Source organism: Brassica napus, chromosome C7 (genome assembly GCF_020379485.1).
Source record: "Brassica napus cultivar Da-Ae chromosome C7, Da-Ae, whole genome shotgun sequence".
Lineage (NCBI taxonomy): Eukaryota > Viridiplantae > Streptophyta > Magnoliopsida > Brassicales > Brassicaceae > Brassica > Brassica napus.
The window spans coordinates 7,693,778-7,982,135 of NC_063450.1; the positions used below are offsets into that span (position 1 = coordinate 7,693,778).

General features: G+C 37.8%; 20 protein-coding genes, 1 non-coding gene and 4 pseudogenes across 31 annotated transcripts; 14 read left to right on the forward strand and 11 right to left on the reverse strand.

Annotated features, from left to right (window-relative positions):
- Positions 1-22,397: 22,397 nt before the first annotated feature.
- Positions 22,398-23,100, reverse strand: LOC106393356. Its single transcript, XM_013834058.1, has 3 exons — positions 23,050-23,100; positions 22,734-22,961; positions 22,398-22,643 (listed from the first exon to the last, which is right to left on the reverse strand). Exons 1-3 carry the CDS (start codon positions 23,098-23,100, stop codon positions 22,398-22,400), a joined length of 525 nt encoding a protein of 174 aa, XP_013689512.1.
- A 4,860-nt stretch (positions 23,101-27,960) lies between these two features.
- BNAC07G06350D lies at positions 27,961-28,794 on the forward strand. Its single transcript, XM_013834982.3, has 2 exons — positions 27,961-28,363; positions 28,453-28,794. The coding sequence occupies exons 1-2, from the start codon at positions 28,184-28,186 to the stop codon at positions 28,624-28,626; spliced, it is 354 nt and encodes a 117-aa protein (XP_013690436.1). The 5' UTR covers positions 27,961-28,183; the 3' UTR covers positions 28,627-28,794.
- An 8,095-nt stretch (positions 28,795-36,889) lies between these two features.
- BNACNNG22830D lies at positions 36,890-37,602 on the forward strand. The gene has a single exon (XM_013834978.3). It carries the CDS (start codon positions 36,890-36,892, stop codon positions 37,319-37,321), a length of 432 nt encoding a protein of 143 aa, XP_013690432.1. The 3' UTR covers positions 37,322-37,602.
- Positions 37,603-43,723: 6,121 nt separating this feature from the next.
- LOC106393357 (uncharacterized protein At4g02000-like) lies at positions 43,724-45,268 on the reverse strand. The gene is made up of 2 exons (XM_013834059.2): positions 44,344-45,268; positions 43,724-44,274 (listed from the first exon to the last, which is right to left on the reverse strand). The coding sequence occupies exons 1-2, from the start codon at positions 45,266-45,268 to the stop codon at positions 43,724-43,726; spliced, it is 1,476 nt and encodes a 491-aa protein (XP_013689513.2).
- A 1,232-nt stretch (positions 45,269-46,500) lies between these two features.
- LOC106390379 lies at positions 46,501-49,674 on the reverse strand (annotated as a pseudogene).
- Positions 49,675-68,365: 18,691 nt separating this feature from the next.
- LOC106393358 lies at positions 68,366-70,886 on the forward strand. Its single transcript, XM_013834060.2, has 2 exons — positions 68,366-68,370; positions 68,483-70,886. The coding sequence occupies exons 1-2, from the start codon at positions 68,366-68,368 to the stop codon at positions 70,884-70,886; spliced, it is 2,409 nt and encodes an 802-aa protein (XP_013689514.2).
- Positions 70,887-71,193: 307 nt separating this feature from the next.
- Positions 71,194-71,795, reverse strand: LOC106396031 (uncharacterized protein At4g04775-like). Its single transcript, XM_013836326.2, has 2 exons — positions 71,673-71,795; positions 71,194-71,502 (listed from the first exon to the last, which is right to left on the reverse strand). The coding sequence occupies exons 1-2, from the start codon at positions 71,793-71,795 to the stop codon at positions 71,194-71,196; spliced, it is 432 nt and encodes a 143-aa protein (XP_013691780.2).
- A 1,701-nt stretch (positions 71,796-73,496) lies between these two features.
- LOC106390830 (probable LRR receptor-like serine/threonine-protein kinase At3g47570) lies at positions 73,497-77,187 on the forward strand. Its single transcript, XM_013831364.3, has 2 exons — positions 73,497-76,537; positions 76,632-77,187. Exons 1-2 carry the CDS (start codon positions 73,876-73,878, stop codon positions 76,991-76,993), a joined length of 3,024 nt encoding a protein of 1,007 aa, XP_013686818.1. The 5' UTR covers positions 73,497-73,875; the 3' UTR covers positions 76,994-77,187.
- A 417-nt stretch (positions 77,188-77,604) lies between these two features.
- On the reverse strand, positions 77,605-79,933 carry LOC106393359 (annotated as a pseudogene).
- A 118-nt stretch (positions 79,934-80,051) lies between these two features.
- Positions 80,052-81,618, reverse strand: LOC106396888 (homoserine kinase-like). 2 transcript variants are annotated; one of them, XM_013837393.3, is made up of 2 exons: positions 80,399-81,618; positions 80,052-80,288 (listed from the first exon to the last, which is right to left on the reverse strand). In XM_013837393.3, exons 1-2 carry the CDS (start codon positions 81,505-81,507, stop codon positions 80,285-80,287), a joined length of 1,113 nt encoding a protein of 370 aa, XP_013692847.1. In that variant the 5' UTR covers positions 81,508-81,618; the 3' UTR covers positions 80,052-80,284. The 2 variants fall into 2 exon arrangements, with proteins under 2 accessions (XP_013692847.1, XP_048620438.1); XM_048764481.1 differs by having other exon boundaries at positions 80,052-81,618.
- A 12,590-nt stretch (positions 81,619-94,208) lies between these two features.
- Positions 94,209-98,545, reverse strand: LOC106396945 (glutamate receptor 3.1). The gene is made up of 5 exons (XM_013837455.3): positions 97,756-98,545; positions 95,821-97,438; positions 95,311-95,342; positions 94,839-95,233; positions 94,209-94,759 (listed from the first exon to the last, which is right to left on the reverse strand). The coding sequence occupies exons 1-5, from the start codon at positions 98,012-98,014 to the stop codon at positions 94,325-94,327; spliced, it is 2,739 nt and encodes a 912-aa protein (XP_013692909.1). The 5' UTR covers positions 98,015-98,545; the 3' UTR covers positions 94,209-94,324.
- A 361-nt stretch (positions 98,546-98,906) lies between these two features.
- LOC106394686 lies at positions 98,907-102,486 on the reverse strand (annotated as a pseudogene).
- Positions 102,487-103,582: 1,096 nt separating this feature from the next.
- LOC106449363 (glutathione S-transferase T3-like) lies at positions 103,583-112,775 on the forward strand. 3 transcript variants are annotated; one of them, XM_048764483.1, is made up of 2 exons: positions 103,583-104,690; positions 106,039-112,775. In XM_048764483.1, exon 2 carries the CDS (start codon positions 106,561-106,563, stop codon positions 107,668-107,670), a length of 1,110 nt encoding a protein of 369 aa, XP_048620440.1. In that variant the 5' UTR covers positions 103,583-104,690; positions 106,039-106,560; the 3' UTR covers positions 107,671-112,775. The 3 variants fall into 3 exon arrangements, with proteins under 3 accessions (XP_048620440.1, XP_048620441.1, XP_048620442.1); XM_048764484.1 differs by lacking the exon at positions 103,583-104,690 and adding an exon at positions 105,022-105,903; XM_048764485.1 differs by lacking the exon at positions 103,583-104,690 and adding an exon at positions 105,022-105,903 and having other exon boundaries at positions 106,039-106,351.
- Positions 112,776-113,478: 703 nt separating this feature from the next.
- LOC125590795 lies at positions 113,479-113,585 on the reverse strand. Its single transcript, XR_007326797.1, has one exon. It is a non-coding gene; the product is annotated as a small nucleolar RNA R71 (small nucleolar RNA).
- Positions 113,586-121,828: 8,243 nt separating this feature from the next.
- Positions 121,829-123,220, reverse strand: LOC106396889 (histone chaperone ASF1). Its single transcript, XM_013837394.2, has 2 exons — positions 122,818-123,220; positions 121,829-122,229 (listed from the first exon to the last, which is right to left on the reverse strand). The coding sequence occupies exons 1-2, from the start codon at positions 123,073-123,075 to the stop codon at positions 122,038-122,040; spliced, it is 450 nt and encodes a 149-aa protein (XP_013692848.1). The 5' UTR covers positions 123,076-123,220; the 3' UTR covers positions 121,829-122,037.
- Positions 123,221-124,024: 804 nt separating this feature from the next.
- On the forward strand, positions 124,025-126,897 carry LOC106393360. 6 transcript variants are annotated; one of them, XM_048762233.1, is made up of 7 exons: positions 124,025-124,175; positions 124,413-124,538; positions 124,605-124,660; positions 125,166-125,249; positions 125,339-125,474; positions 125,662-125,955; positions 126,301-126,897. In XM_048762233.1, exons 5-7 carry the CDS (start codon positions 125,463-125,465, stop codon positions 126,883-126,885), a joined length of 891 nt encoding a protein of 296 aa, XP_048618190.1. In that variant the 5' UTR covers positions 124,025-124,175; positions 124,413-124,538; positions 124,605-124,660; positions 125,166-125,249; positions 125,339-125,462; the 3' UTR covers positions 126,886-126,897. The 6 variants fall into 6 exon arrangements, with proteins under 6 accessions (XP_048618190.1, XP_013689515.2, XP_048618193.1 ...); XM_013834061.3 differs by having other exon boundaries at positions 125,166-125,241; XM_048762236.1 differs by having other exon boundaries at positions 125,166-125,236.
- LOC106393362 (protein ANTAGONIST OF LIKE HETEROCHROMATIN PROTEIN 1-like) lies at positions 126,893-128,909 on the forward strand. The gene is made up of 4 exons (XM_048763938.1): positions 126,893-126,928; positions 127,014-128,091; positions 128,340-128,346; positions 128,588-128,909. The coding sequence occupies exons 1-4, from the start codon at positions 126,893-126,895 to the stop codon at positions 128,907-128,909; spliced, it is 1,443 nt and encodes a 480-aa protein (XP_048619895.1).
- On the forward strand, positions 128,505-135,437 carry LOC106394988. 2 transcript variants are annotated; one of them, XM_048763815.1, is made up of 6 exons: positions 128,505-128,992; positions 129,281-130,190; positions 130,423-130,800; positions 131,005-131,112; positions 131,260-131,400; positions 131,728-135,437. In XM_048763815.1, exons 2-6 carry the CDS (start codon positions 129,521-129,523, stop codon positions 132,156-132,158), a joined length of 1,728 nt encoding a protein of 575 aa, XP_048619772.1. In that variant the 5' UTR covers positions 128,505-128,992; positions 129,281-129,520; the 3' UTR covers positions 132,159-135,437. The 2 variants fall into 2 exon arrangements, with proteins under 2 accessions (XP_048619772.1, XP_022561096.1); XM_022705375.2 differs by having other exon boundaries at positions 129,281-130,800.
- Positions 135,438-162,012: 26,575 nt separating this feature from the next.
- On the forward strand, positions 162,013-163,571 carry LOC106396891 (protein EXORDIUM-like 5). The gene has a single exon (XM_013837397.3). It carries the CDS (start codon positions 162,311-162,313, stop codon positions 163,391-163,393), a length of 1,083 nt encoding a protein of 360 aa, XP_013692851.2. The 5' UTR covers positions 162,013-162,310; the 3' UTR covers positions 163,394-163,571.
- A 13,152-nt stretch (positions 163,572-176,723) lies between these two features.
- On the forward strand, positions 176,724-177,995 carry LOC106363748. Its single transcript, XM_013803442.1, has one exon. The coding sequence runs from the start codon at positions 176,724-176,726 to the stop codon at positions 177,993-177,995; it is 1,272 nt and encodes a 423-aa protein (XP_013658896.1).
- A 9,922-nt stretch (positions 177,996-187,917) lies between these two features.
- Positions 187,918-209,621, forward strand: LOC106363749. Its single transcript, XM_013803443.1, has 11 exons — positions 187,918-188,111; positions 206,090-206,185; positions 206,233-206,376; positions 206,534-206,990; positions 207,189-207,206; positions 207,333-207,644; positions 207,777-207,941; positions 207,998-208,765; positions 208,947-209,288; positions 209,399-209,453; positions 209,545-209,621. The coding sequence occupies exons 1-11, from the start codon at positions 187,918-187,920 to the stop codon at positions 209,619-209,621; spliced, it is 2,628 nt and encodes an 875-aa protein (XP_013658897.1).
- Positions 209,622-216,806: 7,185 nt separating this feature from the next.
- LOC106365275 lies at positions 216,807-223,855 on the reverse strand. Of its 2 annotated transcripts, XM_048761853.1 has the most exons (7): positions 221,523-223,855; positions 221,158-221,323; positions 221,014-221,083; positions 220,858-220,934; positions 220,595-220,762; positions 220,280-220,501; positions 216,807-220,173 (listed from the first exon to the last, which is right to left on the reverse strand). In XM_048761853.1, exon 7 carries the CDS (start codon positions 217,909-217,911, stop codon positions 216,982-216,984), a length of 930 nt encoding a protein of 309 aa, XP_048617810.1. In that variant the 5' UTR covers positions 217,912-220,173; positions 220,280-220,501; positions 220,595-220,762; positions 220,858-220,934; positions 221,014-221,083; positions 221,158-221,323; positions 221,523-223,855; the 3' UTR covers positions 216,807-216,981. The 2 variants fall into 2 exon arrangements, with proteins under 2 accessions (XP_048617810.1, XP_048617809.1); XM_048761852.1 differs by having other exon boundaries at positions 221,158-223,855.
- Positions 223,856-274,060: 50,205 nt separating this feature from the next.
- On the forward strand, positions 274,061-276,547 carry LOC106368865 (probable serine/threonine-protein kinase PIX13). The gene is made up of 6 exons (XM_013808929.3): positions 274,061-274,584; positions 274,844-275,160; positions 275,258-275,393; positions 275,483-275,625; positions 275,705-275,828; positions 275,905-276,547. The coding sequence occupies exons 1-6, from the start codon at positions 274,503-274,505 to the stop codon at positions 276,333-276,335; spliced, it is 1,233 nt and encodes a 410-aa protein (XP_013664383.1). The 5' UTR covers positions 274,061-274,502; the 3' UTR covers positions 276,336-276,547.
- Positions 276,548-276,777: 230 nt separating this feature from the next.
- LOC106368866 (pentatricopeptide repeat-containing protein At2g17210) lies at positions 276,778-280,042 on the forward strand. Its single transcript, XM_048762553.1, has one exon. The coding sequence runs from the start codon at positions 277,483-277,485 to the stop codon at positions 279,694-279,696; it is 2,214 nt and encodes a 737-aa protein (XP_048618510.1). The 5' UTR covers positions 276,778-277,482; the 3' UTR covers positions 279,697-280,042.
- On the forward strand, positions 277,010-277,192 carry LOC125590981 (annotated as a pseudogene).
- Positions 280,043-288,358: the final 8,316 nt, after the last annotated feature.

Consider the following 288,358-nt stretch of genomic DNA (forward strand, 5'->3'; position numbering starts at 1 on the left):
CAGCAAAACAAATGTCAGGTCTAGTTATGGTTAGATAAATCAATTTGCCAACTAGTTTTCTATAGAGTTTAGGATCCTGATAAGATTTGTTGTCTTCAATCTCCCCCTCTCGTGGGACTTTGTAGCCATCCTCCATAGGCATTCTTGCTGTCTTGCCTCCATAAGCACCTGCATCTTTCAAAAGATCAAGTGTATACTTCCTTTGGGACATAAACAAACCTTCCTTGGATCTACATATCTCAATTCCAAGAAAGTATTTCATTTCTCCCAAGTCTTTAATCTCAAACATGGATTTAAGGAACTCCTTGGTTGCTGTGATACCTTCCTTATCACTTCCTGTGATAATGATATCATCAACATACACAAGTAGTGCGATCATACCTGAGGGGGTAGTGAGGGTGAAGAGAGTGTGATCTAGCTCAGACTTCTTGAAGCCTCGGCCATTAAGGGTAGTGCTCAGCTTGTTATACCAGGCTCTTGGTGATTGTTTCAGCCCATAGATAGCTTTCTTCAGTCTCAACACATTCCCTTTCTTTACTAAGTGTTCCAAGCCTGGAGGTGGATGCATATACACTTCATCCTCAAGCTCTCCTTGTAGAAATGCATTCTTCACATCCATTTGCCATAAGCCCCATCCAAGATTCACAGCCAAGCTTAATACAATCCGGATTGTGTGTAGTTTAGCCACTGGTGCAAAGGTCTCAATGTAATCTTCTCCATATGTTTGAGTAAAGCCTCTTGCAACCAGTCTTGACTTCTTTCTCTCAACCTGACCATCAGCCTTATACTTGATTGTGAAGATCCATCTACTAGTCACAGCTTTCTTCCCTTTAGGTAACTCACTCTCATACCAAGTATCATTCTTGATCATGGCTCCTGCCTCAGCTCCAACTGATTCCTTCCACTCCTTGTCTTGTATTGCCTCTTCATAGCTTCTTGGGATATAACCCTCATCCAGATTTACCATAAATGCGCAATGTGCTTTAGGATATTGAGCAAAGGAGCACACAGCTTGAGAAGGATGCTCCACTGCTTGGGCATTGTAGTACACTCTCGTGTTTACCCAAGAGGAAGGATCCTTCCTCACTCTTGTGCTTCTCCTCAGTTCTGGCTGTTGAACTCTCACAACTTGCTCTTGAACATCCGGTTCTTCTTCTACATCCTCAACTGATGCTTCTACTTCTCTTTGTTCCTGCTCACCTTGATTGTGAGAGCCTGAACTCATCTCCCTTTGTTCCTGATTCAAGCCGGCTCTATCTCGGCCTAAACTTGTCTCCATTCCTTCCTCATTCAAGCCGGCTCCTTCTTGGCCACTTTCTTGAACTTCAGGCTCATTTCCCCCCTCACGATCATGGTGAGAGTCTCCATGTTGTCCCCTTTGACCAGAGTTCTGATCCTGGGACATCTTGATCCCTAGCCCCTCTAGGATAATCCTTAACACCCCAGCCTTATCTGAGGTGAGATCCTTCAAGTCTTCCTGATTCTTCTCATCATAATACCCACGGGATTCAATGAACTTTACATCTCTAGATGTAAGTACTCTTCTTGTGACAGGATCATAACATCTATAACCCTTTTGAGTGGTTGAGTATCCAATAAACATGGCTTTGGTGCTTCTAGCTTCAAGCTTGTTGCGCAGCTCTCCCGGGATCAACACATAACACAAGCATCCAAAGACTCTCAAGTAATCTAGAACCGGCTTGTGTTTGTTCAATACCTCAAATGGAGCGTGTTCATCCAAGACTTTGGTAGGGGTCCTGTTGATCAGATAACATGCTGTGGAGACAGCATCACTCCAAAACTTCTTGGGAACATTTGCTTGAAGCATGAGAGACCTTGCCACTTCCATTAGATGCCTGTTCTTTCTCTCAGCCACACCATTTTGCTGAGGAGTATATGGGCAACTAGTTTGATGAAGTACTCCATGCTGAGCTAGGTGCTGCTTGAATGCCAAGCTTGTATACTCTCCTCCATTATCTGATCTAAAAATTTTAATCTTTGCATGATAATGGTTAGTCACATAAGCTTGAAAGTTTTTAAATGCATCAAGTACCCTATCTTTGGTTTGAATTAAGGTTAACCAGGTGTATTTAGATTTTTCATCAATGAATGTGACAAAGTATTTATAATTATCCCTTGACAAACAAGGTGCAGTCCACACATCAGAATGAATCAAATCAAAGCAATTTTCATAAACTGTTGAAGATTTTGGAAACACATTCTTACAATGCTTGCCTAAGATACAAGCTTCACAATCTTTATTCTCATAAATAACACCTGGTACCATTAAGTTCAAAGGTTTAGCATGAGGGTGACCTAGTCTAGCATGCCACAATGCATTCTTATTCAAACTAGAGACAGAATCAGAAGCAAATGTAAATGAACAACAATGACTAGGAACAGGAGTAAGATCTTCAAGTAAATAAAGGTCTCCTTTAGTAACTCCTTTCCCAATCATCTTGCTGCTCTCAATATCCTGAAACTTCACATCATTAGGACTGAATATAACATTACATTGCAAGTCAGTAGTGCATCTCTTAACCGACAATAGATTAGATGTAAATTCAGGCATATAGAAGGCTTTAGATTCTTTTTCAAACAACTTAAGTTTTCCTATTCCTTTTATGGGAATCTTATCACCATTAGCAATCATAACATGTCCATTTGCAGGTTGAATGTCCTTAATCAATCTAGTGTCACTTATCATGTGATGAGATGCACCAGAATCAACTATTAATGCTTTAGACATGTTTCTAGCAATATGAGCTTGACAGAGAATACTAGCTGGTTTATATCCATTTCCTATACTCTTGAGTATACTTTCAGTCCTATCAAGTCTAGGTTCGTTCTCAACACAATCAGACACACTCTTAATCATAGATGCACCAAATGAATAACCAAGGTTGATACTACTTTTGTTACCGTTTTCCTTGAGCATCTTGATGAGAGCATCCATGTCTGAGCGCCGGATGTAGTCATTGCTGTTTGAACCTCCAGTGTACGCCACCAGCGACTTTCCATCACCCACCTCACGCACTTCTCCTTCACTTGTCCTGCTTGAGGAGCCAGCACCCATAGAGCTCTCAGTCATGTGTGCTCTTGCTTCCTTCTCCTTTAAGAACTTAGCCGGCTTTAAGTGAGGGTGGAGTATCCAGCATTGACTCTTCTTGTGTCCATGCTTCTTGCAGTGATCACAATTCCCATTGAACCTCTTGTCTTCATACTTGCCATGAGCCGCCTTGTTAGCTTGAGGAGCTTCAGTCTGATCCACTTGGGACGCATGATTCGCCAATGTGAGCTCTCCTTTGCCTCCAAACAGCCCAATGGAGCCTTGTTCTTTTTGAATCTGTGAACACACGTCCTCTAGGTCAGGTAGCTTATCAGCTCTTAACATGTGCTTGATGAGACTGTTGTAGGCCGGGTTTAGTGTGAGCAGCAAGCCAAACACCTTGTCTTGCTCCCGCCTCTCATTCAACTGATCTGGATCAGTTGTACTTGGCCTCAACATCTCTAGCTCTGACCACAACGCCCTGAATCTTCCCAAATGCTTGGTGAACTCCATGTCTTCTTGTGCAAGGTTGTTGATAGCTTGCTTTACCTCAAAGACACGGCTCAGGTTCGAAATGTTCCCATACACCTTCTTCAAGGTGTCCCACAGCTCCTTGGCTGACTCACAGTAGCTGTATGCCTCCAATATCGCTGGCTCCAACGACCCATGAAGAACCGACATCACTACCATGTCTTCCTGCTGCCACTTATCTACAGCATCAACTGAGACCCCCTCTTGGTCTTCTTCCTGAGTAATGAGCTTTGGAGCTTCACCGGTTGTGATATGACTCCACAAGCCCTTACTCCCAATGGTTGTCTTCACCAGCCGGGACCAAACCAAGTAGTTGCTTCCCTTGAAGGTAATCGCCACTTTCATCTTCATGTTCTCCATCTTATCACAGCTTAACTTCAAAAACTTGAGAGGGATGGAGCTTTGAACGGATGACTCTTGTATGGATGGACCTTAACTTGTTTGGAACTCGCGCACACTCCAAATGAACACCCTTGAGCTTTGATCTTCCTCGGATGGCTTCAAAGCTTCAACTTTGTTCTTCAGTGTCTCAAAATAAGAACTCAGATTCTTTGGAACCTGGCTCTGATACCATATAAGTTTTAGATAATCTGAGTTTGTATGTGAAAGAGTAGAATGATTTAGGATGAATAAGGAGATGATTATGTGATTAGATGACTAATGAGGAATCATTATGGAACAAGTAGAGTAATCAATTGGATAGAACTGTCTGGTCTCTTATTAATGAGAAGATTACATATTTATACTTAGAGGACATAGGGTTTTCGAAATGGGTTAAGGCAGCTCAAGCATGTGAAGTCAAATGGTAAGGGCTGGCTGGTTTTGAATCCGTCCAATAGGGGCCATCACACGTTTGATCCCTTTGGCATCTTGGATCAGATGCCAAACACCTTTACAGCCTGTCCCAGCTGTAAAGCCGCGCCTCCTCTTATCCATAAACGGTCATCTCCTTTCTTTGGCTGTGACCTTCCCTTTGCATAAGTGTCTTTGGCCTTTCCCTCCTTCTTGTTGTTCAACCTCCTATTTACCGTGGTAACTTCAGATGGTACGGACATGGTAACTCCGTACACTTCACCCTAAGTTTGCACCACTTCAGAATGTGAAGAAAGGTCGAGACCCAAGTGATCTTGGTTGAACTGATCCGTACGGTTTGTACCGTCCGTACCATTCTCCCAATGCGTCTCTCACTTCAACCTGAGCTTCATCTCCTCATCCCTTTCATTACCCAAGTCTCTCTAAGCCTTCATATCAACTCCTCATCTCAACAACCACCGCCAACTCAAGAGAGCAAGATTGAGGAGATGCTTGATAGAGTTCTAGAGGGACAGCAGCGCATGACAGTGGACATCAATGGGAAGATTGATTCTGTCTACACCAACCTGAACACAAAGTTTGAGACTTTGAGCACTCATGTGAAGAAGCTGGAGATGTAGGTTGTTCAGACATGAGAAGCTGTTAAGAGGCAGGGAGCCTTGACGAGAAGGGTAGAAGACGATGTGATGAAGCACCACGTGAATGCCTTCATTGGGGATGATTTCTGGCAAGTGGTGAAAGAAGAGAAGCTGCAAGAAGGAGATTTCGAAGTAGAGAGTCTGATGAACATCGATCGACAACACCTATGGAGTCATCCGCATCTTGCAATGCCGTGAGGATCATGACTCACGAGGAGTTCGTAGCAAAATACCCACATCCGCCCAGCCCTGTCTACGTGAAGATCGATCGACATCAGGCGCCCGTCATCGATCGACATCCTGAGCCCGTCATCGATCGACATCCTGAGCCCGTCATCGATCAACAACAGGAAACCGTCATCGATCGACAACCACCAGCGCCTATCGATCGACGAGCACCTATTACGTACCGAGTGCAGATGCCAAAGATAGATGTTGCATATCTTAATGCACTCAGGCCCAAACCCAAACCTTCAGAAAACCCACCAGAGGCCGCCAGGACACCTTCAGATGATGGGGTAGATCCTATGGAGGTTCATAGGGTTCTTATGGGAAGAACCATAAGGAAAAGAAAGGAGAAAGTGGAAAAACATCTGTAGAAGGGGGGCTAATACAAAGGAAAAGGAAAGTTTCCAAAAAATAGTCTTCACAATTCCTCTAGAAAAGCCATTCGATGAGGCTTATTATACCCACAGATTGTGGATGCTCTTCAGAGAAACCAGAGAGACAGAAGAAGACATTAGGAGAATGTTCTGTGCAGCTAGAGAGCAAATGAGAAAGAGGGTTACATTGAAGAAGAAGAGTGATCCTGGGCAATTTGCAATACCATGCACGGTGAAGGGTAATGAATTCCCACATGCCTTGTGCGACACAGGAGCATCAGTCAGCATCCTACCTAGGGTTATGGCAGACCATCTGGATCTGCAGGTGGAGTCTTCCAAGGAATTGTTCACTTTTGTGGACTGTTCTCAGAGAAACTCAGGAGGGATTGTGAGAGACCTAGAGGTGCAGATTGGTAATGCCCTAGTTCCAGTTGATTTCCATGTCTTGGACATCAAGCTAAACTGGAACTCTTCTTTATTACTTGGGAGAGCGTTCTTGTCAACAGTGGGAGCAATGTGCAACCTGCAAACCAACCAGTTGTTCCTAACGCTCATAGATCCTCATGCCCACTACAACCCTATTCCAGTCAAGAAGCCACAGACGACCCCCAGAAGAATCAATGATCCAGGAATCATTGCAGCATGCCACTGTGGAGCTGAGTACGAGACAGAATATTCGGCGTTGATCGAAACTCAAACTGCAACATCGATCGACAGTGCCCATCAAAAATCGACCGACACACCAACGGAAGAATCGATCAACCGTAGTCTAGAAGAATGGGAGAACGAGTACTACAACCCCACTATGGCAGCATACACCAGACAAAACATGCATACGGAGGAGTATGATGAAGACTATGAGGAGGAACGAGCTACCGAGTACAAAGCCATTCTTGATGAGGACGATAAACTTCTAGATCATTCCTCTTGGAAAAAGAATGCACCATCGATCGACAGCACAAGCTCGCCATCGATCGACACTCAACCTCATCAGAGAAATCGAAAACGAGCATCGACCGACATCGCCTACTACCCATCGATCGACACTAACGTCGACGCTACCTGAGACAAAGATTACTCAATTGGAAGTTAGGCAGATGATCGCCATCACGAGAGCTACGTAGTAGAGATAACATACCATTATCAAGGGGCCAATGATCTTCATGAGGGTTTTAATTATGAAGAACTTCTCAACATAAAAAGATGCGATGAAACAAATCAGAAACAAGCAGAAGCTGCTTGGGGAAGAACACATTTCAGCCATCCGATCGACAGAGCTATTCCTCCATCGATCGACATCAATCCTTCAACATCGATCGACATCAACCATACAACATCGATCGACATCTGTCTAAAACCAAAACCCACTGTAAGCGAAAAAGATAAATCTGATAACCAGTATCTAATTCCAGACGAATTTGGTATTTTCAGGGACCCAGATGGCTATGCAAAAGCAATGGATGGACGTACACTGCACGTATCTCGAGAGGATATTGCTGACATCCTTCAGACAGCCAACGGGGCATACAACCTCTTCATGCAACAACGAACTATTACAGAACACCAGCAGAGGGTTACAAAGGAATTCTATGACACAGCTGGTGGGATAGATAAAAGCTTCAAACAGGGTCTCGATATCCTACTCAACCATCGATCGACGTTGACGTCTCAACATCGGTAGACAGACGTCCTGAATTTGGCAGAAGAGCTTTTGATCTTTTTGGAACCAGAAAATTCTACTGGGAAGAGAAGGATGAGTATGGAATCTACAGAGATGATCAGGGATACGCCAGAGACGTAGATGGACACACCATATATCGGAAGACTTCTGGAAAGAGCTTCGAGAGATGAGCCCAACTACATATGCCTTCCAGAACATGCTAGCTCATTCACACAAACCAAGCTAGTACCAAAGATCTACACCAAGGACGAGATCAATGAGATGTTCTATGGAATCTGCGGAGAACAAGAGAAGAACAAAGAAGACTTCCAGATGAAGCTTGATGGAGTCTACTATCCATTGAATGATAGTATCATTTGGCTAACTAATTGCATGGAATAGATGAGGCAAGACATAGCCAGAATTCAGCGTGCGAACGACGTGTCTTGCTCTATATCGATCGACAGACATCGACAAGCATCGGTCGATAGTCGCTTACATGCATCGATCGATAACCGCTTACCAGCATCGGTCGACGACAACCCACCACACTCACATACGATGAAGTCTCAACCAGATTTTCACACCAGGGGAGAGATAGATCAGTTCGTAGAAGGGATCTACAGAGCTCTGGAAACTACAGAAGAGAGGCTTGACATGAGATGTGATGACATCTATTTCCCAATGGATCTTAGCATTAGTGCTTTGACTTCCAAGATAGAAGCTATTCAACGGGAATAAGTGGATATTTAGAGTTACATTGCCCGTCGACCAAAAGCAACCGCATCGCTCGACAGAAGCAACAACATATCAACCGACATTCGTCACCAGAAATCGGTCGACGATGCTAGAAACCGAGGCCGGCTAGTACAAAAGGTGACATCAGACATGTTTGGCACACATAACCATGGAGAGGAAATCTCAGTTGACACATACGCCACAGTTATGAGACATCAGTTCAATCTTGAGAGTCTTGGAGATAGATTGCAGAAGATAGAAGATGCAACTACAATAATGAAGGATAAATGGCGTAGAGGAAATGAAGCAATGCGAGACTTCACTGGTACATGGTTCAACAAGCGCAGAGAAGAGATGGAGACTTGTTTCCCAACAAGTGCCAGCTTTCAACATTACTAGCCCAATCACCTCCAAAAGTCTAGCTAAATGACTATAACAAAGCGATGAGTGGGAGGCAACCCACTATTAGGTAATATTTATTTATTTTTTATTAATATTCTATTTATGATGGTTTTTAATTATTGAAGGTCATAAAAAAAAGATTTGAGTAGACGATTGCCGTCCGTATCGACCGACGAGACACTATCGACATCGATCGACATAGCATAATCTGCCGCGACAGATATCAACATCCTAACATCGGTCGACATACATTCCGGTCTGGTATATCGTTCTAACTTGTTACATTAAGTACTTATGATTTATTTATCACCATAACTCCGACTGAGGTTACACTGGGGACAGTGTAGTTTAAGTCTGGGGGGAGGTTTACTGATAGTAGTTTATTTATGAGTCTTATTAAAATATATTTTCAAACAAAAAGTTTTTATTGAGTCAAGAAGGGATAATGAACTTATTAGATTTTTGTTTGTTATCTAACCACTCTTTAGCACCATTCTAGACTTACTGATTGCAGATAGTACTAAAGATACTAAAGTGGATCAACCTGTCAACTATGCTACACTTGTTGAGATTGTTTGAAGGAACCAAAGCTGACCTCCAACACTAAACCTGACACAACTACTTGTCTTGGGGCTTGGTATACATGGGATCGGATTCTTCAAAAAAGTCTGGAAGGTAAAGCCTTGTGTATATAGATTTATCAGCAATCTATAGTTGAGGCTAATCCCTCCTAACCTATTTAAACTCTAAAATCTAACAATAGAACTACTTAGACATGGCTAAGCAATTCATAACAACAATTAGGTAAGAAAACTTCATTAGAATAGTAAATAGATATTAATGGAGTTCCAATAACAAATTATAACTTTGTATCTTCTCTCCAATCTATCAAAATCCTAGAAAAGCTTGCTGTGAAAATAATAAAACAAGAAAGCACACTTTGCCTCTAAAATGGTGGCAAAACTTATATAATTAGGTTAAAACTCGTCAGGGGTAATCTTGTAAATTGGTGAAGACTTGGGCTTCAAGTCGGCTGTGACCAAACGAGCTTTCTGTGCGCTTCGCTGTCGATCGATGTCAAGATATGAACATCGATCGATTATTCATCTTCAATATCGACCGATGGTCGAGCTCGATGGTCATCTCGGGTGCTTGCTCCAAATATCTCCAAAATGCTCCAAAATCATCACTTATCTCCAAATCACTTCTGATCCTATAAATATTCTAAACAGACTCTATAATATAATAATTAGTAGTTAAAATACTTGTAAATCATGGATAAAAGTGGGTCAAATCCATGGTCTATCAACTCCCCCAGGCTTACCCTTTTGCTTGTCCTCAAGCAAAACAAACAGACAGTCTCTCTGAAAGAGGTTTGAAAACAGCAGAGACTCACATGATTTAAAACTTAGAATCATCACCTCTACAATATTGCAATCCACATCTAAAAATTCCTAATCACAAAAGCACATTATACCATATCCTATCTTAGCAACCAAATTCATGTAGCCAACAACTTAGCAAATCTTGTGTGACATTCCCCTCTACCAACCTCATTTCTTAGCATAAATAAAAGTGTATGCTTTACCTTGGGGGTATCGATCACAGGATGCAAGGACTTTCAAACAAGTATATGGACCTGCAGGTAAACATTAGTTCTTATCCTCTCTCTCTACTAATTTTCTCTCTTAGTCAAAGTCTGCTTATATTTGCAAAATCATTGACCAAGATTGGACAGGCTTCCATGAATCAAGCCTTAATGGTGGTTGCCACCAAGTCATGTTCTAATCCTTTACCTATAGAATTCTTATGAAGCAAGCCTTAATGGTTGTATCCACCAAGTCCTGTTCGAATTCCTTCCTAATAAATCTCTAATAGATTTTTTTGGTCAAAAAATCTCTAATAGATATATATTATAAATATATATATATATATATATATATATATATATATATATTTTTTTATCTATCTATCTATCTATAATTCGAAAATAGAGAGAGAGAAAGGGTGATAAATCTATCTACACAAGGCTTTACCTTCTAGACTTGTTTGAAGAGTCCGATCCCATGTATACCAAGCCCCAAGACAAACAGTTGTGTCAAGTTTAATGTTGGAGGTCAGCTTTGGTTCCATCAAACAATCTCAGCAAGTGTGAATAGTTGACAGGTTGATCCACTTTAGTATCTTTAGTACTATCTTCAATCAGTAAGTCTAGAATGGTGCTAAAGAGTGGTTAGATAACAAGCAAAAATCTAAAAGTTCATTATCCCCTTCGTGACTCAATAAAAACTTTTTGAAAAACGTTTTAATAAGACTCATAAATAAATTACTATCAGTAAACCTCCCTCCAGACTTAAACTACACTGTCCCCAGTGTAAATTCAGTCGGAGTTATGGTGATAACTAAATCATAAGGACTCAATGTAACAAGTTAGAACGATATACCAGACCGGAATGGAAAAGATGTCGACCGATGTAAGGATGTTGATATCGGTCGTGGCAGATAAGGCAATGTCGATCGATGTCGACAGCTTCTCGTCGGTCGATACTCACGGCAATCGTCTACTCTGATTTTTTTTTATGACCTGCAATAATTAAAAACCAACATAAATAGTATATTAATAAAAACTAAATAAATATTACCTAATAGTGGGTTGCCTCCCACTCAGCGGTTTGTTATAGTCATTTCGCTTGACTTTTGGAGGTGATTGGGCTAGTAATGTTGCAAATTGGAACTTGTTGGAAAACAAGTATCCATCTCTTCTCTGCGCTTGTTGAACCATGTACCAGTGAAGTCTCTCATTGCTTCATCCCTTCTGTGCCATTTTTCCTTCATTGTTGCAGTTGTGTTTTCCATTCCCTGCAATCTATCTCCAAGACTCTCAAGGTTGAACTGATGTCTTCTAAGTGTGGCGTAAGTGTCAGCTGAGATCTCCTCTCCATGGTAATGTGCGTCAGACATGTCTGATTTCACCTTTGGTACTATCCAGCCTCGGTTTGTAGCTTCGTCGATCGATGTCTGTCTACGAATGTCGGTCGATATGTTGTTGCGTCTGTCGATCGATTCAGATGATTCTGTTCGACGGGCAACGTAACTCTGAATCTCCACCAATTCCCCTTGTATAGCTTCAATCTTGGAAGTCAAAGCACTAATGCTAAGATCCATTGGGAAGTAGATGTCATCACATCTCCCATCTAGCCTCTCTTCTGTAGTGTCCAGAGCTCTATAGATCTCTGCTACCAACTGATCTATCTCTTCTCTGGTGCGAAAATCTTGTTGAGACTTCATCGGAGGTGAGTGTGGTGGACTGTTGTTGATCGATGCTGGTAAGCGATGGTCGATCAATGTTGGTAAGGGAATATCGATCGATGCATGTTGTCTTCTGTCAATCGATGTATGGCGAGAAGCGTCGGTCGCTTGCTGAATTTTGGCTATGTCTTGCCTCATCTCTTCCATGCATGTAGTTAACCAACCGATGATATCATTAAGTGGATGGTGACACAATCAAGCTTCATCTGGAAATCACCTTCATACATCTCTTGGGCTCCACAGACTCCATAAAACATCTCATTGATCTCGTCCTTGGTGTAGATCTCTGGTACCAGCTTTGTCTGTGTGAATAAGCTAGCATGTTCAGGAAGACATATGTAGCTTGGCTCATCTCTCGAAGCTCTTTCCATAAGTCTTCTGATATCTATGTTGTGAACACAAATGGTGCATCCCCTAGATCTCTGGCGTATCCCTGATCATCTCTGTAGACTCCATACTCATTTTTCTCTTCCCAGTAGAAGTTCCTGGTACCGTAGAAATCAAAGGCCCTTCTCCCGAATTCTGGACGTCTGTCGACCGATGTTGGGACGTCAACGTCGATTGATGGTCGAGTGGGATGGCGAGACCTTTGTTTGAAGCTTTTGTTTATGCCACCAGCTATGTCATAGAACTCTTTTGTATCCTTCTGTTGGTATTCCGGAATGTTGCGTTGATGTACGAACAAATTTTATGCTCCATTGGCTGTCTGAAGGATGTCTGCAATATCTTTTCGAGATACGTTTAGTATACGTCTGTCTATTGCTCTTGCATAGCCATCTAGGTCCCTGAAAACACCAAATTCGTCTGGAGTTAGATACTCGTTATCAAATTTATCTTTTTCGCTTACAGTGGTGTTTGGTTTAGAGCGGATGTCGATCGATGGTGTATGAGCAACGTCGATCGATATTGGAGGATTGATGTCGATCGATGGACGGCTTGCTCTGTCGATCGGATGGCTGGATCGTGTTCTTCCACAAGCAGCCTCTGATCGAAGTTGATATGTTTCATCGCATCTTTGCATGTTGAGAAGTTCCTCATATGTGAAACCTTCATGTAGTTCGTCTTCTCATGGCTCATACATTGCTGTTTCTACAGCATAACTTTCGTGATGGTGATCATCTGGCCAACTTCCAATCGAGTAGTCTCCTTTTTACACACGGTCGACTTCTGCGTCGATCGATGAGTAGTTGGCTATGTCGGTCGATGCTCGTTTCCAGTTTATTTGATGAGGTTGAGTATCGATCGATGGTGAGCTTGTCATGTCGATCGATGCTGCATTCCTTTTCCAAGAGGAATGATGTAGAAGTGTATCTTCCTCATCAAGGATGGCTTTGTACTCAGTAGCTCGTTCCTCCTCATAGTCTGCATCATCTCTTCTTTATGCATGTTTTGTCTGGTGTACGCGGAAATAGTGGGGTTGTAGTAGTCATTTTCCCAATCGTTTGGACTACTATCGACTGATTCTTCATGTGGTGTGTCGGTCGATTTCTGATGGCAACTGTCGATAGATGTTGCAGTGTGAGTTTCGATCGACGCCGAGTATTCTGTCTTGTATTCCACTCCACAGTGGCAAGCTGCAATGATTCCTGGATCATTGATTCTCTTGGAGGACGTATGTGGCTTCTTGACTGGAATGGGGTCGTAGTGGGTATGAGGATCTATGAGCGTCAAGCACAACTGATTGGATTGCAGGTTGCATACTGCTCCTACTGTTGACATGAAGGCTCTCCCAAGAAATAGAGAAGAGTTCCAGTTTAGCTTGATGTCCAGGACATGGAAATCAACTGGAACTAGGGCATTACCAATCTGCATCTCTAGGTCTCTCACAATTCCTCCAGAATTCCTTTGAGAACAGTCCACAAAAGTGAACAATTCGTTGGAAGGCTCTACCTGGTGACCCAGATGGTCTGCCATAACCCTAGGTAGGATGCTGACTTATGTTCCTGTGTCGCACAAGGCATGTAGGAACTCAATACCCTTCACCGTGCATTGTATTGCGAATTTCCCAGGATCACTCTTCTTCTTCAATGTAACCCTCTTCCTCATCTTTTCTCTAGCTTCACAGAACATTCTCTTGATGTCTTCTTCTTTCTCCCTTGTCTCACTGAAGAACATCCACAATCCGTGAGTATAATAAGCCTCCTCGAACGGCTTATCTATAGGAATCCTGAAGACTCTTTTTCGGAAATTTTCCTTTTCCTTATCATTGGCCCCCCTCTTCAGATACTTCTCCACTTTTTCCTTTCTTTTCCTTAGGGTTCTTTCCACAGGAACCCTATCGACGTCCATCGAATCTTCTCCATCATCTGAAGGTATCCTGACGGTCTCTGGTGGGTTGTCTGAAGGTTTAGGTTTAGGCCTGAGTGCATTAAGACGTGCAACATCTATCTTTGGCATCTGCACTCGATACGTAATAGGTGCTCGTCGATCGATGGACGATGTCGATTGTCGATCGATGTCGACATCTGTTTGTCGATCGATGGGGGTAGCAGCATGTCGAACGATTCTTACGTTATCAGGGTTGGGCGGATGTGGGTGTTTTGCTGCGAACTCCTGGTGAGTTAGAATCCTCAAGGCATTGCAAGATGCGGTTGACTCTGTAGGTATCATCGATCGATGCTCTAGAGATCCTATCGATCGATTTGGACTGGGGACCGTCGATCGATGTTCATGGTCTGGCGTCGATCGACACCAGTGCGATCCGCCGAAGCTCATCAGACTTTCTACTTCGAAATCTCCTTCTTGCAGCTTCTCTTCCTTCACCACTTGCCACAAATCATCCCCAATGATGGCATTCACGTGGTGTTTCGTCACATCATCTCCTACCCCTCTTGTCAAGGCTTTCTGCCTCTTAACAGCTTCTCATGTCTGAAAAACCTGCATCTCCAGCTTCTTCACATGAGTGCTCAAAGTTTCGAATTTTGTGTTCAGGTTGGTGTAGACAGAATCAATCTTCCCATTGAAGTCCACTGTCATGCGCTGTTGTGCCTCAAGAACTCTATCAAGCATCTCTTCAATCTTGCTCTCTTGAGTACGCAGTGGTGGCTTCTGGTAGTAGGAATTTTAATAACTCATGTTGTTGATGTATTTGTTGCTGTAGGGTTTCTGGTACTGCGAACTCTGGTTGAAATTACCCTCTATTTCCATAAAAAATTTTGTTTCCACCCTGGTTTCCAGAACCTTGGGATCCAGTTTCACCAATGAAGTTCACCTCTTCTTCTTCCTCTGCTATACCCTCTGTGTCTACAGCTTCTGCATCTTCAACAAAGCAGACCTGCTTCCTAAGAAGCTTGTGAACACTGTCCATCTTTGCCTTCACCTCATCCATCTGATCATTCCCAAGGATGGTGGCAGACTTTTTCCTCTCAAAATCAGTGTTCTTGGTGCTGTTACTAGATGCTAGGTTTTCAATCACCTTCACTGCCTCCTCTAGATTCCTGGTGTTGAAGTTCCAATTGTTGGAAGCATCAAGAGCCATCTGGTACTGCATCGCGATGCCTCTGTAAAAAGTATTGAGCAGCTGTACTTCATTGAATCCATGGTGTGGACAGTCTCTCTGATAAGACTTGAATCTGATCAAGAGCCTCTGAATGATTCTGCAGGCTCCTGAGTGAATGTAGCAATCTTGCTCCTCAAGTCTTCAGCACGTGCTTCATCAAAGAAATTGCATAAGAATGCATTCTTGATGTCGCTCCAGGATGTGAGAGATCCTGGTGGTAACTGCTTAAGCCAATGCGAAGCTTTTCCAGCAAGTGAGAACTTGAAGAGCTTGCATAGTAGATAATTCTCAGGGACTCCCTTGACTTTAATAGCAGATATCAGATCCTCGAACCTCTCCAGATGGTCCATAGGATGCTCGTGACATAATCCATGGTAGGGTATTTATCCCACGAGTGTGTAGTACTGCGCCTTCAACTCGAAATCCTTCTGAATAGTGGGAGGACGAAGGGCCGATCTTTTGGTGTAGAACTGATCTGGACGCTTGTAGTCAGCCAATGTTTTGGGTCGCGCAGCCTCATCTACATGTAGAGTAGTTCCTGTAGCATTAGCATCAGACTCAGGGATTTCATCCCCCTGAGCATCTATCCTCTGACTTGCTGCATTACATAGATGACCTTCCTGGTCATGCAGGTCCCCTCTCTCATCTCGTACAAGTATCAAAGTCGCAACCATGTCTCGCGGCTCAGTATCGGTTGATGTCCGGGTTGGAGTATCGATCGATGTCAGATGGACGATGTCGGTCGATGGAAGATGAGTGTCTTCGGTCGACGGTGGTGAGCGAGTATCGGTCGACAGGACTAGTGTCTGGGTTGACGGTGATTGAACGAAATCGAGCGAAGAACATATGTTGTTGTCGGTCGATGAGGAGCGCACTTCTTTGCGGATTGAACGCTCCAAACTTACAGGATCTGGTGAGAATAGCAGTTGAGTTTCCTTGTTGCTTCTAATACTGCTGGGCATGTACCTGAAAATCCAAGAAAAAAATTTTGTGTCAGAAACTTAACAAAAATTATATTGAATAGGCGATCAAAGCTCCCCGGCAACGACACCAAATTTGATACCACTCAAATTACCCTAATGAGTGATTTATACTCTCTCAAATAAGAGGTCGAGTTGTAGTACTTAGAGATCGAATTCACAGGGAGCTAGGGAACCTAAGAAATCTAATATGATTTGTTAGGCAGGATGTTTTAATGATTTAAATGTAAATTGCAGATTTTATCAAGCAAGTGTTTGCTCAATTGATTGGTTGAGGTTTTGGTGCTTAAATGGAAATAGCTAGACTTAGGGTTTTTATTCAGGAAACTTGGGATTATAATCCTACAGATGCCTAATGAGTTGCATGCATGATAATGTAAAGCTCAACTACTTAGTCAACAAGTCTATCAATTTTTGCATGTTTGGACTTGTCTATTAACTAGATCTAATGATCTAAACTATCGTTTGTCAATCAATTAGAAAGTCTCGATTGATGATCCTATAGGGATATCGATCGATTCACCTTTCGCTCCGTCGATCGATTATTTAATAATGATATCGATCGACGCGCTTCTAGTTAAGATTTATGCGCAGGTTGAATGGTAGCTTACTAAGCTCACTAGATCAGCTCTCGCCTTACTCATAGCAAGAAACTTAGCTCAGTTAGAATGTTTTCAGGATGAGAATGAAGCTCTCGCTTTTATCTATCAATCTTAGGGAAAATTCTAGGTAGCTAATCTAGAAACAAGCATTAATGAACAATCCTAATGACAATTACCACAACTCATTAATCTATAGTTGGGGCTAATCTCTCCTAACCTATTTAAACCCTAAAATCTAACAATGAAACTACTCAGACATGGCTAAGCAATTCATAACAGCAATTAGGTAAGAAAACTTCATTAGAATAGTAAATAGATATGAATGGAGTTCCAATCACAAATTATAATTTTGGTTCTTCTCTCCAATCTATCAAAATCCTAGAAAGCCATGCTGTGAAAATAATAAAATAAGAAAGCATATTTTGCCTCTAACATGGTGGCAAAGCTTATATAATTAGGTTAAAACTCGTCAGGGGTAATCTTGTAAATTGGTGAAGACTTGGGCTTCAAGTCGGCTGTGACCAAACGGGCTTTCTGGGCGCTTCGCTGTCGATCGATGTCAAGACATGAACATCAATCGATTATTCCTCTTCAATATCGACCGATGGTCGAGCTCGATTGTCATCTCGGGTGCTTGCTCCAAATATCTCCAAAATACTCCAAAATTATTACTTATCTCCAAATCACTTTTGATCCTATAAATATTCTAAATAGGCTCTATAATATAATAATTTGTAATTAAAACACTTATAAACCATGGATAAAAGTGGGTCAAATCCATGGTTTATCAACATACAGAAGGGACCTTATGTTTGATGTAGAAGAACTTGATGGTGGAAAGATACTGATGGGTAATGACACATTCTGTGAAGTCACTGCTGTTGGGAAAGTTAAACTTCTAAATCACAACAAGGTCGTGGTGGTTCTAACAAATGTGAGGTTTTCTGCTTCTGCTAGAAGAAATCTTATTTCTCTGGGTCAGTTAGAGTCGCATGGATGTTGGTTCCAGTCTAAGAATTACAGGCTTAACATTTTCAAAGAAGATAAAGAAGTTCTGGCTGCTAACTACATTGACACTCTGTATTTTCTCGATGGAACTCCAGTCAAAGAAGAAATGAATTCAGCTGAAGATGTTCTGGATATGACTACTTTGTGGCACAGTCGTCTGGGTCACAGGAGTGTCAAAGGGATGCAATGTTTAGTAAAAGTTGGTTTTCTGAAGAATTTTGAAGTTGCAGATAAACAAGAGTGTGAGCATTATGTTCTTGGAAAGTTAATTTCACAGGATATCTTTCAAGAAAGGAAAACACAATTCAGAGGAACAATTAGCCTACGTGCATTCTGATTTGTGGGGCTCTCCTTATGTCACACCTAGCTTATCTAAATGCCAATACTACATATCATTTGTAGATGATTTCTCAAGAAAAGTTTGGATTTATTTTCTGAGGACGAAGGATGAAGCTTTTTCTAAGTTTGTTGAGTGGTTGGTGCTAGTGGAGAATCAGAGTGGAAAGAATCTCAAAGCATTGAGGATTGAAAACGGACTAGAGTATTGTAATAAGACGTTCGATGATTTCTGCAAGAAGAAAGGAACTCTAAGACACAAAACATGTCCTTATACGCCCCAACAAAACGGGATTGCTGAGAGACTTAACCGATCTATACTGGAGAAAGTTAGGAGTCTGTTAAGTGAGACAGGTCTTGGTGAAGCATTTTGGGCTGAGGCGTCTTCCATAGTGGTTTACATGATTAACAGAACACCCTCTATTCCTCTAGAGTTGAAGGTTCCTGAAGAAGTCTGGACTGGAAGGGCTCATGTCTATGATCACATGAGGAGATTCCGATGTTTGGTCTATTATCATGTGGATCAAGGGAAATTAAAACCTAGAGTGAAGAAGGGAGTGTTCTTGGGTTATCCCCAAGGGGTTAAAGGATACAGAATTTGGAGCTGCGAAGACAAGAAGATTCTAATAAGCAGAAATGTCTCTATTTATAAAAATGTGCTTTACAAAGACATTGGTACTGCTTCTGAATTGTCTACCGGTTCTAAGAATCTTTCTAAGTCAGGGAATCAAGTCACTTTCTTGCTCCCTTCAGATGACCAGAGTGAGTTTCAATCCGGGTCTTCATCTTCAGGTGGAGCAATCGTAGAAAATGTTGACAAAAGTGAAAGTGAATTTGAGAAGGAAGGATCAGCGAATAATTTGCTGGATTATGTTTTAGCAAGGGATAGGCAAAGAAGAACTATCAAGCTGCCTAGTCGCTTTGATGATGCAGATGTGGCTGCCTACGCTCTTGTTATGGCTGATACGATTGAGGAGGATGAACCTTTAACCTATGGAGAAGCTATTCGAAGTAAAAACGAGAAGAAGTGGAAAGCAGCCTTTGATGAAGAGATGGACTCTTTGGAGAAAAATGAAACTTGGGATTTGATTGATAGACCAGAAGGAGAAAGGACCATTGGCTGCAAATGGATTTATAAAATAAAACCTGGTGTTTCTGGAGGAGAAGACAGAAGATTTAAAGGAAGAGTTGTGGCTAAAGGATATTCTCATATAGAGGGAGTTGATTATAATGAAGTTTTTTCTCCAGTGGTTAAGCACGTGACGATAAGACTTCTCTTATCTCTGGTGGTGAATCAAGACATGGAACTTGAGCAAGAGGATGTCAAGACCGCATTTCTTCACGGAAATCTGGAAGAGAGAATTCTAATGGAGCAGCCTGAGTTTTATAAGAAAGGAAACAAAGTGTGCTTATTGAAACGTTCTATCTACGGCCTGAAGCAATCCCCTAGGCAGTGGAATTTGTGTTTTGATACATTTATGAAGTCTCAAGGTTTCCAAAGAAGCTTATATGATTCATGTGCGTATCTTAAAAGCTATGGAGATGGTGATATGATTTATCTATTGCTCTACGTGGACGACATGTTGGTGGCAGCTAAGGACATTAAAGAAGTTCAGAAGCTTAAGAAACTTTTGAGCAGTGAGTTTGAGATGAAAGATTTAGGCACGGCTAAGAGGGTTCTTGGGATGGATATTTCTCGTGATCGAAAACGTGGAATTCTTACTCTATCACAAGGCGTTTATTTAAACAAAGTTCTCAGAAACTTTATGATGGAAGAATCTAAATCAGTGTCTACTCCTATGGGAAGTCATTTCAAACTATCTAGTACTAAGGTGGAGCTTCGTTCAGAAGCTCAAAGTATAATGGAGAGTGTACCTTATTCAAATGCAGTCGGGAGCCTTATGTACACAATGATTGGGAGTTTTCCTGATATTGCATACACTGTGGGACTTGTCAGTTGGTTCATGAGTTCTCCTGATACAGAGCATTGGAATGCTGTTAAATGGTTAATGAAGCATATCAAGGGAACTACTGATATGAAGTTGACATTCAAGAAGGAAGAAAAGTTTGAAGTCAAGGGTTATTGTGACAGTGATTATGCATCTGACCTTGATCGAAGAAGGTCGATTACTGGATACGTGTTCCAAGTAGGTGGAAATACGGTGAGCTGGAGTTCGGGACTTCAACACATTGTAGCCTTGTCTACAACTGAAGCCGAATACATGGCATTAGTAGAAGCAACAAAAGAATCTTTGTGGTTAAAGGGGATTACCTCTGAGTTTGGAATTGAACAGAAGCAATCAGAGATTTTCTGTGATTCCCAAAGTGCACAATGCCTAGCTCGTAACAGCGTCTTCCATGAAAGGACGAAACACATAGATGTGCGTCTTCACTTCATAAGATATTAGCAGCAGACGGTTCGGTTGTGGTGTCTAAGATCGGTACACTAGAGAATCCAGCTGATATTCTCACGAAGAGTGTACCGGTGCAAAGTTTGAAACAGGAAGGAGTCGTCTGCGTGTTCTCGATGATTCAAGCTAGATTGATCTGAATATAGTTTATTTCTCTCAGACAAGGTGAATTGTCAGTAAGAGAGAAGGGAATCCGAAGAAGTTAGTTTCGGGTTTAGTCGGAAATGAAAACCAAGGTGGAGATTTGTTACATTTGGTTTAATATTTCCGGTTCAGGGCTGTTGATGAAGGATTGGGCCAAGACAGGTTAATGTGGAGGTCCAGTGGAATAGTTCATCATTTGAGAAGAGCCCAAGAGATATACTCTAGGTTTTGGCGAGTCACACGGAGAGTGTGAGAAGACACACCATGTGCAAAGACCGTTGAAGATTCCCTTAGCTGGATGCTGCGAGCAGTCAAGTGGATCAGGCTGATGCAGAGCATATAAAAGAAAAGGATACAGAAGAAGAGAAGTCTGTTATACCTTATATTCTAGAAGTTTTTGAGCGGGTGAGAGAAACACGTGAGATTGGGTGTTAGATCATCTTCTTCCTCGTGTTGGTACTCTGTGTTCATAGAGATAACTTTCTGGTGAGAGACGTGAGCTTACGAGAGGTGTGAGGGTCTCATTTTGGTATTGATCACGTACTACTTGTATCATGTTTCCACAAAACGTACCAAGGCTTCGTCAACAGCCTTGGGAACTCTAAATCTCATGTTTCTTTTACTTTCTGCAAAACAAACAAACACGAAATCGATTAGCATAAACGAAGATAAGATGAGCTAGTTAACTTGAACGATAAACGACGTCCGACAACCCAGCCGGCTCATCACCGATTACGAAAAATCTGGAAGGTAAATTGAAAGCTTCCATTATTACTTCATCTTCCATCAAGAGCACACTATAGAAATCAAAACATGCACAAGAAAACCGAGACCCCTACCAGAGTTCGCCAGAAACTTCATAGTATCAGATTAAGAAAAAGATAATTGTTAAAGCACACTACAAGAAAACAAGTAGTTCCCAACTGCAGAATCAGAAGCGAAACAGTCGCAAATGATGTGTTAGCGACTGAGAAGCATGGTCGCTAATCATCACGTCGGTAATTACATCAGTCGGAAATCAGTCGCTAAATTATGACGGATTTACGACTAATTTAAAACTAACTAAATCAGTCGGCAAATAGTCGTTTAATAGTCATAATATGTTACGACTACACTCATGTCTAGTATACGACTACTTTCTTAGTAGATTATTTATTTTATAAGCAGTTGTTAATCAGTTGTTTATTAGCAGCCGTTATTCATTCGGGACATATAGTCGTAGTGTAGTCGCTAATTTTGCGACCGTTTAGCAGCAAGTTGTTTAGTCCGAGTGTAGTCACAGATATAGTCGCACTGTAGTTGCTAATTTTGCGACCATTTAGCGACTACTTGTTCTATTTAGTCGTAAAATGTTGTAATTTAAAAATAGATTTCCGACTAAATTACGACTCCCCTTTTTGTTTCTTTGAATTCACCATTTTGATTTGGGGGATTTCTGGTTTGTAATTCTAATAAAAATATGCTATTAAGCATTGTAGAATTAGAAAACACTAATTAATTTTAAAACTCAAAATGTTATACAGCCCCAAAAGTTTGAAAGAAACAACTAAACAAAAGAACTTAACAAAAGTCATAATTTTCATAGGGAAATAAACAAGAAAGCATGATCAGGTGGTGGAATTAGCAGCTACAAACTCATTATATAATGGATTAGTTGCAGCCAGAAACTTCTCCACTAAAGAGAATTCCCTGATCTGTTTTGATTGCTCTGCAATACAAGCACCCTGGTCTGCAATAATAGCAGCATGTGCTCATTAGAAGCTGCCTGCTCTTCTATTTTGCGGTGAGCTTCTTCAAGAAGCTTCTTCATGTCGAGGAATGCAGAAGAAGAGAATTCACTGAATTTTTGTTTTCCATTGACGAGAGTTTGCTGGAGGCTTCCAATGCCATAGTGTTGTCCTCTTTCATTTGTGAAAGTTGACTACAACAACAAATCAAATTGTTACTACAAAGCAGAATAAAAGAGTATCAAGTATAAAGAACAAACCAAAAATTAAAAGAAACAGCTTACCAAAAGGAATATCTCGTTATCCTCCTCTATGGAGAGCTGTGGATCATTGGAAGCACCGAATAAAGTCTGTGAGTTTTCAGCCTCAAGGGCAGTCAACTTGGCTTCTTTGTTCTTCTTATATATCTCTGCAACCTGCTCCGCTTTCAAATCGACAAAGGTTCCATCCTTTTGTGTATGTGTCTTGATGAAAACTTCACTAAGAGTAACTGGTCTGCCCAATTCCTCAACCTAAAATGGTAAAAAACAAAAGAAAGTAAAGGTTAAATGACACATTAAAGTTTGTTTAACTTGTATGAATGAAGCAAAAATAACTTACCATTTCATGTTTGATTTGTTGGAAAGACTTATGGCCGGACTTCACCTTCATCAAATCTTGTTAACCTGCACAAATTATTAAACCACATTACATAGAAAAAAAATACGAGTACAAAACAAAAACAAGTGAATCTGCTGAATATTGAAAGTGTTTACCTTGATTTTGTTTGTATATGATCAGCAAAGTAGTGCTCAGAAAAGTAAGCTATCTCTTCATTGATATATGATTCAACAATTGATCCAACAACAAATCTTTTGTTCTTTGCTTTTGCTTTCAACTTTTTGAAATTCCTTTCAAAGATATACATCCACCTATAATTGACAGGTCCTTCTAATTCAGCTTCACAGGGGAGGTGTATAGGGAGATGCTGCATTACGTCAAAAAATGATGGTGGAAATATCTTCTCTAAATTGCAGATGATCAAAACAATGTTTTGTTTTAGAATTTGGAAATGATCTTTCTGAAAAGTTCGCGAGCAAAGGTCACGGAAAAAAAAATCCAACACCTACAATATTAAAAATATTATTGATAATCATAGATTAAGTTGTATCATATAATATAAAAAATTATAACGAAAAAATTAGCACCTGACAACGCAAGATGGAAGTTTTTGTCTAGGAGTTCTGAAAGATAAATGGAAGTAGCTGCTCCATAAAAACATGGCAGTCATGACTCTTCATGCCAGAAAACTTGTTGTTCTCTATATCAACACAATTAGCCAAGTCTGAAGCATAATCGTCAGGGAATTTAACTGCGCTTTTCACACATTCCAATAAAACAAATTTCCCGGCTTCGTCCAATGTGTAGGGAGGAAATGGAGCTTGACAATCACCATCAACATGTAAGTGTGGCCGATCACAAAACTTTGATATATCCAATCTTGACTGGATTGTGTCTTTCGATTTATCCTTCACATTCGTAAGAGTATTCATGATGTTGTCAAAAAATTTCTTCTCTATATGCATCACATCAAGATTATGTCGGAGAATTAGATCCCTCCAGTATGACAACTCCCAAAATATGATTTCCTTGTGCCAATTATGGTCCTTTCCATATCCAGGCTTCTTCTTTTCATGACTGTTTCCACCGCAAACAGACGTTTTCGGAGGATTGACACCTTTAACCGCTCTAAATAAACTTGCTCACCAGTAAAAAAATTAGGTGGAATTTTATTTACTACATTTTTCCCCTTTAAGAAATCCTTTCTATTCTTCCTTAGTGGATGATTACGAGGAAAAAATCTTCGGTGACAATCAAACCAACACATCTTCTTTCCATTAGGCAGATAAAAAAATTTGTATCTTCCATGCAAATTGGACATGCCAATTTACCATGGGTCATCCATCCGGAAAACATGACGTACGCCGGAAAATCGCTTATCGTCCACAAAAGCACATCTTTTAGGTTAAAATTTTGATTCAAGGACACATCGTATGCTTCAACTCCAGTTGACCACAATTTTTTTAACTCCGCAATCAGAGGTTTGAGGAAGATATCAAGACTAGCTCGCGGATGATTTGGCCCAGAATTTAGAATTGTAAGAAACAGGTACTCTGTTTTCATGCACATACCCGGGGGCAGAATATACGGAGTCAAGATCACATGCCACAATGAATGATTATGAGACATCCCAAATAGATTAAATCCATCTGTACATAATCCAAGATAAACGTTACGCGGTTTTTCGGCAAACCGAGGATGTATTTCTTGAAAGTTTTTCCACTCCGCCGCATCAGATGGATGACACATTTCTCCCTCTTTTGCTTGGTGCTCAACATGCCACTTCATTGCCGCTGCAGTCTTCTTGCTCTGATACATTCTCTTCAACCTATCAGCTATAGGGAGATACCACATACGGCTATATGGTACTTTGTTTCTACGGCGTTTGTCCCTAAGCTTCCATCTTTCTGCACCACAAAACTGACATGTTTCCACCTTTCATCTTCTTTCCAGAATATCATACACTTGTTGATACAAACATCAATTGTAAAATATGGGAGGCCTAAATTGCGCATCAACTTTTCTGTCTCGTAGTGTGAGTCGGTTGCCATGTTTCCATCTGGTAAATAGTCATTCAACATTTGGCACACCGAATCCGCACACTTTTCACTCATATTATAATCTGCCTTAGTTTGCAAGACTCGAGCAGCTAAGGATAACTGCGAGTGACCTTCACGACAACCATCATACAAGGGACTTTTTTTCTCCTTCTAACAAGTCGTAAAACTTTTTTGAATGGTTGCATACATCATCTACTACATTTTGGTAACTACCATCCTGGTGATAATTATCAGGACTCACATTATCACGAAATGACTCATTTACCATATCAACATATCTATCTTCATTACCAACTTCTTCACTATCACTTAAAGGTGTCAGATCAACATGACTCGTTCCTAATTACTTATCAATTTCTTCTCCATGATTATACTAAACATAATAGTCTTGCATGAATCCTCTACTATATATATGTTTCCAAATTTTTGACCCCGGAAGAAATTTATTGTTCTTGCAAACACTACATGGACATAAAATTTACCCCCATTGCTCTGCGTGATAGGCTGGCTATTTGCAAATGTCATGAATTGATCAACCCCTGCTATGAACTCTTATGAGAAATTTCCCGTCATTTCATCGATCCTCTTGTATATCCATTCTCGAAGATTGGAATAGTTGTAATTTCCCGACATTGTAACACTTCAAACAATCTTTTTTTCTTTTGTTTTTCGACGATTTTTTTTGTTGTAAAACTTTCTTTCTACGATTTCTGAGCAGAAATGTGGAAAATATTTTTTAGATTATATAGCAAAATTTCTGACTTATTAGCGACTAAATACCAACTGCTAGCTAAAATTAGTTACACCAACCATAAAACGTAAACTACGTGTTTTGTACCGGTTTTCACCGACCGATTAGCGACTAAGTTATGACCACAAAAATCGGTCGCTAAATAGTCTCCACTTACCGACTATATTGCGTCTGTATTATTCCGACGACTGATTGTCGTAGTCGTTATTTTGCGACTTATATACGACGGAATTTTATGAGTCGCAAATCAGTCGCCTAACAGTCATAAATATTAACGACTACCTGTACAGTCGCAAACTGTAGTCGGAAATCACATGTTTTCTTGTGGTGGCAGTTAACTTACAAAGATAGTAAGAGCAACCACAACGCTGTATTTATCGAATCCTTAAGCCCAAGTCCTTATGGGTTTTCGATTTTAATAATAATAAATGGGCTCGGGTTGAGAAGGATTAATCCTTATGGAAGAGTTTTTCGATACCCAATCCTTATCGACGTGGCAAACGAAGCCGGTATAATCTCGAGTTATTTTGTCGTCAAAAAATCATTCGGTCACGAAAAAAAAAAAGCTCTGATTCCTCGTAAGGCGATTCCGATCCTCGGCGTAGATCTGCTAAATCAGTGGTTTCCTCTCTTAATTCGTGGGTTTATTCGATTAGGGTTTCTTCTTGGGGAGCTTGCATGTCGATTTCGATGTGATTTTGACTTGGGTTTCGGGGTTTTCGAAACGGTGGGAACACCATTGAAGATGCTTTAGAATCCTTAATTCTTAAAAAAAAAAATAGTAAAATATACTTAAGGACTCCAAGGAGATGCTCTAACACCCATTTAATTCTTCTTCTGTATATGCAGAACTTTAGTTTTAATAAGAACACACGTACGGATAAATTAGAAAAGGTGAGATTTCAATAAGTCGAAGCACAAAACACAGATAATGCATGTTCTTCTTCTGCATATGCTGTAGTTTTCAGACGAAAAGCTACAATTTCAAAAAGAAGAGAATGAATAGATTTGTACACAGATGCACACATAGCTGATATATACCAAATAATTACTCTCTAACATGTCAAATCACCCGTGCATAACATTCATATCATTCTCAAAACTTGACATAGCTTAATACGACATACCGAAATGGGCTTATAGATCTCTTTTAGGGCCCTTGTTAACTCACTTCTCTCTCTAGAAATATCCTCTGCCTTCTCTCTTTGTTCACTCCGATCACCGGCCGACGTCGTTTGACTCTCATAGCCAAGGCGTCGGTCGGGTTTCTTGTTCTTCTATTTCCTTTCTTTGTTTGTGTAGTTTTCTCTTCCTAATTAAAGCTGGTTTTTAAATCAAGTTCAAAGATCCAGAATTTTAGATTTGAATTGGATGATCTTGCATGTGGCGTTTGCGGTTTCTATATCGGTGCTTGTGCTTGGATGGCTCAGAATTTTCGGAGTTTAGGCTTCGTTGTGACACAATCACCGATTACCGCTTCGTCTTGGTTTGCTTTCATCTGATTCTTGTCTATTTGTGCCATGCATGTTCTTGCTTCAAGTGGTGAACACGCTGTGTGTAAGAGGAGTGATTTCTCTTGGTGTTGGTGCTACGGGTTCAGTCACGGTGTTGATCATTGATATTTTCTGGCCAGATCCATTGTTAGGCTCTTATCCTTAAGCTGTGGGAAGGCGCTAGACTCACCGGTTCTCTCCTCGTCTTCCTGGATTTGATCTCCTTGCTTTCAATCTCACAGTCTCCTATATCCTTTTGGAGCTTGTGTCTCATCTCCTAATAATGTACAGCTTTGTTCGTCTCTCCTCTTCTTCAACTCGGTTCTTAGTTTACTTGGGTGTCTAGTTATTTGATCTTTTAAATCATATAGTACTTGCTGGTGTGTATGGAATAGCAATACTCTTAAATAATTATATACTAATATTTTTTTTTAAATTTTTAAAATTTTGAGTAAGATATGTACATTTTTGTGAAATGGTAGAGTGTGTTAATTAACATGAATGATCCAAAAATCCTCGCCACACGTCTGAGAAGTTAACAGGCCCACTAGAAACCCAAATCATACATTTAGAGCCCATTAAATTTCACGAATCCTATTTTCCCTCTCTCAGAAGATTGATTAGAAGGGGAAAAAGAAACAAAAGGTCGTGAATGTCTCCGTCCCTCTTCAGGTCTCACGCAAGCTAAGGATCGGAATCAGGAATATTCCGGCTGCCTGTGAATCTCCGCCGTTATTAGAAAACGGAAAATCGTTAGTCGGTTTAAGAAAGGGAAGAGATTGTCTACTGATGTGCAGAAGCGGTTAGTGTGAGGAAGTTAGCGAAGGATTATGTCTCTGAGGATAAAATTAGTGGTGGATAAGTTTGTGGAGGAGCTGAAGCAAGCTCTTGACGCCGATATACAAGATCGGATCATGAAGGAGAGGGAGATGCAGAGCTATATCGAAGAGCGAGAGCGCGAAGTCGCTGAGCGAGAAGCCGCCTGGAAAGCCGAGCTCTCTCGCCGCGAGGTACAAGTTCTTGAATTGAATCGTTAGGGTTCAGAGAAATTCACCTGTGTGGATATGCTGATTTTAATGATTACTATTCGCTTATGCAGACGGAGATTGCTAGACAGGAAGCGAGGTTGAAGATGGAGAGAGAGAATCTGGAGAAGGAGAAGAGCGTTCTCATGGGGACCGCGTCGAGTCAGGATAATCAAGACGGAGCTCTGGAGATTACTGTGAGTGGTGAGAAATATCGGTGTCTTAGATTCTCCAAGGCCAAGAAATGAGGGGACAAAAGGGTGTGTGTACTATGTTACTCTCCTTTTCATTAGCAATTAGATAAGGATAAGTTTTGTTCTTTGTTTATGATGATGAAATGGAAAAGAAATTGTTGAAACGATACTAAGTTTGTGTAATAATTGATTTCAGTGAAGAAAAGTTTGTGTTTCCTGCTTTGTTTTGTTTGATTGCTGTGGTTTGCTGTCTTGCTGGTTTTTGAATCTCCTTACTTAGAGATTTTCTAGTTAGCCAAAATGAAGAACATCATGCCTCAAGGTTGCTTGTAGATCTTATGTTCCAGAAAGATGATTTTTTTTCCTCTGGTCTGGTTAGATTTGCTGGACCTGTGGCAGAAATGTGTCGAACGTGTTGTATCTCTGAAGAAAGGTCCATATGTCTTCCTTTAGTTTGCACATTGTCTCTTTGGTATTTGTTCTAAACAGACTCAGATGCTGCGGTTGAGTTGCATTTGGATCAGTGATGTTGACATCACTGCTTTAGCTTCACCGTTGAACCCCGACTGGGATAACTTCCTTTGCTCGTCAAGGTGCCATAATCTAAGTTTCCAGCTGATTTCAGTTGTGAACTCTTGCATACTACAACTTCTTATGCCACATGAATGTTAAGTATGTCCCTGAGCTTCCTTCAGAAGAATTGCTTACCGGAATAGGTTTCTCATGAATCCATAAGGCATTGGTATTTTGCTCAGTAGTTAACTGCAGCCTGCATTGAAACAGGAGCTTCAATAGTTTCAACATTAATTGAAGCTTTCAGGATAGCCACAAGCATCATTTTTGTCTGCAACACTTGACATAGAGGTAGTAACAGGAGAGGTCTTTTTTGATTTAAGACAACAGATGGCTGGTTCCTAATCAGTGATTACTACAAAACAAAAACTGTAACTACTTCCTCAGTGATTACTTCCTCATCTTTGGTCTTTATAACTCAGCTCTCGTTGTGGAAACGAGCACCGTAAAGTTTGGAACTTGGCTACTATCTGATTTGTCCTTAATATTGTCTAACTCTGAATCTGGAAGATACGCCCTGGCAAATAGTGTGAAAGTGAACTGCTGTGCCTTCATTGATATTCATTTTCTAGATGATGCTAAGTTTCAAGGATTATTGTGGTATATTTGTAGTATGGTAACTTTTCACTTGACTAAAGTTATATATTCCCTTGAAGTTGTGGATCTTGTTGGTGTGAGATTTATAGACCTCAAGCTTGGCCGTCCTATATTTTTCAAGCAAATGAAATCACTCTTCAGTTTAGGCTTATCCCTGATTGGAAGATGTTTCTTGAATATGCTTCCTCTAATTTCCAAAACCTAATTTTCTAGTTCATCGACTAGTCTTTTAATTTATGTCACTCTTTATGTATCCATGTTTTCTCTTCTTAGATTTCGACCAAGTCTCTGCTTTCAGATCCAGATTTGACTTTTCGAACAGCAAGATTTGGAGTGTCAAAGGACGAATTACTGTAAGTTTTGAACCATTTCATTGTTGTTCAATTATATGCAGTGTGGGTAATGAACCCATTCAAACCAAATCTATACTACTAAAATAGAAAACATCAATACTATTAAAATAGAAATCATGACTTTTTTCTTGTGTGATTTTCTTATTTGGACCATCCCTAAAATTTTTTTATTAAATTTTACATAACTTAATTTTAATATCTTTTATTATCTTTATTTTATTTAAAATGTTAATAAATATCTTTAAGAAATGCCTAACAAAATCTTTCAAATATCTTTTAGAATCTATTTAAAACATATTTTTGAAATTAGTTAATTTAAATTTTAATTATCACAAAGTATAATTAGAAACTAAATTTTAGTTTAGTTTTGATTGTAAATTTTTTTTCATAATTATATAAAATACTTTTAATAATATTTTAATGATAATAACAGTTTTAAATGGATTTTATTTAAAAAATAAATTTTAGAAATATTTTAAAAGATGTTTTAAGAAGAAATATCAATTTATATTTCTAATTTAAAGATAAAAATATCGTATTTATTTAGCACATAAACTAAATCTCGATCCGCGCAACCGCGCATGCATTTATTTTCAGTTTTTTATAGGTAGATATTAAATTTAGATCATTAGTAGTATATATTTTAAAAAAAGTTAATCATATATTTAAATGTTTATATAACTATCTCAGATACAATAATAATTTTATATTTTATATGTTGTAGTTAATCAATTATTTAAAACCGTCATATGTATTTGTTGCTTCCTATTATATATTTATCTTATTGAATTTGCATTTAGTTATTAAACAAATTAATATAGGCATGAAACAACATATTTGAAAATTATTTTATATTTAACTTATGCTAAATTCTGATCCGCATTTCAAAGCTGGATTTCCTTTTAACAATATTTTTTTACTTTTATTCATTTTAGATAATATATTATTGTATATAGAAAAATTTTACTTTTATACATGTATTATAAAGCTTGCTAATGTTAAGTTGTTATGTCATCATATTATATTTTTAACATAAATATTTTATATTTATGAAAGTAAAATTTATTAATTTATCAATTTAATATAAATTTTTCATTTTAGTTCATTATAATAATTTTATTTTAACATGATTGATGATGATTATAAAATAGATAAAAATAGGATATAATGTTTTTCATTTTATAAAAGACAGTAAGAAGATTGTTCAAAGAAGCTAGATAGTCATAAACTTTTTGAAAATTAAAATATCGTTAAAATATTTATCAACAGATTTGTTAGAATAATTTTTAAATATATATATATATATATATATATATATAATATTTTAAAAAATAAAAAGATATCATGATTAAAGTAGTTACAAATATTTTATATTATTAGCTTTAATAAAATTCATGTTAATTTTTATATATGTATTATATAGTTTGTTAATGTTAACCCATCTTACCAACATATTATATATTTGAACATAAATATTTATAATTATGAAAATAAATAATATATAAATTTACTAATTTAATATAATATACCATACTTAGATCACTATAATAATTTTTTAATAAGATTGTTTATGATAATATAATAGATAAAAAATATAATTTTTATTTTTCATTTTATAAATGATAACTGAATATATTAATGCATAATAATTTTTCAAAACTAATTACGAAATTAGTGTAAATATTTATATTTAATTTTTTAAAATTAAGATCTTGTTAAAATCTTTTCAAACAGATTTGTTAGATTTTTTAAAACATATATTTTTATATTTAAAATGAAAAGATATCAAAAAATATTATGATTAATGTAGTTCAAAGATTTTATGTGTTATTAGTTTTAATAAAATTTCAAAAGGATGGTTCAAATTAAAAAATTACACATGAAAGAAGTCATGACTTCTATTTTAATAGAATAGATTAGATTCTGACTCGCGCTTCGAAGCGCGGGGTTTTATAATTATAAATTTGATATAAATTAAAAAATTTGGATTTATACATTATTATGTTATAAGTCATGTTATATTGAAGAAAAAAACTTTTTTAAAAAAATTATATGACTTACGAATTAGTGAATTAGTTTATTGCGATTTTATATGTCGACGCTTGTGTAACTCTATCTCATAGTCTTAGACATTTTATCCGGACTTGAAAAAACAAACTAAAACCAATATAAAAATACAGGTTCAGTTCGGATCTGGAGCAAGAGAAAGATTTTGATCCACACTTTCAAAACGCGGTGATACAAACCAAATTTATTTGATGTAAAGTTATATTTTTGATTGTGTATCTGCATTTAAATGTTACAAATGAATCGTTACATTCAATGTTTTGATTCGGACCCGCAGTTAAACTGGCAAACCCGGTGGCCTCATATGTAATTCGGTTTAGTTTTAAAAAAAAAACTCTATTTAAAAATATTGTGCTAATATATTTGTTCAGTTAGGTATATTTGATAAATATACTGTTCGAATAACCCGCAAAAACTATGCTCATATAATATCATAATAACATGTTCCATCATATATTTAATGTTAGTAGTAGCTAACTATTAATATTTGTTTTATCGCATATATATATATATGTAAATGTATATCTATATTTAATAATCTAACTATTAAGAATTATATTTTTATATATTTGGTGAGATTCTAAAGAATTTGTTTCTTGCATTTGGATTAAAGTACAGTTGTATATATACAAATTAGTAGACATAAATCATTATTTATTACTCCTTCCGTTACCGAAAGTAAGATGTTTTAGATTTTTTATTTGTTCCACAAAGATAGATTTTCTATATGTTTAAGGTATTTTTTAATACTTTTAAAAACATTAAATGAAAATATTTGAATTGATTAAATTTCATTGGTGAAAAATTATTGGAAAGTGTATAATAAAGTAAAAGAAAATTTGAATTATAAACATTTATTGAATTTTTAATAAGCGTGAACACTTTAGAAAATCTTAATTTGGGAACAGAGGAAATATATTAATAAGTAAAATATAATTGATTAGTTACTTATATTAGTATTAATATAAATTGAATTCATCAGTTTCAAAAAAATAATAGATTAGTTATTTAGTTTCTTAATTTTAGGTATAATATATATATTTAACAATAATTAAGTTAGATATAAATAAAAATAATAAGAAAGGTAGTTAAACTTTATGGTCCAATCTAAACTATTTGTAAGTAAATAAATATTGCAAAACGCTTAATATATTTTAGTGGGTCGTATATGTGTTTTTTTTGGTAATACAGTGGGTCGTATATGTATCACATAGACTTTGTTTCTATATTATAATTCTTAGATATGGTTGGGTGAGAAATAAAATGTACGTACAACTGAATCTGGTCTGTATTTAGCCGTCGGATAATTATTTCTATAATGTGGAATAGTAGGCTTGTTTAATAAACCGGTTTGGTATCTTATTTTATATATTAAAACAGAAGTCATGACTTTGTTCATGTGTGATTTTTTTTTATTTGGACCATCCTCTAGAAAATTTATCAAATTTTACATAACTTAATCATCATATCTTTTAATGTATTTATCTTTTATTTAAAATACAAATAAATATTGTTTAAGAAAATTCTAAGAAAATCTTTTCAGGATTAAATTTATTTTTGAAAATTAATTAACTTAAATTTTAATTATCATAAAATATAATTAGAATTTCAAATTAAATTTATTTTTGATTGATGAACGAAAATTAAAATCATATAAATATTTTAATTATATTTTAGTGATAATAACCATTTAAATTGATTAATTTTCAAAATACATTTTATAAAGATCTTTCAAAGATTTTGGTAGAAAGAAAAATCCTTTCTGTTTCAAATAAAAATATTTACTACAAAAGTAGTTTGCAAGTACAATATATTATAGTTTCTCTTTTAAAAATATTTTTTGTTGTTCTTAAAATATTGTTTCTCTATTAAGTAGGTACAATTTAATTTGACTTCCATATATAAATTTCAAATTTAGAAATAAAACCAGAAATTATGTTGGTAAGTTCCATATATTCACTAAAGGTAATAATATAAAATCTTTGTAACTACTTTAATAATGATATAGTTTAATTTTAAATATAATTATTATTATGCATTGATATATATATATATTCAGTTATCGTGTATAAAATAATTTTATTTTATTTTTAAATATTTTATAATAATAATAAATCATGTTAAAATAAATTATAATATTGAAATAAATATGATAAGTTATATTAAATTGATAAATTGATTTTCATAAATATAAATATTTATGTTAAAAATATAATATGATGACAGAACAACTTAATATTCGCAAACTATATAATACATGTATAAGAAATTTACATATCTTAAAATTTTATATATACAATAATATATTATTTAAATGAATAAACGTAAAAAATATTGCTAAAAGAAAATCCAGCTTTGAAGGACAGTGAGTCAGAATTTAATATAAATTAAACATAAAATAATTTTCAGATATGTTGTTTCATGCATATATTAATTTTTTCAGTAACTAAATGCCAATACAATAAGATAAATATATAATAAGAAGTAACAAATGCATTCTGACGATTTTAAACAATTGATTAAACAATTGAAATAGTTATATAAATATTTAAATATATGATTAAGGTTAAAAATGTAAACCACCAATGATCTAAAATAAACATCTATGTATATAAATTGGAAAAAATATCCGCGTGGTTGCGCGGATCAAGATCTAGTTTAGATTACAATCGTATGATATTATGTATACAGTGCAATCTAGATAATTTATGAGGTGTTATAAGGTAGTATTTTTTATAAAGGTTATAAGGCAGTGTTCGTAAAACAAATATATATCTTAATAAAACCAACTGAAAATTATATAATATTTTTGTATAGTTTACCCATATAAAGAAAGAATGAAGTATATGCGGTATATATATTTTCGTGTACTAAATGATAGTGGTCTAATAAATAAAGTATATATGTGGTATAATCAAATCGTGTACAAAAATATATGGGCCTAATAAACAAAAGTATTTGGAAATACAAGGTAAGTCAAAATTTAAGGTAATACCAAAATATTATCGGTCAAATAAAAGGGTGCAACAATTTTATAGGTATATATTTTAAGATTTTTTCTCTTTTAATAGTATATATTATGATTTATTTCATATGTGTTTTTTTTATTTAGACCACTTAGAGCCATACATTCAAATTATTTTACCATGTAATACAATTAATTTGCGCATCTTCTTGTAGATAAAACATTTGATTTTATTCATATTATATATATACGACTTAAGTTTATTGTTATTAAAGTCTAAGTATTCTCCTGCGTTAAAAACCAATTTGATTTTTTATTTAAAAAACTATACAAAATTGGTTTAATTAATCATTATATACCAATTCTCTATTATGTAGGTTCAACTTAATTTAATTTTCACATATATTTTAAATTTAGAAATAAAACAAAATTATGTAAATTAGTATTGTTACATAATAATGTTTTTCAAAATACATTTTTTTAAAAAAAATATAGTAATAATATTATACGTCACACAAATATTATTATAAAATTAGATAAAATATAACACCAATTATATTAATTATTGATATATTTTATTGCATAACTTAAAATATTTTAGTATTAAAATAACCTGCACGGTCGTGCGGATCAAGATATAGTCTTTGTTACAATTGCAAAATAATCTTTATGGTCTGGTCTGTTTGTTGAAGTCTATCTACTCTTTATGGTTTCTGATTATGCTTGGTGTTGTTGTTAATGATTGTTGTGGCCCTTGTGGGTTAATGAAAGTGTATTGAGCGTTTTAGTATATATTTGTGGTTTAATCAAAAATTGATTCTTAGTGAAGGGTTTGTTAACGTTCATAATTTTTTTCCCACTTGTTTGTGAAGATGCTTCCATTTTGTCCACAATGAAATATACAAATGATTGTTAATATGAAATATACAAACTAATCGGTCTAAATTATGTTGGTATGAAATATATAAATTAGTGAATATGAAATATACAAATTAACAAAAAAATCGGTGAAATTTGAAATTAACTAGCAATATAAAATGTTATTATTTATAATATTAACTGTCTATGGGTAAACCCAATTGAATATGATCTCACCGGACAAATGTTTTTGGATTGCTGTCTTATATACCATGTGGACAGCTCCATTTGGAAGCTAAACGGACCGCCGTTAATTTAATTGTATGGCATACCTCATAGCTCAAAGTGTAACAGTGGAAATAAATTTCAATTGTATGTGGCAAAGAGAGTTTTTTTTTTGGTATGAAATGTGGCAAAGAGAGTTCTGCCAGCTGTATGTGGCAAAGAGAGTTGTTGGCTGAAGCAGAACAGTACTCACGTTTCTTATTAGTTTCAATGGTTAGTCTGGGTCTCCTGCCCTGGTTTCTAGTGGTATCATTTTCTGTACATTGAGATAATATGTTGTAAGAACGTTCTTGTTGTTAATATTGTCAGATTATTTTACCATAAAAAAAAATATTATCAGATGACAAAAAATATATACTTACCAAAATACCGACTTTATGCCAATTCACGGACAAAAATAAACCATGTCAGGAAAAAACAACTGGCATATACTTATTGGCAAAGAATAAAAATTAAAAACGGGTTCCACAACATACACATAAAAGCCAGTCTGTGTTCACAATTCATCTATCTCTCACCTTTCTTACTTTTTCTATCTAAAGCAACCACATTTCTCTTCCTTCTTCATCTTCCTCACCCTTTCAACGTTAAAGCTTCAGAGAAAAGAAAAGAAGAAACCATGAGCTCCTCAATCATGAAAACCCTTCAGATTCGTAAACCCGCTTCTCTCCCCGTGTCTTCCACCACCACCGCCGACGCTAACGAACCGGGTCTTCTCCGCCGTCGTCTCTCTTCCCTCTCCTTGAATCTCTCTCGTAACCAGCCTTCCACTGATGATTTACACAGATCCAAATCTGTCTCTGCCATGGGAGAGCAAAGAGGTAGTAGCTCTGTGAAAGAATGGTGGGAATGGAGTTGGTCATTGATTCTCCTGAAGAAACTACCAGTCTTCTTCACGGATCTTGAGTTTAACGAGAACCAAACCAAGTCATCGTTGGGGAATCAACAGAGAGGCGGCTTTGCTCAAGTGTTCTTCAGGCTCCGATCTGAGATCCGCCGTCTCCTCCGTACTTCATCCTCCGACTCTCTCCCTCTCTCCTGCAATCGATGAAGTGGCAATCTTGGTTGTGTGGTCCATCTACTCATATTCTTTATCAGTCATGCTCATGGAATGTTTACACTTTGGTGTGTGTTAGCCCATTTACTCATATATTCTTTATAAAGCAAAGATGTCCTTCATATGTTCTTACTTCCAATGTGATTGATGAAGTTATTTGCTGTAATTCCTAGATTTCATTATTTTTTATAACATTTTTTTTTGTTGTGAAGTTTATTATTTCATTTGTTTTGTACTAAAAGCTATGCAATTAAACGTTAACCGTTGTTTATTAATTATTACGCCACAATTACTTTACGCTGGTGACGATAAAAAACAATACAGTATTTTGCTAGGAAGAACAAAAGATGAAATGATAATAATGATGATAGTCTTGTTACCTTTTTTTTTGGTCGAAGATAGTCTTGTTACCTTTTAAAGTTAAACGTTTTGAAAACATAAAAACAAGATGATGTAATAAGATTGAACACGTTTCTAACTTTCTATTACTACAATCCAACTCAAATTAGAGCATTTGAAGATCTGAATTAAAGGTCAAAACATTCGAGCTGGTTTTACTTTTATTTCCTTTTTTTGTATTTTGCGTGAAAATAGGCAGAAATGGCGTTTTGACGTGTTACAAAAAAAGAAAGAAGTATCTACGAAACGCCGGCTACAAGTAAGGCTGTCATTACCTTTTCTGGTCGGTGGGAACTAAGAATTGGAAACCGCGTCGGTGGCGCAATGTTATATTAATCTGATTATCATCTGTCATTTAACTAGCTGAATCTTGAGTTTTTTTTTTTTTTTTGAATCTTGAGTTTTTCACTACCATATCTTATGGACCGTCTCTCCCAATTTAAGAATAAGAAAGATAAGTTAAAAATATAATCGAACGTTTCTCATTTTGTAAATAATTATATCTATTTTGTGTGTGTAAGGATAATTATTTTTTAATCTATAAGACATTTCTTAAAATAACGTAAAATAAATAAGTTGACTTCGATTTAAAATAATTTAAACCAGATTTAGCATCCTTGTTTCAAGATCCCATGACTTATTTTCGGATATTTTTCAAGAAGAAGATTAGTTATGTTTAATTTAATCTAAGAGCTAATGAGTGGTTTTGTTTTGGTAAATTATAATTTTATTATCCAAAGAAGCAGTCATTTTTTGTCGTCCGGACGAAGAGTTATTAAACTATGGACGTAAAATTTAAGGATGTACAGTCTCGCAAGGAATCAACCGTCTTTTATCGTATATATATGGATGGAGAGTTACCAATTTGGTTTGCTACATGAATCTGTTTATGTTGTTGACAAAAAAAAAATCATTTTATCCGGTCACATTAAAAACTGTAAAATATAATTGATCTAATATTCCCAACATAAATTAACTGCATTTTTATAGATTTTTACTCTTTCAAGATAAGTGGTATTTTAGAATTTTTATTTATTACAAAAAGTTTTTAGCTAGAACCCGTCATTTCTTTAGACCAAAGATAAGAGCTGGGTTCTAAATCATTTGTTGCTGCGGTTGAGACTCAGATCTAGCACTTCTACCCTTAAAACATGAGTTTTTACTAATACAGTTTGCAACTCAGAATAATGTTTAAGATTTTTACTTACTGATTAAAGAGTTAATAATTTTATTCAATTTATTTTATTTTGTATAAATCAACAATAATTACATTCATAGAAAGTATACTGGTAATTCCCTATGTTATAGAATCATCTACTCTAACTTCCGTTGAGTTTTCCACTCTAAACATGCATTTAAAATAGATTTGATATATTCCCAATGGACAATAACATCATCTTCCATTGGTTAAAGACATTTTGCTACCTAAAATTCTTTCAAGCGTCTAAACACAAGCTTTTGGTAAGTTAAACATCCAAAGCTCATAAACTAATTCATGATTCTGATTTCAGCATTGAGAATAACAATAGATTAAAAATCATATCATAAATATCAAATCTAACAATCCTAAATCAACAAACTATGAATCCCTCTGAAACCCCTAAAAGGCTAAACCCCAATTGAAAAACTATTCAGACATGATAGGAGAAACATAAAAAAAAATGAATGCATAATAATATAAATAAAAATTGGGGTTCAGAACACTTCTCCAAAGGTAAAGTACGAATCCGTCTCTCAAAAAACTCTAAAACCTAAACAATGACTGAAAACAAGAGGTAAAAATCACATCTTGGTCTAGTGTTTTTTTTTGGCTCAACAACAAACTTTCCATTAACCAATATTGTTCAGACCTACATCATAGTTCAGTCCTACAGAAGGCATATCAGCCTCTAACACTGGTTTCAACTAACTTGGCACCATAGAATACAACTTAGGAACATGATTCAAAAGAGAAAAAGCTTCCTTTGCTATCCTATCTGCCGTTTTGTTACCGTCTCTAGAGAAAAACTCTACTCTGTAGCTCCGGTTCTTCTGAAGGGATTGGGTGATGTCTTGGATGATCGGTTGTATCTTTGGCCATGTCTCTGCTGAACCTTCGATCATCCTTGCCAGTACCTGCGAGTCTGTTTCGAATATCACCTGTGAGTAGCCCAAGCGGGCCATTGACCTTATTGCCCAGTTCAAAGCGGTTGCTTCAGTTTCCACAGGTGAGCTCAAACCTTCGAACCTTTGTGCTCCTGCCCACAACAGTCGTCCCGCATAGTCTCTAGAGACCCATCCAATACCTTGTTGTTGATGGTCTTTGTGCCAAGCTCCATATGTGTTGCATTTGATCCAGTTCTGAGTTGGTGGCGTCCATTTGAGATGTTGCGTACTGCTAGTGGGTTTTTGAACCTCTGTTTTATCTTCCTCTTGTCTCCTCATCCACTCTGCTGTGTCCTCTATAGCTTTATTGATTGTGTCTGGTGCTGGATAGTCTTTGCCTTGGAAGAGGAAGTCATTCCTGTTTTTCCAAAGGCGCCAGAGTAGCCAAGGGACAAGCTCCGCGTGTGCCTCTTCTGAAGTGTATCTTTCTTGTAGACTCAGCACTCGGTGGAGGTTTGAGTAGAGGGAATCAGACATTATACCATGGGGTGGTGCGTGAATGGGAGAGGTAGCCCATATCAGTCGTGCATACGGGCATTGGAATAGAATATGGTTGACTGTTTCACTCTCCATACCGCAACGAGAGCAACTCCCATCTTTAGAGATATGTCTGCTTCTCATATTTGCTGCTGTTGGGAGGGAGTTGCTGATGCATCGCCAAAGGAAGTGGCGCACTTTTGGGCTGGTGTTGTACTTCCAAACCCGCTGATATAAGTCGTCGAGGCTTGGCTGATCTACTGTTCCTCGTTGGTTGGCCGCTGCGATGATGTTTGTCTGCACATAGTACCCAGATTTTACACTATAGTGCCCTGATTTCGAGTATTCCCAGCTGTAGCTGTCCTCTCCTATGGGACCTTGTGGGTGTATGGAGAGGATTTTGCGTCGAGTTCCTTCGGGGAATATACTATTGATCAGGTTAGCATTCCGCTCTCTTCTACATGGGATCATCAGATCTGCAACCTTCATATCCATAGAGAGTAGGTGCCTAATAGGCTCTGGAACTGTGCTTGTTTGGGTGATTCGTGACGCAGGTGAGCTTCCAAGCCATCTCTCTCTCCATATGTTTGTGTTTTCACCGTTTCCAATGATCACCTTAGCGCCTTGTTTGATCAGATGCTGAGCTGAGTGGATACTTCTCCACGCATATGAGGGCCGGGATCCTAGTGGGGCATTAAGAGGGTCGGAGGATCTAAAGTATCTGCTTTTGAAGATTCTGGCTAGCAATGAGTCTGGTTGGGTGATAATGCGCCAGAGTTGCTTCCCGAGCAGAGCCGTGTTGAAAGCTTCCAGATCTTTAAAACCGACTCCTCCTTTGTCCTTTGGGGAGCATAGGCTCTCCCAACTTCTCCAATGCATTCCTTTTGACGCTGTGTTTCTCTTCCACCAATAATCTGACATTATAGCCATAATTTTCTTGCATATCGTCTTTGGCACCAGGAAACACGACATTGTGTAGGTTGGAAGAGCTAAAGCAATTGCTTTGAGAAGCACTTCTTTGCCTGCTGGAGAAAGGAACCTATTTTGCCAGCCACCGATTCTTTGCTCGAGTCTTTCTTTGAGGAAGCTCAAAATGGATACTCTAGAGCCTCCAAAAGATTCAGGGAGGCCTAGGTATATACCATCACCCCCTTCCTGCTCCATTCCAAGTTTCAGCTTGATTTCTTCTCTCCTCTCGCTTGGAATGTGTTTGCCAAAGTAAATGCTTGACTTTTGGTAGTTTATTCTCTGACCAGAGGCAAGACTGTACTCTTGTAATATTGCAGTTAGGCGGCTGAGCTCTTCGTCTGACTGTTTGCAGTAGAACATGCTATCGTCAGCATATAAGAGATGGGAGACTGCAGGAGCTCCACGCGCCACCTTTAGGCCTGTGATCTCTCCCGAGTTTTCAGCTTGGATTAGTTTCTGGACCAGCATTTCAGTGCATATTACAAAGAGATATGGGGAGAGCGGGTCTCCTTGCCTAATGCCTCTCATGGGTCTGATGTCTCCGTGAGGAGTACCATTGATAAGCACCTGGTAGCTTACTGATGCGACGCATTCCATGATTGTTCTGCACCAGGCGTCCGAGAAGCCCAAAGCCCGCATCGCTTTCTCTAGGAACGACCATTCTACTCGGTCAAAGGCCTTCGAGAGGTCAGTTTTCACTGCAATGTACTCTATGGAACAGCTGTTGTTGGAATTCAAAGCGTGCAATAACTCATGGGCAATCAAGATATTATCAGAGATGAGTTTGTCTTCGACAAAAGCTGCCTGAGTTTCTGTTATTATCCAAGGTAGTACAGACTTCAACCGCTTACTAAGTACTTTTGAGACAATCTTATAGGCGACATTACACAAACTTATGGGGCGAAATTCCACTAGCCTCTTTGCCTCCAGCTTTTTTGGAACCAAACAAATGTTTGTTTTGTTGATTCCCTCTTCAAGTTTCCCTGTTCTGAGGAATTCTTGCGCCATAGATGTGAGATCATCTCCCATTGTGTCCCAAAATTGTTGAAAGAAGAACACATTCATGCCGTCCGGGCCTGGGCACTTGTGTGGGTTGATATCGAACACTGCCTCTCTCACTTCCTCTCTGGATATCTGTGCCATTAGCTGAGCGTTCTGTTCTTCTGTGACTATCGCTGGTATGCTGTTCCAGTCTTCTAGGGTGATTCCCACGTCTTCTGAAGAATACAGTAGCTTGAAGTGGGAGTCTGCAAGTCTTCCCAGGTCTTCTTCCACAAACCACTCCTTATCATTGTCATCAATGAGACTGAGGATCATGTTTTGTGCTCTACGGTTTTTTGTGACTGCGTGAAAGAATTTGGTGTTCCTGTCCCCGGACCTGAGCCAATTGAGTCGGCTTTTCTGCATCCAGAAGATCTCTTCGTTATGGTACTCCTCATTTAGCTCAGATCTTAAGAGGCTCAGCTCCTCTCCCTTGTTGAAACAGCTTTGTGTTGCCTCGTCTATCTTGGAGTGGAGCTCATGGATTCTGAGACCGGAGTTTGGTTTTGCTGCTCTCTTCCAGATGGAGATGTCTTTCCTGCATTGAGAGATTTTGCGTAGGAATCCCGCTTGTCCTGCACTGTGTCGCTTCCACGATTGAGAGACTGCAGTGATGAAACCCTCGCGTTTTATCCAGCGCTGGTCATACTTGAAACCCGCTTGCTGTCTCCACATTTGCTCAATGAGGCTAGTCATGACTGGACTGTGGTCTGAGCAGACTTTCTGTAAATAGGTTGCTGACGCTTGGGGGAACATATCTAGCCAGGCTTGATTTGCTACTGTTCTGTCCAATCTACATTGGACATTTTCGTTATTCCTGGTTCCTGCCCATGAGAATTGGTAGCCGACATGTTTTATGTTCCAAAGCCACAAGCATGCAACATTTGCCGAAAATCTTTGCCTTCTTCTGCACTCCGTGCTGCTCCGCCTATCTTTTCTGAAGGATCAATAAGCTCATTGAAATCGCCAGTCATTACCCATGCTCCATTTCTGGTTGTACCAATTCTTGTGATCCTTTCCCAAACGTCACCTCTTTTGCCCTTGATTGGCTCTCCGTATACGCAGGTGAGAAAGAACATTTTGTCTTGCCACTAAATCTTTAAATCTATTACTCTGCGGTTGGCCTGCAGTACCTCAACCTTGCAACTTTCTTTCCACATTACTGCAAGACCACCGCCTTTTCCTACCGGTTCCACTGTTTTCAAGTTGCTGAAACCAAAATTTCTACCAAACCTTCTATGTACCTTCTTCTGTTTTTGGTCTCACTGAGGAATAACAGCTCAGGATGATGCTGACCAAGCAACTCCTGTAGGTGTCGAACTGTCGGGGTATTCCCCAACCCCTGACAGTTCCAGCTGAGTATTCTCATATTGACTTTGAAGGGTTGGAATTATCCATCAACCCTTCTTCCAAGATTTTACCGCTCCCCAATACTATCCTACGGACAGAATGGCGAGGGCGTGTAGCTGCTACTTGAGCAGAATGAACTGGAACTTCTACTGATTTCTCTCCAGACCCGCTTTCTTTGGTGCCTAGTCTTTGAAACACTGAAGCTTCATGGGTTTCTGTTCGAGGCTTCTTTGCTTTCCTGTCCCCGCTGTTACTGAGCCTTCTTCTCTTTGAAGATAGGACTTCTCTGAGGTTCTTTGTGCCCTCTGCTGTGTTCTGTGAGTGTGATCCGAGTCGTTCGAAAACTGAGGGACGGCTTCTACTTCCCTTGCTTGAACGTCCTTCTTGAGATTCTTTGTGGTTAGAGGAGTCCTTGGAGTGACTTGATCTTGCCTCAGCAGTTCTATCATGCTCAGCGATGCAGGGGGAGTTAGGTTCTGCATTTCCTAATCTCTCAAAGACTGATACCAAATCTCTGTTAGCCTCTGGAGGGGACGTAGCTCTACTGCAAGGCACGGATATTTTTCCTGAGGAGTTCGATTTTGTGCCTTCCAGTCTAGGGGTTTAAACAATTTCCTTTTGCTTCCATACTCGACTTGATTCTCCAGCGATAGCCTTCCCTTTCTGGCTCGTCTTCCTGTATGGAGCTGCAGCAGGTATTGTTTCTCTGCGACTTGTTGCGCGAGATTGAGTTGCTCGAGAGTGAGTTGTTCGGGGAGCTTTTACTGTCGCTTTGGAGTTTTGCCCACCTTGTTGGTCTTTTCTCAGGGATCCTCCTTGGGTCTGGTTGCTTCGTCGTGGTACGGCGACGTTCTGATGCTGCTCCTGGGGTAGAACTTGATAGGGGCACTTTGTTTGATCATGCGTGAGGTGCTTGCAGAGGAAGCAGACTTTGATGAGTCTCTCATATTCCAGCTCAGTAGGTATTACTTCTCCTGACTTGAAGCGAGCTGTACGCCTGAACTGGAGTGGCTCATCTGTATTGATCCATACTTGAGTTCGAATGTATTCCACGGAGGTAGAGTTCTTGGCGTGCAGCTCTACCTTTTCTATCTTTCCCAGAGGTCCAATGAGACTGTCGACGGCTTGCTTCTTTAGGAGATGGACGGGGAGTCCTCGGACTCCGATCCAGAATAGGATTTTGTGGAGGAAATCTGGAGATGGGGAGGGTGACCATTGGTCAAGAGAAACTATCCAGCCATTCACAAACCAAGGGCCTCTCGTGAGTACATGGTGAAGGTCTATGTCCGATTGGAAGATGAACTGGACTCTGTCTGCTCCCACTCCTCTTCCATGAACTCTATCTTCCAAGCCCCATATCGGGGGAAGGGCTTTGACGAGGCCACCGACTTTGTGTACAGTAGGGTTGAGGCATCGTACAATCACGCTAAGAGAGTTTTCTTGAATGAGGTCGTCGTTTTCTAGGTCCGGGATGTCGACCATCTCTCCCTCTTCTAGCAGCTCGAGCTCTTTGAGTTCCTCCATCAAGGAGAGCTCTTTCTTCTTTTTGGGACGAAACATTTTGTTACTGACCTGAGAAACCACAATGGTCTAATGAAAAGCCACAAAGGCCTAATGATAAGCCACTAGGGCCTAAAGAGAGAATCTTTCAGTCTCCAGCGAGGGTTCGAGGTGGGGCGTTTGGATCTGGGGATCGTGGTTTGAAACTAGTGGGTAGAGGAGAAGATTTCTTCGGAATAGAAAGCTATGTGAGCTTAATGGGTACAGCGTGACCTTCTGCTTGTCTTGCTGAATGAGATCTAGGGTTATCAGATCAATTTCTGGGGATTTGGGGGGAGATTTGGGGATTTTGGTGAGAACCCTAGCCGCTTCGCGAGGATCATCGTCTTGGTCTAGTGTTAGGGAAAACCAAACCGAAAATAAAGAAAACCAAAATTTCTTCTTTTTTTTCTCTTATTAAACTAGCAGACATAACAGACTTAAGTGCAAAACACATAACTTTTGATCGAACCGATGGATCGTTCTCAAACCAACGGCATTGGAAAGTTAATTCAATTATATATCTTGTGTCAAAATTTTAGAATAATCCATCGGTAAAAAGTCTTCTATCTATTACTTCTGACGCATCTTCACAGTTCTCCATCTTCAATTTCTTTGTGCATCCAATTCGACCTGTTTTATTTCAAATATATCTTAACATGTGAAAACTCTAAGAGAACACCAAAAGACTCCAAAGAATTCAAAAGAAATACTTTGACTCCATAAAAACTCTAAACATAGGTTATAAAATAGTAAAAAAAAAAAAAATCATGAATCTTAAGTAAATATAAGAAAAAACATGCAGTGTAGCTGAATGGAAATCATGAAATCCAATCTATTTGACTATATTATGGAATACACTAACTAAAGGTGACACAAAAATAATTCAATGCATGTGGTGTGAATTGTGAAGGGTATATATATGCCGTAATAGATTATAAAACAAGTGGGGAGAACATGGGTTTTCCTGTCATGTTCCAATCTACCATAATGGGACCAATGTATGATTGATAGTTTCGAACAACCTGAAGTTTGGTTCCAAAACATCACTTTGATTACATGATTGAGACTTATTAGCTCATCATATTCCACATTCTTTTCATATATGAATATGAATATGTATACACTTACGCGTTCATACATATGTATATGCTCATGTACTTATGCATTTATACCTAGAGAAATGGTGAACGGCCTAGACTTGTAACTTATATAACACATGCGCTTTAATGGAAGACGATTGATCTCTCAAGAACTCAAAAAGGTTTAAAGCTTTCAACAATGGAAATAAAAAAAAGCTCACCAAACTTAGACAATTGTTACAAACAAACAAACCCAAAAGAGAGAGACAATATAAATAGTCCTCACAGCTACTGATGAAACATAAGGAAACACTTTTTGCTTGTTCATCCACCAATAATCATACAGTAGCTTTTTAAAACATTTTAAACTCAAACCTTCCAAGTGATTCAGCTGCCTTTCTGCACCTTTAAATCCGGTTTTCTCTTCAGCCTTTTCTGTGATTGAAGATGTAAACTGATTCCGTGGAAACTTTTGCAGCCTCACCAAGCAAATGATTCAAGACGCTGTTGTGTAGTGTGTATGTGTGTATGTGTGCCTACGCATCTCTCATGCTGATGTTTAGGCTATTTCTCATTGTTCGTCTCCCGATACCAGCATTTCCCTTTTGCATCATGGCAACAAATTCTCCATAATCAATCTGTCCATCCTGTAACACGAAAAAGAAACATAAGTTTTATCAGCATGAAGAGGTAGAACATTGGTCAAAAACATGTCAAGAGGGAAAGCTTTACATTGTCTTGATCCACTTCTTTGATTACATCTTCAAGAAAAACATCGGTCATCCCATGTTCCACGCAAGATTGTTGCAGCTCATCAATGGTGATGTAACCACTTCCGTCTTTATCAAAGTACTGAAACGCAGACACAAGATGCTCTTCTCTGTCTAGTTTATTCAGATGGATCGTCGCTGCAATGAACTCACTGTAATCTATTGTACCACTGTTGTCACATCAGCCTAAGACACAACAACATAGCTACGGTCATTGTCTGCCTATATAGAGAAATGAAATAGTATATAGTATTTTACCGCTTCCATAAGATCTTGGATCTCAGTGTCTTTTAAAGTTGAGCCGTATCTTCTCAGTCCGGCTTTGAGCTCATCAAAAGTGATTGCACCGCTGTTATCAGTATCCATTGCCTCAAACATTGCTCTTAAACCTGCAATCTCTTCTTCTGAGAGGCTCTCAGCTATCACCTTTAGAGCCATCTTCTTTAGCTTATTCATTGCAGAAAACTGTTTGAGACGAGACATCACAGCAGGATCAAGTGCTCTATCTGGTGCAACTCCGTTCTCACAGATCCATGGATGACCTGAACAAAAGATATATAATAGTCTTACGTTGTGTGGTTACCAAAAGAAAATGTAACTGCTTATTGAAGATAAAATGATTACGTACGCAAGACTTCATGAGCGGTCAAGCGTTCAGAGGGATTGGAGCATAACATCTTCCTGATCAGATCTTTAGCACTGTCTGATATAACAGGCCACGGATCTGACTCAAAGTCTATGTCTCCTTTCAAGACAGCATCAAATATTCCTTGCTGTGTTTCTGATCCCAAAAAAAAAAACACAAAACCAAACTTAAGTAAATCTCTTTAAGAGAACTCATCTTAAGCAGTTATACACCAGCACACATACCTGCCCAGAAAGGAGGGACACCACTTAGTAGAATATAGAGAATAACACCAGCAGTCCACACATCAGCTTCTGGACCATAATGTCTTAGAAGAACCTCAGGAGCAACATAGTATGGACTTCCAACAACATCCTTGAATATTTGGCCTAAGATTATAGTACAAAAACACATTTAGGCAAAGCAAAACAGCTTTCTAGAGATCAATAACAAGCACTTAAGTTGTAAAGGTGCAGCAAAATAAGATTCTTCATCTAAGATAACACATACTATCGAATCCACTACAACCAAATAAGGCTCTATAATTTTCCTAAAGATGGTTTGACGCTAAATGATGCATCGGAAGCTACGATAACACAAAGATCTGTTTTAGTCTTCGAATAGCTAAGATCAATGCCTTCTTAAATTCGTTGAGATCCTATTAATAAATAATAAACTAGATAATCATATATTTGGAATATTTATCAAATATTCTCTCTGCATTTACTAAACTAGATACTAACATTACCTGGTTTGAAGAAAACGGAGAGACCAAAATCAATGGCCTTGAGAGAGAAATCATCATCCTTATTAACCAACAAAAAATTCTCAGGCTTCAAGTCTCTATGCATGACACCAAGAGAATGACACGCCTCAACAACACCGACAACGATCTTGGTCAACTCGGCAGCTTTCCTCTCGCTGTAATGCCCTCTCTGAATAATCCTATCAAACAACTCACCGCCAGCGCAAACCTCCATCACAATGTGAACATACAAAGAGTCCTCATAAGCTCCTTTGATGGTAACAATGTTCTTGTGACCAGCCAAATGGTGCATTATCTGAATCTCCCTCCTAACATCCTCAACATCTTCTTTAGATATCAACTTGCGCTTGGATATAGACTTGCAAGCGTAATCAACACCTGTTGCAACCTCGGTGCAAAGGTACGTGGTTCCGAATTGTCCCTGTCCTAACTTACGGCTCAAGGTGTAAAGATCACGGATGTTAGGAGTCTTGTGACCAAGAACGTAGTATGCTTGGTTGTCCATGTTACGCCGCATAATGGGTTCCTTTACAGGAAGCACAAGAACAGGATTCTTGTTGTTGCTGCTGCTGTCCTTATTAGGATCTTCGTCTTGTTCTGCGGTCGGAGAAGGAAGGGAGGAAACGTGGGTGGTGGTTTTGGAGTTCTCCTCGGGCCTACTGTTGTTATTGCCCTCGTAGATTTTGTCTTTGAAAGAACCACGACATGAATTGCCCATGAAACTTTATATTCACTTTCTTCTTGTCCTCATCCAACCAATACTGTTGAATGGTGAAAGATATAGACAAGAACACCAAATCAAACCAGAGAAGCAAATCAGACAAACCCGCATCAGATCAAGCATCAGAAATCATAAATGTTTGTAATTTAATCAAGACGACAAAAGACAAAAGCTCCTGGAAATTTGTATCTTGAGAAATTTGTTTAAATGTTCATCGATGATTTACAAAAGAATCAAAACAAACAATACATAACATGAGGAATATGTAACTAAAGAGAAATAACAAAGACAGAGGATCTTGTACCAGTATAGCAGAACAGCTTGTAGACGATGGAAAAAATTAGGATTAAGATTCTGATTAATATTTCTGGGAAATGAGCGAAGTAATGGTGAAAAACTCTTGAAAGATATATGTTCGTCAATGCTTGTTTAAGGTTAAGTCAAAATAACAAAAGAAAAAAATGTTTATTTCTTTATAAATATTATACGAGAAATCGGTACTGTTCATGACGTGAATTTTTTAAAATTATTTTATTAGTAAAATAAGTATAAAATATAAAAATTCATGAAAAAATTGAAAAAAAAAATCATAAAAGTCACTAAAAATCCACAAAAATTCACCATTTTTTTTTAAAAATTATATTATTGATAAAATAAATATAAAATACAGAAAATAAAAATTAATAAAAAAATTCAAAACAAATCATAAAAATCACTAAAATTCACAAAAAATAAAAAAAAATTCACCAAAAATTAAATTATTTCATTAAAAAACTAAATAAAAATACATAAAACATAAAAAAAAAATAAAAAATAAAAAAAATCATTAAAATCATTAAAATTCGTAAAAATACAAAAATCACAAAATATTTAAATTATTTTATTCATAAAATAAATAAAAAAGTACAGAAAATACAAAAAATCATAAAAAATCTAAAACAAATCAGAAAAAGTCATAAAAAATCACAAAAATCAAAAAAATTCACAAAAAATATTTATATTATTTTCTTGGTTTGGTTCACAAGAATTGTTTGAAGATAATAAATTTTTCTAATCTGAATTAGAGTAATCATAATCCAGAAGCTAACTACTATTTTGGATTTTTTATCTGTTATATTCTGTGTGTTGGTTGGATTTGGAAAAGTTCAAGATTTTTTAAAGGGAAGAATGGATACTAATGATAGCTTGAGGGTGTCCAGTTTATATTTTCTGTATTTTATATTTGTTTTATTAATAAATGAAATAAATTTTTATTTTTTTTATTTTTATGACTTTTTATTATGTTTTTTAATTTTTATAATTTTTATAATTTTTAATATTTTAATATTTTCTTTATTTTATTTTTATTTTATTAATAAAATAATTTAACTTTCTTTGATAATTTTTTTTTTATTTTTTTAAAATTTTAGTGACTTTTGTGATTTGTTTTAATTTTTTTTATGAATTTTTATATTTTATGTATTCTATATTTATTTTATTAATAAAATAGTTTAAATTTTCTTTGAATGAATTTCTTGATTGTTTTATGAATTTTTAGTGATTTTTATGATTTGTTTTGCATTTTTTTACGAATTTTTATATTTTATGTATTTTCATATTTATTTACTAATAAAATAATTATAAAAAACTGTCATTAATTTTTGAACAGTACATATAACCATTTTAACTTGACGTACAAGTAAGCCAGATTGAAAATTTGTTTTGATATAAGTAATTACTTTGGAGGTTTAAAGTACTTGTGAAATATTCTCGGAATTTAAAATGCAAGTGAGTTGCCACCTCTAGAGTTTTTATGCGATTTTCCCGTATATTATATGTGTTGCTGTTTCTGATTGTGTAATCGGAAGCGTTGAATCATCAATCAGAGTGATAAGATCTGTTATGATGACGGTGAAGGAGAGAGAGGGGATGGTTCACTTTCAAACAAGGAAATGTCTTTAACGCGGTTTCGTCTCACCCTCTTCACTCGTTTCTTCCCATTTAATTATTTAATTAATCATCTCTTTTTACTGTGTCTAATGATAGCTGCAACTTGCAAAGTAGCCTAATGATTTAATTAGTACATATCAACTAATTTATTTAAAAGAATGATTATAAAGAATCAGTCTTTTCACAATAACCTTTGTTCGGTACTCGGACGCCGCGATCACTTCCAGCGTCAAAATTTACACATCAAAATAAGGAAAATAAATGGTGGAGAACAAACGAGCTGCCACTGCGATCACTTTTTACAAAGGTTCTGGTGTTTTTCTGTGACGCTGTGTAAAATAGCGGCAGTTAAACGAGAGTTGCGTCTAATTTAATTGGTGAAAAGTATGTTTGCCAGTGTTGTTCTCCACAAACTTGGGCATGAAGCCATTTATAATTTTGACCGCTCACTGCTGCGTCAGTGTCCGAGTACCGAACATGGCTAAGAGGCATGTTCTTTTTACGGTCGCTGACGCAACGGTGAATAACCAAAATTATAACTGACTTCTTACCCAAATATGTGGAGAACACCGCTGGCAGCCATACTTTCCACCATTAAAATCAGATGCAGCTCTCGTTTAACTGTCGCTGTTTTACACAGTGTCACGGAAAATACCAGCGGCCCTTGTAAAAAGTAATCGTAGCGGCATCTCGTTTGTTCTCCACCATTTATTTTCCCGATTTTGATGCGTAAATTTTGAGATGCTGAACGCTGCGACAACGACCGTAAAAAGAACATGCCTAATGTTATATATTTTGGAGAATAAATGTTACTGCATACTTTTAGGCTAGAACCATTCGATCATTTCATAGAAATATTTGCTTTGCTGATTATTCTAGTCCATTCTAACTTCTTAGACGATCGTTTGTTTTAGAAATGAAATAACATTCTGTTGTAAAAAAAAACCCAGTTATAGTATGTTTATAATGCTTAACTTGAACTTCAACCACCCTTAAAATGAAGATCTTTGTTGAAGGTATTCTAAAGAATCAAATCATGTTCAGATAAGTTAAGTGTCCTAGAGATGAGTCAGGTCATTGATTGTGATCTTTGACCAAACCATAAGAAAATCAGCATTAAGTGTATGGTTTGGAGAGGAAGCTTGGATAATCCTATTTAAGGATTTAATCATGGGCTTTTAGTTCTCAGTTTCGGGTTCGGTTCTCAGTTCGGTTCGGGTAACAAAATTAGGAACCAACCAATATTCGAGATAATTTCGGATCTAATTCAGTTAATTTGGGTTAAAAATCCAAATATTCAGGTTTTCCAGATTAAATATCAGATTTTTCGAATTCTTGTATAAAAATTTGGATAATCCAGATAATTTAAAATATTTTAGAGAAAATGTATTTTGGTAATTTGTTTTTTGGGTATATGTTTATAAATAATATTTTCAAATTATTTGATTATTTTAAATTTAAATTTAGTTAATATTTATAAGTATATAAATTATATTATATTATAGAAATTTGGTTACACATTCAGTTCTTAATTCGGTTCAGTTCCGGTTGAGTTTTGGCTCTTTGGTTCTAGAATATAAGATTCGTTTGGATAATTGGTAGGATCCAAACCCGGACCAAACCTCATTTTTGGTTTTGTTTAGTTCGGTTCTTCGATTCCGGATAAATGTGCTCATGCCTATAAGGACCCATTGAGCTCTCATTTTTCGCAAAACCAAGAAAAACGAGTTTAGAGAGAAGTCAGAGTAGGAATGAGCTGGTAGAGAGAGAAGTTCGAGAAGAGGGATCGAAAGAGGAGGAGCTAAAGAGTTCTTTGCCAAAAAACACTAGGAAGTTCTGATTCTTTGAATTCTAGAGATTCAGCTAAGGTGAGAGTGTGATTCGTGGCAGCTTAATAGTTTATATTTTTGTCATAATAGTTTATCTTACTAAATTTGCATGTTAGATTGTGTGTGATGATGCCATGTTTAAATTGATATGTTTATTGAATGAAAGTAGAACTAATCTTGAAAAGAATTTGTATGTGAACTCAAAAATGTTTATAAAAATGGATTAAGGATGAGAATAATTAAGGAGAGAACATAAAAAGACGAATTAAATTATATAAGGAAAACACATGATTAAGCAATGAAATTAAAAGGAAAGTATGTTTTGACTTTGGGCCGTAAAGATATTATGATCATATTTTGGCTATAGGTCGTGTATGACGGCTTTAGCCGAGAAAGGCATTCAGTTCCAGGTTGGCTCCGGCTGTAGGATTGCTATGGGCCGTAATGGATCGACGGATCGCATGTTTGGCTACGGCCGCAGGTTTTGCTATGGACGCAGGTTTGGCTACGACTGCAGATTGGTAACGACTGCAGATTTAAGTACGGCCGCAGATTAGCTAAGGCAGCATGTTTGGCTACGGACACATCATAATGGACCTTCCGGTCGAAATGTTAGAAAAGGCTAATGTAAAGGAATTATAGAACCATCTGCTAAGTTGTTAGTTTTGAATGTATGAAAATGGACAAGTAAGAGGAAAATGACTAAGTAATTAATGATTGAAACTGTTTGCTAGGTTGAAAGAATGAGACTGCTAGGTTGTTAGAATGGAACGTGGAATTTGATTATTGAGTTGCATGTGGGCGGTTTTGAGCGTCCTCATTGAGTAATTTGTATATTCATGCCTTTTTTGTGTGGAGGTAACACTACAAAAAAGCACGTATTTGCCGACTGATTTTACCGACTGCCTATGCAGACACTAAATTTACTGACTGATTACCGATTGTGTAGTGAACAACGAGCGACCAAAATAAAACAGTCGTGAATCAGTCGCTAAATATCGACAGAAAAAAACAGTAGCAACGTAGTCATAAATTCACAACTGATTTGTGACTAATATGAAGTCGGTAAATATCGGTCGGCCATCGGTCGCAAAATTGGCGACTGTTTAGAAATGGAAATATTTAGGGTTAAACAGTAACATTTCAGTCGATAAAAACTGGTGTAAAACACGTGAATGTCGTCGCTAGTTAGGTGGACCAACTTTTTACGACTAAATAAATCAGTCACAAATTCAGTCGGAGGGCAGTAGCAAAACAGTCATAAAAGTTTCTATATATATACATAACCGAGACATTTGTTATTGTGTCAAGCTTGGAAGAAGAAATTTTTTTTAAAAAAAAATCGTTCACTCATATAATGTGAGGCAATTACAACTACACTAATTTTCGAGATTCGATGTACAAGAGGATCAATGTAAAAACATGGAACTTCTCGGAAGAGTTCGTAGCGGGGGTAGAGCAATTCATGACATTGCAAATAGGCAGCCTCTAACACAGAGTAATGGGGGTAAGTTCTTTTGCCCTTGTAGTGTTTGCAAACATGGGAAATTTCTCCAGGGGAAAAGAATTTTGAAATATATATAGTAAAGGGTTTTATGCTCGACTATTATGTGTCGTACAAGCATGGAGAAGAACTTGATATGGCATTAGGAACAAGTTACGTTGATCTGACGCATTTTAGTGGTAGTGAAGAAGTTGGTAATGTAGTAGAAGATACATATGTCAAAATAGTGAATGATGCATTTCGTGATAATGTGAATTTTGATAACCATCAACATGATGGTAGTTATCAAAATATAGTAGATCCGAAATGCAACCACTCTAAGAAATTCTACGACTTGTTAGAAGGAGCGAAAAATCATTTATATGATGGCTGTCGAGAAGGTCACTAGTAGTTATCATTAGCGTCTAGGATTATGCAAAATAAGGCATATTATAATATGAGTGAAAAGTGTGTGGATTCGGTATGTGAAATGTTGACGGACTATTTACCAGCTAGAAACCAATCAACCGGTTCACATTACGAGACAGAAAGGTTGATGCGCAATTTAGGCCTCCCATACTATACAATTGATGTGTGTGTTAACAATTGTATGATCTTATCGAAAGAGGATGAAAGGTGGGATAAGTGTCAGTTTTGTGATGCACCAAGATGGAAACCTATAAGCAAACTTCATAGAACCAAAGTGCCATATTCATATGTGGTATTTACCTATTGCTGACAGATTGAAGAGAATGTATCAGAGCAAGAAGACAACAGCAGCGATGAGATGGCATGCAGAGCACCAAGCAAAGGAGGGTGAAATGTGTCATCCGTCAAATGCGGCAGAGTGGAAACATTTTCAAGATCTTCATCCCCGGTTTGCTGAGGAACCTCGCAATGTTTATCTCGGCTTATGTATGGATGGATTCAATCCATTTGGAATGTCTAATAATCATTCGTTGTGGCCAGTGATCTTGACTCCCTATAATCTACCCCCTGGTATGTGCATGAATACATAGTACTTGTTTCTCACAATTTTGAATTCTAGGCCAAATCACCCGCGAGCAAGTCTAGATATCTTCCTCAACCCCCTGATTGCGGAGTTAAAAGAGTTGTGGTCTATTGGAGTTGAAGCATACGATGTCTCCTTGAATCAAAATTTTAATCTTAAAGTCGTGCTTCTGTGGACGATAAGCGACTTTCCGGCATATGGCATGTTATCACGATGAATGACTCATGGTAAGTTGTCTTGTCGAATTTGCATGGAAGATACAAAAGCTTTTTATCTGTCTAATGGAAGGAAGACATGTTGGTTTGATTGTCATAGGAGATTTCTTCCTCATGATCATCCACTGAGGAAGAACAAAAAGGACTTTTTGAAGGGAAAACACGCTATGAATGATTTTCCACCCGAATCTTTGAGTGGTGAGAAAGTTTACCAATGCAGTATGACTTCGTACTGAGGGATCCATCTCAGTCCATCCCACCGGTTCTCCCTAAGAACAATCCTCTCCCGTCTTTTCGCGATTATCCGTGTCCAAGAAAGATGTTTCCGACTACGACCTTCCTACCTTGTGCACAGCTCCGTCGTCTCTCACTCCAGCTGCTGCTACGTCTCAACCTCAACAGCGACAAACTCAATCGACTGAACATATGAACCCACTTCCACCATCTCAAGCGGCTCCAGTTCGAGCATCTCAATCGCCTCACAGTTCTGAAGCACAAAATTCTCATATCCCAGAAGAGGAAGAGGATATGTCTGATATATGTAGAGGCTCCGGTTCAACCTAATCTCGCCCCTGGCCAGACGGATCATTTGAACTCCCTCCTAAACTAGCCAGACCGAGAGAAGAATACAACCGTCATGTCTCGCAACCTTGAGCCTGGAACAACATGGTAATTACCATTTTGTGTTCCTTTGCTACAATTGTCATTTATGTGTTTAGCCGCAGTTGTTGATGATTCATGGTACTGAAAAATTGTAGAAATGTAGCTGCAATCTGTCAAGTATGTAGATTTATTGATGATCAGTTATGGTCTACGCTTGTCTTCTTGTGTTTTGCTTAAAAAAGATTTCATTAAACCTGTTATAATCACCTTTTCAATTTAAATTTGTATTTTATAGGTTTATCTTCAGTTTCTCTGAGTTTATTGATGATAATTATATGTTTGTAGGTTTGATTATGACAAGTCGAGGTTGACTAAGACCATCTCCAATGAATTCTTCTATTTTTACCTCTAAAATAGAAGAATTCTATAATAGAAATGGGGTTTGCTCCAATGTATTTATCTAAAACAGAGATTTCTACATATTTAGCAAAAAATAGAGGAATGTTATTTCTTACTCTATAAATAGAAGAAAAAATAGCAATCTCTTTTTTAGAAGCAAAAATAGAGATGGGTTGGAGTTATTTTGTCTCTAAATGCTATTATAGAGGTAGAAATAGAGGTGGTTGGAGATGCGCTAAGAAGATTACCAAGATTTTTACCAACAAGTTTGATAAGCCTTACTACTGCTGGTCTCGTGTGCCTAGACACCAGACAAGAACGTAACTTTGTGGAATTCGCTGTAAGCTTCTCTGTCTCTTCTCTGTCTTTGAGTTGTTATAATTATTATTGTTCTAATTCAGTCATTTTAATGACTTCAGTAATTTTAATTGTTATAACTTCAGCTTCAAGTAAGTGTTAGACTCTGTTTTTTTTAATCTTTGGTTTTTGATGGCTAACACTCATCTTCTATGTTCTTTTGTAGAAAAAAATCACACATGGCATCCATCATTGACTGGTGTTGTTCAAGAACATTTTGAGGCCATTTGTCAAAAACGTATGAAAGACATGGCCAGCACAGCAAGGACTTCTCGGGACAACTGACTTGGATACACGACACACTCTGGAAAAAATGACCGACTATTGGGACACTGGCGCAGCGGTTGCAAAGAGTTCGACAACATCAGCAGCTAGATTGTCTGATCGTCAAGGTCTTGGTGTTCACAAGCATAACTCTGGCCAAATGTCTTATATGCAAATCGAACAAGAGATGGTGAGTCCCTACTGCTTAGTGATTCAATGTGATTAGTATGTTTGGTTTTTTAACATTATATACTAATTTTTCTTCCATTTCACCTCAGATTGTTGAATTGGGAAGACCAGTGAGCTTGGGTGAAGTATTCATCAGAGCTTATACAAAATCAGATGGAACCTTTAGCGATTTCAATGTTGATCAAGTTGCTGAGGCTTACAAGAAGAAAAAAAAGAAGCTAAGTTGGCCGGCATTGAGACTGATCACACCGAGACCTCGTGTTTGATCTGAGAACTATCAACAAACTAGTGAATGAAAGAGACGAGGACTCATTTGTGGGGTTAGGAGAAGCCTTCATGCTGAGCTTGAACTTGATGGAGCCGACTCGAAGAGAATAGAAAAAAAGTGTTTAATAGCTGAACCCGGTGAAGGGTTGCCTACGTACCCCGAAAGGGGATCAAGCCAATCGTAGTTCTACAACAAAGGATCACAAGTGCCTAGATGAAAGCATATGTTGAGGTGTTTCTCTCTCTAGAAGTAGAGAGAGATGGAGGAGAGACCAAAAGAGAGCCCCCCAGAGAGTCTCAAAGGAGGTTGGCTCCTTATTTATAGAAAGAAGAGGTCTAGGGTTTCCTAGTGACCCCCCTTTTAAATGGGCTGAGTCCATTATCTTATAAGCCTTGTTGGGGACAAAGTCCATGTCCAACACCTCGGACGGGAAGCATCCACCACTATCAGTTGAAGAGGATAATGAGCTGTTTATTCAGGTTAAATTTCTTACCGTCAAAGTTTATGTCTTATGTTTTTGGTTGATTTTGCTTGTTATTGATATAGTCTCTCACTATTGATTTTCTTTTTGTAGGCCACTTTCACCAATGACAGAGAAAAAATTTATGGCCTTGGAAGTTTGCAGAACCGACTTAAAGAAATGCCAAATGATCCAAGAAGCTTCTCCTCTTTCATGAAGTTGGAAGAGCAACTTGATGAAGCTCAGAGCCAAATAAAAGAACAAGCTGCTCTTCTTGCAAAGGCTGAGGAAGAGCGTACCCAGGTTGCTGCTGCCGCGGCAAAGGCTGAGGAAGAGCGTTCCAGAGTTGCAGCTGCTCAGCAGACTACTATCGACGAGTTGACACTCGTTTGGAATTACTTGTCCTCCATAGACCAGAGATTCTTGGACTTCATCTCCGAAGAAACAACTTCATATGATCCCCTCATGTTTAGGTCAAGCATTTCCCTACTTGTGTATTTTTATTATGCACTTAAATTTTCTTTTGGATGTTTGAAACTTGAAAACTCCTAAAGTGTTGGAGTTCTTTTGGATGTTTGTTAGTAGAACCTTTTCTGGTTTCAAAATAATTTTTATTGTTATCAATTATTATTATTATTAGCAGGTTTAAATAACAAATCTAACAGAACAATAAATTCAAAAACCATACACCAAAATCGTGTACATAACAGTCACAAGATAGTCGCAAATCAGTCACGAAAACGTCACTAATCAGTCGTAAACATTGAGCAACTGAGTTACTAATCTATCGTAATTCGGTAGCAGATATACACCTATGAGGTTTTATAGAGTACTACTCTGGTTGTATGTGTGAGTGTGTATAAACTCCAATGGAGTAAGATGAGAGCTTGAACTAGGCGATTTGAGAGAGAGACTAGGGAGAGTGTTTATGTGAGTGTATAAGAGATTAAGAGACTCAGAGACTAAGAGAATAAGTGTTTAGAGATTAGAGTTTCAGATTCAAGAACAAGTTTTTCAATTCCATGAAAGAGAGGGGAAATCCCCCTTACTCACTTAGTTCATACAAATCGCCATCTAAGGCTTTATATATGAGTTTTACATTTGCAATCTCATAACCTAAATCTAATGAATGATAATACTTGAAGATAAATGGATGGTGTGGATGAGATGGTCATGTTTGTCATAAGGATAAGATGATCTGATTGGAGAAGAGAGGATGTTGCCTTATTGGTTGATTCAAACAAGGCTGGTCTCTGATTGGTTCTTCTTAGGCTCCTTTGTATATGTCCATATACCTGTCCAGATTCATAGTCAAGGCTGCTCTTCCTTTACAACAATAATCTGCGTGTCTCTTTACTAAAGTAGCCAATCAGCCCCAAAGCAGTTCCCATTGGTCGCTTGCTTCCATGAGTAATCCAAAGGCATCTTTTTGATGCTCATTTGATTCCATCCGACCAGACCCTTCTCTGAACACCCTAAGATTGCACAAAGCCTCCCGGACATATTCTGATCATGCCCTAAGCTTGCACATCTTGGCCCAGGCTTTGCACAGTCTCAAAACATCTCAAATGGGCGAGTTGTGATCTCTCCGGACGTACCGGTCCGTATAGGGCCATACATGGCCGTACGGCCTCGCCCTATGTTTGCACACTCGCCCATTTGCTCCTCAACATCTTATAAGTCTCTCCTAGACTTTGCCCTTACTTAGAACACTCATCAGATCACTTCTGGACACCTTCAGACTCTTCAGGACTCTTGATATACAATCTCTGAAGGTCTTGCCTTATCTTTGTACAAGTCTCAACTCTACTCAATACCTTTGGTTTCTCCACTTCTTTTCTTCAAGTTAACACTTTCCCTCAAGCTTGACTCTAGCTGATCCTAAGTCAAGCTTGGAAGCTTGAAGAACTTTCTCATTAAAAACTTCACCAAGGAAAACCCTTTGGGACAAAACCTTGATGAGGGAAAAAGAGTAAAGTCTCTAAGGCCTAGGGATTGGCCAGTGAGTCTTTGTGTCTTAGTATCATCTTTGTGTCTTAGTATCAGTGTGATAGACACAAAGACTCTGGATCATGGCCTCTTCACTTCATCCCACGCCTTGTACTCTTCTTACAGCCTGGTCTTGGTCTCTCCCCTTTTCACCTAACCTCTCTTTAGGTTGAAGTGCTCGGACACACCAGATCAGCCTCTTCATAGAGTTACAAGTACCTGATATATTATCCCACAAGTGTATCAGTTCTCAAGAGATAAACCTATCATGAATGTATATAAAGAATAGATAAGGTTAACCCCCTTGTTTAGATGGTGAGGGGTGGCTGCTCTGAACTAGCCACTTGAGTTCCTCACTGATCAAACTCTCACGGATCATAGAAGCTCTTTAACCTTCCCCCTCAAGCTTGAGACTCTCACAGGAACAAGTTAGGATGGATGGCTTCATGATCCGCACACACACACCATTGCAGCCTCTTCTTGAACTCGCCATCTTGAATGGGATGCTTGTGGAAGCCTCAGTTATCTCTTCAACCACCTCACACTAGAAGCCGCATTGATAGAGTAGCCTTCATCTTCTCACAGCCAAGAGTATTCTGTCTTAGGTTGAGCACTCTCTTGGATAGACTCGCCACAGCGTAAACCCGAATGGCTCCTTCTTCAGATGCTTCCAATGGACTTCTTGAACCTTCTTGAACCGCCAGATAGCTCACTTAACTCTCCTCCTCAAGCTTGGATTGAATATAGGTTCAAGCTTGCAAGTGAGCTTCAGTGAGTCTTCACACCAGTGGTACATCACCACTCTTGTATCAACTCTCCATTGCACACACAATGGGAAAACGTCTCCTACTTTCAACTCGAATGGATGGTGAACCAAGGCACATCTTGTGAACCTGAAACATCACTCAAATTCCAGAAAAGATGAGACACAATAGTATTGGGATCAATCCTTGACTAATCATCAAGTTTGATTCCCAATATCACAAGCAATGCAACAGATTAAACAAGACAATATCAAGTTCTAATCTTTGCAAGCAAACTCTCTAAGCACAAGCACTTTCCTTTCCAGATTTATGCAAGCTACTTAGGCATTTTAAAGCTTCTTTACTCAGCAATTTAGGCATGAATCTAATTCTTCAATGTAAGACAGCCACAAGACTATATACAACAACTTTCAATTCGGTTTCAATCCATGTATGCAAGCAGATTCAAACAATCACAACAAGCATCATTATGAACAGGAGTTAAGCATATTAAACAATCTCAATCACCAAACAAGACTCTTTAAGCATTATGGGACAGATTCTAAAACATTTTTCATTTAGCAATTTTTAAACAATCCTCAGGTTTTCAATCACATCACATCATCACAACCAGTCAACAACACAAGCTCACTATCAAGAAGGGTTTAAGGATTGCTTACACAAGGAACCAGGCTGGTTCCTTAAACCTCCAATGGCAATCCGACCATGTCTTGGTTGGATTCAAGAGTCTGGATCGTCACCCACCTCCTTCTCCTTCAGTTCATGGCCACCTTCTTGTTTCTCATACTCAAAAAAACCCATCCTTTCTTCATACATCAAGCCACCATCTTCTTGACATCTTCTTTCTTGTAACCGGATGCAAGCAGCTCTTGGACAAGGAGTTTTGGCTTGAGGTTAGCTAGGCCACTCCATCCTCCTTTGCTTCCAACGAAACTCTTCATCAGGTACATATAGGAACGGATTGAGGGACAAGGAGAACACGCCATGGCTTCAGTCTTCTTCTTCTTGAAGAAACAAGAACTGGATGAACATGTCTTCAAGGGTTTTATTTGAGCTGAGATGAGAGCTGTGGATTTACGAAAGCTACAGCTAAGGTTCTGATGAACCTGGCTCTGATACCATATGAGTTTTTATAGAGTACTACTCTGGTTCTATGTGTGAGGGTGTATAAACTCCAATGGAGTAAGATGAGAGCTTGAACTAGGCGATTTGAGAGAGAGACTAGGGAGAGTGTTTATGTGAGTGTATAAGAGATTAAGAGACTCAGAGACTAAGAGAATAAGTGTTTAGAGATTAGAGTTTCAGATTCATGAAGGAGAGTGGAAATCCCCCTTACTCACTTAGTTCATACAAATCGCCATCTAAGACTTTATATATGAGCTTTACATTTTCAATCTCATAATCTAAATCTAATGGCTGATAAGACTTGAAGATAAATGGATGGCGTGGATGAGATGGTCTTGTTTTTCATAAAGATAAGATTATCAGTTGTTCAAAAAAAAAAGGATAAGATTATCTGATTGGAGAAGAGAGGATGTCGCCTTATTGGTTAATTCAAACAAGGCTGGTCTCTAATTGGTTCTTCTTAGGCTCCATGGTATATGTCCAGATTCATAGTCAAGGCTGTTCTTCCTTTACAGCAATAGTCAGCCTGTCTCTTTACTAAAGTAGCCAATCAGCCCCAAAGTAGTTTCCATTTGTCGCTTGCTTCCATGAGTAATCCAAAGGCATCTTCTTGATGCTCATTTGATTCCATCCGACCAGACCCTTCTCTGAACACCCTAAGATTGCACAAAGCCTCCCGAACATGTTCTGATCACGCCCTAAGCTTGCACATCTTGGCCCGGACTTTGCACAGTCTCAAAACATCTCAAATGGGCGAGTTGTGATCTCTCGGGTCGTACCGGTCCGTACAGGGCCGTACGGCCTCGCCCTATGTATGCACACTCGCCCATTTGCTCCTCAGCATCTTCTACGTCTCTCCTAGACTTTGCCCTTACTTAGAACATTCATCAGATCACTTCTGGACACCTTCAGACTCTTCAGGACTCTTGATATGCAATCTCTAAAGGTCTTGCCCTATTTTTGTACAAGCCCCAACTCAACTCAACACCTTTGGTTTCTCTACATCTTTTCTTCAAGTTAACAACACCAACTGTTTTCCTACTAAAGAAATTAGTCGTCACTGTAGTTGTTAACTTCGTCGTTATATCATTCGTCAAATTCAATTGTCATGTACAGTCGTCAAATTCAGTCACTAAGCCGTCGTATTATAGTCACTAAATAAGTCGTAAATCAATTGCTAAATTGCCTCCTGATTAGCGACTGAGTCACAACTGCCCACAATATTAGCAAAACAGTAGCTAAATAGCGACTGTTTTACGACTGAATTATTTAGCGACAAGGTGTAGTAGGACGATTCTAATCAGTCGTAAATCAGTCGCATGTATCCATTTAGCAACTGATTACCAACTCATTTTGTAATCGGTAAATACATGTTTTTTTGTAGTAGTGTAAGTTTAATTGTGTGACCTGAGCGTAAATCTATAAAAACCTTCGGAAAAGATGTTTTAAACTTGAATAATGTTTGGAAGATTTAAAAAGATATAATTACTGCAGACAAAATAATTTTCAGTATTTTGTTTCGTATTCATAAAATATTATTTTTATCGTTAGTTAAAATTTGGCTAGTGTTATGAAATAACTTATAATTTATAATATCGAGAAATTTAAATAAGAGTAGAATTTAATACCCGTAGGAAGCAAATAACACTAGTATAAAGGAGAGAGTTTATTATAAGGAAGAAGAAGAAGATGTAATGGTTCTTTGATTATAAACTCTTGTTCTTGTTTATGGTATACAAAAGAGTGAGATGAGTGATGGTATTTATAATGAACAACAAAACATAAAATAACAAAGATGGTGCTTAATTTGGTAAAGGAGTGGATGATCATAGTGCTTGAGTTTGGTAAAGAAGTGGATGATCATAGTGCTTGAGTTTGGTAAAGAAGTGGATGATCATTTCAATGCTTATCTTATAACACTCCCCCTTGATCATCCATCTTGTATTACGTGGTACCTCGTTAAAAACTTAGTCATGGAAAACCCAATGGGAAAAACTGTAGTAAAAGTAAAAAGAGTACAACTACGTAAGCTCCCCCTCGAATGAGTAGTCATAGAACCTTTAGAACAATGATAGATTTTCATCTCTCAAATTGTAACATTCTCTTTGGGTGTCTATCTTTTGTATGTTCTTTGTTGCCTCGTTAAAACCTTGTCATGGAAAAACCCAATGGGATAAAAAAAACCATGATAAGGAAAAATAGTACAACCACACTTACTATCATATTTCTTTCTCTGGAAACAATATCTTCAGGATATGCATTCCAATCAACTCTCTTCAGAGAATTAAGCTTAAGAGAATAAACTCTATTCATTTCTATTATGATATCTAGGGCCTTTAGACTTCTTGTCCATAATTCTCTTTTGACTTAGACAATAGTTTATTGGTCTATTTGGATTTCAAACCAAATTTCTTACATATAATCGTATAGAAATTCGTCTCGTACATACGAATTATTCATTTGTAACTATAGAAGTTACTATTATGATTTTCTTTCTTTTCATATGAAATTACATCTTTCAGTAATGAAAAAGATTAATAATTTTCTTAAATAACACTCTTACGTATGGTATTTCAGGACCAAACATATACGAGCGTCTTAAATAAAATACTTTAAGGATCTTTATGATAACATCTTAGTTTTAGATCTCCAGTTTAGAATACATAAAAACAATATAGTATTGTCAAGAGTTTTCTTCCAAAATATAATTTTTCTATAACTCTTCAGGAGTTTTGATTATATTCAAATCATGATTCTATTGATTTATAATCTCTTGATAAATACAAATGGATACATTTGTTAACCTTATAATATTTCATATATCCCATAAAATAGTTTGTTTCAATTCGATCGAATATGCAGAGTTCCCGGGAACATGATTTTGATATCATCAATCCTTCATGGATTATACTTTCAGGGATTAACATTTTTCAAGTGGATTGTTTTATTCAAGTTCTTCCTTTATTACCAGACTATAAGGAACTTGAAACTAGTTGCATCTACCATATGAAATTATGTCTCTTCACAATCAATTTCATATTGATCCTTCTTTGTGTGCAACGATTCATTTACATCTCACTTGTTTTACACCTTTTAGTGTATGGACTACTGGTCCAAATACTTCTCTATTTCACAAGAAGTTTATATCTTTGTCTATTGCATCTTTCTGATTTGGCCAATCATTTCTTTGTGTACACTTTTCAATAGACTTTCTTTCATGATCCTCTTTCTCATTTATTATATCAACTGCTACTTTGCATGTATAATATCATCGACGTCAATTTTCTTATCGGTTCCATTTTGTTTCATACATGACATAACTTATTGAGATCTCTTCATTTGTCTCAGGTACCTGAATTTTCGCCAGTCATGTTTAATTTCTCTTCTGGAGATCATACAAAACTATATTGTCTCGTTTTGACCATTATCAATATATGCTCCTTTTCATTTACGAGGATTTATCTTGGGAACCAATCTGTCTACCACGCTGCAGGCGTGACTAGCAGTTTGATATTGTTCTTGTAAAACATTTATTTTTATTGGAGCATTTACAGCTGGTATATGTGACTTGATCACTATATTTATATGGGTCGTGTCTGGCAACTACTTTAGTAAGTTTTGAAATGAATTATCTTTTGGACTTCTATTTCACATTGTGTTTAGCCCGAGGATCAATGATAATTCATTTCAACTTATTTTCTTTTCCAGCTGTTTATTTTCTCCCCCTTATGTTGGAAGTACTAACTCACTTTTAGAATTCATGTATAGCCTTACTTATATTTTTCGGGGATGGCTCTGGATTCTTAAGTGTCAATAGAGATTTATATCCAACATATATTTCCAACCTCATTTGAAAACACATCTTCATTTGAAGCTCTGTGGCGGAGCAACATCCAATATTCTTAGATGAAAATGATTGGTTTCTGATTCTATACCAATGATGGGGAGAACTAGTGAATATTTATTGGCTTGATGCGATCCAGTGTTGCTCAAAATGTTTAGCACTTATCTCAGTGAATGTGCTATAGTCTTAAAGACTTTAAGAAGTGAATTCACCAATATTATAAAAATGCATAGTGGGTGATCAGTCCACTAACATCTTCGTTATTTATGCCAATATCTTATTTTGGCTGGTGAAAACCATATTACCCTTTTATCTTATGGGTAAGCAACATATGTCAAATCATTCGGAAGAATCTTCTGGTTCTTATATGACTATGCATATGACCTTTAAGTATATATTCGCATTATTAATGAACCAAAATGGTCTAACTGATTCATGCCAAATGTAAACTTCTAGTTTACTATACATTTATCTTCATTATACTAATCTTTGTGTAGTACAATATATAAGAGACTGTAGATATTTTCTCTAAAATACTTATACTGCTTTGAGAATTATTTCTGATTGAAATGTATATATCATTTCGTTTGCTTATTGTCTCAACATAAGTGTCTCAAAATCTTACGGATTTACTTTGAGAAAAATTCATCAATCTTAGTTTTAGTGTAAACATAATCTTCTGGATGTTTGACTTATCATAAAAAGTGAGATTCTTTAACTCTTCCCCTCGAGAGTATAATACTACAGGTTTATAATCTCGAATGTATCTCATTTTCTTAATCAATAACATATCCTACATGGGTTATGTATTTTTCGTAGATCCTTTTAACTTTTGATACTTATAAAAATACAATACCTTAAGAACTTTAAATTGCATTCTTAAGAACTTTAAATTAAATTTTTATGTGCAGTAATACTATGTATACTTCTGGAGCATCATATATATCCTCTTTTTAAGCATTCTATAAGTTTTTACTACCTTGTATTGTACACACAATAAATTTTCTTTCATCTTCAGATGAATTCATAATTTCTTTTCTTTATTACCATGTTTATTTTCTCAACTTTAAGTGAGAGTATGAGTTCTACAAAGAAACTCTTTGGACCTTGACCTCATTTATGCTCACGTCTAAAACCACAATTTATGAGTTTTTTAAATGTCATATTCTCTTCAGGAGAATGAATCATAATCAACTAGACGTGATTTATCAATAGATATTTTTCAATATATATGCATCATAAAACAATTTCTTGAAGAAATTTTACTTTTAAACTTAACATCCAACATAGTTGGCTTTATTTACCGACTTCAGGTCTTGTAATCTTTAAATGCAAAATACAAAATGAGCTTTAGGTAATCACTTCAGGTGATAATACCTTTTTTATATATATTATCTTCCAAAACTTGTAGATCTTTTAGAGTCAAGCTTTAAACTTAAAATCCTCAATATAAATGGTAATAAAATCAAAATATTTCAAATATATATAAATATGTATAAACAAAGGTGTCTTATTATATCAGAAAATAAATAAAACTTTCATAGTAATTATTATATAGACTATATTATTACTCTCATGCTTTTTAACAAAGTTTAACCTATCAATCAATTTAATGAACAAATTTATATCACTGCCAACTTCATGCAAATTGATTTACCTAATCAAGTTTGTTAAACTTGTATATAAAGCATAAAAATACTTATCTTATAAACAGAAGTATATCGGCGATGAAAGTTTCAGCTGTTCACGTTTCTGAACTGGCTGATAACTTGTACATATCTTTCCGAGAGAATACACAATCCTGAAAACTTTAAATTTTTCTCATATAAACATGGCCATTACATTAGTAAATATCAACATATAATCCAAATTCTTTTATGATATTAGACCAAAGACTAATCGACCACAAAACTAACCGATTACAAATAATTTCTTTTATGATGTTAGACGGGAAAACGGCCGATTCCACCATGAACTTGACGCCTCCATTGTTTTCATACACAAACTATTGAATCAAGCCAAAACCACCACGAACTAAGTTTAATTTTGAATTTCAGACATGAACTTTTCCAATCTGGTTAATTACTACATAACCGAATCTGATTTCGGTTTATTTAGCTTCGGGTGCTGACATTGCACACACGAGGCTAGAATGGTATTGGTCGGTTTAAAATCAGACCAAATTAATTTTTTTTTTCAATTTGCCTTGACAAAACGGCGTTGTTTTGTCAATTGAAGTAAAAATAAAATTGGGAAAATTAAAATTAGGGTTCATCGTGATTTTAGAAGAACAGAACAAAGAAGAAGAAAGAGGAAAACAGAGACGTCATGGGAGTCTAAAATCAAAGAACAGAGGAGTAATCATAGGAGGTTTCGTGGGCAAATTGAACCGAGAAGTGTTTCTGTGACTAGCGAGTCTGAAAGATGAGGTATGTCGAGTTATTTCAGTGAATGAAAATTTTGGAATTTTTATACATATTAGGGTAAGATGTCGTATGGGATTTGCTTAACCTTTTGGTGCCATTTTTATGTAACTTATAGTTCTGAGGAAGGCAGGCTGATCACCTTTGGCTGCTACTATGGTGGAAAATTTGAAGAGGTTGATGGTAAAGATCTTTACAATGGTGGTGGTTATAGGATAATGGAAGCTTATCCTAGTCGTTTATTTCCAGAGCTCATGAACCAGCTACCCATAAGTCTCTATGGTCAAAGAGTGTGGTTTAAGTTTCCATATGAAGGTATAGAAGAACGACAGTTGATAAGAAATGGTGACGATCAGTTCACAAAAATGTGTAGAGCTTCAGTATGGGTAGATTCAATCGATATCTTTGTTGAGCCAGAGACAGAAGGAGATGAGTCAAGAGCTGAGAACGAGAGAGAGGAGACAGAGAGGTATGAGGCAGATTCAGAGGCAGAGAGATATGAGGCCGAGAGGAATGAACACCAATTTGATGAAGAAGCAAGAGTAGAAAGGAATGTGGCTGATTTTGTTGATGAAGATTTTGATGAGTATGCTACACCTTTATGTTCAGACGATGATGAAGATGGTGTTGAGAGAGATGGGTATTTGAGGTACATAAAAGGCAGTGGTGATCTGAAATTAAGACAAGCTTTTGAGAGTTTGGAAGCTTTCAAAAAAGCTATGGTTGACTATGTGCTAAAGCATAGATGGAATATTAAGTATGTGCGTTGGGAGAAAGACAAATCAGAATTGAAGTGTGCCAGTGAAGCTGAAGAAGGAGAAGAACAATGTATGTGGAAGATTTACTGCTCTTATGAAGAACCGTTACAGAAGTGGCTAGTTAAAGTGTTAATGAAAGAGCACACTTGCATGAGGAGTGGACGTTCAAGCCTGCTTACACAAGAGGTTATTGCTGGGTTGTTCGTTGATGACATAAGGGAAAATCCAAAATTAAAACCAAAACAGATTCTAGAAGAGATTCAGAAGCGTTGGGAGTTGACTGCAACCATAGATCAGTGCCGGAACGCAAGGAAAAGGGCATTAGAAATTATCAAAGAGGAGCAGGACTTACAGTTCTCACGGCTTAGAGATTACAGAGTTGAGTTATTGGAGTCGAATAGGGGCTCATCAGTCCATCTAGAGACAGTCCAAGGTGATGATGGTAGTGATGTCTTTTACAGATTCTATGTCTGTTTTGCTGCGTTGAAGAATACATGGACCTCTCACTGTAGACCTATCTTTGGTCTTGATGGATGCTTTCTTAAGTGTACAACTAAAGGTCAGTTGTTAGCAGCAGTCGGGAGAGACGCCAACAACCAGATGTTTCCCATTGCTTGGGCTGTCGTTGATGTTGAGAATGAACCCAACTGGAGATGGTTTATTGAGAAGCTGCAAACCGACTTACACCTGCAAGATGGTAATGGATTTACTGTGATTTCTGACAGGCAAAAAGGGTTGTTAAATGCTGTAGAAGATTTATTACCACGAGTGGAGCATAGGATGTGTGCAAGGCACATCTATGGAAACCTAAAGAAGGTACATCCTAACAGAGCTGACATGAAGGGATTGTTTTGGAAGGTTGCAAAGAGTTACAATACAGCTCAATACAACAAAAGGGTGGATCACGTTAAAGCATACGATATGGACGTCTATAACTCAATGATGATGAAGAATCCCAAAAACTGCAGCCTTGCCTACTTCTCATCAACGTCTTCCTGTGATGATGTAAGCAACAACATATCTGAATCCTTTAACCACGCCATAGACCCTGCAAGATATATGCCATTTGTGGAGATGTTAGAGACAATACGCCGAAAAGCTATGCTCCGGATAGAGGCAAGAAAGCTTATATCAATGAAACACAAAGGAAAGTTTAGTATTAAAGCAGTGGAGAGAGTGGAACTAGAGCAGACAAAGATCAGGCTGTGTAACATATATCCTTGTGGTCATGAAATCTTTGAAGTGAAGGAGAAAAACTTTTCATACAAAGTAAAGATGTTGGAGCATAGTTGTACGTGTAGGAAATGGGATATGTCCGGGTTGCCTTGTCGTCATGCTCTGAAGGTAATTGTAGAGAAGAAGAGAAAGAAAGAGGATTACATTGGTGATTGCTATCTCACTTCGAAGTGGAGAATGCAATACCAAACACCAATTGAGGCTGTTCATGGTGTGAATTTTTGGAAGAAGACTGATGAGTCTGTGATTGTGCCTCCAATAACAGAAGATACAGATTCAGCGTTAGGAAGAAAGAAAATTCCAAAGAGGATAAAAGGGAAGAACGAGTCACCGAGCAAGAAGAAAAAAAAGGTTAGACAAGAGTCTCCAACTAAAGTTTCTAGAGAAAAAAGAATAATTCATTGTGGAAGATGTGGAGCAGTTGGGCACAATTCGAGAAAGTGTTCTAGCATAGGTGTTGAGATTCAACGTCCACCCAAGAAGAACAAGGAAAGCTCGCAGCCAATGCTTAGCCAAGTGATTGACTAGAATCTTAGTTCTATGTGATTCTTTTGCTGTATTTTTCTCATCTCTATTGTGCTTGCTAGGCTAAGGTTATGTTTCTTGTCTTTTGAAACTAATTGTGTGTCATCTCCAAGACTTTTGTTTGTTTAATGGTATTTTTTTTTTTTTATGAAAAGCCACTACTTTTGGTGTTTAAAATAGAGGCAAACATGTTTAATAACCGCATGTTCATCTTATTACTACATAAAACATGACACAGTACAAGACAAGTTCATCTTCTTACTAAATAATACATGTCTTACTACAAACATAATGCAGATTCATAACCAAACTACATAAAGAGCTTATACAAAAGACCAAACACTACAACACACACAACCATGTTCTTCAAGCTCTTAAGTTCCATCTTGACATCTTCAATCTCCTTTTCAAATCCTCTTAGCTCCTTCTCATAACCGCTAACCACACTGCAACAAGTGCGAGTTTCGATTGCAAGAGATTCCATCTCAGATTCACAAACTTGTAAACCCTTCTCAATGGTGCTTGAAGCTCTCTCAATTTCATCGAATTTTTGCTTCATATCCTCAATCTCCTCAACCATTGATTCATCTGTCCATTTGAACAAATGATGACGATTGTTCTATAACAATACGACATTACGTTAATATCAGTCGGCTCAATCATGATTCCACTATATCTTCATCTTCTATCTATGATATCAAATTCCTTATCAAATTCATTACAAAGACAAAAGAAAACTAACTAACAACATTTTGGGTTCATCATTCAATCTCTCAGTCTCTGACATACCTCATTGCCATAGGGACATTTGTGAAAGAGACGCCCCGGGTTAGTTATGGTTTTTGATGTGAGCCGTATGACTCGTGTGCCACATCTACAGTAGGTCGGAAAGCCTCTTCCGGTATCTCCCATGACGTCTCTGTTTTCCTCTTTCTTCTTCTTTGTTCTGTTCTTCTAAAATCACGATGAACCCTAATTTTAATTTTCCCAATTTTTTTTTTACTTCAATTGACAAAACAACGCCGTTTTGTCAAGGCAAATTGAAAAAAAAAATTAATTTGGTCTGATTTTAAACCGACCAATACCATTCTAGCCTCGTGTGTGCCATGTCAGCACCCGAAGCTAAATAAACCGAAATCAGATTCGGTTATGTAGTAATTAACCAGATTGGAAAAGTTCATGTCTGAAATTCAAAATTAAACTTAGTTCGTGGTGGTTTTGACTTGATTCAATAGTTTGTGTATGAAAACAATGGAGACATCAAGTTCATGGTGGAATCGGCCGTTTTTCCGATGTTAGACCATGAATCATAAAGTATGTTTCCTTAATACCATTAAACCATGAAGCATATTAAAGTATAATAAGCAAAATTTAATTCATCAAATAACTATTATTCTTACATATAGACAAGCGTTGATATATATATATATATATATATATATATATATATATATATATATATCATCGTCTAAAATGACTATATATATATATATATTTTTTTTTTTTTTAGAATTTCGCGATTTTAAAATGAACCATTTATTATGAACTTCATAATTTAAAAACCGTTTACACTAATCATACAAGCAATTACAAGGAGAAGCGATGTAAATAAAATTAAACCGATATTCATCTTAAATTCACTCGGAGTAAATTCTCCAACGAATAAACCATAAATAGAAACACAAATAAAAATGGCACATAAAAACAAAAGTGCACGAATCATCTTTCTTGAAATGAAAAATCGGAGGAGAGCGATTTGAAATTTTTGAGAGAAGATGAAATGTTTTGGATGATGAAATGGAGTGAAAATGAGTTGTATTTATAGATGAAAATTACTGTTCATGACCGTTGGAGAAAGGTGAAATTTTTGAAAAAATTTCTTTGTGACCGTTGGGGTTAAATCGAGTGCACCACAAACTAGTCCGAAAATATCGTATTAAACGGTCAATCAAATCTATAAAATTTCATAAAAGTGAAAAATTATGACAATGAAATATTTATGTTATATGACAACAAATCATGCGACGGCTCAGCCGATCAATGCAGAATAATAAATAAATTATACGGCGGCTCGGCCGACCAATTAGTAATAAACAGAATATAAGGCGGCTCGGCCGACCAATAAATAATAAACAGGATATAAGGCGGCTCGGCCGACCAATAAATAAATTAAATTACTAGTAAATAATATTGGCGGTATTCCGGCCATTATAACATGATATAAATAATAGTAGAGGCGGTATACCGACCATTATAACAGGGTATAAATGATACAAATAAATTTTACCGAATCGCAGAGTGATCGTGCTGATAACGTGTTATGAAATAACTTATAATTTATAGTATCGAGAAATTTAAATAAGAGTAGAATTTAATACCCGTAGGAAGCAAATAACACTAGTATAAAGGAGAGAGTTTATTATAAGGAAGAAGAAGAAGATGTAATGGTTCTTTGATTATAAACTCTTGTTCTTGTTTATGGTATACAAAAGAGTGAGATGAGTGATGGTATTTATAGTGAACAACAATGCATAAAATAACAAAGATGGTGTTTAATTTAGTAAATGAGTGGGTGATCATAGTGCTTGATGAGTAGATGATCATAGTGCTTGAGTTGGTAAACGAGTGGATGATCATAGTGCTTGAGTTTGGTAAAGAAGTGGATGATCATAGTGCTTGAGTCTGGTAAAGAAGTGGATGATCATTTCAATGATTATCTTGTAACCGCTAGATCTTTATTTAAGAATTTTCAGTGCATTTTTCAAATAAGTCCGGGTCCGGACCCAAAAAAAATATTACAGCCATCACATGGTTTAAGAAAAGTCGTAAAGACTAATGACATTGTTTTGTCTTTCTTGACAGTTGACTTCTTAGATAGCAAAAGTCTAGACGACAAGAGTACATGCCCTTATTATATTCATTTTCCTGAAAACACATGACAAGCACTAGAACAATTTAACCAGAAAAGGAGAACAACATTAAAGTGAGAAGCATGAGACTCTTTCTTTTAGTTTCTTTCATTGTCTTCGTGTATCTTGAAACATATGGTTTTAGCGATGATAGGCAAGCTTTGCTCCAGCTCAGGTCTCAAGTTTCTGAAAAGAAAAGAGTGGTCTTGTCCTCCTGGAATAACTCCGTCCCTCTCTGCAACTGGGACAAGGTTAGATGTGGCCTGAAACATAAGAGAGTTACTGGTTTGAACCTTGGAGGATTGCAGTTAGGGGGAGTGATATCACCATATATTGGTAATCTTTCGTTTCTCATATCACTTAATCTCTCTGATAACTCTTTTGGTGGAACCATTCCCCACGAGGTGGGAAGTTTGCTTAGACTTCGATACTTGAGTATGAGCTTGAATTTTCTTGAAGGAGAGCTTCCATCCGGTCTATTTAATTGCACTAGATTGTTGAAACTTAGTTTACATTCAAACCATTTTGTACAATATATTCCTTCAGAGCTAGGATCATTAAAGAAGCTGCTTGTTTTAAATCTTGGCAAAAATAACTTGAAAGGGAAGCTCCCTGCATCTATCGGTAACTTAACATCCCTCAAAAGTCTTAGCTTGGGATATAACGATATGCAAGGAGAAATTCCAGATGATATAGCTAGATTGACTCAAATGGCTGGTATTTCATTATCAAATAATTATTTCTCAGGAAATTTCCCTTTCCATGTCTACAATTGGCCCTCACTTGAGGTACTATCCATCTCTTCTAATAGGTTATATGGTAGCTTGAGGCCTGATCTTGGTAATCTTTTACCAAAGATCCGAACGTTATTCTTGGGAAGTAACTATTTCACTGGAGTAATTCCAACAACACTTACCAATATCTCGAATCTTCAAGCGTTGGGAATTGAGAACAACAAGTTGAGAGGAAGTATTCCTTGGAGCTTTGGAAAAGTACAGAATTTGCAAATTATGGCACTTAATGGTAATTCTTTGGGAAGTTACTCTTCTGGAGATCTTGAATTTCTTGATGCCTTAACTAACTGCACCCAACTAGTGAGGATAAATGTTGCTCGTAATCGGCTCGGGGGTCCTTTACCTACCTCCATCACCAATCTGTCCAGAGACCTCTCCGATCTACAGCTTGGGAAAAATTTCATATCTGGAAGCATTCCTCATGACATTGGTAATCTCATTGGTCTACAATCAATTGGGTTGCAAGAGAATATGCTGACCGGATTACTCCCTGCCTCTCTTGGGAAGCTTTCTGGATTGGGGGAATTATATTTGTATTCAAATAGAATGTCAGGACATATACCATCCTCTATAGCTAACATCACTATGTTAGCAGAACTATATTTGAGCAACAACAGCTTTGACGGAATGGTTCCTTCAAGTCTCGGTAATTGTAGTCAGATGCTATATTTATATCTCGGATTTAACAAGTTGACTGGTATTATACCTTGGGAAATTATGCAAATCCCCTCCCTTATCCATCTAGTCCTGGAAAGTAATTTGTTTACTGGCTCTCTACCAAAAGATGTTGGGCAACTACAAAACCTTGTTCTACTAACACTTGGGGATAATAAATTATCAGGACAACTCCCACAAACTTTGGGAAATTGTCTCTCGATGAAAGCTATTTTTCTGCAAGGGAATTCTTTTGGTGGATCCATTCCAGATATAAGTGGATTTCTGGGTGTTGAGAGCGTTGATTTGTCAAACAATAATCTCTCTGGAAGTATACCTAGATACTTTGCAAGCTTTTCTTTGTTGTGGTTGCTGAATCTATCCATCAACAACTTTGAAGGAAATGTGCCAATAGAAGGAGTATTTCAAAATGCTTCTACAGTCTTGGTATTTGGGAACAAAAATCTATGTGGAGGCATAAGGGAGTTGCAACTAAAGCCATGTCTAGTCGAAACACCTCCACGACGGGCAGATCATCCATCTCTTTTGAAGAAAGTTGTGATCGGGGTCAGCGTCGGCATATCTTTTCTCTTGCTATTGTTCATAGCTTCTTTACGTTGGTTTAGAAAAAGAAAGAATGACCATCTTACCAATAATCAAACTCCTTTGACTTTGGGGGCCTTCCATGAAAAGATAAGTTATGGAGATCTACGGAACGCGACTGATGGCTTCTCTTCGAGCAACTTGATCGGTTCTGGAAGTTTTGGTACCGTGTTTAAAGCATTGTTACCGGGCGAGAGCAATGTCGTTGCAGTGAAAGTTCTAAACATGCAAAGACGTGGAGCGATGAAGAGTTTTATGGCAGAATGTAAATCTTTGAAGGACATAAGGCATCGTAATCTTGTGAAACTATTGACAGCTTGTTCTAGTATTGATTTTAAAGGAAACGAATTCAAGGCTCTAATCTATGAGTTCATGCCTAGTGGAAGCTTAGATGTGTGGCTGCACCCAGAGGAAGTGGAAGAGGTTCATAGGCCATTAACAACCTTAGCACTTCTAGAAAGGCTTAACATAGTGATAGATGTGGCTTCTGTTTTGGATTATCTTCATGTTCAATGCCATGAACCTATAGCTCATTGCGATCTTAAGCCAAGCAACGTCCTCCTAGACAATGATTTGACTGCCCATGTTAGCGACTTTGGTCTCGCTCAACTTCTCCTCAAATTCGATGAAGGGTCCTTTCTCAACCAACTAAGCTCATCTGGCGTCAGGGGAACCATCGGCTATGCTGCACCAGGTAAAACTATCACACATTTGTAATTATCGAATGAAGAAAACTCATTCGAAGTTTTTTATTACTCCAATTTTGTTTTTGTGAAATATTGGCGCAGAATATGGAATGGGAGGACAGCCATCAATACATGGTGATGTGTATAGCTTTGGGGTTCTCCTTTTGGAAGTGTTCACTGGAAAAAGACCAACCAATGAGTTATTTGGAGGAAACTTTACCCTACTAAGTTACACCAAGTCTGCATTGCCAGAGAGAGTTTTGGACATTGCAGATAAATCAATTTGTCACAAGGGTCTGAGAGTTGGTTTTCCTATTTCTGAGTGCTTGACACTGGTTTTGGATGTGGGACTTAGGTGCTGTGAAGAATCTCCAAGTAACCGGTTGGCGATGAGTGAAGCCGTGAAGGAGCTAATCTCAGTCCGGGAAAAGTTCTTTAAATCTAGAAGAACAGCCAGAAGTTGAAGTATTTAAAGCTCACTTGAAAAGCTTACTCTGAGGCTTGTATCATCGGACGTGTCTCTCTGTTTAACATTGTTAGAAAGATTGCAAAATATTGTTAATTTGAGTGTTTGTGTTATTTTTGCAGACAATATGTTATTTTCATGTTATCAGCTTTTGTGATTTTTCAGCTTAAGTTTTTCCTTTTGAATTCCCAATTTTCATTTGGATTTTCTGCTTTTGATGCGCCATATGACGACACCTATTAGGGCACTAGCCAGTCGAATGTCTCGGTATGCCTTTCTAACCTGTTGTTCTTCTTTACTTTGGATTTTGATGGTGACTCTTGTTATGTGCAGATTATAAGCCGAGTGAATCACCTCGTGTTTGACTGCTGGCGGCATATTCAGGCCTCCTTTGAAAGAGTTATCAAGGAGCCTCACTTAGTCATCAGGCGATGAAGGCTAAGCAACTCAAGAATATTTAGTTCATGGATTTTGATAGTTCTAATAGTCGATAATTTTAATATTTAATCCGGCTACATGACCGGTTCATTGTTGAACTAGTTATTAGACTCAATTTGGCTACGTGACCGATTCAACCATCGGATCAGTCTGGTTTTAAAAACACTGGTCTACAGCTAAAACAAAATTCATTAGCACTTTACTTACAATCCAGTTCCAGCAGTTGAACAAATACATTTGCAGTGAAAAGAAGATCAAAACACTCATTCCAACCGCTCCACAACGCTCACAAGACTCGGTATCTACTTGCAAGAGAATCTTACATAATACCATAATACGTTTTAAGTTTCAGATTCTGATGTTGAAAGAGATAAATCTACTCTTCTAAGCTTCACACTGACACCTTAGTTGCATCCACTGGTTTCTGCACACCTCGACTGGTAGGGCTATAGTTTTCCCAATTGTATAACCACTGGTTAGATGAGAATCAGAGAAGAAAGATATGGAGATTTGGAGAGATGTCTACTTACAATCCACTAAAGACTTTAATGGCGTCATAAAAGAACCACTGCAAGGTTATGACAGGTCCACCTATCGTGATTCGAACAGGAAGACTTCTGGTGAAGAGACCAACAAACCCAATGTTCCTCACAGCCTGCAGCTCAAGCAGTTGAGTGATGGTGAAATTGCAAAATGGATTTTAAAGATTGAATTGTTCATGATGGTTAAGAGTTTACCTGCAACACATTCTTGGCTTTGTTGTTATAGAGACGAAACAACCACATATGCAGGGTTAGAGATGACTGTACCTACAGCTCCAGCAGTATAGCCAGCAAGACATGTGACACCGAGTTGTTGAGCTTTAGAGCAATCTTGCTTCTTTTTCTTGATAATGTTTTGATAAATAAACTCAACAGACTGCTCAAACGTAGAGAACATCACCATAGAAACTGAAACCACATAGGAATGAGACACGTAATCAACAAGATACAGTTTTAAAACAGAACACAACCAAGTCTACTTAAAGGCTAATGGGCAGCCATAGCTCAACTAATTTTTAATGCCTATATTAGAATAAAATCAAGCTGATGTAGTAAGATTACATGGAAGATTGTGACACCAGAGCGGAAAAAGTCCCCTGTGGAAGCTGCATTTGGAAAGATGATTAAAGACTAAAAGATAACACCAAGTGATTGCCAATGATTCTTGAGTTAAAGGGCTTACCCAGCAAGACCTTCATTTCTATATACTCTTGGAAACCCATCAAGCAACCCTTTTGCAAACATGGGCTGCGTCTGAACTCTAACATTTATAGCTTCAAAAGGACATAAGGCCATATCTGCGAATATCTGAGCAGAAGCACTACTGAGAAAATATAGGGAAGTCCTGTTATTGTTAGGCAAGACATTGCTGTAGAGCGTCTTGAATTACCCGTGGAGTCCGAATCTGCATCCGCCTTGGACACCATAGCCTAAAAGCTTCCCTGACCAACCTCTCCAGAGATAGGAATGGCCATGTTCTCTTAAGAGAGTGGAGAAACCTGAGGGAATGCTATTGTACTTCACAGGATTCACCTACAAAGAGAGTGTGATCTATCATTGACTGTTCAATAATGACCAAACACAGTAAGTCTAGCAGTTATTAAGAGACTTTTAGTATCGAAATGAAATTAGCTTCAACACCCATATTCAAGAAATTAAGAAAGGAAACAAAAACCTGCATATTGACTTTGAGGACATCAAGAGGGGTTATGGCCAGATGTGTTGTTCCGGCACTGATCATTCCTCCCATGGTACAAACGGCGTAGAACCAAGGAGACGACAGTTCATCTTCTAGTTTCCTCTTGACACTTGTTATCTTCTACAAAAAGTTGCTCTTTGGTGTTTCTCCTTCAAATTCAAAATCCAGAAATAAAGAAACACATCAGGAGAGAGTCACATGAAAGTTATAGAAGAGTGGGGTGGGGGGAGAGTACGTGGAGGGTTCTCATGTCTGATGGTGATCCTTTGTCCACGTCTCACGGGCGGCACAGACAAGGCCATGAAGTAAAACATAACGTTCTCTTTTACTTTTCTACCAACAACATAGAGAACAAAGCTCCAAGCTTTCGGGAATGGGTTAGCGGAAAATAGAGTCTTTATGGGAAATGAATGTTAAAAAGCTGATGTTCAGTTCAGTTTATGTTTCACGCCGGCGGATAGATTCGTTGCTTACCGTTTACCACGGAATTTTTATGAATTTCGTGTCAAATTGGGCTTTTTTTATGGGCCTTTTAGTTAGGGCTATACACTGTTCACGCTAGTAATCTTTATCTTAGTTCAGTAAATAATAAGCTCGTCTGATTCCATCTTTGAGTGGGATGTTTCACTGATCAAATAATCAGTTGCAAACAGTATTCGTTAACTTGCTTCAGGTCTTCTAGCTCCCTTGATTCTGAGATCCTTGAACGGAAGGCCTGATTGTGACAATACCTATTGATCACGTTCCAATGCTGTAACATCTGGGACCTAAAGCGATATCAGAAATGCCACCATCTTTTGGCAAACCGGCTCCTCGGTATGTTTCAAGAACAATTATAAGATAAAATGCGGTAGAGAAGTAGAAAGGAGTACCAAAACTTGACAAAACCCATACAATCAATTCATTCAGAATACACGAGAGCTACAACAGTTTTATTTCAAATCACAAACCCGTAAACCATTGGACCTTCATTCCCTCAAAACGTCTAATCACGTCCACATTAATACAGTGCCCTCTCTAATCAAAGCCTCAGAAGAAACCATAGGCATGCCAAAGGAGAACACTCACTCTCCTTGCACTGAAACTAGCTATCATCTTTATAACTCTCTACTCAGCTGAATAAAAGATCAAAAGTTGGAATCTTTTATTACCATCTGTAACTTTGATTGTAACTTTTACAGAGGAAGTAGTCTATTCCAATCTCATGAAAACATCAGAAAATCACCTGGAGACGCTACTAACAAGCCTAGCACCAACCTTATCAAGCTTCTTCACACAAGCAACAGACTTCAAGTTCCCAACCCTCATAAAAGCCTCCACCATCCTCTCACCAATCTCCTCTCCTTTCTCCGCCGCATCAATCACCGCAACCGCAGTTGGTCCAGCTCCACTAATCGTACATCCAAACGCCCCAGCTTCCAAAGCAGCCTTCTTCACAGCCTCCATCCCCGGAATCAACGGAGCCCTCGTCGGCTCCACAACTTTATCCGACGACAAAGCCTTCCCTAGCATCACCGCGTCTCCTTCCAACACAGCCGCGACTAAAGCAGCCGCTTGGCTACTGTTCCAAACATGGTGAACCATCGGAATCTCTGTAGGCAATGCAGCTCTCATCTTCTTGGTAGGAGCTTCGAACTCAGGGCTCACTAGTACAAAGAATAGCTCTTTATCCTCAGGGAACCTCAACGGTTTAAGATCAAGCGGTTCGTAGTTTCTAATCAAAACAAACCCTCCCATGATCGCAGGAGCGATGTTATCCGCGTGGTAACCGGAAACTTTAGCTTCAGATTCCAAACCGGCTAAAACCAATTCTTCTCTAACTAACTTCCGACCGAAGATCTCGTTAACCGCTACAGCAGCTGCGGCGGCGCTAGCTGCACTAGAACCCAAACCGCTTCCCAAAGGAAGACCTTTATGCAAATCTAACGACAACCCAACCGATCTAATCCCTAACATCTTCATCGTCGCAATCGCAGCGATTCCGGCGCAGTTTCGGAGAGGGTTTGTGCTGAGTTTCGTCGTGGTTCCGGTGATTTCTGAGATTAAGACCTCGCCGGCGCGAACGGAGGGATCTACGCGGAGAGTCACGTGGTCTCCGAGACCGTCGACGGCGCAGCCTAAGAAGTCGAAGCCTGGGCCTAGATTAGCGACGGTGGCGGGAGCGAAAGTCTTGACGGAGGTGAAAACGGGCTCCGGCTCGACGGAGACGAGGGTTTGTACGGAGGCTTTGCATCTTAAGACGGAGACTTTGGAGAATAACGGTGGAGAGGGTTTCGATTTGGGATGGAAATATGAAATGGGTTTGGAGGGAGAGTGGAAGCAGAGTGTTGCCATCGATGAAGCAAATGTAACAGAGAGAGAGAGAGAGAGAGAGTACCTAACCTAATGTGTTTTTATTTTATCAGTAAAGCTGGTTGCCTTTTTTAGTGGAATGAGACGAGAGCATCTCCAACTCACCTCTGTATTTTCATCTCTATATCTAGAGGAAGAAGTATCATTTCTCTATAGTAGAGGCATATTTTTTTATTTACAAAATAATCCTTTAATTTTTCACTTTAATAATTATAACCAAAATAAATATTTGTTAGTGAAAATTTACTGTTTATATAAATATATAATCATATTTTTTATTTACATAATAGTTTCTATAAAAATATTAATTTTATGAATGTTACACTTAAATTGGATTGGTTTTCAAATTTTACAAATAAAATGTACTATTTGTAAAATTAGAAAAGAATATATCAAGAATATTCCTTTTTAGAGGAAGAAATAGATGAATACATTGGAGACAAACTCATCTCTATTATAGAGTTTCCCTATTTTAGAAGAAAAAATAGAGAAATACATTGGAGATGGTCTTAGATCTCGACATTGGAGTTAACGGCTTAACCATGAAAAGCTCTACAAATCGAACTGAACCGGACTGGAAGGCTTGTCCACATTTATACTGACTTGGATAATTGTCTTTGTTTGTCCAGTTTCTCGGATCTTGAAATTCCAAGGAACAGTGTATGAATCGCAAACATTAGTAATCCGCCTGCCAAAAAACTTAGTTTCAAGACATCATCAAGAGAAATAATGGTGAATGGTTTAGTTACTCAAACCATTGAAGTTAACGGCTTAACCACGAAAAGCTATACAAACCGAACTGTCTCGAACTAGAAGGCTTGTCCACTTTTGTGCTAACTTAGATGATTGTCTTTGTTAGTTCACACGTAGTTTCTCGGAATCAAACGAAATGACCTCAACTTGGGAAGAAGGTGGAAAAAACACACCGTTTTGAAGAAGGCGATTCTGAGGGCTATTTCGAAGACGATTTTGGGGTTCGATGGAGATGGATCTGGCGAAGCCGCCGGACCGATCAAGCTCACCGGAGAAGGTTGGGGGTTTTCCGGATGAGACTCAGGCGATCGAGGGATTGGGAAAGGGATCTGAAAAAGTTGGGGAGATTAAATCAAGAGATTCAAAGAAGGTTTCGTGGGTGGAGGTTGCGCAGGAAAGGAAGGTCTTGAGGAAATACGATCTTCAGATCATCGAATCGAAAGGTCAAAAGAGTGTAGAGATACCGGAAGAGGTAATCAAGAACGCGAATCCGTTATGGGAGGACTATCTGATTGGAAAATTTCTCGATATTGCTCCTCATGTAGCGCGGGTTCATGCGGTAGTGAACAAGATATGGTCGAATGGAGATCGAAAGCAGGTGATTGACGTTCAGGTGATAGATGAAACAACAATCAAATTCTGCATCTCAAGCCCTATGGTGAGAGCAAAGGTCTTTAGAAGATGCATGTGGAACATTGGCAATGTTCCTATGGTGATCACTAAATGGGTTCTAGATGAGTTAGAAGAGAAACCAGAAGTGAAATCAATTCCACTATGGGTTCATCTAAAAAGGGTTTCGATGCACATGTTCTCTTGGGAAGGGCTTAGTTTCATTGCGAGTGCAGCAGGTTTTCCAGTAAGGTTGCATCCAGAAACAGCTTCTTGCTCAAATTTCAAGATTGCAAAAATCTTTGTGAATGTGGATCTCACAAAAGAGCTGCCATAGAAGATTAATTTCACAAAGAATGGGGAGTCTTTCATGGTGGAGTTTATCTATCCCTAGTTACCGAAGCGTTGCAATACATGTAGCAAATGGGGCCATGAAGAGAAGGTGTGTGTGATAAACAAGAAGGGAGGAAATGTTGAGACTGTCCAGGAGAAAGCGAAAGAGTTAGCACAACTTGCTATAGGAGAGCAAAAGGAGAGCGTAGAGAGTGCAGGAGAGAGTAGTACACAGGAAGTTGAAGTGAGAAATTTGGATATGCAAATCCAAAATGGGGAAGTGGAGGAACTAGAAGAGGGGCAGATAGAGGAGAAATGGTCACAAATTACACCTGGGAAGAGTAGTAGCCCCAGACTGAAGGAGACGACATTTGAGAAGGTTAAAACAGCTTCTAGATTTTCGTTGCTGAGTGATCTAGAGGAAACTGAGAAGCCTGAAATGGTATAGAGTATGAATATTGCTATGGAGAATCAGAATGAAGATGTAGAAGAGAAAGTAATGGAGAGTCATGAGTTGCCGAATGAAATGAAAGAAGTAGAAGTTGGAAAAAGGGGAGAAAGAAGGGGTAAAAGAAGATGGTGAACACATGGTTGAAAAAGGAGAGAGCTCCACTCTAAGACCATCTATTCCGAGAAGCTCGAAGACAAACCATAGGATCATACCTACGGTGAATGCAGTTGATAATGGAAAACGGAATCCTGGAAACACAGGAAGAAGAGGTACCAAAAAATTTTCCCAATGACAGGATTTTTTTGGAATATAAGGGGGTTCAAAAAACAATCAAAACACACGGTGGTCCAAAATTGGATAAGGAATAAAGAGTTTCAGTTTGGATGTTTACTGGAAACAAGGGTGAAGGAAGGGAAAGCTGCTGCAATTGTTTCGTAAGTCTGTAGGGGATGGTCGTTTGTAAATAATTACGAGTTCAGTAGGAAAGGGAGGATCTGGGTTCTTTGGAGTCCTCAAGTTCGAGTCACTCCGGTTTTCAAGTCAAGCCAAATAATTACAATATCAGTTCTTTTGGAGGGAGAGCAAGAAGAGTTCTTTTGTTCTTTTGTGTACGCAGAGAAAACAGCAGAACAAAGGAAAGAGTTATGGGAGGATATAAGATCTCATCAAGATTCAGCAATCTTTAGAAGCAAAGAGTGGATAATAATGGGGGATTTCAACGAGATTTTGGAGGTAGATGAGCTCTCAAGTTACCAAGAAGCAGGGGTTATGACAGCGGGTATGAAAGAGTTTGAAAGTGTGGTCCAGTATTGCCACTTCACGGATATGGGTTATCTGGGTCCTAAATTCACATGGTGTAATAGAAGAGATGAAGGTATTGTATGCAAGAAGCTAGATCGCATACTGGTAAATGAAGCTTGGCTTCATAAGAGATCTCATGCGTACTGTGTCTTTGAAGCTGGAGGGTGTTCAGACCATCTCAGGGGAAGATTTCATTTGAAGTCTGAAGCAATTGGGAAACGTAGGCCGTTTAAGTTCACAAATGCAGTTGCGGAGATGCCAGAATTTCTACAAGCAGTGGGAGATTTCTGGAAGGATAAGCAGCTGTTGTTTCAATCAACTTCTGCACTCTTTCGATTCTCAAAAACATTAAAAGCCCTTAAACAGCTGATATGTTCGCTTAGTAAGAAGAAATTGGGAGATCTAACGAAGAAAGTGAAAGAAGCGTATCAGGAACTATGTGAGAAGCAGGAAGAAACTTTAAAGCAGCCTACGCAGTTTAATATTCAAAGAGAGTTACAAGCAGCAGAGAGATGGCAAAGGTTCTCGGCTATTGAGGAAAAATTGTTGAAGCAGAGATCAAAACTCCATTGGCTACAAGTGGGGGATAAGAATAAAAAAGTATTCCACAATGCAGTCAAAATAAGGGAGACAAGAAATGCTATTAGAGAAATCAGATGTCCTTTACGACAGTTGGTAAACTCTCAAGAGGATATTAAGCAAGAAGTAGAGCGGTTATTTTCGGAGTTCTTAGCTTTTGTTCCAGAAGGTTTACAAGGGAGATCAGTGGAATAAATGCAGAGGATTATCCGGTTTCGATGTAGTGAAGAAGAGAAGAGTGAACTCATTAAACCGATAACTGATGCAGAGATGTTCTCTTCAAAATGCCAAGTGGGAAATCGCCGGGGCCTGATGGATTCACTGCAGAATTTTTTAAGGCATCTTGGTGCATCATCTCAAAAGATTTCACTACAGTAGTGCATTCCTTTTTCAGCAAAGATTTTCTGCCTAAAGGTCTAAACACTACAATTCTAGCTCTCATTCCAAAGAAGGATGAAGCAATGGAAATGATAGACTATAGACCCATCTCCTGCTGTAATGTACTGTACAAAGTCATCTCAAAAATCATTGCAAATCGACTTAAAGGTACACTCCCTCAATGCATCTCTTATAATCAGTCGGCGTTTGTGAAAGATAGGTTGCTGGTAGAGAACCTCCTATTAGCTACTGCAATAGTCAAAGATTATCATAGAGAGGATATATCACCAAGATGTGCAATGAAGATTGATATAGCAAAAGCCTTTGACTCTGTACACTGGCCTTTTCTTTTGAATACACTGAGAGCTTTTGATATGCCGGAGCAGTTTATACACTGGATTGAGCTTTTTGTGTGTACTCCATCCTTCTCTGTGCAAGTCAATGGGGAGTTAGCTGGGTTTTTTCAGACAAAGGAGGATTGAGGAAAGGGTGTGCTCTGTCTCCTTATCTGTTTGTTGTGTGCATGAATGTTTTGTCGCAAATGTTTGATAAGGCTGCAGAGAGGAAGGAAATACGCTATCATCCCCGGTGCCAGAATATTCTGTTAACACATATGTGCTTCGCTGATGACTTATTGGTCTTCACAGATGGAACTAAGCGATCAATTGAAGGCATTATCAGAATTTTTGAAGAGTTTGGAGGAATGTCGAGTTTAAAGATCAGCTTAGAAAAGTCTACTCTCTATATTACTGGTATTACGGAGACGCAGGAATCATATATTCTCACCAGCTTCCCGTTTTCTTCAGGGAAACTGCCGGTTCGATACTTAGGTTTTCTTCTGCTTACAAGGAGAATGACCGTTAGTGATTATTTACCTTTAGTAGAGAAGGTAAAGAAGAGGATGAGCTCCTGGACGGGTCGATTTCTCTCACACGCTGGTCGACTTCAATTGATCAACTCTGTTGTAATGAGCTTAACAAACTTCTGGCTAGCAGCTTTCAGATTGCCAAGCAGTTGTTTAAAGGAGATAGAGCGTTTGTGTGCGGCTTTCTTATGGTCAGGACCAGACTTAAAAGCTACAAAAGCGAAGGTCAGTTGGAAAGACTTGTGTTTTCCTAAGAATGAGGGTGGTTTGGGAATAAGATCTCTTAAAGAAGTGAATAAAGTCCATTGTTTGAAGCTCATATGGAGATTATCTTCGTATAGATCTTCGCTTTGGGTAAAATGGGTCCACTGTTATTTGATAAGGAAGGGATCTTTCTGGTCGACCTCTTTGAATACAAGTTTGGGATCGTGGATGTGGAAGAAGCTATTAAAAATGAGGGAGCTTGCAAGAGATTTTATTAAAAAGGAGGTTGGGAATGGGAAGCACACATCTTTTTGGTATGAAACATGGTGTAAGCTTGGTTGTTTAAAGGAGGCAATGGGTGTTCGAGGATTTATTGCCATGGGTATAGAGAATACAGCAACTGTAGCAGATGTTCTGAGGAATCATAGATGAAGAAGACATAGAGTGAGAATTTTAAATGAGATAGAGGATGAGATTGACAAGCTGAGAAGTGGGAGTATACAAGACATGGATGATGTCCCTCTGTGGAGAAGTGCAGAAGATAAATATGTGGCTAAATTCTCATCAAAAAAGACATGGATGCAGTTGAGAATAAGAAGAGGAGTATGTGCTTGGAGTCGTGGAGTGTGGTTTTCTCAGGCCACTCCAAAGTACTCCTTTATGACATGGATTGCAATGAGAAATAGGATGCATACATGGGATAAAATGCAAGCTTGGAATGCATTGATAAACACTGAGTGTGTTCTTTGTCATGAAGTGCAAGAGACTTGTCAACATCTCTTTTTCAGCTGCCCATATTCGTTTTCTGTGTAGGAATGTCTAGTCAAAGGAATTCTAAAGGAGAGATTCACTGCAGTGTGGGATGATATAGTGGAGATAATATCTGGTTTGGCCTATCCAGCTACGGTGATGTTCCTCCTAAGATACTCTTTTCAAGCTGCTCTTCACAATATATGGTGGGAGAGAAATGCAAGGAGGCATGGAGAGGAGCCGACAGATGCGAGATTGTTGAGTAAACTTGTTGATAAAACTATTCGGCTCCAACTTTTGACAGTAAAAGCACAGGGCCATGAATATTTGGAGAAGGGGCTGAGAATTTGGTTTGGCACAAGACTTATTTCAGACCCACCATAAGGAGGAGATAGAATTATTTTTTCAATGGTTATGGAAAGGAGTATATAATCAAAAACAGATGCACTTGATTTAAATAAGTTTTTTTTCTTGCTTGAATAAATTTTACATTCATTCAAAAAAACAAAAGTTTCTCGGAATCTTGAAATTCCAAAGAACATTGCATATATTGCAAATATTAGTAACCGTCTACAAGAAACTAATTTTCAAGACATCATCAAGAGAAACAAAATGGTGAATGGTTTGGCTACTCAAACAAATGGTGAAAAGCGATTCTCTTCACTATTTCTTCTTTTGTTTTTTTCCCAATTTTTTTTTAGCTTTTTTTATATTTGATTTTTTACTGGTACCTAACCAGAGTGTGAATTTGGGAGAAAGGAACAAGGATCATGCATGCACAATGCCGATCAAGAAGAATATAACGCATGAAGCAAATATTTTAAAAAAACAGCCCTTTGGATAATTGAACCCACCACATGTAGAAAGTTACTAAGCTTTCAAACAACTATACTAAAGAAACACATCTGTCATCATTGTTCCAAAACTTATTATATCATTTGGCGCCTAAAGTTCTTGCTTCATAAGTTTTAGCTCAAGGTTGGCCATGTGCATGCATGAACAATGTGTGTTGAATGACATGACAAAGTTGTGTTTTTTTTCCTCCATGAGAAATTTGATTATGTTTTATTGTTATAGTTACTAGGCAAGGTACAAAAAAAAAGAGAACCATTACAAAATAAGATTTTACCTAAAAAAATCCTCGAGCTCGTTAAGAATGAGAAAAAAAAAAGTAAAGATAAAAAGAGAATGAAAAAGTTAAATAATCTATGTCTCGCGAAAATATATGAAGCTCTTTTAATTTCCATAAATTACACAATCATAATCTACTACTTAATTTAATTTTCATATTTTCAATAAATTTAATGCATTATAAATAAGAATTAGTGTTTCAAATTAATATTATTTTGAATATAAATTTTAAATTTTATTCGTAGAATAGACTACAAAAATTATTTTCTCACTTTTCATAATTTATTTAACTAATTTATATTTAATTTTATTAATCCATTTATGCTTGCAAAATAATAAATGTTAGTTTTTTCAGTCTTATGTTGATTATTGTTGTCATGTAGCATATTTATTATTAAATATGTACAGAGTAAAGTAAACTTTTGTCATCTATATATAATAGCAAACTTCTTTTTTTTTCCGCTGATGTCATTTCTTTTATACAAAAAAACTCAATTTAACAGTTGAGTATTTTCCTAATCTCTAATCTAATGGATACAATTTTATTTAGAAACCTGAATATGACATCATAGTTTCACCACTTAACCAAGAGACGTGTTCATTCGTTAAAGAGTTGCATATTTTCTGAAACTTAACATTGAACCCTTTCATTGAATATGTTTCATAACCGAAAAGTTGTATATTTCCGAAATCTTAGCCATTGAACCATTTCACAATAAGAACATTATAAAATTCAATCATTTAAGCAGAGACATGTTTATTCATTAAAGAGTTGTGTCTTTTCAAATAATTAACCATTGAACCCTCTCATTGAATCCTTTCAAAATTAACAAGTTCTATATGTTAACAAATTTAGAAAAAAAAATCTCTTTAAATAAAAAAATATATTGTATTTTCTGATTCGTCTTTTTATAGGAAAAAGTTATAATCCAATGCTTAGATATGTTTGATATAGGAGATATGAAATTTTTTTTCTTTAAATAACATATATCATCTAGAACAACTAATGCTCTGCATTTATACTCTCAAGCCCTCTCTTTTTCTGTCTTCCCAACAAAGTAATTGCTTAATTTATTTTTCGTGTGGAGTTTCTCACAATAAATCATCTTTCTAAATATAAAGGTGAAGTTTATATCTAATCATTAGTCTAACGGATACTGTTTTATTTAGATCATGGGTATGACATCATAAATTAACTTAAACAAAAGACTTGTTCATTACTTAAAAAGTTGTGTTGTTTTATATATAAACTTAACTATGGAAACTTTTCAATATAAAAATTTATATATTTTCAATAGCTTAACCATTTAACCCTTTCATAATAGAAACCATTTAAAATTTTATATATGAAATCTTTCTCCCTTTACTCACCATAATTGTTTTTTTATAATTTACTACATGTTGGCTATGGCTTTACTAATTAATTGATAATAAACTGTTTGTTGTGGGAATGTTATACAAATGTAGAGTTAGAGAAAGAAAATTACATCTTCATTCCATGAAGATTTATATATCTGGAAGTCTATCATATGTTTTAATATATTAAGATTTTGAATATATTTGAAAGTTTAACAATTCAATATTTTTTATTTTATAAGAGAAATAAGAGTTTACTTAATCATTTCTCTTTTAAGGGTATGTGGGATTTTATTTGGTTCTATTTCACTTTGTCACCATGTGTTATCTATATGATATATCAAATATTGGAAAACTAAAATCTGTATTAAATATTAATCCCAATAAAAAGAAAGACAGAACCAAAATAATAAGAAGAATTTTTGTATTTATATATCATCAAATACCAACTACAACTATTTTATATATTTTCCCTCCCAACATTACTTTTGTAACTTGGTATAGTTGTAACCGCTCCTAGACTCAAATTCGTATAATTGAGTTTTGAACATCTCTACCTCTGATATTGAAGGTTAGGGCTCATCAATAATTCCTGATTCAGAAAACTAGATTGTTGAGTGGAAAACTTTTAAGTTAATCCCACTATTTATATATTTAAACATTTCTAAACGCAAATTCTATTGGTTTAATTTTTAATGTTAATGTGTGTATTAGAAATTTTGTAAGTTAATCCCACTAATATTAAAATAGTAGTGTGGCCTTTTGAATCAAGTGGCTCCACTTATTATAACTATATTTCTACAATATAATTGATAGAAGCATAAAATTCCATTATTTATTTCATAGTATTTCAGTTGCTGCTACAACAATTAAGGGTGTTAATATTTTTTTTAAACCTGAATATAACATCATAGTTTCACTTAAACAAGAGACGTGTTCATCATTAAAGAGTTGCATCTTTTCTGCAACTTTACATTGAACCATTTAATTGAACATGCTTCATAACCGAAAGGTTGTATATTTTCAAAAGCTTAGCCATTGAACCATTTCACAACAAGAACCTTATAAAATTCAATCACTTAAGTAGAGACATTTTTATTCCTTAATGAGTTGTGTCTTTTCAAAAAATTAACCATTGAACCCTCTCATTGAATCCTTTCAAAATTAACAAGTTGAATATGTTAACATGTTAAAAAAAAATCTTTAAATAAAAAAAATATTGTATTTTCTGCTTACATCTTTTTTTATAGAAAATATTATACTCCAACGCCCAGATATGTATGATTAAATGATCTAGGGTATATAAAATTATCTTGCTTTAAGTGACATATATCATCTAGAACATAGTATTGGGTAACTCTTTGCTGAATCGTTTCCTTCTCAAACAACACAACCCATCTAGAATAACAAACATACATTTTCAGAATTTTATATATGAAAGATTTTTATAACATGAACTTGTGAAAATTTATAATTAGTTTTTTTTTATCTCTTATCATATCATTGTTCTTACTTCCATAAAAAAAATTTCATTGTTTTTCCTTCCATTCAATCTCTATCATTGTTCTTCTTTCCATTGAATCTATCTACTACTTCTCTGCACTTATACTCTCAAGCACAGTCATGCCTATGGTGTAGTGAAAAAGGCATTTGTCTTAGACCCCCAAATAATATATAAATTTTATGGCTCCTTCTCTCAGTAATTCATTTATAGTATAGTGGTTAAAGAGTCTTTGTAGGAGGGTGTCAACGTAAGTTCGAACCTCGGTCATAGTATCTACAGTTGTTTCCTCAACGATGGTTTTATATGATTTTTGATATGTTTTATTTTATAAAATTTCTGTATGTAGAATAAATGCTTTTAGTTTTTTTTTTTACCTTAGGCCTCCTAAAGTACTCGCACGGCACTGCTCTCAAGCCGTCTCATTTTCTCTCTTTTTCTATCTCCCCAACAAACTAATTTCTTAATTTATTTTTCGTGTGGAGCTTCTCACATTCAATCATCTTTCTAAATATAACGATGAAGTTTATATCTAATCTTTAGTCTAACGGATACTGTTTCATTTAATATCATGAGTCCGAAATCATAAATTCACTTAAACAAAAGACATGTTCTATGCTTAAAAAGTTGTGTTGTTTCATAAACTTAACTATTGAAACTTTTCATAATAAGAAGTTATATATTTTCAATAGCTTGACCATTAAACCACTTCTTAATAGAAACCATTTAAAAATTCATATATGGACTATTCCTCCCATCACTCACCATAGTTTTTTTATAATTTACTGCATGTTGGCTATGTCTTTACTAATTAATTAATAATTAACTGTTTGTTGGTGGTATGTTATACAAAAGTTGAGTTAGGGAAAGAAAATTACGTCTTCATTCTATGAAGATTTGTATATATTGTGAAGTCTAACATATTTTTTCATATAGTAAGATTTTGTATATATTCGGAAGTCTAGCAATTGAATCCCTTTAATTTTAGAAAAAAATAAGATTTTATTTAATCATTTATTCTTTAATAGGCTTTTGGGCTTTTATTTCGTTCTATTCACTTTGAGTCAACATGTGTTATTCATATGTATATATCAAATAATGAAAAGCTAAACTTTGTATTATATATTAATCCCAATATAAAGAAAGATGGAACCAAAATTATAAGAATTTTTGTATCGATATATGATCAAATATCAACTACAACTATTTTATATATTTTTTCCTCCCGACATTACTTTGGTAACTTGGTATAGTTATAACGCTCATAGACTCAAATTCATATAATTGAGTTTTGAACATCTCTGCCTCTGATATTGAAGGTTATGACTCATCAATAATTCCTGATTCAGAAAACTAGATTCTTGAGTGGAAAAATTTTAAGTTAATCCCACTATTTTTGTATTTAAACATTTTTAGATGCAGATTCTATTGGTTTAGTGTTTAAAATTAAAATGCAATCACCAACAATTGTAATGTTTCATTTAATCATTTTCAATTGTTCATCTAAACAACTATAATAGTTCGCTTAAGTGTTTTAAAAAATCACTTAAATCTCCAACAATCATTCCCATTTATGTGTAATTAGAGATTCAATTAACAAATAGCACATATATCAAACGCATGCATAAATTAAGATGTGGATATATAAAGATATTTATTCATGGTTTACATTTTCTTAATACTGGTATATTACTTTTTTAAAAATAATAATACTGATCTATTGATAAATAAAATTGTCTAAATAGACCCGAACATTTTATCTGAAACCCGAATAAACAAAACCGAATCAGACAAAAAAATCCACTCCAAGACATGATAATATAAACAAAAAATAATTGAAAACCATATATTAATTTTTTAAAATATGTAATATTCTAAAATAAGTAAATTACACAACAAACCGAATTATCAGAATATTTTTAGATATTTATAATAACATAGTCATAATAATTTGTTTAATATAATCTAAAAGCATGAATATATAAGACATGGATTATGTGTTCATGGAACATACATAAATAGAAATGCAGTTCTGCAAAAAAAAAACATACATTTTAATCTAGTAGAAGAAATTAAGATTGATAATTTTATTCTTTCATTTAGGACTTTTTACTATCCAAATTCGAATGATCTTACCTAATATCTGTTGTTGACAATGTTTCATTTGAATATCATTTAAGAATTTATAAGCATGTAAACTGTACACAGTTTTTTTCTTCGCCGTTTTAATAAATTTGTGAAAAAATTACAATGAGAAATTTATTGAGATAAAATATTTATAGATTTTCAAAGATCTATACGAAAGTCACAACTTTTAGATTTGAGATAGGTATTTTAAAATATTACATTTACAAAATATTATGAATAGACACATCATGACAAAATACACTTTATTATATTTGAAAAAAATACATAATTATAGAAGAGGCACTTATTGGAATATTTTAACAGTTTTTTTTAAAAAAAAATGTCTTTTATAATGAGAAGACACAACTTTTAAAACTAATAATTGTACAAATAAACTTATTGATTGGGATATTTTAATTATATTTTAGAACTTTTCCAATAGTTACATGTTGGAGAAACAAAACTAATCTCAGTTTTTATGAAAAGACACAACTCACTTATGAAGATATTATAACTACTTTTAGAAAGAAAAAAATCAAATTAATATCAGTATTTATATGAAAAGACACAATTTTTAATATTAAATGGGATTCCTATTATAAATAGATTGACCAACAACAACAAAACTTGTTGAAATTCAACTTACAAGTAATGAAACCAGTAAAGCTGATTAGTGGAGTGAGATCAGAATTATATCCCCTCATTTTCCATTCCCACCTGACCACTGAATCAATGTTTGAGTTTAGCCACAACACCTCTAAACCGAACCGGAAAAGCTTGTAATCCACTTCTGTCTTGCAACTTACAAGTAGTTCTGAAGTTAAAAGTTTATGCTTTAGCTTGGATGATTGGTAAATGTATTATTCTTTATCCAAATCTGCATCTATGACAAAATCCAATTTTGCTTACAAATGAGGTGTGTTAAAATGTACAGATGAACAAAGAACACGTTATGTTTATTTCATATTTGTCTAGATGAGATACTACTATTTGCATTCATAGAAAGACTGCTTCGTTTGCGCTTAAACCTTCTCTTGGATTCCTCTTCCTTTTCGTCAATATAAGCTAGAAAAGTCTGCAGCTTTTTCAAACGAGAACTCTCTGGTGAAGGTATATCCTTTTCTTCTTCTTCTGGCTTGTGTTTGAGGAAGTTGCGGACTACCTTGACAAAGTGGATAAAGAGAGCTACAAGACAAGCGATACCACAGACAAGGAACATCCCCCAGAAGCTATGCACGTTGAGCTGTTCGGAGTCACCTGACTGAGACCCGTGCGGGCTGCTGCAGTTAGATTTGGAAAGCCATCTGTCATGGATCCTCTGAAGCTCCCCAGTTTCAGATAGACCAAGAATTGCTGTTGACATGTCCACTGCTAAAGGGGAGTCTCTTGGGAATGCCTTTTAAACAGAGAAGCAAGATCAGATTATGTTCAAACATGCACAGTAAAGAAAGAAGAACGTCAGAAGATGGACTCACAAATCCCCAACCACATCTGGTGAACTCTTGACCTCTGATGGCAAACTTGCAGTAATCCGAGAGGAAGAGATCAACATAAGGACGTTCATCCACAATGGCAGAAACAGTACCATTCTGAAGCGCAGTAGCGTATTCTTGAGGAGAGCCGAGAGCCACAAGTCTTGATCTGGCGATGTTGAGCTCATCAATCATGTAGTTTTCAGCAAATGAACCAACCTGGAAGCCAATACGACCACTGCTGCTGATGAGTGTATCTACTCCTTTTATAGGTGAATTTAGCTGTTGCACTGTAAGCATCGATGTCAGACTCGCAGTGTAGCTTGATGTGATGATTAGAACCACAAAAAGCCATATCAGCAGCACCATGCGACCAAGAGTGCTCGTTGTATTCTCTCCTGATAGTTTGATTTCATAAAAGATGTTAGGAAAACTTCACACAGTAACTAAGCTTGAAGGGAGTTTTGAGACTTACTGTGAGAGAAAAACATGGTCGAGAATGTGAACCTGCATTGTAATAAAAGATTTAAAGCTTGCATTAGCTATAGCAATCTTCCATTGATGCAAACCAATGTTCACAATGGAAGATTGGTTAACAAATTATTGATTTACTAGGGGCCTAGTTGAGACCAAGCGTTAACAAATTATTGATTTATTTTATATATATTTTACATTTATATAATATATTCTAGTTTTTGGTTTTAATTATAAATTATTTTGATGAATTACTAAAATTAGATATACAAAACAAAAAACATACAAATTTGTGGATTTGTACTAACATTATTATTTCATTTAACAGATACTAATTTAAATTGATTTAAACTAATTTAAATAGTTTAAATCGACTTAAAATGGTTTAAAAGGATTTGAATAATATAAATTGAACTTCATCAAAATCGTTTCAATTAGGACTGATTTGCCGGGACTAGACCGATTTTTAGAACCATGATGTAGACAGTTAAGATGGCTCATGTGTACTAACCAGAGAATGGTAATGATTTGTCTCCTTGGAGGACCTCGAAACTCATCGTTTGTTCGGTGTTCAAGAATCCATATCACAGCTCCAACGACCATGAAAAAAGAAGCTGTTACAGCCCACATAGGAGGAGTGAAAGGGCGTAAGAAGGCCCAAGGATTTTCATTAAGTGCTGTGACAGGAGCAACCACGACAAGTCCTGACTCAATGTAAGGCTGAGTATAATCCACAATCCTTGTTCGTTTTGTGACAATGGCTATATCTCCTACAGCAGCATCGAAGCCAACTCCAATGGCGACCTTGTTGACAAGATCATTGTAGTTTGGATTCTGGAGACCGTCTCCAAAGAAGATGAACTCGTGAGGAACCGGATAAGAAAGCAGTTTCACCGCAGCTTCAAACACATCAATGCAATACCCTTGCACTTTGTGGTTGCTGCTTCCGTTGACTCTTGACACAAAGTCCTTGAAGCTTGCTCTATTCGGAACACCGATCCTCAACAGCTTCCCGTTGTTAGGAAAAACCCATCCACGAGGCGTAACCGATGTCCCTCCAGGCCAAGTTACAGAGTTCAGATGCTGGTTTGAGCTAGAACGGTTAGATGGTTTGTTATAAAATGATTCAGGTGGCACAGTAGAAAGACCAGAATGGTTAGACCAGTAACCTATTTGGCGAAAACCGCCATCGACCACATTGATAATATCATATGAAGGCTGTGCCATTGACCTGTCTCGATGAAACTGAACCGGACCTGTTAGACCAGACATCTTTGTACGCATAATGTAATCAAGAAGTTGTGGTCCTTCATCAAATCTGCTCAAGGCACTTAGATTCAACGCTTCGCCTTTGAGGTTGCTTAACTTTGCATCATGAGAGAAGGTTAGATTACCTCCAGCTTCCAGAAATGACTTCACAGCTTGTGCAATGATCCAGACAGTATCATAAGCATACAAACCATAGACATTCAACCCAATAGTCTTGTTCTTCTTCCACCGTGCCGCAAAGTCTCTTTTCTTTCTTGAATCAGGAGTGTGAAGACGCAGCGTTAGAACTCCATTGAGAGATTTAAGATCCAGAGGCAAATCTGAGTCCACTAGAGAAGACAGCCAAGTTGTAGCTATCCAAACATAGCCTTTCTCCATCATCCCAAGTCTCTCTGCTTCTTCAAAGATCATTTTCCCTGTATTTGGGAAAGTGTTCACAACGATTATCCGAGACTCCATTCCTCGGATCTTAGTCAGCTCCTCTATGATCTCAGCTGGACTAGTAATCACAACGTCCAGTGGAAGCACCGCCTTGTAAGAAATCTTACAACGCCTCTCTTCAAGCTCATCGCCTAAAGCGGTAACACCGTTTCTGCTGTTGTCATCATCGTTATATAACGCCACTACGTCTGACCAGCCGTAGTATGTGATCATCTCAGCAATGGCCCGCATCAGGAACAGATCGTTAGGTGCTGTTTGGACAAAGAAAGGGAACTGGAGTGGAGAGAGGGTAGGGTCAAGAGCCGTGAATGACAACATAGGAACAGTAAGCTCGTTAGCAAGATGAGACAGGACATGAGCCATGATTGATGTCTGTGGACCAATTATAGCCACTACATCAGTCTCCATGAACTGCAATGCTGCAACAACAATAGGATAACTGAAGTAAGTTTACCAGAAGCAATCAAGCAAATATGTGATGTGATGGACCAGATGCCCTTCTGGGCCGACGCTCTACTAAAGCCAAATATGTTCCAACCCTCGCTTACTATGATATTGTTCGTTTTGAACCTAAGCTCTCACAAATTTGTCTAAGTGGAATTAGAACATATATATATTGGATTTTTTTGGTCTAATATTCGATGTGAGACTTGGATATATATAAGTGGACTTGGTCTATTTATCCTGACAATATGGATACAGTGAAAACAAGATTTTGAGCTTTTTCAGTTCTAACCTCCCATGATGCTGAGGAAACCACTGCGTTGAGCATCAATGATCATAATACGGAGCTTTGATCCACCGAGGAAGCTAAGATCAGAGTTGACATCTTCCTCAGCAGCTTTGAAAGCAAGACTTGCAGTTTGGCCGTACATGGTGTTTAAACCGAATATAGCACCTACTTTAATAACACGAGGCCTAGACGTAGAAGCTCCCTCTGAAAGTAAACCAAGAAAAGCACCAAGAACTATGAAGCCCAACAGAACACAATTCATTGCTTGGTTCTTTAATACTGATCAACAAAAAACGAGAACTTGAGCTAAACCCCAAACAAGTTTTTCAGAGGGACAGAAGCAAAGCAAGTAGGTTTCAGTTTGAACAGTGAGAAAGGGAACTGAAAAAGTGTCACGAGAGGTTAAGACGGTGGAGATGAGTTAGAGGCAGAGATGATGCCAAACCCCAAAACTAAATAATGCTTTAAATAAACAAATAAAAAGAAAGATATCATGAGGGCGTTGAAAAATAAAAGCTAAGAATAATAATGGCTGAAAAGGGATATAGAGTTATATATTAAGACATGAGGAACAAGCAAGATAAAAGGAAATGACAAGAAAGGGGGAAAAGAAGAAGAAGAAGAAGAAGAAAGTTAAAGAGGCTTGTTCAATAAAAAAGTGAATATAAATAGTTGGAGATTTGAGAAAGGAACAAACTTTTCTTAGTGGGATTTGAAATTTTTGTATTACTAACAAACAGAATCTATGGAGGAGGCACAGCTTAGGATAAAACGTGGGAAATGACATGGCCAACAACAACAAGTGGTCACCGAAACGAAGATCTCCATTTTGGAATAAAGAAAGTGACAAAACACTGAAATTGTGAAAGTGGACCACTTTCTTTTCCAAATCCGAAAACACCTGAAGATGAGTAGAAGAACTTAAGAGTAGATGATTAAGAAAATGTTTTTTATTTTATTTTTCTTCTTAATACAAAATATTTTTATTTGATTATCTATCGGTAGATAATAGTATACTAGGCTTTTTTTTAGTTGGCATGATGATCTCATATTAAAAGGAGATAACTATAAGCAGCACTGTGAAACCTCATGATACAAAATGGGTGTTGTGAGTACCTAATTGAACAAACCAATGCACGATGAAAAGAATGAAATGATGAAGGATAAGAATTTTATTAGGACGAGACCACCACAAATGCAATGTTTGTATGGAATTTTATTAGGACGAGACCACCACAAATGCAATGTTTGTATGGAATATCCACTAAAACGCACTGCGATTAGTGAACTTAAAAGTATTCCACGAGTGACAAATCGACCAGAGACAAATGTATGGTCTATTGTGTGGGTGTACGCCTAAAAACACATTCAGTATCAAAACCAAAAAAAAAAAAAAACTATATCTGAACGATCCAAACTACAAAACTTGGTATCACAAATCTTCTAATACCTGCAGTGTTTTTTTAGCTCATGAGTTGGCTACTCTTTAGAAATCACTCAGCATTTTCCCTCCTCTTGAGAAATGGTGAATGTCCACCCTGGAAAATCTGAATCCTCAAACAGAGATGTTGGAACCGCTTTGTAGAAGGCTAATGGAACTTGTTTTACCCTCATCCGAATCTGCCATTTTTAAATATAGTATGTCCCCACAGTCAGTTTGTCTAATGGTACTTGGTTTCGCACCACTAATTACAACAAGGAGTTGATGCATAAGAGCCATAAAGCTACATTACCTCGTCTCCGAAGATGGTGGCATATGAACCAGAGCTGAAATCTTCTATTTTCATTTCGGTGGTTTTCGCTCTGACGGTTAGATCAGTTTCCAGCGATGAAACAAACCTACACAAGAAAACAGAGAGATATCAAGGAGATTACAAAATGTATGAAACAAAAGAACTTCATTCTTTTTGGATATTATGGTCTGGTGGAGTGAAATATACCTTGAGACTGGTGGGCAGTAATGGTGACGCAAAGTGTCAATCTCCCAAAGGGAACTCCCTGTTAACAAGTAATGAATATCATCAGTTCTCTTGTGAAGTTGTCTCACAAGGAAGCAAAACAACACCCTCGCTATCAGAACTTCAATTTTTGCATGAATCTAGAGAAATACAGTGCCACCAATAAGAAAGTACAAATCTAGAAATACACAGCAGCATAGATATTACTGTTGGATATGCTTCTACATCACTGGGAAAGTCAAAATACTTACTCATGGCACCAGTTTTCTTGAGATCACTTTCCTGGTTGTTGAAATAGTCAATACCAAGATTTTTGTTGGTCTTTGGTCGGCACTCATTGGGTTCGGTCAGCCTCTGAATTGGCTTCGTTGGCGGTTTCAACTGTTTCCTGCACAAAAATTACCATGCTTTTATAAACATGATTTTTGTTGCATTTTCAAGCACTCACGAAGGCTATACCTGATGCACAAGATGGTTGATTGTAGATTAGAGCCGTAATGACCAACGATCCCGAAGGAGGAACAGAAAGTGACAATCTGCTTAGTTTCTTTGCGAATGAAGCTGCCAGATATGCTGGAAGCAATAATGACCTAAGGCAAGCATCAAGAAGCTGCAGAAAGCGTTTCAGATATAGAGGGAACGATGACGGATTATAAATTAGTAATTCATTGATCACTTGGATTCGAAATACCTGAAGAAATCTTGCTCGGTGCTTAGCCACAAAGACCGAAGGGACCAGTAACGCATAATAGAGCTTTTCATAAAAGTTGGGATATTCCAAACCGTGTTCCGTCATGAGGATGAAAAGGCTGCTTAGAGCCATCACACTGACAACTCCCCCGATATCATATGACTTTTTTAGGAAGTCGCTGCAAGTTAACAAGTATTGTAAAAGATATATAAGCGATTATCAAAGGAAACAAATATACAAAACGATAAAAGCTTTGGTATATATGCTCACCATAACATTGCAGGATTAGACAGATGGGGAATGACTGTCTGGTGAATACTAGCAAGAACCTGATCATCATATTGTTAAGTTAACCAAATTCCAAAGAAAGGGTTAGTTGTGAAAGTAAAGCAGCTAACCTCCTTGTAAACGTCAAGGGGAAGTGGCAGTCTGAGAAATGAGATCCATGCTTTTGTGAACTTCAGCTTCATCCGCTTGGCAATTGTAGTCGGAGATATAAGCTACACAATAAAATAAGAAGCAAAAGTGAGCAATTGCATCGTAGGAAGCAAAACTATTCACGGATACAGTACGTTTTAGCAAATGGAAACTCACACTGCTGTCTTGATCTTTATTCTTTTTCTTCTTATCTTTCGGTTTCTCACTACTACTACTTTCATCTGATAATACACATGACCTTTATTAGTAAATCTTAAAAGAGATGGCGTCCTTTAAACCAAAATTTCAAGTGAAACAGTCACCTGAAACACTCCACATCTCGTGGTCGGACTTTTCAGCTTGTTTCTGAGGTGGTGGAATTCGAGATAAAACTTGATAGATCTTGCGAATAGAGAATTCGAGGCTACAATTCAAAAAAAAAGTTCCAAATAATCACCAACACAATAACAAAAAAAAAAAAAAAAAAAAAACAGCATAGTAATAGTCACACTCGAACAGTCTGGAAGAAACGAGCAGCAAATACAAGCTGTACAACGAAAGAATTGAAATTTTACTGAGACTAACCTGTCTTTTGATTCATTCTCAGTCTCACTATGTTCTATCACGGTTCTATCAGCTACAAAAGGCCAAAACCACATCAGAGATACACATAAAACTGAAAGAAATTTGTTGTCAATAAAGAAAGGACAAACAAGCGCACCAGACACAACTGATGATGCTTCAAGTGTTTTCACAAACTTCTCCATGCTGATTTATGTAAAATAGCTGTAGCACAAATCGATATTCAGAGTCAAATCCCAAATGAGCATACAAACAATAACATGAATACATGTAAAACAAAAAGGTTATCAAACAACATATTGAAGTACTTTGAGGTAAGCATATCCAAGAACACGTCAATATCAACTGCAGAGTGAATCTACAGAGAGACAATAGTAAAAGCTAGTATCAAAGCACTGCAAAATAATGAATGAGCCAAAGAACAGAATATTTTCATAAAATAAACTTACAATAGCATTAAGTATTCTGTGGAAGATGGAAGAGTGAAACCTTCCCGCATTCAGAAGCTTTACAAACTCCATTAATGTGCCCAAAACTATATCCTAAAAACAAACATCATCATCATCGTTAAGGCTACATGAAACGACGATGCAAAAACAGAGAGAAGACAGGAGAGTTACCCTTAGAGTGTCTTCTGACTGTTGAGAGACAAGAACATCGAGTAGAAGCTTCACGAACTCGTCAAACTTCGATCTTAGCCAAGCTTTGAATATGACTTCAGGGTCTTCATCTGTCTTCTTGTTTGAAGTATCATCGTCGTCTTCTTCGGAACGAGGTCGTTTCGTTGAAGAAGAAGAAGTCGAGGGAAGCTGGGAGAGAAGAGGAGTGAAGAAGGACTGGAGTGAGAGGAGGGATTCCACCACGAACTGCGGCGGAGATGAAGGAGAGAAGGAGAGGGAGGTTGTTGATGTGAGCTCGAGATGAGAGTAGGTCGCTGCCTAGTGACTTGAGCTCTTTCAAGGTGTAGTTCTGTTTCTTCTTCTGGTTCTTTGCGAGAATCGACGCCATTGTTGAGCTCTCTGGTTCGTAGCAGAGACAGAGGACAAGGGAGGGTTTAGCAGAGAGAGAGAGAGAGAGGCACAAGAAAAACCTAACGATGATGTTGTAGTTGAAAATAATACGACGGCGTGTTGAGCACTTTACGAAACAGAGAACTATATTATGGGCCCGTAACGAGAGATCTTCGGCAAGGCGCAAAGAATACCGTCAGGAATGGATTTCATAGGGCTACTCAGGGTGATGCAGTCTGGCGTGAATCTTCTAAAGACAAGTAAAATTGTCGGCTGTAATATCGTGTATGTAATATTTCTTATAATTTGTAATAGCATAATTAACCAGACAAAAAAAAAAATACTAGAAAACCGAACACGAATAAATTTAAATTTGAAAAACCCCGAAAACATAACTCAAATAGATATCCAAAAATCTATATTTTTTTAACGTCTCCAATGGTTATATCCAAATAGGAAGTAGTAAGTTTGATACAACAAGAGAAACATTTAAACGTTCAACCTTAAAATAAAAATTTACGAGCGAAAAATAAAATTTATCTGACCATCTTTAAGAACACTCTTTGTAATTTTTGTGCGATGCGATTTGATGATGACGACTCAATTTCGAACACCACTGCACCGAATTGTGAACACAAACCTCCTATTCATGGTTTCTTCACGGCATTCATTAGATCGTGAAGGTCATACCCAATGACCACCTTTTGATAACCCAGATCCTTCATACTTTGAAGAGCCCATTATAAACATCGAAGCTCCGTTGTTAACTTGCTCGGTGATAAGTAAGTTCATCCTAGCGTGATGTAGAAGAACATTACATGTAAAGTCTCTGATAACAAATACACCTCCACTATAAAGCTTCGCATTTTTCCAAGTTGAGTGGATGTTGGATTTCGCAAAACCAGAGATAGGAGGTTTCCATTTTTTGTTCTCTTCTAGCAGATCATTCCCAACGTCATCTCTCCCCTGATCCTTATTAAGCTTATTCCAAACACGAGCATCCTCAGACGCTTGTTGAACGTTAAGGTCTGGAAAATGAATTCTAAAGTTTATGTGAGAAAAGTAACGAGAGAGAAGAGATTGAGAGTTTTTGGAATTTTAATTCATGTTTTTAATATTGTTTTGATAAATGGAATTAAGAGAGCCTTCTCTCAGTAAGAGCAGCATTAACCGGGGATCTTAACCCCCGTTTTTAGTATTTTTTGATTTAATTAAAAAAAAAAATTACCTAATTAAACAAGGGACGTCCCTTGTTTTAGGGACATAGCATACGTATCTTGTGGGACGCGTGTCAAAACCTCGCGTTTCTTTCTCTCTCTCGAAGCGGTTCGTTTCTCTCTTCTCCCGTGACTCCTCGACGACTCCGTCTTCCATCGATGATCTCTCGTGGACCATGGCTTCTCCTCGACGATTCGATCGGTGAGATCTCTTCGAGGCAATCATCTGGCGTCTGTGTCGGTTTAATCGCCGTCTCTGTCTCTCTCCTCGACATGCAAGAGTCTCTCTCTGTCTCCTCGACGACTCCGCGGCTCTCTTATTCTCCTCGGCGACTCCGCGACTCTGTGACTCCGTCGCTCTCCTCGATGGCTCACCTCGTCAAAGAATCTCTCTTCGAGGCAATCATCCGGCGTCTGTCTCGGTGGAATCGCCGTCTCCGTCTCTCTCCTCGACAACTCCGAGTCTCTCTCTGTCCCCTCGACGACTCCGCCTCTCTCTTATTCTCCTCGGCGACGCCGTGACTCTGTGACTCTCTCGCTCTCCTCTCCGGCCCGTAGGTCTCCTCGAGGAAATCAAATCTCACGGTAAAGCTTTAGGCCTTTTAGATGTTGAGTTAACAAATGTTTTATGTGTCATGTCTGAGATGAAGCTTGATGCCTTTTGATAGTGATCAGATTAGTTCCGATGAGGTGCTTAGTTGGGTGATGTTATCTCTGGTATGTCCTTGGTAGAGTTCGATCATTTTGATACTGATCAGATTAGTTTAGATGTTGAGTTGAGTGATGTTTTATCTTTTATATCTGCGGTAAAGCTTGATGCTTGTTCTCTGCCAATGTCTAGTGTAAACCTTTATGCTTTTGATGGTGATCTGATTAGATTAGAGGGAAATGCTTGAATCTATAGTGATAATCTTGCTCGCGTCTGAATCTTTCATGTGCTGATTTTGTCTCTTGTATTTTCTTGTGAGATGAACGGATCAAGAGAGATGTGAAGGTCTCTTTATATGGACGGTTCAAGTCATATGAATCTTGTTCAAAGGAGAGGACTACAACTGCAATACAGGTACAGCTTCTACCTTCGATCTTCTAGATGTTGATTGTCTGAATTGATTGTAAAACTGAGCCGGTTTATAAATAAATTGATTCTGATTTAATGAGGTAGCTAAATGAATTGATTGTGCATCTGATATGGTTAGATAGGATAAGTTTATTTTAAAAAAAAAGTTAATGAGTTAGCTAAATGTCAACTCGAATTGGTTGTGGGTTGTGATGAATGTGTTCCTTTAATCTATCTCTCTGTTCTGGCTTCCTTTAATCCATCTCTCTTCTGTCACCTCTTCTCTTCCATCTATTAAAGACATCTTCCTCTTCTCTAGTTTTTCATCTTTCTTTCGATTCATTCTTCTTCTTGCCTTTTCCTCGGTATGGATTATGATCCATATAAAACACAGACATCAAATTTTGTTGACCTTCTCAATAGTCAACAAGACGTTGTGTTTGGTTTAGGGGAAGATAGTGTCCGTGTTTCTTCATCACAGGTTCCTCACTTTGGTGAGATTCCTGTAGAGCGTAAAGAAAGAAGAACCTGGACGCCTACAGACGATCAAGTGCTCATATCCTCTTGGTTAAACACAAGTAAAGATCCGGTGGTAGGGAACGAGCAACGATCCGGAGCTTTTTGGCAGAGAATTGCCGCGTACTTCGCAGCATCACCAAAGATTGCAGTTAGTGAAAGAAGGGAGGCCGGTCACTGCAAGCAACGTTGGCACAAGATCAATGATCTTGTAGGGAAGTTCTGTGGCGCGTTCGAAGCTGCAAGCAGAGAGAGAACCAGCGGGCAAAACGATAACGACGTTCTCAAGCTAGCGCATGAGATCTTCTTCAACAATCACAACAAGAAGTTCACTCTAGAACATGCGTGGAAGGAGCTTCGAAACGATCAGAAATGGTGTGACCTGTCAACTTCTAAAACGGAGAGTGGCTGTAAAAAGAGGAAGCTCGACGACAGCGCACAATCAGCAACCTCTCACGCCTCTGAATCCATGACTGATCGTCTCCCGGGTGTTAAGTCAGCTAAGGCCAATGGTAAGAAGAGAAAGGCAGAGGAAAGGTTGTCTGAGTTTGTGGGTATGTGGAGCATCAAGGAGGATATGGCTATCAAGGAAAGGCTGTCGAAGATGAAGCTCCTTGATAGGCTACTTGCAAAAGTTGAGCCGCTTGATGAGTATGAAGAAACCTTGAAACAGAAACTCATCAATGAGTTGGTCTCTAATTAGGTGAAGATAGTGTTGTAATTTAGTTCAAATCTATTTAGTCTAAGTCTTATTAGTCTAAATCTAAGTTGTTTATATAAATGCTTAATGTTCTTATGGCTTATATAAATGCTTAATGTTCTTGTCTTGGTTTTACAGGAGTCAGTCACAGGATGTGGAGTGGAGTCACGGGAAGTGAATGAGTGGAGTCACGGGAGTGTGTTTTACCCTCTTGTAGTAGGGTCTGTCTTGCATCGCCTCTGTCTTCTAGTAGTCACAGGAGTGTGTTTTACACTCTTGTAGTAGGGTCTGACTTGTAGTAGGGTCTGTCTTGTAGTAGTCACGGGAGTGTGTTTTTACGTTTGATTTTTGTATTGTAGTAGTCACGGGATTGTAGTAATTACAAGGATGTATGTCACTAAATTTTATAAGTCACCTTCTCTATATAATTGTCATCACTTTCTCTTTGTTATCTCATCATCTCTTCTTCCCTTCTCTAGTTGTCTTCTTCACTTCTCAAGCTCCCGTAAACAATATTGATCACTGCCTCTTGGTGATCCTATATAATTGTGATCACAAGTCTTTTTTATAACTACTCTCATCTTATCTCCTTCTCTTTATTTTTTTCACCTTTTTAAAACACAAAATTTCTACATAAAATTTTACGTTTCATACAAGTCAATGGCATCTGGTTCTCATAACCCTTTTGAGGGATCAGATGATGATACTTGTGATGAATATTTTGATCAAACTTTCGATCAATATTTCGATCAAACTTTCGAGAATTTTACCATTGATAATGTTAATCAAGAAGAAGAGAGGAAAAAAAGGAAGAAACGCGTCTATATCGAAAGAAATCGTGAAGAAGGCGATTTACGGTTATGGAAAGATTATTTCTGTAACACTCCTACATATCCTCAAAATCTATTCCGACGACGTTTTAGAATGAACAAGCCATTGTTCATGCACATTGTTGACCGACTCTCCAACGAAGTTCACTTCTTTCGCCAAAAGAAAGATAGTCTTGGAAGGCTTAGTCTCTCACCACTCCAAAAGTGTTCAGCAGCCATTCGTCTCTTGGCATACTGTAGTGCGGCTGATACGGTCGACGAATACCTCCGGCTCGGTGAAACTACAGCTCGGTCTTGTTTGGAGCATTTTGTGGAAGGAATAATTAATTTGTTCGGCGATGAGTACCTAAGAAGACCAACACCGGCTGATCTTCAACGTCTACTTGATATTGGAGAGCATCGTGGATTCCCCGGGATGATAGGAAGCATCGATTGTATGCATTGGGAGTGGAAGAATTGTCCCACCGCTTGGAAAGGGCAATATTCTCGTGGTTCGGGTAAACCAACAATTGTTTTAGAGGCGGTTGCTTCGTATGATCTCTGGATATGGCATGCGTTTTTTGGACCTCCAGGTACTTTAAATGATATCAATGTTCTTGATCGCTCACCTGTTTTTGATGACATAATAAATGGTCAAGCTCCGCAAGTCACTTACTATGTCAGTGGAAGAGAGTATAATTTGGCTTATTATCTCACCGATGGTATTTATCCGAAATGGGCAACTTTTATCCAATCTATTCCGATGCCACAAGGACCGAAAGCGGTTTTATTTGCTCAACGTCAAGAAGCTGTCCGCAAAGATGTCGAGCGCGCTTTTGGAGTCTTGCAAGCTCGCTTCGCCATAGTTAAAAATCCGGCACTTTTTTGGGATAAAGTCAAAATTGGAAAGATTATGAGAGCTTGTATCATACTCCACAATATGATAGTAGAAGACGAATGAGATGGCTATACTCTATTTGATGTTTCAGAGTTCCAACAAGGAGAAGACACCGGAAGTTCACATGTCGATCTCACGTATTCTACAGATATCCCTACAAATATCGCCAATATGATGGGTGTTCGAACTAGAATTCGGGATAGACAAATGCATCAGCAACTGAAAGCGGATTTGGTTGAACACATATGGCGTAAATTTGGACTTGATGAAGACAACAACTGAGCTTCAATTTTTTTTTTTATATTCTCGTTTAACGTAGTAATCTTTGTTTGTATGTTTTTTTTTAAGTTCTATGTTTTAAATGTAATTTAATTAATAAATAAAAATTTCATTTATAAAAATTTTTAATTTTTTAAAAAATAAGAACCTCTAAATAAGAGACTCCCATTGGAGGCCCAAAATTTTAAACGTTTCTTAATGAGTTTCTTATTTACTTTTAATTAGTTAAATAATGATTAAGAAACCCATATGAGTATATGGGTTGATCATGCTCTAAGTAGCATGAGTTAATAATAAAACGACAACGTACTAATGAAGAAGAGATTGAGAGTTTTTGAAATTTTAATTCATGTTTTTAATATTGTTTTTGATAAATGGAACTAAGAGAGCCTTCTCCCGGTAAGTAGCATGAGTTAATAATAAAACGACAACGTACTAATGAACCTATTATTATTATGTAAGACTCTCTCTCACAAAGATTCACCGGCTCCTCCTTCTTTCCTTGGCCACTTTGGTCATCTCCACCTATCTTCACCATTCTCTGGCTCTCCTCTGTCTCAGCTAGCATGGACCTATCAATACTCCCCCGTAGAAGACCCACCTTGTCCTCAAGGTGGTATGAGCTGAGACTCTCCCATTGACCACTACAATAGGCTCACCTTGATAAGGGCTATAAGGATATGCTCCTACAACCTCTATCACTGTGTGTCCCTCTTCATTGTTTCTAAAAAAACCCTCTGCAAACACTCAACAAGACTCCAACCAGTATCCTTCTCCCAACTTCTACCAATCCCCATTCTTGCTCTTCGTTTATGTTTCCATTTCTCGCGAGCGAGATACTATCAACCCTCCATAACAGCTCTGCTACATTCTTCCGCTTTGGAAATCTTGTGTCCATGGTTCATAGCTTAACTCCATTAGTAATACCGGAAAAAAAAATCAGATGTTTCCCCCTGTGTAAAATTTCCCGTGCGTGAGACAGCTTCAGCATTGGTCATACTATAAGCACCTATGTCACTCTCTCCATGGCGTGCAAGATTAACGCCTCGCAAAGTCACCCACTCGTGTTGATGACTTAAAGATAAGGTGGGCTTCTTTCAGTTTATGTGTTAGTCTCTCCAAGTTTCGAGAGCCATTTGTATCCCAGTACCATCTGAAAATTTGATCTACTTCCTCCTAAAACGATAAAGTCCTCTTCAATGTCTATTCCTTGTAAGTTCATCTTGACTCCTAAAAATGTATTGCTGCTCTGAATCACCAAACCACAGCCTAACACAACCCGGAGTGTATGCTCTTATCAGTTGGTAACTCAAAACGTTCCACCAGCTCTGCTGAGATGAAGTTGCTCGTAGTGCCCGAGTCGATCAGTACCGCCACTACTCTACCGTCTATGGTACCCACCACGAAGAACCTTTTGTAGCAGTCTTCCTTGATCATGATGTACGGTGTTCGAGTTTGATTTGCTTCAGCCCCCGTGATCTGAACCAGACTGCCACTTAGGTCTCTCTTCATTGTGGAATGTAACCAAGCTCAAAAACGATTCTTGAAAACAAGGAAAAGGTGTTGCACATGCAGATCCCCACTGTCCTGAAGACCACCTTGCTGCTCTCACCACAAGGACAAGTTCATTCCATCTTTGAGTGTGCTTGGTTGAAGTTGCTTCACTTCTTTCTGTAAAAGGATGCTCAAAACCACTCATGAAGACCTCGATCAAAAAAAAAACCCGGCAAGAATACAGACTTCTGAACCTGTTCTTCAAAGCTTCTTTGGTATTCCATAACTGACACTTCTTGATAAATTTATGAGTAACATTGGAACCAATACCTACTCTATCATTGTATCGGCTGTCCCTGTTCACGATTGTTTCCTCATGCTCCACTCGACCTATTTTCCTTGTAGTTACATATTTTCCTTCAATATGCAGCTTAACACCATCCACTTTAATTTCGTGTAAAATCATCTTCTTGAACTCTTCTCAATTCCTAAGAACTTTTATTTCCCACGACTCTTTGATGTTTTCTCCAATGGTTCCTTGTAAGCTTTCATAAGCTACTTGAAGCATCTCCTCTTCGAGAATGTGATTCTCTACGCAATTCTTCCTGAAATTATTGAGCAATACCTCCATTTCCGTCCTCGAGACACTCACAATCTTGAATCGTCACTTCAGTGTTCATATCAGCAACTCGAGTTAGCACTCCACTCAGATTGTCACCAAGCAACACTGTTCCCTTCAACTAACCATCCCATAATCTACTTGTACTTCCCTGGTACTGAGGCAAAGTACCGTACAGCTGTGTTGGTGCCATGGCAAAACCATCTAGTCTCGTTTTTTCCTTATCTGAAAACGCAGCAAACCTTAAATGTGTTCCTCTGAGCTTAGTTGCTCCCCTTTGATTTATGAATAACATTGTTCTTCGACTGTGACTACTCATCGCCACTATAAAGTGGTTCTCGAGAAGCTCCTAGACATAAACATGTCTTCTCCAGTCTCATACTGCGAACCCTCTAACGTACCTTGAAGAACTTCTTCTCAACTGATTGTCTACCACGAACATGCTCTTTGCATACGTTATGGAACCTCTCAGAATGTAGGAGAGGATATTTTATCCCCTCCAGTGTGGGATCGCTTCATGTCTCACCCCTCTTCAGTATCACCTCATTAGCAATCAATCTCACGGGCTTGGTTCTGTGTCACGTTTGAATTAAGAAGCTCGGTTCAGGAACACCACCGTACGCAACTACCTCCTCGATTGTATCCGCTACACCCTTTCCTATCGGACGAATAGAGATTGGTTCTTGCGCGCAGGCTCTCTCTTCGCTACACGACAAGAAGGTAAAACCGGTGTCATCACCTTACCAACACCCTTCAAGTCATGAGTTGGTCACACGCTCCCCACATGTTTGATGAAATTCCTCAGTGGTTGTGTTCTTGCTAGGTTTGATTCCACCCCAACGAGCGTTGGTGTAATGCAGATTTGTGTTCTTGTTCCCTCCGTGAGCCCAGTTCCGGTTGAGACTCGCTGGAACAAGTACGACCCACTATCGCCAAGATGACCCATGCGACTCTTAGCCAGATCCGGTGCCCTCGTCGTCGTGTCTGATGTCTTCACTCCTTCACGTTGAGGATCTTCTGAATCGAGACTTTTCTGATTCTGATTCGCCTGAAATCGACTCAAAGCTCCGTAAGTGTGAGTCAACATCCCTTATAACTTTCACATCTCAGGAAGTATCTCCATGTAAGCCTATGTTTCTCGTTCTAGAGGATTCGAGTGCTCTGATATCTTTGTTAAGGTTTGGAAAATGGATTCTAGGGTTTATGTGAGAAAAGTAACAAGAGAGAAGCGATTGAGAGCTATTGGAATTTATAATTCTTGTTTTTAATAAATCAAACTAAGGGAACCTTCTCCCAATAAGTAGCATAAGTTAATAATAAAACGATAACTTACTAATGAACCTATTATTATTGTATAAGACTCTATCTCACAAGGAGTCACTGAATCCTCCTTCTTTCCTTGGCCACTTTGGTTATCTCCATCTATCTTCACCATTCTCTGACTCTCCTCTGTCTAGCATGGTCCTATCATTGAATTAGGATGTCTAGAGAGGTGGGCGTCAACATCAAGATTGAGTTTCTATTTTTCCAAATGGTCCAGAGAATCCAAGGGATCTCCTGTCTCTGAGCCAATGGGATTGATTCCTCACACATCAACTAGAGGTGGAGAGATAACAGTTCCACTAATTGAGAACTAGTGTGATGTGGGATATTTTGAAAACCCGCACGGGACCAAACATCAAGCGCAATAGGAAAGTTGAAAAGGACATGGACAATGGATTCTGAACTTGTCAAGCAGAGTTTGCGGCCCATGTCCAGGTTCATCCAACGAGTGTATAACCTTTTTGCTATAGTTAACTGATATCTTGCATATTCACATTGTTTTATCCATTTATTAATGTGCATTTTCATCATATAGATTAGGATTTAGTCATGTCTAAGTTGCATTTTGCATAAATATGTCTCTATTAGGTATTGGAGTACCACTTGGAGTTCCTGGAGACATTTGGGTACATTTGGAGCTCAAGGGAGGTGATTAGAGTGATCTTTGGACGAGCACTGCCTGGAGCGACTTCCCGGAGCGACTACATGAAGTCGCTGTGACACATATCCCGGAGCGACCTTGCCAGAGCGACGTAGAGAGGTCGCTCGCGTTTCTATCGCGAGACACCCCTCCCAGAGCGACTTGCCAGAGCGACGTTCCAAGGTCGCTCGCGTTTCCATGGCGAGACGACACCCAACGAGGCCCAGAGCGACGTCTTCAGAGCGACACAGCCAGGTCGCTCGCGAGGAGACGACCCGGGAGCGATGTCTTCAGAGCTACACAGCCAGGTCGCTCGCGAAGAAACGACCCGGGAGCGACCTCTCGCAGCGACGTGCCGAGGTCGCTCCGCATCAATTTGTTTGGCGAATTCATGATTTCTCAAGGGCCTTTTGGTCATTTCATTATGCACGTTTTTACTTCTGAAAACCTATGTTTTAAGGATTTTTGTAAGCCACCAGAAAACAATCTCTTTTCCAGAGAAGAACTAGTGAAAACTTCTTTTGATTCAGATTTCATTGCTTTGATCTTGTGTTCTAGTTGATTTCTTGTCTATTTCTCTACATGCTTAATCTGAAATCCAATATGGGTTTAAGAGGAATCATGGAGATTAGTGAGTAATCACTTTTTGAATTCATGGGCTAGAGAGATTAAAGGTGATTAGGTTCGTTCTAGGATGTTTTAGTGTAGATCATTTTTGTTCCTTGCTAGTAGAGTATTAATAATGCATCTTCTGAGTTGGCCACTCAAAAGTTGATATTTAGGCATTTCCCACCCACAAGGTGTTTGATGAAATGCCTGAGACAACTCTCCTAAGCTTTTAACATACTTTACCAAAAACATTTGTTTTTAAAGGTGTTAAGATAGCCAATAGACTTGTTAGTAATGACTGCTTTCATATTATTCAACCAAAGACATTTAATGTTTGAGATATGTTAGTAAATGAACATTCATCTAGACATAGAGTTTGTTTAAGATTGTGTCTAAGCTTAAGGTTGATAGTTTGATTGATCGTCTGCCATCCTTAGTTCGAAACTTGATCACCCAAGGTCTAATCCCTATGCCCATGAGTTATCTTTTCCCTTAGTCAAGAAAGTATCATTCTGTAATTGCTTTCTAGTATTAGTAGTAGTTTAAAACCCCTTTAAATCATCGGTTGCACTTAGATTAAGTAAGTACTTGCATTCTCGGTGCTTTGATATCCCTCAGAACTGGTTCGACAATCACTATACTATAACATTTGTCTTAGGAGCTTCAAAACTCTTAACATCAAATTGGCACCCATTTGATCACTTGGACAGGTTTAACAGCTACTGTGGGTTGTCAAAAACCAATGGTGTGTCCGAAGATGCCTTAAAGCTCAAGCTATTCCCTTTCTCTTTGGGGGGGGGATAAGGCACGTCAGTGGGAGAAGTCTCTACCCAGCGACTCTATCACTACTTGGGATGAGTGCAAGAGAGTATTCTTGGAGAAATTCTTCTCATCCTCAAGAACTGCTAAGCTGAGAAATGAGATCTCCAGTTTCCAACAGAAGAACTTGGAAGGATTCAGTGAAGCCTGGGAGAGATTCAAGGGCTACCAAGCTCAATGCCCACACCATGGTTTCTCTAAGGAGAGCTTGCTGAGCACATTCTACCGTGGTGCTCTTCCTAAGTACAGAGCCAGACTGGATACAACTAGCAATGGGTTTTTCTTGGGGAGAACTGAGGAAGATGCAGAGGAGCTGGTTGACAACATGGTAAAGAGTGATGCAGTCTACAGTGGAGACCACGACAAAAGCAGTCGAACAGATGATAAGCAGACGAGGAAGGAGTTGAAAGCTCTACAGGATAAGATAGACATCCTTCTTGCTGATAAAGCCACACAAGAGCAGCCGCACTTTGTTGGTAACCCAAGCCAAGAGACACCACCTGTTGTCCATGAGGTTGAGGGTTTGGAAGGTCAGGAAGAGCTGTGTTTCATCAACAACAATGGTAGCTGGTACAAAAAAGAGCCCAACTTTCAGTACAACAACTACCAACAGAAATCCTATCCCAACAACCAACAGAGTGGTTATCCGCCTCGAAACAACCAGCAAGGCAGCTATCAACCTCAGCAAAACCCCTCATCTGGTTCCTCTGCTCCTCAAGAGAGCAGCACTGACACCCTGCTGAAACAAGTCTTGGAGTCTCAGACTAGAAGTGAGAAGCATGTTGGTTATGAGTTGAAGAACCTTCATTCCAAGATTGATGGGAGCTACAATGAGCTCAACAACAAGTTCTCACTTCTTGCTTCTACAATCAAGAATTTAGAGAATCAGTTTGCTTCCATGAACACTAACCAGACTCGCCAGCAAGGATCTCTACCTGGAAAATCTGACCAAAACCCCAAGGAGGCCAAAGCTATCACCCTTAGGAGTGGTAAGCAGTTACCTCCTACAACCCTCACTAGGGATGCTGAGAAACTAGGTGAGGAGGTGGCCATCAACTTAGATGATGAAGTGGTGATTGTTGATGAGAAAATCAATGATGAAATCTTGGAGAAGATTGTGGAAGCCAAGGGTAAAGGAAAGGTTGGGGAAGAAAAGAAAACAGTGAAAGATGGTGAAGTTGTTGCTCCAGCAAGTGAGAATTCTTTTGTTCCTCCTCCCTATGAACCCAAACTTCCATTCCCTGGTAGATTCAAGAGGTAGCTGCTAGAGAAGTACAAAGCTCTGTTTGCAATACCCATCATCGATGCTTTCATGTTGATTCCTCAATACAACAAGTTCCTGAAAGATGTTGTAGCTGCAAAGAAGAAGGAAATGGAAAGCATGATGATTCTTACCCATGAGTGCAGTGCCATCGTCCAGAGGCTTGATGTTCCAGAGAAGTTAGAGGATCCAGGATGCTTCACACTACCTTGTGCTTTTGGACCTATGGTATTTGAGAAATGTCTCTGCGATTTGGGAGCTAGTGTCAGCGTGATGCCTTTGTCTGTTGCAAAGAAGCTTGGATTCACTCAGTACAAGAAGTGTAGACTCTCTCTGGTGTTAGCTGATCGTTCAGTGAAATACCATGTGGGCATCTTAGAGGACCTCCCTGTGAAGATTGGAAGGCATGAGATACCTACAGATTTTGTGGTGCTTGAGATGGGCGAGGAGGCTCAAGACCCATTGATTCTTGGAAGGTCATTCTTAGCTACAGCAGGAGCAATTGTTAAGGTGAAAGTGGGCACAATTGATCTCCATTTGGGTAAAGGGCATGTTCTCCACTTTGACATCAAGGGCAAAATGAAGAAACCAACTGTGTTCGGGCAAGCCTTCTACATTGAAGAGATGGGCACTCCTGCTGATGAGCACCTTGAAGAGTTACCACCTGAGGACGACGAGGAGGGAGCATCTCCCTCTACTCATTCCCCATAGAAGGTAACCCACTACTTTCCCTTGTATATATCATTTCGTTTTTGCATATTAGTTTTCTCTTTTTGGGTATATCTCTCCTTGACAACACAGAGACTGTGTCATTTAAGTTTGGGGGAGGTACCAAGTATTTGATCACGTTTGCTTTGATGATTTTGAGTCTCATGCACTGCATTATACATATATATTTGCATTAAAAAAATCATTTAGTTTGCATCATTTGCATTTCTAGGAGAGTCTAGAGCATATAGGTTGCATTTACTTGCATTGGGAGCAATGATTTGAAATGCCTTGTAAAGAACATTACTTTGCACCTGAGTAGCTTATTGCACCTCTCAAAAAGACTTGTATGCTTCGAGCCTTGAAAACTCTTCTTGAAACTTGTTGATTGCTGAAACTCAGTCTTTGAAGCCAACTACAACCTTATTTGAACTGAACGAACTTAATGCATCTTGCTCATGGTCCCTTGTGTACTGAATCATGGATATACACACTTGAGTTGTCACATCCTTTATGCCAATCTTTTTTGACAAACTCTAGTGGTACACCATTCCCAAAATCCATTCCTCCTTTTAAGCTTTCATTATTTGATGAGTGAGGCCTTTTTCGGAAAGCCTTACATGTGCATAATGTTGAGAGTATCGGGAACGACAATGCTTGGTCTTCATTCTTACTAGATTAGACACTCTATTGTCTAGCTATAGGTGGAGGTGAGTGTGGTGACTATGGTTTGGAAGCATGAAAAGTTCGAAGGAAAAGAATAGACTCTTTGTGTTTAAATGGATAATATTATTGGAATTAATAGATAAACGTCTAGCTCGAGTGATATCTTGCATATTTACATTGTTTTATCCATTCACCCATGTGCATTTTGATCATATAGACTAGGATTTAGCCATGTTTAGGTTGCATTTTACATACATGAGTCTTTATCAGGTATTGGAGTACCACATGGAGTTCTTGGAGGCATTTGGGTGCATTTGGAGCTCAAAAGAAGTGTTTAAAGCGATCAACGGACGAGCAGCGCACCAAAGCGACATCACCGGAGCGACGCCGTGAAGTCGCTGTGACACATATCCCGTAGCGATCCAGCCAGAGCGACATGGAGAGGTCGCTCGCGTTTCTATCGTGAGACACCCCTTCTCAGAGCGACTTGCCAGAGCGACGCTCCGAGGTCGCTCGCTTTTCCATGGCGAGACGACACAAAACGAAGCCCGGAGCGACCTCTCAGAGCGACCCACTGAGGTCGCTCCCGAAGTCCGGAGCGACTTGTTGGAGCGACACACCAAGGTCGCTCGCGTCCTCTCGTCTGGAGACACCAAAGTCGAGCATCCTGGAGCGACCCCTCAGAGCGACCTACCAAGGTCGCTCCCAGCCAGAGCGACCAGCTCAAGTCGCTCGCGTTTTGACGGGGCGAGACACGAAGAAGCGTCGGGAGCGACCTCCTGGGAGCGACTATGCTAGGTCACTCCGCGTGTTTGATTGGACGATTTTTATGTTATTTCAGGGGCCTTTTGGTCATTTGTTTTATTGTTTTTAGTTTGCAAAAACCTAAGTTAAGTACTCTTGGCAGCGAGAAGGCAGATTATCTTTGGATCTATTGAGAAATACACAAAAACTCTCTTGAGAAGTTCATCTCTTGGATTTTGATTGTTATGTTCTTGTGTTATTGTTGATTTCTTATCTATTTCTCTACATGATTAATCTGAAATCCAATATGGGTTTAAGAGGAATCATGGAGATTAGTGAGTAATCACCTTTTGAATTCATGGGTTAGGGAGATTAAGGGTGATTAGGTTAGTTCTAGGATGTTTTAGTGTAGATCATTCTTGTTCCTTGCTAGTAGAGTATTCCTAATGCATCTTCTGAGTTGGCCACTCAAAAGTTGATCAATAGGCATTTCCCACCCGAAAGATGTTTGATGAAATGCCTGAGACAACTCTCCTAGGCTTTTAGTATACTTTGCCAAAGACATTTGTTGTTAAAGATGCTAAGGTAGCTAATAGACTTGTTAGTAATGATTGCTTTCATATTATTCAACCAAAGACATTTGATGTTTGAGATATGTTAGCAAATGAGCATTCATCTAGACATAGAGCTTGTTTAGAATTGTGTCTAGGCTTAAGGTTGATAGTTTGATTGATCATTTGTCATCCTTAGTTCGATACTTGATCACCCAAGGTCTAATCCCTATGCCCATGAGTTCTCTTTTCCCTTAGTCAAGAAAGTATCATTCTGTTATTGCTTTCTAGTTTTAGTCATAGCTTAAAACCCATCTAAATCATTGGTTGCACTTAGATTAAGTGAGTACTTGCATTCTCAGTGCTTTGATATCCCTCAGAACTGGTTCGACAATCACTATACTACAACATTTGTCTTAGGAGCCTTGAAAACTCTTAATACCATCGAGTTTATGAAAAGTCTTGGCCCCCGAAAAAAAAATATATATATATATAAAAAAGAAAAAAAAAGGCTAGCAAAGTTGTTTAGAGCTAAGATTTGTTTAGAAGTTGAGAAAATCCTTTATAGATTTCAAAGAAAAAAAGTTTTATGTGCAAAGTATTCTTGGGATCTTTTGGTGAGAGATGGGAGTTGGGTTTGACATTGGGAAGTGATTGTGTAACCTGTATGTTTGGGAAAATAGTAGAACAATGAAGATTGAGCATTGTATGCATGAGTTGGTCCATTTCTTAGATATATTATGTGCAATGTCAAGGCTACTTGTTTTGAGAGTAAACAACTTTAAAAGATCATGGATTTTAAACCTCTTGACCCACTTGAATAAAAGCCTTCCCTTACTCAACCAAATGATTTGGACCAATTGACCATTTGCAAGAATTCACTTGATGCTATGCTTAATGAACTTGAGAGTTGGCTGATTTGCATGTGTGAATGCATGATGATGAGTGTAGGGATGAAAAGAGTTGAGATAGGCCTAGAGAAGCTAGAGTATAATAAGAGAGGGTGTACTAATGCTGAATTTAAATGTTGATTTGAGTGCTTTGTGTGTTTCTTTTGGCTATGAGCTCCCACCTTCAAACCTCTCTCCATATGAGTTCTAGAAAGTTCACTTGAGGACAAGTAAAAGAATAAGTTTGGGGGAGTTGATATCTTGCATATTCACATTGTTTTATCCATTTATTCATGTGCATTTTCATCATATAGATTAGGATTTAGCCATGTCTAGGTTGCATTTTGCATACATATGTCTCTATTAGGTATTGGAGTACCACATGGAGTTCCTGGAGACATTTGGGTACATTTGGAGCTCAAGGGAGGTGATTAGAGTGATCTTTGGACGAGCACTGCCTGGAGCGACTTCCCGGAGCGACTACATGAAGTCGCTGTGACACATATCCCGGAGCGACCTTGCCAGAGCGACGTAGAGAGGTCGCTCGCGTTTCTATCGCGAGACACCCCTCCCAGAGCGACTTGCCAGAGTGACGTTCCAAGGTCGCTCGCGTTTCCATGGCGAGACGACACCCAACGAGGCCCGGAGCGACGTTTTCAGAGCGACACAGCCAGGTCGCTCGCGAAGAAACGACCCGGGAGCGACCTCTCGCAGCGACGTGCCGAGGTCGCTCCGCATCTATTTGTTTGGCGAATTCATGATTTCTCAAGGGCCTTTTGGTCATTTCATTATGCACGTTTTTACTTCTGAAAACCTATGTTTTAAGGATTTTTGTAAGCCACCAGAAAACAATCTCTTTTCCAGAGAAGAACTAGTGAAAACTTCTTTTGATTCAGATTTCATTGCTTTGATCTTGTGTTCTAGTTGATTTCTTGTCTATTTCTCTACATGCTTAATCTGAAATCCAATATGGGTTTAAGAGGAATCATGGAGATTAGTGAGTAATCACTTTTTGAATTCATGGGCTAGGGAGATTAAGGGTGATTAGGTTAGTTCTAGGATGTTTTAGTGTAGATCATTCTTGTTCCTTGCTAGTAGAGTATTAATAATGCATCTTCTAAGTTGGCCACTCAAAAGTTGATCTTTAGGCATTTCCCACCCACAAGGTGTTTGATGAAATGTCTGAGACAACTCTCCTAAGCTTTTAACATACTTTACCAAAGACATTTGTTGTTAAAGGTGTTAAGATAGCCAATAGACTTGTTAGTAATGATTGCTTTCATATTATTCAACCAAAGACATTTGATGTTTGAGATATGTTAGTAAATGAACATTCATCTAGACATAGAGTTTGTTTAAGATTGTGTCTAAGCTTAAAGTTGATAGTTTGATATTGATCGTTTGCCGTCCTTAGTTCGAAACTTGATCACCCAAGGTCTAATCCCTATGCCAATGAGTTCTCTTTTCCCTTAGTCAAGAAAGTATCATTATGTAATTGCTTTCTAGTATTAGTAGTAGTTTAAAACTCCTTTAAATCATCGGTTGCACTTAGATTAAGTAAGTACTTGCATTCTCGGTGCTTTGATATCCCTCAGAACTGGTTCGACAATCACTATACTATAACATTTGTCTTAGGAACCTCAAAACTCCTAACATCATTAACATTCTAGAAGAAACCCTCTATAAGAAGCTACAAATCTTTGGAATGGTTGGAGTCTTCCAAATAAGACGTTTCAATACCAACACTCCATGTTCATGCAAACTCGATTGAAGTGTCTGGGATTCGTTAGTTTTCGAAGCTAGTGTGTAACCACTCTTAACTGTATATGAACCATGAGGTAAACGCCCATATGTCTCTATCAGATGTCTTCCCAATTGGAAGTTTGACTATACGGTTGACCTCATTAACTGGAAACAGATCATGCAACACTTCCACATTCCATTGACCATCAGCTCGTAAAAGTGTAGCCACCTTCAAATTTACATCAATCGCCATATTTCTATTAACTGGCCATCGAGGAATTTCGTCCATGATCCACTTTTCCGACCAAACATGAGCAGGGCCGGCTTAGATAGGGGAGCGAGCGGTGCGACCGCCCCGAGCCCAATCCGTTGTCCCCTTATTTCTTAATAGATAAGGGTCCGATTTCTTTAAAAAATACATGTATTTTTATATTAAAAATAAGAAAAAAGGTCCAAATTTTTTTATATGAAAGTATTTTTTTATTTCCATAGATTTATTTTTAAAAATACTTCTGGTATTTTGAAAAGAAAACATATATCTATCAGATTTTTTAAAGAAAAAATAGTTTGGAAATTAAAATTTTTTTTTGCCCCAGGGTCCATGACACCATTGAGCCGGCCCTGAACATGAGTCTCTCTACCATCACCAGTGGACTTTATCAATTACTTGTTTACTAGCTCAAGCCCAAATAAGATACTTCGCCACGCATACGAGGGTTGTGAGCCTTTGCCACACTCCATGAAACTTATGTGTGAATAGTATCTTCCATTAATACCTTGCGATCACGCTCGCAGGGTTGTTAAGCAGACGCCACACATGCTTGGCCAAGATTTTTTGGTTAAATTCTTCAATATCACAGAACTCTAAACCCCCATTCTCCTTAGACACACATAGATTTTTCTAAGAGATCGAGTGAATCTTTTTCTTATCTCCACATTTATCTTTCCAGAAGCTTGCCATTGCACTCATGATCTTTTGGCAGTGATGCTTTATCACCCGAAAGCAAGACATGACGTACATTGGGAGGGAAAGAAAGCTTCTTTACAAACCAGCCTTTGAGTCTCTTATTCAGCTTCTCCCCTTACAAAAACTAAATGCTTTTGTTTAGATCCACTAAAACACTCCGGTAACCCAAGATCTTTTCTATCACCACCTTTGTTCTCAATGTTCAGGATCTCTGCCAGTAATCTCTTCATGATCAAATCAATTCCCATGCCAAACGCGATGGCTGATTTCTGGAAGTTGATTACCTGACCCGATGAATCACCATAAAACTTCAAGCACCTTAAAAATTCAGCCCAACAGAGGAAAAAGCGGCTGTCTGCGAAAAGTAAAACTTCTTCATACCATTAGATTATTTGTCCTCAGAAACTCACATAAGTAGTATGCCTGGTAAGAACCTTTTCAAGTAGAGAAATAATGAGAAGAGGCATTCCTCGAGGCGTTCCTCGAGATATAATGCGTGAATATAACATTAAGTTACGAATGTAACGAAAAGTAAAAGATTAGAGAGTCCTGACTAAAAATACATGCATAGGAATTCATAGAGACTGAGAAACTAAGTTAACCGGAAGAAAAATCTATATTAGTATCTGAAATAAATATTTTAATATGTCAAATATTTCATATTTATTTTGATATGATATGTTAAATATTTGAATTTGAAGTAGCATTATCTGATTAGAATTGGTTCCAAAATGGATTTACACAGCCTTCCGCATTCAAAATGTTAATAACTAAAGCTGATCCGATCATATATAAAACTAGAATGGAGTCTGTCTAGAAGGGTCCGACCCGAACCCAAACAAATCCCAAACGCTCAGACCTAGACGCTACACCAGCACAATGCACAAAGTTACATTATGTTCGAAGGATGGCGGAAATGATAGATTCTTATAAAGCTGTATCATTATTACACGAAACATAGTACACGAGTAACACGAGCATGAGATTGCATGAGATTTTAATCTAGCTACTAAATGTGAGAACGATTGATTTCCTCTCCTCCAAAAAGACACTACAAAACTCAGAAACAGACTTAGATCTCGATGTTTCCATCTTTCGCTCGCAAACTAAAAAAAATCTATTGTTGCTTCTCCGGTTGTTCCTCTTCTTCTTGGTCAGGGTTTTCTTCTTCCTCTTCTTTCTTCTCTTCCTCTTCTTCTTCATCTTCTGCTGGAGGATCATAAGGCATCGGTGGTGGCAATGGTGTCTTCATTGGGCTAAACTTGGGGAAAATATCAGGCCTCCTCCCAGGTTTGGGTCTCTCCCACTCCTAGCAGTAGAACACAACAAAATTGGTATCATTTCTGGCAACACATAACAAGGGAACATCCATTTCTAGTAAGGTGCAGACTTGTAGAACGAGAACAGCAAGCATAACCATAAGAACATGCTCTTTATTCTCGAGTTTTCATAACCAAAACTAATAGGGAAAGAATGAAAACGGAGCACCAAGAATCTATAATCACATTGACTATGTAGCTTTTCTACGGACATAGACCAAATGATTTCAACTTCATAGAGTAACCAACCAGTAAGCTGAGGAATAAGACTTAATGATACAAAATGGCTTCAAATAGAAACATAGGTTAGCAGCCTCAAGACCTAATAATGATTAGAAGCTCCCCATTTAGGTTTTAACATAATCAATCACAAATAAAAGTAAATAGCAATACAGCATCAAGGAGAAGCCATGAATGAACTCTGAAACATGGAGAATGTAACACAAGAGCGGAGGAAATGGCAATAGCTACTTCGAATCAAACCTTCTTTACTCTCAATCACCAATTAAGCTGCGAATTGAAATGTGAAACTGGAGATTCTATGGGAATATCCAAAATCTAATTGAAGGGGAACTTACAATAGGGAAATCGAGAGGATTGCGACGAGTGAGCTTTTCTTCCTCGGGAGCCATAGCCACAACTTGAAGCTTATTGTGATTTGCTCTTCTAGTCATCCGAAGGCTAGGCGACGAACGGGGGATAGACGAGAAACTATGGGAACGGGGCGAAGAGCACACAATCGAGCGCGAGGAGGAGGAGGAGGAGAAGATCTTCGTCGGGGATAGAACCACGAGCGATGGAGAAGGAAGCAAACTCGCAGAGGGAAGCGACGCCATGGGTAATTGATTTTCCACCAACCAAGAGTTATCGCCACCAGCTCCCTAAAGGCGGCGTTTGCGTTTTACTTGCGAGCCTACGGGCTTCACTGGCTTGATTTTGAGAGGCCCATTAATACTTTACGCTTAGCGGAAGAACAAAATAGACACTACTATACTAAAACTAATCGTTGTTCATATACTATACAATCAAAGATAGATAGGGTGGTAGCTAATGCGGAGTGGCAAGATTTATTCCCAAAAGCATGTGTCAAACTATTTGATTGGATAGGATCTGACCATAAGCCACTTCTTCTTAATACATGAGACAGAAAATAGAAAAGAACAAGACTCTTCAGATATGATAACAGATGGAAATTCAACAGGGCTGTTCGTTTCATTGACGCAGGTTCCTGCGGCTGCGGCTGCGGCAATAATCTTGTTCGTTTGATTGCCGCAGCCATCCGCGTCTGTGTCTGCGTCTAGACGCTGCGTCTTGCGGCAATCAAAATTTGGACGCGGATAGAATCAGCGATTTTGACTAATATTCTGCGTCTATTTACTTATTTACATTTTAGCCCTTAACACAATTCATTATTTACAAAAAATACTCAACCCTAATAGACGCAGCCGCTCTCTCCTCCTCCCGTAGAAGCTGCGTCAAGCACTGTACTTGAGCTCTCTCGATCTCTCTCGATCTCTCTCTCCATCTCTCTCCATCTCTCTCTCTCCATCTCTCTCGATTTCCATTACGAGCTCTCCGACACAAACCCATCTGAAGCTCTCTCTCTCTCTCTCTCGATCTCCAACGCATCTCTCTCTCTTCTCCAGACGCAAACCGATCTCTCGATCTCGAACCCAGCTCGAACCCAGCTCTCTCTCGAACCCACCTCGAACCCAGCTCTCTCTCGAACCCAGCTCTCTCTCGAATCCAGCTCGAACCTAGCTCTCTCTCGAACCCATCTCAAACCCAGCTCTCTCTCGAACCCATCTCGAACCCAGCTCTCTCTCGAACCCAGCTCTTGATCTCGAACCCAGCTCTCTCTCGAACCCATCTCGAACCCAGCTCGAACCCAGGTCTTTCTCTCTCGATCTCGAAGCTCATATCATCTCACTCTCTCGTAAGCTTTTCTCTAACTCTTTTTCTGGGTTTTGTTGGCTTACTACTGTTTAGAATGCTAAGTGTCGTTTCTTGTCTGAGAACCAAAGTGTTCTTGTCTTGATCAACCTAAGATTAGATGTTTCTATCTGCTTTTATATGAAACCACGGTTATTTTTTTTTAAGATTCATTTGTTTGCATCATGTGAATCTGTTGAGCTGAAATCTCTCCTTCGTTTTGATGGTTTCTGAATCTCAGTAACCAAGGGAGAAGGACGCAAGTGTCAAGCTGAAGCAGTTGCAGTACCTATTAGTTAAAGCTCTTCCTGTTATTAGGGATATTTATGCAGAACAGAACCGTGAACGGTTGAAGCAGCAGTTAGAGGTATGGTCTTCACTTGTGGTATGCTTTGTTTGCCACTCACGAACCTAACCTGTTTTATTCTTCTAGGACTCCCTGTGACAGAATCTGATATTACTTGGTCTGAACTTCATCCAAGTATACTGGTAAGTTTTCAAAAACTTCTTTTGCTTGCTTCTTCTTTGGCTTGCTTCTTGTTAGTAGCATCAGTTTTGTTGTGTGTCTAAAGAGATGGTTGTTGAGTTCTGATATTAAAACTGTTGTTAGTCAAGTTCTTCTCTTGATCTTTGAGCATGCTGTTCGTGGAATGCTTCCAAAGGGACGGGTTAGATACAATCACATGTTCTTTATCTGTGTAGTTCATACTCTGTTTCTAGTTCATACGCTTTTGATTTTATTCAGTCATTGACGCTCTGTTTTTCTTCTGAGTGGTGCTCACTGTATTAATTTAATATATGAAACCATAAGATGTTAATTTAATATATTCACAAGTGAAGGATTGAACACAGTTTCAAATTTTTGGTACTGAAATTTTAATTGTATGTACTCTTCAAAGTTTGGTACTGAAGTTATAATTGTTGGTTCTCTCTCTGTTCATAGTCGCTCTTGTTTGAAGTCATTTGCCATGTCTTACTGATTTTTTTTTCTCAGAGAAGATTCTCCAGCTTGCTCAGACTGTCCCTGTTTCTCTCCGGCTTGCTCACACTGCTGTTGTTGAACTCGTAAGGTCCTTAAGTAAGTTACATTTTCTTAAGACATGTTAATTAGCTTACCAAGCTCTTTGAGATTAACACTCTGTCTCCATCTCTCTGTCTTTTTTGCAGGCAATCTTCTCAAGCTCACACTCTCCAGCTCTCTCTCTTCTCCGAGCTCATCTCATCTCGAAGCTCTCTCTTCTCCTTTTCTCAAGTTGAGACCCTCTCAAGTTCAGACCCTCCCAAGTTCAAGATGACAAAAGATGTAAGGCTCTAGACTAAGCACTGTCTTTAATTCTCTTGTTTTCATTTTTGATATATGAACTTGAGTGCTGTTCAACTTGAGTGATGTATGGAACTTGTTGGATATATGAACTTGAGTGCTGTTTTGTGTCTTGATCATTGTGCGAGGCTTAGATATTTTTATTTGATGTTCCTTTTCTTGGCTTTAGAACTGGCCTCCTGAGGAGACTAGATACTTTTTCCAACTTTATGCCGAAGAGAGAAGAAAGGGAAATAGGACCAGTACGTCTATGAATAAAGTAGGGAAGGAGAACATCATGGTGGCGTTTGAAGACAGGTTTAAGAAAGGATATGATTCTTGGCAGACTTTCAAGAACAAATACGACACAAGTAGGAAGAAATACACCAAGTTCAGGAAGTTAACTAAGAATAGGACAGGGCTTGGGTTTGATAACTTGGGAAGAATCGATATGTCAGACGATTGGTGGAGTGAACGCGAAAAGGTTAGTTTTGCTTATCTCCTGTTAGCTTTGCTCACTTAGAAAATGATGACTAGTTAGTTAGTTGGGTAGTTAGTTTCTGGAACCCTTTTGTGATCTTGCTGGTAGAATTTGAGTTTGAATCATTCACCGAGGCGTGTCATATAATGAGTTTTGCTTATCTCCTGTTAGCTTTGCTCACTTAGAAAATGATGACTAGTTAGTTAGTTTATGGAACCCTTTTGTGATCTTGCTGGTATAATTTGAGTTTGAATCATTCACTGAGGCGTGTCATATAATGAGTTTTGCTTTATGTCCTTTTAGAATTTGCGTTTTCAGTGATTAACTCTTTCTTTTTTTTTCATATAGGAGTGTCCTGGGATTAGAAGATCCATATGGAAAGAGGAATTTAATATGGATCTGTTTGAAGAAGAGTTTCGTACTGTAGTAGTAACTGGAGCAGAAGGATGGAGTGCTCAACATGGAGAAGCAAGCTTGAATTCTAGAGTGGGTGGAGATGATGGTGATGAAGCCGATTCTCAGCCAGCAGCAGAAACAGAAACTCAAGCAGCAGCAGAGACAGAAACTCTGCCACAAGCTCAGACACAAACCCAACAGAAAACTCATTCCGGAAGTTCAAGAGGAAAAAGACAGCGTAAAGAGAAGGATATGGTTGTAGAAGCTTGTGACAAACGTACTGAAGCTCTTATGGTGAAGAATAGGATAGCGGAACAGATGTTGGAGCGTCTAGAAGCTGCTAGTGTTGAAAATGTGTTACAGATACTGTACACATTGCCTGGAGTGAGAGAGTGGTCTCCACTATATGAAGCAGCAATGGAACATCTTATAGACAATGAAGGGAGCAGAAGGGCTTTTATAACAATGAAGACATATGAAGCTAAGACTAAGTTTCTAGAGCTTAGGACCAAGATAAAACGTGACTATGGAACTTAGAACTAGTATGGAACTTAGAACTAGTATGGAACTTTTGCTTTTGGTCTGATCTTTGTATGAAACTGCCTTTAGTTTTGTGTTAATAAAAAATCTGTTATATGAAACTGCCTTTAGTTTTGGTTTTGTAGATACTTGAAAGATGGATATTAGAAGATGAGGATGGTGATTATGATGATGAGCTTGGTTTGTTTGATGTTCCTATCGCTGAGAGATTGAGTCATAGAACAGATCGAGGAGCAGGATGGCGACATGTTCAACAACTTATGTATGAATCTGATCAGCAATGTTATGACATTCTTCGAATGAATCAAAGGACTTTTGAAGCTTTGTGCAAGATGCTAGCTGAGCGATATGGATTGAAAGAGACTCACCATGTCTACCTTGAAGAATCTGTGGCGATGTTTCTCGAGACTGTTGGTCAAGATAAGACGAAGCGGGATATTGCTGCAAGGTATCAAAGATCATTGGTTACAGTCCAACGGAAGCTTGATGATGTTTTGAGTGCTATTCTGAAGTTTGCGGAGGATACATTAAGACCACAAGAAGGCGAGTTTGGAAGAGTGAGTCCTGTTTTGAGAAATGATGATCGGTATTGGCCTCATTTCAGAGATTGTGTTGGAGCACTCGATGGAACTCATGTGCCGGTTCGCCCTCCAAGTCAAAATGCAGAAGCATATAAAGGTAGAAAGCAAGATCCTACAATGAATGTTCTTGCTATATGTAACTTCGACATGAAGTTCATATACGCATATCTCGGTGTACCTGGTAGAGCACATGATACGAAGGTCTTGACTCATTGTGCGCGGAATGAGGCTTCTTTCCCACATCCTCCTCCTGGGAAGTATTATCTAGTTGACTCGGGATATCCAACTAGGACGGGGTATCTTGGTCCGCATCGGAGTATGCGATATCATCTTGGTCAGTTTGCTAGAGGAGGACCACCAGTTAGTGCACGAGAGTTGTTCAACCGAAAGCATTCAGGATTGCGATCGGTGATTGAGAGGACATTTGGAGTATGGAAAGCAAAATGGAGGATTTTGGATCGTAAGCATCCAAAGTATGGTCTGGTCAAGTGGATTAAGCTTGTGACAGCGACGATGGCGCTACACAACTTCATACGTGATTCACATCGGGAAGATCATGATTTTGTACAATGGCAAAGCGATGATGATGGAGAAGGAGAAGGAGAAGCAGAAGGAGCTGATGGTGATGAAGAAGAAGGAGAAGAAGGTGATGATGATGATGGTGATGGTGGTGGTGGTGGTGGTGGTGGACATATTGTATATGAGCCGACCGGTGATAGAGCGATGGAAGCTTTGCGTAAGAGCATCACAGATGAATATGGTAGAGGTCGTTTACCGTATTAAATGTTTTAGTTAATGACTTTTTTTTTGCTTATAACTTTGATTATCAGTTCTATGAGATACTTGAAATATTTGTTTTATTTATTTAAGACTTGATGTATTATTTAACTTTTGTTTATGATAAAAAATGTTGTTAAATTTATTACTAATTAAATATAATATTTTGATGAATGTAAACATTACAAATTTAAATCTACATTTTATTTATTTAAAATATAATTTTACAAATTTAAATCTACATTTTATTTATTTAAAATAAAATTTTACAAATTCACAAAATTCATAAAATTAAAATATGAAATAAAAGAAAATTGCGTCTGCGGCAACCAAACGAACAGAACTAAATCTACTTTCTGCGTCTGTGGCTGCGGCTGCGGCAATGTCCTGCGTCTTAGAAACGAACAACAAGTTGCGTATGCGGCTGCGGCTGCGGCTGAGTCTGCGGCTGCGGCTGAGTCTGCGGCTGCAAAACGAACAACAACCAAAGGAATAGACGCAGCCGCAGCCGCAGACTCAGCCGCAGCCGCAGCCGCAGGAACATGCGTCAATGAAACGAACAGCCCTAACAAAGAAGTCCAAAAGGAGATTCAACTCACCTGGGAGGCAAAGTGTCAGCACTTACCTGGTAGCCGCTTCCATATTGCTCTCAAGAGATGCTGATCAAGTCTAGCCAGATGGAAGTCAAAATCCGCTACAAACTCAGCAAAGAAGATTGAAAAGCTGAAGAATCTCCTAAAATCTGCGTATAACTCTTATCCCTTAGATTTTGTATATATTAATACTATAAAAACTAAACTAGCTAAAGAATATAAACTTGAAGAGGAATTCTGGAGAACAAAAAGTAGAGTTTTTTGGTTAAGAGCAGGTGATAGAAACACAAGATTTTTCCACCTAAAAAATAAACAAAGAAGATCCTTTAATCGTATAACCACAATATGTGATGACACTGGAAAAATCTTGACATCTGAGGAAGAAATCCAGAAAGTCTTTATAAATTACTTCACTGATCTCTACTCTCTCAATGGGGATAGGTCAACTCAAGAGATCATGAAGCATCTAAAGCCCAAGGTCACAGACGAAATTAACAAGGACCTCACCAGACCTGTCACAGAAAATGAACTCTTCCAAGCTATCCGACAGATGGACAGGGAGAAAGCTCCAGGCCCCGATGGACTAAACTAGGTTTCTTCAAAGATCATTGGGAGACAATAAAAACAGGTGCTCTAAATTTTGCTAAAGCTTTTTTTGAACATGAAATCTTAGACGATGAAATGAATCAAACCCATATATGTCTCATTCCAAAAACAGAGTCCCCTACAACCCCAAAAGACTTTAGACCAATCAGCTTATGCAATGTTGCATATAAGTTGATCTCTAAAGTCTTAGCAGATCGTCTAAAACCTTGGTTGCACCTAATAATTTCAGAAAACCAAACTGCTTTCATCCCTAATAGACTTATCACGGATAATATCCTAATTGCCCATGAACTCCTACACTCTTTGAACACAAAAAAGCTCAAACAACCTTTTATGGCATTAAAACTAGACATAAGTAAAGCTTTTGACAAGGTCAAATGGAACTACATAAATGAAGTAATGAAAAGACTAGGATTTAATGAGAAATGGCGTAGATGGGTAATGAAATGTATAAGCTCTGCCTCATATTCAATTCTCTTAAATGGCAATCCTGTTGGAAAAATAATACCAAACAGAGGAATAAGGCAGGGCGACCCCATTTCCCCTTACCTTTACTTATTATGTACTGAAGGGCTTTCTTCTATTATTCAAAATAGTATTCAAACAGGAAAAATTCATGGCTTTAAAGCAAGTAGAACGGGTCCTGCAATCTCTCATTTACTTTTCGCTGATGATTCCCTCTTGTTTTGTAAAGCAGAAGAAGGAGAATGCAGGGAACCAATGCAAATCTATGAAAAAGCTTCAGGTCAGGCTGTCAACTTCAGTAAATCAGCTATTATGTTTGGTAAAGGCCTAGATAAGGATAATAGAAGAAAGCTTAAGTGAATGTACATGAATTAATAAGACAGCTGGTTTTGGTAGATATCTGGGTCTCCCTGAATTCATAGGCAGAAATAAGTTTAACACCTTCGATTTCATTAATCAGAAGCTAGAGAAAAAGATAAGCAGTTGGTACACTAAATTTTTATCACCTGCAGGAAAAGAAGTTCTTCTGAAAGCCGTAGCAACAGCCATTCCAGCATATAGTATGTCTTGTTTCCTCTTGCCCAAAAGAGTACTAAATCAAATGACAAAAGCCATGAGAAAATTCTGGTGGTCAAGCGCCAAAGACAAACAGGGGATACCTTGGATAGCTTGGAGCACAATTGCAGACTCTAAAAGCTTGGGTGGACTAGGTATAAGAGATTTAACGGATTTCAACATAGCTCTTGTTGCAAAACAGAGCTGGAGAATACTTCAGAACCCAAGCTCACTGCTTAGTAGAGTCTACAAGTCAAAATACTTTCAAAAGACGAGTCTCCTCCAGGCGAAACCAAAATCAAATGGCAGCCACGCATGGAAAAGCATACTAAAAGGTAATGAACTTCTAAAATCAGGGATAAAATGGAATATTGGAAGAGGTGAGCAAACTTATATGTGGATTGATAACTGGCTCCCTACAAATCCGCCTAGACCACCAAAGGGTTTAACCAATCGTATAGATATGAAGGCAAAAGTTAATGAATTTCTTAACTCTGAAACAATGTGGTGGAATATTGATAAACTAAACTCTTTTATAGATCCAGAAGACGTAGAGATCATCAAGACCATACGACCGTCAATCACAGGAGCTAGTGATTCTACTTTCTGGATCCACACAAAAGATGGTCAATATTCAGCCAAATCAGGTTACAAACTTTTGCGCAATACTAATGTACAACGCAATATACCTAACATCTTGACTGAGGCCTGTAGTAGAATTTGGAAGCTAGATACTCCCCCAAAGATCAAACATTTTTGGTTGAAAGTAGCTCATAACTCAATCTCAACTGCAGAGAACTTGCGCAAAAGAAAGATGGTGGCAGATAGCACATGTCAGCTATGCGGTAAACATCAGGAGACAACGAACCATCTAATCTTCCAATGCAGAGCCAGTAAGGAAATATGGAGCATGACACCATCCATCCAAATATCAGGTGATAACTTATTAAGTAACTCATTGATAGAAAACGTAAGCATGTTGCTTACCCTCAATAACAACCAACGAAAGGAAGCACATATTTTCCCTTTCATAGGTTGGAGGATTTGGAAAATGAGAAACGATTTAATCTTTAATGGGAAAAGAAAACCCATCCCTGATGTTATAAATCAAGCCCTAGTAGACTATAATGTCTGGAAAAATACATCAGAGGAAAATGAGTTACAAGTTGTGCCACCTGAAAGTTCTAATACTATGGCATTGGAAAAATATGATAGTATTGATGATATAATTACACAGACTAATACTTTGTCCTGTTTTGTAGATGGTTCATGGACGTCACCAACGGACAATGCTGGCATTGGTTGGGCTCTATTTAACACTGACGGAAGAATTATATTAGAAGGAAAAGCTGCAATAGAGCCAGTCAACTCCCCACTAGATGCAGAAGCTGGAGCATGGAGAATGGCTGTAGTTCAAATGAGGAAGCTAGGATATCACATAGTCACCTTTTATGGAGATTCCTCTGAAATCTATGACACTTTGTCTAATTCTCATCAAGCTTCACCCAGCAGCATCAAAGGAAATCACTGCCCAACTTACATGAAAGATATTGCCAATCTGGCAAAAGAGAGTAATTACAACTTAGGCTTTCAAAAAGTCAAAAGAACTTGTAATGGTGTTGCATACAAATTAGCTAAAGAGGGTAGGATTACAAACTCAGGTTATGTTGTAAGATGGAAAAACAATGTGTAATGTTTTGTATTGTATAATAAAAAGTATGCCGTCAAAAAAAAAAAAATTAATCGTTGTTCAGGGAGTTAGGGGTGAGAACTATTATCCGAGATCCATATTCAAATCCTATCCTTTCTGATCCGCCGGGAAAATGAATATCTAGAATACAAGGATCTGGATAGTTATTTTACGATTTTGACAAATCTCGTTAGCAAAATTTTAAGTCTAAATATTCATATCAAAATCTAAATTTTGATAGTTATTTTACGAATTTGACGAATATTGTTAGTACTATAGGTCTAATATTCGGATCAAGATTTGGATTTATATAATTATTTGAAAATTTTAAAAATATAATTTAATTATATAATTTAATTATATAATTTACATATAAATAACAAATAATAATTTTTATTAGCATTTAATAATTTATTTATTTTATTTTTGAAAAAAATTTAGGTAGTAAAAAATTATTAGGTTAGTTTTTTTAAAAAAATATTTTTTATTTATTAAAAAATATCTAGATAGTAACTTTATAGAGACGATAGATACAGGTCTAGATACCCGAGCCATTTTACCACTAGTTTAATTGGTATTTCAAATGCTTTAAATAATAAAATATATGTTCTTGATATGGGTTGTTTTTTTCATCCTTGACATGGGGTTGCCTTATCTTTAATACAAGCTAGATTTTGATTATCAAATCTATGTTCCTTGCTCTATTCTAGGAATGAGCGTTCGGATACCCGTTGGTGTTCAGATCATGTATTTTGGATTTTGGTTCTACTTTGTTACACTAGTCTCATTTAAGTAAATTTGTGCAGGTTGGATTCAGATATAACACATCGGTTTCACTTTTAATTTGTATCACATCTTAAAACTCATAAAGTAACCATATACTGATATATCGTTCGAATTTGAGTTATATCGGATCATTTCGGATAACCCGAAGTAAAATCTAAAATTAAAAAAATATAAAATTTAGATATCATATCAAAATAAATATAAAATTTATAAGGCACTTATTTAATTTTTAAATACATATCTTTAGATATCATATCAAAATAAATATAAAATTGAATATTTAAGTACATATCTATACTTCAAATATCTCTATTGCATACTAATTTGAATATTCGGATCGGTTTCTTTGGATATTATTTTGGGTTTTTTGAATTTTTTGGGTTACCCTTTCGGTTCAGTTAATAACACTGTGGGTTCATATATGTTTTGTAACATCCTAAAATACCCATTCAGATATTTTTAATATTTTAGACCAGATATGGATCGGATTTTTCGGTTCGGGTTACGAATATTATGTCCATGCCTAATCTAACCTTTAGGTGGAGGTATTGGATTTAGAAGTTTGATAAAATTAAAGGAAATATAGATTTTATTAAATATTTTTTATTGGATTAAATAAATGTAATCAGTTTTCTAATCATTTTAATTTCTAGTGTTATTCAATATTTGGTAGATTTTCTATTATTGTCATTTTAAAAAAAAATTAGTGGAAAATGTATTGTAAAAATGTAAAGAACGAATTCTTTATTTTTATGATAAGATTTGTCATCTTAATAAAACTTAACACAAATATCTCTATTTCTCTGTTTTTCATTTGTAACTAACTGAAAACAAAAAAAAAAAAATTTACAATGTTGAACTATTGAACTTCGTTAAAGCTTATTTTTTTTCTTAAGTAATGAAAACAGAAAAAAATTGAAATAACAGAAAAAAATTGAAATAACATAAATATTTCTCATCGTCAAAGTGATAGTAGCTATGTGATATTTTGATTTGCACTCACACCTAAACACAGGAAAGAATTAAATAACAGAAATATCTTTTTTTTTTTTTTTTGATAACTCTGGTATCTGGGCAGCCACATTCCCAACTATCACCCCGTAGGGGGTCCAGCGCCCCAGCCGAGGTTCTAACAGAAATATCTTTTGTTGATGATTCATAAAATCCCTACAAAATAATATTTATCATAAAACACTAATTATAAAATTTCAAATTGTTGTTGACAAATATATTCTATCGATAAACTCATCAAATAGTACCTATTATTTTTAAAAGATTTTTTGTTAGAACCTCTCCTATAAATTCTAGTTAACCTATATCATCAAATCTCTATAAAATAGTATGTTTCTACTTACAAAAATATTAGCGTGTATATTACTTCACCTATTATATAGAATTGCATATCATATCACTTCTCAGAGCAAAAAATCTCAGCTAGAAAAAGTATAAGTTTCACAAAAGTTGAACGAGTAGTCTTTTTTTTTACACCGGATAACAAATTACATCATCATATAATTTCTAACTCTATTACATATGGTGATCAACTATCTGCAACATATAATATTGATGAACAGCTCCGCAGATAAGGATTCCATGATGAAACTCTTCCCGAAACACTTGGATCGATGAACGATTATGCATGTACGACATCCTCGATGGATAGGCTCTCTCTGCAGTAGACGACCACAACGAGCGGTTCTGCCTACAATACTCTGAAACCTCCGATAAGATATATGCATCCTATAATGTGCAAAAAATTACATAGTTTAGAATTCGAACATTGGACATGGGTGTAGAAGCCTTTAAACCTTAACTATTAGGAACCTAATTTTTTGATTTTTTTCTCTTGTTATCATTAGCTCATAACAATAGTTTAGTATTCCCTGTTTTCTCATATTATTTGTTTATATAAGATAACAAATAATGAAAACATCTTTTGTATGAGGATGGAAACCGGAGTCAATTGTTGAAACGTATTTTAGTTCATGGTATCGGGAAAGGATGGCGTGATTCAAATCGCTCCTTGACCAAAACAACGATAAAGGCAAAGATTTTATTGAATCAAACAGCTCGGATGCTACAAAAATCACAAGCATTACTTGAATCAAATGAAGTTTTTGAAAAAGAATATGAAAGTTATGTAGACACGTTCCAACTTAGCTCTGATTTTGGGCGGGATCCAGGGACGTGCCTGATACCAAGCAGATCAAGCAGATCAAACATTGGCTTTGGGGCCAACAACAAAATATTCACTTTAGGGACCAAAATAAGTGAGGTTTCTCTCTAGTTCTAGTGGCAAATGCCAATGTATAATACTGCAGGAGTTCATGGGTTCGAAGTACATGGAACACCTTTTAATATTTTCATGTTTTATTTAGATTATGGACCAAAACTTTTTTTTTGCTTATGTGCCTGAAATTGTGAAGCCCGGCCCTGGCGGGATCCCATAACAAAACAATTGACAACTCCAGATGAAGTATGGAAAAAATATATTAATGTGATTTTTGTAACTCCCCTTATTACCTTTTAATTTGTTTTATAAAATATTTCCACTAGTGAATATATCACATTTTAACCAGGGACATCCAAATAGTGATTATCTGTGGAATAACACATTTGAACCTTTTGAGGACTTACAAGTCATTTTTGAAAGTGATACTGCAAGGGAAAACAACGCATTTGGACTCGGAGGTGATGCAACGGATGAAGCTTTTGAAGTTGAAAATTATGTTAAAAAATGAAGATGTGAATCAAATGTGTTAGTTCCTACAAAAATTATAGAAACTACAAAATTTTATCCATATTTTAAGGTGCATTATTTCATTTTTTGTTAAATTTAGTTTTTGTTATTTCTAACATCTCATTATCTTTTTTTTTTTTTGAATTTATTTCAGAATTGTATGGGGCGTTAGATGGTACACATATAAATGCAAAAGTAGTTGGACGTGAGGTGGCAAGTTATCGTAATCGAAAATGAACAATATCACAAAATGTGTTAGCTGAATATAACTTTGATTTAGAGTTATTATATGTTCTTAGCGATGGGAAGGTTCAGCAAATGATTCAAGAGTATTAAATCACTACAAGAAAACATAAGTTTAACGACGGCGGTATTCCTCGCGAGTTCCTCGTAGAAGAGCCTTTACGAGGAATTAGCGAGGAAATACGCTTCGTCGTTACTCGTTCGTCGTAATACATATTTCCTCGCCAATTCGTCCTAACTAAGCGAAGAAAAGATTTCGTCGTAAAAACGAAGTACAACATTCCGTCGTAAAGACCACATAAATATTCCACGTAAGAAAGTCGCTACATTTCCTCGTAAATACCTTGAAAGGTGTTCCTCGTAAACTACACGTAAATACATCGAAAGTGTTTTGTCGTAAAGTACACGTAAGTACCACGAAAGTATTTCCTCGTAAAACACTCGTTTATCTTTTCTCGTCATTTCCTCGTAACATTAGCTACGAATTTAATTCTTTTTTTTATTTTACAGAATTTAAAAATATAATTAAAAAAATAACTAAAATTATTTTATTTATTAATAAAATTTAATTTTTTTTAAAAAACAATACCAAAATATTTTATATATAAATAAGTTTTGAATTTATAATTCAACACCCAAAAAAAGAACTAAGAGTCATTCATCGCCCGGTAGAATTCATCACTCCTCCTCTCTACATCCGCCTCGGGATGTGTGTCGGATGATGACTCGCGTGGAATGAGATTTTGTCGTCGCATGTTCCTCAACAAGGACTCTCATTCCGGATTTGTGGCCGCTACAACGTCCAAGAAGCCCTCGAGTCCACCCATACGAGCTGTGAACGCAGATCGCGTCGAGTTCATCTCATTACGCAGCTGAGCGGACTCTCTACGCAGCTGCTTGGACTATCTACGCAGCGCAGTGACTTCATCTTCCCGTGTCTGAGCATAAGACGATGCGCTCTCGGAACATCGTTGACGGAACCAATCCCCAACGTACGTTCCTTTTTCTTAGGGACAACATTACAAACAAAAAAATAAATATTGTTAGTAAAAATTTAAAGTTAAATTAATTGAATAATAAAAAAAATTAAAATTTTAAAAAATTTACCTCCTCGTAAATCTTATCCACTTCAAGTGTGGATAAGGTGACGGGTAATCCGTCGGTGGACTGCTGGGTCAGCTGGGTCTGGCGGTCGTCAACCTGAGCAACCAAGTCGTTGAAGATTTGCTCGGACTTGCCATCTAGAAATTGGCCCGCCTTATTCTTGTGGGTCCGCTCGTAAAATTGCATAGGAGACGAGAGTTTTTCCGTCTCTTTGGCCTAAAAACATTTAAGAAAGTTAGAATATACATATATATATATATATATATATATTAAAAATTTAATTAGATAAAATATTTAATTACCATTTCCAAACGGACACCATCGTGGGGTTTTTGGCCCGTAGAGTCAAGCATCGGCCCGTGGCCGTGCTCATCTACTGTGTTACGGGAGGCAGAGCAAGTCTGGCCGATTCTGATGGTGAGCTCAGCGGGTTTGCCACGCTCATATCCCTTCACGATCCAGTCACCCTTCCAGTTGGAGACCGTGTCCAACAAGCGAACTTTCGCCTTCGCGTAAAACTTTTTCCTCACCTTCTCAGTGACCCCCATGGACCAATGATATTTTTGCTGCAAAAAAAAATTAAATTAATAATAATTAGTTTAAAAACTATATATAAATCATGAAAAAATAAAAGTATATATAATTAATTAAAAGTAACTTACAGCGTAAATTTTGAACCACATCTTTCTGACGTAGATCGGCGTCTTTTTTCAGTTCGGATGTGGCATGGAGAAGTAACATTTGATCGTGTCGGTTACGCCTGATGCAAGACAATTGTCACCCCAAACCTGAAAAAACAAATTTAAAGTATAAATTATTTATTAATGTTATAAAATAATTTCAAAAGAATTGAAAAAAAAATTAATGTAACATACCACAAAGTTCCGTCCGGTCGGTCGGGGTCTATGAGTGGTAAACCTTCTCTACCTGGCTGACGGAGAAGGTCCTCGACAGTGTACTGCGAGTAAGGAGCACTCAGAGGCACCATCAAATCAGGATGAATCTCGACGGGCATCAGAGGAGCCATCGGAGGAAGCACAGGAGGAGGCATCGTCGGAGGAGCCATCGGAGGAGGCACATGAGGTGCACTAGAAGAAGGCGACCGAGAGACTCTCTGAGAAGAATGAGTCTCGGGGACAGTCTGCAGACCCGAAGAACCGGAAGCTGAAGAAGACGAGTCTAAACGACTACCAAGCTCACCGAACATCTCTCTGTAATGGGGAGTAAGTTTGTTCTTTCGAATCGTCTGGAAAAAAAAATTTAAATTTTAAAATTAACATCAACAGTAATTAACAAATTCTATAAACCTATCTAAATTCCTACACTAACCACCTAATCAACACTAATTAACATAAAATCCGTAAACCTATCTAAATTCCATACACTAACTATCTATCTTAAACTAATCAAATTAGAGAGGAATTAGAGAGACTTACCATTGCTGCGAAATAGAGAGAAAGTGGAGAGGAATTTGAGACAAAATAAAGAGTGAGCGCTCGGAAGTATATATAAGAGATTACATCTCTTCGTAATTTCCTCGTAAAGTTACGAGGAATTACAAAGGCCCGTGTTTTACTATACGAGGAAATAGCGAGGCCCGCGTTTTCCGGTTACGAGGTCTTTAAGACGATTTTGCCTTACGTAGAATTAACGAGTCTTTCCTTTACGAGGATTTAGCGAGACCCGCTTTTCTATAAATACACACAAGTTTCCTTCTCAAATCACACACAAACTCACAAATCACACACTATCTCAAATCACTAATTACTCACAAGTTTGCTTTTCAAATTAGAAAGATTTAAAAAAAAAAGAGGAGAAGAAGATATTGGAACACATGTGGGCTAGATTTACGAAGGTCTCGCCACATGTGAAACCACTATCTTTCTTCTCTTCTTTTTTTTCTAGTTTTTATCCTACGAGGAATTGGCAAGGCCCGCGTTTTCCGATTACGAGGTATTTACGACGATTTCTGCTTACGTGGAATTAACGGGTCCCGCGTTCTTTATTTTTTTATTTCGTTTCCTCGTTAGCTTACGAGTTGTTTACGACGATTTCTGCTTACATGGAATTAACAAGTCCCACGTTCTTTATTTTTAGGATTCGTCGTAAGTTCCTCGTTAGTTTACGAGGAAATAACGAGGATTATGTTTAAATCCCTAAAATCAGAAACCCCAAACCCGATCTTCCTTATCTTTTACTTCATATATTCCAAACCCCAAACTCATCTTCCCTTTAACCTCAATCTATTCTTTCCATTCCAAACCCCAAATTCTAAAACCACAATTCCTTAACTTATAATCTCAATATCTTATTTCTAAAACAAACTCCCATTACCTTACACAAAATCAAATACATCAATCGAATACATCGACATTCTCGTCATCACTAGAAACATCATCATTTTCATTAAACTCGTCTTCAACAGCTTCGTCTGTGGCATCGTCGGTAAGATCTTCGTACTCGTGATTATGCGGATCAATGAGAAGGATGTCATCAATTTATTGTTCAGGTTCCTCGACTTCATTTATCTGTTTTTCTTGCAATGGTGGTGGTTCTTCTCCACTGATGATTCGTCCTCGAGGTGTAACTTTGATCACAGCTAACCAATTTATACCTGAATCTCTCATCCGAGGGTATGGAAGGAAGCTAACTTTTTCTGCTTGTGAAGCTAAGATGAAATGCTCGAATTTGTTGTACCTTTGTCCACCGTTGACATCAACTACACCAAATTTGTTAAACCGAACACCTCTGTTGACGATGGGGTCGAACCATTCACATTTGAAGAGGACGCATTTCAGCTTCAATATCCCTGGGAATTCGACTTCAATAATCTTCGTCAAGATCCCGTAGAAATCTGTTTTCCTTTTCACACATATTCCATAGTTACTGGCCGCCCGCTGTCTACCATACTCATATGTGTGAAAAGTATAGCCTCGTGTGAAATACATCTGTGATGTGGTGACCTTTACAAGTGGAGATTGAATTACTTCGTGTAACCACTTAGGATAATTTGCATCGTCGTCATAATCAACCTGCAAAAATAAAGAGAACGTTGAAATACAGATCATGTATGAAAAAAGAGTTTGAGTTAATACCTGATTCTTCAACCACTTAATAAAGTGTTGATCTTTCCTTCTATCTACGTCACTTGTGGATATACCTGGAAATGTTTCTTCGACTTGAGAAACAAATAGGATGTAAAATCATATTTTATATTAATTAATCTTTCGCAATTATATAATTTATACTTATATGTGTTTAGAAGTGTCTATATATGTTACCTTTCAAAATAACGCATCAGTGGATCCTCGCAATTGAGTAGAATATAGGTGTGTGCACTATGAGCGTCTTGTTCACTCGACCACCAAACCTCTTTTGATTTCCCACCGAGTCGCCCAATCTGGCTAAAGATGTCTGGAACACCAGCAACTGCATATGTTGGCGCAACACCACCATCAACATATCTTCTTGGAGTTCTTCTCCGGGTACGTACTTTTGACACAAATTAGTACGATGTAAAGTGAGAAACTTCTTCCGTCAAACTTCCAGCAATTATAGAACCTTCAACTTTGGCTAGGTTCTTTGCTTTTCCCTTCAAATATTTCATGTCTCGCTCATACTGATACATCCATCCGTAATGTACAGGTCCACGAAGCAATGCCTCATATGGGAGGTGGACAGCTAGATGCTCCATGACGTTAAAAAATCCCTCAGGAAATATCTTCTCCAAGTTGCACAATTAGATGGGAATGTTAAGCTGTTCCACAACTTTTTCTTTAAGAGTGCGTGTGCTCAGATCCCTGAAAAATGCTCTAATACCTATTTTATATTCCAAAAACAATTAAACACATTATTAGTCATATATTATTGCAAACTAAACCATTATAAAATTACTGCGCTATAATATACTACCTGCAAGTGCTTTATGTACGTTTGTTGGAAGTAGCTCCGCAAATGCAAAGGGCAGTAGTCGTTGCATAAAGACATGACAATCATGACTCTTCATCCCGGAGAACTTTTGACCCTTTTCAACACATCTAGAGAGATTTGAAACATACGCATCGGGGAACTTCACTTCTGACGCAACCCAATTGAACAACACCGACTTTTTTTCTGAAGACAATCTGAATATCGGAACGGGAACTTTTCCATTGCTTTTTATATGTAACTCACTTCTTGAAAAAATATCCGGCAAGTCACACCTCTATTTTATGTTTTCTTTTGTCTTCCCTGGGACATTCAATATTGTATTCATGATGTTCTCAAAGAAATTCTTCTCTATATGCATTACATCGAGGTTGTGGCGCAGAAGAAGATCCTTCCAATATGGCAACTCCCAAAATATACTCTTCTTGTGCCAGTTGTGATGAACACCGTAAGAATCAGACATACTACGAGGGACATGCCAATTACCACCACAACGAACTGTTTCGTTAGCTCCGTAGTAGTCGATTTGCGCTTCAATTTGTTCTCCAGTTAGATATGGAGGAAGAGTGTCTCTCACAAACCTTTTGTGCCTAAACAAATTCTTGTTTCTTGGGTACGGATGGCCAATGGAAAGAAATCGACGGTGACAATCGAACCAACTTGTCTTCCTACCATTCTTCAGTTGAAACGCATCTGTCGTTCCATTACAATATGGACAAGCTAATCTCCCATGTGTAGTCTATCTAGACAACATCTCATTGGCAGGAAAGTCACTTATGGTCCACAAAAGCATCACTCGCATCGTAAAATTCGTCATCGTTGAACAGTCATACGTCCTCACCACTGTTGACCACAAATCCTTCAACTCTTTTATCAGTGGTTGTAGAAAAACATCCAGAGACCTTTTTGGATTTTTCGGACCAGGTATTAATATGGTCAAGAATAGCAACTCCCGTTGCATGGACATCTCCGGTGGCAGGTTGTATGGCGTAAGAAAGACTGGCCACAATGAATATTGTCTCCCTGACATTCCGAATGGACTAAATTCATCTGTGCATAATCAGAGATACACATTCCGGCTATTGCTAGCGAAATCCAGATGTACTTTGTTAAAATGTTTCTAGACTCTTGCATCTGATGGATGAGTCATCTCACCATCCGTCTGAGTATGCTCGGCATGCCATCTCATCTTTCCAGCAGTCTGCTCTGATTGGTACAATCTTTTCAATCTATCTGTAATTGGTAGGTACCACATCCTTTGGTACGGTACCCTATTACGTCCCCTTCCTTGCGGCTTGAATCGTGGCTTTTTGCAGAATCGACATTCTTCTAACTTCTCATCATCTCCCCAGTAGACATGCAGTTGTCGATGCAAACATCTATCATCTCCGAAGGCAACCCAAGACTATAAACCAGTTTCTGAATCTCATAATAAGAATCAGCAGACACATTGTCTTCCAGTAAATGCTCTTTAAACAAGTCTGTTCATTCATTCATGCAACTTTCAGGTAGATTGTGATCAGTTTTAATATTCATCATTCTAGCAGCCAACGACAATTTAGATAGACCTTCTCTACAACCACTGTAAAGTGGCTGATTCGCCGCTTTTAACATTTCATAAAACTTTTTTGCATCTATAATAGGTTCTTCATCTTCATCATCAGCTACGAATGCATCACCTACCATATCATGAACCCTGTCATAATCTACCACCTCCTCCTGATGGTAACTATGTTCATTATGCAAATGATGATCAACCGGTTCTTCCTCAAAATTGCTATTACTACTACTAGCTTCATTCTGATCATAATTATAATTTTCCCCATGATGAAACAAGATATAGTAATTTGGCGTGAAACCTCTATTTATTAAATGCTTCCAAAAATTTTCACGGTTTGCCAATTTCGAATTGTTGCATTTCCGACAAGGACAAAACATCTTACCACTTTCTTGGACGAGCGATGTCGAATCTGTTTGATGCATAAATGTCTCCAGCCCCGCAAGGTATACATCCACTTCCGCAACTCGAAAATGTTCCTGGAGCCCGCCATTTTTTTTCTTTCACTTTTTTTTTTGATGTATTTAAAATGATGTTCAGACGTCCATATTTATAGGAAACTTTTGAATCTTGTAGTTGTAATTTTCCTAGGAATTTATGACGAAAATTAGTTAGGTGGCTGAAAAAAAAACGTGTTACAACTACAAAGTTGGTGGATTCAAAATTTTCTCGCTAAGTAGACGTAAATTATTTCCTCGTAAAGAACACGTTAATTTTACATGGAATTTACGAGGAAAGCGTATTTCCTCGTAAAATCCACGTCACTTTACACCGACTTTACGACGAAACGGTTTCGTCGTTACTTTACGAGGAAATAATGTTGATTTTATTTTTCCACGTAATTTCCTCGTAAACTCGACGTAATTTTACGAGGATTACTTTTCCTCGTTAATTTTCCTCGCTAAGCTTGTGGTTTCTTGTAGTGAATGATGCTTTAACTTGAAGAACAAACAATTTCCAAGTACCAAAAGGTGATTTTTTAAAAATTTATTTATAAATCACATGTTTAACTATTAGTAATATTTATCATTTAATTTTTAGGTAAATTTTATCTAGTTGATTGTGGATTTGCAAATGGGGTCAGATTGTTTTGTTCCATTTCGTGGTATTTGATACCATCTACAAGAAGCATGTTCAATGGTTTTATGTGTGATGTCTATTAATACATGAGTTCCACTATGTTTTCTCTTGAGGAGATGGCATGTTCAGTGTCCTAATATAACTTTTTGAAAGTACCAAATTGTTGGTGTGATCCAACATGCTTTGTTTGAAATTTTTATGTGTTGTATATGTTTTATTGTGTGCATATCTAAAATCACTTGTATGTTCTGATGTTTGAAGATTATATTCTTTATGTTGATATCTTTGTTTTCAGTTGGTGTACTTAAAAGTTCAAGTGCCAGAGATGTACTCTTAGTTGCTCTCTTATGTGTTGTATATTTCTTTTTGCTTCACTGAAGATATCTTTTCACGGAATACTTATAAGGAACATGATTTACTTATGTTTGTATCTATCTTTTCAGATTTGGACATAAATCACAACTATGCAAGAAGAACGGCTATTGATGTAAGTTTTTATGATGTTATAGTTTCTTAGATGTTTTGTTACTTTTTATGCTACTTTAGTTTGTTTGGCTATTGATGAAACTTGTTAATTATCTGGACCGATGAAGAATATCAGTATCTTTTTACTCTTTATGCCAATGAGTAAAAGAAAGGGAACAAAATGAATCTTGTCAGGAACCAAGTTGGTTACAGAGAAAAGGAAACTTGATGAGGTTCTAAGTATTCTCCTGAAATTTGTTGCTGATACACTAAAATCAGAAGGTGGTGAATTTAGAGGAGTATGTCTTGTTTTGAAAAACGATGATCGGGATTTGCCATTGTTTTCAATATTTTATTGGTGTAGTGGATGAAACTCATATCTCAATTTATCCTTATAAGTGAAATGACCGAAGTAGAGAACAAGAACCTACAATGATTTTTTTTGTTATATGCAACTTTGATATGACATTCATATATGAGTAGTGGGTGTGCAGAATAGAGCACATGACATAAATGTATTGACTTATTGTGTGAAGAATGGACATTTATTCTCACATGCTAAATAAAAAAATATATTTGGTTGATGTTGGATATCCCACAACAACATGGTATCTCGGCATGTATCGCAGAGTTCAATATCATCTCGATCAATTCAATAAAAGAGGACCGCCAAAGAACACTCAAAAGTTGTTTAACCAGAGACATTGAAGCATACAATCAGTGAATGATGTCGACATTTGGAGCGTTGAAATTAGAATGGAGAATGTTTGACTGTAAGCAATGAAAATATGAAATAACCAAGAAGAAAAAGAATTTCAAATAAATATAAAGAAACTTAAAAGTATATTTGGTCGTAGCGATAACAAAACGGACAACACACTGACAAATGTCACGATCAATCATGCAAACAAGTGATAATCGCCGTGATTAACCGCAAAACTAAAACAAACGATAATTGTTGCGATCAACCACGCAACACAGAAACGAACAACTATTAGCAACATCAAGTCGTAGTCTCTAGTTGAACACTCTGGTCAATGATGTTAGAATCTCCAAGCCAACAGAGACTAAATCGATTCGAGTTCAGTTTAATTAGAAAATTCCAAAAGCAACATTTGACTCTAGACCATCTTTGATCTTAAAGAAAAAGACTCTGGACCAACTTATAACAAGTAGATCTACCTCATTTGACTTCACATACTCCACAACCAAAATTCTTGTAATTAAATTGAAACTTTTGGTAACCGGTTTACATACTGGTTCGTGAAGCTAAACTCCTAACCGATTCTGAAAATATTCATAAGTAATTATGCTAATGGGCTGATCGAATCACCAACTAGGCTATACCAACACTTTTGTAAGAGTCCGTAATGGCTAGTTAATATCTAATCTATTAAATCAGGGTTGTATGATTTTTTTATGTGTGATTTTTTTTGGACCATACATTAGAAATTTTAACATATTACTAGATCGGTTGCGCGGGTTTTTGTTTTCATTTAATTTTGTATAAACATTTTATTTTTAATTCTAAATTGGTATACATTATAATATATATATGTCTATCATTTTTTAAAACATAATAAGTTTATGGTATATTTTTTTCATTGAATAGATTGTTTCAAAACTTTCACATGTATTTGTATCTTCTTATATATGTATATTTTTGGATTATTATTTCATTATTAAAATCATAACTATATATATAAAGATTAGTAAAATATTATTTTATTGTCATATTCAAAAATATTGTAACATTTCACAAATTTAGAAAGTTTTTTAAAAATTAGGTTTTCCGCTTCATAGATTTATATTATCAAGTAAATAATTAAACATTTAGTTTTTGTTTAATTTTTAAAATAAACTATATAGTTTAAAAAAAAATTTCATCGGTTTAAAGTAGTAAAGATTAATCATTGTTAGATAATATGATTTTTGTTATTTAAAAAATTCTTTATAATTTTAAAAGTTAACATCGACAAATATTTAAATAATTAACATCTGAAGGTATAGTATTATAACGTTAAATTATATCTATTTAATTTATACTATTTATAAATTCAATGGATCATCTATTTTTTAAATCTAATTATTGATAGCCCAATAAAAATTTCTAGTAGGTCCAAAATTTAAATGATAAGATTAGAGATTAAATGTAACATGACTTTCTAGGAATATATCCATTAGGTCCATTTAAGAAAAATCATACATGAAACAAGATTGTGACTTATGTTTTAATAAATAAGATACATAATTTAATTATAATATATTTTAATATCTTAATACTTAATTTGAACTACGAGTAAAAAACTTTGTTTTTAAAATTCTAACGAAAATCTTTGTAAAATCTTTTTAAAATCTTTTTTAACTGATTTCGTAATTAATTTAAATTTAAATTTAAATCATCATAAAATATAATTAGCATGTAAAATTAATTCAGTTTTTATATAAAAAATTAAAATTATACAAAATAATTTAATTATATTTTACAGATAACTAAAATTTAAATTATTTAATTTTTAAAATGCATTTAAAAAACTTTGTTTGATTTCTTTTCAAATATTCATTTATATTTCATAGAAAAAATAAATATATTAAAACAAATATATTAAAATGAATATTTAATCTATTAATTTAGAGTCCTATTTTTATCTACTGCTAAAATTTGTCATTTAAATTTTGGAGTTAGTCATAACATTATTACTAGGATAAGACATGCGCCTTGCGCAGTGTGAATTTATTTTTATATATTATCGATAGTTTCTTTTATATATTTGATCATTTTATTTATATATATAAAATATTTTTTGTTGTTATTATATAATTTTTTCCGGTGGATCAGATCAATTATTATTAAAAATAATGGAACAAAACTATAATTAATACATCATGGGTTGATCGGATTGGACATTAAACAAATTATGACATAAAAACCTTATTTTTTCCATCGAACACATTCTTGAAAAAAGTGAACAGTATTGTTTTCACAGTTGAATTATTTTGACTTTTATCTTCCATATGGTTTTGAAAGCTTTCAAATCAACCATCGAATTGATACATGTCATTTTAATGTTTTAGTCGTATACTTAAGGAAAACTTACATTTTTGTAATTTAAAGTCGTTTTAAAAAATTCAAAATATAACATATAAGAAAAAATCTAACATATAAGAAAAATATAACATATAAGGTGTCCTCATTTTTGTATTTTAAAGTCGTTTTAAAAAAAATATAACATATAAGGTTTCCTCATTTTTGTAATTTAAAGTCATTTTAAAAAATTCAAAATATAACATATAAGAAAAAATCTAATTTTTTATTATATGGTTAATGTGATTGTTTATTTTTTTTAATAATAAAAAATTAAACAAAATGAAGAAGGATGCAAAAGTTGTTATCAAATTTTTATTATTCATAATTATTAATTGCCATATATATGTAAATCATATTAGGTAATTTCGTAGCTTTTATTTAGGGAAAGAATACACACTTCTTATAATTTAGATTAATATAATGTTCTCTAGTGGACATTAAACAAATTATGACATAAAAACCTTATTTTTTCTCTCGAACACATTCTTGAAAAAGTGAACAGTATTGTTTTCATAGTTAAATTATTTTGACTTTTATCTTACATATGGTTTTGAAAGCTTTCAAATCAACCATCGAACTTATACATGTCATTTTAATGTTTTTAGTCGTATACTTAAGGAAAACTTACATTTTTGTAATTTAAAGTCGTTTTAAAAAATTCAAAATATAACATATAAGAAAAAAATCTAACATATAAGAAAAATGTAACATATAAGGTGTCCTCATTTTTTTATTTTAAAGTCTTTTTTTAAAAAAAAATATAACATATAAGGTTTCCTCATTTTTGTAATTTAAAGTCATTTTAAAAAATTCAAAATATAACATATAAGAAAAAATCTATTTTTTTATTATATGATTCATGTGATTGTTTATTTTTTAATAATATAAATTAAACAAAAATGAAGAAGGATGCAAAAATTGTTATCAAATCTTTATTATTCATAATCATTAATTATCATATATATATGTAAATCATATTAGGTAATTATGTAACTTTTATTTAAGGAAATAATACACACTTCTTATATTTTAGGTTGATATAATGTTCTATAGTGGACATTAAACAAATTATGACATACAAACCTTATTTTTTCCATCGAACACATTCTTGAAAAAAGTGAACAGTATTGTTTCCACAGTTAAATTATTTTGACTTTTATCTTCCATATGGTTTTGAAAGCTTTCAAATCAACCATCGAATTGATACATGTCATTTTAATGTTTTTACTCGTATAATTAAGGAAAACTTACATTTTTGTAATTTAAAGTCGCTTTTAAAAAATTCAAAATATAACATATAAGAAAATTCTAACATATAAGAAAAATATAACATATAAGATGTCTTCATTTTTGTATTTTAAAGTCATTTTAAAAAGAAATATATAACATATAAGGTTTCCTCTTTTTTTGTATTTTAAAGTCATTTTAAAAAATTCAAAATATAACATATAAGAAAAAAATCTAATTTTTTTATTATATGGTTAATGTGATTGTTTAATTTTTTTTTAATAATATAAATTTAAACAAAAATGAAAAAGGATGCAAAAATTGTTATCAAATCTTTATTATTCATAATCATTAATTGCCATATATATGTAAATCATATTAGGTAATTTCGTAGCTTTTATTTAAGGAAAGAATACACACTTCCTATATTTTAAGTTAATATAATGTTATCTAGTGTTATATAATTATGGAATAATGTGACATCATTAGATTAAACTATACTTTATATTAGATGCTTTAGAATTCTTTGAAAATTTAGAAAGCATTTAGAGTGTCACCTAAGATTTGAGGTTTTTTTAATTAATACAAAATTAAAGTTCTAATTTTTCAAATGTTTCTCAATTAATATACAGGGGATTTATTAACAACATACACGGACATTATACAATAACTGATGTTGACCGAATTACTTAAATTAAACCGACCTATTAAACCATTTTCGAATACAAATAAAACCTATCTTTTGTAACTGGGCTTTTAATGTGTATACATTTGCTTTATGGGCTTCATGAAATGATACGATGTGAAAGTATCAATTTTGTAACTAACGCTTCCTTAAAACTAGGTGCATTGTCCTCCGTGCGAGCACATGGTTATAGACAAAGTTCTCGCTTCATCTCAATATTTTATAGAGTTATTGTAGTTGTGAATTTTGCGTTTTGGATTGATCATTTTCAAGTATTTTATTGTTATAGGGTTAGAGTTGTGATGATGAACTGTATAGACATTGTTCTCCACTTATGAACGACTAAAGTGTGTTAATAATGTGATTGATATAGTTCGTAATGTTGCTTACTGTGTCACTGAGACTTATTGTTTGTTTGTTTTTTTAATTTGTTTCTTGTACTGTTGAGAGTACATAAATTATATTAAGGTTGTTGAGAGTACCTTTTATTTCTGGATATTTTTTCTCCAGTTTAGTTGTGTAAGTTGTGTGTATTAACTAATAATTTTTATTATCCTTATTATGTTTCTTATATGTTTTTTACATTTTTAAATTTGTTGCTTTTACCGCAACTTTAAAACAATACATGAAGACTTGTAGAAATAACTAAAAATGAGTGACAATTCTGAGTATTTGGGTTTTAATGGATTTTAAACGAATTTATGTATTTCTCATAAGAAGGCAATAGCATTAGCATGTTGACATTGTGCATGTAAAATATTTTCATAAGACAAGAGGAGTGAGTAGGTGGAGATGTTGTTGCCGTCTTTGTGTCTGTCGGGATTGTCTCTTGTATCTCTTGGTGTGCATGTGTTTGTTTCTCTTTTATTTGATGGGTAATATGTAAACAAAAATAGTTGTTAGTTGTATTTATCAGAGTTCATAACTTACTCTGCTTTTTCGTTTAGGTGATTTCACTGATCTTGGTTGTCGTCTTCGCCTCTTTCGTAAGCATCTGCGAAAGTAAGTTTGTAAATTGTTAAATAGCTGGCCGTGTAGTTTGTATTTGTTTAGCTGACTCGATGTACGTGTCGTTGAATTTTAGTTGAGGTGATTGGTTTGGTATATTTGTTTTGAAGTTTATTTGTAAGATTAGACAAAAAAAAAAAGGTGATCATTAATGATTCATTTTTTTTTATTCTAGTTTTTGGTGTTTTGATTGTTTGGGTTGTTCTGGTTTCTTTTAAGTTGCAAAATAAAAGTTTGTGTGAAATTAGTTTGATAAGTAAGGGAGATAAATAAACGACCACAAATTTTGGATATGAAATATTTTTGATCATTGATGTTAACACAATATAGACAATAATATGAAGGGAGTTGTGTGTTGATTGTTTCTTACGGGTCAATGAGGAGACGGGTAACGACTCGAGTTGTTTCTTTGGTGAGGTAAGAGCCCTGGACAAAACGGATTTTCCCAACCACATCTGCGAGTTTAAATTTCAGTTATGATATCAATACATAATATAAACTCAGCTGCAATATGATAATATATCTGGGAGGTTTAGGTTTGTATTCGCAATCACTTGGAGATTGTCGAACAGTCTAATCATGTCTGAAGATTAATCTCAGGAGCACCGGTGATGACTTTATCAATAATGGTTGGTGGGATGAAACAAATGAGGAATGAATGATTAGTTATCTTGTACATGCTTGAGTAGCAACCTCAAAACAAACGACTTTTGAGTAGCAACCTCAAAACAAACAACTTTCACAACGGAACCGGCTTTCAAAGATGGCATGTAATGATTAGCACGTCCAACGGGAATGAACCCATGAATCACAGAATCTACAAATAATATTATTCAACAAAGATTCAGGAAATCAATTAAAAGCAATTATGTTAAATAAGTGTGATAGATAGAAGATTAACTTACTTTTTCATCAAGAAAGAAAACCGTGATTCCCATAAATTCACTGTCTTTCTTGAAGTTCAAGGAATCCCAGAAACGGAGGAGACCAGCGGCTATGCTCTGACTACTACGACCAAGACATAGAGACTCGAAGGTTAAGTGACGGACGTCGGGGACGCCGGTGAACTAGAGAGGCAGAGAGACATTATCTGGAAGATGGTTAAAGCTAAGAGGAATCAATGAGTTTTGTGAAGATGCAGATTGGATTCGTCAAAGATGAGAATCATATATATACGGTTTACAGAGGGGCTATAAATCAGGAACATTTATGATCAAGCTATTTAAGATGGGGAGACGAAGAGTTCACCGGTAAAAAAATATATTACGAACAGGCACACGGTGCAACTCTGTAACTCAGAACTATCTGAGACAATGATGAAAATAACTCTAACTCATGTTAAACAACGACGGTTTACAATATGGGAAAACTATAGTTATTGTAAATTTGAATTTTTTCTTCATATAACGTGATGAATCCCGTTTAAAAATGAAACTCATAATACACTTGGAGGCATAACCCTCAGAGGAAGCCGAAGAAGCAAGGGTTTCCGACCTTTATAAATATATATATATTAGTTTCGGCCATCAATGTACAAATTATCGTTTAGTTTAGTGGTATAAATGTTGGTGTTTGTATCTCAATAACCTGTGTTCGAACCATGAATTTGACACTTTTTAACATTTTTTTAAAATGAGACCCACTGATGCCTGCTGACGTGTCGCCTTCAGAAGAAAACAACTCTTTCTTTATAATATAGATTTAATCATCACAAGTTATGTCAACAACTTCATGCATTATAAGACAAGATTTAATAATATCGCGGGTTAGAGTCTACTAATATATTAAATTAGAGTTCTATCTTAGACTTCATATGTTATATTTTAGTTTTGGACTATCAAACACGGGTTCATCTTAATCATTTAGATTTCATGATATAACATATTTTCTTATACATGTAGTTTATCATAAACATGTTTAACAAATTCTATATAAATCTACCCATACTAATTCAAATCAAATTAGTTATTAATCCCAAACCAACCCACAATGTAATTTGAAAATAAAATCACATCTGCTTAATAAACAAGTCACCTATACTAATATCAATATAAATTATATAAATATACTTTGTTATAAATAAAAAATACACATCACACAATTATATACATTTCCGTGATTATTTTTATATTTACAAATCTAAGTCTGTACCATAATAATTTTATAATATAGTGTATAATGAGCAGTATATATATATATATATACTTGATTAATCATAAAATCATTCCACATGATATATAAATACAAATGCATATTTATATAATAATAAGTTAATATAGTTTAAAAAATAATTAATAAATATACCATAATATATACGACTATATAAAGTTGTAATTACTATAAATTTTTATATTTTATTAAATAAGATATTCCCAAATATATAAAAAAAAATAAAAAAATTCAAATTCCGAATATTTCTAAAGAATATATTTATAGCATTTCTCTAGATTTCATTAATCAAATCTGTAAATAACATGTATTACAGTCATTTATGTTTATAATTTTTCCAAAAAAAAATTTGATTATTGAGGAAATCATATACATTCAACCCGATTTTATACATATCGTATATTTACTAAAATATCCAACAAAAACATAGATTCTGTAAAAAATCACTTCTCTGAAAAATTTCAAACCGTTTAAAACTGGATATAAAATTAAGATTAAAGTTAGTAATTCATGGTGGCTTGTTTAGAGTTAGAGATGGTGTGGATTTTTGGCTGACATTTCATATACAAGGATTTATATTCTATTTCCAAAGTCTATTGGAGACCTATGATCCTTCTAGAAAAAGAAAAGGCCAACTCAAAATATATAAACCAAAAATAAATGTTCTATAAATATAAAATTTAACCGTGCAAAGCGCTTCTGTTCTAGTTCTTGTTAAACTGTTCTTTTTTTAGGAACCTAAACTTGACCTTCAAATTTTGTTGGTCATTCCATCCGTAGAAGATATTTTAATTCATGCATATGTTTATTGAATGAAGTATTTGTATTATTTTTGTACCAAAAAGTATAAAATAATTTTCCAAAAATTAAGACAGTAATTTACCGGAAGAAAAATAGACCATCGGATAATTATGTAGCAAACTATTTTGAGTTTCAGATACATGTGCATCTCTTATGGAAACTTATAAACTTGAAGCACCGCTTCGTAAGTGTAACACGAATCGTTGGAGCTATTTACACACCAAGTGGCTGGTCATCTCATAAATAGCTGGCAAACCAAAAAAATGTCTAAAATAGTGTGCCAGAAATAACGTGTAATTAGTATACTAGGTTAAAATCTTAGTCTTGCGCGGATTCAACATTATATATAAAAATTATTTTATGTATTAAATATTTTTATATATTATAAAATAATTAATATATATTAAATAATTAAAATTTAATAACTATTAAATATATAATTAAATTGTTGCGAACATATAAATCAATTTTATTAATCTAAAAAATATTTGTTTTATATTTGATAGGATATGTAATTAAATTTAAATGATACTAACATAGATAATATATTTTAGTATATTTTTAATATTAATGTCTATTAAATGATGATTTCTACTCATATAGTTTTTTTTGATCATTTATATCTTTTATAGAAAAATATTTAAATTACTGATAACAAAATTTTCATTGTGGGATTAATAGTTTTAGTAATTTATAATTAAAGAAAAAAAGTTATCAATGATCGTTCAAAATTTTTATCAAAAAAATGTTCAAAGTAAATTTTGAAACTAAAATATTGTATTTTATATGGTTTATAGTTTAATTTAAAACGATATATATATATTAATCTTAATAGTTAATTAAATTAGACTTTTTAGTTATATAATTTTTGTAATCATTTATATTTTGTCATAACAAAAATTTTAAACCATGGATCATAAAATTTGAATGTGAAACTTTTAACAGTTTAAGTAATTTATATTTGTTTGTAAAATTCAAAATATAACATATACAGACTTTTATTATATGGTTATTGTGGTTGTTTAATTTATTTAATAGTTTAAAATTAAACAAATATGATAGAAGATACACTATTTTTTTTATCAAATCTTTATTATTCAAAATCATTAATTGTCATAGATATTTTAGTCATATTAGACAATTCCGTAAATTTTATTTAAGGAAATAATAAAGTACATTAATGATAAATTTATTGTTAGTTTAATAAAAAATTTATTATATAATTAGAAGGACCAATATATTTCTTTAATGATTCTAAAAATCATTTTAGTGATAACATGCGGTTACAAAAAGAAAAAGAAGTTGTAATGCTTTTCAAATAATACAAAAGGATATTAAGATTCGAATGTAGCAAAAGAACCATACCTAATGAGTAATGATGGACCACCACCATCCAAAAAGGCTAAATTATTACCAACATAAACATACGGCCCAAAATTAATGTTAGGACTTTAAAAAAATACTAATTGATCGGAGATGACTAGCCCGCCAAAAACGTTGTAATCAAAAGAAGAAAAACACACATCAATGAATTTCGATAGCTGATGTTATTTCAGTACTTGTGTAAGTTGGGTCACATTATTTGTATTATATAGCTGTTTTTATTAGTTAAAATTAAAATGTGATATAAATAGTTAAAGATGTTTTTATTATTATTTTATTTGTGTATCTAATTTAAAAATAGTATTAGTTGATAATAGATTAACAAAAATTATAAAATGTTAAATAATAGTAGTAAAAAGAGAAAATCTTGTGTAAATTATTTCTGTTTCTTTCATTTTGCACCGATAATCATGGTTGTCACCCTCAAACTCTTGCACTGCACAATTATTGTTAACCATTTCACTACTGTTTCTTCACAGAGCATTTAGCAAGATACTAAACATGTGATCTAGCGTTGGAAGAAAACAAAAAATTCAAATAAGAATTACAAGAAACTAAAATAAAGTGAAAAGATAGCATCAAGAGACTCAAAAGTCTCAACAACCTCTTAAGATATTTTCTTCATCCACGGATCTCTATAAAGTTTGCCTTTAATTATAGCCAGTGACAAAAAGAAGTACTACATACATAGAGATAAAGAGGGCCAACATTTGCATTTAACTTACATCTTTAATTCGACAAGAAAGCGTACAAAAAAAAGAGAGAAGATCTTTCTTCTTTAGCTATTCGAATCCGTTATTTATCTCAGGGTTATATTATGGTCATGGATCTCTTCTTTAGTAATTTAGTGGTTATCAGTTTCGAACAAAAAAAAAATCTTTTGTGCACCCAGTTTTGAACAATTTATATTTGAGAAAATGGCAAAAGGCAAAATGATACTAAAAATATATTAATGGGGAATGTTACAGGTATCTGGAAACACTGAAAACGAATTCATCATGCATGTAACATCAAAGACACCTTAGTTTTCTTGTCACTATTGCTAATAAAGAGTCCACTTGACTAATATAACAAACATGTTTTTGTTATAAAAAGAACTGAAATGTATTTGTATCGCAGGAATTTAAATAAGGGCAAAATTTTATACCCGTAGAAATTTTAACACTGATAGAAAGATTATTATTAGAGAGAAGAGAAGAGTGAAATGGTGTGTTTCTAAACGATCGAACTCGATCGTATATATAGAGAAAAAATCTACTGTGCAAATAGTGCAGCGGGACCCACATCTTTAATTATTTCAACATTTTCGGTGGCCGCTGCTTTTGACTTTCGTAACACTCTCCCTTGGGGGCCGGTGTCACTATCCGCTCTCGCTTAACGTCTTTGTTGCCTCGTTAAAAACCTTTCCAGGAAAACCCAATGGGAAAAACCATAGTAAGGTAAAAAGAGTACAACTACGTAAGCTCCCCCTCGAATGAACAGTCATAGATCCTTCTGATGGCGCATCCCAATGTTATGGATGTGTTTTCTGAATACCGAGGTAGGGAGTGATTTTGTGAAGAGGTCGGCTGCATTGTCGCATGATCGAACATATCTTACTTCAATCTCTTTATTCTTCTCGAGCTCTTGAGTGTATGAGAAGAACTTCGGAGGTATATGTTTGGTTCTATCGCTTTTGATATATCCTTCCTTCGTTTGAGCAACACATGCCGCGTTATCTTCATATAGAATAGTTGGCTCCGTATTTTCGTCAATCCCACTGCTTGAACAGATGTGTCGGCTTATTGATCTTAGCCATACACATTCTCTACTTGCTTCATGGAGTGCAATGATCTCAGCGTGATTTGAAGAAGTAGCAACAAGTGTCTGCTTCTGAGAACGCCAAGATATGGCGGTGCCTCCAATTGTAAAAACATATCCTGTCTGGGATCGAGCTTTGTGTGGATCTGACAAATAACCTGCATCTGCAAAACCAATCATTTGACCTTTTGAACTTTTAGGATAAAACAAGCCTAAATCAGTTGTTCCTTGAAGGTAACGAAAGACATGTTTAATTCCATTCCAATGTCTTCGCGTAGGAGACGAACTGAATCTCGCTAAAAGATTAATGGCAAAAGATATGTCAGGTCGAGTACAATTTGCAAGATACATAAGAGCTCCAATTGCACTTAAGTATGGAGTTTCAGGACCAAGTATTTCTTCATTTTCCTCAGATGGTCGAAACGGATCATTTTCAACATTAAGTGATCTAACGACCATCGGGGTGCTAAGAGGAGTTGCTTTATCCATGTTAAAGCGTTTCAATACTCGTTTGGTATATGTAGACTGGTGTACAAATATACCCTTTCGAGAATGCTCAATTTGTAATCCTAGACAATATTTTGTCTGCCCGAGATCTTTCATCTCAAATTCTCCTTTCAGATAGTTTGATGCCTTTTGGATTTCGTTTTGAGTTCCAATAATATTAAGATCATCAACGTACACCGCGATTATCACAAATCCGGATGTTGTTTTCTTTATGAAAACACAAGGGCATATAGGATCATTCGTGTATCCTTCTTTTGTTAAGTGTTCGCTGAGACGATTATACCACATTCGTCCAGATTGTTTTAACCCATATAATGATCTTTGCAATTTTATTGCACATAACTCTTTAGGTTTGGAACTTAACGTTTCTGGCATTTTAAATCCATCTGGGATTCTCATATAGATATCAGTATCTAATGATCCATATAAATATGCCGTAACGACATCCATGAGACGCATTTCTAAATTTTCATTGGCCGCTAGGCTCATCAGGAATCTAAATGTGATTGCGTCCATAACAGGAGAATAAGTTTCCTCATAATCAATTCCTGGCCTTTGAGAGAAACCTTGGGCTACGAGACGAGCTTTGTATCTTGTAATCTCGTTTTTCTCATTTCTTTTTCGGACAAACACCCATTTGTACCCAACAGGTTTTACATCTTTGGGTGTGAGCACAATAGGTCCGAATACATTTCGTTTGTTAAGCGAATCTAATTCGACTTGAATTGCATCTTTCCATTTTATCCAGTCATGTCTCTTTTGACATTCATATACAGACTTTGGTTCTGGATCTTCGTTTTCTTCATTTATTTCCTTTGCTAAAAGGTATGAGAAAACGTCATCAATATCATCCATCTCATTTCGTTTCCATATCTTTCCATTATGGATGTAATTGATAGAAATCTCATGATTTCCTTCAGATTCATGATGCTCTATATTGTCGTTAGATTCACAATTCGCTTCTTCCAAAATATTTTCCGCTATTTTGGGAGTATCATGCTTTTCACATTCCTTACGTTTTCTAGGAAGTTTATCCTTTGAACCAATAGGTCTACCGCGCTTTAAACGTGTTCCTGATTCACGTGTATCAACTGCCGTTCCACCATTTTGTGGTATTTCAATACGAGCAGGAGTATTTGCAGCGGGTATATGTGATTTAGTTACCATTTTGGTATCAGCAAATGCATCAGGTAGCTGATTTGCTATATTTTGTAAATGCATGATACGTCGAACTTCTAGTTCTGACTGTTTCGTAGGAGGATCAAGGTGTAATAACGATGGTACACTCCATTTGATCTCTTTTCCTACTTGTTTATTGTCTCCCCCTAGAGTTGGGAATTCTTTCTCATTGAAATGACAATCGGCAAATCGTGCCGTAAACACATCACCAGTTTGTGGTTCTAGGTATCTTATTATTGATGGAGAATCATAGCCAATATATATTCCCAACCGTCTTTGCGGTCCCATCTTTGTACGTTGTGGTGGTGCTATTGGAATATAAACCGCACAACCAAAGATTTTTAGATGAGAGATATTTGGTTCTTTTCCAAATGCTAACTGTAATGGGGAATATCTATGGTATGCACTTGGTCTTATCCGAATTAGTGCTTCTGCATGCAAAATAGCATGTCCCCATACAGAGGTTGGGAGTTTTGATCTCATGATCAATGGCCTTGCAATTAGTTGCAGCCGTTTAATTAATGATTCTGCCAAACCATTTTGTGTATGAACATGAGCAACAGAATGCTCTACTTCAATCCCTGATACCATACAATAATCATTAAAAGCTTGGGATGTGAATTCACCAGCGTTATCTAATCTAACTCTTTTAATTGGATAATCTGAGAACTGTGCTCTTAATTTGATTATCTGAGTTAGAAATCTCGCAAATGCCATATTTCGAGATGATAACAAACAAACATGTGACCATCTACTCGATGCATCGATTAATACCATAAAGTAGTAGAATGGTCCACACGGTGGATGTATTGGTCCACAAATATCACCTTGGATTCTTTCCAAAAACTTTGGTGATTCTTTGTCAACTTTGGTTGGTGATGGTCTTATGATTAATTTCCCAAGAGCACACGCATCACATGTCATTTTATTACTTTGGTATATATCTTGGGTTTTTATTGAATGACCATGTGAGCTTTCAATGATTTTTCGCATCATTGTAGTGCCTGGATGACCAAGGCGATCATGCCATAATGTAACATCTTCTGGATTTCTTTTTATCACAAGATGTGATTCTATAGCATCAATATAAGTGTGATGCAATCCAGAAGGAAGTTCTGGAAATTTTTCCAGTACAAGGCCTTTGCCTGATTTTTCAGAAGTTATATACAAATACTTCTTTCCATTCTCAGTTGCAGACTGAGTGTTATACCCTTGACGGTATATATCTTTGAAACTCAACAAATTTCTCTTAGAATTTGGAGAATATAAGGCATTATCTATGGAAAACTTTGTTCCATTAGGCAACATAAAGTTCGCCTTGCCAATTCCTTCGATCAGGTCTGTAGGACCTGATATTGTGTTTATAGTCATTTTTACTGACTTTAAAGTAGAGAAATATCTCTTATCCTTCAGTATAGTGTGCGTTGTGCCACTATCTGGTATGCAAACTTCTCTACCAATTTGTTTAGTTGTTGTTCCATTTGCTTTCTTATCCATTTCTGTAACACACAGTTAATATTAATAAAGAAAATAAACTTTCATAAGTAAACATATTATTCATCAATAACAAGTACACAATAATTATACATTAGATATTTTGAAATACAACATTATTTTGAAAGTGAAATACATAATATTTTATGGCATCACTAGGCATTATTAAGCTTGATCAGTACAAGCACTTCAAATATTTTGATGAGTGGCCTCGTCGAAATCTCCCATAAAGTCAGAGGATTCGAGGTATGTCGATGTTGTACCCACAAGGTGTTCATTGAGATTTACTTCCTTTGCCTTGCCTTTAATAGATTCTTGGTACAATTGGCATAGATGCCGAGGAGTTCGACATACTTGAGACCAGTGTCCCTTCGATCCACATCTGTAACAGACGTTCTCATTTTTATGAGTAGGGTTTTCTTGGGTTTCTTTCCCTTTTACCCGATCAGATCGATTCCATGTGTTGGATCCCCTTCCTCTTGGGTTGTTACTCCTTTCATGGTTGCGGTTAAATCGATAACCACGACCACGACCAAAACCACGATTGTGACCACGGCCACGACCACGCCCACGATAGGAATAATTTCCTTTTTCCGGATTTTTTATATCCGTTGCATTTACCTCAGGAAATGCTTTGGTTCCCGTGGGTCGGGCATTGTGGTTTTTAATGAGGAGTTCATTATTTCTCTCCGCTATTATAAGCGCCACAACGAGTTCAGAGAACCTCGTATACCCACAATTTCTATATTGTTCTTGTAGAACATAATGATTTTTGTGGAACGTTTGGTAAGTTTTCTCGAGCATTTCTGCTTCCGAGACAGGCTTACCGCAATAATCTAATTGCGCCGCTATTCTCAATATAGCGGAATTGTACGTTTCCACTTTTTCAAAATCTTGAAATCGTAGATTTTTCCACTCATCGAGTGCATGGGGGAGAGTAATTTTTCTTTGGTTATCAAACCTCTCCTTCAGAGCTTTCCAAAGATCTAAGGGATCTTTGGTTCTCGCATAATCATGCGTAAGATTTTCATCTAGATACCTTCTCAGAAATATCACGGCCTTAGCTTTTTCATGAGAGGTTGATATATTGCCGTCTTTTATTGTTCCGAGTATTTCCTCGGAATCTAGATGAAGCTCCATGTTTGTAACCCATGCCGTGTAGTTTGTCCCAGTTACTTCCAATGCCGGAAACTGAAGTTTCTCGATTTTTGCCATTTGTATTTCTAAAGCACATAAATAAAAAAATTATTAGAATATTATTCATATTAAAAAGAACCGTTTACATTAATCATGCAAGCAATTACAAGGAGAAGCGATGTAAAGAAAATTAAACCGATATTCATCTTAAATTCACTCGGAGTAAATTCTCCAACGAATAAACCATAAATAGAAACACAAATAAAAATGGCACATAAAAACAAAAGTGCGCGAATCATCTTTCTTGAAATGAAAAATCGGAGGAGAGCGATTTGAAATTTTTTGAGAGAAGATGAAATGTTTTGGATGATGAAATGGAGTGAAAATGAGTTGTATTTATAGATGAAAAACACTGTTCATACCGTTGGAGAAAGGGGAAATTTTTGAAAAATTTTCTTTGTGACCGTTGGGGTTAAATCGAGTGCACCAAAAATTAGTCTGAAAATATCGTATTAAACGGTCAATCAAATCTATAAAATTTCATAAAAGTAAAAATTATGACAATGAAATATTTATGTTATGACAACAAATCATGCGACGGCTCAGCCGATCAATGCAGAATAATAAATAAATTATACGGCGGCTCGGCCGACCAATTAATAATAAACAGAATATAAGGCGGCTCGGCCGACCAATAAATAATAAACAGGATATAAGGCGGCTCGACCGACCAATAAATAATAAACAGAATATAAGGCGGCTCGGCCGACCAATAAATAATTTAAATTACTAGTAAATAATATAGGCGTATTCCGGCCATTATAACATGATATAAGTAATAGTAGAGGCGGTATACCGACCATTATAACAGGGTATAAATGATACAAATAAATTTTACCGAATCGCAGAGTGATCGTGCTGATAACGTGTTATAAAAAGAACTGGAATTTATTTGTATCGCAGGAATTTAAATAAGGGCAAAATTTTATACCCGTAGAAATTTTAACACTGATAGAAAGATTATTATTAGAGAGAAGAGAAGAGTGAAATGGTGTGTTTCTAAACGATCGAACTCGATCGTATATATAGAGAAAAAATCTACTGTGCAAATAGTGCAGCGAGACCCACATCTTTAATTATTTCAACATTTTCGGTGGCCGCTGCTTTTGACTTTCGTAACATTTTTCAGTTTTCTTTCTTTCCAACCTTTTTAAGTTTTAATCGCAGTTAAATCATTTGTATTGGTAATTTCTCAAATTAATCTACCAACAAAAAATTATATAATATCTAATTTTAAACTATAAATACAAAATTCTATTAATATTTTATTGGTATATATCTCAAGAACATGAAAACTCACATCAAGAACTTTCATTTAAAAAATTTAGTGTATTTCTAAAATGTTTTAGATTCCCACTAATAAAATATCAATATATTTTAATATTCATACTAAAAAGATACACTATATAACTATAATTTGAACTTAAAAATATTCACTTCATAGAGTATCATCAATAATGCTCTTAATACTACAATTTCCATGACTGTTAAATAATGTTAAAATTCGATAAAATAATGTTAAAATTAATATTCTTACAAATCTGGAATCCCATTCCCAGTCACCCATTAATGTCAATCGGAGGAGACAACAGGCAAAAGGTGGGCGCGTGACGACGCAGACGCGCTGCAGCTGGCAACAGCCAATTTCCCTCTCATTCTTTCTTCTCCTTTATATCTTCACTTCATCACTCTCTCTTCCCTCACACTCTCAACAATGTCCTCGCCGGCGATTAACCTCTTCTTCGCTCTCTTCTCCTTTCTCATCTTCTCCGTCTCCTCTTCACTTGCTCTCTCTCAGTCTCAGACCAAGAAACCCGCAACCGTTCAAACCTTAAATGTCGCCGCGGCGGAGATAAAAATGGTGAACCCGAAGCTCCCGCCGCGGAGCCTCTCCCTCACGTCGTCGAAGAGATACGAAGGATCTTCCGATCTGGTCCATCTCCGGTACCATATGGGTCCGGTTCTATCCTCTTCACCGATCAACATCTACGTTATCTGGTACGGACGGTGGTCTCGGCCGCATAAAGCTCTCATCAGAGACTTTCTCAACTCAATCTCCGACGCTAAAGCTCCGTCTCCCTCCGTCGCGGAATGGTGGCGCACGGCGTCGCTATACACCGACCAAACCGGAGCAAACGTCTCTCGGTCGGTCCTCGTCGCCGGAGAATACTCAGACGCGAAGTACTCACACGGACAGCACCTCACGCGTCTCTCGATCCAAGAAGTCATCGCGAGCGCCGCGAGATCCGCTTCCTTCCCGGTGGACCACAAGAACGGGATGTATCTCGTGCTGACGTCACACGACGTCACGATGCAGGACTTTTGTCGCGCCGTGTGCGGGTTCCACTACTTCACGTTCCCGTCGATGGTTGGCTACACGATGCCGTACGCTTGGGTTGGTCAGTCGGGGAAACAGTGCCCGGAGGTCTGCGCTTATCCCTTCGCCTTGCCGGGGTACATGGGTCACGGTGGTCCGGGAGAGCTCCGGCCGCCGAACGGAGAAACTGGGGTCGATGGGATGGTGAGTGTGATCGGGCATGAGCTGGCGGAAGTTGTGTCAAATCCGCTGATAAACGCTTGGTACGCCGGAGAGGATCCGACGGCGCCGACGGAGATTGGTGATTTGTGTGAAGGATTGTACGGAACCGGCGGAGGAGGAGGGTATATTGGTCAGGTAATGCAGGATAGAGGAGGGAAGACCTTTAATATGAACGGTAAAGGAGGAAGGAAGTTTCTGGTTCAGTGGATCTGGAACCCTAATCTCAAAGCTTGTTCTGGTCCTAACTCTGTGGACTAAGACAGAAGCGGATGAGTGTTTGTTTGTTTGATGATGGTGATTTGTGTTAATCACCATGATAATGATGAAATAACCCCTTGTATTAGAGTTAGGTTAATAGTGGAACATTAATTATTTTCGGTTGAGTTTTGTTTTTGTTTGTTTGATATATAAATTTCAAAGAATGCTTATACTGCTTTTTGCCATGTTTTAATGAATCTTAATTTCAAATGCTTTTTGAGTATTGGTCCAATGTACAGAACTTAAGCTAAAAGTTTGAATTCAAATTCTTAGATATTTTTTCTGCAATTATTTAATGCTCTAATCTGTTTCAATAAATGTAAGTGTACGATAATAGTAACCTACATGTCGGATTGAGAACTGACAAACGAATCTTAAAACTCTTAGCATCATTATTGGTAGGACTTAAAAAAAGTCCTTAGTTATTTGTGCCTTAAGAAACAGGGTTAAAGAAATTTAGAAAAATGTTGATTATTGGTAGGAATTTGTAAAGTCCTTAGTTATCTTTACAATTGAAAAAATATATTTCAATCGCAAATGTTTTAATCGTATAAAAAACTCAGTTTATCTCACACTATCTGAAACAAACACAAAGTGGTTCAGTCTCCATTGGTTTCCTTATGACATCTCAATTCGGAGTGTTTAACATCTTATGCATCAACATGATGAATTCAAGCTAGCTAGCTATCAGGTTTTTAGACAAGTGTAAAATCAAGACAAACAAAGTGGAAAAAAAAACTTACTGGTTTTTTCAGTATCATCAGTCCTAACAGCAAACACTAGAGACAATGGGAGATTTGCAAACAATAAATAAACAACACTAACAATTAATCTGATGAACAAGTGGGTACTTAATTACAACGATCTTGAGGTGAGAAAGTTAACCATCAACAGGGAGAGTGTCCCTCATCCACTCCTCGTCCACAATGTCTATAAGCATACCAAGACTCACTTCTGCCATTGGACTCCCTCAATATTCCTACTGCAAAAAAAATGTTCAAAATTCAGATGACAACTCACAATTATACATGAATAACTGAAACAATCTATAGATAGCTCCGTTGGAGATGAAAAAAAAAAAGCTTAGAATTTCTATTGAGGAAATTCGTCGAGCAGGTGGTGAGCAATCAAGGAAAGAGGCCCAAATAACAGAAAAAAAAAAATTAAACCCAACCCTTGATGAAAGAGACGATTCTCAAAACTAAAAAAACTTACTTTGATCGAAGAAGAGAAGAATGGAGGAAGAAGAAGACTCAGTTTTGTTGTTATTGGAGAGATAACACGAACGAAGAAGAAGAAGAGAAGAAGACTGCCCTCCTTTTCTCTCCAAGGTAACGCTAAGGACGTTGTCAAAAAATTCTTAATTAAAGCACGTCCTTAGTTTTTTCATTTATTTTGATTTATTTTTGGGATGATTTTCATTAAGGACTTTGTTAAGAACCACCGATAATGCTGGCCTTACAAGGTAAGATTGTTAATTAATCAGTTTAGTTGCAATTAGATTTTGCTTGTCGGATTATACAGCAATCATTCATGCTTTCATCTTTACATGTTTCGATTTAATTTATTCTAATAATCGTAATATTCGGTATCCTTCTTGAAAATGTGGTGCTTTTTGTATAAATTAGATTCGGAACCATCGGCCATGCCTCTCCAGCCAATCAAGCACCTTAGTGTTAGTGTATAAATTCACAAATGTTGCAATGTACTAATAAAGGCAAGGAAAAGGACTTCAGAAAACTACGTGAGTGAGTGGTAGAGACAATTGAGGGAAGGTGTTTTGTGAACGACAGACAGCTAAGAAAGGGACCCCAATTTGAAACTACAATCAATTACTATTGTCAATGGAAACTGCATTTATCACTTCAACCTTTCTTTCATGACAGCTGAATTATTTTTTTTAACAGCCTTCACTGCCTAACTATCTCATAATCATCATTCATGTTTCCGCAATCCATGTTGAATGGTGTATCATTCGTTCTTCACTACTAGCTATGACTGTTTATAGGCATGTTGTCAAAGTGGGCCAAAGCCCGTAGAGTTTGTCCTCACCCATCATGACGGCCATAATTTGGATCAGGTGGGTGTGGATTCGTTTTCTAATATACATTTATGCTTGACCAAATTTTATTACCCACGAAAAAGATGGACTTGTACTCACTACTCAGTGCACTATAGAAAAGGATACCAAAGTTAACGATCTAGAATAAAATGTAAAACTAAAAAAATTAGATTAGGAGGGAAACGCAATATACACGTTATAAAACAATGGAAAATAATATAGATGGCCGGGTCTCTTGATGGTGAAACCGTGAAAGTGGTGGCATCACATTAAGTGGACTTTGCAGCTTCTTTGGATTAGGTTTCCATCTTGTTGGGTCCATTAAGAGGTGTGCTGATTTTTCCTGTTTAAATTCATAATTGTGAGGCTTATGATACCCACTTGTTACGGAATACAAGCTCATAACACCCCTCTCCCTTTCACTACTCATATGATTCATCCTTGTTCATGACTCAAGAATTTTTCACCTAGTTCACGGCCGCAGTGCACTACATCTGGGGTGGATCCAGGATCCACAACATCCACAATGAAGTATCGTAAAACACCTCCGATGTGGTTTACAAGATCGTTACTCTCTCTGTTGTGGGTATACAAACCCTAGAGAGTAGAAAGAGATTACAAGAGAAGTACATGACTAATAGCTAAGCCTAGGATTACATATCTATCACTAGCTTACTTTATCTCTCCAAGAGACACCATGGAAGCTCCCGCCTCCTATAGGCTCAGCTTGAGCTTGGCGATCCCTATCGTGATCTCTCCTTCTTTGTATTGTCAGCACTTCACCTAATGGGCTTCAACAATTAAGCCCATATGTTGTCCTTGCGTAACTTGTGCAAGCCGTCCCAACATTGAACATGTCTGATGGACTTTGACCAAACCTCACAAAACTCCACCTGTTTGATCCAAGTCCATAAACCTTACTTGGTGCCGACACCTCTTGATGCTTGAGCAAGCCTGCTCATCTTCTGCATCTCCTTGTCTTCTCTTATCTCTTCTCACTTCTCTCAGCTCCACCTTGAGCCAAGCTTGAAGTTCCTTCATGATCTTCTTTAAACCTGCATAAGCTTCAACTTATATAGCACAACCGCTCAAGTAGATTAAAACACTTAAATCCACTTAACCCCATCAATGAACATAGACATCACACCTGATGAAAGGTATGTGACAATCCCATTGTCATTCTGAATTCCATCACATTCATCTATTGTCTTGAGTTGTGAACCCAGCTGCTACACTCCAAGTGTCAAGCTCAACACCTCATTGAAGTCGTGTTACTTCATATCTTGTTACTCCTTGTGAACTTATCAACAACACAACCTTGCTGTCAAAATCACGAACCTGTTCAAGTGCTTGAACAGAAACCTGAACATCTTTCTGCAAGTTGATTTCCTCCTTGGCCTTTCGATTCCACTCATGCGCATTGAGCCTTGAATCAAAGTCCTTCAATTCTGTAAAACATCCTTCGAACCATATATGCTTCAGTCCTGAAACAACTTCTGATTCTCTACTTGTTTAAACCACTTCAGCCTTGAACACCTTTTGTACCGCCATTATTTCTAATAGAACCTGCCATCCAGCTAAACACTTTGCTGAACAGACTTTCAACACAATCCTGGTGAAACCCTCATGCTGTAGTAAAACCTTGATGTCACACTGAACCGTTAGAACCAACCGCAAACCTTGAAGTCACTCATGCTCCATATCTCAGGAACAATCTTTTACTTAACCTTGATGTTCTTGAACAGACTGCACTTGAGCATCACTTTGTACCGCTGCACACTTAAGCAGGACACGCCGCCTAAAACTACATGATTAGAAAGACTATCGACACAAATATCTTTGCTCCACCATCTGATTAAACTGTTCTGCAATAACAGAACCTCCACTAACAGATTTAGACCCCACTGCTAGTTGAATGAACTGAGACTCATACCATCGAATCCATGATACGCCTTGGCTCTCCTCATGAGCTGCTTGTGATATCTTATCTAGAATCCCTGATATCATTTCTTTACTCAGCTGTGAAATCATTATCTCAATACCCTTCTTGTATTAAGATGTCTCCAAACACCGAAACATGTGCATCACCATCTTCTATCGTGCGACCCGGCGGCTTATGTGCGACCTGTGGCCCACGCCTCCTATTTGTTCATGTGACTTCACGGTCGCCAAAGAAGCCCCAAGAAGCATCAAACATTTCCGATGAGATCCATGGAGCAATTCTTAGATAGCAACGACTTGAATACGCATGTTAGTCATTGAACCCTAGCCTGATGAGTACCTGGCCATCGATGAGTATATGGCCATTTGCTAATGGACTTTCCTGAGGACACTGCCTCAATATTCTCCTGTGATGCGACCATATATCCAGAACTCCACATGTTCTGGTCCATAAATGCAATCGGCTTTTCCTGCACTTATACCTTCATGAAACTTCTTTCAGTTCCATGACTTGGCTCTGATTTCGGCTCTGATTTCGGGGTCCTCTGTATCAACCTCACTGCAGTGTACTCATGATACATATGCCGATTTACTTGTCTCGCCGACAAGTTCCCTTATGTGAGATTCCTCTTACAAATCTCCTTCTGATGCGCCTTGTACTTGTTAACTGACCTTGACACTCCTGGCCTTGACACACATGAGCTTAAGATGAGCCTGCTTGTGGAGAACAAGTCTTACCCTTCCTGAGATGGAAAAACTGTAAGACAATTCCATGCAATCCATGCAATGTCTTCTAACAGTTTCTTACTTTGCTTCATCTCACCATTCTTCATCTTCACCGCTCAATACCTCAGTTTAACTAAGTACCTCACCACGTGTTACCCTGCATCATACTCGGCTCTGATTTCGTGGTCCTCTATATCAACCTCACTGCAGTGTACTCATGATACATATGCCGATTTACTTGTCTCGCCGACTAGTTCCCTTATGTGAGATTCCTCTTACAAATCTCCTTATGATGCGCCTTGTACTTGTTAACTGACCTTGACACTCCTGGCCTTGACACACTGAACATATCCACGACCCTCTTGTCATGGAATAACCTTTCCTTTCAGCTCTTAGTCCCTTGAGCTGAACATGTTGCTAACCAAAACTTTTACCCCTTCAGCTGAACCAATCAAGACATCTTCTAACCAGTGACTCACTCCACCTGGAATCAGATTATATATATCCATGATGCATCAATCCTTATATAATCTCAGTGGCTCCACCTGAATCAGATAACCCTTTAGAAGTACCATGTCTCTGTAACTAAGTTTCTGCAACTAGTCATTGTTCATGTCGGCCTCTTAACCTTATCTCACATCATTTATGCCTCTGATGCTTCTAAGATACTCCCTTACAGCTTCTCTTGTGTCAAACTTGAGTCTCATGACGAGTTTCTCCAGCTGTAACTATACTTGAACCATAACCTGTTCAGGCCTGAAGTTCCGACCTGGTCAAGTCTGCAAATTTCTCCTTTTGCCTTTGAGCTTCGATTCTTGTCTGAGAGCTCCACCTTGACCACTGTGGTCATGATACCAGACCGGCGTCCTTACTTCTCCTCTGAGTCTATTCATCTGGAATTTTCGACTCAGACATCCTTGACGATTCCTCTAAGTTATAACTCACACACGCTTCTACTAGCTGTGGTAGCGACTTTCTGCTTCTTGAACAAGTGTTGATGACTGTTGTCTCATACTCTTTATCCTCAGGATTACAACCAGTCGTAACAATCTGTTCAACCCGATTCCGCCTGCGCATTTTTCTCTGCCTTTGACCATAATCTTCAAGCTAAGTCTAACCTTGAATCGCCTTTTCCCTTTAGGTTCTTCCTGTCATTCACGCGACCTCACTAAAACTACTACATGTTGTTACCACAAATAGCCATTTTCCCCAACAAACCCTTGGTAGGCTTTTACACACTTTGTCCTTGCTCTAGTTGCTTCTTCGTGGAGGTACAACCTACTCCTGCCAAACTGACTTGGTGACTATTCTGGCTTTCTTCTTAGAGCCAGAAACTTTCCGTGTCACTCTTACGACCTCACTAAAGCTGCTACATGCTGTTACCACAAATAATTATTTGCTCCAACATATACTTGTGTAGGCTTTTACACATTTTTTCCTTGCTCTAGTTTCCTCTTCGTGGAGGTACACATTGTTTCAGTCACACTAACTTGGTGACTCTTATGGCTTTCTTCTTGCAGCCAAAAACTTTTCCTCTCATGCACCCACGAGCCTTACTTGAACTGACCCAAAAAAAATCATCTCTGTTTCGTCATATTATTGTCACACGACAACCAACCTGTGCAGCTGCTAGATCCGTTGATCATCTTTCGCAAAGATAACCAGCATTCCTTGTGATCTCTGAAAAACCTTCAGTACCTGTGAGATTGACGACCTTTGATTCCACCTCCTTAAGTCTAGCTTTGACTTAATGTGAGTCTGTCTTCCTTTGAGATGTCCTCCATCCCAGACGACTCAAATCAATCTCCAACACTGATCACAAATACGCCCACCTATGCAACTTTTTTTTTTTTTGCTGCTTACGCGGGTCTTCTTTTTCTTGCAAACATCGCTGCATCCCTTGCAAGTCTCTCATCATGATTTCACCAACTTGAAACCATCACGTGCATTGAAAGATCATCCTCTGTGAATGTTTCTTCCTCTGTCTCTGACGCCGTTGTTTTCTACCACAACCGAACGCCATCTGCTTTCTCTGACGCTACCTGTTCAACGTCATCTTTGGTTTGTCACACTTACTGCGATCGTGACTACAAATCTATTGATTCTTCTTCTCCAAAATTTCCAGCTGATGTCGATGCTAACTTGAAGCTCCTGCAGAACCTGAATCACCACTGCCTCAAACCAGAACCCTTTGACTCAATCCTTATCCAACCTCAATAACCCGTAGACACCAAACTCCTCATCCTGAGAATTTCCTTTGTAACAATCTGAATGAGCACCTTGCCTTGAACATCACTCTGAACCGCTGCTATTGCCAACAGATCCCGCCGCTTAACACAACTTGCTAAGAAGACTTTTGACGGAAAGAATCTCTGCTCAACCTCTGCTCAAACAAATCATTACCTCTGCAACTGTGATGCCTTGTAGACCCATTTGTTTCCTCTCATATGCCTGAGAAGCCAAAACAAACTACTACTGAATCCCATGCAGAAAATCCAAAACATATATGTTTCCATCCTGAATCAATCTCGATTTGAAACTGCCACCTGTTCAGCCGAACTCTTCCTTGAACAAGTAACTCCTCGTTCTCGCAGATCCATTCCAGCAAAAAACTATGTGTTACGCCAAACACATATCTGCTTAGAAAACCACACTGTGTTCCCTCTGAAAATAGCAGCCTTGTAGTATCTTGTTCTCTGAACATCTACCCGATTGTAGACTCCCATAATCACACATAGACAAACCCGCATGAGTCGATCTTCTTCAACCCTTCTTCAACACCCTTCACGCTGACTAAAGAATACCATCTGAAACAGCCATGAAACACTCATATCATTCAAGGTTCTAAGGCGTCCCCTAGCTCCAAGAATTCCATGAGATACCGAGCTGAAATACCCACATAGATTAGAACACCACCTGCGACTGATATGCCATGTAGATTCAATCCAAGAACACCGTGAAAACCCTCACTGAATCTTCAGACAATCCCATAGAAAAACCAGTCCGAAAACCCCTTGTGCTCCACTATGCTTTCAGTTCCAATAACTTGCAGAACATGAAGAAATCCGAAACTCCAATGCATATAGTCACACACACCTTGTGACTGTCACACACTCCTTGTGACTGCTGATCGAAGACAGCTCTGAAACCTCTCTTTCTTATGCTAGCGGCCTGCCACCATCTTGACTTGTGAGTAACCCGAAGTCCTTCTCACACATTAGCAGATTTTTGCACCCTTGGAGAACTATAGAGAAACCCTGATTTCATAACTAGAAATCATCTCAACCGATTCAACTGACTCATGAATCCTTCCTCCATAAACTTGTGCAGCTGCAGCGAAGAACGTCCAACAGTTTTTCTTCTTCTCTTGTAAACCAAAAATCTCTTTGACCTGATCTTGTAACTCGGTTTATCCTCTGATTTTTAACTTAATCAGATTCCACGTGTGTAGAACCACGTGACCACTAACTTCCATTAAACCTTGCGAGTTTCTTCTGTCTCGCTTGGAAGCTTCTTCATATGTATCTCTTCCTCGAGACGTGTAGTCCATGAATCAATGTGCCTATGCTCTGATACCACTTGTGGGGGTTATGATACCCACTTGTTACGGAATACATGGTCATAACACACATGTCCCTTTCACTACTCATATGATTCATCCTTGTTCATGACTCAAGAATTTTTCACCCAGTTCACGGCCGCAGCGCGCTACATTTGGGGTGGATCTAGGATGCACAACATACACTATGAAGTATCGTAAAACACCTCCGATGTTGTTTACAAGATCGTTACTCTCTCTGTCGTGGGTATACAAACCCTAGAGAGTATAAAGAGATTACAAGAGAAGTACATGGCTAATAGCTAAGCCTAGGATTACGTATCTATCACTAGCTTACTCTATCTCTCCAAGAGACGCTATGGAAGCTCCCGCCTCCTAGAAGCTCAGCTTGAGCTTGGAGATCCCTGTTGTGATCTCTCATTCTTTCTATTGTCAGCATTTCACCTAATGAGCTTCAACGATTAGGTCCATATGTTGTTCGTGCGTAACTTGTAAAAGCCGTCCCAACATTGAACATGTCTGATGGGCTTTGACCAAACCTCACAATAATAGCAGATGGAACTGAAGAATACGATAAGTGAAATCGAATTTTCTGGTATGGAGATACAAAATAATTCTCGCGTTAATTGAATCATACAAAGTATAAATTATGTGTTATTGACTAAAAGATACTCGGGTTCATGTTTGCTTGTTCTATGTCTTAAAATAAGCTTTGTATAAAGAAAATTGCACTCACTAGCGTTCAAAATTTTTATAATTAACAAACTAACTAGAAAATAAAATATCTCCAATATTATTACAACATATACTATATTATTCTCTTTGTTTATCTACATCATTTTTATTTTATTTTATTTGATTTATATTTTTCCTAATCGTTATACCACTTCTTTCATATTTACATCTATCACATCAGCTTTTACCATCATATCATCACCATGACCACCACCGTAGTCATATTAATCTATGCTATGAAAAACTTCTCTATATCTACAATCACGGTTTACTCTGGAACCACGACCACCACTTGCTTCGTAAACACTATCGCCAGTGTATCGCCACTCTAGTAACTGATGTCACTGCTGTAATCACCACTGCCACTTGCTCCTCTACTGTCTCTTCAACCACCACCTCTTCCTCCGTGGCAATCATTACCTCTTTCGTAATCACCATCAACTCTTTCATGACTACATCCATCGCACGTCCACCATCATCGTAGCCACCACAAACACAATTAAATCCATAACCTCCGATACATCTTTCCTATCCACCCACCGATTCTTCCATATCGACCATTGCATCTTGTGACTGTAAACTTGAGTTCTATACTATTTGCTAATTTAACATATACATAGTACAATATTTTTAAACCATTTGATAATTTAAGGGTAGACGACCTATTTTCCCACTTACATATCTCCTTTATTTCCTTCAATGGATGTATACCTCCGAAAATGAGAACAAATTATTCTGAGATTTGTGAAAAGAATTGCAATTTAGAAGTAGAAATGCTTGTGATTAGGCCTGGGCGTTCGGGTGCTTCAGATTTTTGGGTTTTCGGATGGAGAGGTACAAAACCCGTTCGGGTTATTTTAAACTTCGGATCGGGTTCGGTTTTTTAAGGTTCGGGTTATTTCAGGTATAACCGAACTGTGTAACAAATAATAATAAAATTTTTATGTATCTTTGATTTGACCCTATGAGACCAGAAACAATACTTTTGAAGTTAAAAAAATAAACAACTTAATATAAGATTTATGATCTTTCTGATTTGTTATTACGTTGAGGAACACGAGCATGTATTCTTTTTCTTTGTGTAGTTTCTATTTGTATTATATAGAATAGAAAATGGTAAAAAATCCATCTATTCATAAATCAAAATCAAAGAGACATCAAAATCAAACCTGGATAATCATGAATATTTGAGCTCATGCCTGTGTAAATAGCAAAGAGAAAACAAATCGCAAATCCTACTTGTAATCAAATATAAATCAAAATAGCAAAGTATAGTGATTCATACATGTAATCGGTTATAAAATGAGTTTGAGTATGTACTGAACATATACGTTGAATAAGGACAAGACGGAAAGATGAATGAGAATGGAAGATATAAGTTTAGGGTTAGTAATATATATATATATACATATATATATTCGGGTACTTCAGATAATTGGTTCGGGTATCGGATATAACCAACGGGTACGGGTATCCGGACTGGTTGAATCCTAAACCCGTTGGGGTTTTTTAACTTCGGTTCAAGTTTTTCGGGTCGGTTCGAGTTCGGGTTCGGGTTTTGGTTAATATGCCCACACCTACTTGTGATTCCGGGTCAGAATCTTCTTCTATGGATTTCATGTTTCTGATTGGAACCTGAAACCAGATTTCATGTTTCTGTTCTTCAATCAATTGATAGTGTCTTTTTCAGATATGTTTGATTTCTCCTAACTGATGGTTTCACCTCAACCGACCTTCCAGTGCTCCTCTGCATCGCCTCCCACTGAATCGTCGCCGCTCTCTTCCAATCTCCGAGACGAGACTCGATCAAGTAACATGGAACTGCGCCTTGATGATGGATTTCACTATCTCTTGGTCTGCCTCGGGGAGTGACTTGGTTACGATAGGTGGCGGAGGAGGAGACATAACGGACGAACATGACGAGCATGAACCTGAGATCGATCTCAAAGCATGACATGGAGAACAAACTCAGTGGCATATCTGCGTTGATACTGATGGTCCTTTGTGTGAATGTTTAGAGAAAGATGAAACTCTGAACTTTGAATCTTATTTCTTCAGTAGTTTACTAAGAGACTATTACAATGTATTTATGCTCAGTTTAGGAAGGATCTAGACAGGCTCTTAACCTTATCCTTAGCTAGCTGTTAAAGTCATCTTGATTGACAGACTGTAATATGCCAAATCTGTTACTAAGGAGAGACTCCTTTTGCTTTGTAGGTACATAAGACTGAAGATTTCTTGTTTTTACTTGAGGAACCAAAGTGGACTTCTCAGCTGGGCCTATGGTAACTGAAGTTGGGCTTGTAGCTTTGGGCTTCGTTACTGAGTTTGCTACGAAGCTCAACAAACGGACGGCGAGGCAGAGGCTTGGTAAATATATCGGCGAGCTGCTGCGACGCCGGGATATGTTGTGTTTCGATGAGAACCAACGCGACTTGCTCACGGATGTAGTGAAAGTCAGTATTGAAGTGCTCCGATCTGCTATCGAGAGCTGGATTAGCATTGAGGTAAACAGCGGAGAGGTTGTCGCAGTGGAGAATTATCAGACGGTACTGTGGGACGTTGAGATCTCGGAGAAGGACAGACAGCCATGTGAGATCCTGTGCAGCAGAGGTGAGAGCTCGGTACTCTGCCTCTGTGGAGGATTTCGACACCGTCGCCTGCCTTTTTGCCGACCACGAGATCAGATTCTGACCAAGGAGAGTACATAATCCAGTCGTCGACCGCCTCGTCTCCTTACACCCAGCCCAATCACTGTCGCTGTAAGCATTCAATACCAACAACTGATTCTTCCTGATGTGAAGTCCTAGCATCAATGTTCCTTTTATGTAACGTAGGATCCGTTTGAGAAGACCAAAGTCTGTCACAGTCGGAGCATGCATGCGCTGACAGATGAACCTGACGGCATACTGGATGTCAGGCCGAGTAATGGTGAGGTACTGGAGCTTACCAGCAAGGCACCGGAAGTATGTAGGCTCAGGGAACAGAGAGAGATCGACACTCTCAATGCGCTGCGGATGTGGTGTAGGCATCAGGTTGCAGTGTGACATCTGCGCTTGATGCAATATGTCCTCTGCGTAAGCTGACTGATGAAGAAAGAGGGAGTCTTCACGGGTGACGATCTCAATGCCTAAGATGTACTTCGGAGTTCCAAGATCCTTCATGAGGAACCGCTTGTTCAGAGCAACAAGAAGATCACTAATAAGTAAGTTGTTGGGGTCAAAAATGGTTATTTCGAAATCAACGGCTATGATTATTTCTTATTCACGGATTTCTCGCAAAACATTCACTGAAAGAAAGATCGGAAGTGAACGAACGAGCGAATCCCGCACAAAAGCCACTCACCGGCGAGCTGAACCGTCGTGTGGTTGCACTCGTCCGGCGAGCTCAACCATTACGCCGGTCAGCTCGCCAGCGAGCTAAACCGTCGTGTGGTTGTGCTCGCCGGCGAGTTCGGCCGTCACGCGAGTCGGCTCGCCCGGCGAGCTCGACCTGATCCCGGCCTGTCCGATTTACTTTGACTCCCGTATCATCCGTATAGCTGTGATATCCGACTTTCGGGACCATATACTTCTCGTTTCGTTTTGATTAAAGTTATTCTCGAAGTTTTATGAATAAAACCGAGAAATCGTATAGACGCCAAAAAGCCTAAGAACGGTCCGCAAGGATCCAAACTGGTCTAGAGGTCCATCTACGCTTTCAGAAGGGATTCGAGCCCATAAAAGTTATGACGGTTTGTCCTAACTCGCAGAAATACGATAAATGCTAAGTTTCCAAAGATAAATATAAAGATTCGAGGATAACTATCAAGATCGACGAAAAATGGAATATTCCAAAAGAGATAGACTTGGGCCCGGAGGCGAAGGATGGGCCACCGACCTAGAGCGACTATATAAGGAGAGCAGGAGCAGAAGAAAAGGGGATCCGAGAATTTAGAATTAGAGAACTCCTGTTAGCTTAGAGAACTTAGGGCTTAGGTGGTTAGACTAGCACGTCAAGGCTTAGGACGTCTTGGCCGCCTCTTGTCCTGTTGTTCCGATAGTTAGCATATCTCTACTCCTCTCGGAGAAATCTTGTATTCATACTATTCCATAAAACACCTCTGAGCGATTATCTATCTTTTTATCGTTCTAAAGTGATTACGCAGAGAATTCAGACCTTCAAGGAAAAACGGGTTCACTCGGTTTTCCTCCATTATTATTTATTATAATTGACAGTGCGAATTTCGGTTTCCACAGTTTGGCGCTAGAAGGAGGGGGCAGGATGAATTCTCTAACTCAAAATCACTAAACGATAAAAGACACAGGATGTCCGCTCCAGCAGCTAACGATGTCGTTTCTTTCAAGGACCGGGCAACGGCCGATCAGGCCAAACCCCACAACGATCTCCTTGTCATCGAGCTGACGATCCAGGACATCGATGTAGCGAGAGTGTTGGTCGACACCGGATGCTCGGCCAATATTATCTACAAAAGCACCCTCAAAAGAATGGAGATCGATCTGTGCGCCGTTACGGAAAGACCCAGCCCGATATTCGGACTCTCGGGAAATGCTACTATGACTCTAGGCTCGATCGACCTCGTTGTTAAAGCCGGGAGCGTCATCAAAGTCACAGAATTCTTAGTCATCGACCGCCCAACATCGTACAACGCGATCGTCGGTACTCCATGGCTGAATTCCATGCGAGCGATCCCTTCAACATTCCATCTGTGCCTTAAGTTTCCAACCCCTCGTGGAGTCGACACTATACAAGGAGACCGCAGGATGTCACAAGTATGTTTCGCCGCCGAGTTAAAAAGAAAGAACTTTGCGATAGAAACTTCCCATAAAAAGAAAAGAAAGCTGACTCTCGATGAGAACGCCCCGGAACGAGACTCGACAGTCTTCTGGCAATCTCAAAGGGCCGAAGCCCTAGAAGGAAAGCGCGAACCGACTTGCGAACCGGTAATTTCGATTTGCCTCGACGAATCCTCTCTGGAACGATGCGTCGAGATTGGAGCCAACCTCCGCGAGCCACTAAAGACAGAGCTCATCGCCTGTCTCAAAAAGAACCTCAATGCGATCGCTTGGGCCGCGGAAGATATGCCAGGGATTGATATCGGCATAACGTGTCATGAGCTTAACATCGATCCAACCTACAGACCTGTCAAACAAAAAAGGCGGAAGCTAGGACCGGAGCGTGCCACCGCGGTAAATGAGGAAGTCGAAAGACTCCTGAAGGTCGGATCAATAACAGAAGTTAGGTATCTAGACTGGCTCGCTAACCCGGTCGTGGTCAAAAAGAAAAACGGCAAGTGGCGTGTATGCGTCGATTTCACCGATCTCAACAAGGCCTGTCCAAAGGATTACTTCCCACTCCCGCACATCGACCGACTGGTCGAAGCAACAGCAGAGAACAAACTCTTATCATTCATGGATGCCTTCTCCGGGTACAATCAGATCATGATGAATCCCGACAATCGTGAGAAAACTGCGTTCATCACCGATCGGGGAACATATTGCTACAAAGTAATGCCTTTCGGTCTCAAGAATGCAGGCGCCACTTACCAGCGACTTGTCAATCCAATTTTTTCCGAATAGCTCGGCAAGACTATGGAGGTATACATCAATGACATGCTCGTAAAGTCTCTTGACGAGCAAGACCACGTCTCCCATTTGGGGGAGTGCTTTGCAAAACTTAACGCCCACAACATGAAACTGAACCCTGCAAAGTGTAGATTCGCGGTGGCGTCAGGAGAATTTCTAGGTTACCTAGTCACGTGTAGTGGGATCGAAGCCAATCCTAAGCAGATAAATGCGTTAATAGAGATGGTCTCGCCAAGGACGAAACGAGAAGTCCAAAGGCTAACCGGAAGAGTCGCGTCCTTGAACCGTTTCATCTCGCGCTCGACAGATAAGTGTCTTCCTTTCTACGACACGCTGAAAGGGAATAAGGTGTTCGAATGGTCGGAGGAATGTGAGAAAGCTTTCCAACAGCTAAAACGTTACCTAGCCACTCCTCCCGTCCTCGCAAAACCAGTGGAGGGCGAACCCTTGTTCCTGTACATCGCAGTCTCCACAACAGCGGTAAGCGGCGTTTTGATTAGAGAGGAACGCGGTGAGCGAAAACCAATCTTCTACAGAAGCAAAACGTTACTGGACGCTGAGACCCGGTATCCCCTGATGGAGAAACTAGCATTCGCAGTTGTGACATCGGCAAGGAAACTCCGGCCGTACTTTCAGTCGCATACCGTAATAATCCTCACCACCTTCCCCCTGCGAACGATCTTGCACAGTCCGAGTCAGTCAGGACGACTCGCAAAATGGGCAATCGAACTAAGCGAGTACGACATGGAGTACCGCCAAGAACCTGCGCAAAATCTCAAGTACTAGCGGACTTCTTGGTAGAATTGCCCACGGGGGATATGAAAAACACGGAACCAGACTCAACCTAGATCCTTCACGTCGACGGATCATCGTCCAAACAAGGATCCGGGATCGGAATCCGGCTCACATCTCCGACCGGCGAAGTCTTGGAACAGTCGTTCCGATTGGAATTCCATGCGTCGAACAACGAGGCCGAATATGAAGCACTCGTCGCAGGATTACGATTAGCCCATGGGTTTAAGATCCGTAACATTCACGCTTATTGTGACTCTCAGTTAGTCGCAAATCAGTACAGTGGAGAATACGAAGCGAGGGACGAAAGAATGGATGCATATCTAAAACTCATCCAAGACTTCAACCACTTCACCCTCACTAGGATTCCTCGCTCGGAAAACACTCAGGCGGATGCCTTGGCCGCACTCGCATCAAGTTCGGATTATGGACTAAGACGATTAGTCCCCGTCGAGTTCATCGAACACCCAAGCATCGGACTACCAGTGGTCGCCAATCTGATTCGAGCACAATTCGAAAATGCAGAGGAAGTCGAAGACCCACCAGAAGAAAACGTGGATCAGTTGGAATACGGCTGCGACAACCCATGGCTAGAGCCAATCCGAGCATACATAATCAACGGATCGCTTCCCACTGAGAAATGGGCAGCCCGCAAAATCAAGACCCAGACCGCGCGATATGTAACGGTAGAAGGAGAAATCTACAAATGGAGATTCTCCGGCCCGCTCATGACCTGCGCCGAAGGCGAAAAAGCAAGAAGAGTAATGGAGGAGGTTCATTCCGGATCATGTGGGAACCACTCCGGCGGAAGATCTCTCGCCGTAAAAATAAAATGCCATGGTTATTACTGGAAAACTATGATCAAAGACTGCGAGAAGTTCGCACGAAAGTGCGAAAAATGCCAAAGGCACGCGCCGACAATCCATCAACCCGCGTAAGTCCTCTCGTCCATCTCGTCTCCGTATCCCTTCATGCGATGGTCCATGGATATCGTCGGGCCATTACATAACTCGAAGCAGAAACGCTTCCTCCTGGTCCTCACGGATTTCTTCTCTAAGTGGGTAGAGGCAGATTCCTACGCAAGTATCAAAGACGTACAAGTTGAGAACTTCGTATGGAAGAACATCATCACCAGACACGGGGTCCCTTACGAAATCGTGACAGACAACGGATCTCAGTTCATCTCTACCCGATTCGAAGCATTTTGCGAGAAGTGGAAGATTTGACTGACCAAGTCGACTCCCAGATATCTGCAGTGTAATGGCCAGGCAGAGACCATCAACAAAACCGTCCTCGACGGGTTAAAAAAGCGCTTAGAAGCCAAAAAGGGGCGATGGGCAGAAGAGCTCGAAGGAGTTCTTTGGTCTCATCGTACGACCCCGAGACGGGCTACGGGTGAAACCCCATTCGCCCTCGTTTACAGAACGGAATGTATGATCCCCGCGGGAGTAGAATTTCCCAGAGTATGGAGAAGATTCCTCCCCGAACAAGAAGGTCTTAACAGCGCAATGCTGCTAAACGAACTCGATCTTATTAACGAGCGGCGAGATCAAGCTCTCATACGAATCCAAAATTACCAGCACGCCGCCGCAAAATAGTACAACTCAAACGTTCGCCATGGCAGGTTCAAAGAAGGCGACCTGATCCTTCGCAAAGTCTTCCAAAACACTGCCGAACGTAACGCAGGAAAACTGGGAGCAAACTGGGAAGGTCCATACAAGGTCATAAAGGTAGTCCGACCAGGATCATACCAAATCACAAACATGCAGGACGTCAAGATCCAAAGAACCTGGAACGCGATGCATCTTAAGAAATACTACCGCTAATCGTAAAGTGGATCCAAAGAACTGCGAGATGGCTTGATCCCCGAAAAATGGTACGTAGGCAGCTCGTCCAGCGAGTTCAGCTATCCCCTCATCTTAAAAAGGGGGGGGGGAGGAATGGGTACGTATACTCGTATGCTCCCGCAACTTTCAAAAAGTTGATCTTTTCGAAACTTTTTACACAAAAAAAAAAACGCAACGCTACAATCGCTAAGCCCACTATCCGACAAACGGCTAGAACGGCGGTCCAGAACTCGCCCAGAACGCCTAAATCAGCTATCACGCTAAAACCAACAAACCCACGAATGCTCACAAAAAAGCATCCTTGGTAAAAAGCCCGCAAGAAAAACGCGGCTCAAAACAAAAAAGATTAACTTCTGGCACTGTGAGACGTCGCAACACGCTTGAAGTTACGGTCTTTCCAAACACTTATGGAAACAACACTCTTGTTTCCAAAATCAACATACCTCCAACGGTGAAATGCCTTTAAAATGTCATCACTTCTTTGTTTCTGATCACAACAAACGAACCCTAACGTCCTAAACAGACACTAGCCGCCCTCGAGAGGATAGGCTCTCTTACATCCGACAAGGATACCATAGCGCGCTATACAAGAAAATCCAAAATTTTGGCCAGCACCTCCAAACGGCCTTTGGAAGTAGCTCGATTCATACCAAGACAAGTCATATAAGCCGATAACACTTCGCAGACTTTATATCGGTACGAATCAGGTAGAAATCGCAAACAGGCAAAACGAAAGCCGACTTGTCATCGCATAGCCTTAGTACAAAAGTAAACCTTGGTCTTTCCCTAAACCCAGTCTTGCTGGATCCTGACATCTCAAAGGCATAATATCGACATCCCGATATGAGATCCCAAAACTTGTCTCTTCACCTAAGTCTATACGTTTTCACGAGTCCTCGCACAAAGCAAAAGCTGCGCTCTCAACAAACTATGGATACGGTGATCGTCCGGGGGCAAGGAACGAGACGACAACTCACTCCTTCGCCCTCTAACTTCGAAAAACCCGGAGTTCTCTCGATTTATAGTAAGCCAAAAAGGTTTTATAGATTGAGCCAAGCATTATACAAAAATCCCTAACAAGGGCAGGGATTCAAAGCCACCAACGGCCAGTCCCGAAACATGCAAACTGTAGCCTCACAAACAGGCCAAAACAAAAAATAAAAAAAAAATCCCCGAAAGGATCATTACCTTAAGCACTCCTCGGAGCACTACCTTCATCCTCAACCTCACAGCCATCGCCTCCCTCGGCCGCTTCGTCGTTTCCTCTCCCGCTCGCAACATCTCCACCTTCTTCAGCCGCGGGGCCTTGCCCCTCAGTCTCTCCCGAACACGGCGTGAGGGTGCACCCGAACTGCAGCTGGGAGAGGATCGAGTCGAAGTCCTCGTCGGAAGCCTTCAACTCCTCCTTGCGAGACAACAGCCTGGCTTCTTCGGAGTCCAGAGTCGGAACCATGTCGCCTTTAAGCAGGTGGATCTCGTTCAGGCTTCCCTCGACGCTCACCAGAGCCAGGTCCTTCTCATGGACTACCATAAGGGAATCAAACAGAACAGCCATAATCGTCAGGCGAGCATGAAAATCATCCCTCGAAACAACAGTCCTCGACTCTTCTCGGTTCTGAATTTCACGCTGGAGACGACGGACTTCAGAAGCCTTGCTCTTCTTCTCTTTCTTCAGCTTGAACAATGCGCTCGCCGACTTTCCGAGGTCCCACTCGAGATCGCTGACCCGAACCTCCAGCTGAGAGAGCTCAGCAGCACGAGCAGCTTCAGTAGATTTCAACGCGGCCTCGGCTTGTTTCAATGCCTCTCGCGATTCAGCCAGGCCCCTTGTCGAACGCTCTATCTCTGATCCGCAGTCGCTGAGCATCCCGTCAATCAGGGTTACAAACTATACATGAAATAAGGGTCAGGATAATCGTAGAACAAGGTGGCTTATGTTGAAAATAGTCAAAACAAACCTTGGCACGATGTTGCGACAAAGGTCCCGAGGGCTCCCCTTCCGCGCCAGCGGTGCATCTCCTCTTCTTGACGGTCTCGGTCGCAGCGCCAGTCCTCTTGCGAATTTTGGTCAAAGGAGAAGCACTGGACGCGGGAAGCCCTAGGACGATCTCCTTCCTATCCAAAGGTGGAGGCATCAACTCCGTCGCCTTCTCCTCCTTAGGAGCTGGGACTGGTGTGGTCGAAGAGCCCGAGGGTTGAGCCGAGACCTCTGGAACTTGAACAGGAACCATGGCCGATTCTGTGAGGGGCGTGGCATCACCAGGGGACTTGTTTCCTCCACCCGAGGTCGACATCGCAGGCGAAGAAAGGATAGCTGGCACCTCAGGCTGAATCCAACCCCTTCCTTCTCGGCACTGCGTCTGGACAGTCTCTCTTTGAAAGAAAGAAACCCGGCGATGAAGGTTGGAGTAGCTCCATGCATGGCCGGAGTCGGAAGTGCCGAGTTGGCCTCACCCATCTCGACGTCGGAGCTTTTCTTTTCACTTGGGGAGGAAGACATTCTTGATAGGTAGTTTGAAGAAAATAGAATGTGAGAGAAAGAGATGTGTGAAGAATGAGGAGTGGTGAGTTGCTACTTATAAGGATATGAGGGTGACGTGGATTTCCACAATAAATATTCTTAGCCAAAGATTTTGATTTCTAATTCACATCATTCGCCCGCAAAATCGTTTCCGAGTCTTATGGGCTGGGGGGCTAACTGTTGGGGTCAAAAATGGTTATTTCGAAATCAACGGCTATGATTATTTCTTATTCACGGATTTCTCGCAAAACATTCACTGAAAGAAAGATCGGAAGTGAACGAACGACCGAATCCCGCACAAAAGCCACTCGCCGGAGAGCTAAACCATCACGCGGGTCAGCTCGCCGGCGAGCTCAACCATCACTTCGGTCAGCTCGCCGGCGAGCTGAACCGTCGTGTGGTTGTGCTCGCCGGCGAGTTCGGCCGTCACGCGAGTCGGCTCGCCCGGCGAGCTCGAACTGATCCTGGCCTCTCCGACTTACTTCGACTCACGTATCATCCGTATAGCTGTGATATCCGACCTTTGGGACCATATACTTCTTGTTTCGTTTTGATTAAAGTTATTCTCGAAGTTTTATGACTAAAACCGATAAATCGTATAGACGCCAAAAGGCCTAAGAACGGTCCGCAAGGATCCAAACTGATCTAGAGGCCCATCTACGCTCTCAGAAGGGATTCGAGCCCATAAAAGTTATGACAGTTTGTCCTAACTCGCAGAAATACGATAAATGCTAAGTTTCCAAAGATAAATGTAAAGATTCGAGGATAACTATCAAGATCGACGAAAAATGGAATATTCCAAAAGAGATAGACTTGGGCCCGGAGGCGAAGGATGGGCCACCGACCTAGAGCGACTATATAAGGAGAGCAGGAGCAGAAGAAAATGGGATCCGAGAATTTAGAATTAGAGAACTCCTGCTAGCTTAGAGAACTTAGGGCTTAGATGGTTAGACTAGGACGGCAAGGCTTAGGACGTCTTGGCCGCCTCTTGTCCTGTTGTTCCGATAGTTAGCATATCTCTACTCCTCTCGGAGAAATCTTGTATTCATACAATTCAATAAAACACCTCTGAGCGATTATCTATCTTTTTATCATTCTAAATTGATTACGCAGAGAATTCAGACCTTCAAGGAAAAACGGGTTCACTCGGTTTTCCTCCATTATTATTTATTATAATTGACAGTGCGAATTTCGGTTCCCACATAAGTCGTCACTCCCTGTGAGTAATATGTCATCAACATACAGAAGTAAGACCATTGTCTTGTTGTTTTTGTGATATGTGAAGAGAGAAGGATCTGATTTGCTGGAGGTGAAGCCGTGCTCGAGGAGGAAGTTGCAGAACGTGTTGAACCAAGCTCTAGGGGCCTGCTTAAGGCCATATAGAGCTTTGGTTAAGTGACAGACATGATGAGGCTTCTCTGGATCGACAAAACCCGGAGGTTGTGTCATGAACACTGGTTCATTAAGTTCTCCATGGAGGAATGCATTGGAGACGTCCAGCTGCCTGATCTTCCAACTCTTAGTGACTGCAACATCCATCACCAGACGAATTTTCGCTGTTCTCACCACCGGACTGAACGTCTCAAGGTAGTCCCAACCCTCCTCTTGATCATAGCCTTTAGCTACTAACCGTGATTTATGCTTCTTTATAGTGCCGTCTAGATTGTATTGAATTTTGAAGATCCATCTACACCCAAGCACATTCATGTCTCCTGTCTGAGGAACCAGAGTCCAGGTACGAAGCATATGAATATTTGTTAACTCATCTGATACTGAGGAGTTCCAGTGAGGATGTTGGAGAGCAGCAGTAATAGACTTAGGTTCTTTAGTGTCATATCAAGAGGCAAGAAGTACCTAGCGAGTATTTGGTTTATGTATTGCTACTTTTGCTCTAGTATTCATAGGATGAGTGTTGTTTTCAGCATTCTGAATAACTGGAGTAGCTTGTTGATGAACGGGAACCACTTGTTCGGTTTGTACAGGTACTAGCGGAGGAGGTGTGGGTTGTGGTGGGACAACGGGAGGAACCAAAGCAAGAGACAACTGATCTGGAGACGAGACCGAAGTAGTAGGAGACGACATTTGCCACGCTTTGAGAAGTGGTGAGTCATAGCTGGGAACAAGGTACTTGTACTGACCTTTGAAAGGTAAAGTTTCTTCATCAAACACCACATGTGGAGAAATATACACCTTTCCTATTGAGGGATGTAAGCATCTATAACCCTTGTGGTGATTCCCATAGCCTAGGAATACACGTTGCAGTGACCTTGGTTCCAGTTTGTACGAAGACATAGGACGTAGGCATGGGTAGCAGGCAGAACCAAGAACTTGCAGCATAGAGTAGTCTAGTTTAGCGTGAAACAGAGTCTCATGTGGGCTTTTGTCTTTGAGGGTAGTAGACAGAAGCATATTGATGATGAAGTTTGCTGTGTTAAATGCTTCGACCCAGTATTTGAGTGGAACATGACTGTGGAAGATCATCGAGAGCCCAAGTACCACAAGATGTATGTGTTTCCGTTCAGGAGTTCCATTTTGCTGCGGAGTATGCGGACAACTGAAAAGATGCTTGATCCCATGCTGACCGAGGTGAGTTGCTAGTACTCTGTTTACGAACTCTCCTCCACCGTCACTCTGAAAAACCTTTATCTTTCTAGGTAGTTGATTTTTAACCAGTTTCTGGAACCCAACGAATAAAGAGTAGAACTCAGATTTCGCTCTTAGAGAGTAGAACCAAGTGTATAGAGAATAATCATCAACAAAGACTGGTTGGATACAACTGGTGATGGTTCCCATAGATCACAATGGATTCGATCTAGGGGACTTGTAACTATAGAACTAGAACTACAAGAAAATTGCTATATTATGACGAATTTTTTAGTCACAATAATAAATATTTCGTCACAAAATTATTGTTATAAATCATGGAGTGGATTGCTATTAATCAAGACCAGAAGAGAAGGCCCATCAGCCACGACCAGGCCCAGCCGTGGCCGCGACCAAGGGAGAGAGAGTAGGTCGGTTTTGGACCGACTTACGATTAGGATGTTTTCCTTTTTCCTGTTATCTTTAGCTTTCCCATTTCCTCTTGGATTAGGTTTTGTACTCTTTCCATTTATCTCTTCTTTGTAACCCCTATATAAAGGGAACTTATTATTCAGAAATAAATAGACAGTTTCCCCATTCTTTTACAACACGTTATCAGCACGATAGCCTCCAAAACCCTGAGACAAAATCGAAACCTAAAAGCCTAAAACCGGCGACTCCTCTTAAACCCTAAGGACGTTCTTCGTTTGTTCCAAACTCAGACGATCCATCTAAACTCCTATACGTCCTTAGCTCACGTCCCAGCTCAGATGAAACTTGTCCAGCTCATAGATCGCATCAGAGACACCTCGCACCCGAGACAAACCCCCAGCTCGTGTCCGTCCCGATTCCGCGACCCGATAGGAGGCAGCAAGCGTCCGTTCGTCTCAGCTTGGATTTTCATCTGTTCCTGTTCTCTCTCTCTTTGGTGGTCCGGTTCTAAACCTCTACAAAGCAAAGGTATACCGTGATCTGAGAACCTAGATAGGACAAAACCCTAATCCATTATTATGGAAACTTTGTTCTTGATGAAACCCTAGAAATTACATAATTAAAATCCAAAAATCTTATAACTAGTAACCAGAATCGATTCCATTAGAATATGTTTGATTGATTAATTGTTTCTGATCTGAATTTGAGAAACCTTAATTTTGGAATCGAAAACCCTAAACCTATAAACTGGAAATCGATTTTATTTGTTCTTGCGTGATTGATTGTTTTGATAAAATCTGAGGTTTAGGATTGTTAGATTGATTGAAATAATCTGATCTTGAGTTTAAGAAACTTAAAGGCCTTGAAACCTTAACCTTGAAATCGAATCCTACTAGTGTTTAAATCGGAAACCCTAGAATTGATTTAGATTACTTGCATACATATGAATCTGAATATGGATTGCATTCATACTGTTTAAAAGGGATCGACCAGCATGTAGTTTATAAAATCTTGAAACCGTTTGCATTAAGTAGAACTACATGGCCGTGTGGCTTGATGATTGTTTCGCACCATGGTCGATTAGATTGCTTGATTTCCATAAATGCGTAAGACATGTTTGTGGCCGAGCTTGTTGGTTATCTTGCGGCCACATGATCACATTGTGAAACTTAATTTTGAATGATGATGTGATTCAGATGTCGAAAATCTCAAATAGAGACTATGCAGCCCTTAATCTCTCCGGAGATAACTACTTGCAGTGGGCGCTAGATACAAAGATCAGTCTAAGGTCAAAGGGACTTGGTGATACTATCATCAAGGGCAACAATGAGACCGATAAGAATCGGTACATGGCTATAAGTATTATACGCCATCACCTCATTGAAGGTCTAAAGATCTGTACATCACGATGGAAAATCCACTAGAACTTTGGGATGCTTTACAGCATAGATATGATCACCAGAAAACGGTGTTACTTCCAAAGGCTAGAAACGACTGGAAGAATCTTAGATTCTTGGATTATAAGTCGGTGGATGAGTACAATTCAGTCTTATTTAAGACGGTCTCGATGCTGAGACTTTGTGGTGAAATAGTAACCGAAGAAGAGTTACTTGAGAAGACTTACTCTACATTCCATTCATCGAATGTGATACTGCAACAGCAGTACATAATGAAAGGCTTCGCCACATATACTGATCTGATCTCGTGCCTGCCTCTGGCCGAGGCAAACAATGAGCTCCTGATGAAGAACAGTGAAGCTAGACCTGTTGGAACAGCACCATTACCGGAAGCTAATGAGGTTGAAAAGAAAGAACCCGACGAGTGCAATTACGTCCAAAACAATAAGAGATCACACGGCAATGGCCGTGGTGGTTACACGGGGCGTGGCCGTGACATTACTCGAACAGCCGAGACAACTACTCGACCGGCCGGAAAGTAAACCACAATAACCGTGGTCGTGGTTCCAATCCCGGCCGTTGTCGAGGCAATTATGGCCGAGGTCGAGGCGGCATATCCAAACCGTCTTACTCGACCAAATTCGTTTGTCACAGATGTGGGATGGGCAACCATTGGGCCAAGAATTGTAAAACCCCTAAGCACTTGTGTGAGCTCTACCAAGAAAGTCTTAAGAACAAGAACCCGGAGGCTCACATGGTTCACGATTCCGGATATGAGGCTGATGATGATTCCGACATTGCTAAAGATGACCCAATGGATTTTGAGACTTCTGATTGTCTCAAAGACTAAAGTTTCGATACGACTTGTCTTATTGCTTTATGATTGCTTTGGTGTTTTTAATTTTATTTTTGGTGTTCTGAAATTTTAATAAAGAAAGTTTCTAAAGTTTTATAAAAGTCTCTGAGATTAGAAATCTTATTACTTATAGAAATGAAAGATGGTATGAGCATACTCGTGGTGGATAGTGGCACAAGTCACACAATACTTAGAGACAAAAGATATTTCATAAATCTCACAATGCAAAGTGCAAACGTACACACCATTGCAGGTGTAGCCGGCCTGATTGAAGGTCACGGCCAGGCATATGTATTGATGCCTAAGGGCACTCATCTAGAGATCAAAACTGCCTTGTATTCCCCAAGCTCTAAAAGAAGCTTATTGAGTTTCAAAGACATAAGATTGAATGGTGTCCATCTTGAAACATGGGAAGAAGAAAATAAAGAATTCGTTAACATAATTTTGATCACCAAAGGCAGTAGAAAGATCCTAGAAACCATACCTGCAATATCTACTGGTCTATACTATGCAAAGATCAGTATGGTCGAGTCTAATGCCTGCGAAATTTTCACTCTATGGCATAACCGGCTTGGCCATCCCGGTAATAACATGATGTGAAAGTAGATAATGAATTCACAAGGGCACACGATTAAAGGAGTTGTCCCATACAATCTCACATGTGCAGCATGTGCACCATGGAAACTCATAACTAGGCCATCACCATCCAAAGTTAATAAAGAGATCATCAATTTTCTGGAAAGGATTCAAGGAGACATATGTGGACCAATACACCCACCTAGTGGGACGTTCAGATACTTTATGGTTCTGATTGATGCATCGACCAGATGGTCACATGTTTGTCTACTATCCACACGAAACTTGGCATTTGAACGCCTGCTTGCTCAGATAAGAAGACTGAGGGCACACTTTCCAGATTTCCCTCTAAAGACTATACGTCTAGACAATGCTGGTGAGTTTACGTCCCAGGCGTTTAATGAGTATTGTATGTCCATGGGGGTAAGTGTAGAACACTCCGTGGCACATATACATACACAGAACGGCTTGGCCGAATCCTTCATTAAACGTATCCAGCTGATAGCCCGACCATTACTAATGAAGTCTCAACTCCCGGTATCAGCATGGGGACATGCAGTATTACATGCAGCAGAACTGATTCGCATCAGACCATCCAGTGAGCATATATATTCACCACCCCAGTTAATCACGGGTCATGAGCCAGACTTGTCCCACATCAAAACATTTGGATGTGCCGTCTACGTTCCAATTGCTCCACCACAGAGAACAAAAATGGGACCACGGAGAAGGATGAGAATATACGTTGGATATGACTCCCCAACTATTATAAAGTATCTTGAGCCAACAACCGGTGATTTGTTTAAGGCCAGATACGCAGACTCACAGTTTGATGAGTCCACATATCCGACCTTAGGGGGACATAACCGCCGGCTGAGAAATGAAATAGAATGGTCTCGACCATCAATATCTTGGCAAGATCCTCGGACTAAAGAATGTGATATGGAAGTCCAAAATATTATATATCTTCAAAAGCTAGCTAATCAACTGCCAGATACATTTGCTGACCCAAATCGAGTGACAAAGTCATATATACCGGCTTGTAATGCACCAATAAGAATAGACGTCCAGAAGGGACAAGGTCAAGTGACTACAGAGTCTAAACAACGTCTCAAACGTGGTAGACCTATTGGTTCCAAAGATAAACAGCCTCGGAAGTCCAAGAGAGGTGTTGGATCCGAGAGCATCAAGGAAACCATCCAGAACATTGATGGAGCGGCCGAGCCGACCAGAACGGTCGAGCTAAGTGAGCCGGACACACCAACTGATCCAACCATTCCAAATGATGGAGTTCGGGATGCTGAACTTCATGGGACACAAGGGCCGGACAATCAAGAGATATCTATAAATTATATAATGTCTGGAACGAAATGGAACAGAAAAGATATCGACGTCGATGATATATTTGCATATAAAGTAGCACTTGAGATCATGGAAATAGATGAGGATCTAGAACCCACGTCCATATATGAATGCATGCAAAGATCAGATTGGATCAAATGGAAAGAAGCCATAAACGTGGAGTTAGAATCATTAAAGAAAAGAGGTGTTTTTGGCCCTATAACCGTGACACCAAGAGATGTCAAACCAGGGGGATACAAATGAGTCTTTGTGAGAAAGAGAAATGAGAAAAAAGAAGTAGTGAGATACAAAGCACGGCTTGTAGCACAAGGATTCTCACAGAGACCAGAAATAGATTATGAAGAGACTTACTCCCCTGTGGTGGATGCAACTACATTGCGATATTTAATCAGTCTGGCCGTAAAAGAGAAACTTGATTTACGCCTAATGGATGTAGTAACTGCATACCTGTACGGTCCACTGGATAATGAAATTCATATGAGAATTCCAGAGGGTATTGAGCTCAAAGATAAGAAAGGTTCTCGAGAACAACATTGTATTAAGCTGAATAAAGCCTTATATGGTCTGAAACAATCAGGTCGAATGTGGTACAACAGATTATCAGAGTACCTAGTGAAAGAGGGTTATAAGAACGATCCAATAAGTCCATGTATTTTCATAAAGAGATTCGACAGCAAGGGCTTCGTGATTATGTCGGTTTATGTGGACGACCTGAATATAATAGGAACCCCTGGAGAGATTTCCCAAACAGTCGAATGTCTAAAGAAAGAATTCGAAATGAAAGACTTAGGAAAAACTAAGTTCTGTTTGGGACTGCAATTTGAGTATGTAGACAAAGGAATCCTTGTGCATCAAAAGACATATACATAAAAGATACTCAAGCAGTTTAATATGGACAAGGCTCATTCCTTGTCAAGTCCTATGGTCGTAAGGTCCTTAGACCTAGAGAAGGACCCATTCGGACCAAAGAAGCCGGACGAGGAGACACTCGGACCGGAAGTGACTTACCTAAGTGCTATTGGAGATTTAATGTACTTGGCTAGCCATACTAGACCGGACATCAGTTTTGCCGTGAGTTTACTGTCTAGATTCAGTTCATGTCCGACACTTAGGCACTGGAACGGAATAAAACATCTGTTCAGATATCTGCAAGGAACAAAGGACCTCGGGTTGTTCTATACCGACCAGCCAGGAAAGAGTTTGGCCGGATATGTAGATGTTGGGTACTTATCTGACCCACACAATATTAGATCTCAGACAGGATATGTGTTTATACACAGTGGGGCTGCAGTATGTTGGCGGTCCACAAAACAATCCTTAGTGGCCACATCCTCTAATCATGCCGAGATCATAGCCATGTTTGAGGCAAGCCGAGAGCTTGTATGATTGAGGAACATGACCGGCCATATTCTAAAAGAGAGTGGCCTGGCCGTGGGAAAGGAAAAAGAAGAGCCAACGATCATCTATGAGGACAATGCAGCTTGCATAGCTCAGCTCAAAGATGGATACATTAAGGGAGATAGAACGAAACACATCTTGCCCAAATTCTTCTTCACCCACGACCTGCAGAAGGCTAATGAAGTTCAAGTGGTTCAAGTTCGGTCCAGTGACAATTCAGCCGACCTCTTCACTAAGTCTCTGCCAACCTCAACGTTCAGGAAGCTGGTTCATCAGATAGGAATGCGCCAGCTGAAGGATCTTCAGTGATGCCTTCATCAGGGGGAGTGTCATGTGTTGTACTTTTTTTTCTGTCTACGGTTTCCATTTTTCCCACCTTGGGTTTTTGGTTTTCCTAGAGAGGTTTTAATGAGGCAACTTTGTGCATGATACAAACCCATATGGTTATAGCATCCAAGGGGGAGTGTTATAAATCATGGAGTGGATTGCTATTGACCAAGACCAGAAGAGAAGGCCCATCAGCCACGACCAGGCCCAGCCGCGGCCGCGACCAAGGGGAGAGAGAGTCGGTCGGTTTTGGACCGACTTAGGATTAGGATGTTTTCCTTTTTCCTGTTATCTTTAGTTTTACTATTTCCTCTTAGATTATGTTTTGTACTCTTTCCATTTATCTCTTCCTTGTAACCCTTATATAAAAAGAACTTATTATTCAGAAATAAATATACAGTTTCCCCATTCTTTTACAACAATTATGATGTATTTGTGACCATTTAAAACGGTTACTGTACCGTCGTCACAAATCTTTTCTGGTAACAAAAATATCACAGTGTTTGCTACACATTACTGCGGTAACTATTCCAATACAAATAGCAACAATATAAAAAAGTAACAAATTTGTTACAATTACCAACTAAAAATAATGTCACAGAACTGTCATACTATGTGACTAATTACGTTTTAATTCCGTCGCTTATTACAACAGAAATTTAGTATTAAACTAGGGTGGTGTCCGCGCTTCGCGCGGCTTCGCGCGGAATATTTTTTTATTGTTAATAAGTAAGAGTTTTCTGGATGATATAATTATGTAGCCGTCTTTATTTGTTAAAAGTATTATTAGTATTTTTACTGTATTATGTAGTAGTAAGTGATATGTTAATATATTTTGTGTTTGTTTTTTCAATAATGTGTTGTCGTGTATATAATAGTATTTGTTAGTGGTGACGTGAACCTCTCATATAAAGCATATTTAATTTCAATAACTTTGCATTGATATATTTGTTGATTCTAAGATTAACGATTTCAGAGTCAAAATTATATTTTATTGTATTTTCAAAATTTTGAACATTATTTTTTTGAGATGTTTTTAGCCATATCTCTATATTTTGACCTTACCTATTACCATCTTTGTATTTCGTTTACCTCACCGGTGCTTCTCCCAGGAATGATTGTTATGTTTTGGAGTAGAGTTTTTATTGTCCGTCTTGTCCTGTGAGATTATCTCATATTTGTTGTAGGTCGGGTCTATGAGTTCCAAGTTGTGCGGTTGTTTCTCACTGCATTGTAGGTTGTTTCGGTCAATATTGATTGCTCCTCTTCTTCCTTAAATTTTGGCTGATGTTGGAGACTGCATCTTCTTGGGTTGGGTCAGAGTTTAGGCGTCGTTGATGTTTTTTCCTTGTCGTTGGCTTGACTTCGATGGTCCCTGCTTGTCTTGGTTTTAAAATTTTGTTTTTTTCGTGATCTAACTTCTTTTATCTCTTTCATAGCTTGAGTACGGCTCTACAGTTTGCTAATTTCATTTTGTTTTCCATTCCCTCGCTGTTCTCTCATCTCGTTGCAGTTTTCATTGCTGCTCGCATCTCTAGTAGCTCTCATTTCTGCCATGTTTGCCACTCTAGGTTTGGATAGTGTTTTCCTCCGTGTATGCTCGGTGGGCTTGGAAGGTTGTTTATAGTATCAAGCTAGAGCTATGGTTTCTCGGTGGTTGGCTTCAATTCTCGCTCCCTCAGGTTGTTTCTTTTCTTTCCATGTTTCCCTTGGTATAGGCGTACGGAGTTAATCTCATGGAGATTTGGTCCTTTTTATCTAGAGTTTTGTGGTTCTTCGCTGGCATGGACGTCTTGCTTTAGTTTGTGAGGTGCTTCTTACCTCTTAGCTGGTGGCTGGGCCTTTGGGGCTTTAGGCATGTGCCTTCCTACTTCGTGCTGACTTTGGCATTTTGGTCATTATTTTTCTTCTGGCTTGCTTTTTGGTTCTTTGCGTTGGTATTCTACCACACACATTTGTGTTCGGAGGATTGTTTTGTCTCAGATTTTATCTTTTTGCTTTTTTTCTGACTTCTGATTATTTTAGCTAAAACACTCTATAGTAAGATGAGGTAATTTAGTCTTTATTCTTAATCTCTTTTCAGTTTCGGACCTTTATTGAGTTAGTATTATTATGGAATTTTACCTTTTTTGTGGTTGCGGAGGTTTTATTTTTAGACCATATGTTGTGCTCTAGTTTCTTCTTCTTAGTTTAGTTATTTTATGATTTTTAATAGTGAAATAAATATTTAATTTGTAAATTAAAAAAATAGAAAATGGTAAAATTAATAAATAGTGAAAGTTAATATTATTTTTAGCTGTTCATAAATTAAATATTTAAAATTATTTATATTATTTTACTTATTTCTTTATTCATCTTGAATTTTACTGACCCATAAAATAATTATCAAATTTCATATAATGATTCTTTGTGCGAGAACGATTAGATAACTAAAATTCTCAGAAATTCTATCAGACTCAAAAATTTCGCTTTCTCTTGTTATTTGTTTATTTATTCTAATTTTCTTAGTTTTTGCATTATTCAAGTTCCATCGGTAATTTTTTAATATAACAAACATGTGAATTTTGATGAAAAAATAAAAGAGGACACGTGGCAGCAAACCCCCCTGCCACTTGTCAGAAGAAAGGAAAATGTCTACTTTATATAGATTGTCACAAATGAAGTCTGAACAAGCATCTAGTCTGTATCCTTTTACGACCATTTTCAGAGTCCCAATTTTGTCACGTTTTATTACAAAAATATCAGCATTAGAACTCTCATAACTAGTTACAGGTTTGTCATAGTTTTTACTAAATTATTATCTCAATGATTTATAGATTGTTAAAATCATGTATATTTTTACAAGCTTTCATCAAATGTTGGGTATATTACAAGCTATTCATTACTTTTTAATCAATTCATACAAAACTTTAATGTATAATGGTCAATAACATTCATTAGGAAATATAGCGTGTAAAATAAATATATTCATATATAACATTTCAAATTTTGAAATATTATTATTTTGTATACTTATACAATTTGTATTACTAAAGCTTTCAAAAATTTCTCTAATTTTTTTAAAACTTAAATATCTAATCGTAAGATCATTAGTCTTTTATATCTACAAATTTTATAAATATTGTTTAGGTTAAATATTTGATAATTATACAATTTTATATTATTTTTATTAGTTTTATACAAATTGATTTAATACATATCAAATCTATATTAAATATTAGTAAGAAAATAGTAAAATCTATAATATTTAATAAAATTTATTTTAAATATAAGTTAGATTTAAAAAATTTTTACTGCACATGGTGCAGGAAAACACATAGTATACTATAAAATAGTTTGTGTTTATCCATTTCATTTTTGACAAACTTCTTACCTAATATAAAAACTGTAGACCAAAAATATTTTAACCAAAATAAGGATTAAAACAGAAATATGATGTGTTATCTATATATGATTGACTAAAAGTCTAAAACTAAAACACTAATCGGTAAGTCTGAATTGTTATAAACCATATGATAGATGTCTATAACTGGCTCGGTCTATAACCAGCACGGTCTATAACCGGCCCAATACCAAGAGAGAGAGAAAGAGAGACAGCTTAGGCTTTAAAGAAAAGGAAACCCTATTTCCTTTTCTTTGTATTTGTACACTTTCCATATTTATGTCTTTCCTTTTATTTCTTTGTAACTCTCATATATAAGGGCACCTTATGATTGAGTAATAATACAGAAACTTACAGTTCTAAATCCTTAAGTTTACAACACGTTAGCAGCACAATAGCCTCTAACACCCTGAGCCTAAAACCAAATCAACAAAACCCTAAAACCCTAAAACGAAAAGGAATCTGCCTCAGAACTTCAATGAGGCCGTTCTCCCAAACCGTGAGGACCCAGAAAACGATCAAGATATTAAATCGAAGCCATTGCCGAGACGAATCAGTCAGTGCAAACCGCTTGTCGATCTGACCACCGACGCGCCCTCACACACAGATATAGTGCACGCCGATTTGTTTTAAAACCCTAATCCGAACCCGACGATACCGACGAATCCTAATCCGTTCGCGACTCCGTTCCAGCTCGTGTCCACATGATCAGCTCCAGCCCCAAGGCGTTCCTGATCCTAGACGAACTCAGCTCCATCCTACATCAAGGACAACTCGCGATCCGATAGAAGCAGCTCGCGTCCCAGCCAGCTTGCGTCCCGATCGTGTCTAAGCTCTAGGTTCATTCTTGGTGGGCCGGTTTCTACAAACAACTAAACTAAAGGTATTTCGAATTCTAAGAACATAATGAATCGAATTTGGTTGATTGTAAAGAATGAAACCCTAAAATATAATCTCTAAGATGAAAGCCATAGGATAATAGATCAATCCCTAAGCGAGTAAATCGAATCTCTATAAGTTCGATCCCCAAACACTAAAAATCGAGATTGATCCATTGATCAATTAAAATCAGAACCTTAAAGGTTTTGAATCTCAAATCAAATCTCTTTGATCTAAGATCAAATTTTCGAAATCCCTAAACCCTAATTTGAAAACTATTGATTAATTAAAACTGATTGATTGATTGATTGAGATTGAATTTGATCATCCTGAAATTGAAATTGCTTGTTAATAAAATCGAAACACTAAAACCCTAATTCTGAAAATTAATTTTGATTGTTTGAAATTGAACATTGATTGGTTGATTTGATCACCTAGAACTATTGTTAGCATTGTTCAAACTCGAATCTGATTGTTTGGCTTGTTTAAACTAAAACCCTAATGAACTAGTTTAGATTATTTTAAAATCGAAATCTGAAACTACATATTAGGTTAAACTGTTCTAGACTTGATCATACTCGTGGCCGTGTGGCCTTGTTGCATTCATACCATAACTTAATCACATTGATTGATTGCAATTACACTTAGAACTTATTCTAGGAATGGTGTTGAATAGAATCAAATAGTCGTGTGGCTTAATCATTTCTTGGCCGATAGGTTTGCTTGTTTTGATTGCATCATGAACTGATAGAAACAAACAATGTTAGGATTGCAATTACAAGACAAACTAAATGCATAAAAACGAACTAGTTTGCATACATGGCCGTGCGGCTTGCTCATTGGCCGTGAGGCATAGATCTTGGCTGTGAAGGCTTGTTTGATTGTTTGAACATAAAACCCTAATCGGTTAAACATTAAAAACTATTCCTAAAAGATCTAAAAATATTAATCTATAACTTCAGATGTCGAAAATCAACAACCTTGATTTCGCTGCCCTAAATCTATCTGGAGACAATTACCTTCAGTGGGCGCTCGATGCTAAGATCATCCTGAAATCCAAGGGACTCGGTGAGTGTGTCACCGAGAACAATAATGCCAATGTAAAGGATCGATACAGAGCCATCTTGATCATTCGTCATCATCTAGCTGAGAGTCTCAAGGATCAATACCTAACCATTGAGAATCCACTAGATCTTTGGAATGAATTGAAATCGAGATATGATCACCAGAGAACGGTGATCTTACCAAAAGCTCGGTTTGATTGGACGAATCTGATGATCCAAGACTATAAGTCTGTGGACGAATATAACTCTGCACTATTTAAGATTGTTTCTAAAATGAACTTGTGTGGTGAAAGTATTACGGATCAGGATATGCTTGAGAAAACCTTTTCCACTTTCCACACAAGCAATGTACTGTTACAACAACAGTACCGTGAGAAAGGTTTCAAAACATATGCTAATCTTATTTCTTGTCTCTTGCTCGCTGAGCAGAACAATGAATTACTAATGAGAAACAGTCAGATGAGACCACTTGGATCAGCTCCACTACATGATGCACACACTACATAGGACAATAAATAGTCCAACCACGTCCAAGGAAACGGCCAGCATGGCCGTGGTCGAGGCAAATCAAACGGACGTGGCCGCGGTCGAAGATCCTTTGGCCGCGGGCGAGGAAATGGTCGAGACCATGGACGGGACCGTGGCTCATTTGGACGAGGCCATGGGCGTGGCCGTGGATCTTCTTTCAAACCCCAACACTCGACTAAATCAGAGAAATACGTGTGCCATAGATGTCGAATGAGCAATCATTGGGCTAAGACTTGTCGGACTCCCAAGCATCTAGTTAACCTCTACCAAAAGAGCTTGAAAGGGAAGAATCCTGAAGCCCATATGACTTACCAAGATGATGAAAACGACTTCAATCATGAGAAGGACGATCTTATGGATTATGAAACTTCAGATTGTCTAAAAAAAGAAATTGAAGATTGATTTCGACATTTGTAATCTAAATTTATGTGTTCTTTGTTTTGGTGTTTTTCATTTCTATGAACTTGTTTTATTAAAACTTAATAAAATGAATGAATGATTTTTGAAAACGCCAACATGATTTGCGGGTATGGTACACATTAAGGGCTATGGCCAGATATGTATAAGGACAAGCATTTAGAAGCTTTATATTCACCCAGAAAAACCCATTCAGATTATATAGAGATATAAGAATGAATTGTTTCCATATTGAAACAATGGGCGAAGGAAACAAAGAGTTCCTATATGTATAAAATTGCCCAAGGCCATAATGAGTCCTAAAAAAAAAAAACTATACCTGCATTCTCTATTGATCTAGACTATGCCAAGATCAATATGATAGAGGCAAAAGTCATGGTAACCAGAATGGTTTACCCACGAAATTATACACTTTATGGCATGACCGGATTGACCATCCTGGTCCAAAACGTGATGCGAAATTGATATTGAAAAGGGCACAAAGAGTTATCCTATAGAATCTCACGTGTGTAGCATGAACACAAGGGAAACTTATTAGGCCATGATGTCCCAAAGCACTTAAAGATTATAGTATGTCCATGAGGGGGCAGTGAGGACAAATCCGCACATGTCCATACTATATATAGCTTGGTTGAATCCTTTTATAAATCTGTATTGGCCATTACCCATAGGTCCAAACTCTCAGTCCAAGGCTTGGGGACACACGAATTTACATGCATCTTAACTAATAAGCATCAGACCATTAAGTGAGCATAGATATTCCCATCTCAAATTTATTACAGGTCATGAGCCAGACATATAACATCTTGAGATATTTGGATAAGCCACCACAAATATATGTGTCGTCTAAGATGGATCCTTAGAAGAGGATGAGGATGGGGATATACGTTGGATATGAATCTCCCACAAATAATGAAGTACCTTGAGCCAAATATGGGTGATCTATTTAGTGGCCAAGAACACGGATTGCAAAGTCTAATGGATCCGACTATCCAACATTAGGGGGAGAAAATAATAAGCTGGTAAGAGAAACAGAATGGCATCGACCATCATTGTCTTGGCAAGATCCTCGGACTAAAGAATGTGAAATAGATGTCCAACGATTATACATTTACAAAGATAGCTAATCAAATGCCAGACACATTTGCTGACCCGAAAAAGAATGACTAAGTCATATATAAACCAGCTTGTAAAGCACCAACTAAATTGATGTCCAAGAGAGACACAGTCAAGTTGCTACAGAGTCTATACAAGATAGACCAATAAGTTCTAAAAGATAAGAATCTTCGGAAACAAAAGAGAAAGGTGCATAGAATGATAAAACAAATCCGAAGTCAAGGAAACCATCCCAGACATAGAGATAAGGCCGGCCGGCTCTAAGGTACAGGCCGTACCAAACAATGTAGCTTGGGACGCCAAGCTGCAAAGTATTAAAGGTCCTGATAATAATGAATCTCAATCGATTATATCATGTCTGGAACATAATGGAACACAATAAGGAATGTCGAGATAAGATGATACAAGATAGCACTTGAATTTATGAATATAAGCGAGGATCATGAACCCACGTCAATATAAGAGTGCACACTCGTAGAACATATTGAATGGAAACATGGGGTTAAATAGTTTAATGAAGAAAGACGTATTTGGCCATATGATTAAGACGCCATATGATGTTAAAACCAGTGGATATAAATGGGTCTTGTGAGGAATAGAAATCGTGAGATATAAAGCTAGTGTTGCACAAGGATTCTAACAAAGACCAGTAGTAGATTATGAGGAGATATACTCCCATGTGGTGGATGCAACTACTTTTAGATTTCTCATAAGTCTGGCTATATTAGAGAGAAAAAGTAGACTTGCAGCAAATTGATGTAGTGGCTGCATATTTATATGATCCACTGGATGATGAAAGTACTATAGAGTATTGAGCTGAAAGTACAACAAGTTCTCGAGAACAATATTGATAATCATCAAAGTATATGATCTGAATATCCTAGGAACCTCTGGGTACAATTTTCCAAACAATTGAATATCTCAAGAAAGAGTTTGAGATGAAAGATTATGGAAAACAAAGTTTTGTTTGGGACTACAGCTTGAGTACATTAACAATGAAATCCTTGTGCATCAAATAGTATATACAGAAAAGGGTACTCAAGGGATTTAATGTGGACCAGTCTCACCCATTATCTAGTACATGGGCGTGAGATCACTTGTTTTAGACACTGATCTGTTTGGTCCACAAGAAGGACATGGTCGTGAATATCCCTGACTTGGACACGGATCCTTTGGTCCCAAGAAGGACAAGAAATATGTCTTTGGTCCGGTAAAGTCCATTACCCAAGTACCATTGGCGCCTTGATGTAATAGATAAGCCATACTAGGCCGGACATGTGTTCTTGCCGAGAATCTCCTATATGTTTAGCTCATGTTTGACCATAAGGAACTAAAGACATACACGTCCCTAAACTTATGTACTATTGGCGCCTTGCCTTGATATTGAGACCATTAGTCATTGGTATCCATGAAGCTCAACCATCAGGTTGGGATGCGCCAACTTGAAGTACATATACGGAGATTGGGATACGTAGACTGAAAGATTTTCAGTGATGTTCAGAACATGGGGAGTAATGCGTGTTGTACTCTTTTTTCTTAACCATGGTTTTGTCCCACTGAGTTTTCTTGGTAAGGTTTTAATGAGGCAACATCCAAAGCGTATTACGAACTCTGTATGGTTATGACATCCAAGGGGGAATGTTATAAACCATTTGATGGATGTCCATAGCCGGCCCGGTCTATAACCGGCCCAATACCAAGAGAGAGAGAGATGCGGCTTAGGCTTTAGAGAAAAGGAAACAATATTTAATTTTCCTTATATTTGTACACTTTCCATATTTATGTCTTTCTTTTTATCTCTTTGTAATTCCCATATATAAAGACAACTTATGATTGAGTAATAATACAGAAATTTACAGTTCTAAATCCTTAAGTTTACAACATGAATACATAACTTAAAAGAACTTGTTACATAATTTTGTTGCAGTTTGTTACAAAAGCCTGTTTAGAATTCGTAGCAGTCTGAACAACAAAAAATCGTAATAGTTAAAAAATAAAAACTACTTACTCACGTTCAGTCACCATATTGTCATAAACTAAACAATTCAATTCATCCAAGTTCGTAAAATTTGTGACAATACATAAGGTCACCATATTGTAACAGTTTGTAACAACTATCGCTTTGGTCACAATATTGTCATTAATTATGACAAAAGTGGGCTACGATTTAAATAGTCACAATGTTTGTGACGACACAACTACGTATATGTGACTTAAAATTTTAGTTACAACTAGAGGTTTTTCCGCTTTTAGCGCGTATAATTGCTTTGATTATTTTTTGTTTTAATATTTAATAGTGTGTCATATTTAGTTTGAATAATAACTTGGATAAAATTAATTTATTTGCATTTCTATTTCATCCTCATCGTAAACAGTCCTATTTATCACTAAATAATCTGTTTTGCTTTTAGTTTATTATTAGAAGAGTTTAAAACGTGTGTGTGAGTAACGATTGACATTGAAAGAAATTGACAAAGTTTAACTATACTGGCAGCCTTCATTTTTCGTGATTAATTAAATATCGAAACAGTGAAATCAATTTCTCGAGAAAGAAGAAACATTTTTTTTTGTAATTTCAGTCACTAACTGAACGTGACTTTACACGACTGGAGCCAGATAAATAGAATTTTAGAATTTTTTTATTCTTCAAATTTAAAACATGGAGATTATACAATATGGAAATATTCATGTTCTTTTTTTTTTGGAACAGAAATGGAATCGAGACCAAGACCCCAATAGTTTTTTCCAATCTGAAGAAAATAATTGTTTGTCTGCAACATAGCCATTAAGTATCATAACTCTATGTACCGTTTAAATAATTGTATAGCCCCATGGGAAATCCCCTATATATTAATTGAGGAACATTTGAAAAGATGTAACCTCAATTTTGTATTAATTAAAATAGGCCCCAATGCATAGGTGGCACTCAATTAGGTAGTCAATTACATTCAATTGAAAAATAAGTAGGTCCACATTCGATTTTTATATGTTGTTAGATACATAAGTTGGTCAAACTATATGATATAATGATATGATATGTTATTTTCTTTCCTTAAATCAAACCTACGGAATTACCATAAATGACTAATATATATATGACAATTAATGATTTTAATAATAAAGATTTGATAACAATTTATATCTCCTCCATCATTTTTTGTTTAATTTTATATTATTAAAATAAATTAAACAATCAAATTAGCTATAAAAATAAAATTTAGATTTTTTCGTATATGTTATATTTTGAATTTTTAAAAACGACAATAAATGACTAAAACTATTTAAATTATTATGTTAAAAATTAATGATCAATGGTTTAACATCCCTTATATATTAATTGAGGAACATTTGAAAAGATGTAACCTCAATTTTGTATTAATTAAAAGAGGCCCCAATGCATAGGTGGCACTCAATTAGGTAGTCAATTACATTCAATTGAAAAATAAGTAGGTCCACATTCGATTTTTATATGTTGTTAGATACATAAGTTGGTCAAACTATATGATATAATGATATGATATGATATTTTCTTTCCTTAAATAAAACCTACGGAATTACCATAAATGACTAATATATATATGACAATTAATGAGTTTAATAATAAAGATTTGATAACAATGTATATCTCCTCCATCATTTTTTGTTTAATTTTATATTATTAAAATAAATTAAACAATCAAATTAGCTATAAAAATAAAATTTAGATTTTTTCGTATATGTTATATTTTGAATTTTTAAAAACGACAATAAATGACTAAAACTATTAAAATTATTATGTTAAAAATTAATGATCAATGGTTTAACATTTTTATTATAAGAAGATACACATGATTTTAAAACCATATGAGTAAAAAATATCATTTAATAATAAAATAAATAAATAAATATATATATATATATATATTAAACACTATATACCATAAGATTACATAAATATTTTAATATTAAAACTTTCAATGAATTTTCAAGAACATTTATAAATTATAAATTTATTAAAGATTTCAGATTGAAAATTTTGTTATCGATGATTTAAATATTTTGTTATAAAACGATATGAACGATCATAGAACTGTATGATTATAAATTCTTATTTAATAAATAACTATACAAAATATACTATTCCTAGAAAAATAGGTTGGTTCATCTTAACTTATATTACACTTTTTATTAAACTAACTATCGAATTGATAAATAACGTACCAAAAAATATTTTGCACTTTCCTTAAATAAAAGCTACGAAATTACCTAATATGATTAACGTATATGTGAAAATTAATTATAATGAATAATAAATATTTGATAACAATTTTTGTATCTTAGCATATTTAATATATAATAAAAACATTTTTTTATTTTTCTTATATGTTATATTATGAATTTTTCAAAACGTCTATAAATTATTAGAAATTTGAATATCCCCACTCTGAAAATTTTGTGATCAATAGATTATTTTTTTTGTCATAATAAGTTACAAATGATCATAAAATTGTATTAATATGAACTTTTATTTAATATTATAAGAAGATACACATTATTTTAAAACCATATGAGTAAAAAATATCATTTAATAATAAAACATATATATTTATATATATATAGATTATACTATATACCATAAGATTACATAAATATTTTAATATTAAAACTTTCAATGAATTTTCAAAAACATTTATAAATTATAAACTTATTAAAGATTTCACATTGAAATTTTGTTATCGATTATTTAAATATTCAGTTATAAAATGATATGAATGATCATAGAACTGTATGATTATAAATTCTCATTTAATAAATGACTATATAAAATATACTATTCTTAGAAAAATAGGTTGGTCTATCTTGACTTACATTATATTTTTTATTAAACTAACTATCTAATTGATAAATAATCTACCAAAATTTTTTTTGCACTTTCCTTAATTAGAAGCTACAAAATTACCTAATATGATTAACGTATATATAAAAATTAATTATTATGAATAATAAATATTTGATAACAATTTTTGTGTCTTAGTTCTTTTTTTTTAATTTTATATTATTGAAAGATATTAAAAAATCACATTAAATATATAATAAAAACATTTATATTTTTTCTTATATGTTATATTTGAATTTTTCAAAATGTCTATATATTGTTAGAAATTTGAATATTCCCACTCCGAAAATTTTGTGATCAATAGATTATTTTTTTGTTATAATAAGTTACAAATGATCATAAAATATAACGCATATGAATTTTTATTTAATAAATATTCAAACTAAATAATATATATATATAAACACTAATGATTTAAAGTAACAAGATTGGATGATCAATTTAGTCGTCCAGTTGAAATCTTTCAAAAGTATGTGAAAGACTAAAGTCAAAGTAAATATTGATTTAGAATAGTAGTTATATTTTACTAACCAAATACCGAAAAAAACCGAACCGAACCGAAACTAACCCGATATCCGGGTTGAACACCCGTAATCCAAATGAAGCCAAACTATTGTTTCATTCTCCAAAATATAATAAAAATAATAACTTAATCCCGCGCAAGGCGCGGGTCTTATCCTAGTATAATATATAGACGAACCTCTCCTAAGCCCGCCAAGGACACATTCTCCACTTACGTCGCCTTGTAAACCTGCTACTTTGCCTCCATGTCCATGGTAGAATATATGCATACATGTATTGAAATAGCTACTCTGACGTTGTAAAAAATGCATGAAATGGCTTCACGCTTATATACTTTTAAATCTGTTCTTTTGTGAAAGAGATCCTGTTGTACGACACACTTAGTTTCTATTTTTCATGTTTCTAATAATCTGCTAAAGCAAAGAGAAGATTATAAATTTAAAAGAGATGCATTTTTAATTAGAGAAATTGATTAAAGAGAAAATTAGAATGTATAACAAAAGTTGGTTTATTACTAGAGTGTTAAACATCTTTTTAAAATGACTAGAATGTTTGGACATCCATAGTAAATGACTCTAATGGCCTTTGGTTAGTTTTTTTTAATTGAAATTACTTTTAAACATATAATCCACATCAGTAATTAAAATTACACATCACCACCACAATAGAAACCAATCAATCTCTTCTCCAACATAACTAAATCGAAGTTTTAAAAAAAAACTAACTAAGAACATCGTTTTGTCGTCTCGAAGAAGAACCGTCGAAGAAGGAACCGCGACATCGACATTGTATGTGTTAACTTCCTCTTCGTCGAAATAGCTCTCTGTCGTTGTACTTTGTTTTCTCTGTTATCATCGTGCCCGAAATCAGAATTCTGAACTCGTTTGTACGAAATCGTCTTCGCCGCCGTCTTCGCCGCATTCTTATCTCCGAGTTTGTCTTTTCCGGTAGGATATCGCGACGTTATATATTGTGTTTTGTTGAGTTTGTGGGTCAGTTATGTATTATATTTCATTTGATTTATATTTTCTTGCGACTGAGCTAGGGTTGTGTTGTGGCTGTGATTTTGTTTTGTTGGGGGTTTCGTTGCGTCTGAGTTAGGGTTTTACTGCGGCTGAGTTATGGTTATGTTATGGCTGAGTTATATTTGTGTCGTGAATAACCTAATGTTATGTTATGACTCTGTTACTCTTATGATGCGGCTGAGTTACAGTTTTGTTGTGGCTGATTTTATTGTTGGGTTATATGATCAGATGGATGCTGCTGAAGTTAAATCAGGGGATTACCCACCAAGACTTTACCCTGAAGGGTCTTCTAACGTAGATGGTAAAGTTATTAATCACAATTTCCATCCAGGCATTTCCCCCACGTTAGAGAAACAATAGGACTTGATGTGTGGGAAGAACTGGTGAACTCTCCCATTGGAGTAGTTGCTAGGCTAGCTGAACGCGAAAGCATGTGGTCTGGTAGGACCGTGCACTATCTACTGTGTAGACAGCTGTGAGTTATAAAGAAGGAGATATGGTGTCTCGTGGCTGATGAGGCTATCAGGTTTAGCTTGCTCGAGTTTGGTGAGATCACTGGGCTAAACACAGGTCCATTGCCAACAGAAAAATTTGATCCTGGTCAATACAACAAGTTTTGGGGGGAGTTGAAGGTGCCGCTTGCCGCTTGGGATGGGAACAAAGTTAGATGAACTGAAGGCAGCATTAGCGTTCTGTCCGCTTTGGAGTTTTGAAAAGCGCAAGTGGTTGGGGCTGCTACTTCTTCAAGCCATGGGAGTCTATTGTTTGCATCACAATTCAAGGATACCCTTTCAAAGTGCAATAAGGGTATTCGACGATGAAGCCATGAGGTCGTATCCTTGGGGTCGGACTTCATACGAAGTTCTAATTGACTCTATTAAAACGTTGGCTCTAGATGGAGGTTCATACACAATAAGCGGCATGAAGGACGCGTTATTGATTTGGGCTTATGAATCCGTCACATGCTTCGGTGAGAGTTTTGGGAGAGTGATCAATAACGAAGACGTTCCGCTTTTGCGATGGGGTGGAAAGCGTACACGTGCAAGCTTTGATAAATTGTTGTCTGCCGAAATCGAAAAGCATGACGAGGTACGGTTTAACGCTGACTTAATTTATTTGATGGCTGAGTTCGGAGTTACTTAATGGCTGAGTTATGTGTTAAATTACGGCTGAATTATTTTAGTTGATGGCTGAGTTATGTGTTAAATCACGGCTGAATTATTTTACTTGATGGTTGAGTTTTGTGTTAGTTTGGAGGCTGAGTTTTGTTATAACCTGGTGTTGCAGGTGCGTGTGAGGAGAATGGTTTTGAAGGACTCAATTGAATAGATGTTTCCTATTTGGCCGGGTGAAGATGAAGACCCACAACTCGTTAGGTTGATAACATACATAAATTCAGGTAAATTTGTGAAAGGTTTGTGGGAAGTGCAGGGGAATGCAAAGGGGAAGGGGAATGAGAAGAAGAGAATGAAGGGTGGAGTTTCGTCAGAAGCTGAGCCACCCACTAAGAAGCAGAAGAAAGTTAAGACACAGAATGAGTCTGAAGCTGATGCAGCGGGAAAGGGTTCTAGCAAGAAGGAAGGTAGCAAAAAGTTGGAGTTGGAGAACAAAGCGACTCTAACGACCATTGTGAGTACTCTGGATATTATTTCCAGAAAATTTGATCAGGTTGACTCACGGTTGGAAGCTTACGAGTTAGAGCGGAACAGACCATTGATGGACCAAAAGACCATTGATGACAGGGTGAATGCTTTACTGGAGGAGCGTCTGAAAGATCTGGGGATTGGGAAAATTCCCGAAAACCATGATAACCCCTCTCCACAATTATCAGATAACTTTTTGTCGATGGCATAACCGGTGGTTCTAACGCATCAGAAGTTTGTCAATAGTCCAGCGTTAGTAGCTGCGGCTCCTGGTAAGGAGTTTGGACCGAAAAAGAATTTGGCCAAGGAGCTTGAAAAGGAATCAGGGGTGAAAAGGACTTTGGATGAGGTGTTTGGTAGTGTCGATAAAGCTACTGATATGCTGCCTCTTGATTTCGTAGTAGTTTCTCCTGCAAAGGCTACTAAGGATGATAAGCTACTAAGGATTTTAAGGCTGCTAAGGATCCAGCCTATGGACGCGGCTGCAGGCACAAGCGTATTGTTAAGGGTGAGGAAGCCGATGAGAAGAAAAAAGCAGTACAGGCAGATGCTGCGTATAAGAGGAAGAAAAAGGCTGAGGCTAAGAAAAAAGCTGCTGAGGATAAGAAAAAAGAGGCTGAAGCTAAGAAAAAAGTGGTTGAGGCTAAGAAAAAAGAGGCTGGGTTAAAGAAGAAACAAGAGGCTGAGCTAAAGAAGCAAAAACATGCTGGGTCAAAGTACAAAAAGGTGACTCCACCACGTGACGGTGTAACAAGATGCAAGGTACAACCTGATGTAGAGGATAACTCATTGGCTGATATAACTGACGAAGTTGTTGCAGAACAGAACGAATTTGCGCCGGAGTCTGATGTCGAGAATTTTGAAGTGGTTAGATCTGCCATAATTAAGGACTACCGGGAGAAAAATGTTCGGTTAACTCCAAAAGGGTTGTCAATGACGGCAGTTTCTTCATCATTAGTTTTTTCGAACGTAGGACATGATGGAACGACGTGCATGAGGAAAAATGTTACTCCTTCATCAGCAATATATGACCCTCTAGCACCTATTGATCCGGCGCTATTGGAGAAACTTATGCAACACATCAAGGCAATTCCACCCAAACCACCAGCAGCACCATGTAAAAAAGAAGTACTAATAGCTGATCATGAGAGTGACTTCTACAGCATACTCATCCATGAGAGACCGTGGCCGGAGAATGAGTACGGATGGGTGTTTGATAATGTAAGTCTTTATTACGGCTGAGTTATATATTATTTTATTTTATCACGGCTGTGTTATCTAATTTTTACAGCTGAGTTATATATTCTTTTATTATATCACGGCTGAATTATATATTCTTTTATTATATAACGGCTGAGTTATATATTTGATTACGGCTGACTTGTTAATATTATTTATGTAGCATGTCGTGGCGTATATGAACGTCCTCATTAAAAGGTCCATGCGAGAGCCCACTCCATTCTGGTCGAAGCGGATTGCCTTCGTTGACGTTTGGTGGCAAAGTTTTTTGATTCACGATTACGCTCAGTTCAAGATGAAACCCACAATGTTCATGTTCAAAGGCAATGGTTATGAAGATATGATAAATGGTAGGATTCCCGATCATTGTCGAACAAACTTGAAGTGGTATGAAGATGTGGATCACTTGTACGGATGTCTTCAAACCGGCGGAAATCACTGGGTTGCGTATCACGTGGATCTGAAGAAGGAGAAGATTGATTGCTACGATCCAATCTTTGGAGAGGTAACACTCGAAAGTGAGCCGAGAATTCTGAATTCATTTAAACCGCTGACGCACATAATTCCCGCTATGTTGAGTGCACATATTCATGCCAATATCCGACCCATTAGCAGGAAGAAGTTCTCATTCAGAAGGAGGAGCAAAAGATAGACTCCACAAAACACCCAGGTTGGCGATTGTGGGGTGTATTCGTTGAAGTTTGTGGAGTGTCTAGCGCTTGTTGTAACGTTTGATGGGATAAACAATCAAATTATTCAAGGTTTACGGATGAAGATGGCAGCAGATATCCTCGCTGAAGGAGGAAATGTTGTGACAGACCAAATGATGGCTAATTGAACATGTGTTGTTATGAAGTACTTGACTTATGTTGTTGTTGTTTTATGATGAACTTATGTTGTTATTTTGTACTTGACTTATGTTTTTATTAAGTATTTGACTCAGTCTAATTGTTTTTATAACCCTGCCGTGTCGTATATACGTAACTCATCCTTACCCCAAACATACCCTATAATCGTAACATGTTTATATAACTCAGCCGTATCGATTAGTATTAGTCAGCCGTTACGGTATTATAACTCAGTCATACCTCAAACATACCCTATAATAAAAAATAAATAAATTTTTATACTTTAAAATGTTAAATTGAAACTCCAATTATATATTTGAAATGAATATATAATCAACTGAATGTGTCTTCTTTATTGAATCTACGAGTTTAGGATCAATCATGATCTTGAGGTATATGTTTGTCTTACAATTACTCATAAACTTAACTGATACATATAAGGTGTGAGCATAATTCAAAACTCATAAACTATTATTGTGTTATTTATCATGAATTTGTGTTCTTATAACTATTCTTGCACCATAAATCCAAATCCCAAACTTAAAAACCCAAAAAAAGCAAACCTAAACCCTAAATAAGCAACCCTAAACCCTAAACCCCATTTACTAAGTCAGCCGTAAATGTGGTCTGTAACTCAGCCGTAAAGTGTAACTTCATCCTGACGTTTGGCGGGAAAAAGATAACTGCTTCTTGGGAAATTTTAACTCGAGACGTTTGACGTTTTGTACCTCTCTATATATTGTCTCCTCTCTTACACCTTTCTCTCTCTAAAAAAACCTAAACAAAAACTCTCTATCCCCATCAAAAGTTATGACGATTGTTCCTGGTTATTCGACGATGTTAGAGATCAGTGTCAATGCGATACTAAGCTATGCAAATCGTGAAAACCTCCCTCTTCCTGGTCCGGGTGAATTACTTGACACAACCCGTACTATCTGGTTCAAAATTTTAAGTGGTCTCTCTCTCGTCATCCCGTTGATTCTTGCAGAAGGCTGGGTTCATGATTGGCCGACATACCGCGCAATTCCCGATCATTTTAAGGAACGCTGGTTTCTTCAACTCGCTGTAAGAACAGTTTGTCCACTTAAAATGGCAGCATAGCGTTGCTGAGTTATTTTTCAGTTGTGTTCTCAACGGTTTTGTAATTTTTTTTTGTAGCGCAAAAACACATGGGATCTAAGGCATAATTCGACAGTTTGAACACATTTTAATCTTGTGGCCAGAGCGCTATTTCGTTGCCAGATGCGCTATTTGAAGAGAACTTGGGCAATCAGAGGCGACAAGCCTCCGTGGATGTTAACAAGAGTCTGGCGTGATCTCGTCCAGACATGTCGAATTGAAGAGTTTGGTCCTGAAAATTTTGGTTTCTGAAAGTGATGCCTTGTCTGTATTTTGAATCTGATAATTTCGGTTCCTGAATGTAAACATGTCGAATTCATATTTCTTGTATATTAAGTACTATAACCCAGTCATAATGTGTTTGTTTAATTCAGCCGTATCTTTATAATAACTCAGCCTCTACGTATAAAATAACTCAACTGTGAATGTTAACTTAGTGAAAACTTAAAGTTAACTCAACCAAAACGTATAAGGTAACTCAGTTGTGAATGTTACTTTACGATAAACCCAGCCATAAGTGACCGAAACTCAGCCGTAAATAAATTAGTCATAATTCAGCCATTGTAAAACGGCAAAACCCAGCTGTGAATGTTAATATAATACATTTCTAATGTGACGTTTCCACTTGCTTGATTGGACTGAGTTGTCGATTAATTATGGCGCGTGTGGAAAATACGGCTCAAACCTAATATCGAGGCTAATTATTAACAGTCTGTGACGCATGTGTCGAGGGATTTACAATATCGACACATTTAAATATTATTTTAATTATGGCGCGTGTGGAAACGATGTCGTTTCATCATGTCGTCTTTCTCACCCTAATTCCATGTAATTCCATTTCGTTTCTGAAATTGTTTTGAGAATCAAAATGTCTTCTTCATCCTGCGTTTCAGGAAATTCTCATAGACGCCATTTGAACGCGGAAAGAGGAACGCCGAAACAGTGTTGGTGTGGTGAACCCTGTTACATTTCTACATCTGGAACCGCTACAAATCCAGGAAGATTGTACTATTGTTGCGGAAAAGGATATAATAAGGTTCGTTTTGGTTCTTATTTCGCATGTTCTGTAACGTAGTACTTAGATCTGGTTATATTGTGAAAACAGAGACATTTATTCAAATGGGCGGATGAGTGTTTGGTTGAAGAGGTTGAGGATATTAATTCACTGATAAGTGGCATGAATAAAGACATCTCGGAATTCAGACTTAGCGTTGCTTGGTTGGAGAAAGAGATTGAAGAAATGAAGACGGCATCTGAGGGAAAAGGAGAAGATTGTATGAGTCAGGGTCGGTGTTTGAGGAATGTGTTTGTTTGTGGGGTTGGAATGTCGTTACTTTGCTACTACTACTACTTTGTTTAGTAATGTTTTGTAAGTCAGCCTATGTTTTATGTAACTCAGACTTAACGTATTAAAATATCTCAGCCGTGAAGCAAACAAATGATAACATTGTTTACAAACTCAGCCGTGAAGCAAACAAATGATAACATTGTTTACAAACTCAGCCGTGAAGCAAACAAATGATAACATTGTTTAGAAACTCAGCCGTTATGTATAAAGTAACTCAGTTGTAAAGTGTAAAGTAACTCAGTCGTGCAGCCGTAATTTATAAAGTAACTCAGCCGTAAAGTGTAAAGTAACTCAGCTAACTCAGCTAACTCATCATTGTTTATACCACAACGAAGATTATCACTCACCCACTTTCATTATTAATGGGACGTTTCCACTTGCTTAATTGGACTGAGTTGTCGATTAATGGTGGCGCGTGTTCAAAATATCGAGGCTAATTATTACTTTAACTCAGCCAACGATAAGAGAAAATTGAGGCTAATTATTACTCCCTCCGTTCGTTTGTAATTGACGTTTTACATGTCTGCACGTAAACTAAAAAATCTGAACGTTTTGCAATGCACGTAAATGAACCTCTTTTTTAAGTGTTTAATGCACAATAAATCAGCCGTGATAAAACAGTAATGCAGCCGTAATTGAACAATAAATCAGCCAAAAGAAACAATAACTAAGCCTTTATTACATTCATTGGAACTTAAAAAAAAAAAACAAAGAACTTAAAAAGATAAGGTACCGATAGATTACATCTTCACCACTTCCTTATGTCCCTAATAACGCTTATCGGTTCAAAATCACGTAAAAATGTGCCAATCTCTTTGATCCCGAAACAGCGCTCACACATGTTGTCACCCTTAGTCATATCAAGGTTCCACAAGCAGAGACATTGTCGCCACACATGTGTTGCACATTGGCATCTATAGAACGACGGAACAAACTTTGAAATGAACAGCGCCCTATTTTGGCGAACTCGTCAGAATGCCACAAACCCCATCCCCATTTCACAGATCGCACTAGTTTCCCTATCTTCTGAACCCATTCTCTTGGAATACCCTGAAAATACTGCCCATCACACAAAAAGATTGCTTGAGTAATTGCGTGTGTACACAGCACGCTCATATCGTGCATCTGCTGCACGCTTCATGAGAGAAAGACCTTCTTCTTGAAGGCCGAATGTGAAGTAGAACTGTACACCCTTTATATAAAGTGTGCTTGGATTTCCCTTAGCATAGCAAGATTTCAACAACTGCGAAGGCATATTGAGTCCCCAGGGAACGGATAACTCATCGTAAAATAGTATACACCACGCTGCTCTGCTAACGCTTTCATCGACTTGGACGATGCTTTGAGGCCATAGAGATCTTGGAAGAAGTTACGGGCCACACGTTTAACCACCAACGCCTGAATTTCTTCAGGCAATTCAAGAAGAGGGAAATATTCCATTTAGATAGAGAGAGAAATTGTGTAAAAAATAGAGAGTTGAACATATAATTGTTCGAGAAATGCCTTATTTATTCAGCCGTAATACAAATTCTTTCAATTAATCAACCGTTTATTGACTTCGCGACGTTTCTTATTTTGGGCGGGAATTATAATAGTTGCGTTTGAAAACAAAAACCCAGCCGTAATGCAAATACATGAAAATCCCTAATCCAGCCGTAATATATATAAATAAAAAACAAAAACCCAGCCGTTATGCAAATACATGAAAATCCCTAATCCAGCCGAAATATATATAAATGAAAACAAAAACCCAGCCGTAATTCAAATACATGAAAATCCCTAATCCAGCCGTAATATATATAAGTGAAAACAAAAACCCAGCTGTAATTCAAAAACATGAAAATCCCTACAACACTTGCTTACATCAGACAAGTTTTCGCATTATGGCCACTCTGTCTACATCGAGAACATGTGTGTTCTTTCCTAGGACGTTTGTTTTGAAGTGCAACTTCTAAAGCAGATTTCATCCTATTTTTCTTAGGTCTTCCTGGTTGTTGACGAATATACGGGGGCAAGCACGGTTGGTTTGCCACGATTTCTGGAACAGGTTGCGCTGAGTCAGCCGGCATGATAGATTCAGCGTATGTGCTCACCAAATATTCACTGTTATAGTAAGGACTGCACATGGATATACGACAAACATTGTTGTACTCCGCAGCTGCGATTGTGTGTACACATGGTAATTTCTCGCGTTCGAAACGCCGACATGTGCACTTTCGCTCTACCAAATTAACAACATTCAAAGACTCGCTAGAAGATCCATATCTAACTTCAGTGTGATGATCATCAATCCTTTGGACCATCAATTCTCTGGCGGCAGTTACACGACCATATTAACAAAAAAAGAATAAATATGAAACGACTGAGTTATTACATATTACGGCTGATTTAAGAATTATAAAGGCTGACTTATGAATTTTATGAAACGGCTGACTTAAGAATTTTATGAATTTTAAAGACATGCTTATTTTTACTGTTACGGCTGACTTACATGTAGTAGTTTTTCGACACCACGCGTAAGCGTCGTTGGCTGCGATCTGGCATCCTCTCTCCGTTCAGCAAACCATCTGGTCATCATAACCCGTATCGATTCTAATATTCGAACAATGTTTAGACCTCTAGCATGCGACAATGCTTTGTTCATTGATTCCGCTATGTTTGTAGTCATCAAATTGTACCTCTCGCCCGGGAAATGAACACGCGTCCACAGGCGGACATCAGCTCTTTGGAGGTAGCCGTGGAGTGCAGGATGAATTGCTTCAATCTCCTCGAAAATCGCAGTAAAGTCAGACATCCTAAAACATCTCACCGCTTTCTTCACCAGACAGAATGCTTCTTTTCCTTTGTACCGTCCCAATATGTTCTTATATAAATGGTAGGTGCATATTCCCCGAGCAGCCAACGGATACACATTTCTAATTGCTTTCCCTATCGAGTTAATCCTGTCCGAGATTATCGCAAGACCGTCGTCGTCAGGAATCAGAAGTTTTAGTTGCGTACAAAACCAATGCCACGAATCATCATTTTCTGTGTCAACCACTGCGAAGGCTATTGGAAAAATCTGGAAGTTACCGTCCTGAGCTAGTGCTGTGAGTAGCGTCCCTTTGTATTTACCATTGAGAAACGTACCGTCGACTACAACAACTTTGCGCATGAAAGGAAACCCATTAACGCTTGCACCAAAGGCAAGAAACACATACATGAATCTTCCAAGCTCATCGATTTGAAGACGCGTAACTATACTCGGATTTGCCCTTCTTATCATGTATAAGTAAGAAGGCAAGCTTTCAAACCTACACTCAGGTGTTACCTCATCGATTTCCCTTGCAAATTTCAGCGACCGGTGTGATTTTCAAAAATCCATCTCTTCACATGAAAAAACGATCCTCATTACTCAGCCGCATCAAATAATTAAGATAGCCATAACGTACTGAATAACTCAACCCTATTTTACTATAACTCGGCCGCATCTAAATATATAGTAGCCCAGCCGAATTGTATGATTATGTCAGCCTGTACATTTGACATTACTCAGTCGTGTCGTTAAAATAACTTAGCCACAACAAAGTAATTACCTTTATACCAAACTGCTTAGTGATAGCTATTCCGACGCTCGTAGGGCGAACGGCCGGACCAACGTCGCCGAGAAATTTCTTGTACAACATACCTAAAATATATGGTGTTGCTTGTCGGGATCGATTAGAACGCTCTGTGCAGGAACATGTATGCTTCGAATCGTAAATACCAACATAAAACCCCTTGGATTCTCCTTGGGTAGAAGCACAAACTCTCCTGAGAAATCCATCAACCCAACACTTAACAACGTATGATGTCGGGGTTGATGTTTCTACATCAAAATCAAATTTATACCTCACTGTAAGAAGTTTCAGTCGTCTCTCCAAATCGTCTTTACTATCGTATCGTTGACCTACCGCAATGTCTATCGACGACATCTCCAAACTTAGAACCTCCAGATTTCCTTTAGATCCGCTCATTGAGAAGTTCTGATATCTCTTCTTAGGAGGTAGCGTTGGTGAATCTTCGTCATCTGTAGGAGACTCACCGTATGAGCTGAAGTTATCATCTTCAGATGACGCACCGTCTGAATCGTCGAACATATCAAATTGGCTTTCAAATTCATCATCTTCTTCGTTTTCTTTGTTTTCTCCGCCTATTTCATCTTCTCCGACTACGTCATGTTTTTCTCCTTCGACATTACTAGAGCAGTCATTCTCATTGTCCTCTTGTTCCTTCTCCAAACTGCAACCATCGTAACTCCCACTGTAATTTTCGTCTCTGGACTCAACTACTGAAGCTTCTGCTTCTGCTTCTGCTTCTGAGCTAAAGCTCAAAAATGTTTTACTCTTCTCTCTTGCTCTGTTCTCCGTAATCTCCACACAGAGACGTAGTTGTTCAATTTTCTTCAGGCTTAGAAAACCTTGCAATTGTCGAGTATTGGACACGTAAACTGGTGGAGTGTCGTGCGCCATCGTTTTCAATACTTTATTCGAGAACATGTAGCTAAGCTGAATATGATCCTTCAAATCATTCAATCCGTAATCATCGAGAACAGACTTTGCGAAATATTCATGTGTTGTTTTCTCATTTAAATGAAGAACTTTACACCCTCTACAGTCGACGTTGAATACATATTTGTTTTTCTTAATCCAGTTACCGGAAACAATAATTACCGGATCCATAACCAACTGAGAAAGATGAAGACGATAAATAACTAAGATGAAGAAGAACATGAACAGTCTCATAAAGAAAGTAATAAATTTCGTTCGTTAGTGATGACATGGCAAGGAGTTTGTTGACATGGCGGATTCCGAGTCTTTATCTTGGATTTTTTTACAAAACTCAGCCAAAAAGTTAATATTACCTCAGCCTTTAAGTAACAATAACTCGGCTATCACGTATTTAATTAACCCAGTCATGTCGTATTTAATAACACTCCAACAAAATATCTCATTCATTATGAAATTAAAACTCAGCCGTAATTGAAGAGAACCATTTTTACAAAAATCAGCCGTAATTAAAAGACAACAACCCAACCATAATGTAAAATATAAACCAGCCGTAATAATGTCACAGCAAAGAACATAAAAAGAGAAAAGATTCTGATAGAATACATCTTTGATCCAGAAACAGCGGTTACACATTTTGTCACCCTTACTGTTTTCAATGTACCACAAGACCCAATCTCGCTCCATAACAGGATCACATTGGCAACTATAGAACGAAGGAACAACGGTTGAAATGAACTCGTCCCTCTTTGCCATAAACTCGTCACTGTGCGACAAACCCCATGCCCATTTTAGAGATCGAACTAGTTTCCCGATCCTGACAACAGATTCCCTCGTAAAACGAGCAAAATACTCTTCATCACCCCAAAATATTTTTCTAGTCATTGCGTATGTATACACAGCACGCTCATATCCTTCATCCGCTGCAAGCTTCATGAAAGCAAGTCCTTCTTCCTGAAGGTTAAATGTGAAGAAAAACTGTACACCCTTCATATAAAGCGTGCTTGGATTTCTCTCTGCGTAGCAAGTTTTAAACAACTCAGGAGGCATATTGAGTCTCCTGGGAACGGATAACACATCGTAAAAATGGTTTACCCTGCTCCGCTCTGCTAACGCCTTCATCGTCTTGCACGATGCTCTTAGGCCATAGAGATCTGTGAAGGAGTTACCGGCCACACATTCAACCACTAACGCCTGAATCTCTTCAGGCAATTCTAGTATCGGGAAATAATCCATTAATGTAACGTTCATATAACTAAGCAATGATATTTGACATAACTCAGCCATGTTGTTTAATATAACATCGACGCCTTCGTAGAGATCGAGACGGTAATACTTTATTATTTAACTCATAATACAACTCAGCCATTAATATTAACATAACTCAGCCGCTAATATTTTGGGTTTTATCATGGCCCATCGAGATTTAGGATTGATACTTTGGGACGGCTGAGTTTGGAAAATACGGCTCAGAACTAATATCGAGGCTTTTATAACATCGAGACGATACTTTAGTATTTAAAAACTTATTTAACATTCACGGTAATCCTTTTTTATTATATTAAACGCCTTATAATAATGGGACGTTTCGTCTTTCTTGATTTGACGGCTCAGAACTAATATCGATGCCATTTATAACATGGAGACGATAATCACGAGGAGTTTAAAAAGTTAAATAAGGCAGAAATTAACGATAACTCAGTCGTAATACGAAAACATTAAAATCCATACCTCAGCTGTTATACTAATCAAGAAAACCCAATATAATCGTAACATGTTTATATAACTCAGTCGTAATGTAAAACATTAATACCCAAAACCTAGTCGTAATACAAAACATTAAAACCCAATTCTTTTCATCGTCTCTCTTGCTCTGTCATTCCAATTCATTTCGTCATCCTTGTTCTCCGTAAACTGGTGGAGTGTCGTTCGTTGAATACATATCTGTTGTTGCGAATTCAATCTGCTGTTCTCAATTCATTCAATATGTAATCATCGAGTACATACTTTGCGAATTCTTCATGTTTTGTTTTCTCATTTAAATGCAGAACTCTACACTCTCTATTGTCGGCGTTGAATACATATCTGTTACCATAAACATTAATTACCGGATCCATAAGATCTCGGAGAAAGATGAAGAATAAGTTGAAGAAGATAGATATATATATAGATAAAGAAAATGAAGAAAAAAGATGAACAGACAGACAAACGTAGTTGTAAAGTAGTTCGTTAGCAATGACATGGTAAATCCGAGTTGATGACATGGCGGATGACATGGAAAATCGGTTAATCAGCCGACAAACAAATATATAACTCAGCCTCCGTAAATCAGCTCTCATTTACGATGTAAGTCAGCCGAACCATGGAATATTTCAGTAATTAATCTTTTGATCCTTAATCAGCCGTAATTAGGATGAAAAACGATAAATCAGCCGTATCATCACATTGATCAGCCGTCAAACGAATGATATTCTAGTAATTAATCTTTTGCTAATAAGTCAGCCGTAACCGAGCTGAGTTTACTGTTAATCCATCCTATTACGGCTGACTAATCATAAACTCAGCCGTAACAACATCACATTAGTCAGCCGTAAATTATATAACTGAGCCAGTCGATATTCATTAACTCAGCTGGGGAAACATAACTCAGCCGTCTCTTAGTTACAACTCAGCCAAATTTTCCATAAAACAAACCACCGATGTATAAGTCAGCCATAACCTTTGTCTGTAAATCAGCCTTTATCTCATAAATCAGCCATATTTTTGTAATTCAGCCGTACCGTCTGGCTGACTTATGTTCTTAAGTCAGCCTTTTCCTCTTAACTCAGCCGCGTTTGTTTATTCAGCCGACATGTAGATATAAATCAGCCGTAACGACGTATGTAGCGAATTACGGCTAGCTTAATGAAAACACGGAACATAATTCCTACGTGACGCCGGGTTTTTGCTTATGTGACAGCGAAAAGTAATGGCATTCCTGTAAATATTTTTTTCTCATAATGTAAAAAAAACGCTTGGTATTTAAAAAATGCCAGTAATAAAAAAAATATTTGTATGGTTCTAGTCAATTGTCCTAAAATATTGTATATTTGAGTAAACTTCCCTTGATTAAAAGTGGAAGAAGTCAACGTCTCTGTTTTCAAGAAATGCAAGACGAAAGACTTAACATGCACACACAAACTATATTTTAGATTGCTAACAAAAAAAAACACTATACTTTAGGTTTAGCAAATTTAGCCCAAAATTTAGCAAAAACCAAATTATGTGACATAACCGGCGATAATCTGTTAAACCGACGAACCAGCGAATTCGATTCAAACTTGTCTGTTACAATCTGTATCATAACCAGCGAAAATCCAAGCACTGATTGAGAACATAGAGACATATAAAAATTCAGATACTTAACTTGAGTAGCCAAAGAGCAAATAGCTAACCACCAGCAACACATATAGACTCAGTAGTAAGTGTTGTAGTAAGAGGAGGAGCAGCAGCAGCAGCTTGCTGGACCGGTGCAGCCACTGGTGCTGTAGCTGCAGTAGTTGGGTATGCCTGAAGTTTTTCAAATAAATAATTAGTCCATTAGTTGATGAAATGAAACAACTCTTAATCAAACAAACTGGGGCTAGCTTAATAACTGTTAAAAATAATCGATTACCTGATTAGGATGCGCGCAATAAGCAGTGTCTTCTGGCACTGTTGTTGGTGTTTGTGAAGCAGCATAGCCAGCAGGCTAGCCCATTTTGAGACACAAACAAATAGAGTATGCTTGGAAACTTTCTCACAGTTCAAGCATTGTTCATCAAAACTTAAGTGTGATGAAGCTGCTTGTGTTCTTAACTTGGCGGCTTTTCCATTCATGACTCATCTCTTAACTAAACTATATACAAAAATTATTTCTACAATCAAGAACTATTTGAAGAGTTGATAAATTAAAAACAGTTTCGTGTATATATATAATATATGTATGTACCTAGACTGCTGTTTTAGATGGTTCTCATAAGCGCTGCAATTCTTCCATATTTGATGTGGCCTGTTACTATAATGTTTTCAACCTATCTAGAAACAACATGAGAATGACGCAATCTCCTTTTTCCAAGTCCAATTCGTTTTCTGAAGCAGCTGAGAATGGATGAGTCACCTGTCCATATGATAGAACGAACACGTTTTTTATGAAGAGTATTTTTCATTCTCTTAGATAAGAGATGATGATATTTCCACAAGATAAAAACTTACCTCAGCTAGAAAGTATGATGTTTTCTCTGTTAGAATCGAAGGAGCAGCAGATTGTTGTGTTGTTCCTCGGTTACTAACTAAGAAACACAGCACGCCAAAACAATGTGAGTTTTGATGATGAGATTCAGATATGAAAACTATACATCAATCACTAACCTCTCGGCTTCAATGTCACTTAGGACGGCGGCTATTCTGAAATGACAGTTCTTCTCCCTTCGACCTTGAGCTTGAGTAGAATAAGCAATATATGGTTAAAACAACAGAGAATACGAAAACTGAAGTGTATGTGTTTAAACATACCATGGCCACAAGCCTCTGGAAGCTAAGTCTTATGTCGCTGTGATTCAATATCAGCCAGTTCAGAAGTGGCTTCGCTTCCGCTAGTTGAAGCTTTGCAAGGCTTTCTTAGCCGGATCTTCTCTTACACACACTTGCCTACTTGAATCTTTGTCTGCATGTTTTCTTTCTGAAATTTCAACTCACATTACAATATTAGACAGCATCATGATCATTGTCAGAAGATTACATGTGTCTCTGCCGCTAGTATCATGCGGCTTTAACATGTAAGAAAGTAACGAAATGACAAAGATGTAAAATTAACAACTGCGAGGAAAATCTTCAGAAGGAAAATATAAACAACAATGCAATTATATCCCTTCTCATACCTGTTCATATCAAAAAATGTATCAAACGGAAACAGTGCTCCGATTCAGCTAAGCCAGGGCCCATGGGGAGACGGTTTTAAAGATTGAGCAACTGGAGCCTTCCCAGTGGATTTTGCCGAATAGGTCGTCATTGACTGATGAGATTTTCAGGTAAATTTTGGAGGTTTCGTGAGTTTTTGTGTGGAGTAGGGAATGGAAATAAAGGTTTATATAACCTCAAAAACGAAAGGAACACGTACGATAGCATGTCTTTTGATTGATTGAGTAAATAGGGGGTTTAATATGAAAGAGTGGGTGGATCAAGCGTTACTAAAGACAAAACGTTGAAGGTATGAATCGTCAAAGGTTCTCCGAAGAAGAATTCACGCATTTAACCTTTGCTGTCGACGAATAGACTGGACCAAAGGATGGGCCTGAGAGTTTATAATACAAAGTGGGCCAAATACAATTTCCTAATGGGGTAAATATTATGTGCGTGAAGTTTTTAAATGAACTGAAATAGAAAGTGACATGGCAGATTAGAGTCTTCTGATTGGTTGATTATTTAATCCCACATGGACATACTCTCCTTTGAGCATATCTCCCTTTTAGTATTGTTAGATATCGTATCAATAATGTAACAGATCTGTGACCAAAATGATTAGTATCAAAATTTAGTCACAATATCTCTATTTTTTTTGTAGTGAAGTCTTGAACTCTTCCCCATCTGGCAAGGCTCACAAATGGAGGTGGATCTGCTTTTATTGACTAAGATTTCCTTGCTGTTTTGTAGTTGTTGGAGAATCCTTGGATTGGCATGTCCAAGAAGGTGATGCCACACACTGTCCGAAGCTGCCTGCTGACGATTTGAGAAGAAACATCACCAGGAGACTCCAACATATAGAGACCATTACGCATGTTTCCCTTGGACACCACCTTCTGAGTGGTGAGATCAATCACACAAACTTTCTTAGCATAAAAAAATACTCCACAAGAGTAGTCATCACACAATTTAGATACTGGCAACAACGACTTTTGTATCGCAGGGCAGACCAAGACTTCAGAGAGTGGAATAGTACCTGACGGTGATGTAAGGGTTGTAGAACCAGTGTGGGTGATGGGAACGAACGTGCCATCAGCTACCATGAGAGTATCAGTTCCTTCATATGGAGAGACAGACTGAAGACCATTGGTGTTATGTAACGTGAGCAGTGGCTCCTATGTCTGTGTACCATTCCTTGCCGCCTGAGATCTGAAGAGAGGCAAAGGGCTGAGCAGCATCCTGACTCTAGTAATTGTTATCGAACCTATTGTAGCATTTTAGAGTTGTGTGCCCAACTCTGCCACAAATCTGACATGTGGGTCGATTTCCAGGGTTTGTAGGAGTTGACTGATGTTGTGTGAAGCCTCGTCCTCTGGTTGTGTAGCCACCTCTACCCCGGTTATGTTGATATCCACGACCTCTCTAGTTCTGGAAACCACCATAGGACTGTTGTTGAGAGTGAATGTCGAATGCTTCATGTGGGGTGACGGTGGGAGTTTCTTCGTAGGAGAGGAGCTTGGAATCATATCCTTGGACCTCTGACACAACATCATTGAAGGTAGGAAAGGGAAAATTTGTAAGGGAGCTCTGTATCACCGTTGTGATAGGGTAATATTCTCTACTTAGACCATTTAGAAACCAAAAGATTTTCATGGATTCACCTATGGGTTTCCCAATGGCGTTAAGTGAGTCACATATCGCTTTAAAGTCTCTGTAGTAGACTGACAAAGTTTTGTCCTTTTTGGTGAGGAGTTGCAAGCTACGACAGAGGGAGAACTCTCTTGCAAGGGAGCTTTTGTTGAAGTGATCCGCTAGGAAGATCTATACATCGCTAGAGCGTGCGAGCGTGTGGACCGAGCTGAGAACCTCTTCAGACAAGGTACCAAATATCTACGAACGGACAAGTTGATCAGTGCAGACACCATTGTTCATACTGTGGGTTTGGTTCTTCTGTAGGGACCTCATTGATGATGACAGTACGGGTTTGAGCCGGAGGTGGAGAAGCGTCGTTAACAAAGCCGAGGAGCTTCTGGCTGGAGAGCAGGGACTCGATCTGCGTCTTCCATAGCAGGTAATTGCTATCAGTAAGCTTGAGAGTGACACAACCTAGGACATGAACATTGCTAGGAAAGGGGTAGGGGTTGAGTGGATCGGCCATTGTTAATACTTGTTAAGGTTACAATTGCTATGATACCGTGTGAATGTTTAGAGAAAGATGAAACTTTGAACTTTGAATCTTACTTCTTCAGTAGTTTACTAAGAGACTATTACAATGTATTTATGCTTAGCTTAGGAAGGATCTAGAAATGCTCTTAACCTTATCCTTAGCTAGCTGTTAAAGTCATCTTGATTGACAGACTGTAATATGCCAAATCTGTTACTAAGGAGAGATTCATTTTGCTTTGTAGGTACAGAAAACTGAAAATTTCTTGGTTTTACTTGAGGAACCGAAGTGGACTTCTCAGCTGGGCCTATGTTAACTGAAGTTGGGCTTGTAGCTTTGGGCTTCGTTACTGGATCATCTACACTTTGGTGAGCAATAAAGGCGATGAGTAATTCTCCTTTGGTAATTTATATTTATCTTGGATGTCTAATTTTTCCCAGGTTTGTAGAGCTCTGTTTGTAATTGCTAAGGTTTGTTTTAATGATCATTATTAATGAAAAAGAGAAAGAGAGAGACAGGGAGACAGAAGTGATGGAGGGGAGAGGCATGTTCTAACGAGGGTTGGGTTAGTTTTTATTTGGTTAATTTTTTTTGGTTTACGTGTTTCCATTTTGGTTTAGGTACTAAACCAATTTTGGTAGGTTATAAACCGTTAAATCAATGAAGAATCGAGTTTATGTTGATTTTGTGTTTTAGTTTTTTGAATTGGAGAGAAATAGGTAGAATAAGTTAAAATATGTGGAATTAAGATGAGGATAAAATTTAGTGTGTATTTGTTACTATACGATACTTCTAGTGGGTAAATAGGTTGTTTACCCATAATTTAATCAATATGTACTATACTATTTAGTCTATTCCATTCTAGTTATATCATCATTTTGATAATCTTCAACGATGGAAGAGTATGTTATTCTTCAAGTGAACGACTTATATTTTTCTTTCATGTTGTTTGATATTCTATTAGATACATATAATTATTGGAAGCAACCTTAGATGTCCACAAATAAACAAAATCTGTTTTATAATATATGGTACTATTTGAACAAATATGTATATCATTTGATATTTTTATCGTCTCTTTCTTCAGCCATTCATTACATCGGTGACCACCATTTTGCGTAATGGAATAGCTTATTTTTCTGTTCACTTATTCTTCATATTATAAATATATAATATATTCTATATTTGGGTTTAGGATTTAGAGTTTAGTATTTAAGAGATGGGGGTTTAGGATTTAAATAGAAAAAATATCCATTTTTTTACTATTTATAGAGAGTATATACTATTGTTTTGTAAATGGAAAACAACTCATCAGTGGCGATTCCATCGTTGTTTCTCCTCTTCTGTGAAGGTACGATTGCATCTCATCTTTTATTTTCTGTGTATTGCCGAAAGAAGCTACCATAAGCTACTTGTGTATGTGGTAACTAATTGTGCGACATAGTGTTGTATTACTAATTTATTATCAAGAGTCCCGCTTTATCATGTCCATTTATGCTTTCGCGTCAATGTCATCAATTTTCCTGTATCACTTGTAACTTGTAATCGCAGAAGGTAGCACCAGAAGAAACTGACCAAAAGTGTCATGGATTGAATTACGTTACATCATTGATATATTTTTAATATGTATTGAAAAATTGGTTAGTTCACAAATTCTCCATTTTCTAAATCATTTTCCTGTTTTTGTTTTTGAACTTTAATGGTATTAGCATTATCAGTTAGTTTAGTTTATGCATTCCCTTACATATGTCTTCGTCTCTGGAGATGTGTTTTGCCAGCTTTGCTTCCAAGAGGTTTTATTCCTTCGATTTGTTTTCCTTAAATGTATCCATCTCATGTTTGATAAAAATTTCAGTTGCCCAAAAAAAATAGCATGTTCATTCAATGATTTCTTATTTTTAGTATGTTATTTTTATGTTGCTAACATATATGAACATCTTAAAAAAGAAGTGTAAACATCTACTTATTCTATCGATCCTTTAATATGGAGAATAAAATCTTACATTTCAGGATGGAGTGTAGGAAAAATACCAAAGAGATAGTTAAACTGTTAAGTAGTTAACTAGACACCTAATGTTACTTTAAACTCACAATGTTAAATGTTTAAAACTCTTGTGTGTCAGTATACAAACTTGGAACGTCATTGTTTAATAGTATAATAGTGCAAAAATATACCATTGATTTTTTTTCCGTAGAAAGGAATTTAGTGTCAAAGTGAATGCGGATGGTTCACTAGATAAGTTTAAAGCCATGCTCTTTTTGCCAAAGGCTCTGAGCAGGAAAAAATTGATTATCTCGAGACCTTCGGTTATATTGTTAGAATAACTACAATAAGACTTTTTTGGAACTTCTACTGCAAAAATTTGATCTTTTCTTCAGCTGGATGTAAAATGTGAATTCTTATATGGTGAACTTCAAAAAAATAACTATATGTATAAACCAACTCATTTTCAAGATCTGGATAATCTCACACATGTATGAAAGCTTGACAAAGCAATATATGTGCTTAAACAAGCTCTAAGATCATGGTTTGACAAATTAAGTACATTTCTACGGGAATATATGCTCAACTACAGCAAAGTTGATCCTTCATTATTGACATATTATCACGATGGTATTACGCTAGTTATGCCGCTCTACAATGACATTATATTCACATGAAGTGACTCCAACCAACTAACTCATCTCATTCAAGGGCTCAATACTCAGTTATGCATGAAAGACCTTTGTTTTCTTCATTACTTTCTTGGGATTCAAGTTCAGACTACATAAAACGGACTCTTCCTCAGTCAACAAAGTATAATGAAGATATATTGTATCAAGCTGGCATGAATGACTATTATCTGATGTCAATTCCTCTACCTTTGAAGTCATTCTCGGATGATTCAAGATATTCATAACCATTTGTAAAACCTTCATACTTCAGAAGTTTAGGCATAAAATTTCAGTATCTTACATTGACATGGCCAGACATTCAATTTGCTATAAATTTTGTGTGCAAAATAATACATTCTCCTTCGCATTCTGACTACAATCTTTTTAACTGTACTATGTGGTAAATGTAAGGAACATTCTCTTTTGGCATTTGTATCAATAAATCAGAGTCACTTATAGTATATGCCTTTAGTGACTTGGCAGGTTGCAAGGACACTAAACCATCAACAACCGGCGTCTGCATGTTTTTTCCATATACATATCGGCTGATCCAGTCAGCTTCAGGGGAAGACACTTAGTGCTACAGAGTGGACTGGTTATCACACTGCCGGAACCGAGTTTGGAATGCCTTCCGACTAATGATAGGGGATGGACCAATCGTCTGTTACAGTCCACCATGTTAACACCTTAGGCCGAAGACCAAGCCTAGACAGGTCAAGTAGTGATAGTTTAGTTTCCAGGGGGAATCAAACTCAGGACTGAAGTGGGTACACACCAAATCCCAAGAGATTACCACTATGCTACCACTACTTGGTTGCTTCTGCATGTTTCATTGCACTAATCTCATGTCATGGAATGCAAAGAGACAATCCATTGTGTTCCGACCTTCAACCAAAGCAGAATACCAAGCCTTGGCTGAAACAAAAATTACATGGGTTATATCTCTTCTCAAGGAACTTCATATACATGGTCCAACCATACTTCACTGTTACAATTTGTTTGTGGTTCACTATAAACCCAAAATTTCATAGCTAACCAAAACAATTTGAAACGGATTGGCACTACACAAAGGAAAGAGTTTCTCTTGGCTTTGTTAAAGCCGGACATATCCATGTAGCTCAACATCGCTTGTTAAAAATCTTGGCTTTAGCAACATTCTTTTTGGTGGATCTATGCCACTTTAACCATGAAAAGTTACGAAGATTATATATTCGTACCTAAATTAAACTGTAACTAATCATAGCCGCACATCTACGATATGGTGACAAAATATTGTGATTTAAATAGTCATATTTTGATCATGAAATATTCGTGCCTATTTTAGCTAGGAAATAAACCATGGCTAATATGTGACTGTTGTAGAACAATATATTTAGAAAATTCACAAATACAAAAAAAAATATTGAAATTGGTTTACAAATTTTGTTTTTAAAACTAAATTAAAATAGGAGCATACTGGAAGCGCTCCAACGCATCTCCAAAAACGCTCCGGCACATCTCTGGTAATGCTCAGGCCCATCTCCGGTGAAGCTCCCATGAATCCTCTCATTACCGGCGACACTCCGCGAATCCTCTCACTACCGGCACATCTCCGACAACTCTCCCGCAAATCCTCTCCACTTCCAGCAAAGCTCCCAAAAATCCTCTCACCACATTTGTATCCACTTTCTGCGAACTTATAACTTGACGTCACCACGTCGTACTCATCTTCTCTCCCTAATCTATCTCCATCTCTGTCTTCTACCGCGAATCCTCTCAATCCCCTCAGAAATCTCAACACTGTGTATCCTCTCAGAGGAAGATGAAGAGTACCGTAGATTTGGGTTCGACAGCGGTGATTCTCCATGATGTGATGTTGACATAGAAAGTGTGAATCGGTAAGAGAAGATGAAACACATGTAGAGAAGGAATATCAACTTTTGTGAAGAGAAAAGAGAAGAAGAGAAGAAGAAGAAGCACAAAATAAAGAGAGAGAAAAGACAACACATTGGGAACATTTGGATTAAAAATATTGAATGGAATACACCTTTTGTCAAAACATCGACTCTCGTGTATTCTCCCTTTCGTGAACCTATAATATGAACCAACCAACCCCAACAATTACAATATAAGTAACTGAGAGATGATGATCTTGGCATTGATGGATTGATAATGAGAATTTTTCATTTTTTATTTATTTTTCTTTTGTTATACCATGTTTAAAAAAAAACAAATTTATAGTATGTATTATTTGATTTGTATGGTTTACAGTAAAACTGTAAACTGAACGTTTGATATTTATTATGATATAAGATTTTATGTATATATGGTTTAGAGTCCCTTAAATTTAAGATTCGAAGTAAATGTTTAAATAAATAGATTTGAAGTTTATGTTAAAGATTTATAATTTAAATTTTAAAAGATTAGATATAAAATTTTGTTTTGGAGTTTATAATGGAAGTTTATTGTTTATGATACAAAGTTAGGCGTATAGGGGTTTGGGTAAGATTTGAAGTTTGTGTTTAGCATTTGGTGTTTTAGTTTGAAAATATTTTATTTGGTGTGTAAGTTATGTTTTAGGGTATAGGGTTATGTTTAGAGTACAGTGTATGGAGTTTAGATGTAAGATGTGAGGTTAAATTATTTAAGAAATTAAATTTTGAATTTAAGATTTGAGGTTAAAGTTTGATAAGATTAAAGTTAAAATATTTGTGTTTAGATTTTATTGTTTAAAAGTCTGTTTAGGGTATACAATAAATAATCACGAAAAAATTATTTATTAAATCGTGACAATAATATTTTTGTAGATTATCAATAATTTAACCATGTTTTATTTCGTGATCACTTTGTCATAACAATTCCTAATAAATTCATGGCAATTTTATAAATAGTCAAGCAGAATTTGTGACCAAGCCGTAAAAAGATATTTTGTGGATTTGCCATGTTTTTAACCCTATTTTATTTCGTTACCACATTGTCACGGAATCATTTGTGAAAATTTCATGGGTTTTAGCCACAAAATTGATACGAAAAAGTCATGAGGTTACAAAATAAAATGTGGCTAAATTGTGACTATTCATAGCCATACACATTTTTTTATGACAATTTTGTGGCTTTTAGTCATTAATTTGGTACAAATAGCCAAGTTTCAGTATTCTTATTTTTTCTTGACTACCTTTTAAACTGGCAATTTGTCAAAATGATCTGAAACTTGAATTTAAATGCAAGTTTATATCCCAAACTCAATCAAATGCAAAAATAACAAAAAATAGTAAAATTATAACTATCTCTTTATAACCAAATAAAAAATAGGAGACACTTTTATGGTTATAACCCCTTGAAGGTTTCTACGAAAGACTTCTTCAGAAATCTATTCATGTATTTAATCTTAAAACTACTTTATAAATTTTGAATTTTTTTTATGGAAAGTAAATTGAGATCATGTAAATATAAAAAAAATTAAATCATGAAAATCTAAATCTAATAAAATTGATTTTTTTTCAACTTAAATGAGTGAATATAAATTGGAAGTCATGATTGTTCATTGTTAAGGGTTTGTTAACATATTTGCGAGTAGTGCTTGTCTTTTAGGGTTAGATTTTAGAATCTTCAATAATTGTTTTAGACTTAAAATTAACATATAAGTAATTTTGTATATATTAAGCACTTTAGAAGTTGATTTTATGTTTAATGAATTGTTTGATGCTATCTAGTTAAACTATTTCATTTTACGAATTCACTACAAGAAAACAAACCGATTCCTCACGAATAAAATACGTCGGGAATTCTCAAGGAAATCCTGATGAAATTTCGAGGAAACTAAAAATTTTGATTTCCGTCGAGAATTCCTGACGGAAGGAAAAAACTGACTACAGATTCCCGATTAATTTCCAACGGAAACCAAAAATTTTGACTTTCGTTGGAAATCCATGGGACTTCTCCATGGATTCCCAACTAAAATAGCTTTAGGGTCTTGAAAATAAAATATTTTATGGGTTAACGACCTCAAAATATTATCAGGTCATATGATGTGTAAAAATAATGTTGGACGTACAAAATACTCAATATTGTTTTTCAAAATAACAACACCTAAGGGTAAATTGATTGAATAATAATTTCAAAGAAATATTATGTATACATACACAAAGGATCAACATAATTCGGCGATCTCTTAAAATTATTTAAAAGTGTTTTTTGATAGTGTGATAGGATAATTAGCTTTTGTATACCAATGTTATAACATAATTGGATATTCTTGATAGTTTTTCTCTTGACCCTGAATCAAAATCCATGGGGAATCCGTTGGGAATTCCCCGCAGATTCCTGACGAAACAAAAAAAATTAACTTCCGCAGGAATCAGTGGAGAATTCCTAAATGATTTTTAACGGAAGCCAATTTTTTTTTGACTTTTGTCGGGAATTCCCGCGGATTCTGAAGGAAATAATCAAAATTGACTTCAGCCAAGACTCTGTAGGGAATTCCCAAATGATTCTTGACCGAAGCCAAAAGAGTTCAACTTCTGTCGGGATTTCGTGGGAAAATTCTCCAACAGATTCCCGACGGAATTCAATTTTGGGTTTTATAAATATAATATTAGGAATTAAAGATTTTAAAAAATTATGGGGTCATATGACAAATGTCAAAACAAGTTTGGATGTAGTAAACACTCAATATTTATTTTCAAAACAACATCACCTAAGGATAACTCGACTGAATCCTAAATTTCAAAGTAATATTATCAATATATACACAAAAGATTAACAGAATGCGTCGATACTTTTTTAAAAGATTATCTTAAAGTGTTTTTGAAAGTGTGAGGATAATTAAATTTTGTATACTAATAGTATAACGTAATAGAATATTCTTGATATTTGTTTTCATTTTTCTTGACCCTAAACAAAAATCTATTTTGAATCTGTAAGAAATTCCCCACGGACACAAAAACAATTGACTTCCATCCGGAATCTTGGGAAACTCCCGATGAAAACCAGAAAAAATTGACTTCCATCGGGAAACCGTGGGGAATTAGCCACATATTCCTAATGGAAGTCAATTTAGGGTCTTGAAAATATAATAGTTTAAGGGCTAACAGTCTCAAAAAATAATTGGTTCATATGATAAGTGTAAAAACAAGCTTGGACGTCGTAAACACCCAATATTTTTTTTTCAAAATAACATCACCTAAGTTTAATTAGATTAAATCATAAACTTCAAAGTAATATTATGTATCCATACACAAACAATTAATAGAATTCGTTTGTAATTAAAAAATATACTTTTAAAGTGTTTTTGATAGTGTGTGAGGATAAAAAACTTCCGTATACCAATAGTATAACGTAATGAGATATTATTGATTACTTTTTCTGAATTTTTTTGAACCTTAACAACAATCCCGTCGGGAAATGTTTCAGAAATATTCACGGCGGATGAAATTTATCTAAAATCGTCTGAAAATATTATGATGAATTCCGACCGATTATTTCTAAGGAACATTTACTGACACTAATTGTTCATCAGAAAAAAATTAACGAAGAATTTCTGATTATTTTTCCGGACAGGCGATTACGTGAGGAAATTTTCATGATTCTACTGTTTTCTTGTAGTCTTTATGGGTAGGAGATTTCTTAAGATGTTTGGTAAAAAATTATGCACTACCAGACTTCTTTAGAAGTTTTCTAGAACAAATGGTAAATTTATGGTTAGAAATCTTCATCGGAAGTCTATTAAACTGTAAAGCACTATCAGACTTTTTCACAAGTCTTCTAAAACGATTATTTGACCTAATTAATTTTTTTTGTTTCAATATATAAAAACAGTTCACACATTCTCTCTATTTTTTTTTCAAATGATTGCAACAAAAATGTAATGTTTTCTCTCTAATATTTTCTAACCTCTCTCTAATTTCTTTGAATTCGAAGATATCAAAACTTTATTTCAAAATAAGATATATTCTCACCACTATATCTTATTTTTGTAGGTTTTTCATTTCATAATTTTCGTCTCCCCTCCTAAAAGGTAGATATAAATTCGACGCAACTTAGAAGTCTGCCACAATCTTATGCATTTGCATACTTCATGATGAAGTCTTCAAATTTATGATTAGAAAACTTCTCGAAGAATTATTCTAAATTATAATACACTAGTAAACTTTTGATATGCTCAAATTTACCCTAAGAGAAACTCTGCAATTTCAGAGGTGCAGTGCAGTACTTAGACATCAACATGCTCAAATTTTGGTTTAAAAATAATAGTTTAAAAATATTTGATTATTTAAAACCTAAATATAATTAATATTTATAAGTATATAAACTATATTATAAAAATTTGGATACCTACTCTCTTTTTTGTTTAGTTCCCGATTTGATTTCTCCTTTTTGGTTCTAGAAATATAAAATTCGCTCGGGTAATGATATGATCCAAACCCGAACCAAACCTTTGGTTTGTTCGGTTTGATTCTTCGGTTCCAGATAGATGTGCCCATGCCTACCACCATGTTACAAAATCTTAAACACATTTTTATTATTTACTGAAACAGATCGGTACCAAACGATGGTCGATCCTATACATACAATCAGGAACCCTTGACGAATCATAATAAGAATCCTCCTGCTACCTGAGTAGAAGGTTGTTGAAAGAGAAATCTCCACTGTGATATATCATCCCCCTTCTTCCAAGGAACAACTACGAAGCTTGAGCATGTCAAATCAAATCTGCTCTCTCTTATAGGAAGATTGAGTGAGCATGTCGAATCGAAACTGCTGCACCAAGTATTTTTTTTTGGTTTCCTGGAATACGATGAAAATTTATATAGGATTAAGAGGAATTATCTTGCATAGAGATACTGGTTTGAGACTTATGGAATTATTTGAGGAGTCGCTTTTCTGTCATGAATGGGGCTCGTAACCAAAAGACTAAGGTGGATCTTGCCAGTTGCAAACAAAACTGTATGTCTACTGAAACATACTATGGGTAGGAGGAAACTTGGAAATAAATAAGGAAAATGTCTCAAGCTATCCACGTTTACATGTGTATGTGTGTGGTCGGTGTGAACGTGAATGTGTGGGTCTTTTCAAGGCTTGACATCCGTAGACTTAAAAACACAAATGGGATCAGAACTAGAGTTTGAACATGACATATGAATGGCCTACATAGAATTTGTTATCAGTTCTAGAGTATAATTTTGTTTGAGAGATAATGGAAGAGTCATCATTTTAGAAACACTATTACAAGTTCCATTGAAAGTTATAACTGAACCTAAAACAGTTATATCTAAAGAACATTGTAATCCACTCAGTACAACCTAGGTTACAATCTAAGTTGAATAGCCCAGAGAAACTTGATAGGTTTGGGCCGTTTGGCAAAGTTTTATAAGTGTTATGTGAACATGTCAAAGATATATTACTCGTAATCTTGACAATTTACAAAATATGGGATACTATGTAGTTTACAATTCTTAGTGTTACCATACTTTTTAACTATATATCATTTTTTTTTTTTGTTGTAAACTATATTTAGACATTATTAGGGAATCCTATAGTCGTTAGGATTACCTATAGTGTTTAACATATTCAAGATTATACTGTTAGAGATAACTAGGCAAAATCCGGGCTACACCCGGATATTTTAACAGAAATTTTATATGTAAATTTATGTTATGTTGACAAAATAGTATATAATTTAGTAGGTAAAGAAAATTATATTGTAATATTAGCTATGAAATGAGTTATATGAAAATTGTAAACTTTGAATCATAGTATTTGTTAGTATCGACCCCTGTTCTAAAAATCGGCCGCCTAGCCGTCTGGGCGCTACGCGTCACTCTTCCGCCCCGATTTATGCCAAATCGGTTAAAAAATCGGATATCCGATTTTTTCCGCCTAGACCGCCTAAATGACCGCCTAGCCGCTTAAGCGGCCGCCTAACCGCATAGGCGGCCGCCTAATCTATTTTTTTTATTATTATTTTTAATAATATTTTTATTTATTTATTTGGTCTAAAATTTTGTAAATATCATTTATATTCATATTTTTTTATGAAAATTACACTATATTAAGTTTATATATTCTATTTGTGTGCTTTATACAATCTTAAACATGAAAATGTATTAATGTTATACACAATTAAAGATTAAAATGTTTTTTTACATAGTAAACAATCTAAAAATTCCGTCCCGCATAATTTTCGATTAATCCCTAATTTTCTCTTTAGGCGCTAGGCCTAACCGACCGTCCGACTAGCGCCTAGCGCCTAGCGCGTTCCCAAACAGGGGTATCGACAAATCAATTATGAGCATTATGAAGCATTACCAAGTTTTAAAGATGTTCCAAACACGGAAAAGTAAACATCAACAAACAGTTATGCCATTCGAAAAATTATGAAGTCTCCTCATTTACTTGGTGGTAATTAGGGAATGATGCTCTTAGTGATCCAGCCATCTTACTTTAGATATTTTCTTCATTTTGATATTTATTTCTCAATTTTTTTTAGGTTATGAATCTTTTTGTGTGTTTTGTTAAACATGAATTTTGACAAGCATATGGTATCAAACTATATATCTCGATGTTCATATTATATTTAGGCCCATAGTATTCATTTCTACTCGATTTAGAATTTCCGATTTTTAGCTGTTGTTCAGCTTGGATTAAAATAGATCAGTGTAGTTAATCTTGATCAATACTTGGTTGTGCTAATAGCCTAATACAAGCCAACAAAAACTTAACAATATCAAAACTAAATGGTGTCCCTTTTTGCCATTTAAAACTTTCAAATGGTTTTTTCGTCTGTCAATCAAGCACAAAGAAGTAAAATAAAACATCATTCAGTTTTCTTAAAGGTCAATTCTCCTAAATAGACTATTTTCAAATTTTGATCACAAAAATAGACAACAAGGAAGAAAATGATCAAAATGTTTCATTTAATAGGTAAAAAGACCCTAATACCATATATATATATATATATATATATATAAATAAAATTAAAAAATAACTTTTTTTTTTATAGTTTTAGATTATATGTTTTCAAATTCGAACTTTTTTATAACAAAGTTTAAAAAAAAATTAATTTTTTTTTTCATATTTTCTTTCTGTATTTCGAAAATACTTTTTGAAACTATTTTTAAAATTTTTATTTTCAAATTTTTAATATTTATTTTATAAAATTTTAAATCTCAATCCCAAATCTACACCCATTAACTCTAAACCCTAAGGTTTGGATTATTTAACCCTAGAAGTATAAGTGTATATTTATCTATTTAATAAAACATTTTGGTCATTTTGACCTTTAGAATCTATATTTATGACATAAACTTTTTTAGTGTTATCCTAGGGTATTTTCCTTTCATAAATGTAAAACTACCTCTTGAATGACAAATGCTTTGATCCAGACTATACATCAAAGTTTATAAATTTAATTATCCACCCAAAACATTATTTCGAAAGCAGAAGCTATGGAACCGCAGTGAGGCTAAGAACCTCAAAAGAGATTTATTTATTTATTATTATTTTTTTTTTTTGAATGACAAATGCTTTGATCCAAACTATACACAAAAGAGATTTATTCATCAACTTTTTTTCAGTCAATCCAGGCGATATGCGATTTAGAAATACATTAAGAGACTCAGTAACTCACTTGATAAGGTTCAAATAGTTGGGAGAAAAATTTAATAGCACTTTTAATTTTCACCAAAGGATAAAAAAAATAAAAGAGTGTTCGTTCTTAAGTCATCAAATAGATAGAGAGACGAAAATGTTTTACTTTCAGAGGATGTAATTTGATTGTGCAACGATTCTCTCAGTGAGATCTCTAGCAACTTAGCCATGTCCTATTCTTAGCTCTGTAAAGACCAACAGCAGCAATTCCCATTAACTCTGTAAAGACCAACAGCAGCAACTCCCATTATCGTTAATGAATCCATTGAGATGATGTTGTTGCTTAGTAATGTAGCCTTGTTGTTTTGTTGTCCCAAGTCTGAGCAAAACAAAATACACAAAATAACTTAAATTTGATCGCTTTATCATTTGAGAGATTCAACTGAATAAAAAATCCACCTGTGAAAGCATCTCTTGGAAGAAAGCTACGAAGAATATTTACATAACCTAAACTGGGGTTTCATGGATGGCTAAAGCATGCACTGAATTTGAAAGCAATCACCACTGCACGATTTGTGGATTTTACAAATAGTATGACGGAAAAAAAAAAGAGAAATATAGAAATGAATCTCTCTCTATAAGAACGCTTTGGAAACTATCATCTTTGAAATTGATTCCATTTTGACCAAACGGAGAAAAGTGGCGGATCCAGAAATATATTTTAACGGGGTCATTATATATTTAATATTAATTAAATAAAATATTTAAATAAAAATAATTCTCTAGATTATATTTGCGAAGTGATTTTGCCATATGTCTTTTCTACAATCAATTTCACAAAACAAATATGACATGGCTACTGAAATTGATGACATATCTTATACCTTAATATGACATGGGCAATTGCATTTAATGTTAATTTATATTTTTGGTAAACTTTTTAAAATACTTTAGTAACTCATATATTACATTTAATGTCAATTTATATTTTTGGAATTTTTTTTAGAATATGGGAATAACTCATAAATCATTATTAAAATAAATATATTCAAATAAGACATTATAAATTTCGAATATAATTTAATTATATATTTTTAAATTATAAAATTTTATTACTAAAATTTTCAAAAATATGTACAATTTTTTTAGAAAATTATAAAAATTTAATCGTAAAATCATTATTTTCTTATATATATACAAATTTTATAAATATTATTTAATTTTAATTTTTGGTAATTATGCAACTTTTACAAATTTATTTAATATATTTAATTAAAATAAATAGATAGAAAAATCTATCTAAGATTATAATTTCAAATATATACATGCATATTCTTAAATATAATTTTTATGTTTAACTAAATCAAATTTATATTAAAATATTGATACAAAAAAAGAAAATTTACAATATTAATAAAATTTTATTTTAAAATATAATTTATAATTATCTGTTAAAAAATATTTTAAATTTTTTTACTGCACATGGTGCAGGAAGACACCTAGTATACAGATAAATATTTTTGCATAAATTGTTTTTCAAACTCTTATTAATATATTGATAACTTTATTTTAATTATTTAAAATATTTTACTTTACTGAATATATTTAATTTTGAAACCCACATTTTAAAACAGAAACATATCATTTATGTAGAAGTTTTAAACTTGGAAACGTGGTCATTGTTGGACCCAATTTTGGTCAATACCCTAATGGGCCGCGATCAATGGCATGGGCCTTAAAGGGCCTGAGCACATAGCGAGAATACGAGCTCGAGGAGGAGTCGCCGAGGTCGCGAAGATCGTGCAACAAGAGGCAAATATCTCGGAGCTACCATAAGGATCTTGAAGTCGACTCACTATAAAGGAAGAGGAAGAAACACGGAAGAGGACACGCTGAAAACCCTAGAGAGAGCTACACATTTACTTTGATCTTGTTGTCTTCCCATTCTTAGATTCTTTCTTGACCGATCTCATTTGTACCACTCAATCTAGTTCAATTCAGTGTACTCGATCTTAGTCATCAATAAAATCCATTTTCACCTACTGGAAACTATTTAACATCGTTGTGTTCTAAAGATATCGTTGCCTACATCATTTGTCTTCCCTAGATCAAACCCCGATCACTATCAAATACTTTGTGTAGAGTTTAGGTTCTACATTTTGGCGCCGACTGTGGGGAAGATAAACGAAAAAACATCTTTGCTAAGAAACCGATCTAAGTTTCCTAAGCGCGACTATGGATCCCAACCAAACTACCAAAACCACATCGTCGGGAGTCAACGACATCGATCCAATAGGATCCGACTCAGGAGCTGGAGCGACCCCAACTGGGTTAAAAGGAGCCAATGATGCGGCCGAAACAGCCCCGACAAAACAAGTCCCTCCAATCGGGACTTCGAGTCAAGATCGATCTCTTCCGATCAATCAGACGACGGTCCCGGAACGAACTGGAGCTCGAGTTTGGGACCGCCCCAGAGATAGATCATCCTCCGACGACCTAACCCGATCCCAATCCAGACCGGTCTCACAGACTCCTCTAGCCTAAACCCGAGGAGAACTAACCAAACTCCGAGGAATGATGACAACTCTAATCGACGAGATTCGTAGTCAACGGATCGCCAACCAAGCTATTGCTAATAGACTGGACCAAGCTGAAAGGGAACTCGCAGATCATCGAGCTGCAAGTATTCGGGAAAGAAATCAGACACCCCTCGATCCAAAGATCCCAAGCGCCCGATCCGGACGCTACGCAGGAGAAAATTCACAACGACCCCCACCGCAGGGAATTACCCATCGAAGCTTAAGCTACAGTGCACTGGACGAAATCGACACTGGACTCCAACGCCCACGAAGCACCCCGATCCAATTCCAGAACGGATCGACGGAAAGGCAGGAGGAGCATAGAACACGAATCTCACCACCAAACCACTCTATCCCCGAGAACCAAACTCCGTCCGCTGTGGGAACCGGAATTCACACCGTCGAGATCTGTTAATCGGAGGAAAGCCAAGCTAACCTAGCCTTCCCTGAAGGCCCCGGTTATCTGCTGGGCCACGCACAACACAATCAATATGAAAGAGTCGAAAGTAATAAATCGTAAAAGAGCAAAAAGAGAACAAAGAGGTCTTATTTCCGAATTCGCGTTTGAGCGTGAACAACAGGTAAGATCCTAGGCCACGAGAGCTGTCGGCTCGTTCGCTAGTCTAGCCACCTAAGTTCTAACCTAGTCAAGTCGCAGCTCGATAGTAAAAACGGAAAAATTCCTAAATTGCTCTAAGTATTAAGTTTGCTCCCCAAAAGCCATTTTTTGCTCCTCACCTTAAGCCCTCCTTATATACTCTCTCTAGGTCGGTTTGCGCCTTTTCCTGGGCCGGATTCGTCGCGAGATGGGTTTTTCCATTTTTCGTCACCCTTCATGATTATCTCCGGAAACTTGACATTTATCTTTTCCTGCGAAATAAAAAAATAGACCGTCATATCAGCCTTGGGCTCAATCATGTTCTAAAATCGTAAGTGGGCCGTTTAGCCGCGGTTCAGGCCCATTTCGGGCCATTTTGGGACTTAGACGTTTTTACGATTTTTCCTAAAAAACAGCCGTTGGTTTTTCCGAAAGGATTCCAATTCCCCGTATAGTTAAGGCAACTGGTGTTCAAGCTAACCATAGCCGTTTTATACGACAGGCAGGAATCCATTTCGACGACCAAGTTTTTTATAACTTTTCCCGAAGTCTTTCTTTGATAATCCTAAGCGAGACAAGACATGGGTATTGCGTCCAAGGGCCCGAGGATTGTGTTACGGGAACTTAGACGAGGAAGCACGGTTTTGGGACAGGAGGTCGGTCCTCGCCCATGGGCGAGGTGACCTTGGTGGGGTCGTCCTCGCCTATGGTCGAGGTGATCTCAGCGCGGGTCGTCCTCGCCCATGGGCGAGGTGACCTCGGTGTGGGTCGTCCTCGCCCATGGGCGAGGTGACCTTAGTGTGTGTCGTTCTCGCCCATGGGCGAGGTAACCTGTGTTGAGATGGTCCTCGCCCTAGGGCTAGGTGGTCGGTCTTTGCTTACGATTGAGACCTCATCCAGACTGATCCTCTTATCAACGTTCCTCGGTTCGCATCCTTGAAAAATTGTCTTTTACTTAGTTAACCGTTTTCCGAGAATGTCTAATTTTCAAGGATCGATCGAGATTTGGTTTTCCGGGAACTTTCAGGCATTGATTCCGTCGTGACCGATTTTGACCCCAACAGTTAGCCCCCCAGCTAGCTAGGATCCGTGGACCTGGGTGTGAGGTCCTAGCTTGCGGTATGACTTGTTTTGATGGAATTAGACGTAATCGTTTGCCGAAAGTCCGAGAATGAATAGTAGCCATTTTTCCTATATATAGGTGGAGTAAGTTTTTTCTATGTTCGAATTGATGGCACATCCGCCGAGGAGAACTGCCTCCCCTTGTTTCGTGGCAAATGGAACTTTCATCGTGGTACGATGGTTGGAAATTTGGTTTGTATAGATACTCGGAGGTATCTAACGCATTTTATTTATTTATTTATTTTTTTTTTGCAGCGAAAAGTATCCTCCCGGCGGCCCCCAGGGACCTGTATGCTAAGCGCGATCTTCTTCGCAATGGTCCGTTCTTTTGGGATTCCTTCACCCTAGACAGGATCCGGAATGCAGTTGCGCTCTACCGATCGCGAGGCATCTCCCGACCTTTACGTGCATCGAACATGGACGAGCCACACCCCGACGCTGTTCCCGATCAGAGGGAGAGAGTTAGGCCTCGAAAGGACAAGGGAATCGCTCTCGAAGATAGAAACTTTGTCTCAGAAGATCTTCCACTACTTGAATGGAACCCGGGTTTCACCCCGGGTGATGGGAGTGGAACCAGCGAGGCTCCCCTTCCGGACGACTTCTTTGCCAACCTTCCTCCCGGTTTTACTACTCCAGCATCACTGGATGAAGCGTCGAGGAGAGAAGTGGTCGCGGAAGGTTCTCTGTTGATCAACGAGGTTTAGTCTCTGATAAATTATTATTTTTTGGCGATTCTTCGTTTGTCACTTCCATGTTTGAACCTTGATTTGTGTAGGAAATGCGGGTCTTTAATTCAACGCTAGACGGAAGTTTCAGAGAGGCGCGTTTTTCGCACTTCAAGGCTGAAGAGATCGAGAGGAAATTCATATGTTTTCAGAACGAGGTTGCGGAAAGAGAGTGCAGACAGGCTGAGTCCCATTCCCGAGCTCTCATTCGTGCGGAGAGGAAAGGGAGGAGAACGATTGCAGCTGAGTTAGCAAGGAGAGCTACATTGTTTGATGCTGAGTTCAGGAGCTTCAAGGACGCTCAAGACTACATGGGTGACTTTCGCGAATGCCGCGGTTCGGTTGGTACCCTTTGGAAGTCGCAGAACACTGATTTCTCTTTTCTCTCCGAGGTTGCTGAGATGTCGGGCCTCATTGATGGGTGCGCCCATGCCGAGTCGATGGTTCCTCCAATCGAGGGGAGGATCCGAGAGCTTTGGGAACCCATCGAGGTTTCGTAGGACACGACGGAAGCGGGAGCCGATGCTGCAGATGAGGGAGGAGAAGTAGATCAGCCCGCAGACTCATTTGGAGTCTCGATGTCCGGGTATCTTGACCTTGATCTCTGAAGGTCGTCGAGATTTTTTTCCCTTTGCCTGTATCTAAAGATTTCGTGTGGTGTTTTAGGCCGAGTGTGGCCATTTGTTATTTGAGTGTGCTATGGCCTTGCAAGGTCATTTGACTATGTATGCGGGACTTGCCATTGGTGGCTTCGAATCCCAGCCACTCTGCGGCCTTGTTATATATAACGAATGTTCTTTTAGCATTCTATGGGTTTTAGTTTATACTTCTGCCAAGTGTTGAGGGAAAGACACGAGTAGTCACTTCGTATCTTAACTCTTAATTTGTCGTTCTGTTCGTTTGCTCTTTCGAGGTAATTCGAAAACGTTTAGGAGTTTTACGAAGTTTCGTGAGCGTTTTAGATGTGGACGATGAGACATGTTTTAAGATCTCGTATCAGTTTGGATATCATGTCTTGAGATGTTAATGGACCAGTAGGACTGAGTTTAGGGCAAGACCTAGGTTTACTTTCGGCTCTAAGGCTATGCGATGACTAATCGGCTTTCGTTTTGCCTGTTGGCGATTTCTACCTGATTCTTTCCGATTAAAGTCTGCGACTGGGCGCCGGCTTATATGACTTGTATGGGAAGAATCGAGCACTCTCCAGAGAACGTCTCGTGTGCTGACCAAAATTTCAGATTTTCTTGTATAGCGCGCTATGGTATCATTGTCGGATGTAAGAGAACCTTTAGTTTTTATGAAAGGTTTGACTACGAGTTCTTTTTTAGAGAACGTTTTGGACTTGTCTCGGGGCCAATCGAGGGGCATTTTGTATTTTAGAGTCACGGACGGACTGTGTATTGGATAATATCTTTCGAGAAATATTTTCGAGGTCTCCCTTTCTCGAAGATATGTCTTTTGCTGTGAGATGGCTACGATCTTTGTTTTATAGAAGATGCTTTTTTCCGGTCTTGCTTGACCATGAGAATATGTGAATTAAGTAGGAATTAGTTTTCGTCCAACGACTGCTTGGACGGTATGCCCTTATCTTGGGCGTTTCTTAGGCCAACCTTAGATTGCTGTGACTTATTGCAAGTGACTCGTGAGATCGAAAGAAGGTAGAATTTATTGAAATTTTTTCAAAAATATCGAGTACATTCATGAATATTTCGGATTTTGTGGGAGTATACAAGTATACGTATGCACCCCCCCCCCCTTTTTAACGAGGGGGATAGTGGAACTTGTCGATATGACAAGCTTCCTACGCACCTCTTTCGAGGATCAAGCCATCTCGTAGTTCTGCTTGTTGATGCGGGTGTTCCTACTCGCTGGATGGGATCGTTCCGGTTACTTCAGCCGTTGGGGCTTCAGCTGGATCGACGACCGTTTCAGGAGTCGGGTTGTCTGCTAGCAAGGCGATGGACTCGGGGACTATGTCGCTGTCTGGAGTCGTTGACTGGTCGGGTGATTCTGGATCACTTTTATGGAGCTCTCGGGAGCGTTTTGAGCTTTCTTAGCCCGCTTCGGGTTGACAGCGGGGGTGTTCCGAGTTTGTCGTAGTTTATGCTCGGCCAAGAAGCATAGCCTAGACTGTTTCTGGCATCCCCAGATTACCGCTGTTCCGTTTCGAGTTGGGAACTTGATGCCAAGTTGGTAAGTCGACGGTACCGCTTTCATGGCATTGATCCAAGGAGTTCCCATGATGACATTGTAGATGGCCGGGTTATCGACTACCGCGAAGTCACCAATTTTCGTCACCTCTTTAGCCATCATTGGGAGTTTGATTGATCCTTCCCACTTCCAGGTCTCGGATTACCAGATCGATAACCAATGGGTCGCAGTGCGGTTTGTCGATTCCGATGGTTTCCCGCTCTTCGAAGACGATCTTATCGTTAGGGACGTCGTCGGTTGGGGACCGAGCCAGCCAAGTTGAACTCGTCTCAGCCGTCCGTCCATAAGCTTTGATCGACGAGATCGAATCGCGATAGAATTGCGATCCCCCGATGATCATGCTCACCCTTCGACGGTTGCTGTCGTTTCCTCAGTCATCCTGGCTCCTTCCGTGTTTCTCGCCCGACTGATTTTCGCGGGTGTCATTTTCGGGGGAGTCTTTATCAGTTTTGGGAGGGCGATCGGAATCCAGGAGGAGGTCTTTTATGCCTGTGACCTTCGAAATTTCGCCGGCGAGGAGCTTCGCAGCAAGCCTTGCGCCGAGAACCTTGCAGTTCATAGTGGAATGACCTCTGGTCTGGTGGAACTCGCAGTAGGAGTTATCCTTGAACTGGTTCCTGGTCCAGGTATTTCTGGAAGTTTTTCCCTGTTCGGAGTTCATTGCGTAATTATGTTCACCCTGGAGATCTTCTCCCTCGTGGTGGACATACCTGTCGCTACGATGGTTTTTCCTTCTCGCGGACGTCTTCTGTGGGTTGTACTTCTGGGAGAGGACTTTCATCTCTTCTTCCATTATGATGAAGTCCGTTGCCTTGTGAAGAGCATCCTGGATTGTTCTCGGTTTTTCAAGGAATTTCCATTGCCGAAGTTTCGACCTATACCAGAGAGTTTTCCGCAAAGCGTCGACTGCCACTTTGTCGCTGATTCCAGTGACTGTTGCCATTACCAGCTTGAACATGTTCATGAATTCGCGGAGTGGTCCTTCTTCTCTTTGAGATAGACTCCAAAGGTCGACATCTGAGGTTTCCCTGTCCATGAACATGGAATACTGTTTGAGAAACTCCGAGGCGAGCTGACGGAAACTTCCGATGGAGTTTCGTTTCAGACGAGAAAACTATTCGAGCATGGCTCCTTCGAGGTTTTCGACGAAGAGGAGGCAGTAGCCAGCGTCTCGTTCGCGTTCTTTGAGTTTGCACCTTCCCATCGCGATCTGGAAAGACTGAAGATGCGCCTTCGGGTCGGTGGTGCCATCGTAGACGGGAATTTTGATCTTCCCAGGATCTGAGATGTTAGTTTCCGTGATCCGGGCAGTGAACAGAGTTTTCCGCGCTTCCTCGAGAAGTCTGTCGATCTCGGGTGCATGGCTTGTCGCATGGTGAATCTGTGACTTTACCGCCTTGACTTCTCCCGCAGTTTTTGTGATGTACTCGCGGAGATCATGGATCTCATCAGGATTTCTAGCAGCCTTGCGAGCCTGTTGGCGTTGGCTGCGGTGGATCTAAGCCTGATTCTCGGCCAGTTCTTCCTGCTCTACCCAATAGAGGTTTTCTTCTTCCTCTGTCATGGGCTTTTCGAACGACGCGTCCTGCCTACTGATCGGACTGGTCGCTTATGTCCAGATCGATCCGCTCGAAATCACCTCCTTCGTTGCTCCCGGCGGGAGGTGGAAGGTTCTCCGCGGTCGGTTGTGCGCCTGGCGGGACTGTTTCGTCAGGGTTCTGACCTGAAGAATCATTGTCTGCCCGTGGGGGCCGATCGCTCAAAGTCTCAAAATCGAATCTTCTGCCGCTGCAGGCTCTTGTGGCCCCGTGCAAGGTTTTTACTCTTGGCCTTCGCCGTTAAGGTTTCCACCTGTTTTGCAAGAGAGGCCACAAGCTTTCCTTGTTCGTCCGACTTTTTCTGAGCGGAGGTCAACATTTCTTTCATCTGGTGCAGTATCACGGCGTTCGTAGTGACCGTGGATACGTTTCCAGCTGGAGTTCTGTCAGCGTTGGCATTTACGGAAGTCCCGTCGTGCGTTTGCTTGTCTTTGTCAGCGTCAATCGTCATACCTGACTGAGCGTGCGCGGTTGCATGAGAGATAGATCCGTACCCCCCCTCCTTTTAGCGCCAAACTGTGGGAACCGGAATTCACACCGTCGAGATTTGTTAATCGGAGGAAAGCCAAGCTAACCTAGCCTTCCCTGAAGGTCCCGGTTATCTGCTGGGCCACGCATAACACAATCAATATGAAAGAGTCGAAAGTAATAAATCGTAAAAGAGCGAAAAGAGACCAAAGAGGTCTTATTTCCGAATTCACGTTTGAGCGTGAACAACAGGTAAGATCCTAGGCCACAAGAGCCTGCCTAAGTTCTAACCTAGTCGAGTCGCAGCTCGATAGTAAAAACGGAAACATGCCTAAATTTCTCAGAGTATTAAGTTTGCTCCCCAAAAGCCCTTTTTTGCTCCTCGCCTTAAGCCCTCCTTATATACTCTCTCTTGGTCTGTTTGCGCCTTATCCTGGGCCTGATTCGTCGCGAGATGGGCTTTTCCAATTTTCGTTACCCATCATGATTATCTTCGAAAACTTGACATTTATCTTTTCCAGCGAAATAAAAAATAGACCGTCATATCAGCCTTGGGCTCAAGCCTGTTCTAAAATCGTAAGTGGGCCGTTCAGCCGCGGTTCTGGCCCCTCTTGAACCGTTTTGGGACTTAGACGTTTTTACGATTTTTCCTAAGAAATAGCCGTTGGTTTTTCCGAAAGGATTCCAATTCCCCGTATAGTTAAGGCAACTGGGGTTCAAGCTAACCATAGCCGTTTTATACGGCAGACAGGAATCCGTTTCGGCGACCAAGTTTTTTATAACTTTTCCCGAAGTCTTTTTTTGATAATCCTAAGCGAGACGAGACATGGGTATTGCGTCCAAGGGCCCGAGGATTATGTTACGGGAACTTAGACGAGGATGCACGGTTTTGGGACATGTGGTCGGTCCTTGCCCATGCGCGAGGTAATCTCGGCGCGGGTCATCCTCACCCATGGGCGAGGTGACCTTGGTGCGGGTCGTCCTCTCCCATGGGCGAGGTGACCTTTGTGCGGGACGTCCTCGCCCATGGGCGAGGTGCCTCGGTGTGGGTCGTCCTCGCCTATGGACGAGGTGACATCGGTGTGGGTCGTCCTCACCCAGGGGCGAGGTGACCCGTGTTGAGATGGTCCTCGCCCTATGGCGAGGTGGTCGGTCCTTGCTTACGATTGAGACCTCATCCAGACTGATCCTCTTCTCGACATTCCTCGGTTCGTATCCGCGAAAAACTGTCTTTTACTTGGTTAACAGTTTTCCTGGAATTTCTAATTTTCAAGGATCGATCGAGAGTTGGTTTTCTAGGAACTTTCAGGCATTGATTCCGTCGTGACCGGTTTTGACCCCAACATCCGCGACAAGGATCTTCCATCAAGCAGGGTTCGATAACCCAACAGAATAAGCTTGGAGACACGATCTTCGTGGTCCCATCAATATCGACCCCCAAAGGGAAGACTTGGGAACCCCAAACGAAACTGGAACCTTTCAGAATTATATCGAAAGGAACGACGCCGAGCTCAAAAGAATACATGCTGTTGGGGTCAAAATCGGTCACGACGAAATCAATGTCTGAAAGTCCATAAAAATCGGCATGAACGTTTTTACGAAAAACAAATCTTCGAAAAAGACTTATTTTTACGAAGAATCTTGCGGAGAAAACACATTCACGAAAAATCGGAGAAAACCCCGAAAAAGGTCGCACGGTCGCTACGAAGCAACCGAGCGCACGTCCCGCTCGGTCGCTACGTAGCGACCGAGCTCGAGCCAAGCTCGGTCGCTACTTAGCGACCGAGCGTCCGTCCTGCTCGGTCGCTATGTAGCGACCGAGCTCGTGCCAAGCTAGGTCGCTATGTAGCAACCGAGCTCGGGCCAAGCTAGGTCACTACGTAGCGAACGAGCGTGCGTTCCGTTCGGTCGCTACGTAGCGAACGAGCTCTTCCGAAACGTCGACATGACACGAATGCATACATTCTCGTCTACCCTTCGATGCTGTCTCCCGAAGACCGTAGCGAACTCATTTCGTGTTTTCCGCCATTCGAAGTCATCAATCAAACTTTACGATAAAAACCGCGGAAAGTTCATTTTTATCGAAAGAAGTCGTAATAAACGCTTCAAGTCGAAAGACGGCCCAAAGGGACCTAAGACATGACTCGAAGCCCACCTTACCATTTCTTAACCAGTAGCCCGTAAACTGTGGGACGGTTTACGCTTGGTTCACAAGGAAAGATAAATGTCAAGTTTTCGCGGATAAATACGAAATTTTGAAGATAATTACGAAGATCGGGAAAAATGGAATATCTCCATTTTTAGGCTATGACGGCTTAAGGGCAGAAGGGGAAATTCGTAAACCGACCTAGGAGCGAGTATATAAGGAGTCCTAGGCGAGAGGCATGGAGGGAGAGACTTTTTCGGAGCAAACTTAGCACTTAGAGCGATTTAGGCATATTTCCGTTTTTGTTATTTCGAGCTGTGACTCAATTAGGTTTAGCCGTCTTAGGGTTTCTAGAACTAGGAATCTCGCCGACAGCTCTCGAACCCAGGCTTATACCTTGTTGTAACGCTCAAACACGGATTCAGAATAAGATCTATTTTGCTCTCTTTTTACGATTTTTGTACTTTGTCGTTGATATCTCGTGTTTTGATTGCTTAGCGTGTGGTATTAACAGATCTCCAGGACCTCTGAAAAGTTAGGGTTTTCCTAGTTTCCTAATTTAAACGGAAATCGACAGTGCGAATTTCAGTTCCCACAGTTTAGCGCTAGAAGGAGGAGGGTACGGATCAATCTAACTCTCAACTACAAAACGCTTGATCAAGACAATGTCTGGAAATACGAAAGACAAAATCGCAGTTCGCAACAATGCTGGTAAGACAACCCCAGCCGCCACTACGCCTATGGCCAACGCTTACGCAAACGCCATAGTGCCTAAAAAAATTGAAAAAAACTAGCCGCGACTTTTCGCCAACAGGAAGTGCTACGAAACGAGCTTACGATTTCTATGTCTAAACATAAAGGAAAATGATAAATTTTATCAAATCCCGTAAGTTTGGCTCATTTCCGAGCTAAAGAAGTTTCAATGCGTAAGGGTTTTACCAAAACACGTTTTCCGAAAACCTTTCGGAAGGATAAAACTTGTTCTCCCAAAAACCGCAGAAAACCCCTAGGTTAATCGCGGAAAAAGGAAGCGCAGCAAATTTATTACACAGCTCGGTCGCTACGTAGCGACCGAGCACGCACACAGCTCGGTTGCTACGTAGCGACCGAGTACGCACACAGCTCGGTCGCTACGTAGCGACCGAGCACACACACAGCTCGGTCGCAACGTAGAGACCGATCACGCACACAACTCGGTCGCTACGTAGCGACCGAGCACTCACACAGCTCGGTCGCTACGTAGCGACCGAGCACACACACAGCTCGGTCGCTACGTAGCGACCGAGCACGCACACGGCTCGGTCGCTACGTAACGACCGAGCTCAAGCCAACTCTCCACTCACTACGTAGTGACCTGTAAGGCCTCAGAAATGTCCTCCTTTGCGTTCTCGTTTGAATCCTCATCGAAACGAAACAATCGGAGTTTCCGTTGAGATTTTACGATGAAAACAAGTAGGACTCTTCTTGGCTTGCTTCCACTCGCTACGTAGCGACCTGTCAGACCTTCAATCGCTACATAGCGACCTGTAAGGCCTCAGAAAGGTCCTCCTTTGCGTTCTCTTTTGAATTCTCATCGAAACACCTTTCGTTTCGTCTCAATCGGAGTTTCCGTTGAGATTTTACGACGAAAACAAGTAGGACTCTTCTTGGCTTGCTTCCACTCGCTATGTAGCGACCTGTCGGACCTTAACTCGCTACATAGCAACCTGTCAGGCCTCAGAAATGTCCTCCTTTGGGTTCGCTTTTGAATCCTCATCAAAACGCTTTTCGTTTCGTCTCAATCAGAGTTTCCGTTGAGATTTTACGATGAAAACAAGTTGGACTCTTCTTGGCTTGCTTCCACTCGCTACGTAGCAACCTGTCAGACCTTCACTCACTACATAGCGACCAGTCAGGCCTCAGAAAGGTACTCCTTTGCGTTCTCGTTTGAATCCTCATCGAAACGCTTTTCGTTTCGTCTCAATCGGAGTTTCCGTTCAGATTTTACGACGAAAACAAGTAAGACTCGTCTAAACTCCTTTGCTTGCTCCTATTCGCCCTTATCTCCATCTTTGTGTTCTCCTTCAAATCTCGATCGAAACGTCTCTTGTTTCGTCTTGATTGGAGTTACCATTGAAACTTTACGATTAATCGTATAAAACGGCAACGGTTAACTTAACACCTTAGCCGCCTCAACTATACAATTACATTGAACCTTTTTATAAAAATTGACGTCGTATCTAAGGAGAAGATAACAGTCAAGTTCGGAAGATAAATATCAAGTTTCAAAGGATAAACACCAATATCGGAAATGGCGAACATACACGAGAAGAGGAAGGGGAAAAGAGCAAGCAAAACTGAGAAGAGACAAAACTGCATATTCGAGAGAACTAAGGTATTTCCGACTTGAAATTTTTGAAATCAGACTTGGGGTCAAAATCGGTCACGACGGAATCAATGTCTGAAAGTACGTAAAAGTCGGCATGAACGTTTTTACGGAAAACAAATCTTTGAAAAAGATTTATTTTTACGAAGAATCTTGCGGAGAAAACACATTCACGAAAAATTGGAGAAAAGCCCGAAAAAGCTTGCACGGTCGCTACGAAGCGACCGAGCGCACGTCCCGCTCGGTCGCTACGTAGCGACCGAGCTCGACCCAAGCTCGGTCGCTACGTAGCGACCGAGCTCGAGCCAAGCTAGGTCGCTACGTAGCAACCGAGTGTGCATTCCGTTCGGTCGCTACGTAGCGACCGAGCTCTTCCGAAACGTCGATACGATACGAATCCATGCATTCTCGTCTACCCTTCGATGCTGTCTCCCGAAGACCTTAGCGAACCCATTTCATGTTTTCCGCCATTCGAAGTCATCAATCAAACTTTACGATAAAAACCGCGGAAAGTTTGTTTTTATCGAAAGAAGTCGTAATAAACGCTTCAAGTCGAAAGACGGCCCAAAGGGACCTAAGACATGACTCGAAGCCCACCTTACGATTTCTTAACCAGCAGCCCCTAAACGGTGGGACGGTCTATGCTTGGTTCGCAAGGAAAGATAAATGTCAAGTTTCCGCGGATAAATACGAAATTTTGAAGATAATTACGAAGATCGGGAAAATGGAATATCTCCATTTTTAGGCTATGACGGCTTAAGGGCAGAAGGGGAAAATCGTAAACCGACCTAGGAGTAAGTATATAAGGAGTCCTGGGCGAGAGGCATGGAGGGAGGGACTTTTTCGGAGCAAACTTAGCACTTAGAGCGATTTAGGCATATTTCCGTTTTTGTTATTTCGAGCTGCGACTCAATTAGGTTTAGCCGTCTTAAGGTTGCTAGAACTAGGAATCTCGCCGACAACTCTCGAGCCCAGGCTTATACCTTGTTGTAACGCTCAAACACGGATTCGGAATAAGATCAATTTTGCTCTCTTTTTACGATTTTTGTTCTTTGTCGTTGATATCTCGTGTTCTGATTGCTTAGCGTGTGATATTAACAGATCTCCGGGACCTCTGGGAAATTAGGGTTTTCCTAGTTTCCTAATTTAAATGGAAATCGACAGTGCGAATTTCGATTCCCACACATGCGATCGTACACATGGCGACGAGCTCTGCTACCGATATAGACATAGAGACATGGTCATCGAGCAAACGAGAAGGACCCCATTCACAAACAGAATCGCCAGCGTAAGACCTCATCACGTTGGGAAACTGAATTCCCGAAATACGCCGAGAGCACAGACCCGAAGGCCCATGTGCGAGCTTTCCGTCTAGCGATATCGAGAGCGCACCTCACCAATGACGAGAAAGAAGCCGGATATTGCCGTTTCTTCGCCGAGAACCTCACCGGAGCCGCCCTAGAATGGTTTTCTGGACTAGAAGAAAATTCTATCGACAACTTTACCCAGTTGGTATCTACGTTCCTCAAACAATACTCAATCTTCATAGAGACAAGAGTTACCGAAGAAAATCTCTGGAATCTCAAACAAGCGCTTTTCGAGCCATTAAGAGCATACATAAACAAATTCCAAGAAATCAAAGCCAAGATTTCACATCCGAACGAAGTCGTTTCCCTCGCAGCATTAAAGAATGGCATCTGGTTCTCATCCAAATTCAGGGAGGAATTGGTGGTACGAGCACCTATCTCGTTGGACGACGCCCTCCACCGAGCCTCTTATTTTGCCACTCACAAAGAGGAAGTCGCAGCCTTGAAAGAACAGTATAGCGCGAACAAGAATAACGCAACCAAAAAACATGCTACTCCTAAAAAACCAACCACCAAAGGGCAACATTCCTACACAATAAATAATTCGCCGCAAAAGTCTTCAACATACGACCTTAGCAAATACTGCGCTTTCCATGATCACAAGGGCCACTCGACAGAAGAATGTCAAGCCGCACTTCGCAATCAAAACGAAAATAAGAAAACTAAAGAAGAGGTTGGAGAAGAAGAAGAGCCAGTGACTCCGAAATCCAACCGAAAGGCCAAAGCCACAACAAACAAAAGAGGCAGGGAGATCGAACAGGAATCACCGAACTCTCCACCCCCAGCCCCGAACAAAAGAGTTGACATGATTTCATGGGGTCAGAACAGCAACGCAACCAATGAAGTCAAGAACCAAACCGAAGGAAAAATCTGCTTTGAGATCTCAGTAGCAATTCGCACATTGGAAAACCCCGACGAAGTCACTCCTCCTCCCTGCATCACTCCATACAACCCAACCATAAAACCTCCTAGCGTAAAAGTCTCCAACTTCAAGCGAAAGAATAAAATGACCAAGATTCGCGAGCTGCTGGAGAAACCGATTCAAAAACAAGACAGAAGGCAGACTCTCAATCGCAATCTGTCTGGGGGGCAGAGACACTACCGACCAGCACTGACTAAGAGATGGAATTTTCTGGCCCACAACAAGGGTGAAAAACGGATCGACTTTATTTACGGAGGCTCCAAGTTCTGCAATTCGGTCAACTCAATCAAAGCATACCAACAGAGAGCGGAAAACAACGTAGGGATTAGAGAGCCCTTGTCAGGTCCCGATCACAAAATCACCTTCAACAGAAATGAAACCGCAGACCTCGATAAACCACACGACGACGCTCTTGTGATACGAATCAACGTCGGCGGTTGCGAACTATCCCGAGTAATGATCGACACCGGTAGCTTGGCCGACGTCCTTTTTTACGAGGCATTTAAAAAGATGGGATTCACTAAAGCGCTCCTAAAGCAAGAGCGAACTCCCATCATCGGCTTCGCAGGAGAGACCACCTATTCTCTCGGTTCGATCGAGCTCGCGGTAACCGTTGGAGAAATCAGAAAAATCGTAAAATTCATCGTGATAGACCGTCCAGCCCCGTTCAATGCAATCCTTGGGAGACCTTGGTTATACGGCATGAAGGCTGTCCCTTCGACATATCACAAATGCCTGAAATTCGAAACCATCATAGGAAGCCAGAGGAACTCCAGGACATGCTACCTCGCAAGCTTTAAGGACATCGAGCAACACCCTTAATCAGACAACCAAAATTAACAACCGACATACTCACGCACACGAACAATCAAAAAACAGACCCTATCCTTGGGAAAATAATCGAACTACATTATGATTTGATCCATCGATGAGGGTACGTAGGCAACTCACGATACGAGTCCATTCACCCTTCACCTACTGCACCCAAAGCGGACTTACCGCAACATCCGAAGAAAAACGACACGACAATACCAAAAATTGCCTTTCTTTTCACAAATATGTAACGAACAGAATCCGACATCTTAATAAATACAGTTCTTAGACATCCGAACACACCAGACTTCTCGTATCAGAAAGTCGCATAACTGCAATAGTTGACCAAAAACCGGGACCCTGATCAAGTCCTCGGTCGCGGCCAACTCCGCCAACAAGCGCGACAAAACTAACTAACAAAATCTTTTGTTACATCGAAACCGCCGATAAAAGTATCTACAACAAATCGACTCTTGGCCCCAAAAGATCGGCCTCGCATAAAACATAAAAATGACAAGCAATAAAACGGGATCCACGACCCCTTCTTTATTAAATAAGAAATAATAAAGCAACAAAAGGCAGAGGGAAAAACAAAGAAACCCCTAAAGCTATTCCTCCATGCTAAATTCACCATCCTCAAAGCGATCACCCGAACACCTCACCGTGTCATCCGCCGCAGAAGGAACCTTATCGAAGAAATCCTCTGGCAGATCCTCCGAAATCTGAGGCAGATCGAGCTTCCCAACGGAGAAATCCGAAGTCGCCGTCACATCGACCTCCGACCCAAGCTCGATCTCCTTCGCCCGAAGCCGCGACAACTCATCCGAAGCTAGGAGATTGTTGCCCATGATCTCCTTCAAGAGATCTATATTTGCCACGACTTCCCGAAGACGAGCCTCACAATCAGTTGCAACCTTCTTCTTTTCCCGTTTCTCCTTCAGAGAAACCAACACATCCAAATAGCTATCCGCCATAGCCTGATCCCCCAACTTTTCAACGGCGGCCAGTTGAGCAGCATTGGCGCGCTCCCGGTCTTGAGCCATCTTTAGACCAAGCTTTAGCTCACGAACGACCTTCTTTATTTCATAAAGTTTGTCAGAATGCGGAACATCTTGCAGGCGTTTTTCTAAAGTCGCCGCAAACTGAATTCCAAAAGGAATGACCTTGGCATGGGCTACAGCCATCTTTACGTAAGCCTCGCGCTCCGTCATATTACGCAGAGAGGGAAGCGGACATCCATCAGGTTTGAAGTGCCTCACCAGATGAGCAACGCTATCTGGATCCTCCATAATAGGACAATCCTTAGAATGCGAAAATTGCCAATGAAACGGCTTAGCAACAGCCACCTCACCCGAGACACCAGGGCGGTGATCCGAGCCATTCGTTTTAACCTTCTTCGGAGGAAGATCACGCCCCTCCGAACCCGTTGGGCTACTCGAGTTAACGCGAGCCTCAGTTTTTTCACCCTTGGGATCTTTGATCCCTTGGGTTGAAGGCCGCGGAAGTGGGGTCTCCTCGCGAAGAACTTCTGTGAGTGCATCACTCACATCTCCGGATCAAATACGATCCACGTTGGCACTACTAGTTCGAGTCCGCACCCTATCGGAGTCGCGAGATTTGGATCTCCTCGAAGTCATATTCCTTTATCGAGTGAAAACGAGACTAAAAGAAGTACTATGACGAACCCTAGAGCAAAACCAAAGCTTTATATAGATCAGAGCCCCGCCACATCTCAACAGCTCGAACAAAAAGGATCTCGAAAGCTAAGGAAACAAGGATATTCCAAAATATTACGCTTATCCATTAAAAGGTATCCAAGATATTAAAATAGAAGAAGCTAACTAGAAACGAAATCATCGGGGACAGACGACCCCCCCCCCCCCGACTTGATTCGTCGAATCATCTGAGACTTGAAGAAGATCGAGCTCGGAGATCGACCAATCCTTCTATTTCCTTTAATCGCGTAAGCTCAGCATCCACAGTCAGGCCCCCATCCTTAAGCTCGTTCAGGAGATCGATGTTGGCGGTCACTTCTTGTAGTCGCATCTCAGCAGACACTTCCTTCTTCTTGCTCGCCCACCTACCCTTCAAAGATTCGAGAACTTCCCGATATTTTTCCGCGATATCGCCACGGGCAATGCGAGAAGCACGGCGAACGTCCTGATCTCTCTCGACTTTGAGCACCGCAATCCTCGCCCTTTGAGCAACCATCTGGGACATGAGAGCCTCGTTCTCCAGATGGACTCTCCTCGGCATCCTTCTTCCCTTCTTGCTTAGTGGTCTCGAGCTCCTCCGAAAGCCTCTTGATCTCAAAACCGATGCTCTCGATCTCCTTGTCGTTCCGAGAAGCCACGACATGATCTTCCATCATCACGATGTACTCGTTAAAAGCTTCCATCACCTGACAAGAAATGGAAATAAGAAAATACTACAAAACGGCCTTTCAAGAAGAATGAAGGCAAGAAACGAACCTTAGAGCTCGCCACAGCAACCTTGGCGTAGGCTTCCGTCTCCACCGAAGAAGCGAGAGATGGGAGATGATAACCCGCAGACCTCATACGACCAGCGAGGGAAATTAGGTCACTTTGGGCCGTAAACTATGAACCATCTCCCTCAGAAACGAGCGTAGGACGAGCCGAGCCGGGAAAGACACCCTCCGATGACCGACGTCGCTTGCGAGTCGCCGCCGCAGTCTGATCTTCTGACCCAGGACTCAACAAGACAGGAGGTCGAGTCTCTCCTGAAACATCTTCGTCGTCGGAATCATGAATCGAGATCAAGGGAGATTTTCCGGAAGCTCGGCTACTCGATGTAGACCCAGAAGTTCGGAACGACAACCTCCTCACAAGCTGTCTAGTTAGACGATCTGAAGACTGAGTTTGAACCGAAGGAATCACTACAACCTCCTGAGAATGTTCGGCCTCGTCTCCAGACTCCTCAACCAAAAGAGCCCTGTCGATCCCCGCCGGTAAGGCGAAGACAGTTTGAAGCCGTGTTCGATCGAAATTAAACCAGTTCGAACGACCCCTCCGGAGGACACTCATCATACCACAGATCTCATTTGACATTAAAGAGCTTCCAGACGGAACTGAATCAAACGAAAATAAACAAGAGTTGTAATCTTCGATTCCCAAAAAAAAAAAAGAAACAAAATCATCAACACACAGGCAAAGGGAAACTAACCGATATTCTCGGCCCAGCGCCGGGGAAGATGGGAGAAATCGAAATCACCCATAGATGCTCGATCCATCTTGAAAACAAAAAAATTGTTCTCGCCACTTCTCGTCGCGATAAGGAATTTCCTCGATAACGTGGTGACCTGGACGCGGAGATACGAGGAAAGTACCAGTATTCTGGTTATTCCGCTTCATCAGAACGAACTGACGAAACTCGCTAAGACCAAAGGCGAGACCCTCCTCCCTAGCCTTAACCAAGAAGGTGACAAGATGCCTGAGAAAGTTCGAGAGAAGTTGGGTAAGCGATAACCCAAGCTCCGCCAAGACCTCGAGTATTGGCTCCGGGATCAGGAAGATAAGACCGCATGAGTGAAAGAAGGAAAAATAAGCTCCATAGTAGCCTTCTCTCACGGTTTCAGGAGTCTCATGCGTACCGGCCAAATCGAGGATGACGGAACGATCGACCCCGTACACCTTGTAAAGGTTCTCGAGATCATCGGCTGTAGTAGTCGGACGAGGGAAAGTAAAAGACGAACACATCTCGAGCTCAGAGGACAGAAAGATTCACTATAAATGAGAAAGAGATGAGAAAGAAGAAGCGAAGATAAAAAAAAGGGCTCTCTACGTATATATAAGCCACATTAACGGCTCTATCATCGCAATCGAGAAAAGCAATTATGACCTAGCCTACGCCCTAGCGGCGGCTAAAGTAGCCGTTACCGATTAAAATAATAATAATAAAAAAGCGCCAACGAACGGCTCTTTTCGAAAACGATCGATAAAACCGGATTTGAGCGATATCGGTTACCAAACGACAAAACCCTGGTCAAAAGATAACCACCCCTTTTCCTTTTCGATCAAATCAAAAGAGGCTGGGGGACAAATGTTGGACCCAGTTTTGGCCAATATCATAATGGGCCGCGATCAATGGCATGGACCTTAAAGGGCCTGAGCACATAGCGAGAATACGAGCTCGAGGAGGAGTCGCTGAGGTCGCGAAGATCGTGCAACAAGAGGCAAAGATCTCGGAGCTACCATAAGGATCTTGAAGTCGACTCACTATAAAGGAAGAGGAAGAAACACGGAAGAGGACACGTTGAAAACCCTAGAGAGAGCTACACATTTACTTCGATTTTGTTGTCTTCCCATTCTTAGATTCTTTCTTGACCGATCTCATTTGTACCACTCGATCTAGTTCAATTTAGTGTATTCAATCTTAGTCATCAATAAAATCCATTTTCACCTACTGGAAACTATTTAACATCGTTGTATTCTAAAGATATCGTTGCCTACATTATTTGTCTTCCCTAGATCAAACCCCGATCACTATCAAATACTTTGTGTAGAGTTTAGGTTCTACAGTCATGATTTCATTTTTCAGTTAATAAGAGACAAATGAATATTCTATATATAAAATAGAAACTCGATGCCTTAGATTATAGTCTTTCCTTTTTTGTCATGAAACAATAAAGAACTTTTTTTTAAGAAATAAAAAGTTAAAAATGGAAACTAGGTCAAACACAGATTTATTAAGGGGTTATTTATAGAAAATTGCTAAAGCTAATGAAGGAATTAGTAATTTAATCGGGGTCAGCTGACCTCCCTAAGCTGTTAATAGATCCGCTTCTGAGAAGGCGAAAGAGCTTGTCAACTATACGTAAATTGGTAATAGATAATGTGTAAAACTAAAAATTACATGTTAAATTAATATGTTTTAATTGGCTTTTCAAGTTTTTTCAAGTTAATTGACATGTCAACTCTACGATGTTTTAAAAAGCTGATGTGGTATCTCTAGAGATAGACAGAAGCAAAGCCAGGTTACCCACTATGGAGGCCTGTGCATTTTTTTTTTTTTTTTGTCAAGGGTTTCTTTCATTCATAACTCAAAAGAGAGTAAAAGTGAAACATAGTCTGAAAAACACATACATAGCAAAAGCAACAGCCAAACATACTATTGTACACTGATAAAACTTAAATGATAACAGAGTGAAGGGAGTGGCAAGGTGAAACACATAAAAATTCAGTTAGAACAGGTGAAAAGGTTGTGTTGTGCACCCATACCAGACCCGAATTCGAAACCACCTTGGGACTTTTACCATTTTGTAATCAATAGTGCATCCACTTAATTAATAATCTGCATTCGCCCCTGGAGATAGCCTGTGTAATCATTGTGTTGATCGTAAATATAATAGGCTGAGGACTTTGATAAGTCGACATCGTCTTCATATCATAATTATTGATCATGTGCCATAATAAATATGTTATTGCTAATTACGTTTGTTATTTCAAATTAGATTCAACAAAAAATTAAATTGATTTCTTCTCTCACTTCAATTTTAAAATTTCGTTCTTCGGTCCACAAACAAAATCTATATGTTGACCGACGCATTACGCGTGAGTAGAATGTCACACTGGCATTATCTATTGATATGCGTGTGGTGAGAATCTTTTTTCCTTTTTTTTTGTCGGGGTGGTGAGAGTCTAGTCTCCTCGGAGTACTTAAATGAATAACCTTAGTTTTCTTAAATTAATAGCGTACAGAAAACCACGCTTGTTAGTTTTGCATCTTTAGTGACTGATGCCAACTGATATTTGTATGTTGCTCCTTTACAAGAATGCTGCATCGCTGTTTTGTGCAAAAATAAATATAGTTTCTAGATTTGATAATATAAGTTGTTTTATATTTTTTTGTTTCAAAATAAAGTATTTTTTTTTCAATGCAATTTTGTAATTTTTGAATATTATATGACCAGTTAAATTACATAATTTTTTATAACAGGTTAAATTTCTTTTTAATTTATACCTTTTAAAAAGCTATATATTTTAATAGGTAAAACAATTTACATTTTGATACAAAAAGAGTATACATAGGTTGTAAAAACATTAAAGGTGAAAAACACTTATACCCTTACGGTTAACTAATCTAGACTTAAGGTTTAGAGTTGAGGGGTGGGGTAGGGTTATTGGAATGTGAAATTTATGATTCTAATAAATATATAAATAAATACTTAAAAAATATTAAAAAATTGTAAAAAAAGTCTAAAACATAATTTTTGATTTTCAAAAACAAAATTTTGAAAAAAATGTTTCAAAAAAAACAAAATTCAAAATTCAAAAAAAATTGAATTTGAAAAATATAATTCGAAAACATAAAAAGGAATTTATTTTTATTTTTATTTTATTTAAATATTGATTTATTATATAAATAGATAACAAGGGTATAAGAGTCTTTTACCACTTAATGAAGAAGATATTTTTGAAAATGTCCCTTTAGTGGTGGTAAAGATGAAAAGTAGTACCATGAAAGTGGTAAACATAAAATTTTCCCAAAATACAACTGGATCTGATAAAATATAAGGGAAATTTTATGTTTACCATTTTCATGCTACCACTTTTCATCTTAACCACCACTAAATGAACATTTTCAAAAATACATTTTTCATTAAGTGGCAAAAGACTCTTATGCCTTTGTTTTTTATATATATAATAAATAAATATTTAAATAAATAAATTTTTTTTTTTTCGAATTATACTTGTGAAGATCGAACGCCTTTGATCTTCTTCTTTGAACTCTAATCTCGAACCAACACGATCAATATGTTGACCCGGTGTTCACCGCACTTCTCCGTTAACTAGGAGAAGCCGCTATATCTCACCAGAGCTGGGATCGAACCAGCAACACTATACTGCTCACAAGCGAGCTCCGTTACAACTCGATAACCTCGCTCTCTCTTCTCTATCTCTGCGTATGATACAATCTTATCATCTCAACAGACTTAACCTATTAACCATAAGATCCTTAGTCTTTATACATTAGACTAATTCACTCTACTCACGTGTACACTCACACGTGTGGCCAACTAAAGAGAGAGACCGGTTTAATTGACTGTTACAAACTAACTGGACTTAATTACAATCCTATCTAAACCAATCAACTTAAACCAAGCTAGCTATAGTAAACCTATCTTGTCTATATCCTTCAAATCTCCACCTTAGACAAGATACCGTCGCATTTACCTCGTGAAGTCTTTGATGAAGCTCTCTGTCATATCTTTACCGAGACATATCTTCTCTGCATCCTTTACCGGATCATTGCAGCTTTTACTAGCTGCAATCTTTTCCACCTTGAACTGTACTTAGTGCTTGGAGACTCGAAGCAACTTAAGTGCCTCTCGAAACTTGAAGACTGGTAATACCTTAGTAAAGATGTCAGCCGGATTATAGGCTGTTGCTATCTTCAAAACTTGTACTTCACTCGCAGTAATGGATCACGAATGAAGTGATACTTTGTAGCAACATGCTTCGTCTTCTCGTGATAAACGGCATTCTTCGACAAAGCAATAGCACTTTGTGAATCACAAAAGATCTCCACCGATTCATGTGGAAAACCAAGTTCCTCAGCAAACCGCTTGAGCCACACACCTTCTTTTACCGCCTCAGACCAAGCAATATTCAGCCTCCGTTGTCAACAATGCTACGACCTTTTGAAGTGATGACCTCCAACTTATATGATTACCCCCTGCTGTTAAGACCATACCTGAAGTTGATCTCCTCTGATCCAAATCCCCATTGTAATCTGAATCAGAATATCCTCTAACAACAAAATCTCTCTTCTTCTTGTAGCACAATCTTGTATCAACTGTTCCTTTAATATACCGTAGTACCCACTTTACAGCTTGCCAGTGCTCCTTCAATGGCTTAGTCATAAAACGACTTATCAAACCCACTAAATAGGCTAAATCTAGCCTGGTTCCCACCATAGCACACATGATGCTTCCTACAGCACTTTGATACGGATTTTTTTCCATATAATCTGCTTGTTCTCTCAATCCCTTATCGGTTCCAGACCTGAGCTTGAAATGCGCTCCCATCGGAGTTGATACTTCCTTTGCTTGATCCATATCAAAATTTGAAAGTACCTTCCATAAGTTACCTTCCTGTGACACACATAATTCACTTGTCTCTCTGTTCCTTTGTATCTCCATGCCTAAAATCTTCTTCGCATCACCAAGATCTTTCATCTCAAATTCTGAATTCAAGACTTTCTTCAGACGATCCACTTGAACCTTGTCGACTGATGATATACGAATATCATCTACGTACAACAGAAAGTACACATATACACCCTCTGAATTCACCTTGAAGTATACACACTGATCATACTCGCTCCTTGTGTAACCTTGTGCTCTAACAAAATTGTTGAACCTCTGTTCCATTAACGCGGTGATTGCTTTAACCCGTACAAAGATCTCTTTAGTAGACACACCTTCTGTGGAAACTTCTTGTCAATGAATCCCTCAGGTTGATCCATATATATAGTTTCATCCAACAGCCCGTGAAGAAAGGCAGTCTTGACGTCCATCTACTGAAGTTTCATGTTGAAATGAGCAACTGCAGACAGTATGTATCGAATTGATACGTGTTTAACAACTGGAGCAAAAATATCTTGGAAATCTACTCCTTCCCTTTGAGAGAAACCCTTTGCTACGAGCCTTCTGTTGTACCTTGGTGGCTCAACACCAACTATATCAGGTTTCCTCTTGAACACCCACTTGCACCCAATTGTCTTCTGATCTTCTGGCTTATTAACTAATACCCACGTTCCATTCTTCTTCAATGAAACCATTTCTTCTCCTGCTGCTTCTTTCCAGAAATCACTGTCTGGATCCTCCATAGCTTCTCTATACGACGACGGTTTTTAACTCGCATCTTCAGGAAATTCACAGATATAACAAGCGTATATGTCATCTCCATCTGCGGCATCACACTCATAATCTTCAAGTCTCTTTGGTGGTCTTGTTTGTCTTCTAGCTCTATCTGTATCCAACTGAGAGTCCTCAAGATTTGGTGTTTCTTCCACTGTCTCTTCACTTCCAGCTAAATCTTCCAAGTCTGTAGCTCCACCTCCAAGCTCAAGCACTTTATCGTCTGTTAACTTCTGACTTACGAGAGTTGGAGCTTCTGTTCCAGTAGCATCTTGAGATGATGTCGCTTCACTTTTACGATCCTTATACACCATCTCCTCTTTGAAGACAACATCTCTGATATAATAACCTTCTTCTCCTCTGGCATCCAGACTTTAAAACCCTTAACACCTTCTGGATATCCAGTGAAATATCCTTTTCAAGCTCTTGGATTTAATTTCCCGTCACTCGTGTGTACAAACACTAGACAGCCAAACCTTCTCAAATCTTTGAAGCTCGGAAAAACTGAGGTCCATCTCTCCTCTGGTATCTCCATCTGAATAGCTGACGACGGAGATCTATTAATGAGATACACGGCTGTTGCTGCTGCTTCAGCCCAAAGTCTGACCTCAAAACCACTCTCACTGAGCATACTACGAACCTTGTTCATAATCGTTCTGTTGAGATGTTCTGCTACCCCGTTTTGCTGCGGTGTATACGTACACGTTCTATGTCTGACCATGCCTTCTTCTTTGCAAAACGAGTTGAACTGTAAGTTACAGAACTCAAGCCCGTTATATGTACGCAGTTTCTTAATCTTCCTTTCACTCTGTGTCTCCACCATCTTCTTCCATTAGACGAAACATTCAAACGCTTCATTCTTGTGTGTTAGGAATTAGATCCAGACCTTTCTTGAGAAATCATCCGTGAAGATAAGAAATTATTGTGATCTACTGAGGCTTGGAGGAACGTTTGGTGATCCCTATAGATCGGAATGGATATAATCCAGCTTAGCCTTAGTAACATGAAGTGCTGGCCCAAAACTCACTTTATGAGTTTTACCAATAACGCAGTCTTCGCAGAAACTCATCTCAGTCTTCTTCAGCTTTCCCAAGCCACCTTTCTTGAGTAAAATCTCCATACCCTTCTGTCCAAGATGACCCATGCGACTATGCCAAAGCTGAATGTCTGACACTTGATCGTCTTTCTGTCCTGCAGCATTACTTGATTCTCCATTTAAATCTGTTCTTCTTGCAGATGCTTGCAATATGTACAAGGACTGTCGTCTGACTCCTTTCATAAACACAGTACATCCTTTTATGACCTTGAGAATGCCATTTGCCACCTTGAACTCACAGCCCTTCTCTTCAAGACTTCCCATTGAGATCAAATTCCTTGATATACCAGGCATGTACCTCACATCATGTAGAATAAAGGTAGTCTTGTCTGGATTCTCGAATCTGATTGAGCCAACACCCTTAACCTCTGTAATTGTATTATTTGCCATACGAACTCTTCTTCCACCTGTAGTCTTTAAATCAATGAAGAGATCCCGTCTTGGTGTCATATGGAATGTACAGCCTGTTTCAAGAATCCACTCGTCTCTATCTGATTCTGCTGAATTAACCTCTGCAACTAGTAGACCAACTAGATCCTTGGCATCATCTTTAGCCATAGATGACTCTCCTCTGTCTGATCCCTGCTTCTGATTCTTGTTTCTTTCAAGCCACTTGTAGCACTGCTTCTTGAAGTGCCCTTCTCTACCGCAAATCCAGCATACACGCTTGCCTTCTTTTGACTTAGATCTTGACCTATGCTTGCTCTTATCTCCATGTGAGTTAGAGGACCTACTCTCTGTCTTTCTCTCACAACATTGCCTACACCGGATGTTCTAGAACTGGGAGCATCCTTATACTCCATCTCCTTAGACCTCGCTGCACTTACTATTTCACCAACTATGATAGCTTGCCTGCTATACTTAAGAGTTTCTTTCAAGGAATCATACCGGCTCGGGAAAGCGTTGAGTAGTAGAATTACATGTACCTCCTCTGGAATCTCTATGCTGAGGTTGTTGAGATCAGCTAGAAGCTTCAAGAAATCATCAACATTCTCATCTACCGTTCTTGAATCTTGCATCCGAAAGGAATAGACCTTAAGCTGAGCGTGGACTCTGTTTGACAAGGTCTTGGCCATGTAGAGACGATCCAGTAGCTCCCACACCTCTGCTTATGAGGTACACTTGTCCAGTTTCCTTAGGACGTGATCACCGACGCTCATAAAGATGAGATTCATGGCTTTCTCATCGCGGTCCAACCTCGATTCTTCATCTTTAACTGACTTCTCCTTAGAGTCCTCATTTTACCGTCTTCATCCTTCGTAATCTTTGAATCTTTGGGTTGCGGAGTAAGAACATCCTTCAAACCTCTCACGCTGAGATGCACAAGCATTCTTTTCTTCCAAATTCTAAAGTCTCATGTGCCATCGAACATCGATATGGCGAATTCGATCTTGTGAATCTTCATCTAGAAATCGATTGATTTCTAATCTTGATCGAGTCTTCGGAACTTTCGCCGGATCTTGTAACCTGGCTCTGATACCAATTTGTGAAGATCAAACGCCTTTGATCTTCTTCTTTGAACTCTAATCTCGAACCAACACGATCAATATGTTGACCTGGTGTTCACCGCACTTCTCCGTTAACTAGGAGAAGCCGCTATATCTTACCAGAGCTAGGATCGAACCAGCAACACTATACTGCTCACAAGCGAGCTTCGTTACAACTCGATAACCTCGCTCTCTCTTCTCTATCTCTTCGTCTAATACAATCTTATCAGCTCAACAGACTTAACCTATTAACCATAAGATCCTTAGTCTTTATACATTAGACTAATTCACTCTACTCACGTGTACATTCACACATGTGGCCAACTAAAGAGAGAGACCGGTTTAATTGACCGTTACAGACCCATGTTCGGAACTACACTAGGCGCTAGTCGGGCGGCAACACCGGGGCTATCGAGTTACCGAAAAATCAGAGATTACGCGGGAATTAATCAGGGCCTAGGTTTAGGGTGAAATACGAACCCTAAACTAACATCAACTCTAAACCATAAACCCCGAAACATCAATTCTAAACCCTAAACCCTAAACATTCAACTCTAAACTCTAAAACATCAACTATAAACCCTAAACCCTAAACTTCAATTCTAAACCCTAAACCATCAACACTAAACCCGAAACTATCAACACTAAACGCTAAGCCCTAAAAAGTAAACTTTAAAGCCTAAACCCTAAAAAATTAACCTTAAACCCTATAACATCAACTCTAAACTTTAAACCCTAAACCGTCAACTCTAAACCCTAAACTTTAAACCCTAAAACCCTAAACCCCAAAACCCTAAAGTTGATGTTTTAGGGTTTAGATTTGAAGGTTTAGGGTTTTAGGGTTTAGGGTTTACGTTTAAGGTTTAGAGTTGATGTTTTAGGTTTAGATTTGAAGGTTTGGGTTTTAGGGTTTAGGGTTCGAATTTTAGAAAAATATAGGGTTTAGGGTTTACGTTTAGGGTTTAGGGTTGATGTTTTGGAGTTTAGATATAAAGGTTTTTGGTTTAGGGTTTAGAGTTGATGTTTCGGGGTTTTAGGTTTAGAGTTGATGTTTCATGGTTTAGGGTTTAGAGTTGATGATTTAGGGTTTAGAGTTGATGTTTTAAGTTTAGACTTAGGTTTAGGGCTTACGTTTTAGGGGTTAGAGTTGATGTTTTAGGGTTTAGATTTGAAGGTTTAGGATTTAGGATTTAGAGTTGATGTTTCGCGGTTTAGGGTTTAGAGTTGATATTTCATGGTTTAGGGTTTAGAGTTGATGATTTAGGGTTTAGAGTTAATGTTTTAAGTTTAGATTACTTAACTATATGTTTTTTTTGTCAAAGTTAATCAAAGGGTTATAAATGTATTTTACCCTTCATTAAAGATGAGGGTAAAAGTGGTTATTGTAAACATGAAAAGTGGTTTTTGGCAATTTTTCCTAAAATATACTATTACAAAAAGTTGGTTATAAAAATAAGAAAATTATTATAAAAGTGTGTTTAGAATACAATAATTTCTAAGTTGGTTTCAAAATCTTTTAAGATATTTTTGTAAATTCTAAAAAAAATTACATTCAATTTGGAATTTGAAATGATTTGTATCAAGATGATAAATCTTCTGTTTTTTTTTTTTTTTGAGAAAGGAATCTTATGTATTTTCAGATAAATCTCTGTTATTTAAACATATGTTTAAAATCTGGGTGTATTATTCTTACTCGTTACATTTGTTCCTTTTCGGTTACCTTTAATAAGAAACTGATGTGTTAAATCTAACATATCACAAATAATGTAGCAGTCCATAAAATAAAAAAGTCTTTGGAGATGTTCTAAGAGCTGTTGAAATGCAAAACGTTTTTTAAAAAATATACCGAAAAATAGATATTGTAGACGTTCAAATATAAGGTTTGAGCGTGTCTCTCTCCAAAAATAAAACCTTATATTAAACTTTATAACTTTTATATTTTACATAATAGTCCTTGTACTTAATAGAACTTAACTAAAAGCATAAATCTTTCACAATAACTATAAAATATACAACAAAAGTTGTATAAAAAAAATTAATAAGTAAAATATTAGTATATTATAATAAAACATTGCATGTAAAAAGAAAACATACAAACTAATTCATTAAATGTGAATAAGTTACATAATTATTCATTATAATGACCTCCATAATGATAATGGCGGATCAAATTCATCACAACATCCGATTAGATAAAAAAAAGAAGCAAAACTCAAAAGCAAGATTACAGAAGGTAATAGTTTATCTGTTGACAATTTGGTTTCTTCAAATGAAAAACTCCTTGATTTCTTAAAAGAAAGTGCATATCATATAGGCAAAAAAGTTATGAAATAGTTCAATTATGTATACAAAACCAAGCAAAAAATCACCATTTAAAGAAAGGCATGAAGAAAATAAAATATTGTTAGCAAATTTTAGATTCTATTGTTGATTTTACTACTTGAGTTCATTCCATCTGAATAAGAAAGAATTATAAAAAAAAAATAACAACGACAACCTTCAGTTACACGAGAGTTATATGGAAAATATTTTGGTGATTTTAGAGGTTCACGATCAAATTTACCAGCATATTAACATTGTTGTATTATTTATTTGTGCAATATTTTTATTTGTGTAGTATTAATATGTTTGTTACTGTCTTTGTATTTTCAGTTTTTTGTATTTCGCATTTGTGTGATGTAATATTATCTTTGTATAATATTGTCCATTGTGTAAATTAAATATTTTTGAAGTAAAATGACTAATATTATTTGAAATTTACCCAAGTAATAAAACTACAGAAATAAATAATGTACAACACAAGGTTTTGTACCGTGAAATCTTATATTTGAGGTTTCACTGTACAAAACCTAAAAACTTAAAATTTTAAGGTTAATTTTAGAGTTTTCAAAACTGTATATTTGAAATTATAATGAGGTTTTTGGAGATACTCTGATGTTCCTTGTTGAGAATTCTTAAACCAATTAACCGGTTTATCTCACTTGACTAATTAACCTTAGCACACTTCTTGTTGTTGTTTGAGTTAGTTAAAGACACACAAGATTTGGTTATCCAGCTCCATTTACCGGTACATCTGGGGAGAGGACGGTACTTTCAACGATTCACTAGTATCAAGTGTATACAAGAGCTTACTCACACAACCACCTCTGTGTTTCTCTATTCACCTAGAGACAACACAAAAAATAACCTAAGACTTGAGCTTACTGAACCTATGTGTATAAGAGATGAACTCTACACTCCAAAGAAGAAGAAGTAGTCTGAGACTCTTGACCGGATCTCTCTTTGCTTCTTCTCAACCTTCTATAGATACTCCTTCTATCTCCTCTGCTTGCTCTTGCTTCTTGCCCCTCTCTCTAATCTCATATATGTGTAGAGTGACTGTTATCTGTGTTGAGTGGCAAGTCATTAGGTTTAGGGAGTTTATATAGTGTCTCCCTAAACCCTAACACTAATGGGCTTCAGTCACTAAGGCCCAAAGTGCAAGATGCAGCTTTTCTGAAGTAGACACTTTAATGCTTTAGATAACTTCACATTCCCTCTCATACTGCAGAAGACAGGTTTCTGAAGTGGTCACTTCAGTGCTGTAGGTGAAGTGTAGACCAAATGCACAAAATCAACAAATCTCCACCTTGGGCATTTGGTCACTTGTGCTTGCCATATCTGTAAGTGAAATACCATCTCCTTGTCGATTTACCTCAACTATAAGATGAACCTGAGACTTCCGTCATAGTCTCAACTAGTGAACCGTTCTTGCAAACCTTCCAGCTTTACCACCAGAAACATACTTGTCACCTTTACCGGTGACCCTCAGCTCTAAAAAACCGAACTGCCACAGACTTCCTTTTCAGACTTGACCATCTGAACCTTTTTTCGATTTCCCAGACTTGACTCTCTGATCTTCTTGCTGCTGCGAGGTGATAAACCGACAAACCATCTCTCGCTTCCGTTGTCTCAACTCAATCAGCTCTTGTAAGAAACATAAGAGTTTTCTCACACTTGATTCCTTTGAAGCAACCATTGATGAACTGGACGACGATTTTAACATACTCTAGCTGTGATGTGAATCACCCCGCCTTTCCTGAGTTATTAACCTTTTCATGTCCATCAAGTTATTAAACCAGCTCCAGCCAACTTATGTAATGCTTAAATTTTTCATCAATTTGCTTTAGTTGCCTTCCATACCTTGAGACACCATTCAGCCATGATACTCTTCAGATTTAATCACCATAAATCAGATGTATCATTCCTGCATATCATTTATAATCAATGCACCTTCAGCTTTGTCCTTCAACATAGCTGAACCTAAGCCATCAGAATGTCTTTATGTAGCTTGAGTTGAGAAAATCAGCCCTAATACACACTTGTATTAAGCTCAACTCTTCCTTGATCACCTCTTGATACATTCAACATTTGACTACCTGGTATAACCGCTTAGAATACTCCATATCACAAGTCAGGAACAACCTCCAACTTGTAAACCCAACAGAAAATCCTATAAGCTTCATTACTTATAACTCTTCCAATCACATAATATCCTTTGTGGCTTCTGTAAACACCATAGACCTGTTACATTGACTGAAATTAACTTTTGCTTCTTTTGCCAATTGATTCCATTACCGACTTCTTGATTCACTTAATACACCTTAAGTTTTGAATCAAAATTCCTTGATTTTTGTGCTACCACATCAGAATCATACATGCTCCAAACCCGAAACAATCCCTGATTCTTTTCTTTGCTAAAACATTTCAACCTTAAACACCTCTTGTACCGCTGTTACTCCTAACATAACACGCCACCCAACAATTCCGCTGGACAGACTTTCGACACAACCTTGATTCAACCATCATATTCTAACAGAATAGAACTAGCACAAAAATTTCTCTTGAATCAATCTGCAAGAAACTTCCAAGTTACTCATGCTCCATTTTCTTGAACCATGCCTGACTTATCAAGACCAGTTTGAGTACCCTGCCCTTGAACATCACTTTACACTGTTTTGACCAAGAGAGCATGCCTCTTAACTCCACCTAGCTAAGAAGACCTTCGACACAAAACACCAATGCTCCACCTGCAGCTCAAACTCCTCTGTATAAATAGAACCTTTCACTAACACGCTGCCAGTTTTCTTAGACCTATCTCACATCCACAAATCTGTGGAGTTCTTGAGACTCTTCATTACAGCCTTTAGAATTTAACTCTAAAGCCCTTAAAGTCACTCTCTTGCTGTAAAACACACAGAACTCCATCAAATTATTTCTTCTTGCATCATTCAAACTTTGACCAGTCTCTGTTTCTATCAATTATGCATCTCATGTCTCTGCCATTGATGAACCTGCACTTGAATGACTTGCAAGTGACTTTTCCTGAGTAGATACATCATTATCTTCTCATGATGCAATTAAGACAACTTGAAGCTCCTTCATTATTTCTCTCAAATGCAGTTTGATGCTCTGCATTCTCATCCTTTCTTGGATAGCTTTAGATTCTAAAACACACCAAGTTTCTCATATTTACCCTTGAGAAGCTGGATTTTTTTGACGCAAACTTCCTCAAGTGATTTACCTCAATTGTTGTCTTACAAATGCATAACTACTTGCATATGTATCTTTTCTGCAATCATGTCTCTTCTAGAATCCTTATCAATAATCAGCTTCAAACAAATCTGAAATCAACCATTTATCATCAGATTTTAATCAAGTTTGAGCTTTACCCATTGATAACCTCATGTTCTTTCTTTGTTTCTTCTTTGCACATTGAACTTCCATAGATCAGATAAAACCCTGAGATATATTGTTTTCCAACCCTTCTTTTACAGTTAACCCACTGAGACAACCTCCAAGAACATAGCTCCACCTTGAATGAAGCAACAACAGTACTCCACCTAGAACCATAACCTCTCAAATGTATTCTGCCTCTGTACCATGGCTTCACCATCAAGAGTTAAAACCAATCTCCAATATCATGATGATCCATCTTGTGTTCACATGTATCATAATGAGTTACCATGGCTTCTTCCTTGAGAAAGTGTATCAGAACTTATGACACATCCCTTTCTTCACTCAGCCACCTCAACTGATCCATTGCAATTAGAAAACCACCAAGAACCTTCTCTTCTTTCCAACATCATTGTCTCTTAGAGCATTCTTCAAATAGTGTAACCATCTTTCCCGATACACCATCAACCATGCCTCCATCTCAGAAATCTCAACCTTGTATCCTTTTACAGCAATTATGCAACATATACTTTCTTGTACCGATGTTAGACCAAACAGAACACGCCGCCTAACAATCTTGAATAGGAATATTTTCGATACAAAAAACACCTAGTATATCCTGTTGCATAGTAACATTCCGAGACATTCCTCAAACTTTAGCTTTAAAAATCACCAAAACTTTCTTTAGTGCTTGAAGATCTGATTCAAAATACAAGATACTTTCTGAGAAAGCAATGTTCCACCTGAGACAGGAACTCTAAGTTCCTACATATTCATTCTAGCATAATTTTCATGTGTAACAATCAACACAAATATGCACAAGCTATGAATCTTTGATGTTGACATCTTGTCAAGAGCTTATCCTTCTTGAAACAAGACTCGTGCTCTTTCAAGTACACACCCAAGCTCGCAAGAGCACACAGTTCCTTGCATTTCCTGTGAAAATAGCAAAAAAGTTGAGTGTTACCCCTTCTGATTTCACAGAACATTTTCAGATTGCAATTAGAGCACAATCCTATTGCATTTCCATCTAAAAACAATATCATGGTAGCTTCATGTTCTCTAATGACCAGCCAATTGTAGACTTTCACATTACCAAGAACTGATAGCTTACCAACATAGTAAAATCTGCAGTAAAAACCCTTTTCAAAAAACTCAAAACCACTGAATTTCCACACATATTTTTTTCCTTGAGCGAACAGAAAAATATCTTCCTCCATAACCATTCTGCATCTTCTTGTAGACTGAAATCATGAATATCTTGACCAGTACTCACACAACGATAAAACACCCATAAGATTCAAGGTTCTAAGGCGTCCCATAATTTCATGAATCTTATAAATTTTCGGGTTTGGAATATCACCAAAAAACTTCGAACACCATCTGCAACTGATTTTACCAAATTGATTCAACCAAAGAAGACATGAAAACCATCACTGAATCTTGGCCAATCCCATGCAAAACCAGCACAAGCTCCTCGTGTTCCAACAAGCTTTTAATCTCAATAGATATGCAGAACTTAAACAAAACTGAAACTTCAATACAAAACATCACAACCATCTTGTGACTGCAGCGGAAACAGACTTTATGTCTTCTTCAACTTGAGTCTTGAAATTGATGATATGATTCTAATATACCACCTTGAGCCATAAGCTTTAGCTCATGATTGCAGAATCACAAACCAGCTGATTCTTGTGAAAGACAATCAGCTTACACCAACCTTTAACCGGTTTCTTTAGCACTGTCAAGAACATTCACCTTCTATCAAATGCTTCCTGCTTTATCTCTGCTTTCTTCTTCTTATGACTTCAACACCACCACCTATGAATTTCTTTGACCAGAACTCACAATGATGTAAAACTCACAATGATGTAGAACTCACAAGCCATTGGAGAAAATATTTCACAGATTCTTTTGATTTTCAACCGAGTCAACTTTGAATCTTCCTTTCCCCAACACTGGCGTCTTCTTCCAAGACTTGCCAGGAACCACTCTCAACATCGCATATCTCATAACATCATATGCTTCTTCTCTCATGAAGTCGCGAAGTTGTTGAACCTGAGAATCTTCACCATTTCCTCATTTCTCCAGGTTCTCGATGTTGCCTTTCTCACATAATCTGAGCTTCCTCAAACAACACAAAATTCAGAACAAAGCCTGAGACCTCTGTGCAGCCAGACACCAATAGCATATCAGAAACTAAAACTGTAACCTTCTCTGCTAAAACTGATGCTCTGATACCACTTGTTGAGAATTCTTAAACCGATTAACCGGTTTATCTCACTTGACTAATTAACTTTGGCACACTTCTTGTTGTTGTTTGAGTTAGTTAAAGACACACAAGATTTGGTTACCCAGTTCCCTTTACCGGTACATCTGGGGAGAGGATGGTACTCTCAACGATTCACTAGTATCAAGTGTATGCAAGATATTACTTACACAACCACCTCTGTGTTTTTCTATTCACCTGGAGACAACACAAACAATAACCTAAGACTTGAGCTTACTGAACCTGTGTGTATAAGAGATGAAATCTACACTCCAAAGAAGAAGAAGTAGTCTGAGACTCTTGACCGGATCTCTCTTTGCTTCTTCTCAACCTTCTGTAGATACTCCTTTTATCTCCTCTTCTTGCTCTTGCTTCTTGCCTCTCTCTCTAATCTCAGATATGTGTAGAGTGAGTGTTATATGTGTTGAGTGGCAAGTCATTAGGTTTAGGGAGTTTATATAGTGTCTCTCTAAACCCTAACACTAATGGGCTTCAGTCACTAAGGCCCAAACATAACACATATCCCTAGAGCATCAAAGTGCAAGATGCAGCTTTTCTGAAGTGGACACTTCAGTGCTTTAGATAACTTCACATTCCCTACAACCTCATACTGCAGAAGACATGTTTCTGAAGTGGTCACTTCAGTGCTGTAGGTGAAGTGTAGACCAAATGCACAAAATCAACATTTCTCACGTGACGAATGGTGTGTGGATAGGAAGCTTGTATCAAAAAAATTTATTGGGGCGAATGTATTAGATTTCGATGTCAGTAACTAAATCTAATAATTAGGGTTAGACATAGGCAATGAACATTTAATGCAAGCATATCTTCAAGATATGCAATACAAGTATATGTATCGGTCACTCTCTCAAATCCTCTTTTATGTAAGCAAATATCCAATGATAGTAACAAATGCAACACAAATCGATTTCTTTGCCGACGTCTTTCTCAACTCACCGGTAAACTGTACAAGGGGTTGGTGTTGCAGATCGATAGTAGGAGCTACTATACAAAGATCTGAAGGTTACTAGGGCTATAGTAAAGTTGTTGTGGATGATGTTCTTTATCAGGTTTTACTTGGTCATATAGTAAAACAACTTGTTTATATTTCCATTTCCATAAGTGATATATTTATAGAAACATTTTATTGAATGTTATTCAATCAATGATTTAAAATCAGTTGTCAATGTTTTATTAATAAAAATTTAAATTTAAAGATTATTTTAGATGGTTAAATTCTAAAAATGATTTCAAATCATTTGTTTTGCAGTCTCGTTAACAAATGATTTAAAATCAGTTTTAAATACAAAAAAACTTTAAAATCATTTGAAGTTGAATAATACTAGATTTTAAAAATTAGATTTAAATCATTCATTAAATAACAACAATTTTTAAATATCATATCTAGTAATATTAGATTTTAAAAATTAGATTTAAATCATTCATTGAATAACAAAAAAAAAATTAGATTAGTAAAATATCATATCTAGTAAAACTAGATTTTAAAATAGAATTTAAAATCGTCATTCGAATAACCGTAGGTTTTGCTTAGATTTAAACTCTATTAATTGAATAACATTATTAGGGTTTTCTGATTTAAACTCTATTAGATTTTTATTTTTCTTATATAGAAAAAATCCCAACTATTTCAAACAGAGAGATAGTGACGTATTGAAAAGTAAAATGATGAAGAAAATGCTGAGAATTGTCTGGGTGTATTTGATTGAGTTCTCATAACAGGTGGCTAAGGAAACAATTTTTCTATTAAGTTGACTTGACCATAAACCTCTCATTTGCTCCTCCCTCTTGCGTCCTTGGACCATCATTCTTTCAAAGACTTAGTCTTCGCTTTCGTCTCTCAGTGACATGGTAACAAAGTAACCACGTCCTTATCCTTCTCTTCTCTCTCCATGTCAAAGAAAAGCAATTTCGTCGAATTGGAGAAAACACACATCTTTTTTTTGTTGTTGTCTCTCTACTCATTCACACCCGGTTTTAAACGGTACCTGTTGTCCGATCTCTATCCATCATCCTCTACTGTGTCTTTTCTTGTAAAGCACTCTCTGTTTTTAGATTCACACCCTCTTTTTTTTTGTTCTTTCTCTTTGACTTGTGTAAAAACCCTGAAAACAAGAAGTGTATAAACAGAGGTACTTGTCTAATATAATTGAGAAAAAAAAGAGTTCGGCTTTTAAATATTGTCTGTCGGTATGGGGCTTTGCTGGTCTTCTTCATCTAAATCTCCTTCAACTGCAACAACAACACCTACCACTACTGGTAATATCAGTTCAGGTTCGTTTTCTCAATTTCTCTGCTTTTCTTTCTTTCTAAGGAGTAATCTGTTCAGTTTCCTAAAATAAGTTTCACTTCAACTTGTGTAATACGTTGCGTATCATTTATGTACTTGTTTGTTCCGAGGTTCTTGGGTTTGTTGTGCTTATAGTTCTGTAAGATCAAGTGCTGATCGCATCTTCTTGTTGTCTGATCTGTTATTGACTGAATGTTATGTGACTTCATTTTTTTTTTTGGGAATGATTTCTAATGGAAACAGGTCCGTTTAAGTCAACGACTACAGAAACATCAAGAAGTAACATATCTAGCACTAGTGGATTCTCTGCGGGAAGTGGTGGAGATGCTTGCCCCGAGGGTCAGATACTTCCCATTCCCAATCTAAGGATATTCAGCCTTGCAGAACTTAGAGCTACAACCAGGAATTTCAAGTCTGAGAATGTTCTGGGAGAAGGAGGGTTTGGGAAAGTCTTCAAAGGCTGGCTTGAAGAGAAAGGGCCTGGGAGTCACAGCACTGGAACTGTGATTGCTGTCAAGAAACTCAACTCCGAAAGCTTCCAAGGATTTGAGGAATGGCAAGTGAGTAGAGTACTCCAACTTATATCAATGATATATGCAATGCAGAGTTTTGTTTGCTTATTTGATGGTTTTTTTTTTTTCTTTTTTTTCTGTGTAGTGTGAGGTGAACTTTCTTGGGAGGGTTTCTCATCCGAACCTGGTGAAGCTGTTGGGATACTGCTTGGAAGGTGACGAGTTGCTTTTGGTGTATGAGTACATGCAGAAAGGAAGCTTAGAGAATCATCTTTTTCGAAGTAAGAACCATCTTCTTATTTAAGTCATTTTAGATGTTATTATGGTTGGATGTTTCCCCACTGATTTGTATCTGCTTCTGTTTCTCTAGAGGGTTCTGTTGTTCAGCCACTCTCATGGGAAATAAGGCTTAGGATTGCAATAGGAGCAGCTAAAGGCTTAGCGTTTCTTCACGCTTCAGAGAAGCAAGTCATTTATAGAGACTTCAAAGCTTCAAACATTCTACTTGATAGTGTAAGTAAACTACATATGGCTTTATGGGTTTGGATATATAAGTGTGGAGTGAGTTCAACTTGTTTGATCTTTGTTGCAGTCATATAACGCAAAGCTATCAGATTTTGGATTGGCTAAGTTAGGTCCTTCCGCGAGTCAGTCTCACATCACAACAAGGGTTATGGGCACACATGGTTATGCAGCTCCAGAGTATGTTGCTACAGGTACTACAAATACAATGTCTTTTGTCTTCTTTGGTTCTGTACAAACTGTGTGCTTATGTTGGTTGGTTCTTGATAGGTCACTTGTATGTAAAGAGTGATAACTACGGGTTTGGAGTCGTGTTAGCTGAGATCTTGACTGGTTTACACGCACTTGATCCTACCCGGCCCACCGGGCAACACAATCTAACGGACTGGATCAAGCCTCATCTCTCTGAAAGAAGAAAGCTGAGGAGGATAATGGACCCTCGTCTAGAAGGAAAGTACCCTTTCAAATCGGCTTTCCGAGTTGCTCAACTGTCTCTGAAATGCCTTGAACCCGAGCCAAAGAACCGTCCATCGATGACAGAAGTGGTGGAATCGCTAGAACTCATTGTGGCTGCCAATGAGAAACCGTTGCAACGAAGGACCACTAGAGCTTCCCCAACCGTAAGTAACCAACAAAGCCATTATCGCCGGGAACATCTGTCTACATTTCAACCGAGGCATACCGTGGCTAGAGGTCACTAGTGTTGGTTGTTTTTGAACACTAGATATTCTTTTTTCCTCTCTCTCTCTCTCTGTCTGGTTTTGTATTCGTTAAAAAGATGATTAGAAAACCATTCATATGTATACTATATGGAACCAAAAGACAAGACATAAGCATATGTTGTAACTAGTAAATGTGTTGTTGTTGTGTGTGTTTGTAGATGCTTATAAGAGATTAAGAAAGTTTTGAAATATTAGTTATCTAGATGAAGAGTCCAATCTTTTTTTTTCAAATATAGTCAGCCTTGGCAGCAGAAGCCAATATATGAGCTTAATTAGAAGTCAGGAACATAGAGAAACTGTTGTAACTATTCGTGTATATATTTAACAGCACCTTCCCAAAGACGATAATAATTGGGAAATTCTGTACAGACACACCATCTTTTTTGCTCAAGTTCTCAAATAAACAAAACCTTTCTCCATATAAGATATATTCCTCACATAGATCGCTGAGATTCAATTAAACACCACCACCTCGATCTTTATTCATGAGTTTTGGGTAACTGCACTTCTTTATTTTTGCTAAATCCTGTACTTTGTTTTGTTGAAGAAAACTAAAGAGATGCTATTTCAAACCGTCCCACATCGGTTAGGTACAGAAAGTTAGTCATAAGCTTTGCACTATAAAACAGGAAACAGGAGCATGCATTCAACTAATACCTTTCTCGGCCTTTTGGCTAAGATCAAGTGTAGTATCTGTTCTTATCAGTTTAATATCTGATATGTGGGGATATTAACTCTATTTTTTTAGGGAGGAAAACTCGTCAAGATAGCTTGCTATTTGGGTTTCTGTGAATCGTTCATGCGTTGCACTAGTGCACGGGACTGGCTCAACCCACCAAACCAATAGTTCAACTCTTTCTTTTTTTTTTGAACAACTAGCTCAACTCTTTCTCTTCAACAAGATAAGCTAAACTCAAATATCGAGATTTTTTTCCATCTCTGGTTTTGTTTTCATTAAAGATGATTAGAACACTATTCATATGTTTACTACATGTAAATAAAAGACGAGGCAAAGCATATGTTGTAACTAGTACATGTGTAATAATGTTTTGTAATTGCTTAAAATCTAAATAAGTTGCAATTGAAATGAGCTTGCTCTCACGAGACTGAAGAAACAGGAACGCACATGTGTTCAAAGCTACAAGCTTTGTCCTCGAGGATCAAGCAAGCTTCCTCCAATGGAAAATGGCGGGAAGTGCTCTCTAGTTATTCAGAGATAGAGACGACATCTGGAACTCAACTTGACGACCCTTTCCTCTTCCCCATCGTTTTCAAAGCTTGTGGTAAGCTCTCATGGCTGTCACGAGGCAGATGCATCCACGCGAGTCTGTACAAGAGAGGGTTTGAGTCTTTTGTCTCCGTCGGGAACTCCATCGCTGACTTCTACATGAAATGCGGAGACTTGTGTTCCGCCACGCGAGCGTTTGACTGTATGACCTCGAGAGACTCTGTTTCTTGGAACGTCGTCGTTTTCGGGTTTCTCGATCATGGTTTCGATGAAGAAGGGCTACGGTGGTTTTCGAAGTCGAGAGTTTGGGGCTTTGAGCCTAATGTTTCGACATTGGTTCTTGTGATTCACGCGTATCGTAGTTTGCGATGGTACGCTGATGGAGAGAAGATTCACAGCTACGTGATCCGTAGTGGATTTTATGGGGTTTCCTCTGTTCAAAATTCGATCTCGTCCTTGTATGCAGAATGTGATTCATCAAACGCACGCAAACTGTTCGACGAAATGTCTGAAAGAGATGTTATTTCATGGAGTGTTGTGATCAGAAGTTATGTGCAAAGCCAAGAACCTGTTTGTGGGTTGATGTTGTTCCAAGAGATGGTTAATGAGGGGAAAACAGAGCCTGATAGTGTAACCGTGACAAGTGTTCTCAAGGCATGTGCTGTTCTTGAGGATGTTAATATGGGAAGATCAGTTCATGGGTTTTCTATACGTAAAGGGTTTGATTTGGGGGACTTGTTTGTGCGCAATTCACTCATCGATATGTATTCCAAAGGGTTTGATGTTGATTCAGCGTTTAGAGTATTTGATGAGACGACTTGTAGAAACAGTGTGTCATGGAATTCGATTTTGGCCGGGTTTGTACACAACCAAAGGTATGAAGAGGCTCTTAAGATGTTTGGTTTGATGAGAAAAGAGGCGGTTGAAGCTGATGAAGTTACTCTCGTGAGTCTTCTTCAGGTTTGCAAGTTCTTTGAGCAGCCATTGCCCTGCAAGTCAGTACACTGCGTGATGATCCGGTTTGGATATGAGTCTAACGAAGTTGCCTTGAGCTCTTTGATTGATGCATATACAAGCTGCAGTCTTGTTGATGATGCAAGAGCCGTGTTTGAGTCGATGGCGTACAAGGATGTGGTGTCATGTAGCACAATGATCTCTGGAGTAGCTCGTTCTGGAAGACCAGATGAAGCCATTTCAATCTTCTGTCAGATGAAGGATAAGCCCAACGCCGTCACCGTGGTTAATCTTCTTGACGCATGCTCTGTTTCAGCAGACTTGAGAAAATCCAAATGGGCACATGGAATAGCTATCCGGAGAGGCTTAGCCACAGCTGACATCTCAGTTGATACCTCCATTGTTGACGCATACGCAAAATGTGGCGCCATAGAAATGGCGAGGAGAGCATTCAATCTAGTCCCTAGGAAAAACGTCGTCTCTTGGACAGTGATCATATCAGCGTACGCTATAAATGGTTTACCGGAGAGAGCATTAGCATCGTTTGAGGAAATGAAACGAGAAGGTTACGCACCAAACGCTGTGACTTATCTGGCGGTTTTATCAGCTTGTAATCATGGAGGACTGATCAAGCAAGGTCTCATGATCTTCAAATCAATGTTTAAATATCACAACAAACCTTCGTTGCAGCATTACTCTTGTCTTGTTGACTTGCTTAGCCGAGCTGGAGAGATTGAAACAGCCATGGAACTAATCAAGAACCTTCCTGAAGACGTAAAACCCGGGGCTAGTGCTTGGGGATCAATTCTTAGCGGCTGCAGGAACCGTTTGAAAAGTGGGATCATTACCACAGAGGCAATAGCTGAGGTTCTTGAGCTTGAACCCTTGTGTTCTTCAGGGTATTTGCTAGCGTCCAGCGTGTTCGCTGCAGAGAAATCGTGGGAAGATGTAGCGTCAATGAGGAGGTTGGTGAAGGAGAGAAAAGTTCGGGTCGTTGCAGGTTATAGCACGGTTCTTGAAGGAACCATGTCTAGGAGGTTCTTGGCGGGAGAGAAGCTAAACCAAAGTGACTGTGAGATAAATACCGTCGTTCAGAGTCTTCATAGATGCTTGACATCAGAAAATTCAATGGAATGGATCTCAACGAAAGTTTTTTAGGAGAAGAAGGTTTTAAGTATTTGGCTCTTGCTAGTTTGCTGAGTGTTTCAAGATGCATGTCAGTTCTTGATCAGGGCTAAAGCAAGTTCATGCACTTTCTCTTCATCTTGGTTACTGTTCGTAGCTCTCTGATTAATATGTACTCTTAAACACGGAAGTATGATAGAAGCTTCAGAGATATTTGATGAAACATATATATCTGATATTGTTTCTTTCACCAGCTAAGGTCGCTGGATATGCAGTACACGGGAATACCAAAGAAGCGATTCATATATTTGAGAAAAGTGCAAGGGAACTGGCCATTCCTAAAAGGAATATTATGAATAAAAAATGATTATTTGTGGAATATGGAATGTGTGAAATCAAATTAAAAAACTTAAATTAAATGGAATAAAGAATTATATACATTCCATTCATTCATTTTATCATAGAGTTTACAAAAGATTTATTATTTTTGTTTCATTAAAAATAGAATATGTGGAATTATGTTTTAAAAGATTTCATTAAAACTAGTAACTATTTTATGGAATCCCTATGGAATGTTCATTCCAAAAAAATGCCATTTCAGTTGCAACCTAAAAGTTTATTTCAAACTTGACATTTTAATTTTAGATTGTATATTAAATGGGTCATAAGTGAGATCATTTGGTTGTCCTCTCATATTTCGGATAACAGAAATGAATTGGACTTTTGCAGAATAATTTTGTGGGAAATATAGAATATGCTCTTTCTTTCTTAAAAAAACATGATAATAAGTTGCATGATGCTCTTAACATTCTTAGAATTGAGAAAAAAAATAAAAAAAAATCCACAAAAGAATTACCAAGGGATTATAAAACCACCATGGGAATCCATAGTAAACTAAGTATTTTTAACCAAAGAGTAGACATAAAGTCAACAATGTTGTAAGAAAGTAAACATTTTGGGTTAGCGCACAATATATAATATTTCTATGTGCGTACCAAAACGGAAAACAAATTAGCAAAAGGAGTAGATTAACCTCATGATTAAGGTAAAGGCCATGGACATGAAAGATATTTAGTTAATGACCTTATTAACATACTTTTGCTGCTCCTTGGTATCCTTGCACTGCCTTGAGTGAAGAATATAGATTCACGTCAAATCACCATCATCGACAATAAGATAATGAAGAAGAATTCACTTTGACGCTATCTTACGCAGTTTTTTGGCCACAAGGTTTAGTACTACCTCTTAAGTAATTAGATCACGATCAAGCTTCAGGCGGCCTTTCAATATAAAAACGTTGCATGTTGCATACAACAAATAATTTACAATATCAATTTAACATGCATATAAATCCAATTTGAACATGGCGATGAAAACGAACAGCTCTCTAATCACACTTTTTCTTCCATCGATTAATCAACACCGAAAACCTAAAATATTGAAGAACGAAGATACAAACAGCCACTCCTTGGATGTCCTCTCAGATACAAGTGAGATCACTTGAATGTCTTCTCAGATTCAAATTAAAGAAATGAATAGTGTTTTGCATAATGATTTTATGGGAGATGCGGAATTTGTTCTCTCTTTAAAAGTTTTGATTTAGGTATGTGCATCCTTTACTTTTTTGTGAGTTTATATGGTTATCTTAAACAAGTGGCGATGGGTTGGACATGAGAGGTTCATTATACAACACGGATCTGTAATCATGTATTGGGGTAGGTACTCTAATCTCATTTGTGTTTTGTGTTCACTAACTAACATTTTTGATTCATATTTTTGTTTTTCAGGTCACTCACCACCGAAATCACTCAAATTATTTCATTGTTGATCCACAAACTGTATATATTTCAGTAAGTCTTCTTCACTTAAAATATAGTTTTATGTGTTCTCAATCTTCTTTATCGTTTTTTGTCAATATAGGACATATATGATTACTTTGTCTTGACTTCCTTTTTTCCTTTTAGGATGACGAATTTACTGTGAAAAGAAGAAAGGAGAAAGAGTGATATTCGAGAAATCAAACTTGTTTATCATGCTAACAAATAATACACTATAAAACATGGTATACCATTCAATTTAGATAATAGGTATTCCAATTTTTTCTTGCAGAAATTTCTTACAAAGACTAGTTGTAAGTCATTTTCAGTTAGTCAACATTAACCTTTAGGAAATTTATCTTAAATAGTTAGCGAGAGAAGTTGATTAAGTCACAAGTGATGCTACCATTATTTTCCAAGAACTTTTTGATCACTTCGCCTAAAAAATTTAACCATGCGAGGTTTTCTTAGGAAAAATTTAGAAACGTATGAAGTTGTCTCAGTATAAAATAGAATATGTGTGGATGAACATACCATATTCTGGTGTGAGTTAAATTGTATCACTTACATTTTTTTTTTTTTGGTCAACTTTTTTTTTGGTCAACTTGTATCACTTACATCCACTGATATTTTCACACGAATTGACTCGCCTTCATAAACTGGAGAACCTGCGGTTACATATTTCTCAACTTCATGGAGGGCCGCATATACTTCCTGGGATTTGCCAATAAGATCTGGAAATATAATGAGCAGATACTCTAAACCATTTCATACAAAGATACCACTGCAGGATAGACAAAGGTTTTTTAAGAAAGGTACATCATTTTGCAAAATGGCCTCATCAATCTCCTTTTGATACTTCTTGGTATGATTTCCTTGGCCATGAGTGAAGAATATAGATTCACTTAGAATTAGGGTACATAATTTGCGATAACGTGTATACGACGTAATTTCAGGAGAAGTATGTAGACTAGTAGTTAAGTATGAAAAGTGCATGTTTTAGTGATAACTAGAGAAGAACCCGCGCTAAAGCGCGGATATTTTTTCACTTTTATCATAATACTTATTCAGTTTATATTATACAATTTTCCAATTTGTAGATTATATTTTGTGTTATATACTATTTCCATATAATATGTTTTTTTACATGTATAGATGGTGTAAGTTTTCTAAGTGTAATGTTTCATATGTAATAATTTGGTGTTTTGATCCAACCATCTATTAATCATATGTTTTTACTTATATTATGAGACAGCTTTGTTTAAATTTAATATTATTGTAAACACAAATATATATATGGTGTCACAAACATATAGCTATAAACATAAAGATTGAAATGCTTAATTTGCATTAACAAAGTTACTGAATTTAAATAATTTAAATACCTATTAATTTTAGCTAAAAGATATTTGTTTTATATAATATTTATTATAGGCTTGGCCACATTCTTTTTGCATTATAATTGTTAAATTGTATTATTGAAAAATATACATGGTAAGTTGTGCTCTATATATTTCATATTAACATTAGGGAGTATACTGTAAGAAACAAATTGTAAGAAAATAATAATTGTTGTCAAAATAATAATAACAATTGTAAGAAAATAAAATTAATATGTAAATTTTATTAAACATCACATATTATTAATGAGCTTGATTTTTTTTTTACTTTTTTAAAAAAGAATAATTTTATAACTTTAAGAAGATCTGGTAACTTAGTTAAAATCTATTTTCGTACTTTAAAGATTAGTTTGTATAGATTTGGTAAAATCAAGTAGGATTGAGATATTTTAAAAACCGAATAATGTTCTAAAACAAAATCTATGATGAATATTATAAATCACCAGATTTTGAAAAATCATAATTAACAATATTTTAAATATAATAAAATGGAAATTAAAAACTTATTTCATATAATGAAATGATGTTCATAGAATACTTTTAAAAATTATATTATATTATAAATAGGGTTGTTTTATATAGTCTACATATTTTTAAATGATCAGATATTAATGCACACAAGCTTACATTTTTAAATCTTACATTTCAAAACAAAACGTCTTTTTGCTTAGTATAGATAAAATGAATAACCAAGTATATATAAATCTAATAATTTATATAACTGAAAGACAAAAAAAAATTTGGTTATATGAAAATATTGGACGAATTCAATATATGAAATAATACTGTAAACAATCATTTATGGGTCCCTTGGATAGACTCGGTTAGTATGAAGTGTATATGAAATCTATGCGATGAATTTATCTTTTGGTTAAGTTCTATTGTATTTTTATTTGATCATATTGGTGTATAGGTTACTGTTTTCTTGACATTTGTATATTCAAAACAAATACGTGAGTCACCAAGATCCTATGTAAAATCCAATGGCACAAGATATGGAGTTAGTTAAGGTATTTCATTTTTTATATACCAATTACTATAAGTGCAAAACAAATTGTATTAATATAACCAAATTTTAAGGTCAACTATATTTATTATTAACAAAATAATAACAAAATAAAGAATAGGTCCAACAATATATTTCCAGTAGATAAAAATATGACTCTAATTTAATAGATTAGATGTCATTGGATACAACTATAAAACCGAAGGTTATCTAAGAACAAGAGAGTACAAAGATATTTTGTTATGAGTACCATGTGAAGAAATTCAAATCCCGTTTCTCCTTCTCCGACCTTCCCTTTTATAGTTGTTGAGGGTGTGGATCAAAAGCGACGTGATCTATGGCGAGTATGGGTGGCCTTTATGATCGTCTTTAATGTCTTATCTCTTTTACGTTTTGGTTTGAGCTGGTCAGCTTGGCGGGATCACTTTGTTAGCTTGATATGTGCCTTTGACCTACGTGGGCCCATTTCTATTATTAGACCTTGGCGACATTGTACTGGACTCTTGGACCGGAACTAGGGGTGTTCAATCCGGATATCGGTTCGGTTTTTTCGGTTTTTGGTATTTCGGTTAGTAAAATATAACTACCATTCTAAATCCATATTTACTTCGGTTCGGTTCGGTTTATATACCGTCGGTTTTCGGTTTATTCGGTTTTATACCAAAAAACATAATTATTTATTTTGGGATCATATTATATGAATTTTAGAGTCTTGTTGTCAACACATTCATTTATTAAAAAATATTATAAGTTTAAATAAAAGAACAAAAATAAAAAATGTTTCTATCATCTAATAAAATAATCAAATCTATAATTAAATTCAAATCTCAAAATTTTGATAATAAAAATAAAAAACAAAAAATAAAACAGAAACACGAAGCACAAAAAATAAGTTATTATATTCTTTCATATTTAGCGTTTATCAAAGTCATGTTTCTTCTATTAAACACGAAACTCTATTCGTCTATAGATAATAAAAAATTGTGAAGAATTTCCCCTAATTGTTATCATCAAATTTATAATCTTTATTTCAATTTAGTCAATGCTAAATTAAAGCAAAAAGATCAAAAGAAGACTAAGAAAATAAGAAGCATGTTTGCGATGAATTGTTATTTAATTATAGTTCAAGTGTTTTACAAATCATGACTATTTTATTACTGTAAAAAATATGGTAATAGTTATTAGCAAAAAAATTAACTTATGATTTTCATACGTTGTTATAAAATATATACATATTTACATGTTTCTATTTTTTTATCGGTTTTATTCGGTTTATTCGGTTTTATCGGTTATATACCGAACCATATCCAAATCCTACGGTTTTTTTAAAATCATATCCATTCGGTTTGTATGGTATATACCAAATCCAAACCATATTATCTATTTCGGTTCGGTTCGGTTCGGTACGGTTCGGTTTTGCCATATTGAACAGCCCTAACCGGAATCCTCATAGAGTGACTTATATTACTCACCCTCTTTCTTCTTCTTTGCAGGTGAACATGACAAATAGTTGGATATATGGATTGCTTGGTGTTTTGAGATGACTATATAAGACTTTTCTATGAAATTTATTTTGGTTGCTGAATTTAAAAAATATTTTCTTATTTTATTAAATACTTTAATATTTTAGTTAGTTTTTAAAACAAAATATCTCACAAAAATTGAAACATAAATATTATTATTGCATCCATAATATAATGTGGTTTGGCTCTTAACGGTTACCATGGCTGGACTGGGGGTGTGTTTTAGGAGTGGGTCGCGATTAGTTTTTAATTGTAGAAATGGGTCGGCCCAAGTTTTTATTTGCGTTTTGGACACATAGTGGAGAGATAAATAATTGAAGCCACTTTTAACCTTTTGACCCATGAACTTTATGTATTTGACCCACAAAACTTTACCTTATCGGCTCATGAAAGTCGACCCAAAGACTCTCCCACACGTGCGAAACTCGGCGGCTCCGATTGGGGGCGTGACCTTTTTTTTTAATTTCGACGGTAGTTGTGAAACAATTTTTTTCACCTGGGTAAATCTTGGTACTTTTACCCCTTTTTTCGCGCCAAAATTTTTTCGTACAACGTTAAGTGTTAAGTGATTATAGTAATAAATAAGTTGTGGATGGGTTAATTGATAATTGTGAGACATAATCAAGACTGGTGGATAATATAAAGAAACCCTAGTACAAGAACAACATTTCGCCGAAATGCATCCACCAGATATGAAAATGTTGGAAACTAATAGCGGTTTGCGCGGCTCTGATGGAAGTTTTGGTAGTAAAGCTCAGGCAACCAGTAGCAACAGCACCTTAGGTACACTGTTATCTCGCTTCCACATAACCGAATCTCTGCGTTTTTGATTGTTCAAATTTAATTTTGCTTGTTTGTTGGGGGTATAGGAATCTCAACTTCACACATTGTCGTTATGACTGGTCGGTGGACAATGCATGATAATGGTGCTTGGGATTTCAAGATAGATAATGATAGAATGGGTAAAGCGGTTGACTGCTCTACAATCAAAGGCGTTTACGGGTTGAAAGATAGTATTCTTGCTGCCTATGGTTTGTTGGGAAGAGAAATAGAGGTTGAAATGTGGTATTGGCTTATTGATGGAGACAGTGAAATGGTTGGTAAAGGGGCCGCACCTGTGGAGATAGCAACCGACACTGATTATAAAATATTCAAGGCACTTCACCGGACAGACAAATCTTTTAATGTTTTCGTCACATTTAGAGAGATTGTTGGAGGAGAAATGGTATTTTTAAGGTCTGAACGAGATATTTTCACGCAAATAAATGCAACGGCCGGAATTGTTGACGATGATGAAAACTTAATAAGGCAAGTAGAAGCTATTGAAGCAGCTATTGGATTAAACTCAGAGGCGTCTGAACTGGTGGAAGGTGCCAAGGAGAGTAGAGCAGCTGTAGATGCCGTTTGTGGGCCTAATCTGGCTTCGGAGAATATGCGTCAACATAGCTGTGGAGAACAGATAGTAGTGGAGCGTGGAAAAAACAAGCAGGCAAACGTTGAAGCGGCGTCTGGAAAAATTGAAGGTGACAAAGGAGGAAACAAAGGAGATGACATTGGAAATGAAGCTGGTTGCGCAGAATTGGATGTTGACAAGGGAAAGAGTAAGGATTATAATGTTGGAGAGGATGAACTCGAAGATGAAGATGACGACGACTATGATTATAATTACTGGCATGAATTTGTTCGAAAAGAATGTGAGACAGACGAAGATGACGATTTCAATGGATGTCCACCAAAAGGATGGCGTGGTGGACGGTCTGGTCTTAACGGTTATGAGCGTTCTGGGGGCGAGGGGTGGTAGAGGTCAAGGGTCTGGAAAATCGGCGTCTGGTAGAGGCCAACAATCAAGGGCTACTGGTGGATCTTTATCTTGCAAAAACGTAGCAATATGAGATGTTAGGAAGACATGACATATGATCAAAGAGATTTTCTATGTACCTACCGAATCGTTGACGTAGCGTACACCGAAAAAACTGATATCAGCTTCGGCGTCGATGTTGTTCATGCAACTCCAGCAAAAGATAGGAACCAACAAAACGACAACGAAGATTCTGTTAATCGTCGTTTGACCGAATCTACCTCTGGAACAGTAAGGTGTGCACTGACCTTTGAAACCGGTACCATCGAAAGTGTCGATGTTGTTCTGGTTACAACACCACAATATAACAAGAAACACAACCGCGTGATTGAAGATGATGATGAGTTTGTTGATCCTTGTTGGGGCCAAAAATGGACGTGACGAAGTTAACATCAAAATATCCGTAAAATTCAGCATGAACGTTTTTACGAAAAGTGTTCTTCGTAAAGATTACTTTTACGAAGAATCTTGCGGTAAAATATTGCACCAATATCGGTTCATTCATCGAAATTAAACACTCGTAGCCCAAGAACACGTTCATGGAACATCAGAAAAGGTTCCGACCAAGGTCGCCACGTAGCAACCGACCCGCGAACGATCCGGTCGCTACGTAGCGTTCTTCGCGGGTCGACCACGCAATTAAACTTGCACAACATGAAGCTTAACCCGGCGAAATGCAGATTCGCCATAGCATCGGGGGAATTCCTCGGTTACCTTGTTATGTACTGCAGTATCGAAGCTAATCCAAAACAGATCGGTGCATTGATCGACATGGCTTCACCCAAAAATAAGCGGAAAGTACAGAGATTAACCGGGAGAGTCACAACACTTAACTGATTCATCTCGCGATCAACGGAAAAATGCTTACCTTCCTACGATATCCTACGAGGGAACAAAAAAATCGAGTGGTCAGAAGAGTGCGAAAACGCTTTTCAACAGCTGAAACACTACTTGGCCACTCCTCCGGTTCTCGCAAAACCTGTCGAAGGAGAACCCTTGTTCTTATATATCGCAGTATTGGCAACGGCTGTAAGCGGCGACCTGATCAGAGAGGAGCGCGGTGAATAAAAACCTATTTTCTACGTAAGCAA

Coding starts and splice junctions, on each gene's coding strand:
- LOC106396945 (XM_013837455.3), bottom strand. CDS start 98,014: ATGAATTGTGTTCTGTTGGGCTTCATAGTTCTTGGTGCTTTTCTTGGT. Junction 95,343..95,820: donor CAAATCATTACCATTCTCTG/GTTAGTACACAT, acceptor ATTACAATGCAG/GTTCACATTCTCGACCATGT. Junction 95,234..95,310: donor GACCATGTTTTTCTCTCACA/GTAAGTCTCAAA, acceptor TCAAACTATCAG/GAGAGAATACAACGAGCACT.
- LOC106368866 (XM_048762553.1), top strand. CDS start 277,483: ATGTGTTCAAAGCTACAAGCTTTGTCCTCGAGGATCAAGCAAGCTTCC.
- BNACNNG22830D (XM_013834978.3), top strand. CDS start 36,890: ATGAGCTCCTCAATCATGAAAACCCTTCAGATTCGTAAACCCGCTTCT.
- LOC106396888 (XM_013837393.3), bottom strand. CDS start 81,507: ATGGCAACACTCTGCTTCCACTCTCCCTCCAAACCCATTTCATATTTC.
- LOC106393360 (XM_048762233.1), top strand. Junction 125,956..126,300: donor GGTGGAGTGAACGCGAAAAG/GTTAGTTTTGCT, acceptor TTTTTCATATAG/GAGTGTCCTGGGATTAGAAG.
- LOC106390830 (XM_013831364.3), top strand. CDS start 73,876: ATGAGACTCTTTCTTTTAGTTTCTTTCATTGTCTTCGTGTATCTTGAA. Junction 76,538..76,631: donor CATCGGCTATGCTGCACCAG/GTAAAACTATCA, acceptor ATATTGGCGCAG/AATATGGAATGGGAGGACAG.
- LOC106363748 (XM_013803442.1), top strand. CDS start 176,724: ATGTCCGCTCCAGCAGCTAACGATGTCGTTTCTTTCAAGGACCGGGCA.
- LOC106393362 (XM_048763938.1), top strand. CDS start 126,893: ATGGAACTTAGAACTAGTATGGAACTTTTGCTTTTG. Junction 126,929..127,013: donor GTATGGAACTTTTGCTTTTG/GTCTGATCTTTG, acceptor TTGGTTTTGTAG/ATACTTGAAAGATGGATATT.
- LOC106396889 (XM_013837394.2), bottom strand. CDS start 123,075: ATGGCGTCGCTTCCCTCTGCGAGTTTGCTTCCTTCTCCATCGCTCGTG. Junction 122,230..122,817: donor ATCCTCTCGATTTCCCTATT/GTAAGTTCCCCT, acceptor TTCTACTGCTAG/GAGTGGGAGAGACCCAAACC.
- LOC106396891 (XM_013837397.3), top strand. CDS start 162,311: ATGTCCTCGCCGGCGATTAACCTCTTCTTCGCTCTCTTCTCCTTTCTC.
- LOC106363749 (XM_013803443.1), top strand. CDS start 187,918: ATGAAGAACAGTGAAGCTAGACCTGTTGGAACAGCACCATTACCGGAA. Junction 188,112..206,089: donor ACTACTCGACCGGCCGGAAA/GTAAACCACAAT, acceptor GCTGAGTTACAG/TTTTGTTGTGGCTGATTTTA. Junction 208,766..208,946: donor ACGGATGGGTGTTTGATAAT/GTAAGTCTTTAT, acceptor TTATTTATGTAG/CATGTCGTGGCGTATATGAA.
- LOC106365275 (XM_048761853.1), bottom strand. CDS start 217,911: ATGGCTGAGTTATGTCAAATATCATTGCTTAGTTATATGAACGTTACA.
- BNAC07G06350D (XM_013834982.3), top strand. CDS start 28,184: ATGTCTCTGAGGATAAAATTAGTGGTGGATAAGTTTGTGGAGGAGCTG. Junction 28,364..28,452: donor CCGAGCTCTCTCGCCGCGAG/GTACAAGTTCTT, acceptor TCGCTTATGCAG/ACGGAGATTGCTAGACAGGA.
- LOC106394988 (XM_048763815.1), top strand. CDS start 129,521: ATGAATCAAACCCATATATGTCTCATTCCAAAAACAGAGTCCCCTACA. Junction 130,191..130,422: donor AATCTATGAAAAAGCTTCAG/GTCAGGCTGTCA, acceptor TATCACCTGCAG/GAAAAGAAGTTCTTCTGAAA. Junction 131,113..131,259: donor TCAATATTCAGCCAAATCAG/GTTACAAACTTT, acceptor TCTCAACTGCAG/AGAACTTGCGCAAAAGAAAG.
- LOC106396031 (XM_013836326.2), bottom strand. CDS start 71,795: ATGGGAGATACCGGAAGAGGCTTTCCGACCTACTGTAGATGTGGCACA. Junction 71,503..71,672: donor AATGTCCCTATGGCAATGAG/GTATGTCAGAGA, acceptor GTATTGTTATAG/AACAATCGTCATCATTTGTT.
- LOC106368865 (XM_013808929.3), top strand. CDS start 274,503: ATGGGGCTTTGCTGGTCTTCTTCATCTAAATCTCCTTCAACTGCAACA. Junction 274,585..274,843: donor TACTGGTAATATCAGTTCAG/GTTCGTTTTCTC, acceptor TAATGGAAACAG/GTCCGTTTAAGTCAACGACT. Junction 275,829..275,904: donor TCCAGAGTATGTTGCTACAG/GTACTACAAATA, acceptor GGTTCTTGATAG/GTCACTTGTATGTAAAGAGT.
- LOC106393357 (XM_013834059.2), bottom strand. CDS start 45,268: ATGTTTCGTCCCAAAAAGAAGAAAGAGCTCTCCTTGATGGAGGAACTC. Junction 44,275..44,343: donor GGCTATCGCTGGAGAATCAA/GTCGAGTATGGA, acceptor CGAACTCCTCAG/GAAAAATATCCGTGCCTTGC.
- LOC106449363 (XM_048764483.1), top strand. CDS start 106,561: ATGGCATCTGGTTCTCATAACCCTTTTGAGGGATCAGATGATGATACT.
- LOC106393356 (XM_013834058.1), bottom strand. CDS start 23,100: ATGAAGGTGAAGTCCGGCCATAAGTCTTTCCAACAAATCAAACATGAA. Junction 22,962..23,049: donor AACAAATCAAACATGAAATG/GTAAGTTATTTT, acceptor TTACCATTTTAG/GTTGAGGAATTGGGCAGACC. Junction 22,644..22,733: donor ATAACGAGATATTCCTTTTG/GTAAGCTGTTTC, acceptor TTGTTGTTGTAG/TCAACTTTCACAAATGAAAG.